At 48.4% G+C, this 288358-nt stretch overlaps 3 protein-coding genes across 8 annotated transcripts; 2 read left to right on the top strand and 1 right to left on the bottom strand.

Moving 5' to 3' along the window:
• Positions 1-68409: 68409 nt before the first annotated feature.
• Positions 68410-260412, bottom strand: LOC144729607 (ADP-ribose glycohydrolase MACROD1-like). 6 transcript variants are annotated; one of them, XM_078609979.1, is made up of 13 exons: positions 259461-260405; positions 224540-224683; positions 222690-222809; positions 147730-147759; positions 114480-114596; positions 103861-103985; positions 102703-102733; positions 90757-90830; positions 89536-89626; positions 86622-86687; positions 79899-79988; positions 79720-79748; positions 68410-76200 (listed from the first exon to the last, which is right to left on the bottom strand). In XM_078609979.1, the coding sequence occupies exons 1-12, from the start codon at positions 260188-260190 to the stop codon at positions 79723-79725; spliced, it is 1644 nt and encodes a 547-aa protein (XP_078466105.1). In that variant the 5' UTR covers positions 260191-260405; the 3' UTR covers positions 68410-76200; positions 79720-79722. The 6 variants fall into 6 exon arrangements, with proteins under 6 accessions (XP_078466105.1, XP_078466106.1, XP_078466107.1 ...); XM_078609980.1 differs by having other exon boundaries at positions 222690-222788; positions 259461-260404; XM_078609981.1 differs by lacking the exon at positions 79720-79748.
• Positions 183460-203782, top strand: LOC144729606 (leucine-rich repeat transmembrane protein FLRT2-like). Its single transcript, XM_078609977.1, has 2 exons — positions 183460-184022; positions 196984-203782. Exon 2 carries the CDS (start codon positions 197040-197042, stop codon positions 199005-199007), a length of 1968 nt encoding a protein of 655 aa, XP_078466103.1. The 5' UTR covers positions 183460-184022; positions 196984-197039; the 3' UTR covers positions 199008-203782.
• Positions 260413-281091: 20679 nt separating the features above from the next.
• On the top strand, positions 281092-287908 carry LOC144729605 (otoraplin-like). The gene is made up of 4 exons (XM_078609976.1): positions 281092-281487; positions 284465-284601; positions 286151-286261; positions 287467-287908. Exons 1-4 carry the CDS (start codon positions 281334-281336, stop codon positions 287491-287493), a joined length of 429 nt encoding a protein of 142 aa, XP_078466102.1. The 5' UTR covers positions 281092-281333; the 3' UTR covers positions 287494-287908.
• Positions 287909-288358: the final 450 nt, after the last annotated feature.

Genomic DNA, 288358 nt, shown 5'->3' with positions numbered 1-288358 from the left:
ACACTGTGATGGGTTTTTTTTTTATCTCGACAATGGATCCGGGCAGAAGTAGTTCGGCGTAACACGCCAAACGTTACACGAGGAAGCTTCTTGAGCAGCGAGACGCGGCTGGATTGGGACCGTGAATGGGATTCTGTGGGTGTGTTTTATGGGTGGCGGTAGTGCAGCGGTTAGCGCGCTGCGCTACGAACCTGGTGACCCGGGTTCGATTCCCGCTCACGGCCATCTTCAGTGACGATTATCTGAACCGGTCCTGGGCGTCCCCTAGGTCGACTCAACCTTAAAATGAGTACCTGGTGCGATGTGTAAACATCGCCACTAGGGAGACAAAGGCGGCCGGGCGTGGTGTTGGCCACCCACCCCCTCGTGTGTCGTGCCGGCCTTTATAGTTGCTCCCTAACATCACTTGCCCCTACTGTCTGTTAAGGCTATACGGGAGAGTTTTTGTTTTTGTCTTTGTGTTTGGGGGAGGGGGGTTTCTCTATACATTATTTACTTCAGCGGTGATTGTTCCGTAACATTTGTCATGCGCTTCATTCGGGAAAATTCCAGCTCCGGGAATGAAAAGTGTCAGGCTGGCCTCCATGTGAAGAACGTCGCTGTCTGCGGCAGCACGAGTGGGGAGGCCCTGTCCTCTTGCTGCACTTACCAGAGGTCGGTCCACTCGAAGCGATATCGGTGGTTACTTCTGCGGTATCCACTTCCGCAGGCCATCCTCGAACAGACGGGAGAGCTGTGGGGCAGCGGTTAGCACACCGTGCCGGGGCCACGGCTAACTTTGGCTGGTGAAAGACATCTCTGACCAGCCTTGGGCCTCCCACCCTTGACCAACACCACGCTGAACAGGGTGGTGATGTCTGGTCGATTACCCTCCTTGGCTGACAGTGTGGGGAGGCCTTCATTCAACAGTGGATAGATAAAGGGCGGTAATTTGGATATGTAAGACAGGAGGAACATCTTTAAAGGTAGGACTTGTGAAAACCTACACATCGAAAGTGTTACGTTAATGACTGCGTATCACACTTGTTTGAGGTATTTTAATGAAAGAAAGTGAAAGGTTGTAGATAGGACATCTATTAAATATACGTTTCATGCTATGACTAAAACTGAATTGCAAAATTTGATTGAAAGTCAAAAAATTATAATTGTTACATTTTGTATAATAATTGTTACATTTTGTATTTTTTTTTTCATTCTAATTTAAATTAAAAGTAAAAAATAGCAGAGATTTAATGTCAAGAAATAATTAACACTTAAGATAGATACAAGCAGCAGTGACAGCAGGATCATGGTTAAATATATGAATTTTTTATCGTCTTATAATGTGGCAGTAAAGGTGTTTTAATCACAATGTGAAAATATTTATTTGCATTACTATAATAATCATAATACGAATTCACAGCCCTTTGTCAATCAACTGCTGGAGTAATGCCTCGCCATGTATGCCATGCGTGTGTTTTGTTAGTCCACCATACTTCACCACGTCGGTCACCGCGGGTTTGGTGACGGCGTCGTCAGAGCAAATTCGTGGCACAGTTTGACGAGCTCACCGTGCAATTATACAAAGACTAATTATTTCACATCCGTACCGCCCCCCCTCCGTCTATGACAACGATCGCTTCGCATGAAACACATTTAAAATAAAAGCACTTTGCATCAAATGACTTTCAATAAATAACGAGTGACAAAATATCTGCCAAACAGCCACCGCGTTCAAACCAGGCCACGTGTCCGATCCAGGATTTACGGCAGGTTTTAAATGTCAGGCGACGCACGCAAACAATGCCTGCTCATTAAACACGCTGGCAGGTGTGCGTCTCCATTTAAAGTTATTCATCTCTTCATCATCATTATCTCATCACAGCCGTAATCGCGGTGCGTCGGTGGTACGATCGGGGGACAGGCACGGCGCTGAACAACTCCAATGAGAGCGTCTCCAAGCTCAAAATGAACAACGGGGTGGCCTTTTTTTTGTCTCCACTGGTCGCCCCTGAGCCATTGGTGGAAATTCCACATTCCCATGTCGGGGGCGGTAGTCTTTCCATAGGATAATCGCGTGTGACTTTTTATAAAATGGTGCAAAATTTGTTGTTGTTGTTGTTGTTGTTTCACAAGCGAGGATTTGAGCTCACAACCTCTGGGTTACGAGTCAAGTGGGTATTAGTTGGGATACTTTTCCAAGGTGGCCAAGCGTTTTGGAAGAGGTAGGAGTACCCATACTTTACCCCACCGTCGCTGGGTGGACAGAGGCAGGGATGTGGCACTGGGGGGGGGGATTGAACTTGTTTAATTTGTTTAATCTATCTTCTTGGTTCTTTCGGTAAAGTCACGTAGAAGGGAAGTAATAAAATAATAAAAAATAAAACATAATAAAATTATTCTCACGACGTTTCGGCCACAACGCAAGTAGCCGTCCTCATCTAGATTGCAAGTCCGGTGTGCTAAGCATTACACTACAGCTGAATTAAAAAAAACCTTTGTGAGGAGCGGGGGGCTTTCCATGGGCAAATAAACAAACCGATGATTATGTTTCGCACCTCCTGAGAAGAGTGGAGGCTCGCTTCTTGTTGTTGTTGTTGTTGTTGACTTTCAAAACACGCAAAATACAAAATGGTTAGGCATTTATAATGAGCCAATTTTCCCTGTCAACGAGTGAGACAGCAACGCGGAGGGGGGGTAGGAGGGTTCCGCGTCGCTTGCTTTGATCTTCACACGCTGCTAGGCGCCCTGCTGTCTCAGGCAGCAAGCGCAGTCGCTTCAAGTGGCTTCGTATTATACAACGGACGGCGAAAAATAGAAAATGTTGCAAACGGTGTATTTTGTAGCGTAATCATCAATTCGAGTTTAATCGTACCCTGCAAAGATGTTGGATGTTAACGGCCAGTGAGTGTGTCGGTGCATTTTCGTTTACTGTTGAGATTGTCATCGTAGCGATTTTTAGTATTAGTTAAAAAGAAAAAGCAGCTGCACCGGGGGAGATAATTACAGTCATTTTTTTGTTCGCATCTGTGCACACACAGAAGGGCCCTAAACACGTAACATTTGGAACTGAACACACATATATAATGTTTAATTCGAAATATTTACATAATCAATGCATTAAAAGTTGCCATATCTCTTCTGGCCAAGATTAATCTCTGCTTGAGGGCGTCCAATGATTGTGGTCATCATCAACTTGGGTTCAACATCTCCAGTTATTTGACCAATAACTCGAGTTATTGGTCGAATAACTGGTCAAATAATTGGAGACCATCTGCGCCAACTTGCCCGTAAAGTAACTCTGAATTATGAACACGCGTGACACCCTTCCGCTCAGTGTATCATTGTTGGTATTTTTATTATTATTATAGTTACGCTTTGTTTACCCAGAAAAATCCCACAAAGTCTCACGACGCTTTTGCAGGAGGGTCCTGCCAAATGTTGCGTAGTAGCCATGCGGTGATTGCCATCTATAATCCCAATTAAGCAGTCATCTGGGGTTTTAATTTTTTTTTTATTGCCAAATTTGGAACGATGGCACCGGTACTCAATGGCCTACTCTTGCGAATATCGTCACGGTATATCTTTTAACGGTTAATACACCCCGCAGTATTAATCAGGGCGGCCGCTCAAGGCGAACCGCGAACTTGTGCTGCAAGAGGCAAACGCGCTACCGCTGGGCCACGCCACCACGCCAGATTAAAATAAACATCGTGTTTGTGCACAGTGATATTACTCAGCTCTTGGTCAACATGCATGCAAACACACGTGCTCTAATTACAATAAATGCATTGTCTTTGAAACTGATTGGCCTACACGAGATACAGCCTTCTTTTTGGCCTCATTCGAGCATGTCTTGTTTGCATGGTTTGCCACAAGCGTGTGTGGTTAATGCAGACTTGATGCCTTGAAATGGGTATCTATTTGGTGTTTGAACATCTTCACACAACTCCTGTTGTATTGCCAGGAAAGGGTGAAGCCTGTTCTGATTATTTTTTTCTTCCCATCATTTTTAAACTGGAAAATTGGGTCCCAAGGATATAGCTTTGACTGTTGTACCCCCGTTACGCCGATCACACCGTGGCTTTCCAGGGACCTTACATGAATATGCGAGAAAGCATAACATGAAAGTCCCGCAAATGTAAGCAAGCTGTGCTGTGGAAACAGTGCGGATATTGCAGTGGAGTGTGGCATCGTGATGAGACTGCAAGAGTTGGTGATGATGATGACGACCACGCAGGCTACCTTGGCTGCTGCTGCTGGGACAAATACGGTTGGCGAGCACCTATTAAGACTGCTGTGGTCAACAGCATGCCTGACCACCTTTGTCTTTCCAGTTGTGATGTTTACACACGGTGAACAGAGGTGGGGAGGGAGAAACGTGATCATTGTTTTAACTGCCGCGCCAGGAGATCCGATCAGTCACCTCTGGATTGGAAGTTCGGTGCGTTAACCATCACACCAGGGCAGCAACGCTTTAGGAAAATTAAAAGAAATAAAAATATATGCATCATGGACGAACAGCGAGCCGTATACGTGCCACTGAGCCAAGCTGCACGGATTACCAGTCCAATACAAACACCAAATGTGTTGCGTTACTTATTAAGCTCCGTGTTGCCTTGCATAAAGCGGTAATGAAAACGATTGCAACATCATGCACAAGAGTAAAATATTGTCTGTCACGCCACAGCCCCAATGCCAACTTTGATTCATTTCCGTGAAATCGGAACTCAATTATCACCACGCCGTATCTGTTTTGCCTCGGTGTGTGTTTTTAATCCGCGAGATTTTTTCCCCTCTCTTATCTCCAACAGAATGTCACCGCGGTTAAAATAAATCCATAATGAATTCATTCAACAGCATTCATGTAAAATGTGTTTTTTCTTCCATTGATACATTATTCACGTGTCTCAGCGTAAGGCCACGGGCATTCTCCGCATCACAATGGAGAGATTATAGGAGAGCGCGCTCACTCCGCACGCGGATGAAACCTCGAAGTGAAACAAAGACGAGATTATGGCGCTGCAATCCGAGACGTTCGTCTTTACTGGCAGTGTGATGCTGCAGAGTTGTGGGACCGTTGCTGGTATTTGCTGTTTGCAGAGAGCAACGGAAGATGAGCGAGTCAGATTAGATGAGCGAGTCAGGGGGTGAGCGAGTCAGGGGGTGAGCGAGGCAGGGGGATGCTGCGGCCACGGTGTATCGATTACAACGCCCCACTGGACTTGCAGTCCAGAGGGGTCGCCGGTTCGATCTCCTGGCACGGCAGTTGGAACAACGGTGCAGGTCTTCTTGGTTCTTTCGGTAAAGTCACGTAGAAGAGAAATAATAATAAAAAAACATAATAAAATCATTATCAAGATGTTTCGGCCACAACGCAAGCAGCCGTCCTCAGGTGAAGAACAGGTCTGTCGGAAAGACAGCGTCGGTTTTGTAAAAAAAACCCTGTCCACCCCCGATCCACGCCTGATCCACCCCCGACTCTGTCCACCCAGCAGGGTAAATGTGGATCTTCGTGTGTGGTGGGCATACTCTTGCATCTCGGCACGGAAGAGTAGGCCAAATCCCCTCTTAGTGAGGCTCTCCATAGCTCCCTCTAGCGGAGGCCTTGAACCACCGGCAGTGGTCGTGAGCGTGCAATTGCGGGGCTGCGCTATTACCTATCTCACTCATCATTCAGATCTGACCAGGTCAGTGTCAGGTGGAACAGAGGCAACTCTGTAGCTTGACTGCAGCTCAGCTGAACTTGCCCCTGAAGGCGATAACCCAAGTGCCGTAGGGGGGTGGTGGAGATGAGCGGGGAAGGCGGGTGGGGGGGGGGTGCTGAGTGGGAGGGAGAGAGGGGAGGACCGACGCCGTCTGCTCAAGTGAGATCTGCACTCAAAACTGCTCTTGAGGAGCTGTACACCTCTAGCTGCCACCGCTATGCAGAGTGGCCTGAAATGAAATGCATCGCTCCGGATGACCGCTGCAAAGTATGATCTTGAGTTTTGATTATAGTGTGCTGATCTTTAAAGGTGCGTTGATAATTTTTGATACTCCTGCTGATACGCCTGCTGTTATTGAGTGACTCACGCTGCCAGCTATGGCTGCAAATTTGGTCGTACATGTTGTTTATGTCGTTTATTGTTAAATTTGAATCACAGATCCTATAATCACTGTTACATTATTTTCATAGCTTTATTTTGGTGATTTCGAAAACGTATGGTTAAGCCATGTTTGTTTGTTGAAGTACGGAGTTAGCCTGATAACTTTAATCTAAATTGTCTTATGGTTGTGATTGTTTGACTTGCATCCCACTGGAATTTTTGCACACAGCGTTGATATGTACGGTGCTTTTTTATGGAAGGCTTTGCTGTTTTGTCCTGAATTGTCTGTTGCGCGCAGTCACTTGAAGATGTTCTTTGTTCATGTTTTTGTTTGTTGCAGTTGCACCCGAGTCAAGAGCCGCATGGCTCACAGGGCTATACCTAATAAAGGGGCCGTCCATAAATGACGTCACGCACCTAGGGGTGGGGGTCAGACATTTGTGACGTCGTGTGACGAGGGAGGGGGGCGGTCAAATTCGTCCAAAATCGCGTGACGTCATTTATGGACGGCCCCAAATAAATGAAACGAAAGTGCTGCTGTACCGCACAAGTAGCCACCAAACAAACCCCCTTGCATCGGCGCTATAACCACCACTCGGCGGGAGACACAGGGCAACCGGGCCGGGCGCGTCGCCCTCTCTCTCGACGACCCACCCGCCAGAAGAGGACGTTCCCAAATGAACGTTAAAACGTTCTCCGAAAGTTTGGCCCCGACGTTATTCCAACGTTCGCCCCACGTGTGCACGTGCACTACCGCACCGCGCGCGCGCCGCTCGCCACGCGCTCCACGCTCTCCCCCCACCCCTCCAAACCTCCCAGCCGTTCCCCTGCGGGCGTGTTGACGCTCGCCCGCGACACTTAGGAAGCGGCCCCAGACATAACACCGGATTACACCGCTCAGCCAGACACGCCGGGCCACGGGCAGCCGTTGGCGCCGCCTCCTCCTCCTACTCCTTCCACTCCAAAACAAATGTGTGTGTGTGTGCGGCGTGGGCGAGCCTGGGAAATTGCTTGCTTTTTCTGCGGCGTATATTTTATTTACGATGTCCACCCCCCCCCCTCTCTCCCCACCCACACACGCAGCACCCACCCACACACACCACGCCACCCATCCTCCGTCATCCTCCGCCCGAGTGTCGCAGGGCACGTGCGCGCGTAACAGAACGAAATCTCTTCTCGTGTTCCACGTCACAGGGGTGGCCGGCGACGATTCGAGAATTCACTTCGGGCGAGATAAATTCGCGTGGCGTCTGCTTCCTGCGTCTTGCAAGCGCTGCCCTTTATCCATCTGTGTACATTTCTAATGCGTTAAGTGCCCACTGGCCCCGGCTATAAAGCCAGCGGCGCGCAACTTTAGGATAACGCAGAAATAGCCGTAGCTATGGCCACCGGCGTCATTTCTTTATGACCAGGTGTGAGAGAGCGTCTTTCAATTGTCCCGTCCCAACAAAGCCCCTGAGAAAATATGAAAAGAAAACCGTACGGAGTTAGAGTGTCGGGGGGGGGGGGTAAGGGCTTCACAAGAGAGGCGTTAGTCATATCCTAAGGATACCCACAGAAGCGTACAGACCTGCAGGATAAGTACGATTAGCGAGTGCCTATTAAGGCCGGCTTAGCGTTTGAATGGGGGTTGGGGGGGGGGGGGCATCACCGCACGCATGCCTGGGTGAAGTTACCATCCCCATTTCATAATTGCTGACACACCGCTGCCTCGGTAATGTTTAGGCTGAGTCAACCTAGGAAAGCCCCAGGTCAGGTTTAGTAGATCTCGTTTTGCCACTGCCGTGCACGGTCAACTAAATGGGACGAGAGCAGCACAAGATCACAGAGTGCTGTGTCCACTATGACACCACTCATCACACGTAGAAAGACAAAGGTCCCCCGTGTAGCCTTAACAACTGTTGGGGGCAAGTGCTGTTAAGCGAGTGGCACCTATGAAGGCCGGCACGGCACACGAGCTTCATCAGGCGACAGCCAGATTTGTGGAGATTCCACCTGTTTCGTTCCTTATATAGAGGTGTAGATGTGCCCCCCCCCCCCACCACCACGTGACCGAGTGGTGCACCCCCCAACCCCTGAGCTGATGAAGTCGTCGCTGCCCCACTTGGTCCTCACTCGATACTCGCGCGAGGACAGGAGGGCCACTTTTGCGTGGACTTGGGCATCGGAAACATTTCCAACTCGGGGTGTCACTCACTGTGCAGTGCACACGAACATTTACGTAGAACTCAACAACAACAACAACAATAGTTGCTAATTAGCGGCGTAATTGTAACGCGCGTACGAATGCAGTAATCATTATCGCAATTACCAAAATACGTTATCACAATTACGGTAATTACCTGCCTTTATTTACGCGCCTTTGTAACGTTATCCTCACATCAGGCCTGGCGCGCTGCAGAGAGATGTACGGAAATTCGCTCCGCATCTTCCCGAGACGACCAAAAGATGTCATTTGAGACTTGAAATAAATCAGCGAAGGGGAATTATGAAACACGCGCGCGCGCGCACCAACCAACGTGCACTGCGTGGTAATGGGCGATGGCCGACTTGGTAAGGAGAGCCAACTGGGTTTTTTTATTTTACATACTATCGGGAACGACTCCCGCGTGTGTGCGTGTGACTTTGTAAGTCGACCTCTTTCCACTCCGCCCTTTTGCTTCCGTGGTCTCGAGGGATCGGGTGGAGAAAGAGGGCGACTGAAGCAGTCACTCCCGAATAAAGGTCAAAACATATGAATATATAATTTTAATTCTGCCGTTATCCTCAGATGTAAGTGTCAGAATCAGACATCTTGATTTAGACTGGAGGTATCCCATGAGCTACAGATATATCCAGCGTTGACTCATCCCATCCAGAGTCCCACCACCATCATCATCATCGTCATCATCCATTCTATGAGTACCACACTTCGAGGGGAAGCTGTCGTGGTGTCATGGTTATGTCACTGAACTTGCAATCCAGAGGTCGCAAGTTCAAGCTCCCAGTGCTGCTGTTGAAAAAGCGCGGCCAGTTTCTTAAAACGCCAACTACCCCCTCCCCCCACTACCCCCGCCCCCCACTACCCCTGCCCCCCACTACCCCCCGCCCCCCACTACCCCCGCCCCCCCCCTACCCCCGCCCCCCGACTACCCCCGCCCCCCCCTACCCCCGCCCCCCGACTACCCCCGCCCCCCCTACCCCCCTACCCCCGCCCTCCCTCTGTCCACCCAGCAGTATAAATAGGCACGCCCATCGTCATCATTGGCCACGTGGTGGGGTAAAGTGTGGGTACTCCCACCTCTTCCAAGACGTCTGTCCAGCCCAGGAGAGTGGGTGCACGCCACGGTGGCTAGGAGATGTTACCTACCTCGCCTGGTCTACAGGAGGTCGTGGGTTCGATCCCGACCCTGACGCCTGCTGCTGTATATTTGGAGTTTGCGTGTCTCTCTCTCATCATCATCATCACGGTGGCTAGGAGATGTTGACTACCTCGCCTGGTCTACAGGAGGTCGTGGGTTCGATCCCGACCCTGACGCCTGCTGCTGTATATTTGGAGTTTGCGTGTCTCTCTCTCTCATCATCATCATCACGGTGGCTAGGAGATGTTGACTACCTCGCTTGGTCTACTGGAGGTCGTGGGTTCGATCCCGACCCTGACGCCTGCTGCTGTATATTTGGAGTTTGCGTGTCTCTCTCTCTCCCTGTGGTCGCGTGGACTAATTTCCGGGTCCTCCGGGTTTTCCCTCCACATTTAGAACAAACATCACACGTTTGGAGTATTCGGCTGCGATACATTGCCACGTGATGATAAGCCACTTCGTTACGCTATCATTTGCGATCGCCAGGTTACTTCTGAACAGAGCTATATAGCTCAGCGGACCTTACCTGGAAAAGTTAAAATTTATTTTTATTAATTTGAAGATTCGCCCAAATACCCTCTCGAGCTCCCCCTCTAGCGGACACCATTCTGTCAGCAGTGGCGTGAGTAAGCAGTTGCAGGGCCGCACCTTTAACCTCCTTAAATAAATTCTAGTTCTCCCTATAAATGATGAGAACCTCGTCGTGACGGAGAGTACTTGCAGGCTGGGAATCAATTACAGAAACCGTAATGCGTACTCCCTTAGTGTAAAGGAAGTCAATGGTAAAGTCCTTTGTTTATGCGGGACTGATCCCTGTTATAGCAATATGGATATTCCAACATTCGCCGAGAGCTGCTCATTGAGACGCGCATGAGCCAACGCTGCACTGGGCATGGAGATGTCCTAAGTTAACCTGGGAGAGTGGTTGAGTCGTCGGATGTGACCACATCATGCCTCCCGAAGGCAGGAAACCCCCCAAAGAGCCACGCACAGCGCGACACAGCTGACGGCGTCGCACACGCCCCGCCAATCACCTCCCGTCCAGCGGCACACAAGGGAAGAGAGTTAAGACTTCCCCCCCCCTCCACCATTATTTTCGTGTTGTCCGATTAGTCGAGTAATGGAACCGATAATCGGTTGAATAATCGATTGCGTGTGCTTGAATAATCGGAGATCCGAGCAGGTGCTTTGTGGGGGAATGCTAGAGATTGAATGTGCTTGCATATTGCCGTCACATGATTCAGCTTAGTTATGATGTGTTTTCAGCTGCGCTCGTTTCTAACCCAAGTCTCTCATGAAAAAGGGCATTTTAGTCTCAATGGGCTTTCACCTCCTTATAAATAAAGATTTGAATAAATGAATTTCCTTTTTTTTATGTAAATGCATTGTGGGATTTAAGCTATGCGAGGCACACGCAAGGTCTTACACCAGGGATGTGGAGCCTTCTCACTGAAGGCCCTAAGACTTTAAAATACCTCAACTAAACTATTTTTTTTTTATTTTAGCAGGTAAGGCACACGGAGCTACATAGATGTTTTTCAGAAGCGACCTGGCTCTCACAAACGATAGCCCAACGAAGTGGCTCATCATGTGCACATTAATAGCAGCCAAATACTCGAAACGCGTGTTTGTAAAAACCGGCGGACCCGGAGAAAAACCCACGCGACCACGGGGAGAGAGACACCGCCAACTTCAAATATACAGCAGCAGGCGTCAGAGTCGGGATTGGGCCCACGACCTCCTGCACACCAGGCGAGGTAGTTAACATCTCGGCACCGCGCGCCTCAAATACCTTTGGCAAGGGCCAAGCGTTAGGACACGTGTCTCAGCCACCGTCTGTCGCGGCACGAGATGACCCAGCGTGGCACTGCCAGGGTGGAAGTATTGACCCTCTCAGTGCAGCTGGGGTGCTCAGTGGCAACGCGTAACTTTCACGAGCGGAACGCTACGAAGGCAGTACAGTGCCAGATTAAGCTAGTGCGGGGCCTGTAGCATATGTTATAAAGGGGCCCTAAATAAATAAATAAAAACTAATACATATTAAAAAAATTACTTGCATAGTAAAGTAATTGGATTTTTTCATTTGCTATACAGCCAGATATGACTAATCGCTAACATTAAACACCCAGTCATTCGTAAAAGTTGAAGGCGGTATAGTACTATAGTAATAGAGCAAGTGCAGAATCACTGAACCGGAATTGATAGCTTGAAAACATTTAGCGCGGGGACCTTGAAAGTGCGGGACCCGTAGCATATGTAGCTACTTTTGCTTCCAGGATAATCCGGCACTGAGATAGTCGGCCTACGTGAGACCTGGTGAGGCCACGGGGCCAAGTGAAATCAAGCTAATGGGCCATAGACTCCTCATCCCCGTGGCTAAACACACGCAGGAGACATCGTGAAGTATGTAACATCCATGTTTAGAACAAAACAGCGCAACTATGATAATATAATCACATGCACAATATGGCAAGCAGCTACAGGCTTATTAGTAATAATAATTACATTTGTATAGCACGCTTTTCATCTAGGATCTCAAAGCGCAACACAGCAGCAACGGCGGCCACTCAGCATAAAAAATAATAGAAATACATTTTAATAATTATTTCCTAAATGAACTAAAAGTTTAGTTAGCGGAAGCGTATAAATAGGTTTAAAGGCGCATTTTAAAAATGTCCACACACTCAGACGTCCCTGATGTCGCGTGGAAGAGCGTTCCATGCATGCCCTCTGACCCAGGAACACTTCACCGAGTGTCAATAACCTTTTTTTAGTTTTCAGTAGCGGCCTGCATTGGGATATGTGGCCACTTACATTCGCGGGTGGCGTTTTGTTGTTGTTGTTGTGAACTGTCAAGAATGTTGGAAGCCTTCTTCCGGAACGGAATCGTTTCTGCGGCTGAAGGAGCTCCCAGCACGTGTTGGCGAAACGTCGGACATCATACCGAACGGCACGTGCTTGGACCCGACAACACTACTTGGACATCTGTGAAACTACTGGACATCTCCGGTATAAATAAATAATATTCTGATGATGAACACATCAGAGATCTGTATAGGACACAATCCATAGCACCCACACAGGGGCGATGACTCCCACAGTCCTCACGGCAAGCTATCCCAGCAGTCGCCGTGACTGGACGATCAAGGGAAGCAGATCATGTCTCATTGACACAACCGTCTCTCTCTCCACAAGCCATCGACCCGGCGTCGTTTCAACAGCGTTCATTCGGCGCGAGCCACCACTGGGACAGTTTCGACGTTTCGTGGCCTCGTCGCCAGAGTCAAGCCTGCTCGCATCAATGCTGGTGAACTGCCACACGTCGTAGGCAAGGAGCCTTCTCTTTGAGATGAAGGTTCCTCGCTCGACGAAAAAACGTATGACTTCGTGCGCGCCGTACATAGCCAACCGTGCTAATCGGAGGGGATATTTCACAATAATACGCATTCGCATTGTTGTGGCGAATACAGAGAACGCGACGGGACAGACTCGCTAAATGAGGCGGCGGAGGGTGTGAACCCAATGGCTCGCGCCGAGCCAGAGGAGTCAAGGGGGACTCGGCAGCCTCCCCCCCCCCCCAAAACCCCTCCTCCACCCCCCAAAAAAAACCCCTCCTCCACCCCCCTGACTCATCCCCCATCTTTCTCCTAGAGCCGTTTAGAGCGTCTCCCGGGCCAGCGGCGTAGAGGGAAGATCGCCGACTCTGCGCTGATCTCTGACCCTGCTGCCGCCAGGCCGAGAGCGATGATTTAAGGGGAACGCCCCCCCACCCAACTCCCCCCCCCCCAACTCCCTCCCCCCAACCCCCCCACAACTCCCCCCCCCCCGAACCCCCCACTGTTTCTGTGCCCTCCCCCCGGCGAAGGATTCACTCGGCCCCACCGCCGCTGAGTGAAACTGAAGATGCGCGCGCTGCGTGCATCGCTCACATCAACCCCGCAGATGGTCGTTCACGTTCCATCAGCGTCGTCAGCATCATGCGTGCGTGCATATACGTGTGCTGAACTTCTTTCGCACCGTATGTGCCCAAACCGCGCAGTTCTAAAGACACGTGTTTGTCAATCTAGATGATGATTTAAAAGCGCATAGCTCCAGTGGCTTCCTAATGTCGGAAGAGCGTTCCAGACGGCCATAGAAGCGCGTTTGAACACGCCGCGCGATGCGGTGACCGCCGCCTTTGTTCGACGGTGGAGCCACAATCCACTGCGAGGATGACTTCCGGAGTTTCCGTGATGATGGTTTATGCTCCTTGCGAGGTATTTTGGTTCATCTGTGGCAAGCGCTTGGCGTGTCACCACGACGACCTCATAACGTATCCGTTCGGCAACGGGAAGCCAACGCAGCTCAGCGAGCACTGGACGGACATGATCGTCGTCATCGGCCATGGTCTATCTACTGCTGCGTGAAGGTTATTGCCAATCATGATTTAAAGCTTTCGTGACTGGAGGAACTCATGTTCTTTGGGTCTTTCGGTAAAGTCACGGAGATAGGTTGAGGTGACGACCGCTTGTGTTGCTATCTACGTGACTTTTCCTGAAGACCCAAATGATTCTGCCAATTTTTCGATTTAAAGCTTTCGTGACTGCAGGGATTCATCTTCTTGGTTCTTTCGGTAAAGTCACGTAGAATGGAAACAATACAAATAATAAAATAAAACATAATAAAATAATTCTCACGACGTTTCGGCCACAACGCAAGCAGCCGTCATCAGGTGAAGACCAGGTCTGTCGGGGAGACAGCGTCTCATTCAGACGCTGAATGAGAACCAAGAAGATGATTCTGCCAATGTTGTTTCCATTTCCGCGCCGCGACCCGTCCCAGCCGCTCACACGAGACGATCTCGCCGCTCCGTCTCCATCGGCAGTCGTCCTCACTGGCGCCTCCTCTCCTCTGGCTGTCGATGCGTCACCGCGACCTCCAACCGTGAACCGTCGACCCCGACCCTCCAGCCACGAGGTATCCTGGGCCAAGCGGCCCCCCTAAACTCGAATCCCCCCCCCCTTCCCGGCCGCCCCAATAAACCTTCACCAACCAGAAGCGACGAGCCCGGTGAAATATGATCAATCAAGCCTCGTGACTTCTTCCTCCCCCTCTTCTTGTTTTTGTTTTTTGTTTGTTGCGGTTGCACCCGATTCAAGAGCCGAATGGCTCACAGGGCTATACAGTACCTAATAAATGAACTTTAAACTTTCTTCTTTGGTTCTTTTCGGTTAAGTCACGTCTAAAAATAAAATAATAAATTAAAATAAAATAACATATTACGACGTTTCGATTGCAACACAAGCAATCATCATCAGGCATAAAAGAAATAGCAACAAAAATCTAACTAGAAAAAACTATAGACAGACATACAAGCAGACAGACATCACAACGGCACACAGAGAGAGGAGCAAGCTGACAACGCGGCACGGGAGGCAAGCCTGAAAATTAGGAGACAGGCACAACGAAAATTAAATAACCTAGTAAATTATCGAAATGTGATGTAATACAACACAGAGAGTCGGTTAACACACAATTAACGCATATCCTGGTTGATTACGTGTTTCAAGATTTGCTAAGTTAGAATTTTAAGTGTGAAAATTCCAAGGAGAGCACACAGGCAGAGAGGACAAATGGCCAGAAAGAATAAGGATAAGTTTAAAACTTCCCCGTAGAAGTGGTTCAATCTTTTATGCCTGATGATGATTGCTTGTGTTGCAATCGAAACGTCGTAATATGTTATTTTATTTTAATTTATTATTTTATTTTTAGACGTGACATAACCGAAAAGAACCAAATAATAATTCCTGCAGTCACGAAAGCTCCTAAATTAAGTTTGAACTTTCTCCCTACGCCCCCTCCTGCTCCTCTTCTCATTATTCATACTCCTCTTCCTCCTCCTCGCTCCTCCTCTTCTTCCTACACCTCTACTTCTTCTTCCTACACCTCTACTTCTTCTTCCTACACCTCTACTTCTTCTTCCGTACGGCCGACGGTGTAGCTGCAGAGCAGCGGGGACCATTTGGCATCGAAGCCGAGGCGGAGTGGAAGGTAGCGGCAGCCTTCGCGCGTCCCTCGCTCCGTCCAAGTGAGAAATCGCGACGAACGAGCATCGACGATTATCGATCTCCCCCCCCGGTCTCCAGAGCAGCAGAAACAACAACAACAAGTCGGCACGGGGGGGGGAGGGGAGAGGGGGGGTGGCAGGTCATCGTCCAAACATTGGACTCATGAAGGGCTCCCACTGCATTACGTTATATAGACACGTAATGGGACGTGACTTGAGATTATACGGCAGTTTCATTGCCATTTCATGTCATTAGCATACATCTTCAGGGTTATCATCGAGGGGCAGGGTTTTAAAAAAAAATGCTCGCCTCCACGTGCAGAGATGTTTTTCTCTCTCTCTCTCTCTGTCTCCTAATAACCGAAACTGCCCCCGCTTCTGACGCGCCACTCCCTCCAGCACACATTCATGCTAATGCTGCTCATCTTCAATTTGCTTTGAATATTACACGCGTAATGAGACGTGGCACAGAAGGCTGCGTCGCACGCTCGCGTTGTGCACGCGTCGCTGCGCTCTGCGTTCAAGTTGAATTATTGCCGCTTTGGTCATCCCACACAAGTTGAAGTGGAAATAAAAACGATGTTTTATTTTATTTTTTTGCCGACAAGGAATTTGCAAGAGCTTGACTTTTTTTTTGCTTCTTCAGGAAATGTCAACTTAGATAAAACATCAAGGAAATGAAATCAAGTAGAAAGCCCCCTGGAATAGGCACAATGTCCTCCTCCGCCTGCTGTGAAGAAGGCATCATTCCCGAAAACTTCAGGACAGCGAACGAAGGCTGCGTAGACTTGTTTTGGCGGTTGCGCCGTACAACTCTCCCATCTGCTGTACGGTTGTATCCCACGGGTCTTGTTCAGCACGATATGTTAATTCCTATAAAAACACATCTACATCTCCCAGCGTGTGGAGCGAAACGTCGGACGTAATGCTGAACAATCATGCGGTGTAACCGGGAAAAATCATATCGGGGTGGGGGTGGTGCTGTGAGGTCAGAGAGATGGACGGGCGCAAGGTCCGCGCCGGATTTTGCCGGATAAACTACAAACGAAACTATTTATTCTATTTTACCAGGTAAGAGCTCTATAGTGGCTCTTTTTCTGAAGCGACGTGGCTTGTCACGTGGAAATGTAGAGCAGCCGAATACTCTAAACGCGTGACGTTCATTCTAAATGTGGAGGGGAAAACCGGAAGTTCCAGAGAAAAATCCACGCGGCCATGGTGAGAGAGAGAGAGACACGCAAACTCCAAATATACAGCAGGTGTCAGGGTCGGGATCGAACCCACGACGTCCTGTAAACAAGATGAAATTCAAGCGAGGTAGTTAACATCTCCTAGCCACCGTGATGATGAGAGAGAGACACGCAAACTTCAAATATACAGCAGGCGTCATGGTCGGGATCGGACCCCACGACCTTCTGTACATCAAGCGAGGTAGTTAACATCTCCTAGCCACCGTGATGATGAAGAGAGAGAGACACGCAAACTCCAAATATACAGCAGCAGGCGTCAGGGTCGGGATCGGACCCCACGACCTCCTGTATACGAGACGAGGTAGTTAACATCTCCTAGCCACCGTGATGATGAAGAGAGAGAGACACGCAAACTCCAAATATACAGCAGCAGGCGTCAGGGTCGGGATCGGACCCCACGACCTCCTGTATACCAAGCGAGGTAGTTAACATCTCCTAGCCACCGTGATGAGAGAGAGACACGCAAACTCCAAATATACAGCAGCAGGCGTCAGGGTCGGGATCGGACCCCACGACCTCCTGTACACCAAGCGAGGTAGTTAACATCTCCTAGCCACCGTGATGATGAGAGTGAGACACGCAAACTCCAAATATACAGCAGCAGGCGTCAGGGTCGGGATTTTACCCCACGACTTCCTGTATACCAAGCGAGGTAGTTAACATCTCCTAGCCATCGTGATGATGAGAGAGACACGCAAACTCCAAATATACAGCAGCAGGCGTCAGGGTCGGGATCGGACTCCACGACCTCCTGTACACCAGGCGAGGTAGTTAACATCTCCTAGCCACCGTGATGATGAGAGAGACACGCAAACTCGAAATATACAGCAGCAGGTGTCAGGGTCGGGATCGGACCCCACGACCTCCTGTATACCAAACGAGGTAGTTAACATCTCCTAGCCACCGTGATGATGAGAGTGAGACACGCAAACTCCAAATATACAGCAGGCGTCAGGGTCGGGATTTGACCCCACGACTTCCTGTATACCAAGCGAGGTAGTTAACATCTCCGAGCCACCGCGGCGCCCACAACGATGGGCAGCACTCCCCGGCGGTGACGCAGCTGGGCTCTAAGCCGGCGAAGAGACTTTCGGCGCGTTCGCGCGCAAGGCGATCATCCCCCGTGCGAGCGCGAGCGAGGAGCCTCACGGTGGCATCCGGAATCGCTTGAAGTTTGGAGATGAGGGATTATCCCCGTGTCCACGGAGGGGAGTCTGCGGTTGCTTCAGACAGGAAGTGTAAATGACGGCGTGGAGTGACAGAATTAGCAGCGGAGACGTCAACGGTTTCTTGGCGGAATTGGGGGGAGAGGGGGGGAGGCGATTGCAATGATGGCAATCTTGCACGTGCACTCGTTACACACAACGTGCTTGCCACAAATGAACCACATTAACTTTCTGATGTCGTTAAGGAGCCTAAACCATCACGTGAACTCCGGTCATCCTCGGCTTTTTGGGGGGCCATCGAACAAAGACGGTCGATGCATCGCACGCTTGCAGATGCGCTTCTGCGGCCGTCTGGATCGCTCTTCCTTCCGATATTAGGAAGCCACTGGAGCTACGCACTTTTACATCGAGATTGAAAACTCATTCCTTGAGAACTGCTTTTTGTGTTTAATTTGTTGTTATTTTTCCGTACCTCCGATTTTGCACGGCTGGCTACATACGGTGCGAAAGAAGTTCAACAAACAAAAATACTACATATATATAAAATGTATGTGTGTAACATGTGTACATATGCAGCAGTCAGAATGTGGGCACAGTGTTCCCTCGTTATTCGCGACGAGGGATACGTTCCGGAGATGCTCATGAACAGCACATTTCACGGATTATTATATCGGCCTACGAAAACCTATAATTTGTAATGAATTACCTTTTAAAAAATACCTAAATAAGCCATTTAAATTTCGATTTAAAGCTTTCATGACTGCAGGGATTCATCTTCTTGGTTCTTTCGGTAAAGTCACGTAGAAGGGAAATAATGAAATAATAAAAATAAAACATAATAAAATACAATTCTTACTCAGGAGAGGGCCATGGACCGGTTCAAATAATGGTGACCGATGTTGGCCGTGAGCGGGAATCGAATTCGTGTCGCCGAGGTTTATAATGCAAGTGCGGCACTAACCACTACACTACCGCTCCCCTCGATACACAACGCAGTGCCTGTACGGTGCGCACACACACACACACGCGCAAAGTGATTGATGCTACAGCAATTCGCCAGAACCGAACCTGGATGTGTTTTTTTTTCTTTGTTGATGTTGTTTGTTGTTGTCGTTGCGCTCAAGTAAAGGCGAACCCAGCCGCGCACTCCGTGACAGAGATTAGAGTCGACTGCCCCAGGAGCCAGACGTCTCCTGTAAGCGATCCAAAGACAAATCGCTCTCAGATCTAAGGCGACCGCGTAACGAGCGATTATGCACGGAGGGCTGCGATGTCTGCCCCGTGACCAATCCGTGGCGTGGCGTGCCGGTGGTGTTAAGAGCTCGGCACGACACACGCCCAGCAGTGACCACGTGTGTCTGCGCGTCGCAATTGCATTTTTCACCGAACTCGTTCGCCCGTTCGTCCGAACGTCCACCAATCCGTCGCACACGCGTTGTGGCAAAAAAATGAAACGTGCAAAACAATGTCTGGGGAGCTTAGCGTTTGCGTTATTAACAGCTGCGCTCTTAAGACCTGCGATATTTTTCGATTTCAAGCTTTCGTGACTGCAGGGATTCGTCTTCTCGGTTCTTTCGGTAAAGTCACGTAGAAGGGAAGTAATAAAATAATAAAAATAAAACATAATAAAATAATTCTCACGACGTTTCGGCCACAACGCAAGCAGCCGTCCTCAGGTGAAGAATGATGAAACGTCGTGAGAATTATTTTTATTATGTTTTATTTTGTATTATTTTATTACTTCCCTTCTACCTGCGACATTGCTGTGGACGGGCACACGGCATACACAGAATGTCGAGCGCCGAGTGTGTCTCGTTTTCTCATTAAATTCCGGCGTCGTGGCCATGCCTCGTAGGTCCCTGAGACCAGAAGCGTGACGGGCGTGGGGGCGGGGCATGGGGTACCTTGCCCCTCCCCCCACCTTCCGGTGGCCAAAGCTACAAGTTGGGGGGGAGGGCCCCCCTTGACAACCACCGTGAGATTTGTTTTCAACAACAGACTCAAAAAAGTACTCGATCGGAAACATGCCTCGCGTGCAGAATCCTGGCCACACTCCAGAGTCACGCCGAACGTAGCCCCGACAATTAATTTCGCGACAAAAAACAAAAACAACAACAACAACAAGAACGGTCGGAGCGCTGAAGTCACCGCGGGTGGAGGCCAAAACCCGTGGCTCTCCATGAAGTTCATCGCAAGCACCGCGCTGGGATGAGTAACGCCGCTCCTCCGCTTTAATTCACACGCGTCGCACGTTTGCGGCACAAGAACGCTCGGGCGCGGCGCGCTAGGACCTCTTGGTTTTCGTTGTTTTTTTTTTTAAATCCGGCGTCGCCCCACGAAACGCCGCATTTGATGGATTGTCACGAGGTGCACGGTGAGGATTGGGCACGCGAGTCGAGTACCCCGCCACCCCCCCCCCCCCCGGGTTGGAGAGCCGTGCATCGAGCTCCTCACGCGCCAAGAGTTTGGTGGCCCTCGATAATCCCCCGGTGACTTAAGCAAGCACGGCTGCTCGCCGTATAACTATAGCGTTGCCACCTATTGAGGTACAAAACCGGGACGTGTGCCACGGTTCTGTGAGGCGAACACCTCGCGATGGCGCGAGAGAGAGGAGAGTTACGGCCCGCGAATGCATCGTCAGGAACAGGAACTCTTCATATTCGCGACGAGCCTTTGCCTCCACACGGAGCCCGAGGCGGCGGAGGTGCTGCCGTGATCCGTGAAATGAGGGGGCTCACAGTGCCGGAGAACTTGGAGGCTGGTGAGGGGGAGGGGGGGTAATGGGTCGCATACTTCCTGACCACCGCGTGTAGCTTTCCAGAGAGCCCTTGCCAAGCCAAACACTAAGTTGGCGTGCCTGGATCGTCGCGAAGCCTTGACAGACACTCATATAACTTACTTTTCATATGTATATACACAATTCGAAACCTTCTGGGGGTTGCTGCATTCTTTCATCACGTTGAGTGGTCGCAGTCTTTGAAAACACCGGCACCGGGAAGGAGGAGGAGGGAGGGGAGGAGGAAGAGGGGGAGGAGGAAGAGGGGGAGGAGGAGGGGGAGGAGGGAGGGGGAGGAGGAAGGAGGATTGAGGGAGAGAAAAAGGAAACGCAAAAAATAAACTCAAGCGCGACCTCTTAAAACGCCGATCCCCAAAGCACTGATGAGACGAAACTTCAAAAGCCTATCGTTATACGACGACTAATGAGGAAAACTAATCATATTAGAGTGATCGGCTTAGCAGACGTCGTTGAATGCACTTAAGCCACACAATTAACACTCCATTGAAGCCGCAACGCCATCTAAGTGTGTGTGTGCGCGCGCACGTGTCGTGATTATCAGCATGCACACCCAATCCATATCCATGAGGTGCGTCGGTCACCAGAGAGCCAATGGCGTGACGCACGTTGTGACGACACCGCGCACGTCATTATCATTTTATTATTATTATTTAATTTGTCTTATTTCTTTCTTATTTATATTCCATACATAAATGGCCATGTGGACATGAGCCATCACCAAATGACGCACACACACAGATGTACAACAAGACAAAGCCCCCTGCTTAGACTCAACAGACTGTTGGGGCAAGTGCTGTTAGCGAGCGCCTATGAAGGCAGGAACGGCACACGAGGGGGTGGGTGGCCAGCACCACGCCCGGCCGCCTTTGTCTCCCGAGTGGCGATGTTTTTACGCACGGCACCGGATACTCATTTGAGGCCGAGTCGACCTTGGGGAGGCCCAGGACCGTTTAAAATAATCGTCACTGTTGGCCGTGCGACTGCTCAAACGAAGGGCACTAATGTGATTCACAGGCTTCGGTGCTAATGCCCGAGACACTGAAAGGCAGAGTTCTCTCTCCCCCGCACCTCCGATTAGCACGGTTGGCTACGTACGGTGCGAAAGAAGTTCAACATGCGAAGGGCGGTAGAGCCGCGGAAAGCCACAAAGTTTATACAACTTAACTCTGGCGCCAGAGAAATGTCCCACCGCTCCCTCGTTGGGGTCAATGGGTCATGTTCATGGAGATCGGTAACATTGTTGCGTATATACCGGAAGACCGGCAGAGATGGCGAAGACTTGGGGGAAGATCTTCATCATCACCATCACCATCACCGTCGTGATGCTGGTGATGCACAGTCGCGTCATCTGGCCAGGTCGCACGGTGATGAGGACAATGGACTCATCATCACGAGACTCTGAGTTCAACTTCCAGTTGAGAGTCCTTGAGGCGAAGGCCTCTCCGTGGGAAGTGAACAAGCGATCGCCTCGTGGAGAGAACCACCACCACCGCCGCCACCACCACAGGAACGAGGAATTTCCACCACTGGGTGCCACCCCAAGTGCCCGTAACAGCGTGGAGATGCATTCATGTTTAACCCATATATTGTATATTCACAAATGACTGCGCGTTGTGATTATTTTTTGTTAAATATATATTTTTTGTCCCTGGCTGTATTATATCCGCGACTGTATTATCCACGGAATATCCGATACACCGTTTGCATTTGTCTGCAGATGAGTCACGTGTTAGTGGTCTCACAAAGCGTGTTCAATTCATCCTGGCATCCGAGCCTTTGTACGGATAAGATGAATGGCCCAGAAGTAGCAGTAAGATCATCCTCTTATCCGTCCTTATTGCGCAGATATGCCGATAATAACAGGCAAGGGTAAATGTGCAGCCTCGTGATGTCATGCTCACGCCACAGCGGTCAACCTTCGGATAAACTGCATCTCGCCATTGAAATGTGGAATTTCCTTCAGTGGTTTAAGAGGCCTCCTATGCAGACGACCGTTTGCTCGATCCAGCAGAGGGACGTACTCTTTTGGGCTCCGAGCAACGAGCATATTCATGCCGGGTGTCCGCATTGGCATCGACCGCTATTACAGAATTATTAAATCTCGAGAAAGGTTTTGAACCGCGCGGTTGCAATACTGGCACCATGGCCCTCGTATAATTAAGTTAAAAACAAAAACGTGAAAAGACCCCGAAAATCCCGAGTAATCTTCAACGGCACCTAACGGAAGCGTTCACAACGATGACAGCTGAGAGGCCGACGAACAACTGAGAACCGAGATCTCTCTGCGGATGCGAGTCGCCTACATCACGGCGGTTGTTGCACGCGGTAGGATTACAGGGGACGAGACTCTCGCGCGCGCGCAAGTTCAAAACTTCACACGGCCGAGTGAGCGTTTGTTTGTAGCGTGCAGAGTTTGTGTTGTTGTTGTTGTTCTGTTTATCGACATCATCTCCAACTAGTGTCTCATCGCAGTCCTTCGCTAATGGACGGATATCTTTACGAACGCCGTGCAACGGTGGGTTTTCAATCACAAACCACATTCTATCCCAGTGTCCTGTGACCTCCTTAAAATTTAATTGGAGAACTGATTGATTGAAACACAACAATCGTAGCGCGGTCCATAACGACGGGCACATGTCATTGGCATATCAAACACTCTTGCCGCAAGATTCAGCCACCTTGGCGAACCACCTTCCTTTGAATGAAAACGAGTCTTGGAATAAAATTTTCCCCAGGTCCATTTCCCACGATCGATGATATTACCAGCTGTCAAGCATTTCTGCGAAAGTGCATTCAGAACAGCCCGCAATTTTACAATGTTGCTGGATAGCTGTGAAAAAGAGCTTAATAGCTCATCGGATTCCTGCAGCATCAAACTAATATTCTGATTCTGACGATCTTCGTTAAACCTTGACGCTACCTACACGCTCACGTGGGCAGAAAGCTCGCTCTTTCAAAGTAATCTTTGGCAATTGTTTTGTAAGCAATTATTAAATACCCCCAATCCCCCACCCCTCCTTGTTTAATGCACCGAGGTGGAGTTTCAAAGAGGCAATGCGTAACATTCAATTGTCAATCTGGAAAGAAAAAGATATAAGCTTCCAATCAAAAAACCGTGTCATCACCATTTACAAAAGAGACCTTGCCCTGTGGGTTGTCACTGTACAGCTGCCCCACCGGGTGACTGCAACACTCCCCGTGCCCCCCTCCACCCCCACACCCCCACAACTTGCGCTTGCCAGAGTCTCAAGGGCCTGGATGATCGGCGTGATTTCTGTTGCGATCCACGAAGTGCGAATCAACGCGTGGTTAAAGATTGCACTGGATCACACGCTCCACACATCGCCGTACCCGTCCGAGCAGAGTCCGAATATTGCCAATCAAGGGTTGTGATCGCAAGAAGACGTTTACCCAGGCATGTACGAGTTTGTGTTTATGTATGCGTCCTTGCGAATGCATGTACGTGTGCACGGAAGGTGGTGTATATGTGCTTGAGAGAGCGTGTGTGATTGTATGTATCTGTGCGTGTGCGTGTATGTGGGGAGTGGTAGTGTAGCGCTATGGTTCCGGCGACACGGGTTCGATTCCCGCTCACGGCCAACACCAGTGACGATTATCTGAACCGGTCCAGGGCCTCCCCTAGGTCTACTCAGCCTAAAATGGGTACCTGGTGCGGTGTGTAAACATCGCCACTAGGGAGACAAAGGCGGTCGGGCGTGGTGCTGGCCACCAGAGGTGGGACAAAGTCATTGTTATGCAAGTCCAAGTCGAGTCGCAAGTCATCAAATTCATGACTCGAGTCTGACTCGAGTCCAAGTCACATGACTCGAGTCCACATCTCATAGGTGGGACAAAGTCATTGTTATGCAAGTCCAAGTCGAGTCGCAAGTCATCAAATTCATGACTCGAGTCTGACTCGAGTCCAAGTCACATGACTCGAGTCCACACCTCTGCTGGCCACCCACCCCCTCGTGTACTGTGAAGCACCTTCATAGGTGCTCGCTAACAGCACTTGCCCCTAAATTATGTTAAGGCTATATGGGGGATCTTGGTCTTTGTCCATGTGTTTGCACGTGCATATCTGTATAAATGTAAGTGGAGCGGTAGCGTAGTGGTTACTGCGCTACAAACCCGACGTCCTAAATTCGATTCACGGGCAAAACTCGTAAAAAAGAAATCCTGCAGATACCATTTCAAGCGTTAGCGTGTGCAGTATAGACACATTCTCAAACTGCTGTTGGATGGGGCTCATCCTTGTTGATGGTCTTGAGTCGATTACAGACATCCCATGTCGATATGGAAGGCATCAGCCCAGGCATCGGACATTCACGCAGTTGGTTCTCATTATATCCATCGTGGAGGGACTGATTGGGCCAGTCGACCTCTCGCCGATATTTGAACTCACGGCCCTCCAACGATTCGCCAATTTTTTTGCGACACTTATTTATTTTCGCTGACTCGCCGTACGCACAAAAACAGTGGGGCGGCGTTGTGTCAGCGGCGGGAAATGTGTACCTCCTGTCAAAACAAAACACAAATGACGCTTACGAGATGATGCCCCTTCTCCTGTTTGTCCGGCAGGGATTTGGGGTCATCGCAAACCGCAGGAATGTGTCCCGAGATTCAGAACCCGACAGCGAAAAGTTGTGCGGGCTGAACGAGGTAGCCCTTCTCGGTAACGACAGCTGCTTGGACTGGACAATGGGCGATGTCTCTGTGTGTGTGTTTCTGTGAGTGTGTCTCTGTGTGTGTGTCTGTGAGTGTGTCTCTGTGTGTGTGAGTGTGTGTTGGCGAGCGGTAGTGTAGCGGTTAGCGCGCTACGCTGCAAACCCGGCGACCCGAGTTAGATTCCCGCTCACACCCAACAACCAATAACGATTATCTTAACCGATCATGGGCCTCCCCTAGGTCGACTCAACCTGAAATGAGTGGCCGGTGTGGTGTGTAAACATCATCATTGGGGCAACAAAGGCGGCCGGGCGTGGTGTTGCCCACCCACCCCCTCGTATGCCGTGCCTGCCTTTATAGGTGCTCGCTAACAGCACTTGCCCCCACAGTCTGGTTAGGCTATACGGGGGATCTTTGTCGTTGTTGGCTTGGTAGGTGGGGAGCGGTGGTGTAGCGGTTAGCACGCTGCGCTACGAACCCGGCGACCAGAGTTCGATTTCAGATAACGGCCAACAACACCCAACAACCAATGACGATTATCCACACCGGTCCTGGGCCTCCCCTAGGTCGACTAAGCCTCAAATGAGCACCTGGTGCGCTGTGTAAAAACATTGTCACTGGGGAGACAAAGGCGGGCGTGGAGCTGCCCACCCACCCCCTTCATAGGTGCGACTCGCTAACAGCACTTGCCCCAACAGTCTGTTAAGGCTACACGGGGAATCTTCATCTTTGTCTAGATGTTTTATTGGTGGGGAGCGGTGGTGCAGCGGTTAGCGCGCTGCTCACGGCCAACAGCTGTCATTATCTGAACCAGCACCGTGCCTCCCCTAGGTAAACTCGGCCTCAAATGAGTACCGTAGGGAAATGGGGGTCGGTAAAAACCGAGTGCCGCTTTGTGGGCAGACGGCAGTGCTCGGTCTGTGGAGAGACTGGCCTCCGTCATGGGAATGTGGAATGTCCACCACTGGCTCACCGTTGCCAAGGGAGAAGAGCGCTGCCCATTGATCATTTTTAACGGGAGACGTTTTTGCCGTTGATTTTTTTTACATTCCCTAAATACAAAGTGTGTTGGGCTTAATAGAACATTACGTAAATCATTATTTGAAGTGTTGTTTCCCCTCCCTCGCGAGTGAAAGAACCGACTCCACTTTGTCGTGTTTCATTCCATGGGAGCTTACGGGTGCGTCCGAGTGGTGCGTGTGCGACAGGCGTGTTGACGGGAAAGTCGAAGGCGCGGCCCTGCAAGTTGCTCGCTGCCGCCGCTGCAGTGAAGAAGGGCCCCCCCCCCCACCCCCCTAGAGGTGGGGGGGGGGGGTGCCGGGGGGTGCCGGGGGGTGCCCACCCCTCTACCCCGCCACGCGCGGCCCCCCGCTTCACTCACCTTGTGCGTATTCATGTGAACCTCATGGTGGGGTTCCATCGTACCCCGGCTCTCGCATAATGTCCGTGATGCAGTCATTTTTAGTCTGTTGATGGTCGGCGATGCGGCAATCGACTCGTCTCGACGAGCTGTACTCACGATGCACCACTACGGAGCGTTCGGGGTTTCAGCGCAATCGTCCTCGCCACGTCTCGACATCGCGGAGTGGCACCGATTTCGGATTGATTGGTACCCCAGTCGCCAGTACAACCCCTGGAAAGAAAGTGTTCCAGAAATAAAATATTCAATTGCCTCGGACAGTTTGTATTATTTGGTACCCCGGGTACCGCCATAATGATCAACTTGCACCTCTGGGCGGACAGTGGTGGTGGTGGAGGTGTGAGACAGAATCGACGCGGCGCTTCCTTGAAACGCAGGGCACGGGCCCAGGGGGATGGCTGTGAACACGCCGCGTGGGGGATGTGAAAGCAACGGGGCGCGCTTCCGTGCACTGCGCTCAGAGTGACTGGCTTTGAGCGGAGGGCTTTGTGCCGCAGCGTGCGGACGACGGAGACCTGCAGCGCAGCGACTTGAATCGTGCAGCAGCAACAACAACAACAGCAGCAACAACAACAACAGCAGCAGCAGCAAGAGAAGAAAAAACATCGTAGACCAAATGCACGAGACAGACGCTTCGCCCCACGCGCCGGGAGTGAATTCTGTCGAAGGCTCTCCACCCGACAGGCAACGTGGTGCGAAATGTCGGACAACAAGTGGCAATGACCCCAAGACGCATGTGCGTGGGGAGAGGAGAGCCGTGAATTAATAAAAGGAAACTGGCCTAAAAAAACATGTGCGAGAGATGCAGAGCCCCTCCCGAAAGTCATCATCGCCTCGAGGGAGTCGTCAATGCCCCGGGGGCGTCGTCATTGCCCTGGGGGAGTCATCATCGCCCCGGGGGCATCGTCATTGCCCCGGGGGAGTCGTCATTGCCCCGGGGGCATCATCATCGCCCCGGGGGCATCATCATCGCCCCGGGGGCATCATAATCGCCCCGGGGGCATCGTCATTGCCCCGGGGGAGTCTTCATTACCCCGAGGGAGTCGTCAATGCCCCGGGGGCGTCGTCATTGCCCCAGGGGAGTCGTCATTGCCCCGGGGGAGTCGCCATTGCCCCGGGGGCGTCGTCATCTCCCTGGATCCAGCGATGAGCTTGCGCCACAACTCGTCGTGATCTTTACCCCGTACGCACGAATCTTGAGATTTGCACAGAACAAGTGGGGGGTGTGGGGGTGTGGGGGGGGGGGTCATCATTCCCGGCGAGACTCGCGTGGCGACACGCGCCGTGAACGGCGTCAAGCGACCGACACCGTCTCTCGACGTCGACTGCGGGCAGGCCGGTGCTCCGTCAACCCACCAACAAAAGCAAATTTCGATTTAAAGCTTTCGTGACTGCGCAAGGACGGCTGCTTGCGTTGTGACCGAAACGTCGTGAGAATTGTATTTTATTATGTTTATTTTTTATAATTTTATTATTTCGCTTCTACGTTACTTTACCGAAAGAACCAAGAAGACAAAAAAGCAAGTTTCGCCGTCTTTGTTTGGAGGAGGGCGTCAGACGGCCGCCGTTAAACCGTCCGTAACCGCATAAAACAAAACGAAATAAATTGTCCTCGGGATTCAGAAGGGAGACGAACCGAGCGGCTTGCCTGGGGGTCAGGAGCCTCAGCCGGCAACGCTCGTTCCCCCGCAGTTGTCCATTCTGAAACACGCCACAGTGTTGTGCGCCATCATTCATGCTCGGCTTTTATTTACAGTTAAAGTAAATAAGAATCAAATCAGCCTGTCACTTCGCTGTTATTGTTAACTGCTACTGGTGGGGGGGGGGAGAAGGAGGTCTGAGACACTTGAGAATCTGGTTTAAACGGCAACATCTCTTACAAAAAAAGAAATCGTGAAACGGGGCGCGCGCGTGCCCCCCCCCCCCCCCCCCCCATGACAAAGCTCCCCCCGTACAGCCTCGAACAGACTGTTGGGACCAAGTGCTGTTAGCGAGCACCTATAACTAACAAAATATGAACTCGTTTTTACTTCATCAGGTAAGGCCCACTGAGCTGTTTCGCTTTTTTTTCACATGATTGCCCCACGAAGTGGCTCACCGTCACGCGGAAACGTCGAGCGGCCAAATCGCCCCAAACGCACGTCCATTCGAAATGTGGAGGGAAAAATCGAAGGACCCGGAGAAAAATCGACGCGACCACGGGGAGAACATGCAAACTAAAAAAATATATATACAGCAGGCGTCAGGATTAGCATCGAACCCAGGCGAGGGAGCTATGAAGGCCAACGCGTCACACGAGGAGATGGGCGGCCAGCCACCAGGCCCCCCCCATTTACAATGGTCACGACAAACACGCAGCTCGCCAATGAGCGGCGAGAGGTCACCCACAAAGCACCAAAGGTCCGGGCAAAATGTCTCTTCCGGTCCGTTGGCGGATTTCGAGTCGTAATTTTTCCCAATCAATAGAAACCCACCGCAGTTGCCGTTCCTTGCGTGGGAGTGAGTTTGGGGAGGAGGGCAAATTGAGGTCACGGAGAGGGCGGTGGGTGGAGGTGGGGGGGGGGTTCTGTGCAGCCGCGAGTTTATCCACATTCACACCTCGGGTTGTCTCGTGGGCAGCCTGGCGCTCGCCATGGGAACGTGGAATTTCCACCACTGGCTCCTTGAACATATATAGAGATAAGGGCCCATTTATTTCCAGCAGAAACAAACCAGGATTTTGTTTCGGGCAATGGCCGTTCTTCATAGCACATAAAATGGCTTTGAAGACAAGCCATTAGCCGAATGTCACCTATTATATATATTTTTTTCTTTTGAGGCCACAGTGTTATTGACGATTGTGTTGAGTTTTCTTGTTGTTGTTGTTAAATTGTGCTTGTGCGCCGCTGCCAATGCAGCAGCAGCAGCACAAAATAATGTATCTAACGCGGCTCTCTGAGTAGCCATCACATCTCAACGACGTATTGTATTATTTTTCTTCCAGATAAATAAATATACGCCGCCCTCCCTCCGCACCTTAACGACCCGTTCAATTATATTTCACCCATTTCGTAAAATGATCAGGTGGTTACACAGACGATGATCACCAACACCAGTAATTGCTCAGAAAACAGAAACATTTTCCCCCACACGCATTTGGCGAAAATTGCACAAAGGAGAGAGAGATTTGACAGGCCCTGCAAAACGGAATTATGTAAAATGGCTCTGAAAATGTTCGTGGCTTAAAGCTCTGAATGAGCATACATTTCTTTGAACCTGCCTGTTTCCGCTATGTCAGGGGCATTATGTAGCTGGGATGCGCGGACCAAACCCCTTTCATCTGGTGCTCAAGTGTCAGCTCAAACGCCGTGACATTAAAGAGGTTATGCCCTTTCATGTTGTCCATAAACAAGTGCAGCATCCCCCACTTTGATTTAATTTGCCCGGTAAAGCGCGATTAACAACGCTCACATTTGTCGAAGGCGAGACAATGCTCACCCCGTGCGCCGGTGAATACTTCTCTCTTTGACCTGGAAAACATCCGAGGAATGTATTTGGACACTGCTTCCTTCCATTATATTTGTGTGTTTATTCAGAAATGAGGTTGGCAGATGGCTCAAGAGGGCACCGACTCTCTCTCTCTCTATCTCTCTCGTGAGAATATCGAAATGAAAATCCACGAAAATGTTCAGAAGCCGTTTCCTCGGGACATGGGCCAATGACGAGCGACATTTCACGGCGGTTATCCCGAAAGCTTCAACGCAACATGTTGAAGGCTTACCACCGGCGCCGTGTTGTTGGCCGAGCGGCTCGACTCGCGGTCACGAGGCCACGCGTTTTCATCCAAAGTCAGAGTTTTGGGCTCACCCCTTTCAATCGCGTGCGGGGAATGATAATGTCAATATCGGAGTCATTGCACGGAAAGACTGGGTGCTGCCGTGGTGCGGCGGTTCGTTTCGGTTGCAATCCAGCGATCGCCGCTTCGATCTGATCTCCTGGCGCGGCGGTTTAAACAACGGGCACGCTTCCTGGATAAATTCTGCTTGGACAAGGCCCAAATAGAAAAATAATACTCAGCATTATTATAACATTGCGATTTAGCACAATTAACTTCCGCTAAACCTGTATCGCCACGTGCGTGTATATGTACCTTCGTACCAAGCTAGCAATTTATTGTAATCTAACGTATTATCAGTTATGCGAATTCATTAACCTACGGGCAGCACTACCTGCGGGGCGCGTGTTGATGACATCACGCCACCTGGAGGAATCGCTCACAATTTTGGCAACTTACCTGAGGACGCTGGTTGCAACTACCAGCGCCAAACGTCCGTTACCCAATCGTTGAGCGTGCCGAAGCGATAAACATCGGCACGGTTTGTTCGGCACGTGACACATTTTGTTTTCTTCATTTGGCGGTGTCGGGTGGAGGAGGGTATATGACACACGATTGGCGTTTTACTTACGCGGTTTGACCCTAGTTTGACGGGCAGGTCACGTGTGGCGGGCGTTAAACTGTTGGCACTCCCAAACTCTTCCGAGATTGCCCGGCAGATTTGGAAAAGCTCCCTCTTCTGGAGGGGCACCTTCATCCAGCGGTGGCTGGAGCAAGCAGTCGCATGGGGCTACGCCTTTAGCGACAGGTGCCTGGTTTGCTGTGCCAGAAATGCCCCCACTCACAGTCACCTCCGATTAGCACGGTTGGCTGCGTATGCTGCGAAAGAAGAGCCCATCATCACCGTGGGTACGATACAAACAAAAATTAGCACCACTTTGTGGGGAGTCAATAATAGTTAACCTACTGACCCTGCCATAGGAATGCGGAATTTCCACCACCGCAATCGGACTGACCTGAGCAACTGCACCACGCTTGATTGCTAAAGCAGGGAGACTTTCTCTCTTTTTCTTTACTTTCAGCAGCTTGACAGCTCAGTTAACCATTGGCGACGTGATAAAACGGGGCCAAACAACTCTTGTTTGAAGTCAATTTGGTTTCTCTGAGCTTTGAGATTAGATTTCAGCTGCAGGTGCAGGCCTGCTGAATCACAGCTGGCCCACATGCGCGCTTCAGCGACTGATAATGCCGACATCTATGGATGTTACCCTAAACGCACCTAAATTACAGCTTGTCAAATCATTTTTTTTCTTTTCAACATTTTATTTCAACATTTCACCGCTTTAGCGTTCAAGAGAAAACCTCAGCGACCGCTGTCGTGAAGCGTTCTTTGTGGGTAGTTCTTTTTGAATCACAACGCATCATACCCAGGGATAGATTTATGGGGGGGGGGGGTGCAAACAACACAGTCTAAGGCCCAAAACTCCACAGTGGCCCACTAAAAAGTGTTCATATATTGCTGTAATCTATAAAAGTAAAATGTATAAAAGATAAAGGAGCAAATTTCGATTTAAAGCTTTCGTGACTGCAGGGATTCATCTTCTTGGTTCTTTCGGTAAAGTCACGTAGAAGGGAAATAAAAAAATAAAAAAAAACATAAAATAATTCAGGTGAAGACGGCTGCTTGCGTTGTGGCCGAAACGTCGTGAGAATTATTTTATTATGTTTTATTTTTATTATTTTATTATTTCCCTTCTACGTGACATTACCGAAAGAACCAAGAAGATAAAGGAGCAGCCCTGCAACCGCTTGCTCACGGTCCTGCCGGCAGAAGGGCCTCCACTGTGGGGGGGCTCGAGATAGCCCCTCACTAGAGGGGGTAGGGGAGGAGGGAACTCGTGGCCTACTCTTCCAAGCTGGCCAGAGGATCTTGGAAGAAGAAGGGAGGGGTGGGTGGGGGGGAGGGAGGGTTACCCACACTTTACCCCACCCACGCACGTGCCCGCAGCCACGGTCACGAACATTTTCGCCGCTGGTTGGGCAGAAGTACGCCGACTACACGTGGCCTGGCAACGGAAGCTTGGGGAGTGGTTTTTTTTTTAAAGGGAACGTAATTATGCAAAGCAACGTGCCAATGTTCCCCGAGGGAAGAACATTGTAGCCGACAAAATATAAAGCACGCGTACATTCTTATTCTCTTTCACGGGGATGCGTTTGTCTTTGGAAGGACCTTCACATAGTCATCCATCGTACGTATCGATTTTATAAAGAGTTGTATTTGAACGAATGGCGTTTTTTTTGTAAAGTAGAAAAATCAAATTGTGAATTGTTAAGCCAGTATCTTTTGAAGGCGAATTCTCTCCGGGCAAGCGTCGGGCTAAGGGCAAAAGTCAGAAATCTCTCTGCTCAAACAATCACCGGCATAGTGCCTACCTACAGTGCCGGTTGTAAGCCAGGAGTGGAAATTCCACATTCTTGTGGTGGGTTGTCGGTGTCTCCAGAAGACAATCACTGCTGACATCCCACAAAGTGGTACTTGTTTTAAACGTCGCTCGAAGGATGATGATGATGATGAACTGAATTGACCAGCGACTTATAATGTAATTCACTGCGTGTCGACCGTGAGACAGTCACTATCATGATGCTGTTGTCATTTCTATTATTATAACATGAATCATAATCATAATAACACCGAATATATGTGTCTGCCAAGATATGTTTCACTCTCAAGAACCATTACTGGGATGGGCCTGCTCTTGTGAAGAAAAAAAAAGCATCATGTAAATAATAAATATAACAATAAATAATCTAGAGCCCTACGTCAATCCACTGCTGGATGTTGTTGTTGGCCGTGGTGTTCGATTCGTGGTCGAAGGGTCAAAATACCAGCGGATGATGCACACGTTGGTTGTTGGAACGATGACGCACGTGCGCCGTCGCTAGTTTAGACCGCGCGTGCGCGAATATTGCGTCGGTGCATTTATTGCCACTGAGACCCATGCCCCCGTTTAAGGAAACCAGCTCCTATGTTGCCCACGCGCGTCTAGTCAAACTTTAATCGCTTATTGGACCGGGAGTGGGGGGGGGCAGTGCCGGATTATCGTAGTAGCGAAAGTAGCTACATATGTAGCTACGGGCCCCGCACTTTCAAGGGCCCCGCGCTAATTTTTTTCAAGCTATCAATTCCGGTTCAGTGATTCTGCACTTGCTCTATTACTGTAGTACTATACCGCCTTCAACTTTTATGAACGACTGGGTGTTTAAGGTTAGCGATTTGTCGTATTATCTGGGCTGTATAGCAAATGAATTAATACAATTACTTTACTATGCAAGTAAAACATTTGTGTTTTAATATTCACGTGAATTTGTATTAATTTAGGACCCCTTATAACATATTCTACAGGCCCCGCACTCGCTTCATCCGGCACTGGGGGGGGGGGTGGGGGGAGGGCGTTGTGCTGAACGTTTCGTTCGTCAGGAGCTCATCCGGCGAGAGCAGGGTCGTCACAGCAAACTATAAACTCAACTATTTTGTATTTTACCAGGTAAGGCCTCCACTGAGCTATATAGTAACTTTTTGCAGAAGCGACGTGGCTATCACAAATGAGAGCTCAACGAAGTAGCGGCTCATCACGTGGAAATGTTTAGCAGCCAAATACTCTAAACGGGTGACGTTCATTCTAAATGTGGAGGGGAAAACCAAAGGACCCGGAGCTAAATCCACACGACCACGGGGAGAGAGAGACACGCAAACTCCAAATACACAGCAGGCGTCAGGGTCGGGATCGAACCCACAGCTTCCTGCATACCAGGCGAGGTAGTTAACATATCCTAGCCACCGTGATGATGATGATGAGAGAGAGACACGCAAACTCCAAATACACAGCAGGCGTCAGGGTCGGGATCGAACCCACAGCTTCCTGCACACCAGGCGAGGTAGTTAACATATCCTAGCCACCGTGATGATGATGATGAGAGAGAGACACGCAAACTTCAAATGCACAGCAGGCGTCAGGGTCGGGATCGAACCCACGGCCTCTTGCACACCAGGCGAGGTAGTTAACATCTCCCAGCCACCGCGGTGCCCCTGCTGAGCACAACAGCCGGTTGTGGGTTTGTCCTCAGCAAGGTCACGTAAAGGGCGAAGTGGTGGCGGCACGAAGTGGCGATCCCAGCGGGCAGCGATGGGGCAGAGGGGGGGAGGGATTCTTCCTCGACCGCCTCCCCAATTACGGGCAAAATAACAAACAAAAAACACAACCGGCCGGACCGTTTGCCCGAAAGTAGAGGGCATCGTCTGTTGGGTGGCTACCTTGCCTGGAATGCAGGAGCGGAGGTCGTGGAGTCCGATCCCGACCCTGACGCCTGCTGTATATTTGGAGTTTACGTGTCTCTCTCTCTCTCTGTCATCATCACGGTGGCTAGGAGATGTTAACTACCTCGCCTGGTGTACAGGGGGGTCGTGGGTTAGATCCCGACCCCGACGCCTGCTGCTGTATATTTGGAGTCTGCGTGTCTCTCTCTCCCCGTGGTCACGTAGACTTTTCTCCGGGTCCTCCGGGTTTTTCCCCCCACATTTAGAATCAACATCACGCGTTTGGCAGCTGCTATAAATGTCCACGTGACGATATTAATTATCATCAAACTCCGCCCCCACGGGTTACAATCCATGGACGGAGTTTGACTTCCATTTTGGGGGAGGGGCCAAGGGTTCACTTTGTATGCATCACCATTATTCATCGCGAGTGCATACAATTCATTTATTTTTAATCTTAATTGTAAACTTCTGATAATGTATTAACGAAGGTGCCCAGTTTGTGGTGGGGGGGGGGGCATTGCCCTCCGTGCCCCCCCCCCTTCAAACTCCGCCCACGTGATTAGCCAATAAGTTCAGCTATCATTTGTGGCCAGGTCGCTTTTGAAAAAGAGCTAAACAGCTCAGTGGGCCTTACCTGGTAAAATTAATTTTATTTTTAGGTTTATACCACGTCACTAGTTCAAGGAGCGTCTGAACCTCACCCCCACCTCAGCCACCACCAGCACACCACGAGAGAGATAGATAGAGAGACGAAACGTTGCCTGTTAATCTCCGCTGCATTCCAGCAGCTCAAGCACCTGTGGCGGGAGGGTCCCTTGAAAAGGTATGATGCGGGACGCTGATCTGCAGCACCACTCAATTTGAGCAAAGATAAGCGGGTTAACCCCAGACCATCAACGCTCCGTGTGGTGTCTTTATTTTGTCTCTGCAAGTGGCCGTGAGTGTACATTCAACGGCAGTGGGATTGACCACGGCCGACACAAATTGATAACGATCGTTCAGAAGTCCCAGTTGCACATCGGCGATTCTCATCGTCTCAGTGGCGCGCATTGTGTCGGCCGGATTACCACAGTCCGATGGCAAGGACATGTGGGAGCAGTCGCTGTTCACGGGACAGCCAACGTTGCTGGGCTGCTATACATTTCCATGTGACAAGCCACTTAGTTGAGCTATCATTTGTGATGTCCAGGTCGCTTCTGAAAAAGAGCTTTACAGTGTGCCTCAGTGGGCCTTCCATGGTAAAAAAAATTGTTTAGTGTATAGTTTGGTGCTAGCCGTTTGGCGCTTTGGGCCTCTGCTCAGCAACTGTGATTTTAAAAAAAATCAGTTATGTGTCCCGCCATCTGACTGTACGTGTGCATCGTAGTAAGTCGTATATCGCCAAAAAATTTCGTTGCATTATTTACGGGGAAATCGTTTTCGTTCAACGCGTTAAACGAGGACTCACAGTGCACCAGCTGGTACGACGAGTCCACGCTAACTGGGGAGGCCACGAGTACTGGGTGAGCAACATCAAGTAAAGTACTGTACAGGTTTCCCTCGCTCTACGCGGGCTCCTACAGGTTTCCCTCGCTCTACGCGGGCTCGGTTTGTGCGATTTCGCGTACTCTATATGCGGCTATCCGATTTCTACACAAAATTCGTTCGATTGTGCGGTTTGAATTCACTCCATGCGGCCAGACGTGGGACAACAATGTGTGGGTTACTGTGTGTGTACCGTGTGTGTACTGTGTGTGTGTACTGTGTGTGTGCTGTGTGTGTGGATTGTGTGCAATACCCGGCAGGCAGCTGCCTTGCATACAGAGATATACACAGAGATACATAGAGAGATACGACGTCACCGCCACTGAGTGGCGAATGGCGGTTGTTGTTGTGTTTATCAATGGGAGGAAACCAGAGATCTCTGGGGAAAACCACAAAAAAAACATGCAAGCCACACGGAGCTAACGCACAACGCCCGCGCACACACACACAGACACACAGAGGCCGCCCCGAGTGAGGACTCGAACCCAGGCCATGCCTGCTCTGAGTCACAATCGTAAAGAACCACCGCGTGACCCCTGCCGCCCTTCCAAACCGCTCCGTCTATAAACCTCGCCACTGACGACCGAGATCGCTGCGAACACAAAGACAATCCGCGCAAGCACGGGCGGACAAGCCAGGCCCCATATTTCATCTGAAAGTCAAACACAAAGCCTCGCGGAATTCTTCCGCGGAGACGTTTTTATTTACTCGCCCGTGTCACCTTCGCCCGAGCACTTGGGGTCGCATCTTGCGACGAAAGGCCGTCCGTGCCGTCGCATTTGGGGAAATCGTTGGGGGACACCCACCACCCACCCGTCCCCCCAATCACCCACCCACCCACACACCCACCCCCCACCACCCACACACCACCCACCCACCCATTACCCACACACCACCCACCCACCATCCACCCACACACCACCCACCCACCACCCACCCACCCACCCATTACCCACACACCACCCACCCATTACCCACACACCACCCATTACCCACACACCACCCACCCACCATCCACCCACACACCACCCACCCACCACCCACCCACCCACCATATCGTTGCAAAAAAACTGAACGCGTAAAAGTGTCCCATTGCCCTAACAGGGACGGGATAATGCACGCGACCCCAATTGCAGGTACATTGAGTTGTAATGAATACTCTACTACTTAGTCAACTGCGTGTTTGTTTTATTTTTTCAGGTAAGGCCCCACTGAGCGATAGAGGTCTTTTTCAGAAGCGACCTGGCCATCACAAATGACGGCTCAACGAAGTGGCTTATCACGTGGACATTTGTATCAGCCAAATACTCGCAACACGCGATATTGATTCTAAATGTGGAGGGGGAGAGACGCAAACTCCAAATATACAGCAGCAGCAGCCGTCGGAGTCGGGATCGAACCCACGTCCTCCTGCAACCGAAGCGAGGTCGTTAACATCTCCGAGCCACCGTGGCAGCCCTATTGCTGAATAGTCAGACGTGGCGGTGAATTTCAGATGTGGCGTTTCTGGGCAGTGATTTTGTTTTCTATAACACAGCAAAGAGCAGCAGCAGCAACAACAGCAGCAGCAACACACACTGATGTAGCGCGCTGCGCGTGATGAACAATTTTGTTTGCCCGATTGTAAACTTTTCTCCGTCTAGAGTTCGTTGTACGTTATTAGAAAATGTGTCGTTCCAGCCGTGCTGTTGTTACCAAAGCCGTGAAGAGCGAGGCAGGAGACATCGACCGTATGTAGATCGCTGTTCATCTTCTTGGTTCTTTCGGTAAAAGTCACGTAGAATGGAAATAATAAAATAATAAAAATAAAACATTGTAAAATAATTCTCACGACGTTTCGGCCACAACGCAAGCAGCCGTCCTCAGGTGGAGAACATGTCTGTCGAGAAGACAGAGTCTTCTCCACAGACCTGTTTATTATGTTTTATTTTTTATTATTTTATTATTTCCATTCTACGTGACTTTACCGAAAGAACCAAGAATATTAATCCCTGCAGTCACGAAAGCTTTAAATCGAAATGTAGATCGCTGTTGTGACTTCAGTCTGCAGAGCGTCAATGTCGCCGCAAGTGACAGCCATGGAAGATGAGCAGTTGCTGTGCCCTCTGGCTCTCCAAGGTGTTTGCGGGTTGTTTGGTACGAAGCCCGACGTTTCGATCCACATGCCGGGAGCTTCTGCAGGAAAGTAATCGGTTTCAATCCGGTTGCTTCAGTAGCTCCTTCTAAATTGATTCAACTCGTTTTTTAAAAAAATGAATTAGCTCCCACGGCACACGAGGGGGTGCGTGGCCAGCACCACGCCCGGCCGCCTTTGTCTCCCCAGTGGCGATGTTTGGACACAGCACCAGGTACTCATTTGAGACTGATTCGACCTAGGGGAGGGCCAGGACCGGTTCAGATAATTGTCACTGGGTGTTTGCCGTGAGCGGGAATCGAACTCGGATTTCCGGGTTCGTAGCGCAGCGCGCTAACCGCGACACCACCACTCCCCACATTGACGCACAAAGACAAGACAAAGCTCCCCCGTATAGCCTGAACAGACTGTAGGAGCAAGTGCTGTGAAATCCGGCACGGCACACGCGGCGGTGGGCGGCCAGCGTCATGCCCGGCACACACGCACACACACGCGTCACACACACACGCGCACACACGCACGCACACACACGCACGCACACACACACGCGCACACACGCACGCACACACGCACAGACACACACACACGCACGCACGCACACACACAAAAAGCACACGCACGCACACACACGTGCACACACACACGCAAACACACGCACACAATACACACACACGCAAACACACGCACACACACACGCCACTCGTCACATCTGTCACTGACTGAATCCCAGATTCAAACTAATGATCGCAGCAATCCAATCGTCGGCTCCGTGCTTCAACAGGGCCATCGCGAGTCGCTCGAGTCGCGGACTGCTGCGGCGACTTCTTTGGTTCATGGGGACCAAACTTTGGTTCATGGGGACCAAATCTTTGGTTCATGGGGACCAAATATTTGGTTCATGGGGAACAAATATCAAACAGCGGCGGCGTAAATTGGGCCTCCGTGTGCTTTTACAGTGGGCTCACTCAATATGTACCCTGACCTTAACCCCTTTCCACTCGCCGGCACATGTCCCCCACAAGTGCCCTCACTCACTCTCTCTCTCTCCCCAGCCGAAAAGCCCATTCTTCTTAACTACCCCCCCACACACACAATGAATGGAAAGTCAACAAGGTGGGTGACTCCCTCTCGTGTCGCCCGAACCTTGGGTGACGGTGGCAGCGGCGGCGTCTCCCGTCACGGGAGATTAAAGACAGCGCTGCTGCACCACCGCCACCACCACCACCACCGCCACCACCACCACCACCGCCACCACCACCGCCACCACCACCGCCACCGCTACCACCACCACCACCGCCGCCACCACCGCCACCACCAACACCGCCACCACCGCCACCACTACCGCGCGGTTTGCGACGAGCGAAAGTTTCCGTCAACTCTCTCGTGAAGCGTTTCCCCGGCGCCAAGGGAGAGCGAGGCGTCCACTCCGCCCCACATCCCCCCCTCTCCTCTCTCTCTTTTTTTTACGATCAGAGGAAACAAGAACATGCTCGGTGTAGTCGGCACTTTGCTTCGTTCATATGTTCGGTTGTTTTTTCTATGCTTTGCTTTATGTAACTCCCCCCTCCCCTCTCTCACCACACTCGTGCCGTGGAGTATTTTTAATTGTTTAATGAACGACGCAACGGGCGACTCGATTGAGGCAAAATCCAACTCGAGGGTGACGTGGGATTTGAAACATCACTCCTCCCAAGGCCGCGAGGAGCGACACAATGGATGCTCTGACACGCCATCGATTTTCACTCGGCGACACGGCACATTCATCTCCCTGTATATACACAAACACGATATATAAAAAAAAACATTCCGCTAATGATCAGCATTGGTAATGATAAGGGATTGGTAATGATCACGATTGATCTGAGCAGTCTGCACTTTTTAATTATAGTGCAGTACAAGCTGGATATAAGGACACCTTATATAAGCAACCCGTCAGCACACGCTGACACTGCACCGGTGGTGGGATGACAGCGCCTCGATGCAAGAAGGGCCCAGGTACGATTCCCGACTCGGGGTGCCTCTCTCTCTCCCTGTGTGTGATGAGTCTGTGTGTTCTCTCTCTCTGTGTGATGAGTCTGTGTGTTCTCTATCTCCCTCCCCCAGTTCTGCAATGGGTGTCCTTCGGGCTCTCCGGGTTCCTCGCACAGCGAAGCCAAAGCATCCACTGTCAATGTTATTCGTCAAACATCCCAATGCCGAAAGATTACCCTAATTACAGGCTGTTCTCCTATAACGCGGTATTAGTTGCGTTCCTGAAGAACATCGCGTTATGGGAAAAATCGCGTTGTAATGAACAATATCTAATATGGGAGGAGGGGGGGGGGTAAAGCACAGTGAGATGCGTACGCAGGCTGAACAAAGACGGAGGCGCGTGCGTAGCGTCCAGAAGCAGCATCCAGCAGCATCCCGCTGCCTTGCGTGATGCAACGCCGAGGCAGTAGCACGGCCGCTTATTGCTACTCGCACGACATAGTCCCGTTCACTCAAATCGCGTTCTATCCAATTCGCATCCACGTCATGTAAAAAAAAACGTGTTCATCGCGTGATATATAGATCCAATTCGCGTTATGAAAACCGCGCGGCGTTATAGGAGAACAGGCTGCACTCAATTGGGATTGCACAGAGCAGCAGCAGTGGCGGCCGATTTAAAAAAAACTTGGCCGGATCCTCCTGAGAAGAAAGACGCCTTGACACCCGGTGAGTCGTTCCTGGCTAAACAAGTTTCAAATTTAACATCGTTCAATATCAGCACCCCCGGGCTCCCCTGCGTATGCCAGTCGCAGTCGAATGGACGAGCCAAGAGACGCGAGCCCATGACCACTTGGAGCCGCGATGAGACAGCAGAGTCAATTCCACATTCATGTGGCAGGAGCCAGTCTAGAGGCGGATCTAGACATTTCGCAAGGAGGAGGTTCGGGGTGGGGGGTGGTGGTGGTGACTGGAATTTAAAGATTGTTTAACAACAATAAAAAATAATAATTTTTTAGATCAATAAAATACTGACTTCTTGGGTCTCAAAGTAGTGGAGGGGGGGGTGATGGCTTCCTATCTCCTCTGCCACTTGGATCCCCGATTGCACCAGTCAGTCTCCTGGCCCCATCCTCCCAACTCGGACTTGAAGTCCAGACATCACCGCGTCACGAGGAAGTTGAAGCCTTGCAGATGCAGGTTGGTGTATCGCAGCGACTTGGAGGTAAGGGTTGGTGGACCACACGGAGATGGGAGCCTCTGTGATGCACCCATCTGCTTGGTGACAATGTGCCAGCGTGCTCGCCCGTAAGTGTTGACCGGCGTAGCCTCCGCGCGACTTTGTCGAGACGACGCTTTCGACGTCGTCACCCTCACATTGTACGCACGTAAACAACGCGTGCACGCGTGCGTCTGTGCATCAGAATGTAAGCGTGTGCTTTGTTTCATCTGGGCCACGCCGCCCCTACTCTTACCTCCGGCCCCATTACCCCAGATACTTGGAGAGTTTAACACGGTATAGTAGTAGGATGCTTTCACGGCCAATGTTATCCATGATAAAGCGGTATTTTTTGGGGGGTTAGATCGCGTCAATATAAATGTGTCGTCAAACACGCCACCACCCGACACAGCAAAATGTCACGGTACTCAAATTGTAATTGTTGTGGCTTTGGCACGTATTGTTCACGTGACCAACCTTACTAATTGGCTGTGTCGAGTGGAGGTGAGGTAACGACACATCTATATTTACGCGATCTGACCCAAACGAAACTTTAATAGATAACGGAGAGTGTGTGCGCTTAGCTGTGCAGAGTTTTAGCTTCACTACACACAAGACAATTATTCAGTTCAGTCTCCTGAACAAGCTCTCAGCAGGTGTAGCGGAACGTCGAACATCGTGGCGGGTGTGGTGGGTGGGTGGGTGGGCACACAAGTTTCCTGCTCACGGCCACCCAAAGCGACTCACAGAGACTCATAGAGACTCACAGAGACCCATATAGACTCACAGAGACCCATAGAGACTCACAGAGACCCATAGAGACTCACAGAGACCCATATAGACTCACAGAGACCCATAGAGACTCACAGAGACCCATAGAGACTCACAGAGACCCATATAGACTCACAGAGACCCACAGAGACTCAAAGCGACCCATAGAGACTCACAGAGACTCATAGAGACGCACAGAGACCCATAGAGACTCACAAAGACCCATATAGACTTACATATATCCATATAGACTCACAGAGACCCATATAGACTTACATAGATCCATAGCAACTCACAAAGACCCATAGCGACTCACAGAGACTCGTAGAGACTCACAGCGACCCATAGAGACTTAGAGACTCATAGCGACCCATAGAGACTCAGAGACCCATATAGACTGAAATAGACCCATAGCAACTCACAGAGACCCATAGAAACTCACAGAGACCCATATTGACTTACAGAGACCCATATAAACTCACAGAGACCCATATAGACTTACATATATCCATAGAGACTCACAAAGACCCATAGAGACTCACAGAGACCAATATTGACTTACAGAGACCCATAGAGACTCACAGAGACCCATATAGACTCACAGAGACCCACAGAGACTCAAAGAGACCCATAGAGACTCACAGATACCCATAGAGACTCACAGAAACCCATAGAGACTCACAGAGACCCATAGAGACTTACAGAGACCCATATAGACTTACATAGATCCATAGAGACTCATAGAGACTCACAGAGACCCATAGAGACTCACAGAGACCCATATAGACTCACAGAGACTCACAGAGAGTCAAAGCGACCCATAAAGACTCACAGAGACCCATATAGACTCACAGAGACCCATATAGACTCAAAGCGACCCATAGAGACTCACAGAGACCCATATAGACTCAAAGCGACCCATAGCGACTCACAGAGACTCATAGAGACTCACAGAGACCCATAGAGACTCACAGAGACCCATATAGACTCAAAGAGACCCATAGAGACTCACAGAGACCCATAGAGACTCACAGAGACCCATATAGACTCACAGAGACCCATAGAGACTCACAGAGACCCACAGAGACATCCGAGCGATACACCTCGCTACTGCTCCTGACGGCGGTTATCTCTGCTGGCTTGACCAGCCTGAACGTCGCTCTGCGTCTACATCAGCAGCGGCCGTACGAAAGAAGAATAAGAAGACATTTCCTGCCACTATTGAAAACAAAGTCGGGGCGATTTCAAACTCAGCTTACTTGGGGATGGGGTGGGGGGCAGAAACTAAACCACGTTCCGTGTCATTGGGTTCGAACTTTCGGCTGCTCAACTTTTTCCTCCGTCGAGAAGCAGCCCACGATATAAAGTCACTAATTGCGCTGTAATTAGAGCGCTACACTCGCACGCAATAACCCCCCCCCCCCCCCCATCGGTGCAGGCGGCAACGAGGCGGGCAGCGTCCGCGAGCGGTGCCCTTGAGTCCCGACTCGTCTCGTGCGCTGTCCGTCGGCTGTCACCGCCGCCGCCTCTTGTTCTCGCATGAAAACAAGCAATTAAACGCGAACAAAAAAGAAAAAACGAAATTTTTAGTCCTTGCAGATTTTTTTGGTTTGTTATGAATTTCGGGTTCGGTTGTTGTTGTTGTTTTTGTTACGTGAAATTTTTTATTACAGAAATGAATTTGTGTGTGGGGGGGGGCTATCCGCTGCTGCGGTGGGGGTTCGTTTGACCATACTTCACCACGCTGGTCACTACGAGTTTGGCGAAAGGTGGAGGTGAGCTGGGGGGGGGGAGCACCCGAGTCTGGTTCCGATATGACTCGCCACGGATGTTAGCCGTGCGCTGGGATTCGGCTCCTGGTCCCCAGGTTTCCCAGCTGGGTTGCGGTTCAACCGCTCCACCCAACGCATCGAAATGTTTATTAAATAAATGTTTAGTTATTAAATAAATGTGTATTTATTAAATAAATGCTTATTTATTAAAAACATGTTTATGTATTAAATCAATGTTTAGTTATTGATACGTGTTTATGTATTAAATAAATGTTTATTTATCAAATACATGTTTATTTATTTAAAAAAATGTTTAGTTATTAATACGTGTTTATTTATTAAATCCATGTTTATTGATTACATATTTTTGTATTTATTAAACACTGTACATGTTTAATCTATTAAATTAATGTTGATTTATTAAATACATGTTTATTTATTAAATACATGTTTATAATTTTGTTTTACATGTGCCACTCTAGAGCGTCTAAAGTGCAAAACTCAGGGCTACGGAGGGAGCTTACCGCCAGACAGGGAACCTCTTCGCTGCCTCTCCTCCTGCAGGTATCGATTCTTCAGATCGTTCATTAGGAAATGTAGGCTCTGCCAGCTCTACTTTTTGTATCTTCTCCTACTGCGAAGCTATCAGAGCTTAGGGAGACACCTGGAGGTTGTTGCGCTGTGTTGAAACAAAGTGGTTTCGCCAGGTCTCACGTGGTACTGTGATTCGTAACGTGTGGGTCGGGCTGCTGTCAAACCCCTTTCATAACCATCCGTGGTTGTGTACCTGGTATCGTTTACGTTCGTAAAAAATACTTTTGGGGAAAAAAAGCGATGTTTCGTTAAAACAAATATACGTATGAAACGTTGATACTTTTTTTAATTGAATACAATAATCAATTTCTCAGAAATGCCTCCTAATGTCCAACTACAGCCACGTTCCCAATCGTTCAATTTTGTCTTGTTGTGTTCCAGTTTATGTAATGTTTGAATTTATGTACGATTGAGTCGATGCACGGCTGAGATTTTGGATCGTGATTATTTAACTTATCTACGTAACGTCTTCCGTCTTTTACCTGCCGTAGACATCCACACCTTGGAGCTTCGTGACGCTTTAAGGAAGCCGCTGGGGCAGGAGGGAGTGCCCAGTTCTCGGCAGAAGCGGGTGAGGTGAAACGCGAGGCTACTGAATCGCTCCTTGGCTGTCTTTTTTTTTTACGATCACTGGAAACATGAAGATGCTCGGTGTATTCGGCACTTTGCTTCGTTCATCATTTCGTAATTTTTTTTTTAAACATAGCTTTATGTAAAACCCCCACCTCTCGCCCACTCTCTCTCGCCCACTCTCTCTCGCCCACTCTCTCTCGCCCTCTCTCTCTCGCCCACTCTCTCTCGCCCTCTCTCTCTCGCCCACTCTCTCTCGCCCACTCTCTCTCGCCCTCTCTCTCTCGCCCACTCTCTCGCCCACTCTCTCGCTCACTCTCGCGCTCTCTCTCGCCCACTCTCTCTCGCCCACTCTCTCGCTCTCTCTCTCGCTCTCTCTCTCGCCCACTCTCTCGCCCACTCTCTCTCGCCCACTCTCTCGCCCACTCTCTCGCTCACTCTCTCGCCCACTCTCTCGCCCACTCTCTCGCTCACTCTCTCGCCCACTCTCTCTCGCCCACTCTCTCGCCCACTCTCTCTCGCCCACTCTCTCGCCCACTCTCTCGCCCACTCTCTCGCTCACTCTCTCGCCCACTCTCTCGCTCACTCTCTCGCCCACTCTCTCGCCCACTCTCTCGCTCTCTCTCTCGCTCTCTCTCTCGCTCACTCTCTCGCTCACTCTCTTGCTCACTACCTCCCGGGACCGTTCCGTAAAGTCGAAGCGGAGGCTGTGGGCTCACTGCTAGAGAGAGAGAGAGCTCTGGGGAGAGTTTCTGTTGTTGTTGTTTGTCTCTTGACGTTGACTACGGGAGCACAATCTGGATACGAATAAAAAGAAGAGAAAAAATGAATCAAGCAAAGTTGTCACACACGCTCCAACGAAACTCTGTGGGGTGGCGCTCATCTCTCTCTCTCGGTGGCCCTGGGCTCAAGGGAGAAATTCCACATTCCTATGGCGGGCAGGGGCCAGTCGGTGGACCTTCCGCTCGCAGGACTTTTTTGGTGATAAAATCACCACCACCCTCTCCTAACCACCACCACCGTCAACTGCCACCTCCCACCCCCCCTAAAAACTCTAATTGTAAAACGCGGCTATTGTATTTTGACATTACACAGCCAACAACAGTCCTTGCGGTGGGGGAGGGGGGGTTGGCGGAATACACGGGATAGGCATTTTCGGTTTGCTTAGACGCGTGGGAGAGTTATGGGCCGCGTCGAGAGAAGTACAAGGCTCGCCCCTGTCGAGCGCCTGTGGCCCACAGAGAAATGTGCAGACGCGGTGACCCCGGGCGGCGCAGACGTCGCGACCTTTCCGCTGTCCGTTTCGATCAGTGTCAGAGCGATCCAGCGTGAAGAATTGAGCGTAGAGATACTGATTTGTGCGTCGGTAGCGGCGGGGGGAGGGGGGGACTTCTTTCTTTTTCCACCGCCCCCCCCCCCCTCCCGGCATAATCGTCGGCGATGAGTGAGCAAATGACGCAGCGGCGCCCGTACTTGGAGATATGTGAAACAAGAGCTTCGCAGCTCATCGGATTTATTCCTCCTGCAGCCTGAAGATTTAGAGTCTGAGATGTGTCGCCCTGCCAAAGGAGCCAATTTCAGTCCACTGCTCAGCATAGGTGGCGATTGAAAATAGCATTTTGGGCGAGATTTATGTCTGTATTAACAATTTTTTTGTTATCATCACTATTATTGTTTATCAAATGAAATATGAATTTAGGTACTTCGAGAAAATATTTACTTTTTAGGAGCGTTAATATAAAAAAAACCAAGAGAGCAACCACGTGCCCAGGTGGTTAACCGATTGCATCACGTGGTCTTCCACGTGGCATGCTGGACCTCCCGGTGGCACGTGATCTCTACTCACGACGTGGTCTGTACTCAATGTACGGAACTGGCCGATAAACCAACAGGAAGCTGCCCCCCCCCCCCACATTGTATGTACATGAATGTTGAACTTCTTTTGCACCGTACGTAGCCGACCGTGCTAATCGGAGCTGCGGGGGAAGGACAAGAAAGTAAACAAACACAAACTAAACAAACACAAAAACAACTAAACTCACATTAACAAGTGGCTTTCCTAGGTAAGCGAATGAATTAACATCGAAAACTGGTTGATTTGAGTATGCAGTACTGTACTTCTTTGCAAGGGAAACACGTGTAACCATAATATGTGTACAGTACTCTATAACATTGTGTCATTGGTGTAAACACATCTCGAAACACTGGACACTGCGCACCACATTTTAAAACTATACCGTTCAACTATTTTATTTTATCTTACCAGGTAAGGCCCACTGAGCTATACACAGCTATTTTTCAGGAGCGACCCTTGCCACAAATGATAGCTCAACCAATTGGCTTATCACGTGCAAATGTGTAGCAGCCAGATTCTCTAGACGCGTGATGTTGATTCTGAATGTCGAGGGAACCGGAGACGGGGAGAGAGACACCGCAAGCTCAAAGGCATCGCCAGGGTCGGGATCTACCCCACGACCTCCTGCATACCAGGCGAGGTAGTTAACATCTCCTAGCAACCGTGACGATGATGAGAGAGACACGCAAACTCAAAATATACAGCAGGCGTGGGGGTCGGGAACGGACCCACGACCTCCTGCCTACCAGGCGATGTCGTTAACATCTCGCCACCGTGGCGCCCTTTGAAACATCAAATATGGGATCGGAAGGCCCACGGTAACATCAACACGAACAGGGAAGGCTGCAGGTGTCAGCGTGACGCGAGCCTCGGTGGGGTGATGGTCAGAATGCGAGCGGCAGGCCGATGATAATTATCAGAGGAAGTCCAGGGAATGATCACACCTACACCGGGTGTCCGACTCTGTAGCAGCAGCAGCAGCAACAATAACGCCGTGGATTCTGACAGCACCAAAAGGCAATTACGTACTCTCAGGTTTTTTCGGTAAAGTCACGTAGGTAAAAAATAAAATGAATAAAAATAATAATAGAAATAAAATAAAATAATAAATCACAATTACGTATCTTTGCTCATGACACGTCCAATTGTACATTTGGCAACGCGAGTAACTCGCAGGCCTTTGTCAATCCACCGCTGGATGATTGCCTTCCCCACTCCATGTTGGTGATGGGGGGGGGGGGTGTTGACCATACTTCACCGCGCTGGTCAGTGAGGGTTGGTGAAGAGGGCGGCCCTAGAAACGGTTCGGGTATCTCGCACCGTGGCCCCGAATTGAACTCAGGTCGCTGGCTGCATGGGCCCAGCTCGCTAACCACTTTGCCACCACTCCTTCCCGTCCCTCTGACCTGCTCGCCACCGATGTTTACCACGTGGTGAGTGACATCTGACCTGAGTCTAAACCCTTCCCCCTACCAACCCGCACTGACCAGGCGTGGTGAAGCATGGTCAAAGGAACGAAACAGGTGGAATCTAGATTTGAAGTTTTCGTGACTGCAGGAATCCATACTCTTTGGTTCTTTCGGTAAAATCACGTAGGTATAAAAGAAAATAATTAAATTTATTTCATTTTATACCAACGTGACTTTACCGAAAGAACCAGAGAAACAGGTGGACTTCTCCACAAATCTGGCTGTCGCCTGATGAAGCTAGTTGTAATTACTGGCGAAACGTCGTACTCAGATTGTAAATGTTGTGGCTTGGCTCTCCAACACACCGCTGTGCTGTACTAGTAACGAATTGGTCACGTTCTGTTTACGTAACAACCCTTACTAGTTGGCTGTGTCGGGTGGTGGCAGGTTTAACGACACATTTATATATTTACGCGATCTAACCCCCAAAAAAACCTCGATTATGGCACGGTCAAAGAGTCCGCATAACTGACATCGGCGTGGCGAGGCCCTTCATCCCGCAGTTGGCATCACTGCCCAGAAATCTCCGCGTCGTATGCTCGACGAGTCCGTGACTGCCGGCGCGGCGCGGTGCGCCAACCACTCGGCCACCGCTCCGCGCCGTTGGCTGCAATGAGGCGGCCAAGAGAGTAACGTTAACCTTGCAGCTTGTGACTAATGACTCTCCACGGTCATTAGTATCCACTTTGCAGCGAGCTGCTTTGGAAGAGCGAAGAGGTCAACTTCAGCGTTAAAAGATTGGCTGCTTGAAGGAGGCGGTGGGGGTGGGGGGGGGGTGCAAGTATAGTTGTCTGCGTTACATTACAGGTCAGAGAGTGAGACTTTGACGAAGTAAAGTGGAGTAAAGACTCGTGCCCTTCGCAGTTCAACTTTACGGCGCGTGTGTCCACGGCAGGGAAGGGTACAGCGACTCGGGAGTTCAGAGCAGCGACTGCCAAGAAAGCCGCGTAGATTTCGATTTAAAGCTTTCGTGACTGCAGGGATTCATCTTCTTGGTTCTTTCGGTAAAGTCACGTAGAAGGGAAGTAATAAAATAATAAAAACAAAACAACAAAATAATATAATTATAACTTTCGGTAAAGTCACGTAGAAGGGAAGTAATAAAATAATAAAAACAAAACATAACAAAATAATATAATATAAATAATAATATAATTATATGATTTTGTTATGTTTTGTTATAATATAATTATATTATTTTGTTATGTTTTGTTTTTATTATTTTATTACTTCCCTTCTACGTGACTTTACCGAAAGAACCAAGAAGATGAAGCCGCGTAGATGTGTGGTGAAACGAGAAGCGTCGCGATGATTGTCCGCGTGTTGAACTTATTTCGACACCCTACATAGCCAACCGTGCAAATCGGAGGTGCTGGGGGAAGGACAACGAACTCAACGCTAGAAGCAGTTCGAAAGAAAATCTTTTCAAACTAGAATATTGAAAGGGGCGTGGCTCCAGTGGCTGCCTTAATATCGGAAGGAAGAGCGTTCCAGACGGCCGCAGAAGCGCATCTGAAAGCGCCGCGCTGACCGCCGTCGTCTTTGTGTGTTCGGTGGCCAAACAAAATCAGCCGATGTTGCTGCTCCTGCTGCTGGGAGGACGAGCGGAGTTTTGTTTTTTTCAAAGTTCAAAGTTTGTTCATTTATTAGGTATAGCCATGTGAGCCATTCGGCTCTTGAATCGGGTGCAACCGCAACAAACAAAAAACAAAAACATGAACAAGAAAACATCTTAAAGTGACTGTGTGTAAACAGAAAATCCAAGAAAAGGCAGCAACATATTGCAGAAAAATCACCGTACACCAACCCTGTGCAAAAATCCCAGTGTGATGCAAGTCAAACAACAACAACAACCACAAGACAACTTAGATTAAGGCCATCAGTCTAACTCTGTACTACAACAAACAAGCATGGCCAAACCAAAAAACTTTTCGAAAATCTTCGCGTGATGGTGGGCTTATGTTCCCCCCGGCGAGATCGGCGAGGCATTGGGGTTCGTTTGTGGCGAGCGCTTTGTGTTCTTAAACGAGTGCGAGCTCACGAACACGTTCGCGTGTTCGTCTCGCCGATGGGTGGGACGCGTGGTGTGCAGGGGTGGAGGGAGGGGGCTGATCTACCAAGGTGGGCAGCGGGGGTCACCCAGAGGTGGGGGTCACCAGGGGAAGACCCAAAGCCAAGCCGGCGGTGCTGCTGCTGCCGGTGGTGGTGACGATTATCTGAACCGGCTCTGGGCCTCCCCTAGGTCGACTCAGCCTCAAATGCGTACTTGGTTTCAATGTGTAAAAACAACGCCACTGGGGGAGACAAAGGCGGTCGGGCGTGGTGCTGGTCACTAACCCCCTCGTGTGCCGTGCCGGCCTTCGTAGGTGCTCCTCACTAACAGCACTTGCTCCAACAGTCTGTTAAGGCTACACGGGGGATCTTTGTCTTTGGTGCTGCTGCTGCTGATAATGAGACTGTAAGAGCAGACGTTTGAGGTCGGTTGTCGACTGTGCAACAGCCGACGGAACTGACAGAAGGATGAAAGTGGTGGCGACCAGTGATGGAATCAACCGCACTGGCCGTGATCACTTCTTGACTTTAAAAGTGCAACACAAAAAACCCCATTAAAATCTGTCGGTCAGCAGTGACTGTAGATTTATTAAAGTTTCTCTTCCAAATAAGCGATTTCATCTCACTGGGTTACAATATAATGAGCTTAAACCCCGTTTCGATCGCGTTCCGTGTGCCCATTAAACGTGTGCGCTGGCACCTCCTCGCGTGACGAATGCTTAAGCACACATTTACACTCTGACTGAAGGGAATTGCTTTTGCGAACAGATGCGCAGTAAAAAAAAAGAAACAACCCTCTCTTAAAAACGGCAATAACGATCAACTCGCACATAACGTTTAAGAGTTTGGTGTTTTTGTCATCGTTGCTCAAACGTTTCTCAGTTGGTGGTGGCAAAGCCTCGTCTGCGTCCTGTGTCTTGCATGTGCTCCTTCCCCCGGCTCCTCCGATTAGCACGGTAGGGTGCGTACGGTGCGAAAGAAGTTTAAACAGACTTTTAACTCTGACAAAAAAAATATTTTACCACGTAAGGCCCACTGAGCAATGTGGCTCTTTTTCAGAGGCGACCTGGCCACAAACGATAGCTCAACGAAGTAGCTTATCACGTGGACATTTATAGTAAGACAAATGTGGAGGGGCCAAAAACCGGAGGGACCCGGAGAAAAACCCACGTGACCACGGGAAGAGAAAACATGCAAACTCAAAATATAAAAATCTGAATATTCTGAATCTTTATTGAGGCGTCAGGGTCGGGATCGAACCCACGACTTCCTACATACCAGGCGAGTTAGTTAACATTTCGCCACGGTGGCGCCCCACACACACACATTCCTGCGGAGGGAGCTGGTAGGAACGTTGGGTTGCTCGGTCAATGGCCAGGGTCAACGGCGGCGTGGTGTATTCCGCAAATATGGCCGACTGTGAGGGCGGGCACAAGCCGGCGTGAGTAGGTTAACATTGAGTTTTATAAGGGCACCACGGGGTGACCAGCCCCTCCCCACCCTCCCAGCCCCACCCCTCCCACCCCCCAGCCCCTCCACACCCTCCCCACCCAGCCCTTCCCCACCCTCCCCTCTCCACCCAGCTCCACCCCTCCCATTTTTTGATGCACGACGGACGGACACAATAATCCCCTGTGGGCTGGTGTAACCAGGAGGTTCCTACCAGTATAATACGTACACGACTCTGATGCAGCTCTGTTACGTGCACACTGTTGGTTGGACCGTGCGGATTAAAGCGGTGTCCTGAAAAAACACACGATAACCCACAATTGTGCTAATTGTTGGCGTTCGTTGCCAGCAGGCGGATCGCGTGGATGGAGCCGAGTGGATGATGAAGTTCATTTGTGCGCGGCAATGTGTGGGCAGATGGTGCAATAGAAACTATCGACAACGGATTGTGCTTCCAATGAAGCTCGCACGGGATGTCTTAAAATAATTATTTATCCATGCGAGTTGTTTTTCTTCCAGGAAACCTCCCTCATTCCATCGTAATTCCAGACGCTGGAATTACCTGGCAAGTCAATATGTGACATTACAGCAAATAGGTTGCTGATCTATTGATACATATTTCTCAATGTCATCCACACCCTACAAGGAAAAAAATACCACTTAAAAAATTAACCAAAAGCATCTCGATTCTGCATCCTCCTGAATGAGAGTCTAGTGTGTTCGTGTGGCAAAGGAGGTCCCATGATGTAGATGCTCACCCCGAGCTCTCATTACTCTGATAGTGGCATGGTCTTTCTGCTGTACGCCTTTTGGCGTCCTCTGGTCTAACACCGTTTGAGACGAGGCTCAAAAGAAAGCTGTCTCTGGTGTGGACCAATCAGTTTCAAGGACAATGCATATATTATCAGTGTTTTTTGTTTGCATTCTGACCACAAGTATTGTGGTTAATGCACACATGATTCCTTGTAAAAGGTTTCAGTTTGGTGTTTTAACATCTCAACACCTGTGTTGTTGCCAGAAAAAGGGGAAAACCGATTCTCATACTATTCCTTTCTTTCAATTTTCTAGTTTCCTGCAACAGGAAGCAAATTCTCAAATATTTGCCGTGGTTCAAAGCAGCCCCCCCCCCCCCCCCCTCTTTAAAAAAAGGTTTTGAGCCTCGTCTAGTTTTTGTTATGGAGGCAAAATAATGAGAACTGAAGGCTTTTAGGTGTTTCCAGTTCGCCCTTGCAAGAGGCGTTGGCGGTTCACGGGTCTCAATTGGGTTTATTTAATCTTCCAGTTAAACAAAGGACACAACAAACCAACAACAACCAAGGCGAAAGCCTCCTGGGTAAATACAGGATAATTAAATTCACAACGAATAAACAGAACCTCCATTCAATCATGCACATGAAAAGCCCGGTATATTCTTCGCCTATTGTGAAAGAGAGAGAGAAAACGATCAGCGTCTATTACTCACTGTGACAATATACGGTTCTTCGACGGTGACAAACGGCACACGTGGGAACAATGACACCGAATATGGGGAAACAAAGAGGCTGAAAAAGAGAGCGCAGAGAAGCGTTGCACCGAGAATGTGTTTCCTGTTGCAGGAAACTCGCAAATTGAAAGAAAGGAATAGTATGGGAATACGTTTTCCTCTTTGCAGCGAGGTGCGACTCTTGGAACTCGACTGCTCGCGACGAGATCGGGACGCAAATCGCAGAACGGGCGCGCACACGGAGCGAGAATGAGGAATGTCGCGAGAAAGAATGAGAGGCGGCGTCGGGCGACAGAATGTTCAGCTCGGAATGATGGGGAGGGGGGAGGCGCAAGAGGGCAGCCAGTTTAACACTAATCCATAAGAGGTGTTTTTGGGTTAGATCGCGTCAATATGTCATTAAAGCCGACACCACCCGACACAGCCAACTCGTAAGGGTTGTCACGTAAACAGAACGTGGCCAATTCGTCACTAGTACAGCACGCCGGTGTGTTTTTACATTTGGCTGTCGCCTGATGAAGCTAGCTGTAATTACTGGCGAAACGTCGAACTCAGATTGTAAATGTTGCGGCTTGGCTCTCCAACACCCCGGCGTGCTGTACTGGTGACGAATTGGCCACGTTCTGTTTACGTGACAACCCTTACTAGTTGGCTGTGTCGGGTGGTGATGGGTTTAACGACTCAACATTTATACATTTACGCGAACTAACCCAAAACACCTCTATTAAGGAGGGAGGCAGCCGCTGGCGGAGACGGGGCGATGGTCGGCGGTGTGCTTCGGCCTTCATTCCAACAGCGGATAGACCATGTGTGACAATGACTGCATTTTCATATGCGAGACAAATTATAGGTTTTGTTTTGTTTTTACGCGTAATAATCGACAACAGCAGCACATAACACGTGTTTCTTTTTACATTTGTAGTGGTTCGCGCGCTGCGCTACGAACCTGGCTGCCCGAGTTCGATTCCAGCTCACGGCCAACACCAGTGACGATTAGCTGAATGAGTTATGGGGCTCTCCTAGGTCGACTCAGCCTCAAATGCGCACATGGTGCGGTGTGTAAACATCGCCACTGGGGAGACAAACGCGGCCGGGCGTGGTGCTGGCCACCCACCCCCTCGTGTGCCGTTCCGGCCTTCATAGTTGCTCGCTAACAGCACTTGCCCCGATCGTTTGGTAAGGCTGCACCGGGGGATCTTTATCTTCGGAGTGAACACGCGTCCGTGTGTGTGTGTGTTGTGCTCACGACAGAGCAAATAGTGAAACTTCTGGACGCTTCATTAATCCCGCTGAATAGGAAACTCTGTTAACGCCACGTGACCCACGGTCTGAACCCCCCTCCGTCTCCCACGTGTCATCTCTGGCCCAGAAAGGCCCATTTACAAAATCAACATTTTCAAAACAGCTGCAGAAGAAGAAGCTATGTCCGGGTGGTGTTGAATGAATTGGATGCAGGTTGCCAGCCCAGGAGCCGCGAGTCTTGAATCGCCGAAGTTAGTTGATTGCCGTTGTAAATAAATGCGACCAAATTTCGATTTAAAGCTTTCGTGACTGCAGGGATTCATCTTCTTGGTTCTTTCGGTAAAGTCACGTAGAAGGGAAATAATAAAATTAAAACATAATAAAATAATATAATAATATAACCAACAAAATGTGACGTATATCTTAAACTACATGTACATGTAGATACGAGAGGAAGTTTGCACAAGTCTGTTGCTAAGCGCCATGGACGTGGTGTACAAGGTGGTCCAGATATCTTGTGACCCCCCCACCCCGCCATTTAATTCTCAAAACTTAATCGTTTTAAAGTAGTGTTCATTTGAAACAGAAATGAATATGCCAAGGAAAGACAAGTATTCGGTGAATCTAATGTGAGTTCGAACGTGGTTCATGGTGCTACTGTCGTACAGTGAGTGACAAAATACTGCAGTTAAACTTTTTATTTTTATTTTACCAGGTAAGGCCCACTGAGTTATATAGAACTTTTTCATTAGCGGCCTAGCTATCACAAATGATAGCTCAACGAAGTGGCTTATCATGCGGAACTTTATATCAGCCCCAAAAACTCTAAACGCGTGATGTCGATTCCGAAATGTGGAGGAGAAAGACCGGACGACCCGGAGATAAATCCACGCGACCACGGGGGAGAGACACGCAAAGTCCAAATCAGCAGCAGCAGCAGCAGGCGTTGGGGTCCGGTTTGAACCCACGACCTCCTGTACACCAGGCGAGGCAGATGACATCTCGCCACGGTGGCAAGATGGAGACTAGCACGAGGCACGCCCAGCGACGGTTCGGGTTTAGTGCTAACGACGATCGGCTCAGCGAGGACATTGTCAAGAGTGGGCATCTGCGAGACAGCCAGAGTGTTGTTTACAACACAGTCTGATCCGGTGGCACAATGGTGAAGTATGGACAAACAACACCCACGTGGCCGACACGGCGTCTTGAGGGTTTCATCCAGCAGCAGATTGAGAAGTGATTCTAGATTTGAAGCTTTCGTGACTGCAATGATTCATATTCTTAGGTTTTTTCGGTAAAGTCACGTAGGTAAAACATCAAAATTTATGAAAATAAAATAAAACAAAAATCACGACGTTTCGGAGGCAACACAAGTCTCCGTCATCAGGTGGGACCGTCACAGCCGAATTAGCTGCATCTTGATGCATCTTGATGCAGCTAATTCGGCTGTGACGGTCCCACCTGATGACGGAGACTTGTGTTGCCTCCGAAAAGTCGTGATTTTTATTTTATTTTCATTAATTTTGATGTTTTACCTACGTGACTTTACCGAAAAAACCTAAGAATATGATTGAGAAGTGATTCCAATCGCTATCGTTATTAGACTCTGAATTCAAACAAAACAAATGTATACCGCCCTAAGTGTTTTTTTTTCTCCCCCAAAAATATTCACGTGTTAAGTTTTGCTCAGTGTATTCATCGCGTCCCTGTGTTGTGTGTATCGTTGCATCGTGATCCATGTCCGTATCGCACGGGGTTATATTTTGTCTCGGGTGGCGTCTGAGTTGGCTGAGAAATAAGGCTGACACGACAAGACGCGGGGAGCTGTTGCGTTCAAGCAGAGCCGCTCCAAAGAGGGGCCACAGCCATACCTGGCTCCCAAGCCCTCTGGACATTGACACAAACCATTAGGGAGGTGTCTTGCAGCAGCAGCAGCAACATCACTCCGTCACATCACGGCGACGCGGTGACATTAGGAGATGGGAGTTAAGCGAAACGGTTTTCGTGGAGGCTTTTGTCAAAACGGAAAGTCGAGGTAGTGCACTTGAATTTTGATGTACAAAAAAAATTGAACGAGAACATTTAATCAAAAAATGTGACAAGTCGCATAACGCGCCCCCCCCCCACCCCCTTGCTTGATCGAGGTCACCCTCACGCCGTGACATCCTCGGCGCGACCCCCAAAGTCGATCTGACTTCACGCCCGACACGAAGGCGCGAGGGGTGAGCGCTGCCAACACATTCAATGTCCAGTTTGTCCTCAAGCCACGGGGGCAACGCGGCCGTTTATCGCTCTCACCTCGTCACGGCTCCACTCGAGAGAGAGAGACAGAGAGAGAGAGAGACAGAGAGAGAGAGAGAGACAGAGAGAGAGAGAGAGATTGCTGCTATTTTTTGGTTTTGGAAGCCAACACAGGCCGTAATTCTTGCGGAGGTGCTTAACAGCTGTTACCTTCCCCTGCTAGCCCCGCCCACCCTCCCAGTCCCCAACTGCCACATCTAGATAAGCTCCTCCCCTTCACCAGTATTTAAGATCTTGTCTCTTGGATTTCCCTTCACTTGATACAGTAAAAGGGAAATAATGAAATAAAAACATGATAAAATAATATAATAAAACAAGATAATAAAATAATAAAATAAAATATTTGTATTTTTTATTTTATTTTATTATTTCCCTTCTACGTGACTTTACCGAAAGAACCAAGAAGATGAATCCCTGCAGTCACGAAAGCTTTAAATCGAAATTTGATACAGTACATTTGGCTGTGACGGTCCCACCTGACTTGTGTTGCCTCTGAAACGTCGTGATTTAATTTAGTTATTTTCATTTATGATTATTATTTTATTATGATTATTATTTTTTACCTACGTGACATTACCGAAAAAACCTAAGAGTATAAAGAGAGAGAGAATTTGCCCGAGAAGATGCTAGCCGAGCTGAACCCAAGCAGCCTTGGTGAACTCACGCGATTTCAGCCTTGTACACCAGTTCAAGTTTCGCGCCTGTCTTCCCCCTCCCACCCACCCCTTGACTATTCGCGGATTTGGCAACTTGGCGTCATGGGTACCGGAGGGGTGACTTGCTTTAGTGATGGAGTGCGGGGTCCCCGCGTGCGAGCGTCGTCGTGTGACACGAACAGGCCACGCGCAGCGCATCGCCGTGGGCATCGATCCGTCCACCCGTGGGGCACGTTGCCTTACGGACGCCGCGATGGCGCGTGATGAACGTTCAAGTGACCGTGACGTTTTGCATTGGGGTGAATACAACTTTCAAATTCACAATATTATTGTATTGACGTTTTATTTGAGTTATTCTATTTTGTTGTGTTATTTGTTTTGATCGTCTATTTGTATCATCATTGTACAATGTAATTACGCGTATGGACTTTCTGTTGGCAAACATTATCTCCCGAATGTTCAGTCGGACACGGGAACCAAACCCCCGACATTTCCCACATAAGCGCGGTCTCTACATTCGCGATGTCTGCCTTGGGGCAGATTTTCAAGAACGTAGCCATCACACGAATGTCGAGGCCTTGCCGCGTTTGAGAGAGGCCGATTGAACGGACTTCAAACGTAGTTCTGTAGTGTCACCTTCAAGAGCCCAGTACCAAGGCATGGGGGGGGGGGGTAACAACTTCCTGCAGCTACAGCAGCAGCAGGAGGACATTCCGTCACCTCGAGACACGATGCCGATGGCGCATTGTGGATAGAGTCGGCAATAATAGTGCGGCTGCGGGGATCGAGTGAACACGAATGAATGCTTGACACTGCACTTGGGAACTCGGCCGTACAGCTGCATATCAGGGTGTCGGGGCGCGCGCTACTACCGAGATCCTATATCAATCCAAATTGCGTTATATAAGATCACACGCCTTCATAAACATGCCAGGGAGACCAGTCGTTTGTTCCGACTCGCGTCGTGAATTCGGCGAGGCGTAAATAAAGACTCCCGCACGCTGATAAAATACACAACAAGGGAGCCCCTGTAATGTTGTTTACAAACGTGGGATTTTGACAAAGCTCGGCAGGGGATACGAGAAGGGTGCTGGGGTGGGCCCGGTAGTTCAGCCACGTTCACTCTCCTTAGCGGACACTCGCTGTTAACATTGACCCATCACACAGCGGCTCTACTGACCGTCGACTAAGCCTCAAAAAAGTACCTGGTGCGGTGTGTAGTAAACATCGCCGCTCAGGAGACAAAGGCGGCCGGGCGTGGTGTTGGCCACCCAGCCCCCTCGTGTGCCGTGCCGGCCTTCACAGGTGCTCGCTAGCAGCACTTGCCCAAAAACTCTGATAAAAGGCTATACGGGGGGATCTTTGTCTCCGTGTTTGATATGCACGAATCTCAGCGAAACCCGCCTGTATATATGTACGTGTAATGATAATAACTAAAACGTGTATTTATTAATGCGGGGAAATCCTTTCCGAGTCTCAAAGCTCATTTTCAGATGGGTCCTGCCTGGCTCGGGATGCTTGGCCAATTCTATGCATGGGTGCGTGGTATCAAGAACGAAAACTCAGAGAGAGGACAAGCCTACTTGCTGTGCTGCATCCTACTTGCACCCTGTTTACCTTAACGTAACCACGTGCTGTATATCTCTGTCACATGAAGACTCGGTCTCTTTGGTCACAAGTTCCTGGCCACACCGAGGCAACTAAATAAATATACTGCACCGAAATACGACTCTGGACACCAATATGAACGTCATGACCAATCGGTCTGTTCTGTGGGATGCCCTAAGCCGCTGGGGAAAGTAACATGCGCCCATGCTCAGTCTGTTCGCAGAAACAGCACTGCTGACTTGCTGAAACGCGAAATGCATTTTGGAGTTAAGTGCGAGAGAGAGACGACAGCTTGAGTAACGCGCATGAGCCGTAGCGCTTTGCGGTCCGATAAATTCCCGGATAATCTCACCAGAAGGCGAGGCGAAACGTGGGACACCAAGCCGACCGACGCGCGGTCCGACCCCGAAGAACAGAACGGAAGGTTTTCGCTAAACGTCGCCCAACCGTACAGCCACGCCGATTCCAGACCGAAGCAAACCATCCCTTGGAAACATCGACAACGGAGCGCGTCGTACTGAACACGGGGCGTTGTTACAAATCGCGACGCACAATTGATATCTCACGGGCATTAGCATAGACACATCAGCATCATCATCGTTATCCGTGTGCATTGCATTAAGGAGGCAACTGCGGCGGCGGAGGTCTCTGACCTGATCGCAATTCCACAGCCTAACCCCGACTTAAGAGCCCACCCCCATCCCACCCCCCATCACACCGCCTTGTCACCGCGACTTACAAGTCGTCACCACTTGCCCATAAGGTGCCGTGGCAGGTTAGTTGGGGTGAGCGAAGGGATCACCAAGGCGGGGGTGGATGGGGGGCTTATTGCCTTGCGGTGACAGCCTCTCCTCTGCATTTCCACCACCCCCCTCCCCACACACCACCACCACCCCCCAGCAAAATAAATAAACCGACGTTTTAATTCCACCGCGTGCCACGCGGCCCTCGGCTGACGGACATCACCCCTGTGACGCTCCAAACCCACCTCCACCGCGCGCACCGAGGATAAACGCTTGTGAGTTCTAGATTTGAAGCTTTCGTGACTGCAAGGATTCATATTCTTAGGTTTTTTCGGTAAAGTCTTGGGAGTTCCGCATTAATATCAACCGCGCGTGGTGCTGCAACGCAACCGCGCAGAGACAGAAAATGCCCCGACTCGAACCGGGGCAAGGGTGAAGCAAACGATTGTGCGCGGTGTCTGCAGAATTCTCTCGCGGCAGGGAAGGAAGCGATGGCAACGTCTGGTGGCATCGGTGGTCGTGGTCACGATGGGCCCTCTTGTTGACCCGTGGCCCGAGCCTTTGCTGAAAAAAAATATAATTTCTGCAGTGGAGCAATTGCTGTGGCCACGCGGATATTCAAGCAAAGGCCACGTGATATCGTTTGCAAGTTCAGGTTGAGGCGGCACTGGTCTCGATTTGCAAGACGTGGTGGTGGTGAATCCGGCTCATCACTCCTCCAGGGGCGATGAATCGAGTACCATTTTGTGGGAAATCAGCAGTAATTTCACTACGGAGAGACTGCATTGTCATAGGAATGTGGAAATTCCACAATTGGCCTTGGGGCGTCCAACAGAGATGAGTGCTGGCGCAATTACTCCTTCGATCAGGGAGACACTTTGACTTGGCATGGCTATTTACATTCCTTGCTCTCCGTACAAGAGGCCTCTTCATGGGCTCTCGCCTGCATCGCTAAAGGACATTGCAAATGAATGAAATGCCTGCCGGTATAAACACTTGCAAATTAAACACCTGCCAGTAATATTCATTGTCGCAATTCACCACCTTAAGCGCGTCCTTTAGAATCCTAATGCAAGCGTCGCTACCAAAAAAAAATTAAACCCCCCCCCACCAACCACATTTCTAAAACAATTGATGGCTCCCGGTGGAGTATAATCATCGACGTCATCATCAGCACCAGCATCATCACTCGCGTACGCCAGGGGCTGCCTCCTTCAAGGAGACTCGCGTTGTTCTGGCCCAGGGGAAACCTCAACCTCTCTCTCTCTCCATAAGCACCGCAAAGACGTCTCACCCCTGTCTCTCTCTTTGGCCTTGACTAAACTCTCGCCGAGGACAATCACGCGATCTCAGCCGCTGCAGGGAATCGCGTCAACATCGGCACTCGCACGTGGCCTGAGCCTGCGGTCAAAGTCACGGGGATGCGGAGGAGGAGGTGGTGGGGGATCTTTAATGTCCACACAAATTACCCAAAACGCTTCGCTCGTTTAATAAACGCCCCGCCGCCCCCGTACACACCCGCAGGTGAATTACCAAAGGGACTCACGCGGTTCGATTTCAGAGTGGGGAAATTACGCACATCTCGCATGACGACGATGATGATGATGATGATACCACTACGGTATCGGGCTGGCTGGACTCGCTCTCGATATTACCCCACACCGGAGCAAATAGCCCGCAATGCCGAGGATCCTGGTTGCAATCTGCCCTGCAGCCACCCGCGACGATCCGTTCATAATCGGAATATGTATTGATACTGTGCACGGATGTCCAGTATTTCACGGATGTCCAGTATAGTTTACCATCGTGCACTGCGCAGTGGCGTTCAATGTTGTTGCTGTACGGTGCCCCAACGTGTTTTCGGCCCGCGAGGCGCTGTCGTTCTGCACGATGTCCGACGTTTCACTCCGCGCAGTCGGAAGCTTCTACAGGAAACTGCGAGATATTGGGCGAGGTTGAGAGTTTCGCGATGTTAGGGTGCCACGCCATGCGTGCACCAATGATTGACATTATAAAGGGGAAAAAAACCCCGCAACGAATAATTGATAACACTGGTCAACACTTTTTCTGGCATAAGGTATTCCAACGGTTTTTTCAGGTAATTTTGGGGTGCTGATTTCAAATCTGGCATCAGTTTTTGTCTCTCATCAGGTGTTTGAGATATAAAATATTACATTTTCAATAAAAACTGCAAAAGAAAAATGTTAAATAAATGTGGATATCTACATAAAATGATATTATAAACACACTATCCTAAAAATACAGCACCATATTTTAACACTAAAGCAGTCACTGACTCGCAACAACTTGCAATCTTAAGTGACAGAGTTAATTTCAGGTAAAATCAATGAAAATGGGGTATGCCGATAGCATAAAAATGAGATGTGATAGAGCAAATCTGAGATCAGATTTGGAATCAGCACCCTCAAATTAGTCTAGAACAGCTGCAAAAGTCCAGGCCAGAAAAAAAAAGTTTTTTTTGTTGACCAGTGTTATTTCACTTCGTTTCGCCGAGCTCAGACCTGCAAGGTTATTTACGTATTTAGTTATTATCAGATTGAACGTCCGGCGAAGCGCTCGTCACAGAGCGGACTGATGAGCGGCTGCCGATGTGTGGGTTCGGGATCGGGGCCTGCGCAAAAAAGCCTTCGCCGTGCGATCTTGTGGGAGCCTTCGCAGACGCCCCATCACACGAGGCGACGGTGCCCGAGGACGTGGTGTGTTCCTGCTACTTCTCATCCTCAAGGTCGTCCCGTCTCTACGTCTCGTGACGTCGCTCTCGGAAGCACTGCTGGGGCACAAGTGGTGATAAAAACTAAAATAAAATTCCTAAACAAATTGGCGATAACACCCCCCCCCCCCCCAGAAAAATACATAATCGGCGAGCTAACAATTTTGCTTCAGTAAGCACCTCCCTTGCTGCGTTAAGCGCCGTTAAGTGCTTCCACGGTTTGCAAATGCCCTTGCGTTTATTAAAAGTGTGGATAGAAAAAAAAGCCACAGCCGGCTCGGCCTGTAAACCTCCCCGCCTCATTACCAGACGCCCCTCCCACCGGGCTGGCCACCTCGTTAATGAGGTGGAGCTGGAGATAAATCAAAGTGGGAAGTTTACTTTGCCTGCAAGACAGAGACGGGGGAGCGAACAAACAAAACGAGGCCCAAGATGGGAATTGTACGGCGCCCTAGGCTCGCCCAGACGCCTGTTGTTGGCACCTTCGTAGCTTTCAAACATTTCGCATTGGTTAGTTTAATGATGTATTTTGGTCGTGCAGAGTGGAACTATTGTTATCATTCTGCTGCATGTTTTGGGCCACGCAGATTCTCTTTAAACATCCGAGGGCCTGCTCAACGCGGGTGCAATTCTGTTGAAATCCTGTTCAACGCGGGTGCAATTCTGTTGCAATCCTGTTGCAATTTGGTTCAACGCGGGTGCAATTCTGTTGCAATCCTGTTGCAATCCTGTTCAATCGTTTTGCAATCCTGTTTAACACGGGTTCAATCCTGTTCAACGCAGGTACAATCCTGTTGCAATCCTGTTCAGCGTAGCAACCGATTTCGTGATGCGAGTGGGGATCTTGTGGCGCCAATCGCGTGAACGCCTTGCGCAGTGTTCCTGCTGTCGAGTCTACCCCGTGTCGTTTGACCACCGTCCGTGCCAAAAACAAAAAAACACAATGACCCGACGGATGAAAAGGCCATCGCAATGGTCGAATCGGCCAATTACAACCGGAAGCAGCATTACAAAAAAGCGAAACGTAAAATAAAAAAAACACAAAACCGGTCTGAGAATGAAATGAGATGTTGGGAGGAACGTTTGTCACCCTGCCTGCATCATGACTATTATTTCCCCATCACGTCTGGCAGCGAATTTATGTAATGAACGTCACTCTCACCACTCCTCCTCCTGGACACCACGCACCGCGTCTCATCTGCCGCACGATCGTCTGTTTCCACAACACAGCACACGTGCATCGCGTTAAGATCTGCAAACATCATCAACTGCTTTTCCATTTTTACTATTTCCCATTATTTATTTACGTGATGCTAATCGCAGTATTCGCCCATGATTTACAATGACACAATGGGCCGTACATCTTAAAAGATAAATGGACTCGAAATAGCAGACGTCAAGGAGTAAATTTGAATGCATACCGTGTTTTTTTACATTTTGCATTCAAATGTAGACACACTTTCATGTTAATAATGCTTCCAGGCGGCACCGTTCCTTTGTAGTTTGACTTATAAACATTGCACTGATCAACAACAACAAAAAACATTTTTTTCTGGCCTGGACTTTTGCAGCTGTTTTAGACTAATTTCAGGGTGCTGATTCCAAATCTGATCTCAGATTTGCTCTATCACATCTCATTTTTATGCTATCGGCATACCCCATTTTCATTGATTTGACCCGAAATTAACTCTGTCACTTATGATTGCAAGTTGTTGCGAGTCAGTGACTGCTTTAGTGGTAAAATATGGTGCTGTATTTTTAGGATAGTGTGTTTATAATATAATTTTATGTAGATATCCACATATATTTAATAATTTTCTTCTGCAGTTTTTATTGAAAATGCAATATTTCATATCTCAAAAACCTGATGTGATAGACAAAAACTGATGCCAGATTTGGAATCAGCACCCCAAAATTACCTTGAAACCGTTGGAATACCTTATGCCAGAAAAAGTGTGTTGACCAGTGTTGTCATCGTTTTACATTGGGAATGAGACGTGCAACTTGACATGACCACGGGTGCCTCAAAGGTCAGAGTTGCGAGCTGACACTGCGGAAAGCCGAGGTTTGGGAAGCGATGTTTCAGCCACCCGTTTATTAAACCGGCAGCTCAAGTGCAGAGGTTTATCGGATGCCAGCCCGGACACCAATGACCACACTGAAAGTCGCACGACATTCGGTGGCACGTTCAATTTGGCATCTTGGCGAATTCCCGCTCTGAAAAAAAACCCAATAACTGTGGTCCTATTTCACATGTGATAAACGACCTTTGTCGAGCGTTCATAGACGTGTCTCTGAGTGTAGACCGAGGATTGTAGAAGAGACTTCAGACGTCGTTCTGCCATGTCAGCTTCCATTCTCAAGACACGGCGTGATGCCGTGCAAGCTGCCACGTTACAAACGCATCCGTCTCGTGCCACGATGTCGATGACAAATATGAATTAAGAGGGTAAAAGGCAAATACGCCGTACACATATATACACACACGCACATGAGGAACGTCACATGACACACTGGCCGAAAAATTGTTGTACCGACAGCAAGAGGCAGACCGGGAATGTTCTCGAGTGAAACCAAACAAGGCCTCATCATGCACATCATCAGACTCCGGTGAACGCGAAGTCGGTGTCTCTACACAGACATGCAGAGAAATTGGTACCAATTTTATTGACCCTCGGCAGAAGATGATGGGCCGAATGGGCCCTTGGCGAGAGGAGCTGATCTCGGAAGGCGATCCTGTGAATGAACAACCACTCGGCACTGCGGGACAAAATCAGATAAAGCAACGATGCATTCGTGCCCTCTCTCCCTCGACTTTCATCAGCCACGATCTAGCCACTGCTGGATGAAGGCCTACCCCGAGCCGCCGCCGTCTCCCGCGGCAACGTGACTTTTGTAAATGTCCGTATCATTGGCCGCCGTGTGGTTTCTGAGTCACGGGGCGTTGCAATCGGTGTAAGTAGCTTGTGGCAAACCGCGGCTTTGAAGCACACACACCAGTCACGCGGCGTCTCTCTTGTTCTTGAATTTTTAGAAAAATTATTAATGCATTGCGGTTGAGCACAGTGCGCACGCTGTATTATGGTCTCAAGCGTCGTGGAAGATCACGTGCTCTTAACCGCCCCCTCTCTTTAATGTTTGGAGACTAAAGGAGGGAAAGGGGGGGGACACCAGTGACACGATCGGTTTGTTTTCCCAGATCACCAGTATTGGTGTCAAGCGAGCCGGACTGCTGATGAGACAATGAATGTGAAAACCGTTTAACAAGCAGGCTTTCGCGACCAATATTATTCATAATCAACGTTTTTGGGTTTAGATCGCGTTATTTATAAATGTGTCGTAACCTGGCGAATTGCCCGATGATGCTGGATGCAATTACCAGCGAAACGTCGTACTAACATTTTTTTTGTAAATGTTGTGGTTTCACGCTTCAACACACCGGTGGGCTAAAGCAGTGAACTATTTGTCTTTTGTCAACGTGACACTTTTTTACTGATTGGCCGTGTCGGGTGGTGGAGGGTTACGACACATTTATAAATAATGCGATCTAAACCCAAAAACGTTGATTATGAATGTGAAAACCGGTCCAAAGTTTTGCACGTGCTGAAGTAATACTGCCGAATTAAGAACTCCCAGAAGGCCGTGGGAGGCGATGGGATGTGGGAAATTGCTTGTATTTTTCCACGTGGAGACAGATGTATGAGCGAAGCGCAATGTCAGCATATTTCATTTCCCAAAAGGTTCAGCTTAGCCACTCTAATCTCCTGTTTGGAGACACATTAATAACAGGGGATGGAACGTTGTTGCAGTTGTAAGCACGCTGCACTTTGAACCCAGTGACCCGAGTTCAATTCCTAGCCACAGTTCACATCAGTGGCGAGTGAGATCTGGACCGGTCCTGGACCCCCACCCATCTCCGGGCGTGTGCCTGTGGGGAGTGGTGGTGCAGCGGTTAGCGCTACGCCGCGCTACGAACCCGGCGACCCAAGTTCGAGTCCCGCTCACGGCCAACACCGGTGACAATTACCTGAACCGGTTCTGAACCTACCCTGGGTCGACTCGGCCTCAAATTAGTACCTGGTGCGGTGTGTAGATATCGCCACTGGAGAGACAAAGGCGGCCGGGCATGGTGCTGCCCACCCACCCCCTCGTTGCCGTGCCGGCCTTCAGAGGTGCTCGCTAACAGCACTTGCCCCAACAGTCTGTTAAGGCCATACGAGGGATCTTAGTATCTGTGTCTATGTCGGCCGGGCGTGGTGTTTACCACCCAATCCGCTCGTGTGCCGTGCCGGCCTTCATAGGTACTCGCTAACAGCACTTGCCCCAACAGTCTGTCAAGGCTAACATGCGGTGGGGGGGACCTTCGTCTTGGTATCCATATGTGCCCGTGTGTTCCCGTGTGTTCACGTGTGTGTGCCCATATGTGCCCGTGTGTTCCCATCTGCCGTGTGTGCCGTGTGCGCCCATGTGTTCCCGAGTGTACCCGTCTGTGGCCGTCTGTGTGTCGTGTGTGTGCCGTGTGTGTGCCCGTGTGTGTGTCCGCGCCGCCAGTGCAAGGCGGCTGACCGAGGGCGGCCCTCGCGGCGCCGATGCGCGAGACGGCGGCGCGTCACCAAGCGCAGGGCTCTCTCGACGTCCCACCGCTAGAGACGAGGAGAGGCTCTCGCTCTCTCGCTCGCTCGTCAAAAAATCGCTCGCTCGCCGAGTCGTCGCGTGCTCCTGGGAAACATTAACCGCGCAGCTTCCTAAGCCGATCGGTGAAAGGTGGGGGTTGTTGTTTTGTTTGTTTGTTTGCTATCTTGGTGATATAAACCGCTCCACGCGTTTCGTCTTGAGCAGGAGTTTCAATGCGCCTTTAGTTGTCGGTTCACAGCACACAAAAGCACCCACCAACTTTCGTTTTTCTTTCTCTCCACATACGCTCACCATTCGCTCAGCGCATCAGTGACTACAGAGGGCACGTAACATTCATGCACGGGGGGGGGGGGGGGCGGTGTGGAAGACGACCCTGGGCAACGAGCGTGTTGCACGGTCGCGCTCGAGAGAGCACCCCCCCCCCCCACAACCACCAAATGAAGCATCCAACGAAACTAATGTGACATGAGATGCAGTCTGTTCAAAATAACTCGGGAGGAGGCCCATTACTTGTGGTGGCGATGCACATCATCGCGAGCCCGTCACCATCGCAAGAACATCACCGACATCTTCACTGCAAGTGGACATCCTCACCCCCCCCCCCCCGATCAACAGAATCATCAACCACGATCACAAACATTGGTTAGAACACCGATAACTTAGCGGAGAAAACACATCAGAACATTCGGCGGACGACATTTGTTTACACGAACGGTGTGTGTGGGGGGGGGAGAATGACCACGCATCGATCTCCCAACATTTATTTTTTTATAACAATCACCAAACAAGGTCGTAAATAAGCCACATGCATGCAAAGCAAGTCCGAAGCTCACGTGTGCGGAAAGTCGAGCTCGCGAGCAATATTTAGCGTCACTGGTGGGAGGGTTGCCAACAGTTCGCTGCGGATAACTTCGGTCGTGACAGAGGAGCAACACCAGAGCCCCCCCCCCACCCCCCTCTCGGACTTGAAACATCGCCTCCAGGAGACCAAAATTTAGGATTTGCGGCATGGACACGACGAGGAAACTTGTTTGTTTGACACCATCCCAAAAGAACAGAAACAGTGCGTGTTTCAGGTATGAATATTCGAATGGACCCGCGGCGGCGGCGACTTTGCGTGCAGCAACGGCTGCGACAAATATCCACATTTGAACATTTCAGATCAATAATAGCAATAAGAACTCTTACAAAGCCACTTTTTCTCGACGTCAGTTCCATAAGAATACATGTGCAAAAGGTGTCACGAGCTGCAAAAAAATGTAATGTGAAACACCGAGCACACTTTGCGTGTCAAGAGGACGACAATCGTCACGTTGTGATGGCCACGAGAGCTCTTTAAACGAGCCCGAGGTTTCGGCGTTTTTTTCTTTCCCTTCTCGTTAATTTCACAGCGAGGCAAAATGTGCACGGGCGTCATCCCCAACACGACTCGTGAGAGCACACTGTAGCCATCACACGTGGCTCTACGTGCATCGTGACGTGCACCAATTGTTAAGTCATCTTGACGTACAATAGCTGCTGGGATTGTCGCTATACTTTGTCGTTTAACACATCTTTTTTTATTTATTATATTGTTTCTGGCCTGCATGCATCTTCCTGCCTGTTGAATTAGCCACTGTGGCTGGACAGAGTTTGTTTTGTTAAGTCCACTTTAGAGGCCAGGTGCATTTTTTTTAACAAGTCAACCCGTGTGAACTGAATTCTCGAACTTTTATTTTTTGGCTTAATCACCAGCCGCCTTCAAACAAAGCCAAGAGCCAAACACAATTGGAATCTGTTTAAAAAGTGGCCTGAAAACCGGTCTCTTGGAATGACATTTCAAAGGAGAGATCAAGACGAGTGGGCTGGGTGCGTTTCCAGGGCTTAGGGGATAAACAAGTCACCACGTCTCGACTCCTCCAACTGGATGAAGGTGGATCCGTTAAAAAGTTAACTGTGGCCAGTTATTGCGGTCAATCGAAGAGCACGACGGTAATAACGTTTCACACCAAGAATATTAAAATATAATCAGAGGCTGGGAGGTGGGGGAGTTGAGTCGACGGAAGATTGCTTTACAATTCAATGGCATCCAGGAGTGTGTCACTTGGGCCAAGGGTACTACTTTAGCACTTGCTCTTTTTTACCTTCAAATAATCCGCTCCGAATTTAATAAACGCGCGTGACATTTCAGGCACCTGACGTCGACGTGGAGGCTTTTCACCAAACGGGCGTAATGGGGCGGTGGTGCTTGAGACTGTGGAAATTCCACATTCCTATGGCAATCGTGGGTTTTGTGCGGCGGACAACATGCCGATGACTTTCCACAAGGTGGCACGCATTTTTATGGAACCCGGAGGAATAGCGGGGGGGGGGGGGGAGAGAACAGTCGGCCCCCCAACCGGAATGCAAAGCTGCCACCTTCTAATTGGGAGCCGCACTCTCTAATCGCCGTGGCACCTGGTCGGATTCGGGTCATTACCTACCCCGACTCTAGATGAGTAACGCGTCTGATATATCCTGTAAAGGATTACATCATATACCACTACAAAGCCTGCTTGTTCTTTTCATTAAAACGCGTTACTTTGTATTTCCGTGCGTATTGCTTAACGTGTGCGCACTGGCACACTCGAAACACTGCGCTTTACAAACACGTCTCCCCCGGTTTCTCCCTTCGCCTTGTTTTTACCGAGAAAAAAAACACCCAGACAGCGTGGTATATACGATGCTTACACCCGACGCGATTAGCGCCATTAGGGTACTGGGGGTACAAAAAAAGCCACCCCTGACAGATCGGGGGGAGGAGGGGGGGGCAGGCACACACGGGTGTGAACATCACGATGCGCATTTGCGTGCGACCGTGCTTCACACCGTACCGAGAACAAGCAGGGTTCGTGTTGGCCAGCCGCGAATGCCCTCATCCCGCCGCTTGCAGACGGGACTACTCCTGACAATCCAAGTGCTCAAGTTAGTCTCTCCCCCAAGTGAAAACACTCCGCGGGACAGGCTGCGACAACAAGGAGCCACTTGGCAGATTTAAAACTTCACCCGAGGATCACCCAGGGTCCAGGCCGTGGCCTTGGGGCACGGCGGGAAATCGTCATGGCGTCAGCGGGCCAAATCACACAACGGGCCATTTCAGATGTTCGTTAATGTCCCATGCGTAACGAGAGGATGAAGTGCTTCAACAGCGCGGTGCATTTGAATTCGTCATTTGAAATCTTGAAAAGGTGTGCGTTTACGAAAATTTTAATGATTTTTTTGCTTTAATTTGACGTTGGTTGAAATATAAATTTTATGTAAATTATTCACCGCATTTCATGTTATCTCTCTATACTCTCTCTCTCGAGGTTGTTTGAGTATCGTTTGAGTACACACCACATCAGACCACACCACGGATGCCGTCGTGATTTTTTTTCTCAACTTTTAGTTTTTAATCACGATTAAATCCCTGAAATGCCACTGACCAAAGCCAGGCCACAGCTCCTGGTGACTTCACAACAACAACCACCCCCCCATGTATTCACAAAAGTAGTTACGACACCTGGCACACTGTCCCACCACCCCTGCTCCCGAAACGGCATCTCAAAGCCACCGGGTCATGGACGAAGAATCGCGCCGCGACCCCACGGTGCCATCGGTTCGGTACGCCCAAGACAACACCCACATGCTCACAATCAACCGCATCGCAGGACGCGCGTCTCCCTCTCGTTGAAACCGCACTGGTAGGAGAACACTGCTCGGATGACTAGGTTTCACTTTTAAACGAAGGTAAGGTAGGAGGGGGCCCCCCCTCCGGCTAATTACATGTCAAAGTAATTTTCTAAACGATACGTTACGAGATGGGGGTTTTTGAGCCCGCACGGTTTTTTTTCTCGCTAACTTTGTTTCGCTTCGACTTTTTTTTTTTTTTAACACGGCTCAGTCTTTATTTTACACGTTCAAATGAGGCACCATTGGGCTAAGGAGAACAAAACCTACCACCAACGGATTGCCAGAGAAGTCTTAAAGAAGAAGAACAACAAGAGCTAGAAACTAAATGAGGCAGTGCATTAATGGTCTAACACAGTGAGACGCGGTTTGTTCTGTTAATTTGAAAGCGTGAGGATTGTAGTACAGAGACAGCGCTTCTCGTGATCAAAACTACACGAATACAAACACAAATCGCAGACAATAACGAATGACCAAAGGCGCACGGAGACAGAAACTGAGACCCAAACCAAGCCCGCAGTATTCGAACGAATGCAATCACAGCAAAACAACAAGTCACAGAACATAAATCCACAATGACTGCAGAGGGCAACTGTTTTGATCGCTCTTTCGATTTGTGTTTTTTCTTTACCAATGCACGCTAAACCACGATGATTAAGGCTTACAACCGAACACAACTAAATTAATTTTTAACGGACCGCTGGGTAAAACGTTTAACTTAAACAGCATGAACAAATATAGAGCATTTATCTGCAGGAATTTTTGTTTTGTTATTGTGGACACCTAAAGCCCTCGGCTCAAGATAAGACTGATGAACAAACACGGGGTGCACGGACCTCATCACACAAACCCAGGTTGCACTGAGCCCCGTTGGAAGAAATGCTTTTGCGTATAAGTTTATTTATTGGAAGTTTATTTTACACCCCCCCCTCCCCCCAAAATGAACAGCCTTCCAGGAGCGATGCTCGCAAGCGAAGCTGTGTTCGTCCGCTCACTGCCAAGCAAGGGTTAACCCGATACCACCCCCCTCCCCCAAATAATTTGATAACATTTTTGTTTCAACATTTAGCAAGGTCAGGTTTTAGCAAAACTTATTTCCGCAAGAAACAACAAGAAACTCCCAACGACATTTAAAGTCTTAATGTGGACCAAACAAACCCCGCGCCCTCACCGCCACCACGAATCGCCGGATAAATCCTAACTCGAGAAATGTGAAATTAAAATGAAGCGAGCGCCTCGCTCTCTCTCTCTCTCTCTCGTCGCCCTGGGCCTTCAAGGGCGCCGTCGCGTCGGATCTGGGGTGCGGAGACGTTTACGCCGCCGCCCGCCGCTCGCTGCGATGAAACGCGCGGAAGAAGCCGATGAGGTCGCGCGACAAACGGCGCGAACGCCGCGTCGTCGTCGACGTCGTCATCCACGTGGCCCCCCCCCCCCCCGCCGATGAAGCTCGCCGTTTGCCGCGCGAGCGAATCTCCGAGCAAACTTTTTCCAAGTCGCTTTCGTCGTCGCTGTTTTTTTTAACCTTTCAACGACGGCTTCAAAAACGCGTGCGGGGTGAGAACAAAGAACAGCGGCAAGCTTTTCGCAGATGAGCGCCGTATCACAACTACTTTTTCTCCTAGGAGTAAATTGCCTTTTTTTCATCCACGTTTAATATTCGTTTAATGTTTCATTGCTTCACTTTACTTTGTTTTAAAATTTATAAGCACTTTAGTGTTTTTGATGCTCGTGTAGTGTTTCAGCGCTGGGATGCAGGGGGTAGATTTAAATATAGTCTACATAATTGCTATTTGTATGTAATTATGTATATATATTACATCTGATAAAGTCGACTGGTGCCCCACCATTAAATATTATCTATCAGGCTACATCTCAACAGGATGCGATATTGAAACAAATCGAGTCCGCGTGCTTGCAAGTCACCTATTGAGTTGTCCGCACGGTTTGAAACGCACGCGCAGGAAGTTTGGCACCATCGCCCGTCTCGTCGTTAGAAACACACCAAACCACAAAAAAAAAAATCAATAAAATTAAAACCTAAGAGAAGCCAAAAAGCAATGCAATCGAAATAAACCATAAATAAATATTCTGCCGAATGAGCAGAGCAATGCCTTCCACTGAACGGACGATGAAAACCACGCCAAACGACAGACTCCGCCGCCTCGCCACGCACTGAGCGCGCGGCCCTTCGCTTGTGCACAACTCAGGGTCAAATGTTCAGTGCTCACCGCAAGCGAACGGCCGCTCGCAAATTCGAGTTGACGATGGGTTTTTGTTGTTGTTTTTTTTAAGGCAGCCTCCGTATATCTTTGACACGACGCATCTGCTGTTCGTGGTTCTCATCAAAGATCACGCGACTTGTCACAAAGCAAAACACGATTTCATAAGCTCCCGAAGGGCCTGGAATTACTTTACACAAAATATAAAGAGGTTACACTTTTGGAATAGGCACAGACACGTGTGGATGGATGGATGAATGGATCAGTAATGTGCGACTTACGCGCTTTGGAGCGACGCAGAAAATAATAATAGGTTTCGTGAAAACATTAAACGTTTGAATTCATGTACTCAGCATGGCTGCCCCCGTGTTTGTGAGAATTTCTCCAACGGTTAAATGCCACCACCCCCCTTTTATCCAGCTTTGGGTATGCGTAGTTCAGGTCCTTTGATGACCGCGTTTAAATAAATGCGTTCCGCAGGGTACGGCTTATTGGCAATTGAGCGAAATTTCCAAGGGCAAGCCCCCCTCTGGAGCTTCACAAGATGTGAGCGCGTGTGTTCACGTGCGAGTCTTCTGCCCGCCTCTCCACGAATTGCACCGCCCGCCGCCCATTTCATTGGACGGGACAAGCAGCTTCGAGCGCGGTTTCTCTCCGCGACTCGTTGTGCAGCGATTCCTCGTTCCCGCTGCGCTGCGCTCGGCACGCCGATCGCTCCGGAGAGCGGCCCCCACCCCCCAAACCCATCAGAGTCCCGCAATTCAATTTGGTTGACGGTATCCAAGATGCTTGCCAAGCACATTCACACGTTAACATGTGGAGAACACCGCGCAGTACGTTCGTGTGAATGGCATTTTGGAATGCGCAAACAATTTACTTGGCTCATTTGTTTGTTTTCCATTGAGGGGCAGAAATGTACGCTTGGTGGCAAGGCAACGATCAATTGCCAATCAACCCTTTCCCATTTAGAGATGACTGCAAGTTGCAGCGTGGGTCCCGTTCACCGATGAATTTCGGAATGCGCAAAAACGGTTCAGCGTTAAATTAATTGAGGCGGTGACGCCGTTGTTTTTTAAAGATGCTGCACTCGCCGCAAAGAACTGTAGCGATACCGCACGGCAGCTGACGCCAAACTGTGCCACACGCCCTCCCGCATGGCCTTGTGGGAGCCTCGGTACCGATAAAGCTCTTCATCGGAACGGACTCAGAAGAGAAACTGATGACGTACACGTAACGTCATCAGAACGGAAAAGGGTTAATTCGCTCCAATTTCAGTTCCAGAAGAACAGCTGCCGACCGCTGGTATGCACGGACTCGCGTTCCGGAAAGATTACGTCGCCACGAATGTAAAGTGAGAGGCATTATTAAAGGGGGCTTCCCACAATCTCGAGGTCGTTTCAGACAAAATCAAACCACCACCCTTTTCTTTTTTATGATCCGTCAACAACGCCACTGTGGCTATTCAACGATGCGACCCATTTGTTTCGAGTCGCCATCGGGAGAGTTGATTTGCCTTTGTGTTGCAAACAGACGCAACAGTGGAGAAGCGCATGTCATGAGCACGAATTGTACACGTACAAGCAGATGGAAATGTTATTTTTTCAGGCTCACGAATCTAATTGTACGTGTAAAACTAGATGTGAATATTTGGAGCAGATGAATCAAACGTTAATCCATTCTAACGGTACTATTTGTCCAAGCCCGTTCATTGCCTGGTACAAATGTGCCTGGTACTGAATTTTACAAGCAGTTAAATTAACATGAACGTAACATGTTTGCACTTTGAAGTGGTTTCCACTTTGTCCTGTGATTAAAGTCCGTGTGGGTTTGCCCGCCAGTCACTTTGCATCGGTCATACTCATCATTTAAAACATCGTTAATTTTTGTCATCATTCAATCCATTAAAATAACTAATTGCACGCGTTTTATTCCTTTTTTTTTACCGGTATATTCACCTAATCTGAAATAAAATATAGAATAGCTGGCAGCGGTTATTATTCAAGTTACGCAAAACTAAACTTGGAACAACAACCAAGTTTACGGAACTGGAACCAGAATTTTTTCTCTTTAATTTAAGTCTTAAACCCAAGTCCATCAAGGTCCTCAATATTTTTCCATCGCCGAATAAATGTCACAAAACGGGTCTTGGTGTCACATCAGACCGGTAAACGTCCAGGGAACAGATTTCACATCTTCGACAGAGTGAACCCGCCAAAGGTTGCATTTACAATCTCTCTCCAACGTCGCTGGTCACGGCAAACCCGCCAAACTTGTCAGCTGAATGTACCGTGCGAGATTTTGCGAACATCAGGAATGTAGCCGGAAAACTAAGAGCACAATGGAACGTTGCCAAAGAAAAACTGGAAGTGACTGAAAAAGAGAAACCAAATGTTGTGGAAAATTCCTATTTTTTTTTACTTTAGGGTACACAAAATTGTCAGGCTTGAATTTACTTTAATTCATAACAGTGCAACCAATATACATATCCCAAGCCTATGTACGTATGTTCACTGCTTAGACGAGTGAGCATGTGACCAATGTTACCTGTGCTGGATTATAATTGTGCACAGTCTGCCTATCACATTTGCTTTGCTGTAGCCGTGGAAAACGTCCCTCTCTCCTTGATTAATCTGCAGGGCAAGGGTCAAGGAAACACAACAGAGATATCGAATTAAACACAGAGATCCAACGACAGGTCCAGTGCAGTGGATACCACATGAAAGACAAGCAAGCGTTCCCATCCATCGTCCAAAGGTTGCTGGATCAAGGAGAGCTTGTGAAACTCTCCATTCCCCTCGGCTGCTGCAAGGTAGCCACTGAGTAGAGAGCGGTACAAACGAGGGTTCGTAAACCCATCTGTGTGGACCTTTGATTGTTGTCTCCCTGTAATTGTTCGTGTTCCACTGGGCGCTGCTCGTGGTTTTCACTCACGTGAACACAACTTCTCTCACGACTTAAAACAGGGAAATGACCAACAACTCCATACAGAATCCTACAAATAAAAGGGTCTTTGGGACTCAACGAAGCTTTGCTGGAAATAAATGACGGTACTCTTACTATTAGACCACGAAACAATAATAATGCATGGCCCTTTTGTCAATCCATTGTTGGATGAAGAAGGCCTTCCTATGCTGTGTCGGTCACAATAATCGTTTGACCATACTTCACCATGCTGGTCAGTGCGCATTGGGTTAGGGGTGGGGAGAACCCAGGACTGGTTCAGACGCCACTCGCGTTAGCCGGGAATCAAACTCAGGCGGCCGGGCTCGTAGTGCAATGTGCTAACCGCAATGCCACCGTTCCACCCAGAGACAAATAATGACGCAAACCTGAGATGCACACAAGCTTTGTGCAATCGTGTCAATAATGGCCCTCAATGCAATGCACGTCACGCAACAAATGGATACATCCTATTTCACCGACATTTTAGTAATTTCAAATTCCACAGCAAGAAAGCAACACACAACATCTTTGGCGGTTTCACACATTCTCGTCATCGTCTGGACGATGTAGCCCTCCCCCCACCACTGCCATCGTTGTTGCGTGCGGCCTTGCCGATGACATCGTGACATATACACACGCACACCTTCCACCTTAGTTTTGTTTCACCTGCTCACATTTTTTTCCAGCTGACCGATGTTCTCATCAGCTGCCGAGAGCATTAACTCATCTTAAGACTGCGAGGTGTACGCATGCCCGTGTAGGTTACGTACAAATGGCATAGTGCACATAGCACACATTACAAAGCTCACACCGTATGTATGTGTGAAGGGAACGTACGGTCCCAAATTTGTAAACGCGTTTATTTCGGCATAGATAAAAGTAAGCTTCTGTATTAATTGGACACTTTTCATGATATACAAAAATCACTACAAAGTCTGGCAAGAGTAAAGCTGCTTTAGCCTGTCGAAGGAGTAAATGGGAAGAGGTGATCTACCTCAATGCAGACAAATGTCTACAAAGACAAAACTCCCCCATGTAGACTGTAATAGATTGTTGGGACAAATGCTGTTAAGCGAGCACCTATTAAAGCCGGCAGGACATATGACGGTGTGGGTGGCCAGCACCAAGCGCGGCCGCCTCTATCTCTGCATCGCCGGTGATTTATACAGACCGTACCAGGTACCCATTTAAGGCCGAGTCAACCTAGAAAAAGCCCTGGGCCGGTTCAGACATTCGTCACCGATGATGGCTGTGAGTGGGAATTGAGGTCGGGTCGCCGGGTTCACAGAGTAGTGCGCTGCCCACTGCACCGACCACTGCACTACCGCTCCCCACACAAATTATTTACATACATTACCGCACCCCACACACAGTATGTACACACACAATGCATACGCATTTAAAATTCAACCACTTCTCATTTTAGTCCTGCAGACAACAGGCGCAGGTGCTGTTCGCGAAGACCTAATAAGACCCGCGCAGCACCCAAAGGGGCGACGTGTGGTCAGCACTTACATAGACAAAGACAAACATCCCCCGTGTAGCCTTAACAGGCTTTTGGGGCAAGTGCTGTGAGCGAGCACCTACGAATGCCGGCACGGCAGACAAGCGGGGTGGGGGAGAGGGCAGCACTACGCCCGGCCTACATGGACACAAAGACACGGACACAAACGCTAAGCAGTCACTCCCTCAAATCGCACTGAGCAAACCTCCGCCTACATTCACTGCGGGTGATGAGTGGCATTGGCGCTTAATTTGGCATTTCAGTTCCGGTAGACTTGCCGAGTGACGAGGGTGGGGGGGGTTAACAATCGAGACGGCTGACTGCCACCGCCGCCGCCGCCGTCGTCGCAATGCCGATGGCTCGCATTCCACGCGGCGGGGCAGGTCACACGCTGAACCCGAGTTGAACCCAGCAGGCGGCTGCCGCGCTGACGGGCGGGCGGGCGACCGACTCACGGACCACGAGCTGCCGATTCTCGCGGGTCGGTCCGCGATCGCGACACAACGGACGCGGCAATATTAGCAACGGAATTATCATCGATGTTATTGAGCCAGCAATGCGAGCACGTGGATGTGGTCAACCTCTCGATTTTAAGAATGGTTAATTTTCTAGCGTGGGTTCAATCAGATTGGTTGTTGCTCTGAGGTCGTGACTGACACCTATTTAATAAGCTGGGTTCAAGTGACATGGTTATTTGGACTTCCTGAAATTCAGACAATTGAGTGTCCTTGTTGGCACGCGTATTCTGCTACTGCTGACAGTTGCATTTGGGAGAATTTAATATTTCTCTGATGTTCTTTTAGTCTCGTGCTGATCATTCGTTCTGTTTGCCCAACATAACATTCACCACATGTGCAGTTAGTCCTTCACACACCGTCGGTTGATCGCTTCGGTAATACATTATTTGTACCAGATATTAGATTCTGTATTTTATGGATTTTCCTGAAGGTGCTTGGCTTCAATTCAAGGAAAGCATCGCGTCTAACTGATATATTCGATTGAAAGAATTATTCTTCAACTTAGCGACGTGCGAGCTGAAACAATAACAGACACTTGTCCACGTAACAAGTTCATTTGTTCGGCCGAGACGGGTGGTGGAGGGCCTTACAACAGAAACCTGGCCAGATCGTTACGTGACATACCCCAAAAATCTATTACGAATTAACGCATTCATTGTTTACCCACGTAGAATTAGGGGGGGAGGGGGGGGGGGAGGGTGAAGACTTGGAATACGTCATCTGTCTTCTTTGCTCCATCAAGTAATCGGATTGCTCGGCGAAGTCTTCGTGGTCACATGGAAAACCGAGTCCCTGACCCTCGACGAGTAAGGAGCAGCGAAGGAGTCAACCAGCAGCCACCATGTAAAGACGTTTTAAGAGATTTTGTTTTTTTACAAGCGTGATTAACCCGCACCGGCGAACATTATATCCATGTTTAACGAAGCATTAACCGGACTGAATTGCGCGAGATAGTTACACACAGAATGTAGCGATATTAAATTATTCCCAACAGCGTATAGTATGTTAATCGGTCAATTGATGGGAATGCTAGGCCCCTAGAAGCTTCCGTGGAACTCAGGCAAAGGATCACGCTGCGCTTCAGTGACAGGAGCACTACCTACACTTCGTCACTTAAAAAAGAACCAATTGATTAAACGCCAACAAAAAAACCCCACAAAATTAAAAGAAAAAAAATGTAATACCGTTTAGATCTTCGAAACGCATTTTGGTGCTGCAGAAAAAAAAACAACAACAATCATCGCGTTAGGTTTGCGCAAAATGCACAACGGTAGGCGCGCGCTTGCCAAGCGAAGCGTCGCTACGCTTGCGTGTTGTCAGGCATGGAAGCAAGCAAGGGCAGCAGCAGCAGCAGGCGTTGTACCGCTCGTCTTGTTGGGGGCGCTGTCCTGGTCCTGGCTGGGCATGTCCTCGTCCTTCAACTCGTCTTCATCTGCAACCTCAGGGTCTCTGTCTGTGCACACAAGACAAAGACACCCACCCCGCCCCGCCGCCACGTTGGAGCCTTAACAGACTAATTCTAGATTTGAGGTTTTCGTGACTGCAATGATCCATACTCTTTGGTTCTTTCGGTAAAGTCACGTAGGTGAAAAAATAATAATAATAAAAAAATTAAAATAACTAAATTTTGTTATTTTAATTTAAATTTATTTTTATTATTTTTTATGCTTTTTTTTTCTTTTCACCGACGTGATTTTACCTTAACAGACTGTTGACAATTTATTTGACCCGGTAAGGCCCACCTAGCGACGTAGCTCCTTTTACAGAAGCAACCTGGCCATCACAAGTGGCTTTCACGTGTACATTCAGAACAGGAAAACACTCTACACTCACATTGATTTTAAATGTGGAGGGAAAAACCAAAGGACCCGGACAAAAATCCACACGACCACAGGGGGGGGGGGGTGGGGGGGGTTGAGAGAACACGCAAACTCCAAATGTACAGCAGGCATCAGGGTCGGAATCGAAGCTACCTCATGTATACCAGGCGAGGTAATTAACATCTCGCCACCGTGACACCCGGGGGTCGTGTTAACAGTCACTCTGGGTTGTTATCCTCCATACGCACTGCGTAAAAATTGACTCGTTGCAAAGTTCAGTCGTTCAATATAGCGGAAGCGTTTGTGTGTTCAGATCAGTTCTTGGCCAAACTTAATCTATTTTAGTGTGTGTTTGTTGTGCGTGTTCGACGACTTTGGCGACCAGGCGGACGAACACTATTATCTCGCTACACTTGAAGATCTGCATTAATCTTCGGTAGATGTTTGAATTACCACACCCAGATTCTATGCGACGCTCGCGCGCTTGCTCAAAGCGCAGCCATGGGGGCATTCTTAGATTCCACCTGCGCCGTGACCATTTGTCTAGACGAGGGGTCGGCCGGCACCCTGCGGCTCTTCAAGGAATGGTTCGTGACCGTTATTTATGAAGGACCACCACCGTCTCGTATTCACCGCACGGTGCATTGCGGCTCTTGAAATATTAAGTCGTATTTTTTTCTCCACCGAATTCGAACAAAAATTGTCTCTTCTGGTTATTGTGGTTGCCGACCCCCCCGGTCTAGACACTCGACATTCGTCTTGAGTGCGTATTTCTTGCATCACATTAAACTTTGCAATCACGACTGCAGTCTGTACGTTAAATTGTTTTTAAAGCCCCGTTGTTTCTCGAATTAAATGAGCGCAGGGCAGTGCCCGTGTCTGGGTTCACCCCGAGCCTCCGGAGGAAATTCCACATTTCTGCGGCTTAGCTCAGAATAAGAATGTGTATTTATACTGGAGGAATCAAATGAGCTATGAAGCTCTTTGTCACAGATGTTCAGTAGGGGCGGGTAAGAACACACAGTGCTTCTCGAAAGAAAATGCATACTGACACACACCATCACCCCGCACAGAAATCTGCTCTTATCAAGACGCTCATTCATAGAGCTAAGAAAGTGTCGGATGGTGACAGTCTGAGAAGTGAAATTCAACATGTTAAAGAAGCGCTGCAAATGAACGGTTACAATGATGCACAAATCAACAGGGCATTGAATACCAAAAACAAATCAACTAACAAGAGCATTGAAACTGCCCATGTAATTAAAACGATCAAAATACCGTACATTGCGGGAGTAACTGATAAACTAGCCAGATGTTTGGAAAAACAAAATATCCAAGTCAGATTTGGCACGGTACATAAAATACAGAATCTAATATCTGGTACAAATAATGTATTACCGAAGCGATCAACCGACGGTGTGTACAGGACTAACTGCACATGTGGTGAATGTTATGTTGGGCAAACAAAACGAATGATCAGCACGAGACTAAAAGAACATCAGAGAAATATTAAATTCTCCCAAATGCAACTGTCAGCAGTAGCAGAATACGCGTGCCAACAAGGACACTCAATTGATTTAGATAATTAGAGAATACTATCGAAACTGAAAGAAATCAAAATAACTTTAACCGTTCGGATAGCTCCTGTCTTCGTGCTGCGTGGAAGCGAATCATCAAATAATACATTACTTAAATTGATGCCTACAAAGGGCAGCGTACTTCAATAGGGATCACCGTTGGTAGGGCTATTTTAACAAATACAATAGACAGGAAGAAGGGTGGTCAACACATCTATGCCTCTATATAGGGAACGAAACAGTAAGACTTCTACACAAATCTGGCTGTGGCCTGATGAAGCTCTTTGTAATAACTGGCGAAACGTCGTACTCAGATTGCAAATGTTGTGGCTTGGCTCTCCAACACACCTGTGTGCTGTACTAGTGACGAATTGTCCATGTTCTGTTTACGTGACAACCCTTACTAGTTGGCTGTCGGGTGGTGGCGGGTTTTAACGACACTTTTATATATTTACGCGATCTAACCCAAAAACCTCTATTATGGATATTGGTCGCGAAAGCCTACGTGTTAAGCGGGTAACAACGTTATAACAAACAGTACAAAACACTATAGTAGTGCAAAGTACAAGAAAAGTAAAGAAATACAAATAAAACTAAACCATCCGCATCCTACCAGGAGGGCAACAAAGGAAAAGGTAAAGAAATCACGAAACAAAAGTACTATTTTACGAGGAAAAGCCCATTGAGCTATAAAGTGATTTTAGCTTCTTTTTCAGAAGCAACCCCCCCCCCCCGCCGCAAAAAAAAATAGTTCATCGAAGTGGCAATTTATAGCAGTAGCCAAAGAATGTAAATAATCTAAACACAAGCTCCTAAATGTGGAGGGAGAAACCAGAGGACCCACGCAGACAAAATCCACACGACCAAGGAGAGAGAGAGAAAACGCAAACTCCAAATATACAGCAGCTGGAGTCAGGGTTGGGATCAAACCCGCTGACCTCCAGCATACCAGGCGAGGGAGTTCACATCTCCGAGTCACCCTCGAGGACAAACACTGCTGATTCCCCACGGGGGCGGTACTCTTACGAACAAGCCCGGATAGAAGAGAGGCCGGGCCTCAACATCCAAAACGAACTGTACGCCTTTTGGCGTCATCTGGTCGAACACCATATGAGACTAGGCTCTAAAGAAAGCTGTCTCTGGTGTGGACCAATCACTTTCAAAGACAATGCATAAATTATCAGAGTATTGTTTTTTGTTTGCATTTGACTGCAAGTATTGTGGTTAATGTAAGAATGATTCCTTGCAAAAGGTGTCAGTTTTGTTGCCAGAAAAAAGGGGAAAAACCCTATTAGTATCCAAAACGAATTTGCGCTCGCAACTTGAGGACCACGAGTTCTGCACTACTAAAAAAGATAACACACGACACCAGCTTGCCGTATTGAAACATAAAGTGTTGCGTGATACACCACCGCTGGACGCAATTAGTTTCCTACCACGGTACAGGCCTGTCAGCAGTATCTAAATGTCTCTGCGATATTATTTTCCGAGGACATTTTGCTATCCATTTGTTTGAAGATGAGAGTTGGTAGGACGGAAGCCAAATGTTGACTTAATGAACGATAGCAGACATTTCATAATGTCATCGCCGAGACAATTATATCCGCAAACTGCGGCGCTCTTGCTGACAAAGTGTACTCTTGGTAATGATGCATCTTCCCCAATGCCGCTGCAATCCCACAAATGCCTACGCATCGCCATACTTGACATCCGCACACTTTACATCCCAAGACTTTTACATGTGCACGAGCAAGCTCGACATGTTTAACGCACCATGACCGATGTCCGCATTGAAGCCGGTGTTTTTGTTCATAACGAGAACAAAAATTTTAATTATTAGAATAAAATGTTAGCTTTATGTAGCGCCGTCCTACGTGCAATTTGCATCTCTTGCAATCGCCGAGGAATCACAGATAAAGCTGGAAGGCAAAAGCCGGTGGGGGGGGGGCTGGCGCTACGAACAATTGACCAAGCTCTGCAATGCTATACAGACAGTCCCCGAGTTACGGAAGGACTTGGTTCCCGAGAACGATCCGTAACCCGAATTTTCCATATGGTCAGAAACTGAACAATTTCCTCCCAAAATCAACAATAAATTCCATTTACATGAATCCTGGTGAAGTTGGGGGAAGGCGTAGAGGCTGCCCGCCTTACGCCTCGCAAGCTCACCGCGCTGTACTGCTTGTGCTCGCATAACTGACGCAAACAATTTGGCGTATTTAATTTGTTTTACATGATTTATCGGAGCATTTCCGTTCGCTCGGATTTCCGTAAGTCGGGTCCTTCCGCAACCCAGGGACTGTCTGTTTGTATATTTAGATATTTTCAGCCAATTTTACGTTCAATAAATCCTCCTGGGATGCGCAAAAAACAGACAATGTGGAGTATTTAAATACACACGTGCATCATAATACATCGCTTCGAGCATAGGCACAAGTAAAATAAATAGATGTGAATAAAAAGGACGTTTACCATCATTAAGGAACCATATTTACGTGTAAAATTATATATTATAAAAACAATAAACGGGCTACTTTAGACTGTGGGCACAGCAGAACACAAGATAGAGAGGGCTAGCATGTCCACTGTATATGTGGTGTGTGTACAAGCTACATATTTAAAATTTGTGTGCACGTGTCATTCCGTGTTTGCTGGGTACGCATCGATGGACACACTGGACACGCTTGCAAATGAGATGTTTCCATCTCAAGGGATTTTCCAGGTGAAACATTGGAATATATCAATCAATAACCCGGCAGAAACTACAACAACAATATATATGCATCGGACAAGCGTGCAGACGAAAGAGCGGAAACTCAAAGGACTGTTGGGTTTTCGGCAATGATTTAAGCTGATTTGATTTGTGACACGGATGGTCCCGTTAAAGCAGTATGGCCCGGCTATTTTACACGAGCAAATCCGTGGATTTGTGTCAGCACAGCAGCAAGGACAAAAAACGTCAACATTGCACTGAACGAGTACCGGGTACTTAAGGAATATTGCATAGCTAACAAACGAGGTGTCTAATGGTTGTTAACAGTGTACGGACATGCATACATAAATGCAAGCATTTCAAAGACAAAGATCCCCCTTATAGCCCGCACAGACTGCTGGGGCAAGTGCTGTTAGCGAGCACCTATGAGGACCGGAACGGCACATGAGGGGGTGGGTGGGCAGCACCACGCCCGGCCGTCTTTGTCTCCCCAGGGGGCGATGTTTGCACATCACACCAGGTACTCGTTTGAGGCCGAGTCAACCTAGAAGAGGCATCATGACTGGTGCTGGCCATGAACGGGAATTGAACCCGGATCGTCGGGTTCATAGCGCAGCGCGCTAACCGTTACACTATACCGCTCCTCATTTGAGCACACACACGTGTCTAAATAGGTCATTTCACATACATGTGTGCAAGGCGGGGTGGGTGGGGGGGTGTGCATTTAGTTTCTAGCGCTGGCTTCACGCGGTACAGGGGCGCATGCACGGACGGTCAAATCAATTACTGCAGCGCCAGGCTCTTAGGGCACAGTTATTAGGCGGCGGGGGGGGGGGGGTGTTTAATGCTTCTATTTTTCCACCCCTCAGTAGCGGCTGACCGATTGTGTTTACCGCGCAGCGCCGAGGTGCGCGAGCGCGAGGCTTGGATTTACCGCCAGGTGAAAAAAATGGCCGCTACCACCCAACTCGCTCGTTGCGTCTGCGCTACCCGACAACGGGGGGCCAACCGCCCCCCCTCCCCCCCCCTCCCCCCCCCCTCCCCCACCACCACCACCACCACCACCACGCCGCCGCCGACGTCTCTAGATCAAGCGCCAAGGAGGAGGAGAAGGGGGAAGGATGCGTTTAGCGTCGCAGCTTCACGAGGGAGCTCCGGCCACAGACCGGCTACGCGCGTCGCACGAATTGACGCGGTGACCCAAAGAGGACGCGGGTGGTGCTGAGAATCAATAACAAAACAACGCGAGCTCAGCGCAGCGCACCACAAATCGGGTGTCTAAATTCACGGAGGACGGTCCCCGACGCAAACTGGTGGGAAGAGAGCTCCCCCCCTCCCCCCCCGCATACTCAGCCAAATGGGGATGGGGGAGAGAACATCACGTCAGAGAATTAAAATTTTATTTGGGGTTTGATAACCTAATGAGAGAAACCTGGGGATGAAGGGGAATAGGGGAGAAGGGGGGGGGGCAAGGGGAGAATCAAGATTCTTAAGTCTCTGAGGCATCTTTCTTTTTAAAGTTGACTCCCGGCCGGAGGTGAATATACGATTGGGGTTTAACATGACCCCCACGCGTGCGCTGGGGGTCACGAGTCGATATTGCTGCGCGTCAGAACGTTACACGCTTTTTGTTTTTTTTTACGTTTCACAGGATATTATTACGCTCAAGCAATTTCATAGCTTAGACACGCTGGATTAAATTTTAAAGTATTTATGCGCAGCGAGCGTTAAAAGATCTTGCCGCGCTCTCAGAGCAGCGAGCGGCTTTTCGATTGCAGGGAGACTGAAAGTGTTGCGTGAACGCATTTTTATTTTATCTGTTGAAGGCATCGCGGTTCCAACCTCAAAACGTCGCTGTAAACAAAAACGGCACGTGCCGACTTTCATCGGGGGATTGATGTTTTTATATTTAACCCCTTAAGTCCAAGAACATTGTTTCCAGGTCCTATTTGCACAAACTTAATAGGATTACAAACCTTTATCGTCACTTTCATTTTCAGTGCCAGCGACCGCAGGACCATCTGCCACACCTTCTGAACTCTCTGTTATAAAGAAAGAAAGAGAGAGAGAAAACATCCTTCCATCAATCAGCATGGAAGACAAAATGATCTTAAGAAACTTCACAAAAGCGGTATTTTTAGACATCGCCTTAAGATCACAAGGAAAAGACAAATCAATCACCAGGAGGCTTAAATAAAACGCTCACGGAAATCGTAAATATAACATCTCGTGATTTGCAGGAATGTAGCGATGAGTAACCTCGTAAATTTCAAGTAAGTTTCATGCTGGGAAAAATAATCGAATCTCGAGCCTAAAAACATAATTTATTATCATTTTAGATTTTTGCTTCAAGCCTCGTAGATGCAACAAGTGAGATGCTACAAACGAGAATGACAACACTCACAAGACAATGTCAATGAGACAAAAATAATTGAATCATCGAATAGTGAGACCCGAAATCGTGAGAATTCATCAAATCACTCAGGAGAGGGGACAGGGCCGGGTAGGGGGGGGGGGAATTGTGGGTAAAAAAAAATCCCAGAAGCCCGTGCAATGACGCGTGTTCTGCAGCGATACACATGCAAGGCACGCGGAGTACAGCAACGACGAAGCATCTCTTGGTAAAAGAGATTCATTGTCCGCTTATTTATTTTGTCACTTATATACTCCGCACGAATGCCAATGATTGTGGGTAAGGTGTTGGTTTGGTTGTAAAGGACTCTGAGATTTGGCTTTCTTCCAGTGGCAACTGTTTAATGAGGGCCCACACTATCTCACTCCCATAGTCACCACCCTCGAATCTTCAAAAGGGCCACACATTACATTCAACCTCATGTCCCTCCAGGAGATTCTACTTTACCTATTTCTCAACCTCAAAATCTTCTCCGGTGTGCTCGGAGACCCTTCACGGCTTTGCCCCCTCCCCACTTACCTTCAGCGATTTCATAACAGCCTCATGCTCACTCTGGCAAGTCAGGGAAAACGCGAGCGTGCGCCTCTCTCAATCTCCTCTTGTCCCACTCCCTCCCACTCTGTGCACCACGGGGAGGCGACTAACTTCTCTTACTCCGCTCCCTGTGTGTCCGCGAGCCACACGTGCGCGCCCGCATCACCGCCGCGCTGTCTGCGCGACCCGCGTCTTCATTACCGCCGTGCCCCTTCCGAAAATACAATGGACGCTGTCTCTAATTTGGACCGCGTGCGAAGAAGCAACGTCCCCCCCGCGAATCACGACGCTGGATGTGATTACACCGAACAAAAATTCAACTACAACTAACCTGTATTTTCACCAGGTAAGGCCCACTCAGCTATGTAGCTCTTTTTCAGAAGTGACCTGGCCACAAATTTGATAGCAACCACGTACCCTAAACGCGTGATGTTGATTCTAAATGTGGAGGGAAAAGCCAGAGGACCCGGAGAAAAATACCACACGACCACAGGAAGAGCGGACGTACAAACTCAAAATACAGGCGTCAAGGGTCGGGATCGAACCCACGACATGCTGTCTACCAGGCGAGGTAGTTAACATCTTGCCACCGAGTAGTGGCAGGGTAATCTAAATCGAGTAGCAGCACTTGGTATTTTTCTTGGTTTAAATTTAATTTCACATTGTTTAGTGAGCAGCCAGCTCCATTACAAGCTCGGCTTGTGTCCCAAAAGCATTTGGAGTCAGCTGGAGATGACACTGATGTAATCACGACTCCGCAGGGGTTGGTGTCAACCAGGCGATTTCCAAGAGACCACACGTGGATGCGCTTGTCAGATAAATGTAGTTATCATTAACTCTGCATTGATGCAATAGATTCCATTCAATAACGTAACAAAATCGCAGCGCTCACCTGCGGAGATTTACAATGACACGAGGTGCATTAGCTTAGCATCAAGAAGGCAGAGCTAATGTGTACATATATTTATACCCTCGCAACACAGGCGTGTTCCCAGAATCAATAACACGCAGCAATAATTTCATTCCATAAGATTGGCGGAGTTGCTTGAAAATAACCACGATTACCCCGTCAAGATAACGTACGAGGAACTGGGAATTTTAATTCACGACTGGAGCAGAAAAAAGCAGAATTTGGGGGTTTGGAAGAATCCATCAGCTCAACTAGGTGCGTTGGTGAAAGGCCATTCCAACACTTTGATTTACGGTCAATAATAACGAGTCAGAAATGAATGCTTACGGCACACGGGAACACCGCGATGCTCGCCAAGTAGCGCCGTTGCACGTTGCCTTCTCTTCTTATTCTCACGTCTGGATAAAGAGCGGCGCAGCGGTATTTTCGACTTAATTGTAAACGTCGCGAGTGATTTGCGGAGCGCACCACGAGGCCAAAGGAGTTAGAATAACCGACGAGGCGTTCGTCGTAAAAGCGCGCGTTCAATTGGGGGGCGGGGCAACAGCGCGGGGGGTGGCAAATCATCCGGAATGTACGGATGTTGAACTTCTTTCGCACCGTGCTCAATCGGAGGTGTGGGGCGGGGGGGGGAAGGACAAACAAACTAAACACAAAAATCAGTTCTCAAGAAATGAGTTTTAATGTAGACGATTTAAAAGTGCATAGCTCCAGCGGCTTCCTAATATCAGAAGGAAATCGGTGATCATCTTTGTTTGACGGCTTGCACAAAAGCCACCGCCGCCGCTGCGAAGAATGGCAGCTTGAGCGACAACGGAGAGAGAAGCGAGAGGATTGAGGAGGGCCCGAAAACTCCCCCTGGTTGTCTCGGTGCCACTCGGCCGCTCGCTAGATGCCACGGGGACGACCCCTGGCTAGACGCCACGGGGACGACCCCTGGCTAGACGCCACGGGGACGACCCCTGGCTAGACGCCACGGGGACGGCCGCTTGCGCCGCCCCTTGGCGGTCACTGACGCCGCCGGCACCTTTACCTTTGGGAGCACGCGGGAAATAGACGGGCATGAGGGTGTCGTAGAGCTCCACGTCGATCGGCAGGAAGAGGCAGAAGATGATTCTGTCCACCTGGATCGATTCGTGCAGCGACGGCAAGAGAGTTAAATGTTTAAACGCGTACAGACATCCGAGGATTCAATACATCTGTGTGTATATGTATAAAGACAAAGATCCCCCCCGTATAGCCTTTAACAGACTGTTTGGGCAAGTTATTTTAGCGATCACGAATGAAGGCCGGAACGGTACACGAGGGGGTGGGTGGCCCACACCATGCATTTGTCTCCCCAGTGGCTCATTTAAGGCTAAGTCAACCTAGGGGAAGCCAATGACCGGTGCAGCTAATCGTCACTGGTTGGCCTTGAGTGGGAATCGAACTCAGGTCGTCGGGTTCGTTGCACGGCGCGCCAACCTCTGCACTACCACTCCCCATATAATACATATTATGCATATACACTGTATGTATATATATACATATACACACACATAATAAAACAAGTCAACACGATCGTCAATATACAATACAGGGAGTTTTGATGCTTATATTGCGAATGTGTTCATACCAACTGCGACATATCTCAGCTGAGAAAAAGGAAGTCACAATAATAGGATTGTCAGTTCAAATTAATTGTCATGGCCACCATCGTTATCATCATCATCATCATTCCTTTCAGGATAATTTTGCACCACTTGCCGAGAGGTCAATAGCAGTTGTCTTGAGGACGAGACAACCCCTGCCATAGCAATGTGTAATTTTCATCACTCGCTACAGAACACCAAAGGGTAGGCCACCCAAAACGGTTTTGAATTTTTTCCAGTAAGATAAATAGAGACATATATTGTGGGCCAAACTCCGAATCCAATATTTACTCGAATAAAGTAATAACGCTCGGTTTAGATACAATTTGCTCTGCATATACTTGTAGTGCGCAATCACATTTTGATTTATAATCCGTGAAGCTGCATCTCACGATGCACACGCGTAATTTAAATGTACAGCGCACACAAACACGTGTAACATTAAGCGCGCGTATATATTCAAAAATGCATATGTCGAACCACACATTTTAATGTATAAATGCATTTACGCATGCATGTGTACATACACATGAAGAGTGTGCGATACCCTATCATTTTAAAACCTCCATATCGTGTTATTTCCACGACAGCGGGCGTGGCGAAACGCGAAATTGAGCCTTGACCTTGCTGTGGTATTTCTCGAGCCAGTTTCTGGTCGTCTCCAACGCGATCCTGGCCGCCGGTTCGTTGGGGAAACCTGAAAAGGCACGAAAACGATTCCGTCGAGCCGCGTCGTCGTTTCACCAGACGCCAGATCGTTTTCGTGAAAAACGTTTTGGTTTATCGTGAAAAGCAAAGAGCCACGGGCGAGTACAGAGCGAGCCTCCTTAATTTTTTTGTTCGCGTTAATTGCAAAGTAAATTTCACCCCAAGCTGTTTCGGGGGGCGATCGACGGCTAGTCGAAACGACCGATGCGTGTACATGGACATCTCTGAAACAGAGCTTGATAAGATCATCGGATTCGTAGCTCATCGGATCCATGTCACTTATGGTGAAGAACCCATTGATAGTCATATAAACAATAAAACGAATTATTAAAAAAGGACTCATGCAGTTGTTTTCCAGATTATAGAGCACATGCAATGGCAGTGTGGGTGTTAGAGATTTAATTAATTGCTATTTATTTTCATTTCTTGCTTAGCTATTGGGTAAAGCACATTGAAGAAATAATTATAATTGTATTGTCTAGCAATTAGCCATTTACATTTAATTGGGAGGCTTGCCAATAGGTTACGTGTTTCCATTTGACACCTAAACCAGTCGCAATTAGAGAAGCGTCTTTTATATTGTTGGTTCTTTCGGTAAAGTCACGTAGAAGGGAAATAATAAAATAATAATAAAAATCTTGTTTTATAATTTATTCTTTTATTTTTTCCCTTCTACGTGACTTTACCGAAAGAACCAAGAATATGAATCCCTGCAGTCACGAAAGCTTTAAATCAGAAGCGTTTTTGCCAATATTTTTTGGCGAGTGTGATCCGAAGATACATTTACTACCAAGTCCTGGTCAAGTTGCGCGTAGTCGCTTCAAGAAGTTCTCTGTTCATATTTTGTTTGTTGCGGTTGCACCCGACTCAAGAGCCGCATGGCTCACAGGGCTAGACCTAATAAATGAAACTTGAACTTGAAAGTCAAGTTGATTTTGTGTAACCAGGTGATATCTCAAGGGACCAGGATAGGAGTCTCATTTGCAAGAGTCACCTGAGTGACCAACATGATATGAAACAAAAAGCACATCGATGAAACAAACATAAATCAGCCTAAAAACAACCATGTCATGTGAGAAATGTAAAATATTGCACGAACATAAATCAGCGTTAAATAATATATTCCCCGGTAGCACAAGTCAGCTCGGACCAATTATTCCTAGACTGATCAATGCAACAATTGCAATTAAAGTTACACAAACATTAAACAGACGTAGGGCGACGACCGTGCTAATACGTAAACCACACGAGGACATTTGTCAAACGGGACAGCGCATGCTCTCAGGGCAGTGACCCAATACCCTCCCTGATGGGTGCGGGAGGTGAGTACGGCCGAGTCAAGAGTGTTCCCAGGTAAAGCTGCACAACGAGGAGAATGGTGGGGGGGGGGGGGAGTGAAGAGTGGCACGGGAAGACGCGCCGAATCGAAAATCGATTCCCCCCAACCTCGTTTTAAACGGCCGTGCCATGTTTCAGATTCTGCCACTCGTCACCTCCTGGCCTCTTTAACTCCAGCGCGCTGGTTAATCTCGGAGCGCTAAAGCCCCCTTCTTTATCTGACCAACACACCTGGGGGCATGCGGATCTGCTCTGAGCAGGGCTGTGGCGGGTGATGGGTGCGTGCGTCAGCGTGTTGTGCACGGCGAGACGCGCGCAAGGGCGGGCGGGCGGGCTCCAGTCCAGCTCTCTGCTCTCCTCACTCGGCCACGACGGAGCGGCTTTATTGTAACACCAGCGATGATTATCTGCATCGGTCCTGGGCCTCCCCTAGGTCAACTCAGCCTCAAATAAGTGCCTCGTGCGGTGTGTAAACATCACCGCAAGAGAGGGCGTGGTGCTGGCCACCCACATCCCGCCGTGCCGTGCCGGCCTTTATTAAAATCATTAAAAACTATGAAGCTATTTTTATTTTACCAGGTCAGGCCCGCCGAGCAATATAGCTCTTGTTCAGAAATGTCCCCCGGAGAACGTTGGCCAAGAGCGATCCTGAGCAGAGTGGTTTGATGAAAACCAAAACGTAAATAAGATGACAAAAAACACCAAGGTAAATAAATACATGGCATCTAAACCGAGGGCTACTGTTCAAAGTAGACTGGGACAAAAATGACGAAATGACGAGGCGAGAGTGCGCGTTTGTAAAACTGAACACTCGACGATGAGCGGCGTGCCAATGAACCTGGACGAGGAAAGTGTTCAATCGGGGCGAATAAAATCTGCTCTGAGGTATGGGATCGGACACATGGACGCAGGAGGATGAAATCAAACAGTCAAAACGCTGCACCATGAGAGGCAGAGAGAGATGCATGCTTGAAAGTGCAATGAGCTCATGAAAATCACAAGGATCGGAGGGGAAAGCAAAGAATTAGACGAGACACCACCGGCTTGAGACACCGCTGACAATGAGACACCGCTGACGATGAGACACCGCTGACGATGAGTGCAAGCGAACTTGGGCAGGACACATCGCTCGTTGAGACGATGGCCGAGGGACAAGGCCGGCGATGGCATGGCAGTCGAAGCAGGGAAGACACGCACCGTCCGGGAGGGCGACCCTGTCTTCACGACAAGAGTCATGAGATCAGCTGACGTGCAGGAGCGAGAAGGAACCGTGGGGGATGGGAGGCGGGGAGGGGGGAGGCCTTTTTCCAGCGGCGTATAAAGCATGGCTTATGTGGATGGTAATGTTCTGCTCAGCAGGTTGACACTGCAACAGCTGCTCAAAACGTGCTGCCGGCAACGGCTCTATCCGGTGTTCAGGCCGCGTGGGTTTAGGGGACACGGCGCGCCGACAGCTTGGCCAGCCACTCAACGGGGGACGCGCGTGCGACAAGCACCGGGTGTACCCGCACAAGGACTTCTGCGAGTACAAAAAGAGGGAGAGGAAAAAAAAAACGATTCCAAATCACCATGTCTAATAACGCTCTGGGACATTGTGGTGATTTTCCTCGCCCCGCCACCCATTACAAAGCATGAAAAATGATAGTCTCTGTTTATGTCTGAATACATTAATAGAGCCTACACCGGCAAATAAGAGAAGCGAGCTTAAAACCCCCAGCAAAGTTCACACCTTATTAAAAAAGCATAAGACTAAATAAGCAACGTTCGCAACCCAAAATTTATTTCAAAAAGTAGTTGCCAAATTTCACCAAATAACTCTATAAAGACTTGACGGGCTATGTTAATGTTACTAATTACGCTTCGGTTCAAACTACATGTTCTGGCACAGTGCGGGCAAGTAGAGTGATCTGCGCGTGCGTGAGTGCGCGTACGTGTGTGTGGACGTGTGTGTGTGTGGACGTGTGTGTGGACGTGTGTGCGAGTGCGCGTACGTGTGTGTGAGTGCGCGTACGTGTGTGTGTGCATGGGGGACACCGACTTCTGTGTTCACGTAACCCACGACACATCCTTCCCCTCGCACCCATCCCCCAGAGTCAATCGGCACTTCAATTCTGATATTTAGACAAACCGCATGTGCTCATGACAAAGCTAATTTCTCCACATTATAAAATCCCCAGGATAGTTAGATGCGCCGCCGCAAACTTGTACCCGGTGTCAATGAACGACATGCAGATTTGGTCTCATAAGACAAAGATCAGCCGTGTACAGCCTGAAACGGACTGCAGGGGCAAGTGCTTTCAGCAAGCAGCACCTATGAAGGCTGGCCACGGCGCACGAGGTGGTGGTGTGGACAACGCCTTTGGTCTCACACACGCAGCCGCCCGATTGAATGACTGCACACCCTCAACTTGTGCTTCTAAAATACAGTGAGAAACAGAAGGGCGTCTTATAATCGGGAGAATACGGTAAATGTTAAATGCGTTGGTGATTAAACAAAGTCGTTGATTGGCAGTGCACGTGAGCTAATGCCACACAAGCCACGGAGAATACAATCAAACGCACGAAATGTTAAAAGGTTGCCAGGCTGCCATGAATCATGGGAAATGCCCTCAGCTCTATGCAAGCTTTGCCAGAGAGCCGTACAAGCAAGCACCTTGGTCATACGAGGTTGCTTTGCACATCACATATATGGAAAGCGACCGGGCAAAATTCCACAGCGAGTTTCACAGAAGTGATTAAAAACAGCAATTTTAAACCGGCTTCATCATTATCAGGGCGAAACGCCGCTACCCTGCATGACAAAGTGTGCACATCGATGGAAAACAGAACCGCTCTCACTACAAACGGCCGGCGTCGTTATCACAAAGCGGACGGAATGTAAATCGTGGTTAAACCGTGATTTGAAGCTTTCGTGACTGCAGGAATCCACTCTTTGGTTCTTTCGGTAAAGTCACGTCGTGATCTATTAATTTTTTATCTACGTGACTTTACCGAAAGAACCAAAGAGTACGGTTAAACCGATTAACATGTTCCATTCCCTGATTAGAATCCCATTTTTTTTAAGTATTGCAGCACTCGTGAGTGTAATGATGACAGTTTAATTTTCCCAGGTAAGCCTCAATGAATGAATGTGCCGGACAGGTGTGCGATTATTTTTACTTGGCGACTTCCACGCATACTTTTTTACGTGTGCGGGGTAACAGAAGAGGCTGGAGAAAACCCAAAAACATGCGTGGAATGGGTGAGAAACCTATCTGCTGTACTACCTCTTCCAGGCATCTCATTGCCCTCACAAGTATGCGTTATTGTGAGCCCATCTCTTCACACATGCGATTCGCCAATTCCCGTGTGAGCTGCACAGGTGTGCGTGGCTTCCGTGAGATTGGGAGTTACTCAGGCTACGGAGCGCCCACAACATAACATCGGTGAAGAATCAGTAAGCTGTCGACTCTTCACAATAACGTCTTGTGCATCTTCTTGGTTCTTTCGGTGAAGTCACGTAGAAGGGAAATAATAAAATAATAAAAATAAAACATCATAAAATACAATTCTCACGACGTTTCGGCCACAACGACAGCCCTGTTCTTCACCTGAGGACCTGTTCTTCACCTGAGGACGGCTGCTTGCGTTGTGGCCGAAACGTCGTGAGAATTATTTTATTATGTTTTAATTTGATTATTTTATTATTTCCCTTCTACGTGACTTTACCGAAAGAACCAAGAAGATGAATCCCTGCAGTCACGAAAGCTTTAAATCAGAATTTAACGTCTTGTGCAGTCGTGTGTGTGCGCGCGCGCGTTACTGTGGAGAGCGGTGGTGCGGCAGTCAGCGCTACGCTGCGCTACGAACCCGGCGAGCCGAGTTCGATTCCCGCTCACGACCACCAACACCAGTGACGATTACCTGAACCGGTTCAGGGCCTCCCCGAGATCGACTCGGCCTCAAATGAGCACCTGGTGCGATGTGTGAACATCGCCACCGGGGAGACCAAGGCGTGGTGCTGGCCACCCCACCCCCTCGTGTGCCGTGCCGGCCTTCATAGGTGCCATTCGCTAACGGCACTTGCCCCAACGGTCTGTTAAGGCTATACGGGGGATCTTTGCCCTGTGTGTGCGGTACCAAATTTGTGTCGAGTACTCGTATTGACACCGAACCCCAGGTTGGCTGCGTCTTATGCTCCGGAGTGCGGTGTGCTTGACATATTCCTGCCTGTTTATATACCCGTGAAATAATTACCATTAATATATGTTGACGTTTCTGTAACTCAAGCCTGCACATGAATGTTGTTTTTTTACATATATAATTTGTCGAAGCCAAATTTTGTTAGTGGAATTGTTTTTTTAATGTTGATTACATTTTAGTGGACCGTTTGAAATGTATCCCGTGACATGGTCGCTTTTAGCTTGAATATATTTTTAAAAAATAATTTAAACGTTGCCTCCGATTAAAATTTTCATGATCGTTGGAAATTAAATTGTTTTTTTGGTTTCTTTAACGTTATTGCCTTTGTCATTCTGGCGACCCAGGTCGCCCATGCAAATGAGACTCAACCGAGTTCACACCTCCCCCTCCGGCCACCCGTGCGCTGCACGAAACAAACTGGAAACTCGACGAAATAGCTTTCGCAAGCGCCGCGCGTCACAGGAGTTGGGGGGGGGGGTGGCGGCGTGGGCGCGAGGTGCAATCCGAGCGTGGAAAACAAGAGAGACGTCTCAGCTGCAGCCACCGCTGAATGCGCAGCCAGGGGTCTTCTTAACCCCTTGCCCGCTCGCGAGACGTCGTCTGCGAGTTCTAAGGGTGTCTGGTGGTGGTGGTGGTGGTGGGTGTCCCCGTCCACCGCCCAATCTCGGAAAGCCGCGAGCGGTCCGGTGCCGATTTTGTTCAGGGAGGCGCAGTAGCGCCGCCGTTGTTTTTAAAGACGCCGTGTTCACCGCGGAGAACCGTAGCGACGCGACCGCGCTTCTCTAGGCGCCAGACTGTGCCGCAACGCCCTCCCCCTCATGCCCTTGCGAGAGCCTCGGTACACGTCTTCCGACCTGAAGACGTGCCGCTAAAGATATTTCTTTCTTTCCCATTCCGATGACGTACGTGTACGCGTACGTCATCGGAAAAGGTTAAGACAGCTGGCACAAACAAAAATGAAAACTCGAGGTTCTTTCAAGCGCTTGCATGTCCATAAAACTGTTATGGTTAAATGGCAGAGCCGTGTACGATATAAAATCATGCGCGCCATGACGGATCATGGCTGACAACAGCCCAATGTAGCGATACATATTTTAAAAGAAAAAGCCCAAGAGTTTGGTGTTGGTCCCCCGCTTGCAGGGGATAAAAGTCCTTGTTTCAACGCAACGTTAACTGCGCAGAACTAGGGGGCAGGTGGAGGACGATGCCGTGTGTCGCGGTTGTAAACGATAACAGTCCGTGGGCCCGGGACAAATATTTTACTCGTTGGTGCCAACCCGAGACCGAACCCGCTTGCTTCGTACCGACGTCCTTAAATCGGCAAATACAAGTGAATCATGCGATAACCTTATTTTAGAAGTATGTTATCACACAATCCAGCGGTATTAGCCACATCCGGGAGAGCGAGTATCACCGGCATAAATATTTGTTCGCCTGTAGCAAGTAATGAATTCTGCCCTGGCTCAAAGACCACAGGAACGCTTCAACATGGGAGGTGGCTACATTCATCTCACGCGTGATCCCTCTGATGAGTTTAACCGGACAAGGGCGATGGTCACAGGCGATAAGAATATATTAAAACCGACGGTGGCAGAATGCTGAAAAACCGACGCACAAACCTGCAGAGGGTACGGTGTGTTGGGACAGCAATGTTAGCGAGCGTCTATTAAGGCCGGCACGGCACACAGGGGGATTATGGGCGAGGCAAGCACTAGCCCAACAATGATGTTCACGCAATTGACCGGGTACTTTTTATATAAGGCTGAGCCTACACAGAAGCACAGGATTCATGTGCATACCATACGCCACTGCTTTTGTCGCATAGCCAGGACTCTAACTTGGTGACCAAGATTGCAGGATGCATATACACACAAGACAAAGAGCCCCCGTATAGCCTTAACAGGCTGTTGGGGCAAGTGCTGCAAAGCGAGCACCGAGGAAGTCCGGCACGGCACATGGGGAGGTGGGTTGCCAGCACCACGCCTGGCTGCCTTTGTCTCCCCAGTGCCGATGGTTACACACTGCACTAGGTACTAATTTTAGGCTGCGTTGACCTAGGGGGAGACCAAATACATGTTCAGATATCCGCCACTGTTATTGGTCGTGAGCGGGAATGAAAGTCGGTTCGCCAGGTTCGTATCGCAGCGCGCTAACCCCGCTACACTACCCCCTTCCAGCACGCGCGCACGCACACGCGTGTTAAAAATACAGGGTTGTTTCAGAGGCACCCGCCTACCCGTATCTGTAAGGCAGCAGATGTGTGGGGGCATGCTGCCGGCATGTGCATAGATACTGTCATGCTACAATTAAACCTTTAATCTGCTTCCTCTCCCCCCCTGGACAGACAACTCACGGAGCCCGCCATCGGGATTTCTCAGCTCCCATCTTTAAGACCCAGGGGTCATCCTCAAGGCACACATTTTGTCGCCAGAAAAATGCCTGACTATTTAATAAGGCTTAATCCCCCCGCAAATATTTTCTAGCCATCAAACTGTAATACTAATTTTCCCAGGTTGATAATAAAAAAGGTATTTTAAACTACTTTCCTTTTCTTTGTGAGAAGCATTAGCATTTGTAAAAAAAAAAAAATGTTTACACGTTTTGTTTATCAAAAGATAATTTATGGAAAAAAAGGTAAAAATGAATAAACCCCCCATCCCCCCACCCCCCAAAGGCGTGCATGGATGCACACATACCATCCATCCCTCAGCAACACACAAAAAACACAGCAACACAAACGTGCGCAGGTACGCGTGCATCGAAGCAACGCACGGTGACAAAACCAAACAGAAATTACACGCCGACGATCAACAGCGTGGAGGGCTGCGGTGGAGGCCGGAAGCTGTAGAAACATCGACTCATGAGTGTGGGGAAGCACGGGGGGGGGGGGGGGAGGGTGACGAGCGCGACTCCTCAGTATGGGGACGCAGAGTTGCACAGAGATGCACACAGAGATATGCACACAGAGATACATAAACACAGATAGATACAAAGACACCACACTGTGTACTCTGCGCTACTCAGCAGGCAGCTACATACAGAGATACACAGAGATAGACAGATATACACACGGAGAAATACATAGAGATACACAGAGATACATACACACAGCTAGATACAAAGACACCACACTGTGTACACTGTGCTACTCAGCAGGCAGCTACATACAGAGATACACAGAGATACAGACAGATATACACACGGAGAAATACATAGGGATACACAGCGATACATACACACAGATAGATACAATGACACTGCACTTGTGTGTGTACTGTGTGTACTACTCGTCAGGCAAGCCGTCTCATCATGCATCTACTATTTCTACTACCGCCGCGTAGAGCGAGGGAAACCTGAATACGAAAGAAAAAAACCCCATCACATTCAATTTGGTTCTGCACTTAATTTGGCATTAATTTGAGGTTGGAGAATTTAAACAAATATTTTGTTTTACTGTCGCTGGACAAAACGTCGCTGCCTGTGGCAGTTGCAGAACTCCGCAGTCCTACGACGTGAACCAGAGTCCAATTGAAGGGAAACCGAGAAGCAGATCTGTGATATCTCGCTTCCGTGGGCCGTTCCTTCCCGAACACACCAAGGGTCTAAAAGAATAGGTTTCACCCTTTCTGGCAATAAAACAGTTGTGTTGAGATGTTCAAATACCAAACTGAAACCTTTTGCAAGGAATCATGTCTGCATTAACCACATGCGCACTTGTGGTGAACATGCAAACAAAAAGCATGCTCTGGTTGTATGTGCATTGTCTCTTGAACCTATTGGTCCACACCAGAGACAGCTTTCTTTAGAGCCTAGTCTCAAACAGTGTTAGACCAGAGGATGCCAAAAGGCGAACAACACAGAGACGCGATTCCTTGCACAAGGTTTCTGTTTGGTGTTTTAACATCAACACAAGGGTAAAACCTATTCTTATTTTTTGACACTTGCAAGGGAGGTCCCACGATGTAGCTGCTCACCAAGGGTCGCTACGGACTGCTCACGGGACAAGGTGGGGGGGGGGGGGGGCCTTGTCCCGTGACGCGACGACACCGAAAATCCGATCCGGATATACAATTGTGTGGGGGGGGGGGGCGAGGGATTTTTTGTTGTTATAATGAGAAATTAGTTTCGATGTACAACCACAACTGCGGCGACGCACAAGTAGCGTTTGCGAAAGCACGACCTGGAACGCGAGCCGCCGTTCATTCGTCGGCCAGAGTCGCGCACGGCAAAAAAACGCGGGACGCGAGCGGGGCCCTGAATTTTGAAGCACGACGCACGGCCAGCGCACACACGCGGCAGCGTGAAAATAACCTCAATTGCGAGACAATAAAACACTCCGGCCTGTGAAAATACAACGGCCGTCGGACTCTGCGCAGCGATACGGTCAGGCGGGGGAGGGGATCGTTAATCTTGTCACAAGCGTCGTTCACAGCCGCCGTTGCAGCCGCACGTCGCTCTCGCAAAAAGGGAAATGTGATAATTGTGCTGGCATCCTCCGGCTGAGGGCCCACGTGGCTTGCACGTCGTGAGATTCTGAGCGCACTCCCAACGTCTCCCCCCACCCCCCACCCATGCCAGATGAACTTTCTCTCTCCTGCTCGTGCTCACTCTCGCTTGCTCGAGCGGGAATGAAACTCGGCTCACCAGTTTCGTAGTGCAGTGCGCACCGACCACTGCGTGCCACAGCTCCCCAATTAAACCACCACCACACTTCAAGTGAATCCGCAGCTCCGCGCACGATGCCTACACAAAACTGGGCACGCGCTCGCCTTCCTCGGATTTGATTTATTATGTTTCGTGCTCACGTTTGCCATTCCTTTGGCAGGTTCCTTTAAAGGCTTATTTCAGTTAATCTTTCTTTCGTTACTTATATTGGCCCTAAAAATAATAATACCGACAGGGAAAATCCTGGTGAATGTGCAACATTGCGGCGCGATGGAAACACTAAGGACAAACGCTTCTGCATGTTGTGTTTAGAAGTGGTGGGTGGCGCAGAGAGCTAATGTACTGAGTCAGGGTACGGAGCCAGCGCCTCTTTGATCCAGGGTTCAAGTCCCCTTGGGAGATGAAACGCGAAAGATTAATATTTTCTGCCCGGGGAACAAAAGGGCCGTTTCCACCGGCTGTGCAACACCGTTTTCTTTTTCGGACGTCCAGAATGTCCGAGGTGGATTTGATGGATCGGCTCTGTTTGCCGGGGTACAAAGCGGACACGCAATCTGAACGTGTATGAATGCAACAAAACGAGTGTTTGAATCTCGGGAAAGCACCGACAGATTGGCCCCGATTGAAAAGCGGATCCTTGAAAAAAACAAGTAACTTTTAAAAAAAGTTTAAAAGTTGGGGTTGGGAAAAACACATTTAAACTTTGTGAATATAACGTTACGTGAAAACATCTAATTGTGTGAAAGATGGAGTCAAAAAGGAATCGGCTTAAGTCTACGTAATCTTGACAACGCTTTGATTATTCCTTTTTTGTTTACTTAGTGGATTATCGCATGTTATTTCACATGTGAGAAAACGAATATTGACGCGCAATAACAGCTGACAAAAGTAAGCATCCCGAAGAACACTGCAGTAGCTTTGCACGTCCATGGTGTATCAAAATCATTTCTGTGTGACTGCAACACTGGTGTAAAAAAAAACTAAACCTATTTTTAAATCCTTTATATTAAGTTCGCTTGCTTGCTTGCGTGCTTGCTTACGACCGTGCAAATCTTCCGGTCGTTTTTTAACAGACTTCTCGTGATCCAATCGAGCTGACATTTTCCACACAGACTCGTTGTCCGTGACAATTAATTTTCGTGAAAAATTTTTTCCAAAATTTTACACTGTTTAGGGAATTTTTTTAAAATATTTAATTACCAATTGCTTAATGCTGGCAGACAATCATCTGACCCATAGGTGGCAGCCATCTCAAGCCAGAGGACGAGAGGACTCTAGCCACCACGCATATAAAGGATTTAGAGTGAAAAACTTTGTTTTTACGGGTTAATTTTTTATTTTACCAGGTAAGGCCCACTGAGCTTTGTAGCTCTTTTTCATAAACGACGTGGCCACAAATGATGGCTCAACAAAGTGGCCCATCACGTGCAAGTGCACAGCAGCCAAATACTGTAAACGTGTGCTGTTGATTCTAAATGTGGAGGGGAAAACCGGGGGACCCGGAGAAAAATCCAGGGTGAAAAATCAAAATATACAGCAGCAGGCGTCAAGGGTTGGGTTCGAACCCACGACCTCCTGTGTACCGAGTGAGGTAGTTCACTTCTCGCCGCCGTGGGGCAAGATGTTAACGCGTAGGCCGTTTACACTTGTGGAATGATGCATTGGTGCAAGCTTACCATAAATCCCTGTAGAAATGCATGGAAACGCCTAAATGGGAAGACAAAACATCAATATATCATCATGACCACCACCACCACCATCATCATCAACAACAACAGGCTTCCCCGCAGCTGTCACCGTCCATCACGGTCTCGCGCTATGCATCTATCCGATCTGGCTCATGGAAAACGGCCGATGTCATCGCTCCATCTCCATGCTGGACGCGGTGTTGGGGTGCCTTCCCCCTCCGTTGGCTGCCACTCTGTCATCACGACTGACACAATACCTCTTCAAAGCCACGTTGTCCTGCCCGAGTTCACTTGACCGTACAAGTCAATCTGACGTCTCTACCGCGATCGCTAATAAATTTATATTGCACGCCAAATGTACTCGTGAATACTGAAAAGTGTTAATGAACTTAATAAACCATAAATTATAAATATTACAATACATTCACGCCGTGACGAAGTAACCTTTCAAGGATTTCAATGAAAATGAAAGTTAAAAATAAAATGGGAATTTTAATTTATAACTAAATTGCCCTAACACCATAATCATTACCCTGGGGTTTAGATTATTATAAGTGAGTACATTTAATAAGCACTCACTGGGCGTAACTTCTTTGCATTAGCGAGGCAAGTTTCGCTGTCGTGCATCTGACTGACTGATTGCCTTCACACTCAAATGACTGACTGACTGCCTTAACACCCAAATTCAGGGAGTTGGCAAATGCACCCATCCAGCCTCTGTTGCAAATCTCTCGTGTTATTATTATCCACGTTGCTCCAAAAATAGCAATTTCCATAACCATTGTATCCAAGATTGAATCAATGCTAAACACAAACATGCATTTTTTTTCTCAGTTTCATTTATCGGAATAATTTGTTTTCACGTATCTGGATTTTATCTGCCACCATGTTTTTAACTGTTCAATTGGCATCAGTGCCCCCCCCAAAAATCACATTTCCCTAACCTCAACACCGATCGAGGGGCCTCACCATCACATTGGCCAAACGACCCAGGAGAGACGGGAGAGGTCTCCTTGTGACGTCTCTTCAAGTGGCCTCTCTCGCATCGATGAGCCTCCACCGAGGGGTTTGTACCACAGCAATCGACGGAAGCTCCCTCCTCGAGCATTTCCCTTCCACCAAATCCCCTCCCCCTCCCCTCCTCACCACGGACCGCAGCTCCTTGTCCTCCACGATGTGCAGGCACTCGCTGTAGCAGCCATCCAGCTGCTTGCGCTCCTCGGGCGTGGGCACGCTGTCCAACACGCGCGGCCCCACCGTGTGGATCACGTCTGCTCGCACGAGACGGACGGGTGGGGGGGGAGGGGACACGAGGCCGACCAACGTTACGGGACGCACGAGGTATACAAGGCCCGGGGCATTATCCCTCTTCTCACATCCCGCACACCGAAGTCGCAGCCGTTTTCGGTATGGGGCACGTGGAGGTATTGGCCCGGTGAGTGGCCCGGTGCGTGGCCCTGGCAAGGCCCTTCACTCCGAGGTGCACTGCACGTCCTTGCATTTGTGCGTTTCGCCGCGGTCTCGTGTGCCAGCGCCGTTAAGAGAGGCACCGCTTCCGCCTGCTCTGCTTCCGACCTCCCGGAGCCGGAGCGTTCACATCGCGGCCCCCCCACCCGTCGGATTCCCCGAACTCGCGAATCCTAACCAAGCAAGCCATGTATATAACGAGGTGACTGGCCGCACACAGCGAGGTGACTGGCCATGCAGGCAACAAGTCTCCGGATGCCGGTGTGGTGCATCGCTGGACGCTGGACTTGCGATCCAAAGGGCGCGTTGGCAGCTGATGCAATGGGGCAAATGTATTACCAATCCCTCCTCCGCCTCTGTCCACCCAGCAGTGGACACGGGTTACGCCGCAGTTAGTTGATCGGCAAGAACACACGTGGCGGGCTAGAGTGTGGGTACACCCATCTCTTCCGAGGTGTTTGGCCAATGTGGAAGGGTGGGCCAAAAATACCCTCTAGGGTACTTCTGGAGCTCCCACGAGTGCAACGGGCCCTTCTGCCGGCAGTGGCGTGAGTAATAAGTTGCAGTGCTGCACCTTTGCCTTGACCTCTTTGGCTAGGGTCAGGGTTAAGGGTAGAGGGGAATACGAGGGATTCTGGGGAAAATGAATAATTTGTGGATAAAAAAAAACTCAATATGCTGAAATACCCAAGGCCAAATATATCGCGCAATCAAAAATAGTTGCAAACAGATTGGAAAAATAAAAACCCCAAAACAATGTAGTAGAGTTAAAATAATGGAGAGAGAAAGTACACAGATGAATACGTGGCCAACATCATGCATAACAGGACTATATTGTTTAAAATCAATTGAAAATAGACTTGAAATGAAGAGACCGTTTACACATAACAAATGACGTCCCAAAACGAATTACGCGTTGCCATGAATCACCCCCCCATTGTTACCTCCCGCATGGACCGCAATTGACGGCACAGCGACCGTGTCAGCCGTTGCTCAAACCGCAAAGTGCCCGAACAAGGGACTGAAGTACCTTATTCGACGTGCCAGCCGATTCACATTTTTCTATGAATATCGACAACAACAAAAAAATTAAGAAACACAATCCATCACGCAAACTCCGGTCATCCTCGCAGCAGCGGCTTTTGGCTGGCCATCGAACAAAGACAGTAAACCCATCGCGTGGCGCTTTCAGACACGCTTCTGCGGCCGTCTGGAATGCTCTTCCTTCCGATATTAGGAAGCCACTGGACCTATGCCCTTTTAAATCATCTAGATTGAAAAAACATTTCTTTAAAACTGCTATTTGTGTCTAGTTTGTTGTCCTTCCCCCACACCTCCGATCAGCACGGTTGGCTACGCATGCTGTCAAAGAAGTTCAACATACATAATGGCAGAATGGTGTTTTTTCAAAAAGAAGAAAAAATGTGCACCGTGTGAAACGCAACTCTTCCGAGACATTATGGAGTTTTCAGGCCCATCCGACCGTCATAAACTCCTTATCGACCTAGGTTTCTCAATCGAGCACGTTTCCTAGTGATGACCGTCTTGTTCTCGCGAGGGATTCCATGCCATCTTTAACGTCACCCTCGTCGCATTCCGTCCAACTCTGGCGGTCGGATCGGAGCCACTCAACGCTGGAAGCTTCCGTTCTCGCGCGCCCCCGACAACGACACTGAACACCGTGCTTCAGTGTACGTACTGTACGTCACACACCCACAGTACAACTGGGTTTCCAGGTCTCGTTTGCGAGAAACGTTATTGTTCATTTTCATTCTCACCTGGTTAAATAGAGGCTCCGTTCTGCATCGCGTCAACATCAAGCCTGCCTTCCTGCCGACGCCCCTTGAGCTGCGGTTGCACCGAGCCGCAACGCAAATCCAAATCGGAATTCTCATTGCGCAACTGCAAATCTCTGAAACGAGCTCGAGGCCGAGTTGATCATCGCCACCGACGGACGCCTCTAGTGAATGCACGGTCGACTCGGCGACACCGTACGGCTCGGGGTCGGTGCAGGAAACGGCAAATTCCTACGGCAGCAAGGTGCCCAACGCCGCACAGAGCGACGGCAAAAACCGCCGCTGCCGCCACGGGCGACCAATTATTTAAACGCGTGCAGTCAATTACGCCTGCACTTTATCCATTCCTTTAATACGTTTTCTAATTTACGTGCCTCTGACACGTAGGCAGTGGCTAGGAAGGTAAGGGGGGAGGAGGCGGGGGGAGGGAGGGGTGTTTTAACGGAGGAACGGGCAGGAAAATTAGTGTGCATTTCAATTTTCGTCACAGGCCAGGCCACGTTTTTCTGAGTGCCCACATCGAGTGTGGCTCTGGGAGTTAAACTGATGGATTGACTCGGTGTTTTTCCAAGCCAAGCACATTGAGGCCGTCTTCAGTTACAACACAAACAGTTCATTGGATTATTGAAGGCTCTGGTTTAAAGTCGAATAACATTGCACAATTTCTCTCTTTTAAAGCGGGGGGGGGGGGGGGGAGTGTAGGTTTTAGCTTTCAGCATGTGGTGCTCTCATTACCGGCTATTGCGATTTAATTTTGCACAAATCGTTCGTGCTACAGATACGGTGCGTGCGCAACGTAAGACAAACAGTAAAAGGTTACGAGCCATGAATAGATGAATAGACTCAAATTGACCCCGCTGACGTTGACCCCCGTCTGTGCAGGGGAAATCGAAAAGACTTTTAAGAGCAGGAATGTAAAGAGAAGAGGCTCGTATGGTAAACTGCAAAAAAAAAAAGGAACGCGATCAGCCAAGGAAAATTTCACGGACCGCAATGCCAGGTGTGGGATAAGTGCCACAGGAAAATCATTCACCAAAATCATCGCAATCGCCAATGTCACATAGACGAGAAGGCAAAATTATTGTACCTACGATGTTAGAAGAGACGACATTCTCCAACTTTGGGACTTGCAAAAATAAACTGTGAACTTTAGAAAAACGGTGTGAATCATTTTCATTTGCAGGTATTACGGATTGCCGTCGAACCACTAAAAATAATACCCAATTCGTGAATTCACTCCACAATGTTAGCCCGACTCATTTTCAGTGATAAGACAAGTTTTTTTTATGATGGCGGTGGGGAAGAATATTCAGCCCCTTTGCTATCATGTTGATCTATGTATATTGCCGGGTGCTTTTGTGTTTGAATAGAAAGTTAATTTACAAAGGTCTGCGGCAATGCCACGCGAGGTGTGTACTTCGCTATGTTTGTCGCAAAAAGTGGTGATTTTACAAATACGCTGACAACCAAATTAAAAAAGCACAGCTGCCGTGACATTTAAAAAAAATCCTCATCGTGGGTTTTTTGCTTCCTGCTTGTAGCGTAAAGATGCAAGCTTCGCATAACTAAACAACATCCGTGGCATCTATGTGACCTCCCTTCATGACGGATGATCAAATATGTTCCCTATCGGATTGTGTAACAAAAACACCAGGCCTTTGCGTTACTTTTCAGTAAAGAACACAACACCACTGCACACGTGAATAGAGAAATGTTACTTCCTGGAACGGAACACTTTATGCGCTTCTGCGGCCGTCTGAAACACTCTTTCTTCTTCCTATATTAGGACGCCAATATGCACTTTTAAATCATCTATATTGAAGACGAATTTCTTCAGAGCTCCTTTTTGTGTTTAGTTTGTTGTCCTTCCCCCGCACCTCCGATTAGCACGCTTGGCTACGTACGGCGCGAAAGAAGATTAACGTACGTGCTCGCTCTGAGCACGCAGGCCTTTGCGGACTTTGGCAAACGTGCCGTGTCGCTGCTGTAGGCAGCAGATTAATAGAAGCACCGTCCCATAAGGGTCCCCTATCGCGCGTGTTATTTTTGGTCAGGTCGAGACCGGGGATGTGGGCTGAGCAAGCTGAGCGTTACACTACATTACCCAGCGGGACCCCGGCTTCATGCACCGTGAGCAACATTGTCATATCAGGCTTTATTGCCCAGAAAGTATGTGAAATGTTACAAATATAGAATCCATGTACTCGCGAAAATCTGTCTTGTTTTTCCACCTCCCCACCCCCTCCCCGCCCAGCGGAGAATGCTGGGGAAAATGTTGGCAGGGAACACTTGCTCAACAATGCGCGCATTCATTTGTGTCCCAAGCGTATTCCGATCCGTGCTCATCGGTGCAAGCCAGGAGGCAAATCATCTTCGATTGTGATCTCTCGCACACATGCTGGAGAATGGCCTGTGGAAGGGGACAACGTAGCACTACTTCTGAGAGCCCTTGAACTACCTCTTGAACCCACCAAGGCATCGAGCGCACCGTCTCAAAACCGCCCTGCGACAGAAGCATTTGTCGCGTGGCCATCTAACCAATTTAACCACGCGAAAGAAATTGGCCCGAAGAACTGAATATACGACGTCGTTAAGCCGGAACAAAATTTAACACGATGGCCCTTTTGTCCGGCCATTAAGTGCCCATAATAAGGTCATAAAACTCAATTGAGAACACCACGGGTGGTTGCCCAAGATTCGAACTCGGGATCTCAACTCTCCTGGCTCGGTGACCCGATACAGAATTAGCCCTTTACAGTCAGCAAGTCAAACCAGCCAACCAGCCAGTGCCACAAAGCAAGCAAGTGAATGCTGGGGGCAGTCTTTCCCCCCCTCGCTAGTGCTCGCGTGCAAAGCGCTCAGTGTTCATTGTAGGTGGATTCAGCGCAGGGGAGAGCCAGGCTTCAAGTGCGTTTGGCCACCTACCGAACCCTGGTTGGCCTGGAAGCGTTGAGTGCTGTGAGATGGCCTTTTCTAGACAAAGATTCCCCCTGACTGGAGGACCAAGTGCTGTTAGCGAGCACCTATGAAGGCTGGCACGGCACACGAGGGAGTGGGTGGCCAGCACCATGCCGGGCCGCCTTTGTCTCCCCAGCGGCGATGTTTTTACACACCGCACCAGGTACTCATTTGAGGCGGAGTCGACCTCGGGGAGGCCCAGGACCGGTTCCAATAGTCGTCACCGGTGTTGGCCGTGAGCGCGAATCAGACTTGGGTTGACGGTTTCATAGCGCAGAACGGTAACACTCTACACCACATTGACCTGTGACCTCCCACTGACACGTGCATAAGAAAAGCATGCACTATTTATTAGTGTACATCCGCCCATAAACGACGGCCGCTGTAATTCCCTGTTGAGTGATACCCGCGTAGTTAGTCTTACAGAAGAGGCACAATTGAACGAATTCTGCAAAAATAAATGCGCAGTAAATCTTTAACATTCTTCTTCACGGTGGGGGATGTAATTTCTACCATACACTTGTTGCAAACACGGCGATATTAAGAGACACGTTTGCCAGGGCCGAGAGAGAAGGGTTGGTTACCAGGTGTCAGACTTCAGATGTTGGGCGTTTTTTTGTTTAGTTTTACCGCGCGTGACGTTACCTTATTAGGAATGCACTGAAAATGACTGCGACTTCCATCGCGGCGTGCGATATTCCATTTCTGGAGCACTTCCCACAAACGCTCGCCCAGCATCCGGCCAGCCAGCCAGCCAGCCGGCCTTAACAAAAATATTCCAACGATGTCACCGTTTACAGCCACTCTGTATAAATTCACGACAAGTGTATGATTAGTTTACTATTTAACCACCCAAATAAAAAACCTGTTTATTTTTTCAAAGCCTTTGAATACTTTTTTTATTTACTTTCAGCCATGGGAAAGTGACAACTTTGGCAAGTTCGTGGGTGTTCAGGTCATGCGCTGCTGCTGCTGCTGCTTTGGCAGTAAAGAAAAACCCCGCCCACAACAACGTTCGCATGAGCAGCCGCAGCGTCCCGCACCGCAGCTTGGATTCTCAGTATTAACCACAAACAGGCGACTTATCAGATTGCGCCTTCCTGCGCCACAAGGCTGCTCGCCGGATAAAAGCTTCTGGTGCCAAGCTTGGACGGGATCCTTAGAAGACAAACTTCCATGTGGCCCAAAAACAGAGAGTAGATAATTATTCCTACATTACTTTACGTGCGAATAATGATGGGAAATGAGCATACATATACAGGTATGCGAGGGTATATGGAGTCAATTATGTGCTTGTCAAGCCAAGTCAAAGTGTCACCCCCCCCTTGTTTCAAGCATGCCACAGGATGGTTAGTCATCTGTCAGCAGCTGTGATCCAATGGTGGAAATTCCACGTTCCTGTGGAGGGCCCAATATATATAAAGAGGACAAGCACGGATGCATCCCCAGAAAGCGGTACTTGTTTTTGCCGAGCCAAAGAAATTATGCAATGAGTCTACCCCCCAACCGGGATTTGGACTTGCAATCAACCGCTTACAAATAAATTGCTTTAACTGCAGCACTCAAAGTCCAGGTGATTTTCTGCTCATTACTATGGCAGGGGAAAGTATACCCACAAGGGATGGGGGGGGGGGATGATGGACCTGGATTTGAACTTGCAACCTTGCGATACCACGCCGCTCACTCCACCGCTGTGCCGACTGGCTGGATGTACACGTGTACACTTACAAACACGCACACGCGCACACAGTCATTTTTGTTTGATGCACCTGTAATAGGAATACATGAAATCACTGCTGCTTCAGGGATGACATGAAATGAAAGAGATAACAGGAGAAATTTATTTCTGGCTAGGCAGGGAAGAAAGAGTAACATGTTTTGGCCAACTGCTCATTGATAATGAACAACAGCGTTCATTAATATTCCACAGGATATCAGAACTGCTATGCAGTGCGGGGTAAGCGAGCAGATTCCATAGGTTCTAGATTTGAAGCTTTCGTGACTGCAAGGATTCATACTCTTAGTTTTTTCGGTAAAGTCGCGTAGGTAAAAAAAATGAAAAATTAATAAAATAAAATAATAAAATCACGACGTTTCGGAGGCAACACAAGTCTCCGTCATCAGGTGGGACCGTCACAGCTAGATTTGCTGTATCAAGTGAGGCCTCCGAAACGTCGTGATTTTATTATTTTATTTTTATTAATTTTAATTTCATTTTTTACCTACGTGACTTTACCGAAAAAACTAAGAGTATAGATTTCATAGGTCACAGCGAATACAGTACCGAGACGTGTGCATGGATATGTAGCCCTTCTGACAAGACGCCTGCACACACGAGCTACAATGTAAACCGACACGTGAGAAAATAAATGTTACAACAATTAATTATTTCGAATTGTGACATTGGGGGTGATGTAAAGGACTTTGCTTGAAATCCTTGAAGTTGGTTAACTTTCGTGCGTTCCAAAAACAAAGATATTTAAATTGGACAAAGACTTAAGAGGTTATCCCCCTTACAACGTTATGATGGTTGGTCATTCCGTTGGAGAGTAAATTTGACGCAGTTCAATCGTGAATGCGGGCAGCACAACCCTGCACATGGGGCATGCGTTTGTATGACCACAAGATAAAGGCGCAGCTCTGCAATCACTCGCTCATGCCGCTACTGCTGGCGGAAGGGCCTGCACCAGACGGAGGCCCAGGAGAACCCCACGACAGCGTATTTGGCCTATTCTTCCACCAATCTGACCAGGGCATCTTGGAACAGGTGCGAGTAGCCCGCGCTATGAATGGAGCGACACTCCACGTGTGCGAGTTACACGACTGCCAAACAATGACATTTTGTGAGGGATGTGTGGAGGAGTTCATAGCATCTGCAAATAACATGCAATCTGTTACAATCCTATATAACATGATCTTAACTTTCACTTTATTGGAGGCGGAATACTTTAGTAATTCTAACCACAGCTTTTACTGGGCAGTAATCCATAAATAAGGAGACACTCCAAGGTGCGTTGACCTCTCAGTGAACAAGTCAAAATACAAATAATCGCCAACATATAGCCCCCTAAGTTTAACACGTCACTTAAATATGTTTTCTTGTTCATGTTTTTGTTTTTTGTTTGTTGCGGTTGCACCCGATTCAAGAGCCGAATGGCTCACAGGGCTATACCTAATAAATGAACTTGAACTTGTTCACGACAAATATTATCCATTAGAGGTTTTTTTTGTGGTCAAATCGCGAAAAAAGACACGTATATTTACGTGATCTAACCCAAAAAAAAACTCCATTGTGTATAGCCGCCCCCCCCCCCCGTCATTCCACTGCTGGATGAAGGGCTCCCCGGGGGATGTCTTGACTACAACTCGCCACCAAGGGCGATGCGCATTGGCGACACAGCGGGGACGATTTCGATATCGCTCGCCACTGAAGCTGGCCGGGAATCCAACTCGGGTCGCTGGGCTCACAGCGCAGTGTGCGATGTGCGTGCGCAGCTCCTCGCCATTTAAAGAAATACAGAATCAGAATATTTATTTCTCCCGGAGAAATGCGATGAGCCTATGGAAGCTCTTTTTCACATATGTCTGGATCGGGGAGCGGGTCAGGAAGTTACAACAACAAACAATGCAAAAAACACGATCGGACTGCAAAGTATAGGACAGAAAAGCAAATCACAGAAAAATTAAGATGTAAAATAGATCAAGCGTACAATCATTGCATAAGGTGTGTAAGCCTTGTAAAGTTTATTCTTCTGGCCTTCTCTCTCTGTCCAGCCAGCAGAAAGGTGACGTCTACTGTGATACATGTAAAGCGCGTATCACTCGCAGTGGGGTTCAAGTGTGAGCGGCACGCATCGCTGCTTTGCGAGCCACCTAAACATTTTTATTTTACCAAGTAAGGCCCACGCTCTTTTTCAGAAGCGACATGGCCATCAACGAAGTGGTTTATAATGTGGAAATGTAGACGTATGTTTCTGAATGTGGAGGGAAAAGCCAGAGGACCCGGAGAAAAATACCACACGACCACAGGAAGAGTGGACATGCAAACTCAAAATACAGGCGGCAAGGGTCAGGATCGAACCCACGACCTGCTATATACCAGGCGAGGCGGTTAACATCTCCTCGCCACCGAGTAGTGGCAAAGTAGCAGCACTTGGTATTTTGCTCGGTTTAAATTTATTTTCACATTGTTTAGTGAGGAGCCAGCTCCATTACAAGCTCGGCTTGTGTCCCAAAAGCATTTGGAGTCAGCTGGAGATGACACTGATGTAATCACGACTCCGCAGGGGATGATGTCAACCAGGCGATTTCCAAGAGACCACACGTGGATGCGCTTGTCAGATAAATGTAGTTATCATTAACTCTGCATTGATGTAATAGATTCCATTTAATAACGTAAAAAAATCGCAGCGCTCACCTGGGGAGATGTACAATGACACGAGATGCATTAGGTTAGCATCAAGAAGGCAGAGCTAATGTGTACATATATTTATACCCTCGCAACACAGGCGTGTTCCCAGAATCAATAACGCGCAGCAATAACTTCATTCCATAAGATTGGCGGAGTGGCTTGAAAATAACCACGATTACCCCGTCAAGATAACGTACGAGGGACCGGGAATTTTAATTCACGAAAAAGCAGAATTTGGGGGTTTGGAAGAATTCATCATCTCAACAAGGTGAGGTAGTTAACATCTTGCCACCACGGCACTCCATCTGGGCCAGCATGGGAGAATACTTTTATTTATTTTTTACACAAAATTGCTCAGCACAGGACTAAAGGCCCCGAAAACCTCAAGATGCCAGCAACAAACATCACTATCAAAGTTGTAACAAATAAGAGTATTACGTTTCGAGAATTGAGCAAGGTTATGATGAGAGCTTGGGAAAAGAGACGGTGATGATTGGACAGGGAATTCACAAGTGCAGCAGTGCGAGTGGGTGCGTGAGTGAATAAGTAGGTGAGTGGGTGTGTAAGTGAATAAGTAGGCGAGTGGGTGCGTGAGTGAATGAGTAGGCGAGTGGGTGCGTGAGTGAACAAGTAGGTGAGTGGGTGTCTGAGTGAATAAAAGGCGAGTGGGTGTCTGAGTGAATAAGTAGGCGAGTGGGTGCGTGAGTGAATAAGTAGGCGAGTGGGTGCGTAAGTGAATAAGTAGGCCAGTGGGTGCGTGAGTGAATAAGTAGGCGAGTGGGTGCGTGAGTGAGTGAATAAGTAGGCGAGTGGATGCGTGAGTGAGTGAATAAGTAGGTGAGTGGGTGCGTGAGTGAATAAGTAGGTGAGTGGGTGCATGAGTGAACAAGTAGGTGAGTGGGTGCGTGAGTGAATAAGTAGGCGAGTGGGTGCGTGAGTGAATAAGTAGGCGAGTGGGTGCGTGAGTGAATAAGTAGGTGAGTAGGTGCGTGAGTGAATAAGTAGGCGAGTGGGTGCGTGAGTGAATAAGTAGGCGAGTGGGTGCGTGAGTGAATGAGTAGGTGAGCGAGTGCTTGGATGAGCGAGTAAGCATAAGAGCAGAGCGGTCCAGTGGCGAGTGCAGCGCAACTCACACTTGGAAGGCAAGCGGTATCCGCAGGTGATTTTGGCCTTGCCGGTGCTGCATCCTCCGAGGGAGCGACACTCTTCCTTCAGCAGGGACCCCGCCGACCTGTGGATGCATCCGTCCACTGCCAAGAACAGGGCGGCAGAAAAGGGCGTCAGTCTTCACGGCGGTACGAACGGAACGCACGCGGCCTACCGAAGCGCACTGCGTTCTCACTCTCCGCACCTCCGATTAGCACGGTTGGCTACGTACGGTGCGAAAGAAGTTCAACATACATACTTGCGCAACTGCCGCACAGTGGTGGAAGTAGTGCCGGGTGGTATGCCACGCATACAGGCATTCACACGCACACATAGCTCAGCACTCAAGTGAATCGGTAGTCGATCAACATCATCGGCTACATGTACATATAACAACCTCCGTTCACAACTAAGTGGCGGCGACGTCACCACGGTGCCTGTGCCACGCTAGGTGCACTTTGAGACCACGTGTAGTGTCGAAGGCTCGCTGGTAGGACGTCACGTTGACTGACCGAGATGGCTGGCAGATGCACCATGTAAATATGCGTGCGCACACACACACACGCACAAACACGATCGTCACCAATGGCATCATAATCATTCATCCATCCATATTTGTTTTGGCACGTTTTATATGGAAATTCGTCACGTTTGTATGATGGTGGAGGATTAATGAAAACAACTTTGGCACAACTGGCAGCACATGACCCAACCCAAGCCAATAAACAAGCATCAAAATTACGTATGAGCTCTGACAGCCGACATTTTATAATTATAATCATCGTTTATTCACTGCCGGATGAAGACCTCTGCGTGCAGTCGTCGCCTTTCCCCGTGGTCCCAGGCTACCAGAAAGGACCTCACTCAGTCTCTCTAGAGCTGCCATTCCAATGCCTATGTGGCTCATACATCACGGCCCCTTGCGTCAGCGTATCCCGTCCAAGGACAATTGGACAACTACTGGCCATCTGTGAACAAGAGCTTCGTTGCGCATCGGATTTCTCCTGCAGTCAAATTAAAGATTCTGATTGTGACGTACTTCTCTTGGCTCCTCAGACTAAACTAAACAATTTTAATTTTACCAGGTAAAGCCCACTGAGCTATATAGCTTTTTTTCAGAAGCGACCTGCCCACAAAGGACAGCTCAACGAAGTGGCTTATCATGTGGAAATGTATAGCAGCCAAATACTCTGAACGTACGTCGATTCTTAATGCGGAGGGAAAAACCCGGAGGACCCGGAGAAAAATTCACACAAACACGGGCAGCGAGAGAGAGAGACAAGCACACTCCAAATACAGCAGCAAGCGTCACTGTCGGGATCAAACCCCACGACCTCCTGTATACCAGGCGAGGGAGTTAACATCTCCTAGCCACCGTGGTACGATTACGCGGAGAGCGCCTGGAAAAGGCCCTTGCGCGGCTCACGCAAGGGAGATGGGAATGGCCGGCGGCGTGTTCGCACACGTCCACGTCCGTCTCCGGGTTGCTGACGATGGCCACGGGCACAACGCAGCAGCAGGAATTCATTTCACGCCGACACCCCCAAGGGGAGCCCCCCCCCCCTCGATGCAAGGTTGCCTGTACGAATTTCCAATGTTGTTGTTTGCGCGTGGGCAGAAATCAAATGCGTCTTGCTGGGATCGTACGACTTGTGCGCTAGCCGTCACACCATCCTACCGCTACATGAAAACCACAATGCCAGCAATTTCTCATTGTGCGTATCGGTGCCGGGCTAGGTGCACCTTGCTAGCAAGTATCCTCATCGACTGTCGGGGGGGAAATGCTGTTCAGTGAGCACCTGCTAAAGCCAGCATTGCATGTAACGGGGTGGGGTATGGCCACTGATACGCACACGATCAAAGTCTTGCAAGCGCCGACTCTTACACATGGCACCAGGTAACCATTTAAGGCTGAGTCGACCTACAGCACACGAACCACTTGTGTATCATTAAGAGGGGCTCATTGCCCAAAACGTGATCCCGTTGTGCGCATATTTAGATTCAAGGCCGCAGTGTTTTTTGACGAACGTGCCGCGTTTTTTCTTATTCAAATTTTACTCGCGTGGAAAGTGCAAGCGCCGTGCTGAATTCCGTTATCTGTGCCCCCACTACCAATACGGCATCCCCGTGTAAAATCGTCTCCCGCACGCCAAGCGCGGCGGCTTTGCTCACACGCGTTCCGCAGCATACGGTTGGGCTGCCCGATAGGCCACGACAAATCCACACGATGCAACAACAACAACACCCCGCCATTCGCCGCTAACTGACGGTGACGTCACCGCGGCGCGTGCGCCAGGCCAGGTGCACTTTGAGGCCACGTGAAGCGTCGAAGGCCTTCGACACACGACTTCACATAAACGTGACGTGTGTGTGTGTGTGTGCACGCGCGCAAAGTCACACGCACACACAGATGTATTGACAGCTTTTATCCGGCAGCTGACATCAAAGTGGAACTACAACGGGTAGCTGTTCGTCACGAATCGTAGCCACGCGGACGACCGACGGCAATCAAAAAAATATTAATATCACAGAAAAACCCAGAGGCGGACGGGTCAGAGAGCACCGTGGGAATTGATGCTGTAGAATGCTCGCTTCCTGCTTGTTTATTGCCTATGCTTTACAATGAGGAGCAATATTTTCCGCGGCAAATGAAGAAAAGAAAATACGACCGGAAAATGTCATTCTCCACGAGTGGCCTCTGGGAGGGGAATATTTAGGGGCCTCTACCACTGGGCTTAGCACCAAACAGTTCTAATAATTTTAGGCAATAAATAGGGGCGAATAAAACAAAATATATACGAACAAAACTTTATTAAGAGTGAGCCTTTCAAACAATGTGGAAACTCTGAACAAAAATAAAACTAGGCTTTGCATCAATGCGAACCTTTTTAGCAGCAGAATTACAACGATACATATAAAACCCCAAATCCCGTCATACATAATACACGTAACATTTCTTTTGATCGTAAGACTTTGTGAAACGATCAGACGAGCCATTTGTCAAAGCTTTAATCTTCAATGCAAATAAAAAAAAATCCTCCCTGAAAAGTAATATACAGTTCGTGAAGCAAATATCCTCCATATCTGGAGCCTCGTTAAAGCGAGACTCAATCAAACCCAACCATCTTGTGCTGCGTCACAGGGAACTAGACGAAAGCTAGATTTATTTTACCAGGTAAGGCTCACCGAGCTTCAACGATGTGGCTTATCGTGTGAAAATTAATAGCAGCCAAATACTCTAAACGAGTGATGTTGAATCTAAATGCGGAGGGAAAAATCAGAGGACCTTAAGAAAAATCCACGTGACCACGGGGAGAACATGCAAACTCAAAATAGCCACGCGTTCAGGTCAGGATCGAACCCATGACCTCCTGTATACCAGGCGAGGTAGTTAACATCTCGTCAGCGTGGCGCCCCGGCACGTGGCTTGGGAAACTAAATCCCGACACCGGCCAAAAGAATCACTACGAGGCTTTAACGGCAGAAACGTAACATCACTTCACGGGAACTCAATCGTAGTCATTCTACAGATAAGACTTCCACCATCATACAATGTGGAATTTCCGCAACTGGCACAGCCGTGTGAAATTTCCCAGCAGCGAGATGAGCACCGCTCTCTCACGGTCGTTTCAGCCGGGATAGAATCGCTAAAAATAAAATTGCATCCGTCTCCAAGTTTAGAAGGAATTTTCAACAAATCTGCCTCTGCAAAACATCCGAACAGCGAACTCGGCAGCCCAAACGCTTTGCATCGAGCACACAAATCATCCCTCGGTGCGGTCCCAAACCGTAGGAAAGTTTAATTCCCACCACTGGTTCTGAACTCCCAATAGAGTCTGGCAATGCACAGTGTCTACCCTAATTCAGTGAAAAGGTTGTAAACACAGCCAGGATTTTTTCAGGGCACGAAAAGTTTCGTGAACGTTTGTGGAATCTCTAATGCCCTTGGTCCAACATTCCCAAGTTGCCAAACCCCCACCCCCATCTTAAGTGGTCCGAGCCTTGCCGCTAGCTAAGCATCAAAGGCCACGTCGCCTGCTTACTGGTAGATGTCAACAAACCCACTTTCGCCTGATCCAAGATCAATTTATTCCCCTTGCTCTCTGGGTGTGGTGTAAAAGAAAGAATGCATCGCTGCCCTTTGGTAGCAAGGGGAACCGATATATGCGTGGGAATATATGTATTTAGCAAGTTTATATTTATTTTTCATATTCCAATTATGTCTTGAGATTAACACATGAACACGGGGGAACTCTAGATAAACGGTGTGTGGGGAAAACGGCCCGGCAAGGTGAAGTCACGCAACGACTACTTAAAGTCGCTTCGAGCGGCGTTTTAACCGCGCTCGGGACAGCTAGTTTAATGCCCTATAAGAGATTGCTAATGGCATGTCAATCAAACAGACATTTTGAAGCCTCGAGAGCTGGAATAAGATGAAGTGAGGGGAAACCAGATTTAATGCGGTGGCTTCTTTGGCCAGCCACTGAGGACTGGTCTGACATCAACAAATCTTCTCCTCGGAGAGAATTTGCTTTTATCACTGGCGGCTGAAGCCCCCGGATTCAAACTCAAGGTTCTTGATGCTGGCCCAGTGCTCTGACCCGAACAAGTTGGCCTCCTCTTCCTACAGAACCGTTAATATACAAGTAGCTGTGAAGCCTTGTGGTCATGAATTAACGCTTCGTTTATAACAGCCCGGGGGATGTGCTGCCGCGATGGAATGGCCATCACGCTGCGCTTGCAATCCAGATGCCGTTGGTTCAATCTCGCGGCGAGGCAGCTGAAGCGACGGGCAGGTTTGTCGAATCCGATACGCCTCTGACCACTCGGCGGTATAATGGCGGCGGCGGCGCGGTTAGTCGATTGGCGGGTCAAGTGCGGTGGGGCAAAGTGTGGGTACTCTCCTCCATCTCCCCGGATGTCTGACCAGTGTGGAAGAGTAGGGGAAGATACCACCGAGATGGGCCTGGCTAGAGCTTCCTCCAGTGCAGCAAGCAATCGTAGAACCAAACTATTACCTCGTGATGTTTTTTTTTACCTTTTATAACAGCCTAGCCGTTGGTAAGCTCCCCACGGGCCCAGTATGCAAGCTTGTCCATGCCTCGTAATTTATGTTGTTACCAAAGCACTTAATACCGCCCTGCAAAGTGGATGTCCAGGAGCCTTGGCATCGTTTGCAAGAGTTGACCACGATGTGGATGAGCTCCAAATTGAAATGAATCTCACACACACACACGCGCGCTCGCATATGTATGTATGTACATAAGGTTGCAGTGGAAGCACAGTGGTCCGTGCACCAAGCTGTGAACCCGGCAATGTAAGGATGTATGTTCAACTTCTTTCGCGTCATACGTAGCCAACCGTACTAATTGGAGGTGCGGGGGAAGGACAACAAACTAAACACACACAAAGAGCAGTTCGAAAGAAATCTGTTTTCGATCGAGCTTTAAAAGCGCACACCTCCCCAGCGGCTTCCTAATATCGGAAGGAAGAGCATTCCAGACGGCCGCAGGGGCGCGTCTGAAAGCGCGCGACGCGGTGACCGTCTTTGCCCCGAGTGCGGCAAGCGGCCACGGCTGCTGATCGCTGATCGGTGGGCGCGCGGCAATCTGAAGCGGTGCCGCTTGCCACCACCGGGCTCCGTCGTTCACCAACTCCCGGCGACGAGTGTCGAGCATGGTCAAACTACGGCCACGAGCGGCGCCGAGAGGCTTTAATCCAGCAGTGGATTGAGCAAGGGCTGTACGATGCCTCAGGGGGCTTTGCCTGGTGGGATGGTGATGGTTTAGTTTCATTAGTATGTCTTTGGGTGATTTGTTGCCTTTCCTGTACTGTGCACTCCCATCGTGTTTTTGTTTGTATTGTTTGTTGTTATAATGTTCTGACCCGCCCCGACTGAACATCTGTGAACAAAAGAGCTCATCGGGATTCCTCCAGTATAAGACGCACGCACGGGAGCTTTCTCAGGTGAAAAACGCAAGCAAGCACGCACGCGCACACACACACACACGCACGCACACCGAGTAGCGCTACATGCATGCAAGACACGGTCAATATACCGAGGCTTTAAACTGGCAGCTGTGTGTTTATTTAAAGTCTTTATATTTATTTGGCGATTGCCGCGATACTTCTCAAGTGCGACCACGGCAACTGCGCTGCTGCTGCTGCTGTTGTTGTTCTGTGGTGAGCGACTAGAGGGATGTGGGGCCCACCGTCTCCACTGCCACCCACCACCCTCCCCTTGCGATTCAGGGCCAAAATATCACCCAACAATCACTTGCTGTTGTTGAACAGTGGTGAATTGTGGCCGTGAGGGTCACATGAATGAATTCCACGTAGAGTCTAAAATATAACAATGATAATCCATGCGGTTTTTGTTGGGTTAAGTTTAGTAAATTAGAAATGCGTCGTTAAACTCGCCACCACCCGTCACAGCCAATTGGTAAAGATTTGTCACGTAGACAAAACGTGCCAATTCGTTACTAGTTCATCGAATTAACATTTTTTTAAGCTCATTTTATCTAACCCAAAACACCTATATTATGGATAATTTTGGTCACGAATGCCTACGTGTTTAATAATAATAATTTAGAGTCCTTTGTCAATCCTCTACTGGATGACGGCTTCCCCGCGCTATGCCCATGGCGAAATTTGTTCGACCATACTTCACCACGCTGGTCAATGGGGGTTGGTGAAGGGTAAGCCCGGGACCGCTTGAGATATCGCCTCACCACTGATGCGAGTGGTCGCCGGGTTCATGGAGCAGTACGCTCACCCAAATCCAACAGCCAGCTAACTGATTTCAGCTAACGGATTTCGAAAAGTGTATTGGTTTAGCCATGTTTGTTTGTTGTAGTACAGAGTTAGACTGATGGCCTTAATCTAAGTTGTCTTGTGGTTGTTGTTGGTTGTTTGACTTGCATCCCACTGGGATTTTTGCACACTGCGTTGGTGTACGGTGTTTTTTTCTGCAATATTTTGCTGTCTTTTCTTGGATTTTCTGTTTGCACTCGGTCACATTCACTTTAAGATGTTTTTTTGTTCATGTTTTTGTTTTTTGTTTGTTGCGGTTGCACCCGATTCAAGAGCCGAATGGCTCACAGGGCTATACCTAATAAATGAACTTGAACTTGAACTACCTCGCGTTATCATAAATGCACGCATCACGAGCGTGAACGGAGTCGATTGCAGCCTGACGAATCGACGGCGCCTTGTCGCAGAATGCCCGCCCGGCCAACGCGTTGCTCCACACGCCGCTCCTCGAGACCGGGGGCTTTCGAAGGACATTCCTCTAGACGCGCCGCCGCGGTCTCTATCAGCCGGCGAGTAAATTGAGACGGACAATTTGGCAGCGAGTGCTCGGTGCATGGGAATAATTAGTGGAGCTCATTGTTACCTGGGCCCTTTGATTAGAACACCAGACTCGTAATTGGATGATTGCGAGTTTGAATCCCAGTGGGGGGCTGGGGTTCAATTGGGCTTACAATCCCTTGGAGGACAATACGCTGAGTACCGCTTCACTGGTAGCCCATCCGCAGCCCGCCAGCAAGTTGTTGTACAGAGACTGGCTCCTGCCATGTGGCGCCATGGTGGCTAGGAGATGTTAACTACCTCACCTGGTATACAGGAGGTGGTGGGTTCGATCCCAACTCCGACCCCTGCTGTATATTTGGAGTTTGCGCGTCTCTCTCCCCGTGGTCATGTGGATTTTTCTCAAGGTCCTCTGGGTTTTTTCCCTCCGCATTAAGAATCGACGTACGTTCAGAGTATTTGCCTGCTATACATTTCCACATGATAAGCCATGTCGTTGGGCTATCATTTGTGGTCACTTCTGAAAAAGAGATGTACAGTAACTCAGTGGGCCTGAAATTTTTAAAAGTGCAGTACTGAAAGAGAAAAGAATGCATTTCATCGGGCAAAGAGCGTAGAATAAATCACTGTCACGCTAGTTCATCACGAAAGCCTCACCACTCCCAAGACTCTTCCAGGAAGGTCCTGAAAAAAAAAATTTTCCCAGGAGGGAGCGCGGCGGTCTTGCTGTGCGCAATTACAAATTTGAGAAATCAGCATTGGGATTCCTTGGCCAGTAGGAAGTTACATTAAGTTATTTTTTTTGTTCGATGGAAGGAATTCGGAGAACCAGGAGGAAACCCATCCCAAGAAGAGCAGACGAACAAGCTCCACGCAGAAAGGCACCCCGAGTCAGGAATCAAACCCAGGACTCCCTGCTGTGAGGCAAGTGTGCCACCATTCCATCACCCTGCCGCACTAGAATGTATATATGTTAGGCGAACACAAAACGGCTACAAAGTGCGTGCTCTGCATCCACATGGCTCACGCTTGTTAAGTAAAAACAAGCCGCGACAAAATTTAATGGCGGCAAATCCATTTGTAATCAAGGCTTTGTAATAACTTCACTTGAACAAGGCCGTCGCATCTAGCTTCAAGCATCGCTCGTGGTAATGTGCGTCCACTCTAAATAATGAGACAAATAAAAAATTGGCGAATGTACCTAACATAAATGGTAAGACTTTTAAGCATGACGACGCACCATAGATCTATCTGCCTATTAGCGAGGTACCCAGACATGGGTAAATGTGTTTTCCATGAAACCCACCCCACCCATAATTATATGTATTGTGGTTAATAGCAAGGATTACAAATTAAGTTGTTGCAGTTGCTGGTGAAACGGACGTACTATTTTGTTTTGTGATCACCGCATTTAGAGTGGCTCCGTTAAATTAAACACGACGATCACACGTGATCCAGGTACCAAGCGTCTAATCCCAAACACGCTGCACTTAAATACGTGATCAGGTAGGCCTTGCCGCCCTCGCGAGCAGCTGTGTCCGCATGATTTTTTTTTACTCCCCATAAATACCTTCTCTCCCCCCCCCGCCACTGCCGGCGGTCTTCCATGAAACGTGAGCGCTGTGCGTGTGCCCCGGGTTCAAGAGCACAAAGCGTCGGTACACGGCGGCAGCGGCGGCCGTCCAAGTCCACGTGTTCGTTGAGCGGCAATTGACAAATATTTACTTGCCTTATCGGTTTACAGCTCCTCGCTGGAACAACCTTTTACAGTCACTGTTCAGCAACTCGTATTTGCCCGAGTCAATATTAGCATGAACATCACCGAGCTAGAGGGTTGAATTTACTCGTAAGAATTAACTAAATACATTATTTTTTTACGTCTTACAGCCGGCAACACAAAGGTAGCTCTTTACCCAGTCGAACACCCACAAATGGCATTTCTGCGTGTTTCCTTGATTTAAATTCTGCTGCAAGGGCCTTATTTGACACCAATGAGGGTTAGGGCAACAATGGGTTTCCTCCAAGTGTCACCATTGCCCATCTAGGCTCGAGATAGGGTTGGTACCCTATAGGTGTGGTGCCCTATAGGTTCTGGATAGGGTTGTTACGTGTGGTGCCCTATAGGTTCTGGATAGGGTTGGTGCCCTATAGGTTCTGGATAGGGTTGGTGCCCTATAGGTTCTGTATAGGGTTGATACCCTATAGGTTCTGTATAGGGTTGGTGCCCTATAGGTTCTGTATAGCGTTGGTGCCCTATAGGTTCTGTATAAGGTTGGTGCCCTATAGGTTCTGGATAGGGTTGGTACCCTATAGGTTCTGGATAGGGTTGGTACCTTATAGGTGTGGTGCCCTATAGGTTCTGGATAGGGTTGGTACCCTATACGTTCTGGATAGGGTTTGTACCCTATAGGGTTGGTACCCTATAGGTTCTGGATAGGGTTGGTACCCTATAGGTTCTGGATAGGGTTAGTACCCTATAGGTGTGGTGCCCTATAGGTTCTGGATAGGGTTGGTACCCTATAGGTTCTGGATAGGGTTGGTACCCTATAGGTTCTGGATAGGGTTGGTCCCCTATAGGTGTGGTACCCTATAGGTTCTGGATAGGGTTGGTACCCTATAGATGTGGTGCCCTATAGATTCTGGATAGGGTTGGGTACCCAGGGCATCGCTGCAAACAGCGCCCTGTCCCCGTGCAGGCTCCTGCCCCGCACACAACGCCCACGTTTACCGTGGCCGCCAATTATTTTTTATTTTTCCATAAAGTTTGAAACTGGGCGGTCTCGCTCAAATTTTTTAATTTGCCTAAAAAAGAAAAAAAAATTGCCTCGATTTTCGACAGAGAAAAGAAGAAAAGACGAAGCAAGTATTCCTAGGAGAGGTGAATGGAAATAAATGAGAGCACAGGCATTAGCCCTGAACCCTAATAATACCGGCGGTGCCTTTGGGATTTGAATAAAGGCCCGAACATTGAGGCTGAACGCCAGTCTCGGATTACAATGCAATGTCGGATTCACAACTACCCACTGCCCATATTTCACAAATGTGGGGGGACAGCAACCATCGTGAAATTAAGGTCAAAATCATCTCGGCCAGTTCCTAAGAATTTTTTTTTTGCTGCCCGCTTGGAGTTTTGGGATCGTGGCCCTGGTGCACATGAACCTTTGATAGAAAAAACGGGGCGATTGTCAATTTAACACGTGGCAGGCTTTCGCGACCAATATTATTCATAATATAGGTTTTTGGGTAAGATCGCGTTATTTATAAATGTGTCGTAACCCTCCACCACCCGACACGGCCAAACAGTAAAAAATGTGTCACGTTTTTCAAAGGACAAAATAATTCACTTCTTTAGCCCACTGGTGTGCTGAAGAGAGAAATTTGAGTAGTATGACGTTTCGCTGATAATTACAATCAGCTTCATCAGGCAAGAATGGTGAAGCTCTCCTGTTGCTTCCGGTCTGTGTTTGGTTATACATCTCGTGAACGGGTTCGTATGATCTCCCTGGGAAGACAAGAACACAGCTTTCCCCACTTTGGGTCATTCACTTAGGCAACAGCCTCATAATTTAACAATATTCGTGTACAGCCCCTTTCTGTCAATCCATTTCTGAAGCCCTTCCCCCACGCCGTGTTGGTCATGGAGGGGGCTATCTGACCATAATTCGCCATGCTGGTCGGTTCGGGTAGGTGATGGGGTCGCTGGATACCGACGCTGGTCATGACCGGGAATTAAACTCATGTCGCAGAGTTCGTGGCACAGCGTGCAATCCCCTACGCCAAACTCTCCGCGGTTACGGCGTACAAACGTCAGAAAACGTAACCGCCATTCTTTTTAGGAACGCTTTTGGGAACAACAAACAGGTTCATTTGTCTCACCAATTGTGCTTCTTTGTATATTCATCACGGGAGATTTAAGGCAGAACAGTCATGGAATGAACATGTACGCTCAATGCGGCCCACGTGGTGATCTGGGCGTGCACGCTCCAAATTCCTGCACTCAATAGCACGTCGATGGCTCAAGCTCCCACCGATCCCACAGCTGCCACCGCGTGCCCACCATGGCCACCGTCCCACCCCTGTAGCTATAGAGCTCAGCGACGCTGCCCGCGCTGGCCCGGCAGCGAGTCGCAGCGCCGGCCAGCGGCAGCTCCTCCTCGGCTGTCTCTCCGCTTCGCGGTGCGCACACACACACGCACACACACACGAGCGCGCGCACAGCCGCAGGATGATCTCCTACAAGAGATAGCCGCACATGCAGGTGACCACGGGGAGTTTATTACTTCTGGAAGGGTGGATAAAGCCGACAAGGGAGAGAGAGAGAGAGAGGGGAGAAATAACAGCGGCTGAATGTCCACTTAACCGGGCCCTCGTGTGGAATGAGACCTGCGTTCTCTCTTGGAGCCGGTGTCAGGCCTATAATCGCCCCGCTTCTTACCAGCTCGGGTCGTGATCCCTTTTAAGGGATCTCTCTTCTTTCCTCTCGGGGGGCCCCGGTAATTAACGTGTAAACAATAGCTCCGGGGGCAACAATGCCAAGTGATGATGGCGCGACCAACGGGCCACATCGCCTTCAGCAGAAGCGCGCCCCGGTTCACCGTGACCGGTGTGGAAGCGTTTTGTTAACACGAAGCGCAACGGCGTCTTCGATGCGAGCCAATCGGGCGTGCCTCGAGACGCGTTATTTATGCCGCCGTGTTACAAATTCACCCAGGCAGCGATTTGATTGTCACGATTTGACTTCAAAAACAGGGAATTTTAATCTTTGTTCTTTTGCCGCGAGTCTCATTTACATCGCACCGTCCGTATCGTTGGGACTGTCCATCTCGTTTGTCCTCTTCGTTTCATGTCCTCCACGTGATCTTTGTACAAACGTTATTCAATTCAAAGGTGGCAACCCTGTTCTGACAGAGAGACGAGTGGCTCTCATTGGCGCGTTTTGACCCAACTGTTATTGGGCTTGGCAGTGGTCTTACCCAGTCTTTTGTGATAAAGTCTCTTTCTTTTATTCTTTACAGCTCGCTCTCACTCTCTCGCTCTCTCTCTGTTCATTTTCTCTTGAGATCCGTTGCTTTCTCTCACTTTCTCCCCCCCCCCCCCTCATTCTATTTTGTTCCCTCTCGCAATCTCTCCAGCGACCTCTCCCGTTGTTCCCGATCTGTATCTCCCCCTGTTCGCGCTCGCTCTCTCACTCTCTCTCACAACATTTCTCTCTTGCCGGCGTCACTCTCTCGCGATCACTCCGCCAATCTGTTGCTAAATCTCTCCCGTGATCCCAGTAATCAGCGGGGAATTCTAACGTAACTAGGTAACAATTCACTCCCCCCACGGTTTGATGAACTGTCAAAATTCGGTGTCACGATTCCATTCAAGAATGAAATTGCGGCACCGATAGAATCTACAGTGGCGTGAATATATAGAACCTACAGCAGTATAAACACACAGAGTACAACACACTGGAAGTACATGCGTGAATTGATGCGGTTGCGAGCGTAACAAATCAATTTTAATCGCAAAATCTAGATTTTTTTAAAAATCTTAATCCCCATTTTCTTCACATGTGCTAATCCATGGTGATTAATATTACCGCTGTAAATGCGCGTGTTCCTTCTACCTTAGACATTCATTCCGCTTGCTCACGCCATTTCTTTTTCATTTCTGCCATCGTTCGATATTGCGTCCCGAGATTACACCCATATTCGGGGGTGCACATGTAAACCGTACAATTATCATCGCGAGCAGCCACATTAATACCGCCTCCGCAAACGTGACGCTGGCGACGTGACGCTGGCAGGCATCTACGATCACGCGGCGGCTGCTGCGGCTCACTGCTCGGTTGTGATGCCTGCGGGCTGCGTTTGCTTGCAGCTCAACTGATGTCAACCCATGTGTCAATTACAAAACTATCCTGGCCTCTCAGGTAGCCCCGCTCCATATCCCCCCCACCCCTCCAAGCTTTGAGACAGCCAAGGCACACGTGCGCGTGCATATGCGCGCGCGTGCACGGTGCGTGCGAGTGCCTTCGATTTGTGTGGGGGGGGGGGGGGGTAGCGCAGTTGTTATCGCACCGCGCTATGAAGCCAACCACCTGGGTTGGATTCCCGCACGGGGCCAACATCAGACGAGTATTTGAACCGCTCTTGGGCCTCTCCGAGGGCGACTTAGCTCTCGACGAGCACCTCGTGCAGTGTGTAAAACATCGCCGCTCGGGAGACAAAGGCGGCCGGGCGCGTTGCTGACCACGTCCCCCGCTCGTGCGCCGTGCCGGCCTTCGTGGGTGCCGCTCGCTATCTACGTAGGGCAACACAGGGGAGGGTCGCCTTTGTATTTTTGCCTTTGCTCTTGGATGCAGCACTCGAGTCGAGTTGCACGATTAGCCGTTGGAAAAAATTACGATGTCGATTCGCGTTTAATGGCCACGGTAATGCTGCCCGAGCGTGCGGCGCTCGCGATTATCGTTATTAGCGCTCGTAAAGGCCATGTCTGGCACGCCGAGTGAAGCTGCAGGAGACGTGAACCGCATTGCAGCGCTCGCAGGTGGTGACTGGCTGACTCACGGGGGTGGAGGAGGAGGGGGGGGGGGCCAAATAAAACCCTACATTTATATTTACGCCAGAACAATGGGGGCAGCCGCGCCGAACACGCGGCGCTCAAACCGCACGCCTCCGCACGACAACCCCGAGCAGGTTCTCGCGTGCGGCACGTTCGGCGACCTCGGCGCGACGGCCACCAGCGATCGAACGCCAACGCCGCCGCCGCCGCCACCACAGCAGCAGCAGCAGCTTCTCGCGCCGCGTTGCTGCCGGGCCCCGCACGCCGCTCAGTCACACCGGGAGAAGCTTCCCGCCGCGTGGAGAGAGAGACGACGCTCGGCATCGGGTTCCTCGCTCGCTAAGGGCACTTGCCCCCAAACAGCGTGTTTTGAAGGCTATATGGGGGGGGGGGGGGGATCTTCGTCTTTCGCGAACCAGCGAGCGACTGGACGAGTGGGGCGAAAGACAAATACGCGCGTGTATAAACAGAGACTGTACGAGATTTACACTCGAGTTCATATCGCGGCTTTTGCAGCGCCGTTATAAATCCCCTTACCAGGTTTAAGTACACTATGACATGTCAGAGTAATAATTCACATTCCAAACTTAAAAGTCCAATAAGTTGAAGGTTCACGAGGGTATTTCAAAATCCTGTCTTGAGATCAAGACTTGTGTGGAATACTTAATCCTAGACATTTAGTCAAAGCCCATCTTTTAAATGTACACTGTAACTTCACACACGACCCACGCATATAAATCGAGCCGCTTGTTTACCCAAGCCGGTTTCTCAACGTCAGAATCAGAATCTTTATTCGGACTGGAGGAATGCGATGAGCTCGGAAGCCCTTTCTCACAGATGTCCAAGTGTAAACGCGCACGATAGCATGCCACCGAAGGACGTGCGGAGATGCAGCTTAAAGGATGTCACACTTTGGGGGGGGGAGGGGAAATAAAGAAAAATGATCCACTCGACACACGAGCAATGTGGGCCACAGATGAATGAGATGTTTGAACGGACCGGACCGAGTCTGTGGGTCACAGCCTTGAACCACTGTGGTGGAGGAAGACTGACGCGCCATGACACGCAAATGCCAGCACCGTCTGTGGGCCCTGCCACCGCAGTCGGTTTAGCGCCCGCCAGACTCCATCAATCTCGCCAGCGTTGTCCAAACATCTCAAGAGGATCGCAGAGCTTGGGAAAATGTTAGCGCCATTGCCGTCTGCTTTTTCAAGCTTGCCTGTGGCTTGCTGAACCTCTCAATTATTCTCTCTGTAACTTTATTACGCTATAATTATTGTTATTGTTGGAGCTGGGCAACCCAAATAAGTTAGATTACTCTAACGATTATCGGTTTGATTGCCCAACAAATCGGATTTAATACAACATATTTGGGAACAAAGTCGCACTTATGTTCCCACGTGTGCCGCTCGACGGGAGGTTAGGGCTTAGGGTAGGTTCTAGATTTGAAGCTTTCGTGACTGCAAGGATTCATACTCTTAGGTTTTTTTTGTAAAGTCACGTAGGTAAAAATCAAACATTTATAATAGAAATAAAATAAAATAATAAATCACGACGTTTCGGAGGCAACACAAGTCTCCGTCATCAGGTGGGACCGTCACAGCTAGATTTACTGTATCAGTGATACAGTAAATGTGTTGCCCCCGAAACGTCGTTATTTATTATTTTATTTTAATTATTACTTTTGTTAATTTTTTATTTTATTTTTTACCTACGTGACTTTACCGAAAAAACCTAAGAGTAGGCGTAGGGTAGGGTTAGGGTTATCAGCATCACCAGCCGGGTCATGCTGGGTGAGGCTCGTACGGGGGTTGCCCGCTTCGGGAGGCAGGACGTAGGGTGGCTACCACCTTTAAAGTGACCTGAATAAGCCCCCACGAAAACTCGTTGATTATAAATCTTAGTCCACTCAGAAATATAACCGACAAATCCGGCCGAGCTCCAAATCTAACGATGCACAATGGAACTACGGAGACACGCTCTGCTGCTGCTGAGCAGTCGGTGCAAACAAGTCGAGTGAAACCTTCTGGTCGGTCACGTGACAAGGCTGCCTCTTCTGGAAGTCAGTGTTGGGGATTTTTCTCTTCCATTTTAGGTCGACTCTTCTCTACCGCTGCGAATGGTGCCAGAGGGAACTTGTAAACATGCATGGCCCTTTCCTCAACAAGGGCCTACCCCAATACCACGCAAGGTCGTTGGTGGTGGGGGGGGGGAGTCCATCATATTTCGCCACGCTCAACAACGCGGGTTAGCGCAGGAGGGCAGCGTGGACGTCGGGAGCACAGCACCGCACAACGATGGCACTGCGCTCGTGCTGTAGATACGGATGAGCAACCTCACGGTTGGAAGTTGGTGTCCTTGCCTACGTCAGTAACAGTCACGAGCGATGGAGTTGTCAAGGGTGCTCGCTCTCTGCTGCAAGGTGGACGTGAGAGGAGCGATGATAGCAGTTCATTACATGACCATGAGGGATGGCAATGGCCTGGAGGAGGCCTTCATCCAGAAGTGGATTGAACATGGTCGCTGCTGTTTATGAAGATCAAAGCGTGCTCTCTGCTAGAAAGTTGACATCAAAGACCCCGTGACAGGCAGTTTCGAGGCAGGCTCATGGCACTTAGCACCGCATTCATGCCCAAATCACAAATCCTATACTCACGGAAACTATAACTGTAAGAGTGTAATAATTTGCCGTCCATAATGATGGCGAGTAGGGTTTCTATTAAAAAAAGAGATAATGGAGGTCAAACGCCTCTCATCTAGTTAATATTCGAAGTGCCTCCATGCGATAACGGGCACCGGGTTCCTGGGCATCCCTGCTGGCGGCCAGAAAGCCGATTGGTGGAAATTCCACACTCCTATGGTGGTGGGGGGTCTACATATACGAATAGGACGGTCCACCGTTGAGGAAATGGAGCGATGGAATCGGATAGTGTGCAGCGGGTGCTGGGTGGAATAATCCATCGCTGGGACGTGAGAGGTGGCCTGCTGTTTGGGGACGCCTTCATCTCGCAGCGGACTGACCCTGGCCAATGATGACGATGATGTGGGTTCCAATCTATGAATAATAATGCAGCCATTAGGAACGTCTCACCAAGAGGTATTCATTTGTAGGATCGCTCATTTATACATTATGGATTATTTAATTCCCAGCGTGCATCTCTCCGAGCACCTTTCGGATTTCTTCCATTTTCTTCGTCAAGTGTCCGTGTTTATGATCAATACCATCCGTGGGCAGTATGCTGTGAAAACATCCTTCATAAGCTACAACGGTGCGTTGATTTTCATCCTCAAATTCAATGGCACTCCAAGGCTGCTCTTGTCTTGTTAGCCTCTTTAATTTGATCATATTGACCACGACTTTCATCCCGAGATATGTGCGCTTGGAAATGCATTGAGAGGCAGAAAGAGGATCGTGTTAGTCAGGGAATAAAAACACAAATTAGAGACATCGTATTGAGTTTTGAGGGCAATACGTGGGGCGTGGGCATGACAAGTGGTTGATGGCCGATGGACGAGGCCGGTTTAGGAACGGCAGCCAAAAGAGAGAACGTGTCCTGGAGGGCGACCACCACAGAGATTGAGATGAGCGCGTCTGCAGATGTGAGATGGATTGATCTATCAAAAGACAGTGTATATATGTAGAACTTCTTTCCTAACCTTGCCAACACAAAAAGCAGTTCAAAATAAATTTGTTTTCAAACTAGATTTGAAAGTCCACAGCTCCCTGTGACTTCCTAGTATCGGAAGGGAGAGCGCGTTCCAGACGGCCGCAGAAGCGCATCTGAAAGCGCGCGATGCGGTGACCACCGTCTTTGTTTGATGGCCAGCAACCAAAATCCGCTGCCGTTTGCCATCATGACCGAAGCTCGCGTGATGGTTACTGCCCCTTGACGAGATTGGCAATATATTGATTTTGACAACAGTGATGAAATGGCGACGGAGTGGGGGAGACCTTCATCCAGCAGTGGATAACCAATGGAATGAGGATTATTGCATTGATGTCATATAAAGCGTGACGAACCCTATCTCTATATATATGCTATGCACACTTTTCAACTGACCGACAAGCGTAAATATTTTATACGTTATACGAAAAAAAACTGAGAAAAGAACATACTAACCAATGGTGATGGGTTCTGCAGTATGCAGTCACCCCACACGCACACAACTTGTAATCACGAAGATTATATATGAGTGTGCGTGTGTGTGTTGAGGCGTTAGCAGGCACTTGCTGACAATACTTGTCTCAACAATCCACCCAATACGGACGTGACGACGCACAGATTACCATTGATCCTGCATCAATATTGTGCGTTGTCAGAATCAACGTTTTTCGATCGGCATTCGTCGGATGTAGGTGGAGTGTTGGCACAGCGGCGAGCCTGCTGCTGCACGCCGAACCCAGCGGGGCCTCCCTTTCACTGCTGGCCGTGGCGAACGTCAGTGCCGAGTGATATCTGAACCAGAGGTCGCAACCGGGTACCCAATACCCGTACCCTACCCGATACCCGGCTACCCGTACCCAGCCGGGTACCTGTTTGCAACCCTGGTGCGGCCGGGTACGGGTACGGGTAGGCCGTGAGTCACCGGTGAGTAACTGTTTGTCACTCATTTCGGGTAGCGTACGGGTACCCATACCCGGCCGGGTACGGGTACCCGTTTGGGACCCTGGTGCGGCCGGGTACGGGTAAGGAATCAAAACCCGTTCGCGACCTCTGATCTGAACCAGGTCTGGGCATCCCCTAGGTCAACTCAACCTGACGGGTATTTGGTGCGGCGAGTGAAAAAATCAGCAGCGGGCAGACGGTGGCGAGATGTTAAGTACCTCGCCTGGCATGCGAGAGGTCATGGGTTCGATCCCAACCCTGACACCTGTACATATTTGCTGGTTCTTCCCGTGGTCGCGTGGATTTTTCTCCGTTGTCCTCCGGTTTTTCCCTCCACATTCGGAAACATGCGTTTAGATATTTGACTGCTATACATGTTCACGTACGTTGAGCTATCATTTGTGATAGCCAGCTCAGTGGGCCTTACTGGTAAAATATTAATTATTTTAGTTTTAGTTTAGTTTAAAAGCAGTAGTATCAGCCACAGCACCACCCTCCTTAATCAGCCATAGTGGCCTTAACAGGTGCTCGCTAACAGCCTTGCCCCAAACAGACTGTCACAGGCTATGGTTGCTTTCTGTCATGTTTCCCAAATTACTTATATTTGTATTTGGCGAAATGTGGTAGTGTTGAGGGGGGGGCGTTACACGAGGCTGCCAAAAACACTTTCAAGCGACCCCTAAACCAGCGCGCCAACACTCTCAAGAAGGCATTGCGGCCCTGAGCAAGGTATGTAAACAAGACACGCGCGTGCGTGCTTGCTCCAACAAGCCAGGGGCCAGATGCCCTACAAAGACACACACATGCGCGCGGCGGATTTGCAAGCCAAAAGGAGGAATTGAAAGCGAATCAATGGGGGCCCATTTAGCGGGGCGGAATCCCAGGAATTGCGGCGACTTATCTGCCTCTGTCTCACCCGACACCTCCTAAATGCCAGGCGTTACGTAAACTTTGGAGGCCGGACGGCATCCCCCCCTACCCCCTCCACCCACGCCCACCTGCCCGGCTCTCACCGAACATTCTCTATCGACTGCTGCAAGGAAGGCACTAATAGCTTTTAAATAGACAAATTAAACGTCTCCATGTAGTGTCTGTGCTGAGCCAACCGTGCTAAATCGGAGGTGCCCTGGTGCTGCGCCCGCGATCGTAATGTACGCATTGTGGGCGGCCGAACACGAAAAATGTATTTTTAACAAACAATTACAGTATAGTCAGCTTCCCAAACCCGTGCGTGCGTGCGCACCTTGCATATCTATGAGCTTCACAAGTCAGAACCATGCCCATTACTAATTATTATTCCAGTGCAAATTGCTAAATTCAAAGAGACAAAGGCAACCAATTGGAGAATTCAAGGGAGTAGCGGGAGAAACGTTTCAAGCCGGCCATCATGGTGGCGGGCTCGTGTCTCGACTGCTTTTACGAGGTACGACTTGCGATTGCTGATCCAATGCAAACCTCACGCGTGCTCTGCCATTTATCAGTTACGAGTGTTTAGAGGCGCTCTGGACAAGAGATATTGCCGTGTGTGCGAGTGTGTGTGCATGGTGCTGGCCACACATCCCCTCTTGTGCGCCGTGCCGGGCTGCATAGGTGCTGCTCGCAAAAAGCACTTGCCCCAACAGTCTGTTACAGGCTACACGGGGGATCTTTGTCTTTGTTGTTTGTGGGTTGCAGGAGTTGTTCCCCGCTTGGGTTCCAACGACCAGAGGGGCGGTGACTATGATCTGCAGATGTCTGCACGATAGCGCCAATAACTCTGGCCTGCTGGGTTTGGGCCGTAAACGACTCTGCACACCCAGAGGTTGACCAGTGGCAGATAAGAAAGCGGTGCGATCGTTTTTTTCTTCTTTTAGAAAGTTTCGTATGCCATCGCTGGCCACTAATTTCTGTGGGGAAATTACCAAAGTGGGCCGACTGCTTTAATCTGCATGTTAAAAAGGCACCGTGACAAGATTTGCAGGAAAAAGATTGTGTGCCGGTGTAATGGATTCAATGAGTCTTACACAGATCCAAAAGCAAAACTGCAAGAGCTCTCTCCTGCGACGCGGCTAATGAATTTCGAGAGACTTACCGCAAGTAAACAATATTAATTCATATTAATTAAATATTAAGAGGTTGTGTTTTACTGCGGTATACAATGACAAATTAAAGCAATTCACCCTGGTAGCCATAAACACCGCCTTATAACGGTGAAACACATTGACCGCAGACACGTTACGTGTCAATAAACAAATGTGGCGAGATTGCCTTTAAATCGAGGCCAATATTAATTCATTAAAAGCAAGTCAACTTAAGGTGTCTCTTGCAAGGCTTCGTGGCACACGTGTCTAAAATTTACACTCTCAGCGAGCGGGGTATTTACGTTCCGCTCTTTGGCGGTCGGCACAAACTGGACGACAATTAACGTCACGCTCGTGGCCAGCAGTCCCCTCGCTCACAGCGGGACAACGGAGTTGATGACAACGGAGTTGATGACAACGGAGTTGATGACAACCGAGTTGATGACAACGGAGTTGATGACAACGGAGTTGATGACAACCGAGTTGATGACAACGGAGTTGATGACAACCGAGTTGATGACAACCGAGTTGATGACAACCGAGTTGATAACAACGGAGTTGATGACAACCGAGTTGATGACAACGGAGTTGATGACAACCGAGTTGATGTCAACGGAGTTGATGACAACGGAGTAGATGACAACGGAGATGATGACAACGGAGTTGATGGCAACCGAGTTGATGGCAACCGAGTTGATGGCAACCGAGTTGATGGCAACCGAGTTGATGGCAACCGAGTTGATGGCAACCGAGTTGATGACAACGGAGTTGATGACAACCGAGTTGATGACAACGGAGTTGATGACAACGGAGTTGATGACAACCGAGTTGATGACAACGGAGTTGATGACAACCGAGTTGATGACAACCGAGTTGATAACAACGGAGTTGATGACAACGGAGTTGATGACAACGGAGTTGATGACAACGGAGTTGATGACAACCGAGTTGATGACAACGGAGTTGATGACAACGGAGTAGATGACAACGGAGATGATGACAACGGAGTTGATGGCAACCGAGTTGATGGCAACCGAGTTGATGGCAACCGAGTTGATGGCAACCGAGTTGATGGCAACCGAGTTGATGGCAACCGAGTTGATGACAACCGAGTTGATGACAACCAAGTTGATGACAACCGAGTTGATGACAATCGAGTTGATGACAACCGAGTTGATGACAACCGAGTTGATGGCAACGGAGTTGATGACAACCGAGTTGATGACAACCGAGTTGATGACAACCGAGTTGATGGCAACCTCGCGGATCGAGTCGGAAACCTCGAGAATCGACGGGCGTCGCGTTATCGTTACAACCGCGTCGACTCGTCTCTCTGCCCCTTCCGTGGCGCGTCGTGCCCCAGTGCCCAATATGTCTTCAGTCTTTAATCTTTTTCTTTTTTTTGTTTGCCTTTTGTCCTTTCTCGTCTGTCCACGGGTGTACGCAAAGTGCGGGGGGCTTATCGCCGTGTGCGCGAGGAGGTTGGGACAAATCCTCAAGATCCCCACCCGAGATGCTGAATGCAATGACAGTCCTGGTAAACGGGCTCTCGTTGATTGCTCCCCCCCCCGCTCTCCTTTTCAGTGGCAAATCCTACCACCGCATGGGGCATCTGGCCTGAGAGCTAAAACCCATATGGCTCCAGTATTTTTATGGTAAAACGAGCGCGTGTCGCTTACTACGTGGTCACAACCTTGCTTCAGAAACTTTTAATTGTTTGCACCCTGCTAGTTTTATATGCGGTATTAAACACGAGCGCGCGCTGATGAGCATCAGACTTACGACAATTAAAAGTCGGATAGCGCCCGGTGTTCAGACAGTTGAAGGACAGTTGAACAAAAAAAATCAGCTCGTATTGTAATCAAATTAAGTGGAAGGCTGGCGTTAATGTCCACACACTCCTGATTGCAGCGGAATTAAGCATTTGAAGCCCGCAGAGCATCGCAGCGCCTCTGCGGAGAGACCCAAAGTTGAAAATTAATGAAAAAATTACACATGCCAAGGGGCACTTATAAAATAGGGTACTTGAGCAGTGATGTGCTGCTGCTTACTGCAGGGACACCTTTAGGGTTATCTCAATAATTTGGAAACGTCGTCTCTGATTGCGCGCTCTCTCCCCACCTTAATACTTTGCGACAGTTTCCGATTTCTCCTTGAACTGTTTAAAAAGAACGTCTTTGTTTAGCCAAGTCCCAAAACAGCGGACGTAATGAGGTCCAAAAGGCGTTTCTCGTACCACGCGCAAGGTTTCCACAGCAAGCCTACCCTGCCTGCCACAATCCCCGTCGAGCCGCACAAACAACAATCTCATTGAAAAGCTGAAAAGAGGATTTGCGCTGAGTGTGCGCGCATGTGTGCGAGAGTGTGCGCGAGCGTGCAAGAGTGCGTGCGTGGAGTGGTAGTGCAACGGTTAGCATGCTGTGCTACAAACCCCGCGACTCGAGTTTGATTCCCGCTCACGGCCAACACAAGTGGCGATTATTTGAACCGGTCCTGGGCCTCCTCGCCTAGTTCGACTCGGCCTCAAATGAGTACCTGGTGCAATGTGCAGACATCACCACTTAGGAGACCAAGGCAGCCGGGTATGGTGCTGGCCACCCACCACCTCGTTTGCCGTGCCAGCTTGCATTAGGTGCTCGCTAACAGCACTTGCCCCAACAGTCCGTTAAGGCGACAACGGGAGATCTTTTGTCTTTGTGGGGGGTTGGGGAGAGATGCGCGCGCGCGAGAGAGGGAGAGTGGGCGCTTCACACGGTGTGCACGAGTTCCACGCTGCCGCCGGTGCCGCAACAACAGTAAAGCCCCCTGCAACGGCGAGCCGGCGAATTTGACGGTTTGTTAGCGGGGGCCATATGGTCGCTCATTAGCCGGGACTGCGGCAGGGAGCTTTAGGCTGGCGAGAAAATGCCCCGCCCCACCTCCGCCAGCGGCCCCCAGCATCTCGGCTCACGCATCGTGAAAAAAAAAAAACAAAGGGGGTGCGCGCGCCCCCGACTTTTGCTCATTTTTCGGCTGCGACGGGCACTTGGTGTTGTGATGTCCCATACGCCCTCGCGGCACAAAGTTTGGCGTCAACAAGAGCAAAAACACCAACAACACGGCCCCGTGGCAAAGGCAGGGCCCAGCGCTGCTCATTAGCGCCATCAGCTTTGATTCATCCACTGCTGGGTTCAGGCCTCCGCAGCAAGTTGGGATGCTATCACTCACAAGCTCGCGACGCAGCAACAATCCGTGCAGCTCCCACGCACGTGAGCTCATCTCATTACTCCAGCCCACTCGCTTTCACGAACAGTCAATATGATGCCTCTAATTAGCGTTTGTTCACCGTTTTCCTTTCGGTCTCTCCTCTTAATTCTCGGCGTGCGTCTCCCGCCGTCTCTGCTTGGCGCACGCTCACGAATCGTCACCGTCTTCCCTGTTTCCGGCCACCGCCACAGCAGGCATTAACCTTTCTGACCCGCACCTGCTGGTCATCTGTAAAAAGCAGCTTCATAGCTCGTCGGATTTCTCTCGCGTAAATAAATATTCTGCTTTTTGTGTTAAGTTTGTTGTCCTTCCCCCGCACCTCCCATTAGCACGGTTGGCTACGTACGGTGCGAAAGAAGTTCATTATACATAAAAAATATATATTTATTGTGCATATGCGATGTACCATGAACTGAAAGTGTAGTCAATTTATTTATGGAGGCAGTAAATCAACATGCCAAGCGCACAGCGGTTCCGCTCTTCGTAAGAATCATCATCACGGCAGCGCTCCCCTACCATGCAAGTTATCGAAGCAACAAACCTCGGTATAATGAAGGGGATAAAACCATCACACAGCTGACGTGTTATAATCGTCGTCAGCTATTGTTTATCCACTGCCGGACGAAGGCCTCCTCGGTCCCGCTACGTTTGTTTTAAAATTACGGAAATGCTTTAATGGCGCAATGTTTCCCTTTATTATTAAGGACGTTCGATATATGCGCGCTAGAGATTGCGCGCGGCTTTTCCCATGGTGCCGTGCGGCTTTTCCCATGGTGTCGTGCGGCTTTTCCCATGGTGCCGTGCGGCCTAAATAAAATCCCTTAACGCGAGCGGGTAACAATTAGCCGCGCCGAGACAGTGCGCAAAAAGGTACTGCGGCCGGCAGTAACCTTGGCGACGCATCCCAAATTGAAGTCGAATCATTACTAAAGTTAAGCAAGCAGTGCCCTTCCAGTATTGCCATTGATCCGCACACGCACGCACGCACACACACACCTTTGCCCTATTCGTGCAGGCCAATCAGTGCAGTCACTGGGGAGAAAATATAACCGCTTGCTTACATTTAACATTAATTAAAAAAAGGTTACGCAAGCCTTAATTACGGTGAAATCTGTGCAGTGTATGGAAAGGCCAAAATAAGATGGATTTTACAGACAAAGATTCCCCGTATAGCCTAAAGAGACTGTTGGGGCAAGTGCTGTTCGCGAGCACCTATGAAGGCCGGCACGGTAGACGAGGGGGTGGGTGGCCAGCACCACGCCCGACCGCCTTTGTCTCCCCAGTGGCGATGTTTTCGCACCGCACCAGGTACTCATTTGAGGCCGAGTCGGACTCGGGGAGTAACAGAACCGGTTTAGATATTCGTCACTGGTGTTGGCCGTGAGCGGGAATCGAACTCGGGTCACCGAGTTCGTAGCATAGCTCAGAGAGACACAGGGATGCTAACCGCTACACTACCGCTCCCCGTATATTTACACACACACACGTGGCACGTTCTTTGTGGTTACAACTGCCCAGCCCGGTATCCCAGAAAACATTGTATTGTACAATGTCGCCGTGTCTGCGAGTGGTGTGGAGACGTGCCGTCATACTTTACGCAGTGCATCGCTAATTTTATGCCGAAATGCGGACCCCCCGCTGGTTGCATGAACAAAGGCGTAACACGTCTGCGAGCCTACGAGAGATCTCGGCCAGTTTGACGCCGCTGTACCTCACCGAACAAGGCCGTATCATCCCACCGGGGAGGGGGGGTGTGCCGGGGAACGATCATTCTTTATCTGCCGCTGGATGAAGGATTCTCGGTATGTGCCAGTGTTGGTGCGGTGGCGTCGCGTTGAGCGCACCGCGCTACCAACCCAGCGACCCGAGTTCGATTCCCGCTCACGGGCCAACACCACTGACAATTACCTGAACCGGTCCTGGGCCTCCCCTAGGTAGACTCAGCCTCAAATCAGTGTCTGGTGCGATGTGTAAACATCACCACTGGGGAGACAAAGGCAGCAAGGCATGGTGTTGGCCACCCACCCCTTCATGTGCTGCGCTGAGTGCTCGCTCATGGCACCTGCCCCAACAGTCTGTTAAGGCTATATGGGGGATCTTTGTCTTTGGGCCTCGAAGCAGCTGTGATCCATCTCGGCCGGAAATGTGCCTTGGATCTGCCGCCCGCCACTCAAACACCCCCTCGGTAGTTGCTCCCCTGGAGGAGGTCACCAACTCTTGGATGGGTCTCCATCAATGGTTACACAAGTTAACTCGTCACACTCTTTAGGCGCCTATTTTGTGGACGACTCAAATGAAATGCTGCTGCAGTGCTAAGGAACACTCACCTAAGCAGGCGCATGCAATGTCGAATAACAAACACAGCAGTGTGTATATATATACACACACTCACATACGCACAACGAAATCTCATCCATTCTCTCATCAATTATTCAAAAGAATAGCAATTCTCTTTTTCTCTCTCTGTCTACCACAGTACGTTATGTTGCGAGTGTGTATATGTACATGTACGAAGTGAGATAAGTGTAATCGTTTATTGCAAATTATGGTGTACTGCGTATTGCTAGCTTGCATGCATTACCATCATTAGCCATGACAACATCGACAAGCTGATGTCGCTCGATTGTGGCCATGCTATTTAAAACATAGGCCGGAGTAAACCCATTCGAGACTCAAAGACCCACAGAGATACATCAAAGACAAACCACGGTATTGTTATTGTGGCTATACAACCCAAACTGTGGACCGTACAGTAAACCCCTGGAGTCTGTGATCCTTCATAGGACGAGGGGAGGGGAAAGGGGGTAAGAGTGGTGGCGCAGTGGTTAGGCCACTGAACTGCAAGCGCCGCGGCCTGCTCTCGGATTTCTGGCCAAACTCCGTGAGACTGGAGCGAATATCAACTGTACTCTACCATAAAGATTATTGTTGTTGTTATTACTACGAATATGGCTACTATTTTTAAGTTTTAGCAGGTAAGGCCCCACTGAGCTATGTAGCTCTCGATTTAAAGCTTTCGTGACTGCAGGGATTCATATTCGTGGTTCTTTCGGTAAAGTCACGTAGAAGGGAAATAATAAAATTATATAAATATTTTTAAAATGTCCCTTCTACGTGACTTTACCGAAAGAACCAAGAATATGTAGCTCTCCTTCAGAAGCGACCTGGCGATCACAAATGATGGCTTAACGAAGTGGCTTACCGTCACGTGGAAATGGATAGCAGCAGCTAAATACTCAAAACGCGTGACGTCGATTCTAAATATGGAGAGAAAACTAGAGGGGCCGGAGAAAAATCCACACGACCACGAGGAAAGATAGACACGCAAACTCCAAATATACAGCAGCCGTCAGCGTCGGGATTGAACCCACGACCTCTTGTAAAGCAGGCGAGGTAGTTAACATCTCGCCACAGTGGTGCCCCATTATTACTACGGCAGTATTGTTATGGGTCATATCGGTGCAGAATGATGACCGCACGGGTGCTGCGTGGAAGGGCATCACTCAGTAGTAACTTTACTTATGGCGAGTGGTGTCATTAGTTTATGTCAGTTAACAGCTTTGAAACATAAGCATATGCAAGCATGCCGGTGTATTTTACTACTTACGGATAATAATCATTCAACGACCCAACAAAATCGCACTTTTCCTTCAAACTACCGCTGAACAAAAGCCTCCCCCCCCCCCCCGACACGTATTTGTCATGGGAGTCGATCGACGACACTTCAGGGCGCTCGTTTGCGCGGGTAGATTCAGGAGAGGGTGGGGGTAAGGACCGGTTTGAATATCACTCCACCACTGGGATTCAGCTGTGACCGGGAATCAAACGCGGGTCACCAGATCCGCGACGCGCAAACCACTGCCACCATATCACCACTGCTCCACCCCCGTTCTGCAGCAGCCCTCACGTGAGCGTAGATCCTTCACGGTGTCTCCGAGGACGCCTACTTTTCCTGGACCATGCAACTCAACGGACTTAGATTAGAAGTTTTCGTGACTGCAGGGATCCACACTCTTTGGTTCTTTCGGTAAAGTCACGTAGGTCGAGAATAAAATAAATTAAATCACGACGTTTCGGGTGCAACACAAGCGTCCGTCATCAGGTGGGACAACCACTTCAGAAGTTGTTTATACCTACGTGACTTTACCGAAAGAACCAAAGAGTATCAAGGCCCACTGTGTTGTTTAGCTCTTTTGCAGAAGCGACCTGGCCACAAGCGGTAGCTCAACAGAATGGCCTACACCAATGTGGAAAAGCTCTACTTGGGTGCGACTGAAGACGATGTACGGGCAAACCTTAAACACATTTTCTGGCACCATGTACGTGGGCAACGGTGCCAAAACACATGCGGGTGGGGAGGGAATAAAACTCCTGCCCAAAATTCAAATCGAATGAAGAGAGCACGTAGATCAATAACGATCCCTTAATCCCGCACGATTTATAGGGAAAAACGAAAACAGCAGCGGCCGATGCAGCCGCAGCAGCGCAGGCTGCGAGCGAGCGGGTCAGAGAGAGAGGCGGCTGGGCCGAGCGTTAATCTGGAGGCGCGCACACAGTGTACATAGCCCAACGCCGCTATCGTCGTTAATCAGGAACACACAGCCACCACCATCCGCCTGGCATAGTAGTAATATTAATAACAATCATCGCCCGGGCCTGTCGCAGTAAGTTCAAGAAAATTAAAACGTCCGTAATAACCGTTGTTTATTTTTAATCGTTTGCGTTTAGAAACGTTTGCTTCAGGTGTACCTGCGAGCGCGCAAACTACAAGTGTTTAAGTTAAACGAGGACGATTATAGCACGGCTGTTGAAATCACCTATTGTCTAAATTGCTACTGCTTGTGGAATAATTTGGAAACAACTGCCTTCAGAATATCTGCCGGTCCCCCCATGGGGCAAATCGCCGGTATTTAGTATTTTTGTGTTAAAGTTATCTACAGTGCACAGGACAAATAAACATCCTAATTTTACACGTGAGTTTCCTGAAGGCACCATTATCGATTCTTAAATTTCCATCCAAGACAATTGCATCCGTGAATCGCAATTTTTCTCAAGGCAATTTGCCAGGCTAAAGTCTCCGTTAGACTGAATGGAATATTATACGTAGAATTAGGATCAGATTCCTAGTCGATGTTTTTGTTAATCTAGCTTCGCGGACCTTCGGCTATGTTTAGCTTGGCTACACATTGCCAAATCCATCCCATCAGACTGGCGATTCAAGCAAATTCCACGCGGAAAGAATGGCCCTTGAAATGCATTGGCGATCGCAAGAATTTACTCAATTCGGAATAGACTCAATTTCACCCAAATTAGGGTTAGCTTAGTCGAGGCTAGACCAGGCTCCAGTGCCTATCCATGCCCGTGAGTGACCGGGACGCATGGAGCAGCTAAGTGTTATGTCAGCATGACAAGTGGCCTGGCCGTCTTTGTCTTCCCGATGCCGATGTTCATAGTAACACTCCACGCCAGGTGTCCATTCAACAAAAGCCCAAACTCGTGGAGGCCCAACGCACGCCCACATTACCCGTGTGAATAGAAAACCACGAAATCCGGGTCACCGGGATTGCAGCGCAGTGCGTTAACCACACACACACTCATAATAAACGTTTTTGGGTTAGATCGCGTTATTTATAAATGTGTCGTAACCCTCCACCACCCGACACGGCCAATCAGCAAAAAAGTGTCACATTGACACACGCCGCTTCCTCTACACTCTGTGAGACTCCATCGGAGCGACGTTACGGATGGAAATTAACGCCATTGCGCAAGTCAAATCCCTGGGGCGCCTCTGCTCGGCACGCTCGTCACTCGCTCGCCCACTCACGTGGCCGTCGGCGTTCTGCGCCGCCGCGGCCCTCGGTGAGCAATCTGCGGTGTCGCGGCGTCTTCCAGACACGGCCCGGAGGCGCTCGCAGTAACGCCCTCCCCCACCCCCGCAGATGGCGCGCGTCTCGCTCGCCGGTCGCACGGCCCGTCCGCGCCGTCGGCAAAAACGCCGCCGCTTCCAGCGAGCGCTGCCACCGAGACGGGGAGATTCATCTCAGGCCGGCCCGACGCAAGCCGGCAGCTCCGTTCCGCGACAAGAATCTTCGCCACCACGGTAGCCAATCGTCGCTCGCTGAAATCAGAAGGGGACCGGTGCCCGTTCGGGTGCGGACGATTTCTAAGGAATCGGCTCGGGCCCTGCCGTTGGCCACACACGGGGAGGAGGCCCCTTTGAGAAGCGCAAGCCACGGCAAGCTGCAGGGTTAACTAGCCCCCGCGGAATTGTGCGAGCGGGTTGCAGAATCGAAGCAACTGACCCCGGATGGACCGGCTCGGCGGTTGAGCACGGTGGCCATTCGGCTAGTCGGCCAGACGGGGAAGAGGAGGGGGTGGGGATAAAAAAGGACGCCGTGGAAAAGTATCCGGAAACACCTTTCATTATTGATGCCGTCCGTATAGAAAACGAAATAGCGCTGCGTGCAAAGCGTGGCAAATTGAAGCAAGCGCTTCAGACGGTTGTAGCCCTTGGGAGTTTTGAGAAGCATCATTGTTGGTCCTGATATAGGTGGAAGAAGCTACCTGTAGAATCAAGTGTACATCCCCTCTTGATGGAATAACCACATGGCAGACATTAATTTTAACGTGACAGATCCCTCAAATTCTGGCTCTGAGCACAAAGCGCGGGGAGTGGCCATTAAAGTTTTATCAGAGTGCACATGCAAATTGCATTAAAACGATCGCACAACGATGATGCGCCGCCCGTCGTCGGCACGGTCGAGCTGCTTTGCCTCTCTGCTCAACGATGTGCGGAGAGACAGCGAGACACCCGGGGAGCCTGCCGCTGGTGTTCCCGTGTTGAGGTTCTTTAGGACGTTTTTATTGCGCAGCAACTCCACGCGCCTCGTCGCGTGGAGTTGCTGCATTGCAAAGTTCAACCGGGAGCACAGTTACACCCCCTGGGATATCGCTCGAGCGTGCGTACATCTGGCAGCAAGGATGCATCAAACCGGTGATGGCCAGCCAGTGATATCGGTGCATACATCCCATATACAAAATTATGAAGGCCTGTGTATTGAATTCCTATTTTGTAAATGGTTTTGAAAAAAATGTAACATCACTTTTTTTAAATAATTGTATTATTATTTTATTGTCATTTTTTTTTATTCAGCTCTGACTTTGTGAGAACTTGGATAGCTGCATCCAAGTCGAATGGTGGCTGCTTGGGGAGTTTTGTTGGTGGCTTGGGAGGCGGGAGGGGTGGTGTTGCTATCGAGCCTCAACGACGCACCCCAAACTCACGCGGCTCGGCTCTGGATGAGCGCGGGGGGGGGGGTGGATAGAATTAAGGCGGTCATTAGTTAATTAAGCCCCGTGCGCTTGTGGAAAGTCATCTGTTCGCAGAGATCAGAGTGTGAGCGATGCTCTCCAGATACTGCGCAGATTCGCGGTAGAGCGCCGCGTAATGAGGGGGGGGAGGGGCGGTGATAAAAAGCATAAGCAGCCGTGGACGCAAAATTAAGCATCCCAACGTAGCGGGGGGGGAGAAAGCCAGCAACAGACTCTTTCACGAACGATGGCAAAGGCGTGGATCTTTCTAGGGAATTACAAACACGTGGCTTTGTACTCACGTTAAAACCCAGTGAATGCTAATGCCTCTTAGTAGCCGCACGCAAGACGCTAACCTATTTACAGACGACGTATACGAATCGGAAAAACTTCATTTATTACGTGCTTTTCGATGCGGCTGTCGTGAGCTTTCAAAGCAATATTAATGGCTGAACCGATGATGCATTAGTCCATCACCTGGACGAGAGCAATTGAAAGGGAATTCCAGACCACACTAAAGCGGAGGGAGAGAGAGCGATTGGCCCTGACTCTGATCCCTACCCCCCCCCCAACAAGCAGGCGCTGAACGAATGGGAGAAGCAGCTCGTGTGGTGATTGAGCACGAACAACGCAGAGGGAGGGAGGGGGGGCGGAAGGCAGGCGAGAGAAAATGGAGAGACAAACAGAAGCGAGATCTTTAGCAACCGTTCCTTACCGACGCTAATCACTCAGGAGAGCCTCGGTGAGACCCGACACTTTCTCCAAGCAAGCAGGGCCCTACGTTGAGGGCCTGGCGGGTGTCGCTATCGTTTATTTTCAAGAACAACAAAACCAGAGGGGCTCAGAAAAACTTCACAACATTCCAGAGGATGACTCTCCAAACAATCAATATATGTTATGAACCCGCTTGCTGTAAAACTCACTGCAGGCACTTCATTGCGCCCTGCAGATAGCCATCCCAAGTTGCCGGGATAGCATCGCCAAAGTTTGCTGGATTACAGGTGTGTGCACCGCCACAACCGCCCTCCCCCCCCCACGTTGAATTAGAACAGTTCGCAAGTGTCGACCGTGAGAACCAGCGGCTTGGAAACCACGATCGACAGCACGACATCGTCGCCCTGCGCTCGGATTTCGGAGGCGGGAGGTGACGCAACTAAGACGGTGCTGCTGCTGCGTTTCCATCTCGGGGATTGTGCCGAGTTGCCTGCTCCTGGCGCGGAAAATTAACGAGCTGGGCTCCAACGCAACATCTTCACAACGTGTGTCAACTTTCAGAAAGGCGATTTAATTCCGTTCAAGTTTGAAATGATTTTACAAGTACAATAACAGAAGGGGTCCTCCTACTTTACCCCGGGTAGGCAGTTGAGACACGTGCTGATAATGAGCACATCTTCCAAAATAGCTCAAGCTTTGTTTTTTTTTTACCATCACCATTAATTCTCAGCGACCGTTTAGTCTGCCTGTGCAGAGAGCGTCGCCTGCGCCTGTTACAAGCGCAGCTGCTCGTAATTCTGGCTGCGTCGAGCACAAGGGCGAGTTGACGTAGGTACGCAGTGTCGGGAATCGAACCCAGGTGACCTGAGATTGCAGTGCCGTTCATTGCAATAATTAAACCGTTGTAGAAACTTTTTCACACAAAAACAAAGTTCCCCCCCCCCCCCCATCTGGCCTTTACGGAGAGTTTGGGTAAGTGCTGCTGCCGAGTACCTATGAAAGAAAAGTACACGAGGGGGTGAGTGGTCAGCACTACGCCCGGCCGCATTTGTCTCCCCAGAAGGAATGTTTACACGCCGCACCAGGTACTTTTTTGAGGCCTACGGGAGGTCCAGGACCAGTTTGGATAATCGTCACACTCTGGTGTTGGCCGTGAGCGGGAATTGAACTCGGGATGCTGGTTTAGTAGCACAGCGTAGCGCTAACCACGGCAGCACCACCGCTCCCCACGCACACACACATACAAACACATGCACAAGATGACAATATCCCTTCAAGCATTGTCACTTTACAGATAAAAACGTTCAAATTTCTTGTATTGATGTTGATCTTGGATAAATTTTCCATGTGCCTTGTGTGTGTGTCATTCTAGTGCGGTGTGTGTGTGTGCGCTTGCGTAAACATTTGTGTGCGCATTAAAATGAAAGTCAAAACATTACCTCCTCCACCGCCAAGCAGAGTCGAGTTAGCTGCAAAGAGAGAAAATAAAGGCATACAGTTAAAACAAAATAATCTCATCCACAGAGAAAAAAGCAAGCTTTTGATGAAGATCAATCGATATCTGTAACAAACGTGCACATTATATGTGGCATATAAATGGCCATTTACAACTAAATTATAATCCGTGGTTTCAAACAGCGGGATGTAACGCGTGCACGCAACGTTTTAATTATGGTCTCAATGTCGAACCGCAAACATCAAAACACAGTTTCAACCCTCGGATTTCAACACTGCCCACAGCAGCAATTACCGATAGCTTCTCGCCTTCAAATATCGCGGTCTTTGCACCAATTACTTGTGCCTCCGAGGTGTGCTCCGACCTCTTTAGTGCCAAGTTCTCTTTTTCATTCAAAAGGTCTTTCACCAATAACAACAAAATAGCAATATCACGCCACAAAGGCCTAACCAATGGCTACACCAATGTCACGTACAACCTTACAACAACCGCTAATGTTGTCAACATCTAAAGAGATTCGTTTCATTTTCACTTTCAATCAAGCTCAGGGGTAACTTTCACGCCAATGCCGGAAGTTCTCAACTTTTGCCCGTCCGCAATAGCGTGTGGTCCTGGCTGATGTTCTGACCGATCCTCGCACGCTCAAGCCATCCACGAGGTCTCACAGTTACCGCAGTTCATCCCCTCCGAACCTTTGTGGCTTGTGGGCAGAAAGCAAGCTCTGACCACCACGCTCTCATCAGCTGAACCCCTTCGCTGCATCAATGTCGCTCACTTAGCCAGGTCACGACAGAAACATCCCAGTGTATTTTCTCTCTCTCTATCTCACAAAGGGTTAGTTAGGGTTTTTCCATTATCGTTGGGGAAACGGTCTCTCTCAAAGTCTCTATTGGGTGGGTGCCATGTGGCCTTAATGATCACTCTGCAGAAGGTTGCTCGCTTGGGCAAAAATACCACGCAGAAATACTGAGTGCCAACAATCATAGGCCCAAACATTTCTGCGAAGTATCTGTTGTTACTTCAAAATCTGCAATGAACCTGTAAAGGGGGCTCGAACCCGGTGCAGTAAACAACAACAGCAGCAGAAGCAGCAGCAGCACATTGAAGCGAGACCAATCAAAGAGCTACGCGACAAGCGCAACGTCAATTTGGCCGACGAGGCCAAACAAAGCCAGAGATGTCCTCTTAGAGATGCAACGGAGCTCGTAGCACAGCGCGTCAAACCGCTACACCACCGCTCCCCACAAAGACAAAGATCCCCCATATAGCCTTAACAGAGTGTTGGGGCAATTGCACACCCAGGGGTGGGTGGCCAGCACCACGCCCGGCCACCTGAGTCTCCCTCGTGGCGATGTTTCCCCACATCGCACCAGGTACTCATTTGAGGCCAAGTTGACCTAGGGGAGGGCCCGGGACAGCTTCAGATAATCGTCACCGACGTTGGTGACCATGAGCGGGGATCGAACTCGGGTCGCCGGCTTCCTCGCACAGCGTAGCACTGACCGCCACACCACCGCTCCCCCAACACGCACACACGCACGCGCCGACACTTGCGTCGAGCGCCTGTGTCCTTCGGTGGTTAAGCGCTGCGAGAGCGACGGACGCTGCCCCCAGCGCACCGCGGGCGAGGGGACCGCGGCCGCCCCCCCCCCCTCCTGTGGCGGACCTTCAAGCGAGCGCCGCTGCACTTCGGAGTTCAACGTCGTCGCGAAACTGCCCCCCCCCCCGCCCGCCCCTGGCTAATGACGCGCTGCCCTTTAAACGAGACAAACGGAAGTGGTTTAGAACGTGTCTGCCGAGGTGCAATGAGTGTCATTTGCCACCTGGTGCAAGAAGTGAACGGCGGGGGGGGGGGGCGGCCCCCCCGAAGGCGGCGCGTATGAAACAGGACCTTTTTTTGTGTTTCACATTTCAAGGCCTTACTTTTGTTTTTGCTTTCCCATTCCTTCTCTCGTTTCCTGAAACGGCCAGCGTGGTATTGCTCAATTTTTGACGCGGTAAAATAAACAAAGCGGCACGAGCCGTCGTGGCGCAGCATTGCCACGCCGTCCCAACCGGAGGGGGTGGGGGGCACGCGGGCGTGAAAAACAACCGGCGCGCTTCCTGTGTCGTTCACAATTGCCGCCCCCCCCCCCGCGCCCCTACACACGCGACGTTGCTCCTCCGACCAATGACAAACGGCCTGTCGGTGGCCCCCTAAACTTTCCCGTTCCGCAGCGGCACGGCCTCGTGCCATAAAATATTATTCCGCCCCTGGCGTCCACGACCTCTCCGGGCTGTAAGTGCTGCCCCCACGTTCTATTCCACTTTACAGGCAAAACTATGCAGGAAGCTGCCAGCCGCCCACTCAAGGATCTTTGATCACATCGGGGTCTGCGTGGCCATTAGATGTTCAGTCATAAGTAAGAGTGTAAAAAAAAAAAGTGCAGCCCTGCAACTGCTTGCTCGCAACACTGCTGGCGGAAGGACCATCGTGAAAGGCAGCGCTGAAGAGCCACTCTCGGAGGGCAATTGGCCTGCTCTTCCATGCTGGTCAGAAGAAGTCTTTTAAGATGACGGACGTACCCAAGTGTCAGCAGCATGGGCGGGGCAGCTAATGTGAATGTGAGTGGTGGTACTCGTAGAGGGTAACCAACAGCACTGGTGGTGGGTTTCCACCAATAAAGGGCTCCTTCTGCTAGTGGTGATGGTAGTAGTCGGCAGTGATGGTCCTGGTGGTGGACTTAACCAATTAAAGAGCTGCCAGGTCTAAAATGGCAACATTACAGCCAGTTATGACTTAAACTGGTTGATAACGTCCTTCCAGTGATTGCTGAGTTTGTACCCGTCATCTCGGTTGAAATTGTGTCTATGTTTGTATATATGAATGAATGAATGTTGATAGCCAGTGGGTTTTCAAAGTACCTTCGTCTTCGAGAAATACATTTATGTGAGCCCACCGCATTAAAACAATGATCAGCCACGGCCGAGGTATTGGTCCAACCGTGTTTCAGATCTGCCTTGTGTTCACGAACACGGTCCGAGACATGTCACTTCGTTTCCCCAATGTAACTACAGCCGCAGACACAGCTTAGTTTGTAGATGCCGGGGTATTGCATGTCAGGGATCACATCCTTCACAGATGGGATCAGATCACAAATTGTATGTGCTGTGTTAAATCGAACCTGGATCTTGTGTTTTCTCATGATTTTGAAAATATTTTTGGTGACCCCTGCTATGTATGGCAAGGTGATGGTTTTGATTGAGTCCTCAGATGGTTCTTTCCCAACAGTTGGGGTGATAGCTTTACGGATTGTGTAGTCTGAATATCCATTCGTCTTGAGGGCTTGGTGTACATATTCCAGTTCCCTGGCTCGGTGATGATGGTCGGAAATACATAGCGCTCTATGGAGTTTTGATGAGGGAATTTTTCTGGGATGGATGGTGGTGGGAGTCAGGTCTTAGGTAGGCATCCGTATGGGTGGCTTTCCTGTAGACAGAGTGGCCCATTGAGCCACCTGGTCTCTTTTCGATTAAAACATTTTAATCGAGACCAGGCCCCTCAAATGAGGGCTTCAAATCAGGACTTGGCGCTCGATCGCAGCGTGTGCCTTCGTGGATACTTTTTGAACCCATCCCCCACCGCAGTACCGCTACAGTCTGTGACTGCAAGACTTAGCTCGCGAAGGTGGACTGATGCTGCTCCCAGCCACAACAACTGCAGTGTGGGTGGTAAATACGCTGAGGTCGCACTGGTTACACACCAAGTGCTCTCCACAAATGAACCATAATACCTTGCCGATCTCGTCAAGGAACAAAAGCCATCATCACGCCAACTCCGGGCATCCTCGCAGCGGCGGGTTTTTGGCTGCCCATCGAACAAAGACGGTGGTGACCACATTGCGCACGCCGTCAGATGCGCTTCTGCGGTCGTTTGGAATGCTCTTCCTGCCCATATTTGGAAGTCACTCACGCTATGCACTTTTAAACCATCGACATTGAAAAATTCAATATACATGCGTACAAAAAAATATTCCACGAGACTGGGTTCAGGAACTATTTACGGAGCTACATTAGGCAGTAGGTGACAATCTAATAGGGCGTTAGTTGGAAAATAAAAGCGGCATCAAGATAATCCACGGCAGTGCTGATGCAAGCAACGCAGGCATTTGATGCAATTTTCTCTGCAATTGCTCACGAAACGCTGCCAAGCCCGTGCACCGACGCTTACGCAATCCCATTACAAGTCCGCACGCACACAATGCCTTTGTGGTGCACGGCACAACCACGTGCGAGCCGGGCACCAAGCGCAGGCAGTGAGCACGTGAGCAGCCACAACGCAGCGTGGCGCAGGCAGACGGAGGCAGTCAGCGAGCGAGTAAGCAGCCACAATGCAACGTGTTGCAGACAGGCGCAGGCAGTGATGAGTGATTGAGTAGCCACAACACAGCGTGGTGCGGGCGGTCACATGCCCCAAGCACTAATCCAGTGTCTGGGCTGCGTCTGCAATCATCCGCTCTGCAGTACGTTAACTTGACCAAACGAATGAATGAATGAAATGTGTTTATGCCAGTCAGAAAAAGCACTCACTTGCAGCAGGCACTTCTGTATCACGGTATTATGTCGTCAATGGCTGGGTAGCTTAGCAGATGGTCCCTTTTTTTGTTTTTTTAAGGACCCATTGTAGCTGCTGCAATCGAAATCTCACTGTTATGAACGTGGAAGTAACAGAATCCTGTTAACGATGACAATGCTGGTTGGGCTGGGATGGGTAGGAGGAATTGCCCTCAAAAATGTATCCTTCGCCTTTGTGGATGCCTTTTTGGACCCGTCAAAATGTCACGTGAAGATCATCAGCCACGCTCGGTCTACACAGTTTACTAGGCAAGGCCCCGTTGAGCTATAATAGCTCTTTTTCAGAAGCGACCCGGCTGCAAATGATCGCTCGACAAAGCGGCTTATCATCATGTCGACATTTATAGCAGCAAAAATACTCAGATGTTGATTCTAAATGTGGAGGGAAAAACCGGAAGACTCGGAGAAAAATCCACGTGACCACGGGGAGAGAGAGAACACGCAAACTCCAAATGTACAGCAGCCGTCAGGGTCTGGATCGAACCCGTGACCTCCTGCAAACCAGGCGAGGTAGTTACCATCTCCTAGCCACCGGATGAAGGCCTCCTCCCTATGCCGTTGCCATCGCTCACAGTCGTGCGACATCACAGCAGCCAACGTTACTCGTACGTATGCCCTCATGTCCCCGCCCCCTGAACTGCGTTTCTTACCCAATGCAAATCCATGACCTGTACTCCCCTCTCTGTCTCTCGGTGTCATTCCGATGATGGATCGACATCCATGTGTCTTTGCATGGAGAAGATGCAGCGTGCTTATTAAGAAAGAGGTAAAATAAACACGACGAAAAGCGACTCAAATCGGAGGCAGGGTGGTGGTTGGTGGTGGTTGGTGGTTCTCCTTCGTCTTCTACTTCTAAAAAACTGTCGCGAATTTGTGGGAAGCCTTGGCCACAGCTGCCAACAAAGATTGCTACTGTCGAGCAATTTCGTTTTAATCGCAAAGGCATTGACCAACGCCGATGCGTCATGATCCGCATGATTCGGGCGTCGGCATTGCGCGACTTTTGCAGGCTGTACGTACATGTGTCTGTTGAACTTCCATTGTCTCATACGTCGCCAAAAGTGTTCATCGGAGGTGCGAGGGAAGGACAACAAACTAAACTCAAAACTCATTTCTAAAAGAAATGAGTTTTCAATTTAGATTGAAAAGGCTGTCACATGACGCTTTCCGCGGCCGTGTTATTCCGCCGTTGTAGGGCGCGCGAAGCGAGATCAAGCGAAACAGAAAATGTATTTATACTGCAGGAGGAATCCAATGAGCTGTAAAGCTCTTTTTCACAGATGTCCAGTAGGGGCAGGTCAGAGAGCTACAAACAGTACAAGAACACAAATAGAGTGCTGAAAAGTAAAGCAAAGGTAAGCAAATCACATTCAATTAAAATATGTTTTATCGTACCAGATAAAACCCATTGAGATATATAGCTGATTTTTCAGAAGCGACCTGGCCACAAACGATAGCTCAACGACGTGGCTTATCGCGTGGGAATCTACGGCAGCCAAATTACCTAAATGCGTGATGTCGATTCTAAATGTGAAGGAATTGCAACGCGAAATAAAGCAAAGTGAATGACAGCGTGACCCCAAAGTGAGTTGTCCCTGTCTCTCTCTATCCGCCTTGCTCGCACGCATACACAGGCTCGTTCGCGCACGCACGCAGACTCACTTGCACGCACGCGTGCACGCACGCCAAGCGGGAAGCCACAAATGAAAAGAACCTGGCTCCAAATCGAGTCGGCATCGCGGCTCATCTCAAAGCAGCAAAACCAATCACCATGGCACAAAAACAGGAGAGACGGTGTTTGCCCCAATTTAACAGGGGCAAACACACTTTTTTTTTATACCCTGCTGTTTCTTTGCTTTCGGGGGTTGAGGGGGGGGGGCAAAAAATGTAATCAATATGCATTGAGCTAAATAAACAAGTCTGTCGATTCGTTTTTTTGCAAAGAGACCGTAGCCAACAATGCACGGTCAAAACCGCGTCATGCTTTTATTTTTCTCGTGCAAATATTTTATTGTAACAAACAATTTCTCTGGCAGCCATCATAAACCACAGTGAGAGGCAATACTTTATTTTACCGTCACCTAAAGGTCATCGTAATAATAATAATAATAATGTAAATTTAACTCAATGCTCTTCTTTATTTAACCAGTTCATAACGTTGAGATGTATTATCTTGCTTTGCAAGGGATGATTGAATAATCATCAATGTTTAACAACCGGGAACGGGTATTTGTTTACGGAAAACTCTCATGCAAGTTTTAGCCTAAAAGGTAACATCGGATGTGGAATTCAGGCAGCAGTATCTGCGTAGTAAAATGACATGCCATAGTAGACTATGACACGCAGCATCTGCGTAGTAAAATGACATGCCATAGTAGACTATGACACGCAGCATCTGCGTAGTAGAATGACATGCCATAGTAGACTATGACACGCAGCATCTGCGTAGTAGAATGACATGCCATAGTAGACTATGACACGCAGCATCTGCGTAGTAAAATGACATGCCATAGTAGACTATGACACGCAGCATCTGCGTAGTAGAATGACATGCCATAGTAGACTATGACACGCAGCATCTGCGTAGTAAAATGACATGCCATAGTAGACTATGACACGCAGCATCTGCGTAGTAGAATGACATGCCATAGTAGACTATGACACGCAGCATCTGCGTAGTAAAATGACATGCCATAGTAGACTATGACACGCAGCATCTGCGTAGTAGAATGACATGCCATAGTAGACTATGACACGCAGCATCTGCGTAGTAAAATGACATGCCATAGTAGACTATGACACGCAGCATCTGCGTAGTAGAATGACATGCCATAGTAGACTATGACACGCAGCATCTGCGTAGTAAAATGACATGCCATAGTAGACTATGACACGCAGCATCTGCGTAGTAGAATGACATGCCATAGTAGACTATGACACGCAGCATCTGCGTAGTAAAATGACATGCCATAGTAGACTATGACACGCAGCATCTGCGTAGTAGAATGACATGCCATAGTAGACTATGACACGCAGCATCTGCGTAGTAAAATGACATGCCATAGTAGACTATGACACGCAGCATCTGCGTAGTAGAATGACATGCCATAGTAGACTATGACACGCAGCATCTGCGTAGTAGAATGACATGCCATAGTAGACTATGACACGCAGCATCTGCGTGTCACTGTCCATTTTTTATATATATTTTTACTAGCAACAGGACATCAGACATCCATTTCGACTCCACCCGGTACTGAGAGACAGTGGAAGATTTAGTGTCACGACAGGAAGGGAAGGCCGTCGCCACTTCTATGTGGAGGAAATGGTAAATCCTTGACGAAGAGGTTTGATGAAGGGGCACAAGTTAGCGTCTAAAGGGTGACATCGGTTCTGTTCGCCGATGAAGAAGCCCTCTTGTCTAACTCTAAAGAGGTGGTTTTAGCAGCTTGGTGATCGTGGCAAAGCGGCAGGTGACACAGTTTGATGTCAGAACGAACGTTGCGGAAACCAAAGCAATGGACATCTCATTGAAGAGTCCAAGGAAGCTGAACATCAGTGTCCAAGGAAGAGAACTGCAACAGGCCAGCCTGAATTAAATGTCTAGGAACCACGACGGGAGACGATGACACAATCCTCGAGTGACACCAGACCCAGGATTTACATATCGGCAAAGCAGGATTAATTTAGAACTAAATGCAGCTTCTCTCAAGGATTGACAGAGATTTGAAAAATATATGAAGGAAGAGATTAGATGACTGGGGAGTATTGTGGCATTGGATTGGTGTCGCGTGGAACTAATTTGGCTGTAAAGAACGGAAACCTAATGAGACGGTGCTTGGTTCAGGAGAGAAGATATCGTACCACGACCACTCACAGTGGGCCGCATCGCTGGACAGGGAACGTTGTCCGAGGCAGAGGCCTGCTGCAGGAAGCTTGCGGGGAGGATGCGGGGGATGTGGCGTAAAGGCAGAATAAAAAAAATGTAAACACGCTTTAATGAAATGTACTGTCCGAGCTGCCCCTACCCCTGCCCCCTTCCCCCATCGCCCCTCCCCTCCTTCCACATCCCCCGCCCCTGGGCGTGGCTCCCCGAGGCGTGCCATGACGTAAGGGACCACGTGGTGATTTACAGCCAACGTCAGTTGAGCGTGGACAATTAGAGCCGTTAAAAGGATTGTTTAAAAATATATATATATATTTTTTATTATAGAATATAGTATTGTCATCAGTATGACATAGGTATACAAAGTTTGCAGTCGATACGACATTGGGAATACGGTTGAAATTGAGTTACAAGATTTTTGGATACGACAGCACACACGGTAAGTTAAATAAAAGCGTGTAAAATGTTTAAAAACGTTTGTTTTGGATTTTTTTATGATAGAATATAGTGTTGTCATCAGTATGACATACCTATACGCAGTCTGCAGTCGACAGCTCATTGGGAAGTGTGTAAAAATGAGTTACAAGATTGCTTTTTTGAGGACACAACAGACGAAGTGAGTTAAATATAAATATAAAAGCGTGTAAAAAGGAAGGCGCTGCGAGATGACTTGAGAAATGTGCAAGACATTTGAGAAATGAAAAAGCCAGCAGCACAAGATCGTACTGGATGGACGAGGCTTGTGCCAAGACCCTGCCCCTGGGCAGAGAAGAAACGACCACAATGCATCAGGGGGTTCTCGGCTCAATCGCGCTCACGTGGACTTTCTAAGCAGCTCCACTAATAGCTCCACTCAGCTCGCCGGAATAGAGATTATGGGCTGGCGCGAATGATCAGGCAGCCCCGACTTGACCGCTCTCTGAACCTCTGGCGAGGGGCGCAGCCCGAAAGAAGTCGACGACAAACACGGCCCTGGCAAGCGGCTAACTAATGACGCTCCGCAACGAGCGCCGCCGTTCCCCGCCGCACACCGGCAAACGTTCGCGGAGCCGCACGTCACGAGGAACCCCCACGAATGCCCCACCACGCACAGATACCGCCACCGTACCGATGGTTGCATATATGCCAATGCGTGCCAACAATTTGTCGATTCACGAATGGAAAGGCATTACCTGTGCTCGGAGCACATGCTTAGCGTGAGAATCGATTTTTCGCAACTCGTGAATATTAAAGGCACGTGCTATATTTAGGCCAATGAAACGAACGAGACAGAAAAAACAACAAGGATTACAAAGGAGACGGTGAACACAAAACTAAACGTGATCGATTCTTGAATCAAACAATTAGTGCGGGTGATAATTCTTCTATTCTTGTTCAGGGGGTGAACCCTTACATGCCTTGTGTATGCTCGGGCTGTGGAAGACTCCAGTGTTTAATACAAGTCTCGTCACTGTAAATGTATCACCGATGTAACATCTGGTTGTATTTCCCAGCAAATCATCGGAAGAGCAAAAAATAACTTAGGAGTAAAATCTATTTATAATCACATGTACTGAACCTCGCAAAAACAAGGGAGAAACCACCTGGACTGTCAGAACACACAGTGGCTGTGTGATGTACACGCTGGTACGCAAGCACGTTGCCAAAACACCACCACAATGCCACTCTGAGATTTAAAACGCGAGCAAAGGAAATTCTCAATCACACCTCCCGCACGTTTCAAAGTCGTGGCTCACCGCTATCCGGCTGCCAAAACCGTCATGTTTCGGTTTCTTCGGGCTCTTCGAATCGAATCGGACGAATCGAGACACCTTCCGGAATTCAACATTCCGGGCTTTGCGATCAAAGGCTGCGAGTAATTTTTTTCCCCCACCACCCGCCGCCCCCCCCCCCCCCCCGCGATAAATCGCTGCAGTGCGAATGATCAGGCGCATTGATTTATTTACGCAGATTCATTGATTTGCACGCCGCAATTGTTTCCCCGGCCGCGCAAGATGGACCTGGGTGGTGGGGGGATGGTGCGAGGGACAAGAAGGCGACCCAAACGCAGGAGACGTTGACAACGAGAAGACGACCGAACCATCTCGCACCATGACGCGTCGCCCGCCCGACACCACGCGTACGTTGTGCGAGGCGGAGCATTCGCCGACCCACGTTCATTGGTGCCATCAGGGCTGATAAACTAACCCATAAACTACTTTTTTTCTTTTACCAGATAAGGCCCACTGAGCTATCTAGCTCTTTTTCAGAAGCACCCTGGCCACAATTGATAGCTCAACAAAGTGGATTATCACGTGGAGATTTACAGTCGGCAAACCACTCTAAACCGCATGTTTCTAAATGCGAAGGGAAAAAACCGGAGGGCCCGAAGAAAAATCCAAGCCACCATGGAGAGAGAGTCATGCAAACTCCAAATATACAGCAGGCGTCAGGCTCGGAATCGAACCCCACGACCACCTGCATACCAGGCGAGGTAGTTAACATCTCGCCACCATGATAAGTAACCGAGGTGACCTAGGAAGCTGAAGCTCCGGGGGCCGGTCTTAACCGAGTCAATAGTCCGATTGCCGCAGCTGCCCGATAATTCCCGTTGGATTTACCACGGAGCTGCAAAACGAACGGCGAGCACCGGGCGTGACATCACTCACCGAGACGCACACTCGGAATTAGGGCGAGAGGCAGAACTCGGTGGCGAGATGTTAAATCGCTCGCATGGTACGCAGGAGGTCATGGGTTCCATCCCGACCCTGACGCCTGTATATTTTGAGTTTGCATGTTTTCTCCGTGGTGGCGTGGATTTTTCTCCGGGTCCTCTGGTTTTTAGAATCAACGTGCGTTCAGAGTATTTGGCTGCTTTATATGTCCACGTGATAAGCCACTTCGTTGAGCTATCAATTGTGGCCAGTAACTTCTGACAAAGAGCTACAGAGCTCAGTGATAAAATAATAAGTTTTGTTTTAAGCTTTTTAGAGGAAGACGTGAATTAGTGAACGCATCCAGGTTCCCGACAGGTGTCGAAAACGTAAGAGACGTTGGGAAGGGCTGGACGCGTCGCTCCAAGGGATGATGGGCAGTCACCGTAGGGTAGTGAGAGTTGGTGGTGGCATGGGGTGGCTTTGATCCAGCAGTAGACTGGCCATGGCTGCTCCTGCTGCTGCTGCTGCTGACGATGATGGTGGTGGTGGTGATGATGTGACATCATTTGTAAAAGGTAGGCCACCCTCTGTGATCAACCAAATATCAAATGTGACAATTACCCACGATTGCAACGCAAAAAAAACCCCATAATAACTCTCCATCTCTACCGCATGGTTGCTCAATATTCTCTTGCACAAGACGCAGTGGATCTCGGTCAGCTTATTGTGTAACTCTGCTCGCCAGAGGCCCGGACAGCTGTCATCTAAAAGCTTGCTCCCTTTTCAAAATTCAACATAAGACTTTCTGCGCTGTGCTCCGGTGTTATATTCACGTCACACCATCCATTTTCTTCTTTTTAAAGAAAGTTTACCGGTAAACCGAGCGGCATGAGCCGAGGTATAAGAGCATGTGCCGTGCCGTGCCGTGTGCGTGGGGAATGGCCGAGAACACCACCTTGTCTTAATGAATAGTTCAATGAATACCACCCGTTGTGTACATTGTGCTCTGCTGACCAGATGCTCTTTCAAGTTCCGTCTTTTAAAAGCTCCATAATTGCGTTTTAGTGTATTGCTTTTTGCGACACGCCATGCATACAATTCTTTGCAATGTGTCCGAAGGCAATTGGAAACACCGGTTCCCTTACACTGCGATTGAACACGTACGTGTTCGTTCGTTCCTCAGTCCGCTTGTCCTGGTGAGGGTCGCGGTGGTGTCAGCGTAGTGAGTAGGGTTGGTCCAGACCTCCCTTTCCCTGGCTACAGACCCTAGCTCAGAGGTCGCAAACGGGTTTTGATTCCTTACCCGTACCCGGCCGCACCAGGGTCGCAAATGGGTATCCGTACCCGGCCACGTACGGGTACCCGTTCCCTACCCGTACCCTACCCGAAATGAGTGACAAACGGTTACTCACCAGTGACTCACGGACTACCCCGTACCCGTACCCGGCCGCACCAGAGTCGCAAACGGCTACCCGTACCCGTACCCGGCCGGGTACGGGTAGCCGGGTATCGGGTAGGGTACGGGTATCGGGTACCCGGTTGCGACCTCTGCCCTAGCTCTTTCTGGGGCTTAAATAAAAACATATAGAAAAACTAAATGATGTCACAATGAACGTCATAATGGATTGTTGAATCTATCTGTGCAGAGCACTGAGAATTACCTCTTGCTTGTGTGTGTTTTTTTCTTCGGTGGCGTAGCAGTTAGCGCTCTGCGCAACAAACCCAACAACCCGAGTTTGATTCCCGCTCACGGTCAACACCAATTGACGATTATCCTAACCAGTCCTGGGCCTTCCCTAGGTCAACTCAGCCGCAACCGAGTACTTGGTGCGGTGTGTAAACATTGCCACTTGGGAGACAAAGGTGGCCAGGCGTGGTGCTGGCCACTCACCCCCCCCCCCCCTTGTGTGCCGTATTGGCCTTCATAGGTGCTCGCTAACAGCACTTGCCCCAACAGTCTGCTAAGGCTACACGGAGGATCTTTGTCACTTGGGTACTACAGTTTCCTCCGACATCCAAAACTGGCCAAACATCTCAATGCAGGACCCACCTGAAATTGTTGAGGCTCTTTGAGGCTTGCATGAGTAATTAAAATACAATATTATCCCAGAATGGCGTGGGTTTGTGTGCATTAATAAGATATTTTAGTAATCGATCTTCAAGCCAGAAATCCAAAATATCATCGAATTTAAACGTGATGGAATGTTAGCGTACATATTATGGCAAAGAAAGACAAGCAGCTGAAGTACTTTGAGATATTCCTTGAATTAAAGAAAAAATTCCAAGCCAAATCACAATTGGTCATTATAACTTCGTATCAAATTAGCAACAGTACATCCGTTAAGGCTCATTAAATTGCGACGTCACGTAGTTATCAGAAAGCACATGTCTAGGAGACTTGCACAACCATACATTAATGCGTTCAATGAAATCTTATTGAAATCGCTTAATATTTTCTGATTGAGAAGATTTTTTTTTTTTTTTAAACAGGATTTTTTTTTGCATCTGTAATATATGGGGGCTTGGACGCAACACACCTCTGGAGGGGAAGGTGGCCAATGCTCAGGGGCAATAATGGAGGAGCGTCGGCCAAGAGATGTACCGCGTCCGAGAGAAGACCTCCACCGCGGAGATGGGGCAGTAAAATCAGCCAGTGTGCGCAGGCTTAAGGTGGATTATGACATTTCTGGATGACGATAGGTTGGCGGCAGTAGCTCCGGGAGGCTGTCATGCACTGCCGGCATCGTTGTAACAACGCCAATTTGGTTGGGGCACCAATCAAATACAGGACATCGCTTAAAACTCTGGAAATCCTCACCTCCCGACTCTCGGAGTAGGCCAAACGGCTTTGAAAAATCACGAGCAGCTCCTCTGGGTGCAACACCATCGACCCCTCGATGCGCTTCAACTCCCGAACCGGGACGGAGATCACCGAGCGAGCTGACAAATTAAATTCCCCTCCACGACCGCCGCCCAATTTGTACTTTCAGCGCCGAGCGGCAATCGATCCGAGAGCAAACACCAATTCTGGGGCATTTTTAAGTGAAGATCTGTAGGATCTTCTTTATTGGTATTACTCCACGTGGTACGCGTTGGGTCCGCCCGGTCGGCGTGCGGACGCTTCCACGCGTTGTCCAATTAACGTAAAAGCCCCTTTATTAAATTCCGCAACACTTATCGCACAGCTGACAAACAAAGGCTTTAGCTTGCGTACATTCCAGGGACAACTTAAACTGGTTCGATGGGAAGTACAAAAAAATCAAGGTTTATAAAAAATACATTTCAATTTCTATCGCAGACATGTTACGTACAATGCCGCTTTTGATCGGTTATCATTTTGCCACAATGAGAATGCTGCTTGAATCGTCCCGGTAAATATTATTGCTCAGCCATGGTAGGAAATATAAATTAAGCGAGGCTATATGGAGGTGCCACGAAATCAACCTGCCACTGGCCACATGGTATCAGTGCAAGCACCACAACACCATTGCAAGATGCCACAATATCACCCGGCCACATGGTATCAATGCAAACACCACTACACCAGTGCAAGATGCCATGATATCAACTGGCCACTGGCCACATGGTATCAGTGCAAGCACCACTACCAGCCCCCCATAACAGGTCAGCGACGCAACACGACTCGATCGGATCTCACACAGGAGTAAAAATTCAAAGCCGATCCCCGCGCGACTGTTTGGCTTTGCCCTCTTTCTTCCTTCTTTAACTTTTGCAGCTCTCAGGCTCGCAGGACAAAGACGCCAAGATGAGCCGGTGGTGGTGGTACTGGTGGTGGTGGTACTGATGGGGGTGGCGAGCACGGTGGATCAAGCAGCGATCACTTTAGCTCGTCCACCCTTGGGACCGGACCTCACGATCAGGAGGCACGCGGCGTGTGCGTGCGCGCTGGCTCCGTGGCCTGGCACAGTGCATCACACAGGCCGCTCCGGCTCAATTCAGATTCTGTTTCAAATTACACTTCTGTAACAACGCGTACGGTTTTCTTCTCGCAAGGTTTTTTTCTTTTTAAACATATATTTCCATGCGCAAAAATGTTCTCTGTGTCCTGATGCAAAGACGGCAGGTTGCTTCTGCAGAAACTCTGCCACCTTGACGATAGCGCCTGCTGACAAAACCCTCTCTGTGTGTGTCACCAATTAATTAAGAAAGAAAAAACTCACGATAAGCTTTTAAGTAAATAGCACAGCTTAGGGGCTCAGCAGAGGTCTTAATGGTGCCTCTTAATTGGGAGACAATATATAGCAAAAGCAAGGTGATCCAATTAGTAATGTGGAAGGTTCCCAAGACTGGGTGAGAATCTAGCAAACGCGCAGCAGTCAGCTATGCGTGCAGGACCCACACGTGGTGTGTGTGGGGGGGCGGCTTTGGTCGCGATCCCTTTCTTCCGCCGATCCAAAATGACACGTGCAGCCTCGCCTATGAATTACACATGGGTTATGTGGACAGGGGCGCCCAGGTTTTATAGCTGCCGCTTCTGCACTGGAGGCGGCGTTTAGACACACACACACACACCGCATCGCTCATTTGTCTCTTTCTCACTCTGTATCGCGGTTTGTATCCAATTACGCGTGATTGTTGTTTTGTTCATCGGTCTCATCATCGGATTTTAATTATCTGTAATTTACATATACGACGCTGACAGAAACAAACAATGGGTAAAATTCATACGAGCAATCGTGCATATTTTAAGGAGGTTAGCTTTATGCTTTTCGTATCATTATTTTAACTCGCGCATTTTTTATAGATATAATAAAATAAACTTCTCAAGGTGTCGGGCGACCTAATTTGGGGCAGTGTTCAAATGTCGCCTCTGGCGATGCCGCTCATCGCAGAGGTTCACGGTTCAAATCTGGCAGGCCGCCCCAATTAATACTGCGGCGTGGGGTGTATTACCTGTGTGCTAGTTCGCTGTCCTTCCCTCGCACCTTTGATTAGCACGTCCGGCTATGTAGGGTGCGAAAGAAGGTCAACGTACTGTACGTACGTTAACCATCAAATATTACGCGTCGTCAGCTTCAGAGCGAACGTCAAAATATTCCCTCGCGTAGTTTGCGACAAGTACGAACGTCGCATGCCAGCATCACGGTCAAAGTGTTCCAATTCCTACTAAAAAACTTACAAGGCTCCCATAGGTCCGAATGGTAAGTTTTGGAGAGAGAAATGGGCCGTTTGGGAAAGCAGACTAAGCTATTTTTTTGGAAATGTGGTGCAATGCAACACGGCGAGTCGGCTAGCATACAGTGGACGCATGCCCTGGTTGACTGCCATCTCCAAAGATTGCTAAATTTGTGTGTCTGTCTGTGTCTGTGTTTTGTCACTCTTCTAAATGTAGTTCTACCTGATGACGGTTGCTTGCGTTGCAATCGAAGCGTCGTATTCTATTATTTAATTTATTTTCCTTCTACGTCACTATTCCGAAAAAACCAGGGAGTACCGTTAACTTCCCACAATGGAACTCATTTTAATGACCCCAAAAGGGAAGATGATAATAACAACCTCATTTTATATTAGCGTCATTCATGCTCATTGCATCGCGTAACGCTGTACATTAATTATACACGAGGACCAAATCCCATATACGGACGCCACCAAGAAAATGAAAACCCTACTTCTACCGTGCAAAATAAAATAAAAACTATTAAGAAAAAGTACCAAAACAAAAATCACAAGCACCAAAAGACAACGATCACACGTTTAGCCTCAATAGACTGTTGGGGAAAGTGCTGTTAGCGAGCACCTATGAAGGCCGGCACGGCACATGACGGGGTGGGTGTCTAACACCACGCCTGGCCGCCTTTGTCGTCTCCCGAGTGGCGATGTTTACACATCACACCGGGTACTCATTTGAGGCAGAGTCAACCAGGACCGGTTCAAATAATCGTCACTGGTGTTGGCCGTGAGCAGGAACCGAAGTCGGGTCACCGGGTTCGTAGCACCGCGCGCTAACCGTTGCACGATCACGACCCACGCACACACACACAGACAACTGTTAATAGTACCACGTGCAGGAACCAATACCTCTTAAAAGCTGACCTTAAAAGAAAATGCATCTCTGCAAAAATGGTACACAATTCCACTGATCACAATACCACGAATCCGTTTCTTGTTGTCGCTGCGAGAATCCCACAAGGCACGAACAGAGGCTCGGCCTATTCCGCACCTTTAAATGCCATGACCAGAATTTTAAATTCCAATCCGAGTTTCACCGTAACCATTTTAAGTCTCTCAACATTGGTGTGATTCACGAACACTTTCACTGGGCCAGGAAAGCAATTTGGCCACAGAATTTTGAAACCACTGCAATTTATTTAGCAATAGCTGTCCATACCCATTTATTTCTTTTTACGAATGGATACAAAGAATAACTTGACATTGCTGTATGGTAATAAACACACTGGTAATAGCAATGAGTACTTTTCCTCATTTTACTTTCGCATATAAAAATATACCAATGCAAACTGTTAATAGAGGGAGGTTTTTTTTTTAATCTTGCAATACCCCTCTTTATAAGTGAATATCTATTAGCAATGAAATTGGCTCAACAAACCCAGGTGTGATTTCAGCTACAAAAAAAATACATATCTGGGGACATGAAATAATATGCAACATGAAATAACTCCCGTGTTATTAATATGATAACCGGGCGGCCACGTGACTCTATATGATGCAGACAATCGGCGTTTGACTCCAGAATCATTTAAATCCATTCAGGGTTTCTCAAACAACTGCGAAAAAATTACATCATCGCTATTATTAAGCATCGTCATCGCCACCCAAATATTCAGTCCTTCCTATGCTGGATAACACGGCTGCACATCCAATGCTGCTGTAATCCGTCTTACACCCACATCGGTGACCTCAATGCCACTACCTTTCACTGAGTCAACCCCCTTTATAAATATTCTCTCCCTTAGCGACGACACATTCAGCTGGACAGCACAGTGGACTGCATGCTCACCAGAGAACCAATTCACTCGGTCAACGGTTTCCTTTCCGCAGTAATCCTATATTTTTTATTTGCTGGGAATTACCAACCTTAAATAGCAATGACATATATAGACTGGTGAACGAAACATCATCATCAGCCGTGATAAATCCACTGGAGCACAAAAGCCCTCCACGTAAGCCGTCGCCGTCTCTCGTGGTGCTCTAACCCGCCGGGAGCACCTGGCGCACGAGCCGACTTTACCACAGAAGTTGCAACCGGGTACCCGATACCCGGCTACCTGTACCCAGCCGGGTACGGGTAGCCGGGTATCGGGTAGGGTACAGCCGGGTACGGGTACCCATTTGCGACCCTGGTGCGGCCGGGTACGGGTAGGCCGTGAGTCACCGGTGAGTAACCGTTTGTCACTCATTTCGGGTAGGGTACAGGTAGCGTACGGGTACCCGTACACGGCCGGGTACGGGTACCCGTTTGCGACCCTGGTGCGGCCGGGTACGGGTAAGGAATCAAAACCCGTTTGCGACCTCTGCTTTACCACGGCCGACGCAACGAAAACAAGAGGTCGTGGGATTTTCAGGCAAACCCGGTGAAGTTGCACACCGCCTTTGCCCTCCACGCCGACAACAAACAGCTGCTCCATTTCTAACCCGCGCTCGTCCACGGTTCCTTCGCGCAGCGACGACGACGACGCGCAACATTTAATTAAGCGGGGGGGTGGGAGCAGCGGCTCCCACGCTTGGCGGTTGTTTGCGGGCGCTTTTCTTTGTGGAAAGACGTTCGCTCGCCGCGTGAGAAAACGATTTTTACATCTGATTACGGAGACCATTTACGAGCATCAAGAAGGTCGGAGCATCTCCTCGCTCTCAACGATGCGCTTTGAGGCCAATCATTTGAAAGGTGCTTTATAAAATTTAGTTTTATTACTATCTCCTTCAATGACCTCAAGCCAGTGACGGAAACGCTACATTACCATGGCAGAGGTCAGTCAACGCATAATGAGTTGGTAATTAGGAGTCACGTGCAATTACAATTCGGAAACAAAAATAATAACGTCTGCAGTTTAACATTCGTGCTATGAACGCAAACCTACGGAGGAGTCCACGTTTATTTACCGACAATGTGATCGGCAATTTACATAAAACGTACACAGGGCCTTGCTGCCCCGAACGTGTGGGCCGACTCCAGCAGACACCATCACCTTGCTCGGGGCAGCCGCCGACATTACATAACCACCACCACCACCGCACGTGCACGCACGCACGTGGCCCAACGCCACCAAGGTGGAAAAAATGTGCTGCGCTCAGAGTTTTAGTAAAATAACATGAATATTACATTACGATCAATTACATGTTTTATTCATGTTTTGGGGTTACGGGTGGCCCTACCTTGCGAGCATTACACGCTGCTAGTGAATGGGGGAATAAACCAAAAAAAACCATGATACATGTGACTGCGGCGCTTTGATATTTACTTGAGATGGCACAGCGCTCTCCAGAGCGTGTGTGCTGGCATAACTTATTCAGCTGCCATTCTCGCAAGTGCACAGGGGCAGCATCGCACCATGAGGCCACACTCTGCTCCCCGCAAACCACCAAGAGCCGGAGACGCGGTGACTAAAATGATCTCTAACGAGCACCCACACACTCACGTGTCTGGCCCCACACCCCACCATTACACTCCTTGCCTCTTCTCGCATCTGAAAATGCTGTATTTTGTCTCTCTCTCCCCCCCTATACTCCAACGATATTGCACAAGGAGACATTTCAGTATTCCGTGGGGTGATGCATGCAAGGTTTATTTCCCCTCTCGATCACCGCTAGGGGTGGAGCGGGGAGTGCAGCGACGCAGCGGTTAGTTAGCGCACTGCGACGTGAAGCTCAGCGTCCGCGAGTTCCACTTCTGGCCACGGCTCATGTCAGTGGCGACCGTGACCTCGATTGGGACCCTGGAAATCGCTGCATTACCAGCGCGCACACGCTGCACGCCAGAGGTGGGACAAAGTCATTGTTATGCAAGTCCAAGTCGAGTCGCAAGTCATCAAATTCATGACTCGAGTCTGACTCGAGTCCAAGTCACATGACTCGAGTCCACATCTCATAGGTGGGACAAAGTCATTGTTATGCAAGTCCAAGTCGAGTCGCAAGTCATCAAATTCATGACTCGAGTCTGACTCGAGTCCAAGTCACATGACTCGAGTCCACACCTCTGCTGCACGCTAGAATGAACTCGCGCAAAGTGCGAGCAGGGTCGGGTTTATGCATGTTATCGGAATCTTTCATTTTATACTGGAGGAATCCGATGAGCTATCAAGTTCTTTTTCACAGATGTCCGGTAAGGGGCGGACCAGAAAGTTACAACAACAAACAACACAACAACACGATAACATTTCGATTTAAAGCTTTCGTGACTGCAGGGATTCATCTTCTTGGTTCTTTCGGTAAAGTCACGTAGAAGGGAAGTAATAAAATAATAAAAATAAAACATAATAAAATAATTCTCACGACGTTTCGGCCACAACACAAGCAGCCGTCCTTATTTTATTACTTCCCTTCTACGTGACTTTACCGAAAGAACCAAGAAGATGAACACGTTAGAAGTACAGGAAAAGAGAGCAAAATACATCTAAAACGGAACTATTTTCTTTATTTTACGAGGTTAGGCCCACGGGAGCATTTCGCTTCTATTTCAGAAGCGACCTGGCCACAAATGACAGCTCAACGAAGGTGGCTTATCATGTGGAAACCTATAGCAGCCAAATAATGAATAAAAAACCACGCGATTATTTCCATGCCAGTTGGATCCTTCACCTGTGGCGTTTACGTGGCTCGTTTACAGATTCCACAACAAATTCATTTGTAGGCGTCGCGTGACGGATGAGGAACGCCGAGTCCTGATCTCCGGCCGAGTGCGGTGGCATGCGCAGAGTCAACATGCGTGCGGTCGACATTTTTCATGGCAGGGGTGGGGGGGGGGGCGGCCTTGGACCCCCCCGGTGGGCCATCGTTTTTATTTCGGCCCACCAACACACGAGGCCGAACACTGCGAGCATATTAGCTGCACTAATCAGATACCAGAGGGCATTATTTTTGGCCTGGCAACTGTAATTGAAAATGCTTGACCGGCAGAAAACGCAATAACCTGTGGATGGATTCTTCCTCTTATCTGTATCTGTATGCGGATAATCGGAGTCACCAGAGTCACCTGGACATGTTGGAACATTAACCATGGCCTTATCCGCGTTAAGCAGAAGCAGCGGAAAATGTATCCGACAAAGCTATGTTCATTTGCCGATAACCATGCGGATAACAGCGGTACTTTACGCAGATAATTTGGACATTGAGATTGACACTATTACGAAGGGGACTTTATCACAACTGCTGCCACTTTCTGCATCTTGTTTCAATATTTATGAGAAATATGTAATTGTTTAAAAGTGTATTTTTTTGGATCAAGGGTTATTCGTTCAGAGAGGAAAACAAATCATTATATTGAGCTCGGTTTGTCATTTATCTTCATCATTTGGAAGCCTCTTCCAAAATAGACCTCTTATCTGGACGTGTTGTCACCTGATCACAAATATGCAAAAACCATCAGGTAAAATATGACGTGTTCGAACCCGACGTCAGAGCCACACCAGACCCACTGTATCTCTGCGTGGTCACAAGTGAGTCAACAAACACACGCAAGTTTTGGGGCAAGAATGGTAACAATTTTTTTTTTATAAAATGTCTTAAGTCGAGCACCAAAAAGACAAAGATCTCCCATATAGCTTGAACAGACCTGTTGGGACAAGTGCTGTTAGCGAGCACCTATGAAGGCCGGCACGGCACATGAGGTTGGTGGGTGACCAACACCACTCCCGGCCGCCTTTGTCTCCCTAGTGCCGATGTTTACGCACAGTACCAGGTACTCATGAGGCTGAGTCGACCCAAGGAGGCCCAGGACCAGTTCAGATAATCGTCACCGGTGTTGGCCGTGAGCGGGGAATCGAACCCGGGTCGCCGGGTACGTACCGCAGAGTGTGAACCTCCACACCACCGCCTCCCACCACGGTGATTTGCAGAGCGCGAGCGTACGGATATACAACTTGCGCACCTCACATCCATGCTTGTGTTTGTGCGCATCCCATAGGGCTTCCGCTTCGGTGCAGGGTTGAATCTCTGAGCAAGTGGAGGCTCGCTTACGAGGACTGCCCGGGCAGCTTGTTTCTAATTGTAAAAATGGAATCTTCCATAAATCGCCCTGGTTGGTATTTGAACGGCATCATTATGTGTCGTTGCAGTCGGTGCAAAATTTTAGGCGATTCAATTAAACCAATCGGACCAGGTGGCTCATCGGTAGAGTTAAGGGCTCACGATCGGAGAGGGAGCGTTGCGAGTCAATAAATCGTGTTCCACCGCTTGGGGAAGTCAGCAAATGGCTGTCAGCATACAATAATGTATATTTATTACCATATGAATAACCCAACCGGTAATTGATATGCATGCATTACCCCCCCCGCCCACTCTGGCCTTCGCACCTGATTGGCTCACAAGTGATGACATCACATTTATCCCTCCATTTCAAACCGAGGCAGGAAAATTTCTCCAGAACTCCGGCTGTCCCGCCTGATGATGCTCGTTGTAATTAATGGCGAAAAGTCGTACTCAAATTGTAAATGTTGTGGTTTTACTCACCAACACACCGGTGTGCTGTCATCGTAACGAATTGGCACGTTTTTGCTTGCGTGACAAACCTTACTAATCGGCGGTGTCGGGTGGTGGCTGGTTTAACGACAAGTTGATATTTACGCGATCTAACCCACAAACCTCGATTATGGATAATGGCTGTCCTGTGGATCGACTCGCCCCCGCCATAGGAAGGAATGTGAAATTTCAACCACTGGCTCAGGGCTGTAAACAGGAGATGACCGTGCTGCCTTGACGATCATTTGGGCAAGAAATCACTTTGACTTTTGACAATGAAGCCAAGCAAGTTTGGAATTTCACGAATGCGGCACTCCACGCCCCCCCCCCCATCTAATTTGTTGCATAGCAACTCACTTGCGGTGTGACTCACGGGGGAGCCGCACCTCCCCGACAACCCGCGACATCCGAGACACAGATTCCATTCCACTGCCGTCTGCGCCTCGAAAAACACCGCAAAAAATGTGGACGTCGCAGTTTTGCATCGGGGTGAAGAACGACACAACGAAAACCCCACCGTCGTATTAACAAAATAAAATGTAAAAAATCCGACACCGCAGCGCCGAGCGCGCAGACAGACGCACCCGCGCAGAGCAGCACGAAGATCACCTGGAGAAGTGCGGACCGACATGAGATGTTACCCACAAAAAACTCAACTGTTAAAACAAATTTTTTTCTTCTTCTTGGTTCTTTCGGTAAAGTCACGTAGAAGGGAAATAATAAACTAATAAAAATAAAACATAATAAAATACAATTCTCACGACGTTTCGGCCACAACGCAAGCAGTCGTCCTCAGGTGAACAGGTCTGTCGGAAAGACAGCGTCTGAATGAACACCACCAAGCTTGGCAGCGTATATTTAAGCTGGGTTAGAGGAGGAAGGGCGCCTTGACAAATGGATTTGCATATCAACAGAGGAATTTAGCATATTTATGGGAAATGCAGATATGGGATTAGTCACTACTTGTGGAATGCGTAGGAGGTGGGGGGGGGGGGTCTCAAAGTCATATTATGCCCGTGCATTATGTAGGATTAGCAGAAACAAAGGGAGGAAGTAGGGTTAGCAGTAATAAAGGGAAGGAATTTTAATAGTAAGGAGCTGCAGCAGCCAAACCACCACGTAAAAAACTAAAATATAAACTACATCAATATCATCAATATACTAAATATACTCTCCAATAAGCTGAGCTACTAACAGTGAGTCATACATTAAAATTCTATGTCGCAATTTTTTTTTATTATGAAACTAGGTAAGGCCCCACTGAGCTATACAGCTCTTCTTTTCAGAAGCGACCCAGCTATCGCAAATGATAGCTCAACGAAGTTACTTCTTATCACGTGGAAATTTATAGCAGCCACATACTCTAAACGCACGATGTTGATTTTTTTAAATGTGCAGGGAAAAACCGGAGGACCCACAGAAAAATCCACGTGACCACTGGGAGAGACACGCAAACTCCAAATATACAACAGGTGTCACAGGGGTCGAGATTGAACCTACGACCCCCTCCTGTATACCAGGCGAGGGAGTTAACGTCTCGCCACGTGCTAATCCGGGGAAAGTATCGTAAGCTTGGGACGGCACGATTTCCACAAAATATGGAAAAACATGCTGTAGAGCAAACGACAATCTGCGCTGCCAGGAATTTCTAATGGGCCTGCCAAGGAACACACAGAGTGAATGGGCTTAAGCTCTTGAGCGAAGGTGTGTAAGGTGGTGTCAGATGCGGGCACGGGAAAGCAGAGCGAGGGAGGGCCACCCAAGCGGGTATTTTCGCTATGAAACCGGCTATAATCCCACGCCGCGTTTAAGTGGCCGGGCCCCAGGAACCCCGTGCCGGGATAAGTTGGGCGGCCAGGTACTCCGCTGGCTGGCCGGCCCGCCCGCCCGTCCGCCACCACCGGACTGCTTTGCATGGCGGTAGCCACGGATCCATTTCCGCAGTCGCCAATTCCCACCAGCCCCACGGCCTTCTGGAAATGCATCATTTCAGCAGCATTGATTTTGGTAATTATTGCTGCTGAATTACACTCTTGTATGTATGTATGTTGAACGAATGTATGTTGAACTTCTTTCACACCCATACGCAGCCAACCGTACTAATCGGAGGTGCAGGGGAAAAGCCAAACAAACTAAACAAATCAGTTCTAAAGAGATGGGAGTGTTCAATCTAGAAGGCTTAGGGGGTTGATGGAATATGTAGAGACAGATTATATGAATAAGAGATTGTCTGCTTATCTCATATTACTCATTCTCCACAATGCTGCTGACGATTGTGATTTATGTACATGAAGTAGTCGTGAAAGACTGAATGTCCTTTTAAATTCAATTTGGGTCTGTTAGAAAGTAACAATGAATAAGTGACCGACTGCTGTGAGCTGTGCCGTAGCCCTGATCCAAATATATTACAATTCCTCAGGGGCTGTGTTTTTAAACGCCGACTATGAACGTGCCAAGTTCTCAGCTACTTACAAGGAAATTAAAATTTAAAAATAACAAGGCCATGCAACTGGCTCACAGGAATACGCTGCCCCGATTTGAACGAGATGGAATCTCAGTTACTGACGTGTTAAGTTTTCACCTCTTCATGTAAAACAGTAATAGGACTTCCGGTGATTCCTGACGACCAATCTGTGCTTCGGGTTTCCTCACTTCCATCGTAAAGTTACGTAAATAAATAGCCATTGTTCATTTTCAAGTTCTCTTCAAATCAAAGCATTCGACGCAAGTGCAGAGGTGACGCATTCTCCTCCTACGCGTCGATCCACGCTAGCCTGATAACCAAGCCGCTGGCATTGTCGGCCGCCATCACCTGACAACCACCCAAAATCGCCCGACTGCGCGATGCCCCCCCGGTTACCGATCGGCTGCTTGCCGATTGGTAGAGGGGACACGAGTACGAGGGGGGGGGGGCGGCGGACCCCGTCACGCTGCGGTGAATCACGGCGGCGTGCCGAGGATTCGGGTTGTCCGATTTTTTTTCTGTTGTTGGGGTTTTTCGAGCGGGGACAGTTGCTCGCACGGTACATGCCCGTCTAGTTTTTTTTTTGCTGCAACAAAAGCACGATTCACTTCTGCAGCCGGAACGGGGTCAGTGCAGCCACGGGGGAATTTAGTCTGTTGAGCAAGAGCAATGACGGAGCGTAATGTTAAGCGCGCGCGACTACATTAGCTCACCGACGCAGAGCGACACGCATACATCACGCACCTGCCCGAGCCGCCAAGTTTGACAATTGCCCAACGGGCAATGGCCTCGCCTCAATAGGAGTTATATATAAAATAATGGTACCATACATCTGTATACCTGTCGGTGCGAGTGTGCACGCGTGCGCTCCACGTGAAGGGGAGTGGCGGTGAAGTGGTAAGCGCACCGAGATACGAGACCCTGGGTGACCCGAATTGGATTCCCACTTGCGGCTAACATCGGTGACGAACATCTGAACCCGGTCCTGGGCCTCCATTCGGTTTGCTGGTGCGGTGCGTAAACAGGCACTTTTGGGGCGTGATGGCAGCCACACCACGCTCTCTTGTGTCGCGTTAGCCTTCAGAAGTGCTCGCGAACAGCACTCGCCCCAACGGCGTGTTACGCGGGGAAATCTTGGTCTTTGTTGTGTGCACACTCCCTGTCTGTTCTCCACCTCAAAAGGACCCCCCTTGAGAATAGGATAAGTGGTTATATGGGTGAAGGGAGGGCCAGGCTACAAGTGAGAGAAGGTGTAAAAAGGTGAAACAGTAGGGGATTTTTTTTTTTACAGAGAATGGCAAGGTAGTGAGAGGTCCTGAGCAGTTGATGGTATTGCTTCATTGTCAAGGACGTAAGGGAAGGGCCCATCAACATTTTCGCAATTTAATAATTGTGCTGTTTTTATTCCACATGGGCTACAACATCAAAAAACCACAGACGGTGGATTACTCTGGAAAGCCATGTTGCAATATTTAATCAATAGCAATCATCCGGCTTTATTAACCGATGAACTGATCATTGTCACAGGAATGTAGAATTTCACCCATTGGCTCAGAACTGTATCCATAGGGGAGAACTATCCAGTGCCCAATTAATTGTATTCCTGCGACGAGATCACCTTGAATGTGCCCAATTTTAACAGACTTTACAAGCTAAGCAAGCTTAAGCCAATTCAGCACTCGAACGGCAGATTGCCAAAGTTTCGTCAGCCATGGCTGGGAGGTAGCCAAGAGGTGGCGGTGCCACAATGATTTGTTCACTCCGTCTGTCCGGAGCTGTCGACGTTACGCCCCTCGCAGAGTGTGGGTTCCTTCTCTCGGCAGTCCCGGACGCCCGCCCAATGCCAAAAACACTCGTTAATAAAACTGTCTCAACGACCCAATGTTCAGGGCCCTCCTGAAGCGATTAGCGCAGCTGGCTAGGTGCGGTGCAAAAGAAGTTCAGTGTACACACGTACATACCGTACGTACGAGCAAGAGTTTTTTTCGAGGCTCGTCGAGGCTTTCGTGGGTAAAGGGCATGATCTTCATTACCGAGATAGGCGACAATGGAGGCTGACATTTTCTGTCGCTGTAAAGTAAAAAAGGTGGACTGTGTTCATGCCCTGTGGTGTCATTGGGCGAAGATGCGATTTCCGACCGATGAATTGTGACCGTGTTTCGACATAAATTCCACGCGGATTCAACGCGCTTGGTTATTCGGCCGCACGCAAACTAGATGTGCGTTCTATAAAAAAAAAAACATTAAAAAAAGCAAACAGTGTTTAAAAATGTACGTCCATGTTGATGCCTATGGGACCACCGCAGTGCCCGAGGTTAATAAATAGATTGTTTAGCAACGCCGGCATGAAGCCCTCGGGGAATCCCGCGAATGTGCAGCGCTTGCAGGTGTATTTCTGTACCAACTTTTAAGAGTGACGCTGCCTGGTTTGCCTCTTCATAAAGCAAGCCATGGGAAGACGGCGGCGGCGGGGCCATGGGTCTACGTCTCGGGTCTCGGTGACCACGATTAACTCTCGCTGCTGGTTCGGGGTATTTCCTTACGAGCTACTACGAGAGAAAAAGGAAAATAAAGCATCAACACTATACTGGGGCGGTGACACTGATGGGCAGAAAAAACATTGGCGCAATAATTCGAGACTCCCTTTGTTTAGACGAAGGCCTCTCCATGCTGTGGCCGGTCGTGGGGTTGCTAGAACATACCTCCCCAGAATGGTCAGCGAGGGTTGATGAAGGGCTTATCCAGAACCAATTCAGATATCACTCATCACCAATGTTAGCCGTGGCCGGGAATCCAACTCAGGTCGGTAGATTCGTAGCGCAGTGCGCGCTAAACAGCACTACTTGCCCAAAACCAATGAGTCTTCGTGTATGTACATATGAGGCCACGTTAAAGTGCACATAGCCTGGCACAAGCGCCGTGGTGACGTCACCGCCACTTAGTGGAAAATGGCGGTTGTTGTTGTGTACGTATATATTTTGCATGCCAATTATATTCGAGTCGTGCTATTCAGTCTTGTCATAACGTGGATAAATATCCCGCAGAACCCCTTCAATCAGCAAAGCGTGCCACAGTGTCAGGGAACAGCCCTGGAGGAGCACGCTAACACAAGTCGTTTCCCTCAGGCATATCTTTAAAAAACGAACTTCACTCGGCATTTCTTATCCCTAATGCTGGACGCCGATCTTTCATATTCTGCGATGAGCAGTTTCGCTGCCCGTCAATCACCCGATTTACCGATACTTTTATATTTCAGGAGAATGGTGCCGTGTATTAAGTGAAATGTGAAAATTATACGACGGTCATTAGTGATTTGGCCGAGACCATCAGCTCGCCGCACTTGAGAACCACCTTTCATCTTGGATGACTGCCAGATCTGAGCACGGTATAGGCAAGCGGGCGCTGGCTCCGGCTCCTTCCAAACGCATTACCCTCCCAGCCGCCAGGCCACCGCCGCCGCCGCCTTCACACTTAAGGCCATAAGTCCTGCGTGACACCATGCAAATAGGCCCTCCAGGAGTCCAAAGGAAATCTGCGGAAGCTCCGTGGCTGAACAGGAAATAGCTGCTGATTATCAATATTAAGAAAGTATCCACATGTAAATGCTGCTAAGTAAATTGCACTGCTTTTGTTTCGCAATTACCTCCAATAAATCAACGGCAGTCATCAAGAGCTTCCTCAGATTTCTACCGACTTAACGTTTCTCGAAAAATGACATGCGCGTCAACTCGGGGTGTGTGCATTTGAAACTCGGCCACTTTGATAGTTGAATTTTCCAATTTTTCTCCAAGCATCTCAAACAATTTCCAAGCGGCGACATTTTACAGCGATTCCGATTTTGACACTGGAACTCATAACGCTGCAAAACCCAAAATGGTTTTGCAAGGAGAAATTACTTAAATATGTTCTAATTAGTTTAAAAAAAAACATTCAAGACGGGTTGTTTCGAATAAAGTCAGTGGAACGTTGGGAATCTGCGGAGAGCGGTTGGCACTGGACGTGTATGCCTTCAATTAGGCCGCGCGTCCCATGATTTAACGCAACACAGATGAATAGCCACGGTTATACTTACAGTCGCGTCACATGAGATTTATCTCCAGCGAGACAACTTAATGCATTCACAGCGCACGCACACATTCACATGCATACTAGGCAAGGGCCGCAGCAAAGGCAAAATTAATGAAAAGTAAAAATGCGTCTATTCGCCATTTTTTTTACATTCGTTTAAAACTGTGGTTATCTTTCACTGTAATTACCTGCAATGGCGCTTTAACCTTGGCTATTGGCACCACTAGACCTATTTTTCCTATTAATCAATTGGCAGACTTTGTATCAAATTATGTTTTGGTAATTACTTGCATTTACAATTCATGGTCATTATAGATTTCCGTGACGTTTTGTTACGTGTTTAAAGAAAGTTATTTTGCATTCTAGAGTATATCACTTTGTAATTATACCGTACAGTGCACAATCACTACATGTGAATTTACAAATTACAGTACAACGTCGCATATCCAAGCATAATTTTTTTCTTAAGACGATCACAAAAACCACTTTTCACATGCAAGAAATGTATTCTTCATCGAGCATACACATGCTTATTTTTTATTTACACAACCCCATTCTGCCACGTTTTAAAATACCAATTTCTACAAAAGTTCACAAATCTGCCCACAGCTGAGTCCCGAGGGAGTCGGGATCTGCGACGTTGTTACCCGAGCCAAATGTAACCATGCAGCACAAGAATTACCTTTCTTACTGAAGACGCACGTCAAAAGCAATACACGTTGTATCGATATTAGTCCTCGCCTAACGCTAACAGTGCAAGTATTTACTCCAATAACTAACAGATGTGTCATTCTTCAACTCATAGTTCTTACTACGTGCGCCTGCCTTGAAAGAGTTTTGTACGACAAATTTCGACGCGTTTCATAACGACGCCATTTCATTTTTGAACTGTAATTCACGAGGATTTTAAGAGACTCATTTGAAAAACATGGTCCGGGAAATTACAACAGATGATAGAGGAAGGCGCAGGAGCCACTCTTAAATGTCACCACCCACAGGCAACTTTGCTCTTGAGACAAAAACTAGCGTGCCTTTTATGGCTGCTGTTTGCTACACTCGTGCGTGACTGAACATACATTCGCTCACACGAGCTTACGACAGCTTGCCATATTCAAATCAACCTCATGTTGGGCTTCTTCACATTCATTTCCTAGATTTATTCTTGTTCGAGAAACATTTCTCGTCATTTTCACAGCTTTTGCTGGCTGCAAACGCTCAGACACGCTCGCCTATCTCATTTCTCATTCCAAATGCCAAACTTTCGCATCATCCTCTCGTCTATGCACCTCTTACCTAGCTTTGCGTTAAAGTCACCCATTACTATGACACAATGCCTTTTTTAGACTTATAAGGCACCCTTAAGCAATGGATCTCAGAGCGTCATGCAGGTTTACGGATGAAAATAATCGAGAAGTTACCAGGGAGAGACTTCAAAAGACCCAAGATAGAGATGTAGAGAGAGAGGAGGCCGTGTTATGTATGTTGAACTTATGTCACACCCAGGTAAAAAATTAAAATTAATATATACGGGGTCGGATCTCTTGGAATTTCTCATTTACTTGATACAGCGAGCGTGCTGTGACGGTTCCACCTGAAGACGGAGGCTTGTGTTGCCTCCGAAACGTCGTGATTTTTTATTTTATTTTACTTTTATTAATTACATTTTTTTACCTACGTGACTTTACCGAAAAAACCCAAGAATATGAATCCTTGCAGTCACGAAAGCTTCAAACCTAGAATTTATGTCACACCGTACGAAGCCAACCGTGCTCATCGGAGGCACGGTGGAAGGACAAACTAAACACACAAAGCGGTTCTAAAGAAATTCGTTATCAATCGAGATGATTTAAAAGTGCAAAGCTCCTGCTGCTTCCTATATCGGAAGGAAGAGCGCCATTCCGGCACGGCCACAAAAGCGCATCTTGAAAGCCCCGCGCGACGCCAACAGGCGGCGAGAGGTTTTCAGCGGGGACTCGAGTCTCCAATGACTGCAAGTTCCTGACCCTCCAAGGGCAGGTCAGGGAATCCCAGAGCATGCGTGCCGTGCGGAAAACGCCCCCCTCCGCCCCTCCCCCCCCAACGCGGTGGTCACCCCGGGTTGTGAGCCCGGGAGCGCACGGTGACATCGAGGACAACGATCGGTGGATCTCGGGAGGAGTGGGTTTGCAGCAGTCCTCCTACATTGTTGGTCGGCATCAACGAGCGTCGTGGACTGCAGTCGGAGTAATACAGGGTGTGCTTCAAAATGTTATGGGACTATCGTTTTTAATGGAAAAAGAAGGGATGATAAGACTGTAACACGATAACAAATGTGTGTTAATACCTTCAAAGAGTCAAAGAGTCTCCACTTGTTCGCCATCTTCGTCAACACACGCCTGGAATCTTCTCCAGGTGGTCTCCAGAACCCGGAGGCACATTTCTTGTGGTATTGTTGCAAATTCTCCGAAGTGTTAACATTTTTTTGAAGCACCCTGTACATTTAAATTATGTTTAACCTGCGGTTGTTTAGAGCGCCCGAGTGCGAGCTGGGCAACTCTATCCCGTGAAATCTTAAAACCGCCACCCCCCCCCCCCCCCCAAAAAAAAAAAAGTCACACGTCTTGATTTGTGGTGGCCCAAAAAAAAAATCGTCCACTCCTCCATAATTACTGTCAACTCTCTCACCGTGATGGAGAAGAAGATTGCCACCGTTGAATAAGTGCGGAGATCTCCGCTTTCCTTCGCGCCTCACCGACGACAACCGAGAGCCGTGCACCAATTCGTTTTCCATCAATTGTGTCTCCGGTTTGGCAAGGTGTGCGACGCTGCCGATAAAGAGTCCGCACGTGGAATGCCTTCGTGAGATCAACACGCTTCGCAACGCAGCAAAAGCCGCCGATAAAAAGTTGGTCAAACAATCGAAGGTTTCACCGTTTTACGGGACACAACTGAAAAACAAGACGGGATTTGGTCTCTAACGACTGTCTTGCTGTTGTTTACTGCCTTGCGATGGAACGAGTTCATGTGCAGGCGCTGGGTGGATTGCTACAATGCAGCACTGTGGGACATGCAGATGTTTATTGGAGGGCAATCATCCAGCAGTGGTTTGAACACAATTGATGATGACAATGTTATTATTCTTTAAAGCCATTAATTCGTTTTTTACCACCAGCTAAGGCCCACAGAGGTATTTACCTCTTTTTCAGAAGCAACCTGGCCACAAATGATAGTCCAATGAAGTGGGCTTATCATCGTGTGGAAATTTATAGCACCAAACATACTCTAAATGACCCTATAAAAAGTAAAAACATTATTTGAATACAAATTGCAATTATTATTTTTAAGCATGTTGGTTTAACAAACTTAACTTCAAATTTTTCAGGAAATTATTCAACCCAAAAGTGAAGCGTTACCATTTTCCAAGTTATTATGCACGCTCTTAGTTGTTCAATTAAAAAAAAATAACAAAACGCATACATGCCGTGGTTCAGCACACGCGATCTAAGAGTTACCGCTCCTCCCAAAGTACAAAAAATACACACACATCAGAGTAAACTGAGTTGGGAGTGATTATTTCAATTCGGATTAAAAAGTTAATGAGATCCACACTACTTTAAGGAGGAGAAAAAAAACTGCAACCGAAAATGCCTTCGTAACCCCACGCCTTTCCTCCCGAATGTATTGTACAACTCTACACAACGGCATTTAATTTAAAAATAGCAATTACGCATTACACCGCTGTATTTAAAGATTGCTCAAGGCTATGTTTACCATGAGTCAGAGGTTCCGTGCTGAAGCTGATGCGTCGTTATACAATCATGCCATGTACCTGCACAGTCTGTAAAAGCGCAGCCCCTGAAACGGCTTCCTCACGACACTGTTGTTTGGCGGCCCTCTAGTGGCACCAGGGGTCACGTGAATCCATGACACACAGACGCACACAAATTTACAATCCATACTTACGTGCACGGTTTGATCAGAGTGAGCACGAGCATGGCTTTGACTCAACGAATCTGTGCATTGCTACATACCCCAGTTATTATGACACGTAGGTACAGAATGCGTGGATGAATTTGAAATGACCGAGACGGCGCTGTTGCACCACACACGGCAGAGGCATTGGTAAACGTAAAAATGCATTTGTCCTGCAAGCTGTGTTTTTCAAATGGCATGTCATTATACGGGACGTGGGGGATGTCAGTTTCTCTTAGGGTATAATTTTACATGAATTGAATCCGCGGGATTCACACTGTTATTTTCTTTATGTCGAATGCACCCTCAAATATTTTCGCATACGCCAACGCCCCACTGTGTCGTCTAAATTGAAGACTTTTGCCACGAAAAATAAAAATGCACGCCTTTGCAAACATAACCCTTGCATACGCAGCCTACATCTCATGTGAGTTGAGTAACATACGTTTGGGTGGATCTCACTTCAATTGCCGGGATCTGCATTGCGTGAAGATTTATTCACATGCAGGGCAGTTTTATCTTTTATTAAAAAAAAATATATGATGCTTAGCACAAACCCACAGGTATTATAACTCATATACGGACTCTAGATTTGAAGCTTTCATGACTGCAAGGATTCACACTCTTAAGATTTTTCGGTAAAGTCACGTAGATAAAAAAAATAATAATAAAAATAATTGAAAATAACTAAATTAAATCACGACGTTCCAGAAGCAACACAAGCCTCCGTGTCATCAGGTGTGACTGCTCCAGTAAAATTACTGTAGCGGGTGTTGCCTCGTATACTGACGTCTAATGGAAGCTCATGGAAGCCAAGTAGGCTTCACCCAGGTTTGTACAGGTTTACGACGGTACAATTTACGATGACCCACATTTACGACTTTTATATAACGCCACACCGTGGATCGATTTACGACGCATCTTCCGACACGACCGCCAACACATTTGGACCAAGTCCGTCTAAGCAAAAAAAAACACTCTTATGGATAATATTGGTCGCGAAAGTCTAAGTGTTAAGCAGGAACGCCAATTGCCAATGTGTTATGGTCCTTTTATCGGCCGTATCTAACAGGAGTTTAAGAAGCTAAACATCCACAAGAAAGGCTCGAGAATAACAAAAGCTCCACGCCAAGTCACTTCGGGAAACCAGACAGACTTGGTCCAAATGTGTTGGCGGTCGTGTCGGGAAGCTGTGTCGTAAATCGATCCACGGAGTGGCGTTATATGAAAGTGGTTAAATGTGGATCATCGTAAATTGTATCGTCGTAAACTTGTACAAACCAGGGTTAGATCGCGTAAATATTTAGGCGATCTAACAAAAAAAACACTCTTATTGATGACGTTCCTGCTGTTTCTACTGCCTATGGGAAAAATAGGGGTCCCATTTAGGACGATCCGACGGACGAGGTTACCAGGAACGCACAGTGACTTGGTGAGAGCGGGGAACCGCCTGCAGGTTCTTGGATGGGTGAACGTCAGGCACGGCCACGTTGTTGTGGGCAAGAGACTGGGAGCTGTCGCCAGGAGATGGCAGTGTTGAGTGTTACTCCTCTCTTATGCAGGGGGGGGGGGTCAAAAACACCCATCAATGACATTGGCCAAACATCCCAATTATGTAGGGCCCTCCTGAAACCAACCGTTTTGAGATATAGTTGGGCTGTCCTGGGAAAATGATTGCCGTCATAATTATTATTGTTTTACAAAGCAAGGCAGCGCTGTGATTTGTTACACATGTATGACGGGAGACCAGGAAACTATAGGTAACTTTGTGACGTTATTAAGTTTACAATGTAGCGGTCAATAACTTTATTGGATTTTGGCTGTACCTCTGACAAACAGCAGCACATTGCCTTTCACCCATCGCAGCAGAAGGCAATCTCGGGTCATTCCTCACAGAACTCATTGGGTAGCTGTGTACACCAAACAACGAGGGCAGATATGTACTTAATAATATCTGTAAACGCACACCGATATCTTTACCAAGTGAAAAATAACTACATCAGACTACTTGGACGAGTTCCGCAAGTGAGCATCTAATAAAAAAAAATCCGTGTACACAAATGTGTCATAGCCAGAAAACACACCCAAATGCCTCTATCTTAGCAGGTGCTCGTGGTCATGCGGAGACATTCAGGTCGGTTAAGTTATCAAATGGCAGGGTATAAAAATCTGTGTCATTGGGATTGTAAGCTCATAAAAAAAAAAATTTCCAGTGCAGCCATACAAAACACATTCACACCAAAGCACAAAGCCATCCGTATATACATTGCAAGAGTGCCGAGAGCATTTGCCGATACTTTTAATGTAAAAAAGGGGTGTAGCCAGAGAATGTCAATCACGTCCCGCGCTCTCCCGCCCCTGCACATCCCAGGAGGAGAGAAGGGCGTGGACTGCCCACCCTCAATTTATCGCACGCTCCAACGCCGCCGCAGCCACAAGCCACCCGCCGCCGTCGCAGGCACGAGCGTTTTAGCGCACGCACATTCACACACCGCCACCACGCTGCTGCCTGCTACCATCGCAGCAGTCCACTACTTTCCTACCCGTCCGCCTGCCCGCCCACGCATCTGTCCGTCCGTCCGCCCGCCCGCCCACCCACCGCGGAAGTTGGCGGGGAGGAGAATCTTCAAGCCAAACAACGAGACAGAGGGTCTGAGCTGAACGAGCTGAACGGCCCAGAGGGCGGACGCCTGCATCTCAAGAGCCGGCGATGAACGCCCGATTGCGGTAGCGGACGTCCGACGTTTCGAGACGACGCGGCGACCACCCCCCACCGCCGCCGCCGCGAGCCTTGCCGGCGGGAAACCCACAACTCTTGGCTTCTGCGGGAAAACAAAAAACCCAAGCGCGGGCCGATGTGTGCGCTCGAAGTCGGACGGGGCCGATGAACGCCCTGAGAAAGTGCGCTGCGCTGGATCGTCCGAGGCGAGCCATGCTGGAGTAAGAGAGGCGCGCGCTGGCCGGCACCGGCCTGCCCCGAACCCGCTCCCACCCCGTGTAAAGTGGTAAGTGCCTCGTTTGAACTGTCAACACTTACTCATCTGGCCCAGTGGCAGCCAGAATGACCCCCCACCGCCGCCCCCGATAGAAACCCTTGGCAGCTTCGCTTGCCATTAAGCGACACCCGGGCACTTTGATGCCGTGCGATGGGCAGTTTGCGCTCAAGTTTACAATTAAGAGTGGCTCGCGTTTTTTTGTTATTGAGGTCTTCCTTGTTTTGATGAAGCTGTGCTGCTATTTGTTTAAAAAAAAATCACCTTCAGCTTCATGGGGATATCCGACGATGATGTCGCTCGGTCGCAGAGGAGCATGCAGGGATTTCTAAATCTCGCTAAACCTGCTCTCGTAAGCATATTAAAATAGTAAAAAAAAACACGTAGCAACCTCGAAAATCCACCTATGTACACCGTACACGCACTACAACAGTGACGCGTCCGAGCTGAGAAGCGGTCCCCTTTTTGCCGCCGGTCGAACTGCGACGTCTTCGAAATGTTCTTCCCAAGGCTGCGTGCCGAACGCGACGCTTCGTTACGCGTGCGGCAAGCGAGCGGCAGCGGCGGCGGAGAGGGAGCCGCACTTGAGTGCCGAGTGTGCCCAAGGCCCCAAACAAGAACGCGAGCAAATAAAAATAACAAACCTCGTCTCTCGACACGCGAGTGCGCGTTCCTTCCATCGCAAAACCTCTTATCCCCTGGAGTTTGTAATGACTTGGTTGTATAGTGAAATAACGCGCGTTCATTTTACTTTAAAGCCAAGGTACAACTTGCGCAGACAAATCAAACGCGCTGAATGTCAGTCAAAGAAATAACCTGCTTTTTGACATTGCATGAATGTCAATGATTTTAGTAGAAAATAAAATATCCCAAGTGCCGAGATCACTGGACTCACGATCAGACGGATGAGAGTTGAACTCCTGGTTGGGTTGTTCATTCAACCAATCATCCTCCTAAGGTTGTTAAAATGTATGCCACTTTGTAGAAAGTCAAATGGTGGTTCATCACATGCCCTGGGCGGGAGGTGGCCGATGAATATGAGCGCAGCTCCATTGCTCATTCAAAGTGGGGAGACTTTGACTTGAGTTGACTACAAATAAATATATATAGCAGGCATAATTACACATTGAAAGTGCACATCGAGAAAAAAACTGGTGTAAACGTATTACGACTTCCACTCACAAAAACACGATTCAAACGGCGAAGCATATATAAAAGAAGGAATCAGACACCCTCCAATACAAATCCTTCATCCTAAACTAAGCTGGAATAACCCTTAAATGCTCAACTCATGGTCCTCGGTGGGGTCTGTTCTCCCCCCACCCCCCGCGGGTTCCTCATCCCGTCCATCGTTCTCAATGCCCGGTTTCACTTCTTTAATCCCACGCTATGGTCTAAATAAATGCGTAGTCCTATTTCAGGCGGCCGCAAGCCGTGGCACTAAGCCTGTGATCCTGCTGGTCAGGGGAGGAGATAGCAACGCCAGAGATATCGGGGGACACTTTAGGCATGTACAGAGATAAATAATACATTTAAAAAGTTGTAAATGGTCTCAATCACACATGCATGTGTGTGTATGTAGGCCGACTCTGCCTCAAATGAGTACCTGGTGCAGTGTGTAACACATCGCCACTGGGGAGACAAAGGCGGTTGGGCGTGGTGTTGGCCATCCACCCCCTCGTGTGCCGTACCGGCCTTCATAAGTGCTCGCTCACAGCACTTGCCCCGACAGTCTGTTTAGGGTTTACAGGGGATCTTTGTCTTGAATGTAAACACACACAAAGATCCACCCTACATCCATGGACTGTTGGGGAAAATGTTGTGAGTGAATACTTACGAAGGTAGGCACAGCACACAAGGAAGTGGTGTGGACAGTACCCACAGCGGGCAACCTTTGTGTCCCCAGTGCTGATAGTTACACACCACACCAGGCACTTATTAAGGCGGAGTTGACTTAGAGGAGTGCCAGCACCGGCTCAGATATTCGCCACTCCATATTAACCGTGTTCGGGAATCAAACTTGGCCCGCCGGATTCACGGTACAGCATCATAATAACCACAACGCGACCACTCCACATGCGTACACACACGTGCGCACACAGACACACGCGTGCGGATGCAGACACACGCGTGCGGACGCAGACACACGCGTGCGGACGCACACACGCGCACGCACACACAAGCATACATACACACAAACACGCGTGCGCACACTCACACGAGCGCGCGCACACACACACCTGCAGGCAGCCTGTGATAGGGAGATCCTTTAGGATGGAATTGAATAACAGGCGAAGGTTTTATCAGCGTTTGGCAGCGAGCCTCCCTGGAGCCAGCGGGTCTCCGAAGGGGTCAACGCCAGCCAAGGCGAAGGCATTAGCAGTTAATGAAGCACACGACGGTCACGCGGCAAAGGCGAACCCCGCGAGCGGATAAAGCGCTCGCCGCTGCTGCCACCGCATTTCCGCGGCGGAACAGAGGGCAGGGGAATCGTTCGCAGCACACACGTGCGGATTTAGCGCCGAGCAACAATTACAAAACGTCCGAGGCAGACACGGCCGCCGCCTTAATTCATTTAAATGATAATGTGCGTTGTGCGATGACTGACGCGCTGCACGTGCGCGGTAATTGCCTCCTGCTCGGGCGCGTTGCGTGCTCTCTGCAGCATTACGGCGGCGTTACAAAACCGTACGGACACTACCGCCACACGACGAATTCGCAAAGTGAGGCCCCCCCCCCCAACCCCGAGCTGATGGAATTACAGCAAAAATAACCTACGAACTCATATGGCCATGATACGGTAAACGTAACCTTTTATTTTTCGGTAGAATTGTACCCTCCTGAGTTTCGCACAAAATCTGCGGCCGGCGGTGCTCATGCGGGGAAGATTTAAATTGACGGACTCAACACAGCATGCTTTGCATGTAAGGATGATAAGAAATCCGTGTAGCAGTTTTCCCCCTTGCTAGGACTCATCAGGACGGTACAGACGTGCGGGTCCACTGCCACCGTGCGTGCACGAGCAGTAACATGAATCGCGACGAAAAACCCAAACCGAAAACAATGAAAAAAAACGAATTGTGAGAAGTCTTGTGTCTATTTGTGCTCCCTTCTTCCTTTGTGGTTATGATTCAGCATCCACAGAGAGCTTATATTTGGGAAGCCCAGCGTGTGAATGTATTTATTGAGCCATCTGTACTCGCATTAGAACGCGGTGTATTCAGCACACTCCTGGACATGCAATTACGACTGCTTACAACCCTGCATATCTCTGCTCTATCTTTGTGTTTGCTACGAATGGAAAATTGTACCGTGAGCCCGTGCACCAGTCTATCGAGTCACACGTCGGTAAACTTACATAGCCCTATGCCATCTGCAGGAAGCAAGTGGGAAGCATGCTGTAGTGACGACGGCTGACTTTACCTACTGAGGTACGGATTCGACATTAACAAAAAGCACACGATGTAAGTGCCATTAGCAAAATATCCCGATGCTGAAAAATGCACCTGCTAATTACTTGATTGAGATTGCATGCAGCAGTATCTCCCCTCTACTGCAAAACACTTCATGTGGCCCTTATGAAAGAGTCTTAAAACTCTTGCCTGGCTAAACAAGCATAATTATTAGAATAATTATGACAATAGACAGCTGTGATCGTTACAACTATTCAATGGGTAGGTGTTCGCCACGAAGCCTCTTCCCACACAGAAGACGGCGTAAACCCAACAGCTGCCACCCAAGTGAATTCCCGCAAGCGGACGTGAACCTACTGAGAATTTCCCACGGCGAAACGAAACATTACTAAATGTAGAACTGCCACGAGCAACGAAAGGATGCAGAGATGTTGAGGCAAGCCTTAAAAAGCAGTTGTAGTTCCTCTTAAATGAGCTCTCGCCCAATTAGATAATGTACACTGAACCTCATCGCATCATTAAACTAGTGTGCAAAATATTTCTTCGGGAATAGATTTTTGTTGAAAAAAATCGGCGACGCTACCGATGGATAATGTAATCTTGCCCAAAATGTCATCTTGGCAATGTGCAAAGTAGATTTGTCCACAAAGTAACGGCTCGTGCGTTTGTACTGCGTCACACGAATCTCTGTGCTCTCTGTGAGCCAAAAGCAACGTTACGCAGTGCCGAGTCTCGATCGTATGCAACACATGCAACCTGAATCGTGAATAAAATCTCACTTGCGAATTTAAGACGATGTAATAATAACCCCCAATTTAAATTAAAAAACCCACGTCTTTTTAATAAAGACATTCAAATATCTATACGTGGCCGAGTTTTGTGTACATTATTGAAAGTAAAAACACAAATATATTACAGGTACAGGAATGCAAATATCAATAAATTTTACAAAATGTAATTTTCTTGCCACTGTGGCCAAATAAACAATGTTAAATTAAATATCCAACAAACGCAATTTACGTGAAGACTATCTTGGAATCCAGCTGACAAGCTAATTAAGCGAGGAGATGGTCGAATCTCAAAAACTACGTAAATAATTCAACCTCAAGGTAACTTATTAATAGGCAAGTACATTAAGCAGCAGGTTTCACTATGGACCATTCAATTATAAGATACAGCATATTACATTAATGGAGGATGGGGGGTTTACTGCACAGCTTTCAATTGCACCCACCTTTCGTTCCATGACCAAGGTATATTTATTTACCATTGTCGTTTACAGCTATTTGTGAAGTTCTGTTGGATTTCAATAATAAAGAAGTTTTCAAGTTTGCGGAATGTGTGAATGTCTGTGTGTGTGTGGAGACTTGTCGGGAGCAGTGGTGTAGCGCTTAGCGGGGCTGCGCTATGAACCTGACCACACAAATTCGATTCCCGCTCACGGTCAACGCCAGTGACGATTACCTGAACCGGTCCTGGGCCTTTCCTAGCTCGACTCCGCCTCCAATGAGTACCTGGTGCGGTGTGTAAACATCGCCACTGGGGAGACAAAGGCGGCCGGGCGTGGTGTTGTCCACCCACTCCGTCCGTGTGCCGCGCCGGCCTTCACAGGTGCTCGCTAATATCACTTGCCCCAACAGTCTCTTAAGGCTATCCGGGGGATCTTTGTCTTTGTGGAGACTTAACAGTTCCACCCCAGGGGTAGGACGAGAGAGTCCTTTACAATCCACACTTGAAGATGAATACCCCCCCCGTCATTTAGAAACCGCAGACCAATTTGTTACAGAGCAACCTGAAGTTAGCAAAAAAGGGTGTCTACAATTTTATTGGAAAGGCCACGAGGAGTAGCGACATTTGGCAGCAGCAGTTAGTCGTGCTGAGTTCTGGCTGACGACAAATTCCAGCCTGCAGCATAGACATTTTTACCGTACCCTTTTTAGCCTATTTGACAAAAAACGTGACCGTTTAACGAGCGAGTGTGTGTGTGCCTTGCAACAGGTATCCATTTGGTGTTTGAATTACCTTAACACCCTCCCACATTAGCTACAAAAACATCCCCGTTATATTGTAACCAAATTCGACTGCATCTGGGCACGCCTCTGACGCACATGATAGACCAGGGCCACCGCTCCCACCTCCCCTCAATGATTTGTTGGGTCACGCTTGAAAGTAGGCCACAAGTCCCATAAGTAGATTCAGCACATACGACAGCGATTGTTAGAAAGTTTAACTGAAATTGTCAGCACATACAGGTGAACGTCACGGTTCAGCTCTCATGCATTTGCGATTCAACACGCGGATCCGATTATACAATTTATTATTTGTTTCGATATATAAGCACCGATAGGGCCCGCGGAATAGTGGGTACGTCATGATGAATGTAGTGGCCACTAGTGGCTGCGTGGGCGCCCGTATATACACATCACATACATACAAACAAACGAATCGTGCGCATACACACAGACAATTCAAACCATATATCGTGAGTTTCCTGAATGGATATCGATCAATACATTGATGCGTCGCTGAAAATACGGCGGAAATTATAAGCAGTACAGCATAGAGTATGTACTTACACTATAAACACAACTGTGTCATTTGCGTAACACAGGATTGGCGATCTTCTTGGTTCTTTCGGTAAAGTCACGTAGAATGGAAATAATAAAATAATAAAAATAAACCAATAAAATAATTCTCAGAGTCAGACTCTGTCTTCTCGACAGACCTGTTCTCCACCTGAGGACGGCTGCTTGCGTTGTGGCCGAAACGTCGTGAGAATTATTTTATTGTTTTATTTTTATCATTTTATTATTTCCATTATACGTGACTTTACCGAAAGAACCAAGAAGATGAATCGCTGCAGTCACGAAAGCTTTAAATAGAAGGATTGGCGATGTTTCAATGGCAACATTTTTGCACATCTGCTCGTAAATGTCCAAAGCAGGTGCTCGGGTTTGGCAACAGCAGACCCAAGGAGACAGCATTCAATGTGCTCATAAAATACTGCAGAACGAGATAACTGGCAGTAAATCCCAGTAATAGCTCGGTGATTAAGGCACAAAAACGCCTATTACTTGTGGGTAGACGAAACGTTTTAACCTCAATATATACGACAACAACCAATTATGGAAGCTGTGTGTTTGCTCTAAGTTTGCGTAATGTCCTACGGTTGTAAAAAAAAGATGCACGTTACTTATATTGTACGTGTTTTTTTTATATTTTCATCTCTTACGCGACTCCTTTAAATTTATCAAGCTGCGATGCATGTTCACATTTGCGCTACTTCTGCGGACGTTCTTTACATTTTCGACGATGCAGCAGTGGGGGGCCTGTGAATTATTATTTTCATCTTTGAAATGCTTCACATCGCCGTCAGACAGTACTGTATACCATGTCAAATAAAATAATGTGTTTGAATTCTAAGAGTTGGCAAAAACGGTGGATAATAAGCACGTTCTTCAAAAACTGTAATTTGGTGACTTGGCTAAAAAAAAACATGACATCTTATTTCAACTTACTTTTTGAACAATTGTCAGTCGTGTAGAGTATTAAGGAGTACCCGTGTGAGTCTCAAGACTCTTCCAAGCCCTCAAATCGGGATGTTTGTGCCAATTCCTTTGCACTGCGGAATCAAAACTGGAGCGTTGTACCGTCCCGCGCGGGAGCGAGCGAACAGACCGTGGCTCCAAGCAGCCTCCTCGCACAGCCGGGCAGATCCAAACAAAAATCATTCTCCACGCTGCCACCTCCTGGCCATCTCGGCAGACCAGATGGTTCCCGCGAGTCAACTCGGGGAATCTGTAGCGATCGACCGACTGTGTGCGTATGCGCGTTGAACTTCTTTCGCACCGTACATCATCAAACCGTGCCCATCGGGGGGGGGGGGGGGGGAGGGGGTGCGTGTACGTATGCCGAACCTTCTTTCGCACCGAAGGTAGCCAACCCGTGCCCATCGGAAACGTGAAGGTAGGACAATAAACTGAACATAAAAAAGCATTTCTAGAGCAATGAGTTTGCAATCTCGATCTAAAGTGCACTACTCCCAGTCGCTTCCTAATATTGGATGCCCAAAGGTGCATGACCCAAGGACTCCCTGCAAACAAAAATTGCGAAAACGATTGCTTCCACTTACGATCTAATATACTCCCCTTGACATGAAGCCTTTACAACACCCCCCCACCCACCAGGTCTTCAGAGAAAAAGTAAACCCAGAGGTCAGAGGGCCGAACTAGCATCGCTGAACTTCTGGGCTGGGATGCAGCCCATGATGAAACTGGGTTCCCTGGCACTCGAACATTGAAACTGACGTTCTTCAGCCCGGTCAACAACGACTATAAAGACAAAGATCCCCCGTATAGCCTTAACAGACTACTGGGGCAAGCGTTGTTGGTGAACACCTATGAAGGCTGGCACGGCACACGAGGGGGGTGGGGGTGGCCAGTACCACGCCCGGGCCGCCTTTGTCTCCCCAGTGGAAATGTTTACACATCGTACCAGGTACTCATATTTGAGGCCGAGTCGATCTAGGGGGAGGCCCACAACCGATTCAAATAATCGTCACCGTCGTTAGCCGGGAGCGTAACTTGGAACGCCGGGTTCGTAGCGCAGCGTGCTAACCGCTGCACCACCGCTCTCCTGTAACATTAAACTGACATCAACAACAACGACCACACACACAAAGAGACACAAATCCCATCGCAATAAAAATTCGGTTGAGCGATTAATGTACAGGATATACATTCCAGTTCTGAGAATTAGAAATAGTGGTTTGAGACCATGGCAGACTGAATGCAAAAGCGTAAACCCTCACTGTGCACAGATCAAGGGGCTCTGACTCTAAGGGAAGTCTTGCCAAAGACATCCTCTGCAAACATTCTCTCACTCAGGCAGTCGTATTGCACCGACAGATCTCCACGTTTCTCCCGACACGATTTCGACAGAGCACATTTGGGATTTATGGATGTACGTAGTTAGCCAACCGTGCTGATCGGGATAAGTTTGGAACAAAGACTTGACTACGTACACATCTATCAATATATTCACATATCTATATAACTGGGGGAAAACACATTATTGGTGCATATAAACTACATTTACTCTTAGCTACTGCATGTAATTATTGCTCGGAGCGTGTGAAATGGTCGTATTACCATTGCCATTCAAAACAGCCTGTTCCTTATGTCAATAAATACATCGTTTTGCATAAGCGCTTGGGGCATGGCAGCCAATTAGTGTAGACTGCACACACACACATACATTCATTGCTGATCCATAAACCAACGAAATAGCCACGACACAAAAAAGGCAACGTTGGACATTTGGCAACAAGCAATGGTGCATTGAGGGATAAACGGTCGCAGTAAAGTGGCTGTACAATGCCACAATTTAAGGAAAACCCCGTCTGCTGGCATCACGGCCAAGATTTGGCGAACTACCTTCAATTGTTCGATGGACGAATTCTATCATTTTGGAGATCAGCTTCGAAGGACCCCTCCCTCCCCCACTGAGGTTGATGGCAACAGTTGATGGGTTCTGACAAATGGTATTCACACAACGACCGTAAATGTACAATTACAGTTGTATCCAAACTGAAATATGCGCAATTTCAATAGAAACGTGGTCACAGTTTGACCTCTAACAAGCTCATCCGTACAGAATCTGACATCCTTATTTGCCCATCCCTCTCGAATCTAAATACGCAGCAAAAAAACATAACCCTGTGGACTATGATTGCAGGTTAATATCATGTTTTTTTTTAAATCAACAAATTTGCATGAAGTCACTTTTTTGACTGAAGGTGTCATGAACACGAGGCTATATTTGCGTCCGTAAGCATGTTTCCCTTCCAGGCACATTAGCAACGGCACACGGATGCAGTGAGCACAACACGCACGCAGCAGCAGCAGCCGATTAGGCACAAGCATTATGCAAATCCAATTACAAAACAATCATTCCTCAATATTGGTCTCTTCAGGATTGTAAGCCATCTCATCAAGTGACCCACACACCCCCTATCAATCTCTATTTGATGACTGCGGGTTACGGAGTTGGTACATTTGAACAATGTCGTTTATAGGCATTGCTTATCATGTGGAGGTTTGTGGGAAAACACTGCCTGCAGCAAACCCACCCCCCATACGGCGGAATACACTGAACAATCCGCAAAGACAAGTTCACACAAACCCACTTACTGCACTGCCCTTCTCCTGGCAAACTCGCAACCCAGCGGGTTTGCGAGTTTCACAAACGTGTGACATAAGCTGTCGCGGGCTCACCACGCCCTGCCGTGCGAGGGCTCCACACCATTGACAATGCGGGTTGTTCAAAATCAGAAGAAAAAAATACTCGAGGGGGCATCATCCTCATAACCTCTTATTTGTGGGAATTGCGGGCGAGACGGGCCGGCATCGTGCCCAGGAAATGGCTGCACGCGACTGCACGCGACTGCACGCCGGTGTTGATAACGAGGCAAGGGGCGATAGCGATCAATCTTTCTTTTATTAGTGCGTCTACATCCTTGCAACTTTCACTTTGTTTTCCTTTTCTCGCCAACACGAGGGCCCGTGGCCAATATTGCGGCCAATTTTTTTGGGTGTGCATTCCACGTTCAAGTCACTATGATCTGCATCTTTCTCCGCTCGGTCGATAGCGTATTACATTTTATTCAGAGAGCAAGGCAGTGGTGTTTGTGAATGACGATGATGCTCAAGAACTGTCATGTGGTCGCATGCCACTGCCAACACAGCCCCTGATATACGAATTCAAATCACGTAATTTTAATATAGAATGTATACACTGTGTATGGTCCGCTGGGGGAGCCTGTAGCATACATTACACAACTGTGGACGACCCAACAATGAATTTAAACCGAATTTAAATATTTTTTTAAATCGGCTTCTTCTACAACATGGACAAGACGAATGCACGCTGTACAGGGTAGTCCACCACAATGTACGTGATGAAAAAATATGACATCAAATAACATACAAGTGTAGCCCTGACAGATTTGGAGAGCCAAGCCGAGCGAAAAAACATCAACTGCCTACCATTATATTTATATAAAAAAAAACTTCTTCGCATAATACAGCTGTTAAGATGTTAAAAGTTAATTTCATTGGCGATTGGTATAACCATCAGTCTGTTATTCCTCTCTTTATTTATTGAAGCTAAGAGCCTTTTTAATAGGAGACTGAGTTGATATATTCAACATTCGGCTCACCTGCTTTCATTATCTACGTTATATAAAAAGGTCTCATTCAAATTTAAACCCCTTTGCCAACCCACTTCTGGATGACGATCTCCCCCGTACCGTTTGGAACATGGGGGTTGTTCGACCATGCCTCATCCACGCCGTTCGGCGTTCGTTGATGAAGGGGTAGCTAGCGGTGGGTAGCAGGGGACCACAGTTCAGCCATCGCTCGCCACCGATGTTAACCACGGCTGGGAGTCGAACCGAGACCATCGGGATAGCGCAGAGCCAGAGCCACTGTGACGCTGCTCCAGCCACAGTGAATAAATGGTGTATCAAATAAACGCAGTGAATTATGCAATCGGAAGCTGAGCTCAAAGTTTTGCTTGACCCCAAGAGACGTTCGTATACAAAGGGGAAGAGACTTCCTAAACGAAAAATGAAGCGGAATTATTTCTGTGAAATGTCACCACTGTTTGAAAGGGTACCACAGGTGAAATATTACTTTTGCAACTTTAATTGGTTCCTTGGTAACGGAATTCAAATTGTATTGCGCGGTGGTAGATAAGCACACGAACCACTAACTCCATCTGTTCACGGTTCAACTCCCGCCACTGCCCGGTTATTTCGGGAGGTTATTATCAAAAAAGCACAATGCATGCTCGAACAAAATTGTATTATTACTCTGGCAATTTCATCGACCAAATTGCTCATTTGGAAGAGAAAATGAGCAGGAATAAGACGGTTTGGAAAGATGAAAATAACACTGACAATGCAACTGAGATTGCCAAAGCAAGTAACAGCACTTGCCCTGATAGCAGAGGGGATCTTTGTTTACACAGATATACACGCGTGCACAAATTCACACGGGGTCAATTGGAGTCGATTCGGTAAATTAAATGAAAACTAAACTGTATTTATTTAACCAGGTCAGCCTCACCGAGCTCGAAAGTTATTTTCCAGAAGCGACCTGGCCACAGACTGCCGCCTTCAACCAACAAAGTGGCTTATCACGTGGAAATTTATAGCAGCCAAATATTCTGAATGCACGCCGATTCCAAAAGTAGAGGGAAAAACCAGAGGACCTGGGAGAAACTCCAAATATACAGGCATCAGTCAGGGATCGAACTCACGACCTCCTGCATGCCAGGCGAGGGAGTTAACATCAACACCGCAGCGCCCAATTCATAGGCCCCCCCCCCCTACAATAATATTACTAATAATCGGTCTCAAAGACACCTTGTACTCGGATTTTGAACCACAACATGGAGGTTTTCCAATCAATAGGTGGGGGGTGGGGGGGGGGACCGAACACCTGTTATCGGGCCCGGCAATCGGCGTCAACCGCTTGCGTAAATAAATAGAAGTTTCAGAAAAACCGAAGCCACGCGAAAACGAGGCCTATTTATTAGCATAGCTCGTGCGAGCTGCCAGTCAAGGAAATAAAACGCGGAGACACCCGACACCATGGTTCCACCAACTTAGCGAGTGCAAATTAAGGATTTCACTCCCGCTCTGCAAGCTGGTGAGATGAAGTGCGCTCGCACACGCACGCATCACCGGATTTGCTCGTTACGCCGCGCGTTTCAGTTTTTATGCAATAACTCACGTGCACCAATGCACGCATCACTCTCCCTTTTTCAATTTCACAACGGGCGCCGTGACTTTACTCCGCTCGCACGGCCGGGCAAACATCACACGGACATTAGGGCGTGGAGAGAAGGGTTTACGTTTGGCAATTTACTCTAAAAGCAAATTGCTGGAAACACATGCACTGATTATGGGAGAGCAATTACCGGTAAGCTTATTACTTTTTGAATTAAACTTCCACAAAAAGAAAAATCCCAAGTTTTTATTTTACGACTAAATTACATCGTACGCTACAAAGTGCGTCTTTGTCCATTTTATTACGAGTGATACCATCTGCAGGTGAAATAATATGCTCTCACTTAACATTCCCACACATGTGAATGTTGCCATTTTTATTTCAACGAATTCTGTATATTGCCTCCCCCCTCCCCTTATTTTAACCAGGCTACCACAACTGCACTTACAGCAGACGCAGTGTGTGTTTCAAACCGAATTCCTTCAGGGTTCACTCAGGACAGATGCTCACGTGAAGCAGACATAACAAGAATTGGCAATTGCCGCTGAACTTTGTTACCCGACGATGGCGGCTGCTGCGGCGGAGCGGTCGCAGTCCACCGGGCGGAGCACCGTCAACCCGCTCCTCGAGTGGCACCGAGACACGAACCCGACGACTCCGGTGTCTGCGCTGCCTCAGCACGACGCGCAGACACCGGAGCGAGCGGCCCTCTCTGACAGCCTCTCTCTTTCCCCCCCCCCTCCCTTGCCGTACGTGCGCCTGCAGATCTCCGGACGGCGCTGTAACAGAAACCCCCCCCCCCCCCCCTCCGCGGGGCGACGATGCGGCGCTGCCACGCGCCGCTGCTGCTGGCGTGCGCCGCGCTGGCGGCCTGCCTGCCGGCGCCCGCTCGCTGCTGCCCATCCACGTGCCGATGCGACCGCGGCTTCGTCTACTGCAACGAGCGCAACCTGACGGCCGTGCCCGCCGCCGACATCCCCGCCGACGCCACGGTCCTCTACCTGCAGAACAACCGCGTGGGCAGCGGCGGGGTGCCCGCGGGCACGCGCGCCCTCCTCTCCGTCACCGTCGTCTACCTCTTCGGCAATCGCCTCGACGATTTCCCGCACCAGCTGCCGAGCAGCGTGCGCGAGCTCCACCTGCAGGAGAACAACATCCGCACGGTGTCGCGCCAGGCGCTGGCGAGCGTTCCCGCCCTCGAGAAGCTGCACCTCGACGACAACGCCATTGCCACGGCGGGCATCGAGGCGGGCGCCTTCCGCTACCTGGGCGCTCTCAAGCTGCTCTTCTTCTCGCGCAACCACCTGAGCTCGGTGCCCAACGAGCTGCCCGCCAGCCTGGAGGAGCTGCGCCTGGAGGACAACCGCATCGCCTCCGTGTCCGCCCGAGCATTCCGCTCCATGACCAAGCTCAGGTTCCTGAACCTCGACGGGAACCTCATAGCCGACGACGGCGTGGAGAGCGGCGCCTTCCGGGAGCTCGACGAGCTGACGGAGCTTTCGCTGTCCAAGAACTCCCTGCGGGCGCCGCCGCCGCAGCTGCCCGGGACGAGCCTGCGCAAGCTGCTCTTGCACGACAACCAGATAGAGCGCGTGCCGGTCGCGGCGTTCGCACGGCTCGGCAAGCTCTCCCACCTCGACCTGTCGCACAACCAGCTGAGCCGCCTGGCGCCGGGCACCTTCGACGGCCTCGAAGCGGTGCGGCATCTCAACCTCAGGAACAACCCGTGGCGGTGCGACTGCGGCCTCGCCTGGCTGAGGGCCTGGCTAGTGAGGAACAATGTGGCGGCGCGCGGCGCATTGTGCGGAGGCCCCGGCGGCGTCAGGGGCAAAGCCATCAAGGATCTGGAGCCCGGGGATTTTGCGTGCTCGGGACAGACGCCGACCGCGTCGGCCGACGGCGATCCTTCGAACGCGTCCACGAAGAGGTGGTACCAACGGGCAACCGCCAGGCCGGAGAGATTTCCACCCACGGAGATTTCCGGCAAGGGGCTCACCACCGCCAGGCCGGCGGCGTCCACCGCGGTGGTGCCCGACGAGCCGAGGGACCTCGACATCGCCCTCAAAGCCACGTCCCTGAGCAAGGACATCGTCGAGGTCAAGTGGCACGACGCCGTGTCCGTGTCGGCCTACAAGCTGAGCTGGGTGCTGGAGGGGCACGGGCCCGGCGGCGCCGCGGGGGGGGCGACCAAAACCGTGATCCTGTCCGGGGACGTGCGCCTCCACCTGCTCACCGACTTGGTGCCCCTGGCGAACTACCGCGTCTGCCTGGAGCCGATCGACACGGGCAATGGCGAGCGGCAATACGCCGCCGACGACGGCGCCGTGTGCACCGTCGCCAGGGCAGGCGGGCCCGAGTCGCGCAACGCCAAGGTCACGTCCGGCGGCGACGCGGCCGGCGCCGGAGGGGAGGCGCCCTTCCCGACGGCGGCGATCGTCGGCGGCTCCGTCGCCTTCCTGGTCGCGGCCGTGCTGCTGGGCAGCTTCTGCTGGTACTCGCACAAGACGGGCAAGTACCTGGTGTCGCGGTGGGCTTTCATCCGCTCGCGGCAGAAAGAGGGGGACTACGTCGAGTCGGGCACCAAGAAGGACAACTCCATCCTGGAGATGAGCGAGAGCTCGTACCCGATGGGCGCGGGCAACGACCCGCTGTGTCCGGAGCCCTACGGCATCCACCCGGGCTACTCGGACTGGACCAGTAACATGTACAAGCTGCAGCCGGGACACGGGCCGCAGAACGTGCGCTACATCGAGGAGAGATTGCTGGAAACTCACTTTATTCCCGTATGAGCGCGCGCACGCCCGAGCGGCTCCGCGACATCGATGTGCGTCACGACTATTTATAATAAAGACTACCTGAATATTTAAATGTATTTGCACTTGAGAGATTTCACACGCGGCTGCGATTGGAAACGCTTTGCGTTGGGGAGGGGGTCGCACGACAGAAAGCGCGGAACGCCAACGCGCGTTTGTGCAGCCACGCCACGCAACGGTGCGTACTTGTACGTACTCGCGACGTCGTCTTGCGGGCATCGAAAGAGGGGACAGCAATGTTTGATACCAAAACAGCACCTCCGATTAGCGCAGTTGGCTACGTACGGTGCGGAAGAAGTTCAACGTACGTGCATACATGAAAACACGTCTAGACGAAGGCACGGATACTGCCAATTACTGATAATTACTGCTCACGCACGCGAAACAATCAAAATATAGACAGGCATAAAAACATGAAAATGTCTATTTCTCAAGTTGCGAAATCTATTCCCGAAAGAAATTGTATACATGTAAATAGTACTTTTTTTTAAGCCACCAACATTAATCATGTTTTACATCTGTAAGCGTACATTTAAGACCATTTCAAAAGGTTGGCAAGGAGTAGACAATCGCTTGGTTTTGCCGTTTGCAAAGTGAAGGCCTCATTTACACGTTCAACAAAACGTACCTTTCGACTAAAACTCCTATTACTATTCTAAAACGGTTTCTCATTCATCCCCCACGAGTTATTAACGCGAAGAGCGATTCCGAATGCCCGCAAGTGTTTACAGTTCATGTCGTTGGGACCTTTTCCCCCCCAAAATTTGACTTCTCTCCCGCCCCCCTCCCCACCTCGCAAATTGTCTCATTAAATAAACCCCAAGGCAGTTTCGTCTCGCCGCAAATAGGGGCTTCGCTTTAACGACCCCTCCCGTCGAGTCCCACAATCAGCACGCTTTTCTGTCATTCCGCAGCGTGTGGAAATGTCTACACAACGATTATGGTTTTTTTGCGGCTGATGCGATGACAAAAGAAACGTTCTAAGGTGTTGCCGTCGATGTGACCGAAGGCAAGGCGCAGCACCGCTCTGTCTTGGTTTAAAAGTGGGCAACTCTGGCTGTCGCCTGATGATGCTGGTTGTTGTAATTTCCGGCGGAACATCGTACTCGAATTGTAAATGTTGTGGGTTTACTCTCCAACACACTGCTGTGTTATACGAATAACGAATTGGCCACGTTCTGTTTACGTGACAAACCTTACTAATTGGCTGTGTCGGGTGGTGGTGGATTTAACGACACATTTGTAATTTACGCGATCTAATCCAAAAACCTCTATTATTGAAGGTCCTATGACATAATTCGCAAAGAGAGAGAGGGGGGGCGTTTGCCTATTTGGAGCAATGGCCCAAATGTTTTGACTAAATTATGAAATACGGCTGCAATTTTCAGAATGGGAAGATGGTGCACCTCTGCAACGACAGGACAAAACCCCAGAGGCCCCGTCAAGAAATTCCAAAATAATAAAAACCACACGATATCAAACGCTCACAGCTTGAGCGGTTGTGAATACTGTCTTTGTAACGACTGTAAAAATGTGCCATTCATTTTAATCGGCTGCCTAGTGGAACAACTGTCGTTTTTGAAATGACTCTTGACAAGTGAGGGCGGACACACCGATAGGCAACCACGGCTGAATGCATTGGAGGATGCAGGTTTCTGTTCTGTTATTTAATTTTTTTGATCCACAGGGATAGAATAATGTAAAACAAAAGCCAAGTAAGCCACCATCCCCCCACCGATATAGAGGCAGGGCGAAACGTGCGAACGTTCGCCGGGCTTGCACAGCCATCAATCACAACGTGGCACTAATTTTATTCATCCCCAGGGGATGATGGGCAGCGTTGAGCCCTGAGCAGAACTTGAACTGGTAATTGTATTGATGTCGAGCGCCCTAACCTCGGTGCCGACAGTGGTCACCCTGTGGAGAGACAGGCCCCCACCGCAGGAATGTGGACAAGGAAGTGACTGGTACCCCAACGTGTCTTGAGTGGGAAACACTTGTCTTGACTTGACTACGGATGCATCGTAGAGTGAACCTGATTGGTCAATGTTTCATTGCTCAGCACAATCCCCGGATATGTTTTTCGTAACTACTTATGACAATGCAAGACAACATAAAACTCAACTTAACTATTTTTTTACTTTACCAGATAAGACTCACTGAGCTATTCGCTCTTTTTCAGAAGCTACCTGGCCACAAGTGATCGATCAACAAACTGGATTATCATGTGGATATTTATAGCAGCCAACTGCTCGAAACGCAGGTTTCTAAATGTGGAGTGAAAAACCGGAGGACCCGGAGAAAAGTCCACGCGCCCACGGAAAGATAGAACATACAAACTCCAAATATATAGGCGTCAGGGTCGGGCTTGAACCCACGAACGACCTCCTGTACACCAGGCGAGGTCGTTAACATCCCACCACCGTGGCGGCTATCGGTCGCTGCTGCTCAAAGCACGAAACAAGGTCACGAATCACACCAACTTTCCCGTAAAATTCACCCCATATCCTTCGAGCCCAGTTACCACGCACCCTCCCCCCTGCCCGCCACATTTAGGCCGAAATACAGTCCCACGGGCGTAACTTAACACCGGCGCTGGATTTACACGCTTATCCTTATCATTAGGCTTTGGGGGGGGGGGGGACACAAAAAGATGTAAACGCGCTCACTGGCTCGCACATATCCGGCAAAAGACCACAGACGCCGGACCTTCCGATTGTTGATCGCAGTACGAGGATTTGTGAGAGTTAAAATCAGCGGCTCGCCATGCTTGAGCTTGCACTAGCAACCACCAGCAGCACCACCATCAGACTTGACCGACGGACGTTTGTCCACGTTCGCATCGACAAGAGGTAGAAAATGAAAATAAAAGGCACATTTGTTCCGTGCGAAAAAGGCGATGAATCCACAAGGGATCATGGGGATTCTGGGGCCAATTACGCAGAGTGTAAGTAAAGCCGCATTTATAGGGTCAAATTACGTTTCGCAGCTGGGGTCAAGAGTACATATATACTTGTAACAATGGGCTAAAGTGGATGTATTGTACCAGTTCACACTTTTTGGGATTATCGGCACTGCATGACCACAGCAGAATGCCGATCCTGGAAAACGCCACAATCTGCTTGCAGACACGATTCACGTTTGGCTTTGCGATCTCACAAACTCCCCGTGGGCGTCACGTCTTTTTGCGTGCATGCGCTCTAACTTTGACCGCATTCCCACCAGCACGGCTGGATCCGTTAAGAACAGCTGCTAGCCAATACGCGTTGTAAATAGTGAAACTTGAACCTACCGAGAAGAAGCATTCAAGCTCGCGAACAAACCAACCGCGCGCAATTCAAATGACCACAGCTCGTTTTACACGCGCTCACATGGAGATGAAATTCTGGTCTGTGAATAAGAAAAAAAAAACACAACATAGCAGCCAATTTCAAACGACAGGCGAATTAAGGCTACCCCAGCATAATGCTACCGCACAAAATTACCACTGGCCATTGTCAGCCATTCTCTAGTCACAGCTAGACAAAAGCATCCCATTGCAGATGCCAACACTACAATAATCCCGCTTTGGTTGCCACCATTCCGTCTCTTAATTTCTGCATCCCCTCGTGCAGCTTCGTACGCGGTTGGTCTTTCCTTGTCCGTTTAAGGCTTCGGCCGCGAATGGCGGACGAGGCAGGAGAGCGTTCTCCGGCATCCCCGCGGACGGCAAGTGCTGTGCGCGGCGTTCTCGCTCGCCGCCGCCGCCGCCGCCGCCGGAAGCGATCGAAACCCAGAACGAACTCTCCAGGCGCTGTCGCGTGGCGGGGGCGTACCGTGCGAGGCTTTTCTCAACCGACGCGGTTTTTTCGGGGTCGTACGTCGCAAAATGTTCGTCCGCCCGTTTTTGGTCCACGTGCCGGGGGAGCTTCTCGTCCTCCTCGAGAAGCTCGTGCCGGCAGGTGGAGTGAACCGACGGACGTCGCGCCGAACTATGCACGGAGCAACCCCTGGAAAACGCAACTCGGTTGTTTCACCGATTTATGTTCCGAAAATGTTTTATCCTTGGAGCAAACGTGGCCAACGACGTTACTGCGCTTTCGTTTTGTTGTGGTGTCGATGCGGAACGCGCGCACATTTGTCGAGAACAAATTCCGTGGTGCAAAGGCAGCCGCTGCTGCGAAGCATTTAAGAGGACAAATGCCACGTGGACACGCGATGTACATACTGTACATAGTGTATTTAAAAGATATATCCGATAACGGTTTAAACGTTGAAAGCCATTTTCGCCTTCGGAGAGAAAAATGACGATGCCAAAATTCCAAGATAAGCCAACTCGTAATCCAATTCGCTGAGGCCGCGTCACACGTTGCCCGAGCATTCGGGGCACACAGGGCACTCTGACAAACTGCAACGCTCTCACATCGCCTACAGAGTTGAGAATAAAGTTTAAGAAAAAAATAAAAGATGGAAAATATAACGTAGAGTGAGGAGATCGGTTGAAATGACTCAAATCAAAGGCTAATTCCTCTTACCTTCCTGGGAACTCACAGCCCAACGCATTCCCTAACTTTTTGTACTCCCATGTTCATTTGGTGACGTGTTCTGCTTTACACGTTGTGTTTATGCATTCAATGACGTGTGTGTTCAGAATTAGTACACATCCGTGCTCGATGCCATGGCCAGTGTACCAACGGTATTCTAAAGTGACGGTTGTGGGGATAATCTTGGTTTGCTCATTTTAAAAAGAATAAAAAATACTTTTTCAAAAAGGCCGCTTGTCAATCTCACTTTCTGTTCGTCAACGCATTTATAATTATAACTTGACGTTGAAAATGTCCGTTTCAGTGTTTGTGGTTAGTACGCTGCGCTACGAATCCGGTGACCCGAGTTCGATTCCGGCTCGCAGCCAACACAAGTGAGACGATTATCGGAACTGGCCCTGGGCCTCCACTACCTAGGTCGACTCAGCCTCAAATGAGTACCTGGCACGGTGTGTAAATATCGGCAATCGGGAGACAAAAGTGGCCGGGCGTGGTGCTGGCCACCCACCCCCTCGTGTGCCACAGTGCCGACCGTCAAAGGTGCTACTCGCTAACAGCATTGCCCCAAAAGCCCTTACCGTGATGCGGCATCCCGGTAAAAGTGCTTTTGCCACTTGTTCCAGAGGGCGCAGTTCGAATCGAGTGGCAGCGCCCAGTGTAATAACCACGCGCGCGCCGTCTGATTCAGCGGACCTTAAAGATCTCCCTGCGATTAGTCGCAAGAATAAGCCATGGGGGGTACCAGCAGCGTCAGGGTCCAGATTTGAGATATTTGCATAAATTGCTTCATTGGGATGATACGTAACAATCATAGCCCACTACTGGCAGGCGCTACTACCCCAGGTTACTCTCACCTGGGTCGACAAAAAAATCTACCCGAAACTTAGAACCGATCCTCAACATGGGTAGCCAGAAATAAAAATAAACACATGAAGATGCTCCTCTCCTCTCAGTACCAGAGAGAAAATTTCTTTCACACTTTGGCCTAAATCGGACAAGGCATGACCAATGACGCAAGAACAATTTAACGTGTCGTTTAAATTACACGGCATTTATACACGGCACGTTAAAATACACCTACGCTCTGTTGCAACTACAGAGCCGGTCGCTGTCGCAAAGGGAAGTTAAACACACCACGAAATAATTTGGTTGGGTAACTGGCTCAAACGGCAAACTTAATCTATCGGCGCAAGTCATTGCATGACGGTTCCATGGCCCAAATTCCACATTTGAAATTCAAATTGAAAAAAATAATCACCGAACACAAGCAGCAGGTGTTTCTCCAATTAACCAGCCGGATATCGACATTGTACATAACATTCTGAGTTGAACTGGGCAGAAAGCCCAAATATTTAGTAATTAAACACCCAAACAATAAAATATCCACAAACAGTCTCTCCTAGCCACACACCCATCTCCCCACCGACCCACCCACCATAGGCACAAAGAATTTCCACCACCAGCTCAAGGGTGGCACAAGTGAGATCAACATAAGCTTCAATGCTTATGGAGACAATTTCACTTTTGAGATTTGTTTGTGTACAGTGCGTGTGCACCCATTTATGAGATGTATTATTGTTGCAAATTAATATGGAGCCGAATAACAACATTCCATTCATCCCCAAAAACTAGGTGCATTTATTTAATACAACTCGTGAGCTTCCATAAATGGTATTCGACGTGACTCTAGAGCCCTGGGGGAGGTAAGAGGAATATTTTCCTGCATCAGTGGCTTTAAATTTAGCTTTACAGAAAACACAGAAATGTGGCATTTTTCTGATGGCAAATTTACAGATTTGTTTTTGTACATTGCAGTTCAGGCAACGACATTGATGATTACATTAATATTCTTCTAATATCTGGGGTGGAGTGGGCAATGCAGTGGTTGGTGCACTGCGCTATGAACCCACCGACGCAAGTTTAATTCCTGGCCAGGGCTGATATCAGTGGCGAGTTGACATCTGAATCAGTCCTGCACCTCTATTTGCGAGCCCACGCCGCGCCCCCCCGAGACCCGAGTTTTGAGAAAGCACGGGCACAAACGTTGGCACCGTGTTCCCCCGTGGCAGAATGCTTTAAATGGAAACGCCGAAGGCTCCGTGCTAGTATCATCCCCAGCATAACACAATCGCGAGCCAACGAAATACACAAGTAACAATGAGATCGGATTGTATTATCCTACGAGCGGCTATTTAAAAACTTGTTCATTCCAAAGATGCCCCAAGGGAATGGGGCCCAACCGATTTCCTTCCTCTCTATTTAACACGCTCGCTGCCAGCCCCAGAAATACTTGCACTGCAGATGTAGCTATAGGAGCGAACGTTCACTTGCGTGACGGTTGATGGAGGGAAAAAAATTAGTTCCCACTTCACGGGAAGTCAACAGCGATTGTCTTATGATGAGAGTGGCCCTCGCCATGGAAATGTGGAATTTCCCACCGTTGTCAAAGGGCTGCCAAGAGCGGTGTGTACCACCACCCCATTGCTCTTTAGAGCACCATGGCACTTTGACTTTGAAACGTGATAAACTGTAAGTAACTAAGTATTTGCAACTGTCCAATGTTGAATTACAGACCTTTAATCAAGCCACTGCTAGATAACGGCCTCCCCCACAGCACGCAGGTTCATGTTTGACCATACTTCACCAAGCCGGTCAGTGCGGGCTGGTGAAGGTGTGGTGAAGGGGTGGTGGAGGGGGTGCACCCAGGACCAGATGAGATATTACTCACTCGTATTCAACAACTGCAATAACATTGAGATGTACAAAAACCAAGATAGGAAGTGTACACTTAGCAATAAGCCATTTCAATGGAATTGCAGCAATTAATTATTAAACCCTCCCCACCCCACCTCCCATGTGCGTGGGCTTTCTCCCGGTCTTCTTCCTTTCTCCCACGTGCAAAAAACTCTGTATTTATTTAATTTATTTGACAAGAGCCCGGTAAAAGGCACGAACCACAGGAGGGGAGGGAGGGTACAGAAATTCCACGGGCCGAAACCCGAACTCAGTGCTTCCTGGCTTTTGGGAAGGGGTGAAGCGTGGGCTCGCTAACCCCGCTAATCTAGGGACTACGAGAAGTAGGAGTGTAGGGTTTTATATGGGGAAGGAAAGACGAGGGAAGAGAAACAAAAGTGAAGGAGAAAAGGCAGTGGGGGAAGAGACCAATATTCTTTAAAACTATTAAAATATTTTTATTTTACCAGGTAAGGCCCACTGAGCTATATATGTATATCATGTGGACATTTCATCGCAACCAAATACTCTAAACGCATTATATTGATTCGAAATCTGGAAGGAAAAAAACGGATGACCTGGAGAAAAATCCACGTGACCACGGGAGGGAGAGAGATGCAAACTCCAAATATACAGAAGGCATCAGGGTCAAGATCGAACCCATGACCTTCTGTATACCAGGCAAAGAAGTTAACATCTTGCCACTGTGGCACAAAGCAATTCTTCTCAAGAGTGGAATTGGCAAAAACACGCCAGAGCAAAACCCTTCTGAGAAAGCCTTGAGAGTGAGTGTGGCTTGCCTTGGTTACATAAAGAACATCATCATTATCATCGTTACTACAGATTCAATGTGGTCCGTTGTATACATTTGTAATGTGCGCAGTTCCAGGGAAAGGCTGCCAGTGTGTTGGGCTTAACACGAAAGCCACAAGCAACGAGAGGGCCAGGGAAATTGTTGCTTGGTCTGATTAAAATTTTAGAGAGACTCACAGTGTACTTAGTCAAAGAGCCATGCATTTGGCTTTTGCTCTATTTTGCTAAACAATGTATAGTGAGTTCAGTCTTTTGGATAAACAAGTGCAGCCTCTTTTTCTACTGGGAACAAACACATTATTTTCAAATTGATTTCCGTGTGCGGCCATGGCATGGAATGCTATTTGGCACGCAAGCATAGCACGCTTTAACTGCGCGCCTGCATCGTGAAAATGTGCCATCCAAAGCATGTGCAGCGTAACAAAATGTCAGACCCTTGTATCGTCTTCAAAACCCACTGCATTGCCAAATCGCGCGTGCGTGTCACTCAACACAAAATTGTGTTTTGATGCCGTCAATCGATGCAGAAGGCCAAACTCTTGGAGGTGCCAGAATGGACAAGAAGTTAACGATCAAAAGGATTCTAATCATGTTGTCAGCGATGATAGGCTGAAAAGAGTGCAACCAATTCGGATCACGATTCGATGAAAATAAATCGATTCTTTTCGCTCTGTCTCAGTGAGTGTAGCGCCCTCCAGTGGCCGCCGCAGGGGTCGCGAAAACCACGAATTACAGTCTCAAAACAACCTCAGCAATTCTCACGCGCACGAGAACCCAACGGACGATGCATCACGAGAACTGGTTCTACGGACGAAGCGACGAAGCGTCACAAGCAGAAGGATGCATCGCCAATCGGCGCGGTCACGTAGAGAACATGGGGGGGGGGGGGGAAGGGGGGGCTGCTCAGCCCACGTTTCAGCGGTCGGTTAAGATCGAGGCCAGGCCCGGGGTGCCGGGCCCGGTCGCATGAACCCTCCAGTCATCCCTCCTGCCTCCACCACCCGCAGCCTTGGTGTGGTTCGAGTCTGACCCGATATGACGGTGCAAAGACCAAACATTTTCTTTTAAAAAACCTCCACATGTACGGGAAGGAGGGCGACGCATTATCCTGGGGAGGATTGGGCGAGCATTGGAGGTCCATGGCCCTCCAACCCACGGCATCTCGCCTACGAAGTGGTAGACTGAGAGGTGGTTTGAGATGCAACATTTTTTAATGCTTTGTTTTGATTGAAAAATCTCCGTTTTTCACACGAGGTGATCGTGGAACTGTCACTGACGGCAGTCTGGGTAAAAGGCAGTGGCGGCACGGCATGAGGGTTCACAAGAGTATTTCTGACCAGCGCAGTTCCAGCATGCTCATGACAGCGCAAACATGCTTTGAAAAACATGCTTTGAAAAACAAGGTCACGCAGCACCATAGCAATGACCCCGAGCATGGTATTAGCACACAATTAACGTGGCAAGCAAAAGGAGCCGCTATTGACTTCTGGTGGAGGTAAGAGGAGCAGGAGGGAGGGGGTGGAGCGGAGGGAGTGGAGCGGAGTGGAGGGGAGTGGAGAGAGTGGAGCGGAGTGGAAGGAGTGGAGTGAGTGAATGGAGGGAGTGGAGGTGAGGGAGGGAGTGGAGGTGAGGGAGGGAGGGAGTGAGTGGAGGGAGTGGAGGTGAGGGAGGGAGGGGAGTGGAGGGAGGGGAGGTAGGGAGTGAGTGGAGGGAGTGGAGTGGAGGGAGTGGAGGGGAGGGAGGGAGTGGAGGTGAGGGAGTGGAGAGAGTGGAGTGGAGGGAGTGGAGGTGAGGGAGGGAGTAAGGGGAGAGAGGGGAGGGAGTGGAGGGGAGGGATGGACACATCCGGGGTGACATGCACGTATGACCGGGTGACCTGTGATTAGGGTGTGTGTGTGTGAAGATGAGGGGGACGAGGCAGCCACAGCGATTCGTGGGAGAGACCGGCGGAGAGCCTCGGCGATGGGTGGCCACCACCAAGATGCCCCTCACTTCGATGCAGGGGTCCCCCCCGCCATGTCCACGGGGCTTGCTCGGACCGAGCACCCTCCATCCACAGTGGTTCCATTCCAGATGTATGCACGCAAAAACCAGCGTCAAGTGTGGGCATTATCATCATACTTTGCTCGCCAGGAGCCTCACGACCCTTTTTAAAGTGCCCCAGTTAGAGGAACCCGCAGAGAGACCTTCACGGATTCACTGTGCCATAAAGCAATCTAAAGTCGTCACAAGTGCAGCGAAAGTACACACTTTGTTCTTTGGTTCTTTCGGTTAAGTCACATCTAAAGTTAAAATAATAAATTTAAATTATTATTTTAATTTATTATTTTATCTTTAGACGTGACTTAACCGAAAGAACCAAAGAATAATTCCTGCAGTCACGAAAGCTCCAAAAATTAAGATTGAACACACTTTGTTCCAAAGATAAAGTCTGACCTACGAAGCACAGATCTGGCCCAGGCTCCACACAACCGTGTAAAACAGCGGCCCATCGATCATGCCAGTCCTAAACAACATTTTACAATTGTAAAATTGTGTTAGCGTGCTTCCATACGTCAGGGAATTGATTTCTTGTCCGTTTCATCTGCCTGTTCGTCCATCCATCTGTTTATTTGTCAGTCTGCCCACATACATACCCACTCACCCAAAGCCCCATATCTATTTACTATCCATGACCCCTTCCCCGAGGGCTGGATATCCTGCGACCAATAATTTTAAACGATGACAATGGGTAAAATATATTAATAATTGCGTCACTTTCCCATTCCTTCCCCCGCACCTCCGATTAGCACGGCTGGCTACGTACGGTGCGAAAGAAAGTCAACACACAGGAGCCAACATACATTCCGCTGCTGGATGAAGGTCTTCCAACACCATTCTGGGTAACGGGCGGGGTTGTTTCGCTATACTTTGTCACGCAGGTCAGTGCAGGTTCCGTGAAAATGGGGCCCAGGACCAGTTCAGCCATCACTCACCACTGATGTCAACTGTGGCCAGAAATTACTCCGTTAAATCGGGTTTGTAACCACAGCCTCACCACTCCATTCCCGGTCGCAATGGGTAAGACCTCGTAAACAATAACGTTCGGAACGCAACACAGCAGGTTGCAGAGCAAAGCAAACATCGTCTCAGAACAAAGAAGAATTGCTAAGTTTGTACACCCATGCACACTTTCAGCAGGAATGCATGCACGATAAACACAATTAAACACGCCTATTGACTCGGTAATTTCCACTAATTGAACTTCCACAACCAGCCATTGTGATAATATCGGTCTTAGATATTTAAACTCCTGAGCGTTTACTTTCAGTCCTCGACAGGCACTGGGACTCCGATACCCGTCGGGCGAAGATGGATAACATCTCCAACCTTTCACCTCCATCCAATGACATCGCCTTCAACCTCGCGCTGGCACGGCGATTAGTGTTCGACCAACACAGCACGGCCCATCCCCCCTCCTACCCTCTCGCTCACTCACTCAAGCACATTCGAGCGACCCTCCCCCCTCGCTCTGTACCACCACCTTCTTCCCCGAAGGTCAGCCTGGCTGACAAATCAAAGGGGAGCAAAACTTACGAAGCGACGGACGGAGGCCATCACTCTGCCACGTTCTGGTGGAAGGTTGGGCCTGTGTGATCGGCGATGCGTGGAAGTGGGGCTCACAGCCTTGCCATCGTGTGATGCCCTGGCAGAAGGGCCATGCCACACCCGATGTACTTGATTGTTTACACCGTCGGAATATTATGTTGCATTACAAAGCAACAAAATGCATGGAATTAGTCGAATTTTCTTTTCGTGACTGAAAAAAAATATCTACTCAATCTTGCTTAACTTGATATTTATCAAAGCAGGAGAGGGGGAGGGGCTCATTATGCAAATCCATTAAATCAATGCGGCCTCTTTTGGGAATGTGGAAAACATGATCACCTGATACCAGGAACCAATCTAGAATCTGTGCTTTGCCACTAATTACACTTCAATTTAAAACTGCCAAATCTTGAAAAACTAGTTTCTAATATGAGGAACTGCAGCTGGAAACACACACACCAAAAGGACCCTGCGTGTGTGTGTGTGTGCGCCACTAGAACACATTAATTAATGTACGCTATATTAAGGCCTAAATGTTCTAACGAGTTTGTAAATGGATCCTAATGAATGACTCCTAATGAATAATGAATCCTAATTAAGTCATGTTCCATTCTGAAATTAAACTGCATGCAGTGTGTTCCCTGGGCACACACGAGGAGCCGGTGACTCAAATATAAATGAACTTTAGATAATGTGGCAGTCTTGTTACGTAACATTCTGAAAAAATTATCTTTAATACAAACAGGCAAGTCAAAATTTTAACGTAAACTCACAATCCCCGACCATACAATTTTGTCTTTCATACAAGACCCGGTAGAAAGCGGTTATTAAAGTGTTCATTTCCCTAAGTACGATTCCAGCGTTTTTGTGCGTGCAGGCACATGGCACCATATGGGGAGAAAGCGGTGAACAAAGCGCAAGAATTGTGCGTCTGTGCGAATGTTTGTTTTATATTATCGCGTTTAAAAACACGTGAATCCATTCACTGCACAGTGAGTGGACATCTCATGATTATCAGAATCAGAATATGTTTTATATTTCTATACTGCAGGAGGAATCCAAAGAGCGATAAAGCGCTTTTCCCACACATCTCCAGTAGGGTCACGGTATAAGAACGTGACAACGACAACGAGTGCAAAAACACGACAGGCAGCGCAAAGTACACGACGGGTAAAAACAAATCACTCAAAAACATGCAAATAAAACGATACAATCCCCAACCTACCAGGCATAGCCCACGGACGTATTAGCGCCACGCGCGGAGTCATGCGGAACCTCTTTTGGATGTGCACACGTGGCTCGTGGGTAAATCCGTCCTGAGCAGTGGGGGATTGAGAATCACGGCCCGAGGGTGATCCACACGCGGCGTGTGTACATCAACGTCTCTCTAGAAGAACGGCTCGGCTAGGATGTACAACTGTGCATTAATGTCACAGTCACCGTTAACAAACAACCCCTCTGAATAAACACATTCCTGCGGAGGGAGCTGGTAGGAACGTTGGGTTGCTCGGCCAATGGCCAGGGTCAACGGCGGCGTGGTGTATTCCGCAAATATGGCCGACTGTGAGGGCAGGCACAAGCCGGCGTGAGTAGGTTAAACGTTGAGTTTTATAAGGGCACCACGGGGTGATCAGACCCTCCCCACCCAGCCCCACCCCCCACCCAACCCCACCCTCCCCACCCAACCCCTCCCCACCCTCCCCACCCAGCCCCACCCCTCCCATTTTTGTATGAACGACGGACGGACACAATAATCCCCTGTGGGCTGGTGGAACCAGGTGGTTCCTACCAGTATAATAGTGAATAATGTCCAGCTCCTTGTCAATCCAATGCTGGATCAAGGCCTCCCGATTCCGTGGTGGTCACGGGGCTTGTTTGACCGAACTTCACGGTTCCGCTCAGTTTGGGGTTTCCTAAAAATTGGGGCACTGGAACGTTGCAGATCACTCGCCACCGGTGTTAGCTGTGGACGGGAATCAAACTCCGCTGGCCGAGTGTGTAGCGCGGTGCGTGAACCATTATGCCACTACTCCCCTCCTCCCCCAGCGCCTCTTGAAAGTGAAAAGTATCGTAACACGGTAATTGTTTGGGTAACGGTTATTCAACTCCGGCCTATAGATTAAACTTGTTATGCAGTATATTGTTCACAATATAAAGCAGTACTTGTGAATAATTGTTGTAAAGCATACACCCACTGCCAATCGAGTCGCTGGAATATCATCCGGAGAGGATGTTACACACGGTTAAGTGCTTGTTAGTCCCTGTTGTTACCGACTGTAATTTCAAACGTTAAATTACAATCCCATTCTTCATTCTCATGCCTCCGAGCTGTGGTTCCGCTGTGCTTTGTAGGCGATACTGTTCAAATCTGTACGCTCACAAAATGGTTGGGTCTTGCCCAGCTTGCTTTTTCATCACGTGATAAGGTTACTGACAAATTACAATAGCAGATATTTAACAAAACATTCCAGAGTTTGTGTCACAACATACTGCAGCAGGCCTCCGAAATATCTATATCCCTAGACAAATAATACCGATTTCCTTGAAAGATTTCTCTTGAACTTACAAGACTAACATTTACTTTTTTCTTCTTTCAAAAAAATACATTATTATAATCTGTATTGGCATACAGGTTTGGCGGTACGGACTGACAAGACTGTTACAGATGAAGACAGAGCAGTGGCGCGTTGTGAACCCATAAGCGCGAGTTCCATTCCCAGCTATGGCGAGTGGCGAGTAATATCTGAACCGGGTCATGGGCTCTCCTACACCATTCACCACTGATGAGCACGGTGAAGTATGGTCGAACAACCCCCATGACTGACACGACGTGGGGAAGAGCCTTTATCCAGCCAAGGATCAATCCGTGGGAATGTGAATCGTTTCGATTCACGTGGGATTTTAATTGAGTACAAAGTTATTTTTTTTTTTAAACTGCAGTTTTCTTGCTGTGGTTGTCTCACCTGATGACGATTGCTTGTGTTGCGATCAAAACGTTGTCGTCTATTATTTTTTCTACCTACGTGACTTTACCGAAAGAACCAAAGAGCATGGATTCCTGCAGTCACGAAAGCTTCAAATCAAGATTTCATTTAAGACATTTCAATTTAGAAAAAAATACACATAAGCCATTGTGGTTGATTTTTTTGTGCGTTTAGTTTCTTGTCCCCCCCCCCCTCCCACGCACCTCCGATTAGCACGGTTGGCTACATACGGTGCGAAAGAAGTTCAACATACATACAACCCGACAACGCGAGCTCTATTGCTAACGGCCACGGCTACCATGAGAGTGGGTGAGCAATGTCTGAAGCGGTCCCGACTACCCCGACAGTCGAAGCAAGGTCAAACGAGACCCATGACGAACCACACTTCATTGGGAGGAGGCCTTCATCCAGCAGAGGATTGGCAAAGGGCCGAATATTATTTTCCGTATTATTTGTTGCAGATGCCGTTCCATTCGGCCAATTACACGCAAGAACACTTGGTCATATAGGTTGCCCGAACAATTCACAGTTGCTGAAATATAATAAACGCCTACGTGTATAGGTGTACAGTTCCCCCCCACTGCGCAGAGAGCATGAGACACACCATATAAGCAGGGCCATCAGTTCTCACTTTTACTCAGAATCGGAATTCCACCGTTGGCTTTGCGAATTATCCATGGCACGTTCGGCACAGAGCTTGTGACCGAGGAGTGTTTTTTTTATGTTGTTGTTGTTCCCTACACCCGGCGTTACACGGAGAGAAACGCCTGCACTCGCTCGCACCACCACCACCTGTTATGCATCACGGAGGCTACAGGACACAGACACAGCCCCATTGCCAACTGCAATCATGCTCACCAATTTGCCCGTGCAAATTCTCACGAACGCAAGAGAGAGCGGGTGCTATAAAAGAGGGGCAACATGGGTAATGCAACACTGCGGAGGTTAAGGGAGCACGGAGTCACTTGGGTCTTGAAACTCTTTCAGGAGACCAGGTTTCAGACCCACTGCCTGGGCACAGCGGGGAGACCTGTGGGTCCATCTCTGCTGATGTCCCAACCCATCAGCGTTAATAAAAGTAACAACCAACAGTGTTCAGAGTATCAATTTCAAGTGTGTGCTCACTTTGCAACAAAGAAAGAAAAACTCCCGGAGGAATAACGCATTTGGAAATGTCGTCTTTCCGCGTTCGTTCAAATTTAAGACAAAACAAGCGAGACTGCCCCCCACCATTGCACCGTAGACACCAAAGGGATCGCTAACCTGATATGACCAGCACAAGCCTACCGTACAGGAAGACCAGGAAGACGCAACCCACAAAGAAAATAGCTCTCGTTTTTCGCAGATAGCCACAGAGGCCGCGTCTGTCTTGGGCCGTCGTCCCACGCAAGTTTGAAGACGGCGATAAGGACACACATGCTGTTGTGAGAGAGGCCCTGTGCTATCAACCACTGCATTACCCATGCCCGCCCCTGCGAAAAGCAAACAAATTGAGAAAGAAGAGCAACGCAATTGGCCCTAAGTACTTAACCGCGAGCTAATGGACTAATAACCGAGTTGTAAAAACCACCCCCCAAATTACAGAATGAGTGGCAATGGCCATTTTTAACTAAGGAATGAAATAAATCTCCATTGTCATATTTATTTTTGGAGGGGAGGGGAGTAGATGGGTAATGCTGTGCGCTACAGCACATTGAACAAAATTACAGGCAATAAACATGTCCTGGCCACATCCTGTTTTTTAGTCAATTACACAGGAAGGCCAGGGTGTGTCTTTGTGACCCCCCTGGAACTCTCAAACAATTAAAGCCTTCCTGCCTCTGTGTCCATTACAGACGCTGCTGCTGCTGCCACGCGATCTTCCCCCACCCGCTGTTGGAAGCGAATCATGCCGCCAATGGGCATCAGACGCCGCGCGATTAATCTGGGACCGGCGCGCGAGTTTGCAGGAGGACCCGCTCTCTCGTTTTCCTCCAGCGGAGGAAACGGCACTGCCTTCCCCCCCCAACCACAAAGCGATTCGGACGCTTCCTGCCGTGTCTCTGACAGCGTTGCCGTGTGTCTCCGACACGGCAACGCCGGGCTGCCATGCGCACAATTCTAGCTGCGGCACGGACACCGATGCGGGAGACATTTTCGTACCTGCGCGGGCAGCGTCAGCGCCACGCGATGTGGCCACAAAAAAACACGATCGTACACAACGTGAAGGGGACGGCTTACGAACGCCGCATTCACTAGAAGCGTGGACACGGGTGGGATCTTCTTTGAACTGGGTTTTAGTAACACGGGGGGGGGGGCGGGGTGGAGTAGGGCGCCGGGTTGGGGGGGTGCGCGCGGGTACCAGTGGCCTTGATTGGGGGGCCGCCACGCCTAAAAAGGTTGAGAGAACCAGTGCGGCCGAAGGGGCTCGGCCAGTTTGGAGACTCACTTTGGAGGCTTCCCATCAAGGCCCAGATACACACGACGATGATGACGAAAATGAAAGAAACATCCCGTTGGCGATTCGCCCTGGCGTTGACGGTGGTGGAAGACAGCGGCGATGTTTTGCAGCAACAACAACAATAAAAGCACGATGAAAATCGACGGCCTCCGACGTGGCAGTTCTCAGTGCCCTCCCAACGGCGCTGCTTTTAGACGCAGGCTTTTGAGAATCGCGCAAAGAATGAGCCATGGGGAGTGTTGTGATACCCACCCACGCGCGAAGGAAGGAGAGGAGAAACTCCTGCTGTCGGTTCAAAAACCGCCAACAGGAAGAATGTACGTGCAAATCATAAGCTTTTCCATGGATAGATTCAGGAGGAGGGATAAGTAATCCGGGTGAATTCTGCAGGATTCATATTCAATCCCGACGATTCCACCAGAGCCAATTCTGGAATTAATTGACTGGCATTAAAAACACAGCTACGGAAGAATCATACAATGGAATGGAATGGAATTCCAAAGCGACTCTGTTGCCAAGCTGGTTTCGCTAAGCTTTTAATGTGCTTAACTTAGCTAAACACACAGTGTCAGCAGCGCAGCATGGCGATCCAGACCGATTCCACGCAGCCAGAACTGGCACCGAAATGCACAGGAAATGGCGCACTCGGGCAAGAAGGGAGGTCTGCTGCCCACGGAGTGCGGGCGGCCGAGCGGAAGCCGGAGTGGGCACCGTCCTTTTCCCGCACCCACGCACAGCCGGCGCTGCACGCAGCAGCTAAAGAGCAAATCAACCAAGGCTACGGACGCCGATTGAATCGATATCGATTGACGAATTGAAGCATCGTTACAACCCTTAATTGAAACGGTCAGTTCATGGCTGCACGGCGTCGTCGTGTGTAGATCAATACGGGCTAATGACTTCCAAACACTAACAAGAAGGCAGGCTCCACCCTGCGAACCATTACCGCGACGTCGCACATGAAGAGTATCGGGCGGGGGGGGGGGTCAGCATCAGCCAGACGCTGGGCCCAAAGTAGCAATTTCCTGCACAAGGTAAAAGTCGATTCTCGTGGACAAAACGACGGGGGTCGCACTTTTCATTCGCGCACGCATGAGCAAAAATCCCAACATGCACGGCTCGTAGTCACGCGCACTCAGGACTCGATTTGCGGAGGGGCAAGCAGCAGAAAAGTGGCAAAAGTTTCACCGCTATACAAATATATATAAAGGCTATAAGACTAGTCTAGTGGTCGGCAAAAAATGTATCATTCAAAGATGACAGGTGAAGGCGAGTGATATAACTTTCAGACGTTTCCACAAAGTGTTGGCTCAGCTGTCACAAGAACGTTAAAGAATAGAGTGAAAGTCCTCCTATACGCCCCCCTTCCATTATCCGCGCGTGCTCATCCTATTATCTGCACTCAGGCACGAAATAACAAAAGTGGAAGCCACAGCACATTTATCCTCTTATCTGCACAACGGGGGAGGTGGGGGAGTGGGGGTTTGTCTTTGACACCATCTGACCTAAAAGTGGTTTCTCCAAAATAAGTAAATCACTGGATTATCCACAAGAAAGTATTCTGAAGAGAAGTAACCCACAAGTGGGAGCAAACCTCACAGCCAAAGGGTAGTCATCTGTGCAGATGCGGATACGGACAGATAGCAGGGATCTGCCAATATCACCCCGCATATCTCAACTAAACTACTTTTCTTTTACCAGGTAAGAAGGCCCACTGAGCTATATAGGTATATTTCATAAGCCACCTGGCCACAAATTATAGCTCAACAAAGTGGCTTATCCACATGGAAATGTATCAAAGCCAAATGCTCTCAACGCATGTTTCTAAATGTGGGGGGGGAAAACCGGAGGATCCGGAGAAAAATCCACGCGACGACGGGGAGAGAGAGAGAGAGAGAGACGCAACCTCCAAATAAAGAGCAGGCGTCAGGATGGGGATCGAACCAACGACCTCCTGCATACCAGGAGAGGCAGTTAACATCTCACCACCCTGGCGCCACCGTTACGTAAACAGGCACGCACTTTGCACCGAACCCAAACCAAACGCTGCAACGCAACGCTGGCTTCGTGTGTGGGGCCTCAGGGCCTCAGGGCCTCGTGCGTTTGAGAGCTCATGCACCGACATGTGTTGGGTGTTGTGCAGGTGCAATGATAACTATCTTGGCGTGCTCCTAATTAGCAACCTCCCCCCCCAAGCAAGAAGAATTAAGATAATTGTGCTGCCAGCTGGGCTGTAGCGGCACACCGCTGCTGCTGCACGGTAATGCCTGTCAGGCACCTTTAGAGAATCGCTTCAATGCTTTAATTATAATTTAACATCTCATTGTCAGAGTTACTTTCGTACAGAGTAATGAAATACCCGTGTCGACTTCGGAGCTGTTGAAAACGAGGATTAGAAACAAAAAATCCTCGGCACAATTGAGAGGTGAGCGCGTTTATTCTCGAGTTTTTTCCTTACATACGTACATAACAACCCAGCAAAAGGCCAATTTCTTATCGTCCTGTCGGTATATATATATTCTAAAAAGCATCGTGTAATCAAATTCTGGACCCAATCCACGGAGACGTAAGGAGAAGTACAAGGGACATGTGTGTATCGATGATGACATGTGCCAAGGCGCCACTCTCCTCGGTCTGGCGAAACAAATGGGAAGTGGTCTGCGTAGCTGCGGCGCATGCGCGTGCGTTTTCAATCAGCCGCCGCGACACGTAGAGCAGTTGTGGCGGCGCCGAAATGCACACGTACAAAATCACCTCCAGCCACTTAAAATTCACAGCTGGATGGCCGTGGCAATTCGACGAACACCACCGATCCATCTCTCTCCAGCGGCGGCGCGGCTCAATTGCGCATCACGTCGTCGCTGGCACGGACGATAACAAAGCAAACGCTGAAGTCACCCAAAATTATCTTTGGTCACTAAGCCAACGTAGTACCTTCACCGCCGTGTGAATATTGTATTTGCATTTTCTGGAGCGAGCGTGAATTACCTGTGATGGCAAGCGGTGGCAAAGATCGTCACAAGCGCACACAGGCGTTCAATTTGAACAAAAAATTATTATTTAAAAGACACACGGACTGCAACACCATAAATGTTGACCATTTCCCATATACAATCATACATCGCAGACAAGCATTCAAAAAAATGTAAAAAATTTACCCCATGTGTTCTTTTCATGCAAGGCAAACACAAAAAAAACACACAATAGAACTCTAATGGAAGAATGTTTTCCCTCTTTTGAATGTAGGAGGGCTGCTTTGGCAGTGGAGACATTTTCCAAACTCTTGAGCAGACTCAGTAATTCCAGGATGCAGCTGGTGCCTCAGATGTACAAGCTTGTGTTCTTTCCACCGAGGGTCATTCGAGAATTATTTTCTTTATTTACCCGCCGCATCATCGCGAGAGAGGCGAAGGGGGAACTCTGCGGATTGAAAACTCAAGTGCACAGCCGCTAGAGCTATGCACTTTTGAATATCGATTGAAAACCAATTTCTTTAGAACTGCTTGTTGCGTTGTCGTTCCCCAGCACCTCCGATTAAACACGGTTGGCTACGTACGGTGTGAAAAAAGTTCACGCGCACACACATACATGCACAATGAGTTGGGTCAAGAGGCTACAGGCATCAGCTGTTGTCCTTTGCTACTCCACATGATTTATTTAGCAATTTACCTACCTATATGCACTGTTAATTTGTGTAACTCTTAAAACCAGATGACCTCTTTTCTCGTGAAGAACCTCAGTGCAACACCGAAGCAACGCGTCATCCGTCTCGTCCCTTTACATTGAAGTTCTGTAGACCGGAGATGCGGCTAATGTTTTCTTGAATCAATCCGTACGGAGATTTGAGCAAACCCTTTGCATCCAAGGGGCTTTCTCTGGGCTCTCTGGTGTCCTATTACAAGCAAAGCACTCACGAATAGAATGGAAAAACAGCCCCCAGTGAGGGCCACCCCTGAAAAAGCCACGATACTCCGTAACATTTCCCTGGATAAATAGAGGAAATTATTATTTCATGGCTGTGTTTGTGCATCCTTTGCTGTATTCGTTTCACACCTCACATGACGCGATTTGTGCACAAGGCTACGACCAAAAATAAATAAGACTGGACTGAGACAATTCAGTTTGATAGCCTCAGCTCTGTCACCAGTGGTTGAGCAATGCTCCTGTCCCTCATAGTTGTAAGAATAGTTTCACATTCAATTGTGTCAAGCCCAGCTCAGACGACACGGTCTAAAGGCCGCTGGCCTTCAGGTGGTCCCAATGGCGGTAGAGCAGCAGTGGTTGCGTAACACGGACCAGTGACAGATGATGTTGTAGGCAAATGTATTCGCCGTCTACAATGTCACGTCCCAAATAAAAGGACCCAAACATAGCACCTCATGGCTTTGAAGACAATGGTGCTCCATCAACCGTGTCAAAAGATCAACAGCCCGATGCGTAAATCTCCTCCTTGAATTAAAACTTAAAGACACAAGCCCCAAGCAGCGCGACTGCAGCCATGTAACGCCAATGATGGATCACACAGTGAAGCACTGTAGTCTGTCTGGCTTTCTTCAACGGAGTAGAAAAACTACGCAAATTCTCTCCTGAAGCCCTCTTCTAGTGAGCAGACCATGGGCGTTGTCATTCAGCTCATGAACATTTTGCCATCATACACAAATGGCAAGTTTCAGATTGGAAAAGTTTGGATCTTTGTATTTTTAACGACGATTTCGTATCGTCGGATCAGTCGAATGACGTAACGATCCAACGCCGTTTCACGCTAACAAACGTGACGTCACCAGGGTGCCACTTGCTCCCCTGTTGGAACGGGGGGGAGTAATGTAACCTGTGTTACGTCATTTCCTGTGATGTCATACTTTTCGGAACAGTCTGAATAAAACCAAAACTGTCATATCGGGCGAACTTTCGTATCTAGGCCCGATTTAAATTAATCAAATTAATTTGTATAGATTCGGAAGTCGGGAACACAATCCCCAAGACAGACTGCGTCATGTTGTTTTAAGCATGGCTCTGCTGTAACGTGGAGTTTCAGAACAGCAGCGAAACAAGTTTTAATCCATGCGCAGATGCTACTGTGTCTGCGTCCTGAATATAATTAGCGGACGAATGTAAAAATAAATATAATTTTAACAGTCAACTCAGCTTAGACCAACTTAGAAATTATACCCATGGACTCTGAGAACCTTGAAACAAAAAGCAGTGTACACATAATGAACCCTATGTGTGTGAATTAATAGCTAAATCAATACAATAACCACATTAAATGGTAACAGAATCCACCAACATTACAAATAAGTTACCTTCATAGTGAAATACTGCCACCTTGTGGGCAACATTAATAGGCCCTAAAATCTCTTACAAAATTACTGCATTTTAAACATTTGCGCCAATAGCAGAATCAACACCAAGCCCAGCTGCCTTTGTCTCTGCAGCTGCAAATACTTACACACGGCACCAGGTGCTCATCTGAGGCTGAGCTTACCTAGAGGAGGCCCACGCCAGTTTTACATTTTAATTTCCACTCGTCTTGTGCACACAGCTCGTCCCCAAGCAATTATTAATTCCTCGATTACTACACGTTATTTATACTCGGAATGCATGCTGCCTGACCATGCGTGTAAGAATGGATTATTTTCAATTCGCGCAAGACTTACGGGCAGTTTCTCCTTAAGCCAATGGTCAGGACAAACGTGACCGATCGGATGGGGCGGTACAATTGAGCCGGAGACGGATGAGATAACAGCACAAAATGAGTCGCTTTACAAATGAGAAGATTCGTGCGCAAAAAAAAACGCCGTTACAGACAAAACGGAGAATACAGACTGCAAAAGCGAGATGGTGCAGCCGAGACGCTGCGGGCAGTAAAAACAAAGCGAAGACATTACGGACAAAGCGAAGACATTACGGACAATGCAGATGAGAACAGTACAACCGAGGCAGCAAGAACGGTACAAACGAGACGGACGCGACATCTGACGCAGGCCCGACGGCCAACAGTGGATCGTGAGGGTCAATGGGATTGACCGGTAATCGCGGTGCACCACCGAGCCACAGCGAATTAAAACCGCGACGGAATATTCTCACAGTCGTGGCACGCGGTCGGCCACTCTATCGCCACACGGCAGACTCGGCCACCTCCTCAAGACACCGCCGGACAATTAACCCTTTCCCATTCTGATGACGTCCGTGTACGGAATCGGAAGGAAAACTTTAAATGAAACAAATTCATCGGTACGCCGAGGATCCCGCGAGGGCAGGTGGGAGGGCCTGTGGCGCAGTTTGGCGCCAGCTACCGTAGAGTGCGGTCGTGTCGCTACAGTTCTACGCGGCGAGTTCAATGTCTTTAAAAACAATGGCTCTACGTCTCTCCAAATAAAATTAACGTCGAACCGCTCGCGCGTTCCGAGGTCCACTGGTGAACGGGGGGGACACCCACCCTGCAACTTGCGGATGTCTTGGAACGGGGAAAGGGGGTTACGAAACAGCCGACAGAGCGAGAGCGGTAACCAGCCTCAAAAGCGTGGACCGTTCCACGTGCCCCAAAACGTGTTGGCAGCGCGTCCCCGGCACTCACCCGCATTCACGATGGCGTCGATTTCCAGCAGGGTGATGTCGCCCTTGAAGAGCGAGACCTTGTCGTTGATCTGATGGTTCACCTCGTACTCCCTTCCACCTACAGTTGAAGCACACGTTTCTGATAGAGCACATTTCATCGAAATCAAATCCGCGCGCACGTGTAAACCGGTGGTCAGGCATGGGCAGAGAGTGGGAGCGGCCACTCCTGTATCCGATTTAAACGTCTGGTGGTGTTCATTCAGACGCTGTCTTTCCGACAGACCTGTTCTTCACCTGAGGACGGCTGCTTGCGTTGTGGCCGAAACGTCGTGAGAATTATTTTATTATGTTTTAGTTTTATTATTTTATTATTTCCCTTCTACGTGACTTTACCGAAAGAACCAAGAAGATGAACCCCTGTATCCGTCAACGTGTTGAGGCAAGGCCTGCTGCTGCTGTGGCAGGCCCCGGCAGACCATGGAGCCTTGACCAATCGGTGGCAGTGCGGGGAGCAACGATCCAGCGTCCGGTCAGGAGTATCAGTGCGCAAATAACGAGTACCACTTCATTTCACCGAAAGATGAATGGAAGTCGAGTTAAAGCTAAGTTACTTAAGCGTCATTAAGCTCAAGAAAATAGAATACGAAAGATTAATCCCACGTAAAAAGGCACTTCTAATCAGCAAAAGTATAAATTAGGGCGAGTCCTCCGTAAAAACGGTCATTCACCTGAAGCGCTCTCCGATAAAGATTTTCCTCTTGTGAGGCAGCGTTCATGAAAAACGTGACATGTTGTTGTTTCTACATCATGGGACCTCCTTTGCCAGTACCAAAATATGATAAGTTTTTCCCCTTTTATCTGGCAACAAAATAGGTGTTAAGATGTTAAAACGCCAAACTGAAACCTTTCACAAGGAATCATGTCTGCATTAACCACAATGCTTGTGGTCAGAATGCAAAAAAAAACACTGATAATATATGCATTATCCTTGAAACTGATTGGTCCATACCAGAGACAGCTTTCTTTTGAGCCTCGTCTCAAACGGTGTTAGAAAGCTGTCTCTATATAGATAATGCAGTGAAGCCACTGGGGCGCTGTAATCCAATGCTTGGCCAAACCTTGAAAGTGTTTTTTTCGTCACGAATTAAGGGTTCTAACGTGTCCTGGGCAGCCCGGGACACATGCAGCCGGAGGCTTATGTATACACAAGATAGCTACTTGCATATTGGGTTGCACACCATCCGTGAACCAGCAGGTGTGTACATTGGAGCGTACATTGGAGAGAGGCAACACCACGTTTTTTTCTGTTCGCCTATTGTCAGTGGTCGCGAGGGAAATGTGGAGTCTTCCCCGCATGAAGCCGGTTCCTTCCCACAGCTCGGGTTCGCTGCCCACTTCCCCCCTCTGTGAAAATCAACGCGGCATAGCAATAGGAGCCGTTCTGAAGGGTTCAGATGCGCGCGTCTGGCGCTGCGACAAGTTCCGCTGTGGCGTACAATGCTGTGTACCGGCTAATTTCAACCGCCGCAAATTACGCATTGAAACTAAATGGGATTTTGTCGGCTTTTTGGGGGTGTGCTTAGCTTTGTTTCTTTGTTGTTGTGAATATACCGGTAACGCTTTGTTAAATCTGGTCGCTCGGCTAAGCTCTCGGTACGGAAAAATCGTTTAAAAAATATAAAAATGAATCTACAATCTACCCAAGCTTCCTCTGCCCCCAATCAATAACCTAACAAATTATCCGTCGGTGAAGTTTGCACTCTTTGGATGCACGGCAGCCAACGGGCCTCGCTGGTCACATGACCCAGCTGTGGGATATGGCTTCAGACGCCGAGTCTCGCGTTCGCTCAACAACCACCGGCACTTTACCTGGCTTTTCCAGCTCTGTAAGTTTGTCTTGGGAGTGGAGCTCCTTTTCCGACCACTTGTCCAGAGACTTGAGCATGATGTAGTTGCTACTGCACTTGTAGTACTTCCGCCTCTCCTCCAAGTCCTTCAGCTTTGTCAGCTGGTCTGTGGATGTCACAAACATGGGTTTTTAGCGGATAAAGGGGGTGCTGCAGACAAATCCACTGCGAGACGCATGCTCAACTCCTTCTGCGCCGCACGAAGCCAACCGTGCTAAACGGAGGCGCGGGAATTGTTGTACCCGAATTTACCAGCCATCTCAGCTCTACCACCTTCACCAAGCCGCACTGAGCAGCACCCAAGTATGGTCAAACAACCCCCGTCACCACCGTGACGTGGGGGGAACTTCACGGAATAGTGGATTGACAAAGGGCTGTCAATTATTCATGATTATTTTAATAGCGTAGTGGGCCTTGTGGAAGGTGCGTCGCAGATCTGACTCGCTAGGGACTAAATATAAGCGGACCTTAAACAAAACTATTGAAGGATGTTTTGTTATTTTACCAGGTTAGGCCCAATAAAAGCTAAAGCTCTTTTTCAGAAGCTCAACGAAGTGGCTTATCATCCAGTGGAAATTCATAGCAGCCAAAAACTCTAAATGCACGTCAATTCTAAATGTGGAGGAAAAAACCGGAGGACCCGGAGAAAAATCCACACGACCACAGGAAGAACATGCACACTCAAAATATACAGCAGGCGTCTAGGTCGAGATTAAACCCACGACCACCTGCATACCAGGCAAAGGAGTTAACATCTTGCCACCATGCACAGAGGTTTCTGGACAAAACTGAAACGCAAACCGCTTCAAACGCGGGGAATATTCTTCACTGCGATGTAGAAGTACGCGGAAATACACAGTGACATTAAGATTGCATCGCTGCTTGTGAAAAGGTTGCCATCTGTTGACTTGTCACCGCCATACATGTGTAGTGTAGCACAAGTCGGAGACGAGGTAGTTGCAGGAGGCACCTTCTTTATCACAACTCGCTTTAGTTCTAGATTTGAAGCTTTCGTGACTGCAAGGATTCATACTCTTTGTTTTTTTCGGTAAAGTCACGTAGGTAAAACAATCAATAAAATAAATGAAAACAACTAAATTAAATCACGACGTTTTGGAGGCAACACAAGCTTCCTTCATCAGGTGTAAAAAAAGGCACAGCAAAATAACTGTAGCCTTTTTTACACCTGATGAAGGAAGCTTGTGTTGCCTCCGAAACGTCGTGATTTAATTTAGTTGTTTTCATTTATTTTATTTTATTGATTGTTTTACATACGTGACTTCACCGAAAAAAAACAAAGAGTGTAACTCTCTTTAGGTTCAACAGGTTCACCTCCTTCCTTCTCGTTGTCGTACAGCCCAGCCGAGACAAACCCTAACCGCGTTACACCGACGGCGTCGACCGAGACAGCCAACAACTGTCCGGCCGCGCAATTATCGAGTGAAGGTGGCAGCGACGATGGCGGCGAAGACGACAGCGACATGAGTCCACTTCCAGAACCGACAGCCCAGAGCTCTCACTCTCCGCTGCTTTTATCCTCCTCGGCGCGGCCTGGCTCCGCCCTGGCCGCGCCTCCCTTCTCGAACCCACTAGTGGGTTCCAGGGGCTTCCCGATGAGGTCTTTGGTGACCCTTGCCCCAGTTCCTCCGCCCTGCCGGCACACCCATGTATATGCTCAATGGCATGTGAGCCAACTGCCCAATGCAGTTGCACTGCTGTACATCAGTCAGCGCTATGTCACTACACATGTAACGATCCATAGATTAATGAATAACAGTCAATTGTTTTGCTCGCAACACGTACAAGAATTGGGAGTCAGACAATAATTGATTATTGAATAGAATTGACCACGGATTGGGCATTATCCATGAAAACTTGGAGGGAGGTAAATCACTACATTCCTCTTAGGTTGATGGCTGCAAGGCGCGACAAATAGATGTTACATAACATGAACACTTTTATTTATTTTAATTTTATTCACTTTATTTATTATTATTATTTTTCTATTTACGTGACTTTACCGAAAGAAACAAAGAATATGAACACTATGAGATCTCTTTTACCAGTGGCAAAATATAATTGTAGGTTTTTACCCTTTTAACTGGTACAAAACTGACACTTTTATTCAAGGCATCATGTTTGCAATGACCACAACACAAGTAGTCAAAAAAGCAAACAAAAAGAAGCAACTCTGATAAGGATGATAATATGCACTGTCCTTGAAGTTGATTGGCCCACACCCGAGACGGCTTTCTTTAGAGCCTAGTCCCCATTGGTGTAGGGCCAGATGACACCAGAAGAGGCGTACAACTCAAACACAGTGCAATATCAGAGTATTGAGAGCTCGGGGTAAGCATTTACACTATGAGATCTCTTTTACCAGTGGCAAAATATAATTGTAGGTTTTTACCCTTTTAACTGGTACAAAACTGACACCTTTATTCAAGGCATCATGTTTGCAATGACCACAACACAAGTAGTCAAAAAAGCAAACAAAAAGAAGCAACTCTGATAAGGATGATAATATGCACTGTCCTTGAAGTTGATTGGCCCACACCCGAGACAGCTTTCTTTAGAGCCTAGTCCCCATTGGTGTAGGGCCAGATGACACCAATGCTTACCCCGAGCTCTCAATACTCTGATATTGCACTGTGTTTGAGTTGTACGCCTTCTGGTGTCATATGGCCCTACACCAATGGGGACTAGGCTCTAAAGAAAGCCGTCTCGGGTGTGGGCCAATCAACTTCAAGGACAGTGCATATTATCATCCTTATCAGAGTTGCTTCTTTTTGTTTGCTTTTTTGACTACTTGTGTTGTGGTCATTGCAAACATGATGCCTTGAATAAAGGTGTCAGTTTTGTACCAGTTAAAAGGGTAAAAACCTACAAATAATATGAACACTCATTTATTTACAAATGACAACATCCCATTCATCCCTCTATTGAAGAAAGAAACAGGAGAGGGGTTTTTCAACAAATCTGGCTGTTGCCTGATGATGCTGGTTGTAATTACTGGCGAAACGTCGTACTCAAATTGTAAATGTTGTGGTTTTACTCTCCAATACACCGGTGTGCTGCACTAGTAACGAATTGGCATCTTCTATTTACGTGACAAACAACACCAATTGGCTGTGCCGGGTGGTGGCGAGTTTAATGACACTTTTATATTTACGCGATCTAACCCACAAATATCTATTATGGACTCATTTAACACATTCCTGCGGAGGGAGCTGGTAGTAACGTTGGGTTGCTCGGTCAATGGCCAGGGTCAACGGCGGCGTGGTGTATTCCGCAATTATGCCCGACTGTGAGGGCGGGCACAAGCCGGCGTGAGTAGGTTAAACGTTGAGTTTTATAAGGGCACCACGGGGTGACCAGCCCCTCCCCACCCAGCCCCACCCCTCCCACCCCCCACCCAGCCCCACCCTCCCCACCCAGCCCCTCCCCACCCTCCCCTCCCCACCCAGCACCACCCTCCGCACCCAGCCCCTCCCCACCCTCCCCTCCCAGCCCCTCCCTCCCCACCCAGCCCTTCCCTGCACGACGGACGGACACAATAATCCCCTGTGGGCTGGTGTAACCAGGAGGTTCCTACCAGTATGAGTTGCTTCAACATAGCAGCGACCACTAACCACGACTGTCTCACGCCACCAGGTGTCTTCAGTGTGGCATGAGATCTCTTTGGCCGCTTTATTAGACCCGCGCGACACATGTCATCATCTACGTTTTACATGATTCATAGTTTAAGTTGTAATAAAAATGTTAATTTACATCTGTCGTCTTGAGTTAAAAAAAATTATTTTAGGTTTTCTTCGGTTTAAATTTCTGCTACGTTCCACGAAATTTCAAATTCTAGTTTTATCATGAATGTAACGGCCCATGTTGCGTTTACCTCTCTACCGTTGATGACAAGGTCTCTTCTGAAAAATAAATTAATACCTCAGGTGGGCTCTACCTGGCAAGATGAAAACATTTATTTAGTTTTATTTATATATTTTAAGTGATTTGTTTACCTTTCCTATACTTTCCACTTCTATCGTGTTTTTTGTATTGTTTGTGGTTGTAACGTTCTGACCCGCCCCTACTGGACATCGGAGAAAAAAATAGCTTTGTAGCTCATAGTAGTCCTCCAGTATGAATACATTTTCGGATTCTCTGCTGTAGTCAAGCAGAAAGGCCACGACTTGCGAGGAACAAATCAGTGTTGTCATCCGCATGCAGATATCGCACATCTGATCGGACCACTCAAAATCCTACGCAATGCAAGGACAAAGGTAAAGGTGCAGCCCCCCAATTGCTTACCCACTGCTGGGAAAAGGGCCTCGACTAGAGGGATCTCGAAAGAAGATTTTGAGAGCCGTAGTGGCCAACTGGCGTCTCCAAGCACCCCGTGCGGCTCTTTAATCCACCACGCGCGGCTCTATCGAAGGGGCATAACGTAGAACATACGACTATCACAGCAGTAGCAAATAGATAATGAATTAAAGTTGTATGATAATGTGAATGATATATAATAAAAACACTTGGCTCTTTGCAGAACTCACGGGTACTTTTTGGCTCTGGGTCTGTTACAGGTTGGCCACCCCTCGTCTAGAGGATATTTGGCCTACTCTTCCATTTGGGTCAGACATTCTGAAAGAGACGGGAGGCACCCACGCGTGACCCCTCCACGCGCGACCTGCCACTCGAATAACCGTGGTGCACCCATGCACACTGCGGGTTGGACAGAGACGGTGGGGAGGGGGTAGTTTCATACATTTGCACCGTTATTTCAACTGTCGTGCCAGGGGAGATGGAATCGAACCGGGGACCTGTGGACTGCAAGTCGAGTGTGCCGACCACGACACCGCTTTGGCAGCAATCCCCCACAATGCAAGATTAAAGCAGAAATGTAAAAAAAGTGTCCGTCAGTTATTTCAGCTTCTGCAATTTTCTCAGTCTGAGCCTAACGAAGGATTATATTTCAGCGAGTGGCCAATTCCGTTTCGGTTATCGACTGGAATGCAGGTGCATGCGCGCACTTATTATTATTATTAAACTGTCTCCGGTGTCTGACCTAAAGCTCTCGGCTCAGAATCTCTTGAGGCACCAGCTCAGTGTCCCGACACAGCCAATTAGCTGGCCTCTCATGCCAACCAGAAACATCCACGGCCCTAGTCCCCACCAAGATAAATCTCTCCCCTTGACAAATTGTAACACACAACTCTCATAACTGGTCCATGGGCACATTATCTGGCCTGGAATTGCTTTCCAGCTCGAAAGTTTAAAAGTTAAGGTCGCAATCTTCCGAAGGGATGTCTCTCTTCCATCCCCAAAGACAAAGATCCCCCGTATAGCCTCAATAAACTGTTGGGGTAAGTGCTGTTAGCGAGTAGCACCTATGAAGGTCACCAAGGCACACAAGGGGGTTGTGGTTGGCCAGCAACATGCCCGGCCGCCTTTGTCTCCCCAGTGGCAATGTCTTTACACATGGCACCAGGTACTCATTTGAGGCCGAGTCAACCTAGGGGAGGCCCAGGATCGGTTAAAATATTCATCACCGGTGTTGGCCGTGAGCGGGAATCGAACTAGGGTCGCCGGGTTCATAGCGCAGCGGCGCTAACTGCTGCTCCACCGCTCCCCACTTACATTCCCTCGCCTCTCCCCATACCCCCCCCCCCAACTCCATCCCGTCCCTCCCTTTCAGTACTCCTAAGCCCCCTCTATCGTAGTCAGTCATTCCTCAGCCCTTGCATGCCCCTGCCAATCAAAATCATATCTTGTCACCGTTTTTTACTACGTTAAGCACATTGAGTGATGGCGCTCTATAAATATAGAATTTGATAAGGGCGCCTTTCCCCATCTCCCCTCTCTGCTTGCTTCTTAAAGTAACCACACACACCAAAAAAAATACGATCCGAAGAAAATCTAATCAGTGCCCAAGTTCTCCACGAGAGGGCACCAGGAGGCCTAGTTAAGAATTGTTTTAGTGTCGCAGGAGCAGAGGTCGCAAACGGGTTTTGCTTCCTTACCCGTACCCGGCCGCACCAGGGCCGGCCGGGTACGGGTACCCGTTCCCTACCCGTACCAGTACCCTACCCGAAATGAGTGACAAACGGTTACTCACCAGTGACTCACGGCCTACCCGTACCCGTACCCGACCGCACTAGGGTCGCAAACGGGTACCCGTACCCATACCTGGCCGGGTACGGGTAGCCGGGTATCGGGTAGGGTACGAGTATTGGGTACCCGGTTGCGACCTCTGCGCAGGAGGTCTAATTGTACAGGGTGGCACAAAAGCCAGGACACACAGGGTTATTTATAATTACTTTAACAAACCACATAGGGATATTTAATCTATTTAAAAATGTTCCAACTAACCTTCATTAACATTCATCTAGAACTTTGTAGGATTACAGGTGCAATATTTGAACATTCAAAAATTATGTTTCGTCTCAATAGATCCTGACTTTTGGGCCACTGTATATACAGCAGTTAAACATTCTGTAATTTAACCAGGCAAGGGCTCTTATATTCATAAACTTTGTGTTTGTGCAGGTGAGACCAATTCCTGATTTTATGGTAAAGAAGCACAGTAATTATACGGTGTTTGGACAATATCGTTGCGGGTAATGTCTACATTTAAGATATCGCATCATAAAAGGTACAAAAACCTACTTTTTCGCAAAAAACGTCACGTCATCTTCACTTTGGCGTAAAGAGTGATTATGTTATTGGTAATTCATCAATGAAAAACTGGCCTGTGAAAAATTAAGGCCGAAAGGTGTATTATTTGGGTCTTTCGGTCAAGCCACGTAGATAGAAAAAGAATAATAATAAAAAATAATAAAATATCACGACGTTTCCATCGCAACACAAGCAATCGTCATCAGGTGAAAAAATTGCGGGAGAGCTACCCGAGGCAGGAAAAAAATTTATCCAATAATTTTTTTTCCTGCCTCAGTAACTCTCCCGCTCGGATCACGTGAATATTAGCACTACACTTGTAAACAATATTCCAAAAAGTGTTTTCCACCTCCTTTCAAAGTAACAAAAATTGTATGCCATGTAGATTCTAAAAGATCGAGAGAATGTTTCGGTTTCGATTTGAAGCTTTCGTGACTGCAGGGATTCATCTTCTTGGTTCTTTCGGTAAAGTCACGTAGAAGGGAAATAATAAAATAATAAATATAAAACATTATAAAATAATTCTTACGACATCCTCAGGTGAAGAACAGGTCTGTCGGAAAGACAGCGTCTGAATGAGACGCTGTCTTTCCGACAGACCTGTTCTTCACCTGAGGACAGGTCTGTCGGAAAGACAGCGTCTGAATGAGACACTGTCTTTCCGACAGAACTGTTCTTCACCTGAGGACGGCTGCTTGCGTTGTGGCCGAAATGTCGTGAAAATAATTTTATTGCTTTATTTTATTATTTTATTATTTCCCTTCTATGTGACTTTACCGAAAGAACCAAGAAGAAGAATGTTTCGGATTGTATACGCCAGCAAATGGCAACGAACCAGCGCCTTGTTAATTCATGGCTTTTTAAATTGTAAAATCAAATATTAATCTGGGTGGAAAAATGTATTAAAATTTAAATGTAACAAGACAACATTTCATAAGTGAAAAAAAAGAGCGTAACATTTAAAAAAGCAGCGCACTACAATAATTCATGCAAGAGCTTACAACTGCGAACATGTAAATTAAACAATTTCTCGAGTAAATATTCAACAGAGCTGCTAGATTTGGGCCTCTGGGCACTTGCAAAACATCTGCTGCTGAACAAATGCATTCAGAAACCAACTAGAAAATGGTAATAATAGCGATGTAAACAAGCTTGTTGGCATGAACAGGCATTGTGTTTTAACATAAATCATTTCTCCCACCATAACCATTGCTTGAGAAAAAGCTCCCACCCACGCCCCCCAAAAAATAACATCTGCCAACAACGATTCATATTAAAGTGGGCCTTTCATAACAAAGCCCGTAATGTACACCTTCGTGTTCAACCTTTGCGTTCACCAATATGATCGCTTGTGCATGCAAGGCAATGCAGGCCGCACTTATCTTAACCTTTTGATTTATGTGCATGTGAATGTAAGTTATGATTCACTATAATTTCCTTGCAAGTGCCACGGTGTAAATCATCCCCGACGGTGATTTGCACAACACGACGTGGAAAGACGCCAAAGCTGCGAATAACGGGGCAAGAGGCAAAAATGAGTAGCGTGACTTAGGAGGGAAACGACACCCAAAGATATCGCACCTCTCGCCGCGCTATCAATCGTCGCCAACGCATTATTCGCCACTTCGATACCAATTGTGCAAATGGCACAGACAAACAGAAAAATAACGTCTCCTCCATTCCAGAATCTCAAGCGACTGCCAGGTGCCTTCTACGTCTGCCCTGGCACTCCTCGACTTTCCATCCTCCTCTTTCACAAACGTTCTTACGACCTTGCTCAATTCAAGCAATGCATCAACGCTTATATTTTACACCGTAAATGGACCTGTGCTCAGCAACTGTGATTTTTTTTTAGAAAAGAAAGAAAATCCGACGCGTTTCACTCTTCAAATCTGTAAACGAGGAGGCAAATGGCAGCAGCAGACATTGGTAGCCGTACCGATGAGTCCTATAGAGCAGGGATCGGGAACCTTTTTGACTGGGAGAGCCATAAAAAACAAATATTTCTAAATATATTGCATTGAGAGCCATATAGTATTTTTAACGTATAATAAATTAAATATGTCTTACTTTTAATGCGACTTCTGGTGCTGCATGGTTTTGCTGATGGCCTTGTAGTCTGGTTCGTACGTGGTGAGGTTGAGCTTCATGCAGGCGTTGAGGCCCCGTGACCCGTGAAATTTATCTTCAAAACTAATTTCTGTTTACTTTAAAATGACACAGTATTATTAAGCAATATCACAAGTATTTTAAAATCAGTTCCAAACTGATTTTTTTATTTTTTTTTCAACTCAAAATTGTCTGGGAGCCATATGCCGTCACCAGAAGAGCCATATATGGCTCGCGAGCCATAGGTTCCCGACCGCTGCTATAGAGAATGAAACTGGTCGACAGTTGTGGCCGTTTCACTGCTGCCTGATGGGGCTGGCACACATTTCCTCAATTTTTTCAGTCGGTAATTTGGATGACAAAATCGTCATGCGTTCAGTTATTCTGAGCTGGTGGTCTGGACAAGGCTGTTGCACACGCCATTCGCACAACTGTTATCTATATTAAAAACTCACTTTTTTTGGAACTGATTTTTACGTTTAGTTGTTGTCCCCCCCCCCACCTCCGATTATCACAGTTGGCGACGCACGGTCCCAAAGAAGCTCAACAAACACATTCATACATACGTCGTTAAATCTACGTCTCGTTGCGTAAACGACGACGCGGTGGCTTGTGACATTTGCCTTCAAATGGCCCATCTTAAACCCACCACGAAACTGTGCGCTCTTCAGCTCCTTGAATGATGGGGAGTGACGGCTGTATGTGCAGCACATAAATACGCAATTAATAAATCTGCTTCACTTTTCGAGATCCATCACAGTCGACACCTGATACCTGGACGAGCAGACTCACGCTCCAGCCAATTTATTGTTTAAACTTTGATTCATGGTTTTCTTGCAATATTTTCAATTTCTTTGTTATGATTGATATTGACTTCATTGCTGTCCTTTAATTGTATCTGTTTTTTTTTACTTTTGTAATGTTGGGCGACCCAGGTCACTCTTGAAAATGAGACTCGTCCTGATCTCTTGAGTTCTCGCTGCGTGGTAACAAAAAATAAACTTTAAACTTCATCTCCATGATCTTGCCTCCCCACCCCCCCTAGAACATACCAGCTCAGTGTTACTGATCACTGGCACAATAAAACAACTACCGACCATCATTATCATCAGCCATACAAATGTGCCTAAAGAATAGCGTATGCTTATACTGGAATGAACCTCCTGGTTACACCAACCTACAGGGGATTATTGTGTCCGTCTGTCGTGCAGGGAGGGGCTGGGTGGGGAGGGAGGGGCTGGGTGGGGAAGGGAGGGAGGGGAGGGGCTGGGTGGGGCTGGGTGGGGAGGGGCTGGGTGGGGAGGGTGGGGCTGGGTGGGGAGGGGCTGGTCACCCCATGGTACCCTTATAAAACTCAACGTTTAACCTACTCACGCCGGCTTGTGCCCGCCCACACAGTCAGGCATATTTGCGGAATACACCACGCCGCCGTTGACCCTGGCCATTGACCCAGCAACCCAACGTTCCTAACAGCTCCCTCCGTAGGAATGTGTTGAATCTGTTATGAAGATCAAAAACACGGCCAAAGTTCAAGTCCAAAAATGTATTATGCCGTGTAATAGTTTATGCTGGGCCAACAACAGACACGGTTTCGACGTTCTCAACTTTTTGACTGCAAACTCAAGAGCCCTCTCACATCTGCACCACAACAATGATCTTTGATCGTTTCACTCCACAGGGAATGTCAATTATTCTGGCTTCTGGCAAACGTTTAAATATTCACCCCACCGGGGGGATGCAGGCAAAACTTGTGAGCACCGGCATAATTTCGAGCTTAAATTGCACCGCAGTATATTCGTACGAGCAATCGTGGTCCATTACGTCAGGTATAATACATTTTAAACTCACCCCATATTTGAACAATAACTGGAAACCTGACGAAAACCATACCGAGACACAATATCTATTATTCAGGGAAGACAACAAAAAAAGAATTAACACAAGTACAGTACTTAATAATAATACAAATGCAGTGGTCCCTTGGTGTACGATACCATCGATTAACGCTATTTAGATTAACGATCCGCATCCCATAGGGTGCCCTCCCACCGCCATTGTTTCATTGTTTCGATTAACGATACGTTCTAACGATATCACGCGGCCCCAACAATTTCGGCCAATCAGAGCGCTCCTAAGTGGACTCGGCAGCAGACCTCAGCCAATCGGCGGCGCCCTTTTGTGAGCGTTTAGAGAGCAACTGGCTGCTAGATTTTCAATGTTGGATTGTGCGTTGCTTATGGAAACGGCTCTCTTAAACACTATACCCCCATTCCCCATAATTTCAGAGGGACCACTACAATAAAAAAACACATTCAAGGTACTGTCGTTAGTGTAGAGCGTGCAAGTGTAAATCAAAAGCACCACAAACAAATCAACGTCATTAGCGCTGCCTCGCTTAAAGAAACGTATATTATTGACTAGCTTTACTACCCGGCGCCGCCCGAGACTTGGATTCACCATGCCCGGCCGCCTGTGTCCCCCCCCCCCCCCCCCAAGTGGCGATGTTCACACACCACACCAGTTACTCGTTTGAGGCTAAGTCGACCTAGGGGAGGCCCAGGACCAGTTAAAATAATCGCCACCGGTGGTGGCCGTGAGCGGGAATCGAACTCGGGTCGCCGGGTTCGTAGCGCAGCGCGCTACCCGCTACACTACAATGCGTTACGCTTCCACGTGCGCGGGTCACGTGACAGATTTGACTTCATAGCTCACTTGCCGTGCAAAAACTATATGCATTATTGAGCCCCCCCCCCTCCCCCAAATAAAAACACAAGTGTATTTTTATAATTTTTGCGTGGTGTACAGTCTGGAAAGTACCCACATGGCAAATTTCGAGTTTGTTGCATGTCGGGAAGTACGCTAAACATTTTGAACAGACACACATTCACAACTTTGCCTTTTTTATATATGGAGATATGCTAACATTTTCTGCCAATGGCCTTTCCTCCTCGGAGCCGAAAAAGGTCACGTGACGATTGACAGACGTCGACGGCGCACGGAATTTAACAGCGTCATGCCTTCGGGAGGGGTGGGGGAGAATTTGCAGAAAGTGAAACATGTGAACAGATTTGAAATGACATCAAGCGGTTTCCCCATTTGCAGATGTGAAGAAGCAAAATAAACTTTTCGCCGGTCAAACCTCGGCAACGTTCCATGTCAATTCGACATGGGAAACAATTTGACGCGGCAGAACTATATTAAGGAAGATTCAGTTCGGCATTTTTTTTATAACCGAAGTTTATTGCCACGTGGCAGAACAAATAGCACAGAGCTGCATACTATTACGAAACTTTCAATTACGTTGCAGCGTATTTCTTACTATTTTTCTTCTCACAAACGATAAAAGGCTTTTTGGCAATGCCCTTGAAAGAAACCATGAAATCAAACCCATGCATGCCTGGCTCATCGTAAGAGAAGACAAAGGACAAACACGCGCACGCATTCCAAATTAACAACCCGAACCGAGATTTCACTCAACGCCGGGGCTTTCGCTTCGTGGCTCTGTGTGCGCGAGTGTGCGTGCTGTGCGTAATGCGATCTGTAGGGGGCACAGGTGGCGCATCGACCAGTCATCTCACTCAGTCGACCCATGGCATCCGAGTCTGTCCCGTGACCTCCTGCCAGCGGGGCACTCGACACTTCACGTGGCCTTAAACTGCACAAGCGCCGTGGTGACATCACGGCCACTTTGTGCCGAATGGCGGTTGTTGTTGTTGTGATTCGTAAAGCGTCGGTACCACGGAGCACGTTGGCTGTGTAGATGGAGCGATGAAATCAGCTGTGTGTGCAGGTGCGGGGTGAATTGTTAACGATGCAGGACCGTGACAGATAATGACGAGCTCGGGGAGAGCCTTCACCCAGCAGTGGATTGATCATGGCTGATGATGATGGATTATAACGACTACGACCCAGATATCTGCGACATTCATCGCGGAGACTAAAACCGTCAAATGGAGGACTCGCTCACATGTTTTGCAGACAATTAACAGTGTTCTGAATGTGCTCTAAAGTAGATGTTAAAGGTCCTTGAGACATCACCGCAAGATCTTTTAAGTAGTCCGCTGCATGTCAGAGCCACAAACATGAGACATAAAAACATATCTAAGGAAACAAGAGATCTATCTTTCAAAAAAGACCATCTCAGAAGTGCCGCCACCACTACACATGATAATCATTTTCAAGCTGAGATGTACATTTGGCACATGGGTACATTTTTACACTGGCAAGTCACTTGATTAAAGTGCATGTAAGCAAGTGCATTGATACATTCTCTTTTATGAATGTAGAATGTTTCATCATAGCCACTTCCATTTCCTCAACCGAAGAGGTATAATAAACGGGGATTATTTATGCGCCAAGCCAGCCCCAATATTACTGCATTATGAAAATGCTGTGGGATTTAATAAAATACACGTGACCATCTCTGGGACCGTACGTACAATGCCTAAGGTAGCTTTCACATTATTATAATAAAAACAGCAACATATACGCGAGTATTCTAACAGACGCAATCAGCAAAGGCCACTTTGCTAAGGCAGCTTATGGAATTTAAAATAATAAAACGCATGTGTCCGTCGTGAAACGTTTAGTTTAATGAAACCGAAAGTAAAATTGTCAAGTGAAAAAAAGATCGTCAATGAGTCTCTCTGGTCCTAAGCCAAGCGTGGTAATTCCACATTCCTTTCATGCGTGTCAGTAGCTCCACATGATTACCTTTCTTGACTCGTCACAAGTCGGTACAGTGCCTGCCCGTTGCATCGACTTCTGGAGAAATGATGGGGCTGAATCGACCCCTCCAATGTGGATGCGAACTCGGGCGCTGCAGATTGCGAGTCAAGCGCTCAAACCGACGGGCCCACCCAGTGGGATTGTGAAGTACGTACCGTCAATACTTGGCCGTCAAAATGCGAAAGAACGAATTCTTTTTCATCTCTTAGCTTTTAGTCTGCTGGTAAAACGACGTACAGTCCAAGCAGTTAGGACTTTGTAACTTTGTGCCTGACCTAATCACCAAGTGCACGGATTACGTTGCCATTTTCCCTCCCAAGGGCAATATCGTCAAAGTGTAAAGTTTAACTGTGTGGAAGTTTCCCTGCCCTGGCCGTGTGCGGCAGAACAGCATTGAGAGCCAATGAATGAAGTCTGCAGGCTGTCAAAGTCGTCCGTGGCACGAAATTTATTCACGACGAGCTCTACATTTTTGTGAACACAGCGGCTGTGCTGCTTATGTCACGATAAAGTGTCTGAAATAAATGTTAAAATATTAATTATTTTTACGTCAAAATAGTTCCCCTATTCCCCGGAATATTTTCTACCTTGCATGTCATGAATAAAACATTTCTAAGAACTAGACTTCCGTCTATAATTTTTGCATCATAAATAACACCCCACGTTTCCTGCAGTGAATGCTATATCATGGCATTTCGTTGCAATTAATTGCCACATTTACAACATCCTCAGGTGGCCACTTACATCTGAAGACAAAATAATTTCCAAAACTAAAAATGTAACCCATTTGCAAAATGTCACACAAAAGTCTTGCTCACAATTATGTGTTGAACTTCTTTTTCACCGGACGTAGCCAACCGAGCTAATCGGAGGTGCGGGGGGTAAGAACAACACACTAAACACTAAAAGTAGTTCTAAAGAAATGTGTTGTCAATCTAGATTTAAAAGTGCGTAGCTCCAGTGACTTCCTAATATCGGAAGAGTCGTAGAGGCGCACCGCCTATGTTCGATGGTTGGCCTAAAAGCCGTTACTGCTTGGCTGGCGAATTCCCCGATGATGCTGGATGCAATTACCAGCGAAACGTCGTTCTCAAAAATTGTAAATGTTGTGGTTTCACGCTTCAACACACCGGTGGGCTAAAGCAGTGAACTATTTGTCTTTTGTCAACGTGACACTTTTTTTGCTGATTGGCCGTGTCGGGTGGTGGAGGGTTACGACACATTTATACTTCTAATCCAAAAACCTTCCTTAGGAATAGTACAAATCGGTTTGATATAGCACCTAAATGCAACAGAGCCACATGTCAAGCCACTGTAAAAGTCAAATCAAAAGTGTAAATCACAGTAGCTTCCTACTCAATTGAGCACTGACAAGGCCCCATCTCTTGTTGACATCGTGCAGTCAAAGGTGGAAATTCCACGATCGTATGCCAGGGCTGAGTATGTTCAGAGAACAACCACTGCTGGCACAAAGTAGTATTAAAGTATTATAAAGTAGTATTGAAGTATTATTAAATTCCGGAGGATCGAGTTCGACCCATGACCAGGTTATGATCACTCCGCCACCTACCCATACGTCTAAAATGTTAACGATCAACAAATGCTGTCGAAATAACGTCTAATTGAGATAATGCATTAACATTAGGCCTTTCCACGACTGGCTGAATAGCATCGCATATGTGGATGCATCACTGGCATGAATGCTATTGCTATGAAAAGAAGTAAAACAATTATTTCCCAAATGATATAATATGCTCTCTTATGCAAATGTGGTAATGCTATGAAGGTCCTTATAATCGAGCAGAATAACAAGTGACTTCCATCTGCAAATGGGATTAACAGTATAATAGGTTTTTTTGGGAAGATCGCAAAAATATATAAATGTGTCGCTAAAAGCCGACACCACCCGATAGCCAACTCGTAAGGGTTGTCACGTAAACAGAACGTGGCCAATTCGTTACTAGTACAGCACGCCGGTGTGTTGGAGAGCCAAGCCACAACGTTCACAATCTGAGTACGACGTTTCGCCAGTAATTACAACTAGCTTCATCAGGCGACAGCCAGATTTGTGCAGAAGTCTAAATGTTTAGCTCCTTATATAGAGGCGTGGATGTGGTGACCACGCTTCTGCGCTCTTGCGCCACGAGGTGCTAGTAGTAATTACTGGCGAAACGTCGTACTCAAGATTGTAAATGTTGTGGCTTGGCTCTCCAACACATTGGCCACGTTCTGTTTACGTGACAACCCTTACGAGTTGGCTGTGTCGGGTGGTGGTGGGTTTTAACGACTCATTTATATATTTATGCGATCTAACCCAAAAAAAAACTCTTATGGATGACATTGGTCGCGAAAGCCTACGTGTTAAACAGATTAACAGTAGCTATACCTATACAAAAGAATAAGGGAAATTATTAATAATTAAATCATTTCTGTTAACTGTTGGAGGGTGTCCCAGATTCTGAGCTGTTCACAGGGATAGATGCATTTATATTAGCAGGATTTTTAGCGTTATAACCAATTCCACTAGGATTTATTATAAAGCTCATAGTCTGAGATACACATAAACCAAAATTTATTTTCTCTAAGCCACTTTAATCCCAGGATCATGGTCTTTGCCCAAACTACATACGCGTGAAAAAAAACAAATTGTGGTAACGCGTGTCATTTTTCACACATCTTTTTTTGCGCTCGACAATTTGAAAAATCATTTTTTTTCGTACACGTTTTAGATGTTCAAGTAGATGTATTTCATGAGGAAAGATGTTACAGCCTACGTGAGATGTAATAACTCATCTGCATCAGAGAGTGGCCGTAACTAAATGAGGCAAGCACCATTACAAAATAGTTTTCACGGATTAATTCAACCCCTTATATTCAACGTCCTCTACTTCACGAGGTGGAAGTCCATTGACATTCATAATCTACTGGATTGCGAAAGGGAGAATGGGATTTTTTAAACTTAAGAATGGTTAACCTTTTATGAGTGTGGTTACCAGGTCGGGTACCTCAGAAATCTGGGTCTATGGCACATCACCCAATTGACACTTTGTGAATGCCACAGCCCCCCCCCCCCTCTCGATTGGTGGGTACACATTTTTGCAACCTGATTTTTTTTCTGCAGAAATAATGAAGCATCACCTGCACCAGTGAAGCCATCGACTCGGAACGAGCTGGGTAAACGATGACGGCTACTTGACCAATAATTGTTTTCGGCAACCTCTGACATCATCTTCTTGGTTCTTTCGGTAAAGTCACGTAGAATGGAAATAATAAAATAATAAAAATAAAACATAATAAAATAATTCACCTGTGGACGGCTGCTTGCGTCATGGCCGAAACGTCGTGAGAATTATTTAATGTTTTATTTTTATTATTTTATTATTTCCATTCTACGTGACTTTACCGAAAGAACCAAGAAGATGAATCCCTGCAGTCACGAAAGCTTTAAATCGAAATTTAACCTCTGATATATCACATCACACCCGATATATATTTCGCAGGTCAAAATCCTCGTGCCTGCGGGCATGCGTGTGCCGCCTGCCAACTCGAGTGTGCATACGATAATAATGTGCAGCTTCTGGATGAAGGCCTCCTTGAGCAGTGTCAGTCACTGGGGGTTGTTTGACCATACAACTCCACGCTGGTCAGTGGAAGGACCGGTTCAGAGGTCGCTCGCTAATGGCATGCATAGCTTGGCAATAGTACTCGGATTGCATTGAGGTTTAAAAGGATTCAGTTATTGAAAAGTCAGACAGATATTCTAACCGGACTTTGACTTGGAGTGTGTATCATATGAGAGCAGTGTTTTTCATTGCAAGGCCCGCGGGCCACTGGCAGGCCCTGGTGGCCTCTAGTGCGGTGTGGCGGCTCTGTCGCTAATGTCTTATCGATAATAGTGCCCCCCTTCTGCAAATTTGTGAAGAACACTGCATCACTCATTCAAACGACTGTCTCCTGCTAGCTCCACAGCAGCCTGTTTTGTGCATGATGGGAGCCCATTCAAGCACTATCCAGGCTCTTTTCCTGCTTAGCTTCTGACGAGACCAGGTGCATTCTGGGTGAATTGGTCATCAGGCATTGTTAACAAGACATGGTTTGAATTTACTAAGGTAATATATTTAAGCTTGGCATCGCTGAACGTGACCTCCGTTTGTTTTAAAAGTTGGTAGGAATGTTTAGTTGAGGTTTGCTCTCTTGATCCCCATGCCCTGGCCAAGGAGAATGAGGGGGGTGGAGGAGAGGGGCATGAGCCATGTGGCTCATGAAACGTTGGGATATGTATGTCGAACTTCTTTCGCACCGCACGTAGCCAACCGTGATAATTGGAGGTGTGAGGGAAGGACAACAAACAAAATGCAAAAAGGAGTTCTAAAGAAATGAGTTTTTAAATCACATCGCGGTGGCCAGCGGTCATGGAAACGCAGAAAATTCGACCACTGTTTTAAATGGGTCTACAGACAAGCAGCTATGATGACATACAATTACAAATCTAGAATTACAATGAGGTTGAGAATGGTTCAGACTGACCAGAAAATAAGTTAAAATATTTGTACGATCATGTAGCGACAACATCAATTTCCCAAATGACAGCTTCTAGCTGGCCGGGGACACTGCCTAGCAGTCGTGGTTCGAATCCAGAGGCCGCCCTGGTTATTACTGCCGGTGCAATAACCAGAACGATATGCAACGTCTGGATGTTAAAGATCCCCTGACGTTATTCACAAAAAGTAGGGAACTTGTGTGCCGGAATCAGAGTCCACATTTTTACCAAATTCGATAATGACCTGCAAACTGTTTAATTGAGATTATAGAAAGCAATCACCCCTCCCCCCCTCCAGACCGGCGGGCTAAATGCCACAGGGTCACCCTCGCAAATGAGACCACCCCTCGCTCTCGCGAGTTCTCACCTAGTCACGAAAAAAAACACTTCCTTACGTGAATGACCTTCGAGTTGCACGTGACATTCCCTCTCCCCCCCCCTTCACGGAATTCAAAGGCACCGAGCAAACCACAGGTCTACACTCCGCAAGCAGCGCTCAGCCAGCAGTGTTAAAACAAAAAAACGTATTTAAATGCCAGAGAGGTGATGCTTGACAATGCAAGTATAAACTTGTCTTCACCGCGACCGCGGATTCATCCTAAACAGCAGGAGAGCATCTCGACACCAGCTCGCTGCCACGACTGCACGCCGACAACAAATCTTATTCTTGAACGCCGTCGGAAAAAGGCAAGACGCCATGGCTTAAGTGTCCCAGGGCCTTGCCGGTGAGTGACGTGCGCGTCATCCCGGGCACGCGTCTCTCGGCCACCGCTCGGCTCAAGACATGCAGAGACACGCGTGAATTAAGCCCCAGAGGCTTTACCTAAATACGGATTAAATATACATTTTTCTCAGAAAGCAGACGGTTGGATTGTAAATCCCGGTTGCCTCTTGCTTTGGCGCTTCATTTTAGAATCTGGCATGCTATATTTGACCAAAAAAAAAAACCTGCTCAATGGCTCGAGTGGGAACTGATAAGCACACCGCACTCCATGCGGTAACTGACGATCAACCGTAAAATGTGCATGCTGCTGGGAAATTGAAGCTGCTATCCCATTGGCAGGTAAATGCATCAAAATGTTAACGATTGAGATGAACTCATAACTCGAGGAAAATCTTCTGGAAGGAAACGTGCCTTCGTGTGTGTACGCGGGAAATGGTGACAGTGGTTTTGCACGCCGCACTACGATCCCACCAAAATAGGTTCGATTCCTGACCCTGTACACAAGAGTGAAGCTCCTCTTATTATCCGTGCTGATATGGAGGGGAGGGGCTGGCATTATGGGCAGATCCTTTTTCCTGTATTATTATTTATTATCTTCTTGGTTCTTTCGGTAAAGTCACGCAGAAGGGAAATAATAAAATAATAAAAATAAAACATCATAAAATATTTTAAAAATTTAATTTTATATTTATTTTATTTTTTATATTTTTTTATTTTATTATGTTTATTTTTATAATTGTATTATTTCCCTTCTACGTGACTTTACCGAAAGAACCAAGAAGATGAATCCCTGCAGTCCCGAAAGCTTTAAATCGAATTTTATTATTTATTAATTTGGAAAACAGGATGAAGAGCTTCCACCACTTGAGTTACTCCTGTTATCCGTACACGAGTGTAAGTATGTTGAAGTTCTTTAGCACCGTACGTAGCCAACAGTGTTAATCAGACATGCGGGGGACGGACAAACTAAAACACAAAAAGCAGTTCTAAAGACAAATTGTAAAAAGTGCACAAGAAGGATGCATATGAGGATAACAGGGATGGTGGGTACGGCAGGATAAGAGGAGTTCCACGATATTGCCAGCAGAATTTCCTAAAAAAACAAGTACCTCGCGTAGTATGTGAACCCCAAACCCTAACCCTCCCCTTGGCGTGTGAACACTGACACCGAGAAGATAAGAGGGGGGCCAGTTGTGTACGGTTCTGGTCAAATCACTGCTGTGCTATGCTGGCCTTAATTAGGCACTTTCTAAACGAGCCCTCTCAAGAAAATAAAATTGTTGAAACGTAAACGTGCACTTTGTGCAAAAAGCTACTGAGAAGTCTGCGAGTTCCTGACGAAATGCATTGTGGTCACCTTGTCTTAAGTCACCATCGAAAGTTCTGTTGCTATGGGTTGTCTCGTCATTCACGGATTTTTTTTCAGTAAATTGTTCAAAACAGCCACCCGCCATGTAACTATGGTTACCAGGGTCCCCTCAGCAAAAAATTGTACTTCAGTGGCTTCTGGCCTAATTTAAATAAACTCTGTCACTCTGTATAACTACAGCAGTCTCGGATACATCAAACAGGCCAGCCAACATACACTCTCACGCTGAAATGCCGCATATCTCCCGAAGCACAGCAACTGGGGAGGGGGATTAGTTTTACCATGTTTGAAAAGGACTGGAAATTTCCTACACCGAGAGATAAATTACTTGCAGGATTAATATATGAACATAATGAATGCAGCTGCCCCATCAGGCAGATATGCATGACAATGTGAGGTCACGAACAGAGCTCCACTTACACACACGCGGAAAGACAATGATCCCCCCGTATAGCCTCAACACACTGTTGGGGCGAGTGCTGTCAGCGAGGACCTATTAAGGCTAGCACGGCACGCTGGGTGGTCACCACCACGCAGAGGTCGCAAACGGGTTTTGATTCCTTACCCGTGCCCGGCCGCACCAGGGTCGCAAACGGGTACCCATACCCTACCCGATACCCGACTACCCGTACCCGGCCGGGTACGGATATCGGGTACCCGATTGCGACCTCTGGGATGAAGCCATGTTGCAGGCACGGGTGGGTTGATTCTAGGAACTTGAATTGTGAGAAGAGACAAGACGTTGGGAAATGAGTGACAAACGGTTACTCACCAGTGACTCACGGCCTACCCGTACCCGTACCCGGCCGCACCAGGGTCGCAAACGGGTAGCCGGGTATCAGGTATCGGGTACCCGATTGCGACCTCTGCCACCACGCCGAGCCGTCCGTATCCCCCGAACACTGATGTTTACACACCGCACCAAGTACTAATTTAAGGCAGAGTCGACCAAGGGGAGGGCACAGGACCAGATATTCATTACTCATGTTCGCCAGGTCCGTAATGCGCTAGTGACCGTGCGACTGCTACCCACACAGCACTGGTAGAGCTCGGCACACCGGTGCACCATGCACAACAAACAACCGCCATTCGTCACTAAGTGGCGTTGACGTCACCACGGCGTTTGTGCCAGGCTATGTGCACTTCAAGGCCACGAGAAGTGTCTAACACGCGCACACACACGCTCACAGAGCAGCCTCTGAATTCACAACCGTGATGCCACTGCAGAGTGGAAGCCTCTTAGCCAGACGCTGATTAACAGACACCTTCAGAATGATTTCTTTCACCTTTGTGATAAAATTGATCTATTTTCTCCGAAGTTTTGGGCAGCCAGCCAATACAAAAAAATAGTTTTCAAGTGTGCTGCCTTTCATGGTTTTAGCCCCTGTCACCAATATCCATTGTTAATTATTGTTTAGCATTTCTCCTAGGCACATCCTGGGCTTACAGACCGGGGCGCCGAATAATTCGTACATCCCTGCGGCGGGGTATAGGTTCAGACCGGTATCAGGGTGAAGACGCCCTTGAATCCAGGCAATAAAAAGCCCTGCGAGGAAAGTAGGCCATGCGGCTCAGGGGTCAGAGCGGTGACCCTAGGTTCAAATCTAGGTGGCCAGGTGTGGTGGCGTTAACGGTCTCAGCAATGAGTGCTCAAAAAAATATGTTAAACATAAATGTGGCGAGCAGGTAAGGGGGGGGATCTGAAAGGGGGAAAATAAGTTGCACTTTACACAGATGCTGTCAGCACAGCTGGGAAACACGTGGAATTATTAAGAATTTAAAAACATTATTTGGGCACGTGTAAATAAAACTACTTTGTACATGACCATTCGGTATTGGCACCATGAAATAAGTACAAGCGCGTAGACAATGCATGTTTTAAAAGGAGCAATTTTAAACGCACTTCATTCAGAATTTTGATTTCCTTACCCCCCCGGGGACCTGTGAGTAGCACGGTTGGCTTCGTACGGCGCCCAAGAAGTGCAACGTACATACATACATACAATGTGATGTTTGCCCACATTCCCCAACTGTGGCATGCCGTTAGTTCTCTTCAAGGAGCCATTCCAATTACTTAAGCACTGCCTCGACTTCATAAAAGACACTTATCCACATCTCCCTGCAGGAATCAACAAAACAGAGAGCAGCTGCATACATGGTGCATACATTGGAAGCGACCTACCCCAGGCCAATTCTGCCAAAAGACAAAAGTGACCAAACATGTCTTTCGCATAAATGAATAATCGAGTTCTCTAATGACATTTAACCCAGTCGCATACAAACAAACGCCAGGAAATGCCACGGGGCAAGGATCGAGCGAGACTCACCAATCGCCTTTTTGAAACGTGACATATTTCGATGCAAAATTAAAAACAAAAAGGTCTACCGTGAACAATCATCACCGCCGCTCTCACTGCAAAACAATGTCCTTGATGCAGTCTGCATTGAGAGGAAATGTCTCCAAACTCAAAGCGGACACTGCTAAGAAGGGGCGAAGCGCGGCACTGCGCATTCGTTTTCACATGACACGGGGGGGGGGGGGGGGGAGTGAATAATGAAGTGTTTAATTGAACACTACCATCGGGTGCAGAAGAAGAAGAAGAAAAACAACCATATGGGCCACTTTCCAGCTTGGACTCTTGCCCAGCACTGTGGCGCGGAACGCGCGAGGGCAGTTTCACCGTCTCAATTCACGTGCATACGCCCAGGTATCGTCCCAGCCTGCGGGGCAAAGCTGCCACCTGCCAGGGGGACCCCCCTCCCGACCTGACCAAGCGTCAGTAGCATATTGTCGTCAAACCTGCCGAGCTGTTGCCAGTTGGATGCTCCCCCAGCTGGGGCAATTTCAATTGTACTGCACTGATACATTCATAAAGGTGCAGCCCTGAAATTACTTGCTCATGGCACTGCTGGTGGAAGGGCCCTCTCATACTGATCGTTGGACAGAGGTGGAGGGATTTATACAATTGCACCATTGTTTCATCCAGAGTTGATAAACGGCATCAGGTAAACTGGTAACCGATCGTATGCGATGCGGTTGCATAAAAGATGCGATGTAAAAACTAAGGGGGGGTGATGAGTGCAGCACATGCGTCGAAGGGCCGATCACCTAGAAAGGCGTGCGGATCACACTCAGACGAGGGGGAGGCCAAGGGGAAGAGCCATCAAACCACATGGGGCATAACTAGAGTTGTGCCGATCTTGGCAGAAGGGGCCGAATGCGAGAGGTGTGGGTAGCGTCAACCACATCAGCCATGACGTAGCCCTTGATCTTGGCGCAGGTAATCACGCGCTCCATCCGTCACCCTCGGATGCCCAAGAGTTTGTATCGATACAGAAGATGACAGATGAGGGAAGAAAAAAAATCACCGTCACTCTGCCCACTCGTGCAACCCTTGACCACGAACCATAAACACAGAGCAATCACCACTTTAAAAACACAATTTAAAGTAATGCTTTTGACATGGCCCGTGATTATATTAATTGCTTACGAACAAGCAGAGGTCACTCTTGCCAGTGAGAGACAGGGGACAGCGGGGGCAGTGCAACAATTTGCCACGGTCCGTAAAAGTCTTTCATTTAACTCGCCCAATGCAAGGAAAAGACTTATGGCTTCATCAAAGTGCATTATTTCAGTCAGATTTGTCAACGCGATTACTTGGCTCAGACAAGCATTGAGCCGGTTTGCCCGTTTCCCGATGACAGCCCTAAACAAGTGGTGGAAATTCAACAATCCTCTGGCAAGGATGACATGAGTAGTCTATCCAGTGGCTGACAGCCGTTGAATTTTACACCAAGCAGTATCATATTTTATGATTAGCGACCCTGGAGTGATGATGGGCCGAGTCAGCCCCCAACCAGGATTTCAACTTGCACCCTTTCGACTGCTCGCTCTGCCGCCGAGCCACCGCGCCAGTTAATTACGTACAAAAGCACATAAAACACAAAGTGTGAACATGAACATTGGTATTCATAGGTAAGAAGTAATCGGTCGTGTGCGCGCGCCGTTGTACTTGCAAATCAGTGTGTTGACACAGCAGCTCCCCGTAATAGAACAGCACATGATGAACGCAACTAATCGTATCGTTTAAAGAAACTAACATGGCAACTGTTCATATATTGACATTTGCTTTTGATATTATCATTACGGTTTGTGTAAATGTTAACAGTTTTTTGCGCGCATGCTTATACCTGCGTGCATGCAAAGGAGTCCTTCAATGCCGAGCAAGAGACAAACCCCTTTCACTGCTTATCAACGGGAATATCCCTACTATATGCCAAGGAGTAACAACTAACAATCAATAACTTTCAGCCCATTGACAATCCACTGCTGGATGAAGGCATCCTCGGTCATGGTGGTTGTCTAGCCATATTTCGATTTAAAGCTTTCGTGACTGCAGGGATTCATCTTCTTGGTTCTTTCGGTAAAGTCACATAGAAGGTAAATAATAAAATAATAAAAATAAAACATCATAAAATAATAATTTTATTATGTTTTATAAAAAATAAAACATTCTAAAATAATTATTTCATTATGTTTTATTTTTATTATTTTATTATTTCCCTTCTACGTGACTATATCGAAAGAACCAAGAAGATGTCCAGCCATATTTCGCAACAAGCTGACGTCGGGGATACCCAGAGATTTGGTTCGGACACCGCTCGTTTCCGACGTTCGCCGTGGCCAGGAATCAAACTCAGGTCGCCGGGTTCACAGGACGCAGTGCGCCAACTTCGCAGCTTCTCCGCGTCGGAGAGGCGTACCGGCGTGAAGGTGCCGATTTTCAACAATGTGGAAATTGTTTCAGAAAATGTGACGAAACCTGGACGAAAACGCATGTAATTATATTTATTTCAAATGTATTCATGAGTTTGTGAGCCTGTCATACAAGAGTGAGACAAGAGCTCAGGCTGAAAAGGCCACCGTAGTAAGATTTACATACCTGTTCAGTGCACCTCACTAGCTGGGAGCATCGCCTACAGGAGCAGCCGGGGCATCTCGATTAAGCTCTACCCCCCCCCCCTTCGATGCTCCCCACAAGCCGAGCGAAACCAAGTGGAGCTAACAAAAAAAAGGACGATTTCAAGGGTAAATAATAACGCCTTTGCGGCGGTCGCGAATCGCGTTGAGACCATCCATCTCCTCAACGCGTGTGCCCCTGTGTGAACCAACAACAGTCACTCTTGTTTCGGGCCGCCCCAAGGGGCTAGGGGACCTCTGGAAGCGCGGGATCACTAAAACTATTAACCTAAAACTATTTTTTATTTCACCGGATAAAGCCCACTGAACTATAAATAGCTCTTTTTCAGAAGCGATCTGGCTATGACAAATGACAGCTCAACGAAGTGGCTTATCATCATGCGGACATTTATAGCGGCCAAATACTCTCAACGCGTGATGTTGATTCTAAATGCGGAGGGGGAAACCAGGAGGACCCAGGGAAAAATCTACACGACCACAAAGAGAGGAGACATGCAAACTCCAAATATACAACAGGCGTCAGGGTCGGGATTGAACCCACGACCTCCTGTATACCACGCGAGGTAGTTAACATCCCGCCACCGCGGCATCTCGCCATCTCAGAGATGCGGGTTCAGCGTACTTCAGCGGTGTGTTTGTACTGCACTGAAAGAGTATTTTAAAAGTAATGATGTTACCGACAGTTTAGCAAATGTAACAGCTGCTGCAAAGTCGACATTAAAGATGATGTGATGTCATAGCATAAGGTAAATTGCCTTGGCCTACGTAACCATAGCTGGTCAAGACTTATTTGAAAAAGATTTTCAATTTCCATCTCAGTGGGCTCTCACCTGAGTATAAAAAAATGTATTTGATTGATGTATAAGTACTGTAATTAATGACAATGCAATTAATGCATATTATAAGATGCATACCATGAAGGACACTCATCTAAATTTGGAAAATAATCAAGTCATTCAAATGTACTGCAAGATATTTATAAAATACATTTCCCTAGGCACCGTTTAAGTGTTGCGTGGCGTTAAGAGGGCATGCGCTATTTCATTTTGTGAATCACCGGAGGGAGATGGAGCGATTAAATAATTTCTTGAACCTAAAATTGAAAAATTAATCACCGAACGAGAGGGCATCTACCGCCGGAGGGAGACGGAGCGATGGCATCAGCTCGTGGTACAGGTGGCATGTGGATTTCTACATCGCAGAAGCACTAGCGGTGGCGATCGCTTAGGGAGGACATCATCCAGCAGTAGATGAATCGCGGCTGATGATGATAAACCACTGAACGAGACATGAGAAGCGAGCTGAAGAAATAATCAGAAAGGACACAAGACAAAAAAAACACTGCTCTGCAATGCTGGTATAATTTTACGCAGAGTCAAATGCCAACATCTCCCCTTCTAAATGCCACAATAGTGACAGGGCCCATGAAGAATGAGAGAGGTAAATAAATCACATGTATGAGTGCACCCACACAACTGCAGGAAACGTGTACATTGTAAACCAAGAACATATTCTGGCAGACTGAAAGGGCGTCTAAACAAAGTCATTGATATGCATTAGAGAAGGGATAGAGATCGTTTTGCTTCGACGTAACCATTCGGAAATCTTTTTAAATAGGAGCAGAAGTGAATAACTATTCCACAACAGGAGGCAATGGCAGGGGTGCGGTATTGGCCCAGACAGCCCTGAATTTAATTCCACATTATGAAGCCTTAATCCGAAATGTCATGGCGTCTTAATATACGAAGACCATAAAACCAAACTACGCTTATAAGATGCAAACATTCATTTAAAATTCCAGAAGCCGAAAACCATTGTCTTTTTTGGATCGTCAATGTACACCTAATTAGTTGAAATGCTTTTCAAATTTCATGTCACCATTAAGGCGTGTAATTCTCCATCTAATAATTGTGTTTTTTCATTGCTTGCGAATGCAAGAGTGCTTTACCTTGAATGCAATTGGTCGACATCACGGGGTGAAATAGAACAAAATTATGTCCGCAACACGATCCATTTTCTTAATTAGATGAAAAAATTCATATTTTCAGAAAGCGTGATGAAAGAAATAATTAAATGTTACTTATTAAAAGGGCCGGCTACTTTCTATTTAATATGGAAATTAAATCCAATGTTGACAGCCGCGTTTTCAAAGACACAACAAAGGCACTTTTCACCATTTTTGGAATACCGAAATTCTATTCGATGTCTTAAAACGTGTTCAACCCCGAAGGTTAAATTGGAAATGAAGAAAGGACAAGTGTCTTTTCATGAAAATCAGTCAGATGCATACATCATTTGCATATGGAGCACACATTACAGTACTTTGTAATTTTATGTAATGCTTATTACACATTACTCACACTTTGAATATAAAAACTGTAATTACAAACTCACTGCAATAATTGGTTCAGGTTGATACGTATACGTCAATACCACGTACTAAAACTCTTCTTTAATATGTAATAAGTAGGTGCGATCTGACTCATCTTCATATTTGCAGAGTAATAGAACAACAATGGGTTATGGACAGCATTTAAAAAAAGCATGTTTTAGTCTTGCCAACGAAGGATTAAATGATAATGCATTAAGCTTTAACATTGGGACCTTTTGTCAGTATCGAAGTATGAAAAAATAAGAATAGGGTTTACCTTTTCTGACAATGAAACTGGTGTCAAGATGTTCAAACACCAAGTAGAAACATTTTCATGCATTCAACTGCGTGTATAAAAAAGAGGCGATTACAATAACTATTGTAAATATCATCCAATATGAACGAACCTATAAGCATGCAGTTGCCTTTTTAAATCCTTTATATTAAGTTCACTTGCTTGCTTGCGCGCTTACGACCGTGCAAATCTTTCGGTCGTTTTTAAACCCACTTCCCGTGATCCAATCGAGCTGACATTTTGCACACAGACTCGTTGTGCGTGACAATTTATTTTCGTGAAAAAACAATTCCCAAATTTTCCACTTTTTAGGAAAACAAAAAATTCATATTTAATTTCAAATACCAATGTGATAAAAATGAAACTCTTACTTCAGAAAAACAGAAATGAATAATAAAATAAAACCGATGCCACGCATATAAAGAATTTATAGTGAAAAACTTTGTTTTTACGGGTTAATTTTTTATTCAGGACGAACCCTCAATAAAACTGGCGAAATTGATTACAAATATCACCAGCGATGAAAAGAATTCGCCAGGGCGTTTGCACAAACTCCAACCACAAGAGCTGTGTGTGCCTCCTCCCCTCCCTCCTCCTGCCGCAATCACGCGATGCTCCATCTCGCAGCATCATCTCATCACAAGACAAATAACTTGCAGCCTTGCCACGGATACTGCCTCGTAAGATCATCCAGTAGCCACTGACACACTGCCTTGTAACATCATCCAGTAGCCACTGACACACTGCCTTGTAACATCATCCAGCAGCCACTGACACTGCCTTGTAACATCATCCAGCAGCCACTGATACTGCCTTGTAACATCATCCAGCAGCCACTGACACTGCCTTGTAACATCATCCAGCAGCCACTGATACTGCCTTGTAACATCATCCAGCAGCCACTGACACTGCCTTGTAACATCATCCAGCAGCCACTGATACTGCCTTGTAACATCATCCAGCAGCCACTGATACTGCCTTGTAACATCATCCAGCAGCCACTGATACTGCCTTGTAACATCATCCAGCAGCCACTGACACTGCCTTGTAACATCATCCAGCAGCCACTGACACTGCCTTGTAACATCATCCAGCAGCCACTGACACTGCCTTGTAACATCATCCAGCAGCCACTGACACTGCCTTGAAACATCATCCAGCAGCCACTGACACTGCCTTGTAGCATCATCCAGCAGCCACTGATACTGCCTTGTAACATCATCCATCAGCCACTGACACTGCCTTGTAACATCATCCAGCAGCCACTGATACTGCCTTGTAACATCATCCAGCAGCCACTGATACTGCCTTGTAACATCATCCAGCAGCCACTGATACTGCCTTGTAGCATCATCCAGCAGCCACTGATACTGCCTTGTAGCATCATCCAGCAGCCACTGATACTGCCTTGTAACATCATCCAGCAGCCACTGACACTGCCTTGTAACATCATCCAGCAGCCACTGACACTGCCTTGTAGCATCATCCAGCAGCCACTGATACTGCCTTGTAACATCATCCAGCAGCCACTGATACTGCCTTGTAACATCATCCAGCAGCCACTGATACTGCCTTGTAGCATCATCCAGCAGCCACTGATACTGCCTTGTAACATCATCCAGCAGCCACTGATACTGCCTTGTAGCATCATCCAGCAGCCACTGATACTGCCTTGTAACATCATCCAGCAGCCACTGACACTGCCTTGTAACATCATCCAGCAGCCACTGATACTGCCTTGTAGCATCATCCAGCAGCCACTGATACTGCCTTGTAACATCATCCAGCAGCCACTGATACTGCCTTGTAGCATCATCCAGCAGCCACTGACACTGCCTTGTAACATCATCCAGCAGCCACTGACACTGCCTTGTAACATCATCCAGCAGCCACTGATACTGCCTTGTAGCATCATCCAGCAGCCACTGATACTGCCTTGTAACATCATCCAGCAGCCACTGACACTGCCTTGTAACATCATCCAGCAGCCACTGATACTGCCTTGTAACATCATCCAGCAGCCACTGATACTGCCTTGTAGCATCATCCAGCAGCCACTGATACTGCCTTGTAACATCATCCAGCAGCCACTGATACTGCCTTGTAACATCATCCAGCAGCCACTGACACTGCCTTGTAACATCATCCAGCAGCCACTGACACTGCCTTGTAACATCATCCAGCAGCCACTGATACTGCCTTGTAGCATCATCCAGCAGCCACTGATACTGCCTTGTAACATCATCCAGCAGCCACTGATACTGCCTTGTAACATCATCCAGCAGCCACTGACACTGCCTTGTAGCATCATCCAGCAGCCACTGACACTGCCTTGTAGCATCATCCAGCAGCCACTGACACTGCCTTGTAACATCATCCAGCAGCTACTGACACTGCCTTGTAGCATCATCCAGCAGCCACTGACACTGCCTTGTAACATCATCCAACAGCCACTGACACTGCCTTGTAACATCATCCAGCAGCCACTGATACTGCCTTAAAATACGGTTAAATGTTTTTACAATGCATTACCGATGTGAAAAAGACTGTACCAAGACAACGTCATGCTTAGCACATTATCATCATCAACCATGTGCTATCCACTGCTGGATGAAGGCCTCCGAAAGCCGTCACCAGCTGCCACGGTCCTGCAATGCAACACCCTATCGAGCGGCTGAAGAAGTTCCGTTCCAATCTCTCCATCTAATCGTCCTCCCGGGTTTGTTCCCTCCTTTTGCTGCCATTTCATCACCGATCTCGACTCTCTGGTCGCCACGCCTTCGATTGACGCCGTCCTGCCCAAGCGCGCTCACGCCTTTCGTGACAGTCGTTGCATGTCGAATTTTCTTCTCCGCTCCACCCGTTTCTCTCTCCGTCACATGCCATTCGTGTAGACACACTGAAGTTTAAGGAAAACGTTAATTGAACAATCATACTGTGCTTTGTTATGAAGCTGCAAATCTGTAGCTATTTTAATGCTGTTCCCACAGCCTTTTAGCTATTGAAATTGAACGTTCTATGTATAGCCAGGTGAGAGCCCATGGAGATTAGCCTCCAAGAGACACGGACGATAGCGAGTTAATGACATATTTTGTAATTGTGAGGGACTATTCATTTAAATTTGGAAAAACTGAGCAATGACACCAATATTTACTGGCCTACTCGAGAAAACAATATCACGGTTTCTCGAAGACGTGCACTTTACTATTAACATCTCACAGATATTGTCAAGCACCTGCAAATACCAAACTACGCACGTCATGCAAAATGTTTTAGTAGCAAGAATGCTGAACCTCTGCACTAATCCAGAAACTGACCTCTGGAAAATTGGTGGAAGACTTCGGGGGGGAGGAGGTGTTGATAGTGTCAGAGACGCAGTGTGAGAGCACCGCCGAGATCCTGGATGCGAAATTTGTCTCAGCCGCCTGTGATTAACGCAGCCGCTAATTGATGGTCTAAGGCCTGGCCACCAATCACGGAACAACTCCGCCTCCGTAACCTAATTGTAGTTGTGCAAAGATCAGTCTAAAAATAATCTGCCCGATCCAAACTACGCTACAGCAGAAAAATGCATTGTTTAACGTGAATTTACGTTCGTGCAATATTTTTTTATTTCTCTTGATGTGTTGTCTTCATTGCTGTTTATTTATTTATTTGCTTTAGTCAATTTGATGAGCCAGATCACCCTTGCAACTTCAAACTATCTCGACGCCTGGACAATTGATCTGGTCAAACAAAATTAACTTGAATCCACCGCATTGAATTTGATTTAACTGCGGCATATGTCCAGGTGTGGGGAAGAAGACTTTAGCTTTATTTCCATGCAATGTACACCCCTTGAGAAAGGCAGGTGAGAAGGTCTGTTGGCACTTATTGTTCATAATAAAAAATTTGAAAGGACCTCTGAGGCAGGTCTGTAAAGGTATCTTTCCATGGGTAAACTCTCCATCATGAGGTGCTCCTCTGCGTTCCGCTGGAGTTCTGCGAGGACATTTGTGTCTCGTGACATAACGAAGATAGCACGAAACAAAATAGAACGGACAAAACGTACATATACATAATGTAGTAGAGCACACGACACATTCAGTAAAAGCTACAACTTATGCCTTCACATTGAAGTTTGATCTCTTTAGCGTCAATCTCGACCACCCTGAACATACAAGAGAGTGCCCGTTGGAACATTAAAGCAAATGACCAAACTAAACGAAGCAAAAAAAACTCAACTATGTTTTTTATTTTACCAGGTACGGCCCAGCGAAATGGCTTATCGTGCGGAAATATATATCAGCCAAATACTCAAAACGCATGTTTCTGAATGTGGAGAGAGAGAAAAACCGGAGGACCCGGAGAAAAATCCACACGACAACAGGCAGAGAGAAAATACAAACTCCAAAAATACAGCAGGCGTCAGGATCGTGATCGAACCCACAACCTCATGTACACCAGGCGAGGTAGTCAACATTTCGCCACCGTGGCGCCCATGCTTTACAGGAAACATCACACCTGATTACATATGGCCTTAAAGGACCCAGAGCTCTGTTTACACACAAGTAGTTGACAGCATCGCTGTCTTACGGCCAACTTTGTTCACACGATTGTACAATGTGCATCGATTCTTGTGCTGAAAGCAGCTGAATATGTACATAACCATGTGCGTCAGACGAGCCGAGTAGGTAAATTGACTTGGGTTGCGTCATTCAGGTTGTTTAACACGTAAGCTTGAGACCAATACCAACCATAAAACAGGCTTTTTTGGGGTTAAATCACGTAAATATATAAAATGTGGCGTTAAACCCCCAACCACAGCCAATTATTAAGGTTTGTCACGTAAATAAAACATGCCAATTCGTTACGAGAACAGCACACCAGCGTGTTGGAGAGCAAAGCCACAACATTTACAAGGAGTATAACCTGAGTAACATTTACAATAATTTACAATCTAGTACACATTTATATATTCACGTCATCTCACCCAAAACAACTCTATTGTGCATTCAGGTTGTGTTTCTATGACATCAAACTACCTAAAAATATATATAAATCAATGGATCAAATGACAAGGTTAAAAAATATTCCAATTGCACTATCTTTAATAGCCAATGAACGCATAATACATGACCTACCAACAGACAACATATGACCCCATCCCACTTGCAGAATGACCCAGGAAGACACACGACCTCGAACTACTTTAGCTTTTACTTTACCTTCTGCAGCCAAACTGATTCAGCGTTTACACCTGGGCGTGTGCTAATACAATCTTAAACTGTTACTGTTTTCCTATCGAATTGTTAGCTTGATACCATAACACGACACGTGAGAAATGTCTTTCACCTCCACGGTCACTCAACGTTCGAACCGATGATCTCAAAACAGTCGTCGCTTCAATGCTTTGAAGCAAAACTCAGAGCTTTTATTCAGCCAAACCACCGTATTATGACTGGAGCTCTCTGCAAGTCCTCTCTCAAGCAAGCAGAAGGCAGCTTGCGTTTTACTTATTTGCGGGGCGGAAGCCACTGGCAGTCCATGATTGTATATGATTGTATAATTGTACTCGTGACATTAAGTCGTGTAATTGTCATACAACTGGCACAACTCGACGCCGAACTGGTGAGAATGCAGAACGCTGCTCGCTCTCACTCCGGTAAACACCTCATTGGGAAGGGGGGGGGTGCATGTGCTTTACAGCCAGTGTGACCTTGACATTTCCTTTCAAACAGAACAAAAAATCCAATAAGCCATTGTCAAAAGGTAAGTCGCAGCAAACGGCCCCCCCGTCAATGAAAATGCATTCAACATTCATTAGGCTTTTTTTCATTTGTGTAAAAATGAAAGATACGCGCTTTCAAAAGAGAGCCACGCTTTCTTGACAAGCTAGTCGTACATTGAAATCATGTCAGGGAGATTGTGTGTTCAGGCCCACACTGCGGAGGGATGGAGAGAGAGAGAGAGACGTTAACTATTGCAACTCCGCTTGTCACGAGGGCAGATTTAATCGCTTTAACTCGTTCACTGCCCAGTCAATTACGTGTCGTGGACATCGCCAATTAGAGTGCGCGCGTTAATTAGCCACGCTGCATCCCCCCCCCGGGGGGGACCCGCAGTGAACAACAACAACAACTCATTGTTGTCAGCTGTGTCATCATCAATACAGCACACAATGAAAATAGGAAGAAGCAAAAATACGTCAAAGGAGAAAACGGGGGCAGTTTTACCGGACTGTAAAAAAAAATTCAACTGCGTAATTTGCGCAGAACGGCACGGTGATGTGGGTGGGATTCCCATTATCGTCCACGCAAATCTCTCGCAGGGCCACGCTGCTGGAGAGTGGAGTCGTGGCGTGCACACACACACACAAATGCATGCCCACTCCGGTTCATCGCTAATTAAAGTGGCTTTACCTGTGCAGCACTGAAGGACAATTTCCTTAAATTAAACGTGCGGTCACATCCCCGCTGAGATATAAAAAAAAAAATCACACGCAGAATTGACGGCCAGTCCTGGGTGTGCAATGCAAAAGCATGTAGTCATATTCTTAGGTTTTTTCGGTAAAGTCACGTAGGTAAAAAATTAAAATGAATGAAAGTAAAATAAAAATCACGACGTTTCGGAGGCAACACAAGCTTCCGTCTCCAGGTGGAACAGTCACAGCACGATAGCTGCAAAAGCATGTGCCAAGATACTAGACTCAGGTTTTTTGTTTGTTTTAACAGCGGCAAGCGATGACCTTCTTCCTACCAATGATGTCACGTCGTTAATGGCAATAAAAGCCGATAATTACCCAGATGTTGCGGTAATAAATGTAACGCATGGGCGATAGCCAACTCTCCGCACTCAAGCGACGCAAAAACTCGTGGTTGATATCCACTTTCAATTCCTCTTTAGGTGTTAATGCGGCCAATGCGACTGGGTCTGAAATGCGAAAACCACTTCCGCTTTTGTAACATCAACGGCTCGTGAACATTTTCGCGTTTAAAACCCTCGCAACTTTCTCCAAACGCACACAAAAAAAGGGGAAACAAGACCAATCGGAGGCTTCAAAAAAGCCAGTGGCATCACCAACAAACATTAAAATCCCGGTGCTGCAACGTAAAACTCACCCTTGGCTTTCTCCCACGAATTCCAGTCGATCTTACTTTGGTTCGCGGCCATGCTACTCAACAGCTGACGCCGGCAGACGGGGGCGGAGGGCGATTCTGCAGCACCGCCTCGTCGTGACAACGAGACGCCGCCGCCGCTTCGCCTGCTGCTGCTGCTGCTGATGATGATGTTACTGCTGCTGATGCTGCTGCTGCTGCTACTGATGCTCTTGCTACTGATGCTGCTACTGCTGCTGCTTCTGCCGTCACTGCCACTCCCGCTTCTGCTGCTGCTGCAACTGTTGCTGCTGTTGATGTCAGTGCCGCCGCCGTCACCGAAGCTGCTGCTGCTCCTGCTGCAGCTGTTAATGTCGCAGCTAGCGTTGTCGTACCGACTACCGCTGCTATCGCTATTACTGCTGTTGTTATTATTGCTGCTGCCGCTGCAGCTGTTGACGCTTCCGCTGTTATCGGTCGCGTTACTGCGACTGCTGTAGCTGCTGCTGTAGCTCCCTTTACTGCCGCTATTGCAGCTCTCCTCGTCGTTACTGCTGCTGCTGTAGCTGCTGTAGCTGCTGTAGCTCCTGCTGCTGTTGCTGCTACTGCTGCTGTAGCTTCTGCTGCTGTATCCGGCGCTGCGGTGAAGCTGCGGGGGCAGCAGCCGCAGGAGGCGTCGCGGGCCCGGGCCGGGTGTCGCGCGGAGCCAGGGGACGCGTCTCACAGCCAGAGCCCCCAGCAAATTGGCAATCATTAATTTACTCAGCGCGCAGACGAGACGAAGGAATTAGTTCGTTCGCGAGCCGGTGTCGCCGCTGTTGTCGCTGCTGTAGCCGTCGTTGTTGTTGTTGTTGCTAATCGCCGCTGTGATGGTTGTGGTGGTGGTGGTTGTTGTTGTTGGTACCGCTGTCGACTGGCCGCACTGTACACGCCACCCCCCACCCCCGATTTGTATTTTCTAACGCGGATGAGCGGCGGGGCGCCGCCTGATTGGTCGCTCGCGCGCGCGGTCACGTGGCGCACCGCGGGGCCAATCGCGAGCCGCGCGCCAATGGTTTTGCGCTCGCGCCTGCCCATTGGAAGGGCGCGGGTGGGGAGGGGGCCGGGAGGGGGGGGCGGGGTGAAGGGGGCGGGGGGGACGGGGGTGAGAGGGGGGAGGTGAGGAGGGGGTCGGGGGTGAGGGGGGGGTGACGAGGGGGGGCGGGGTGACGAGGGGGTGGGGGTTAGGGGGGTGAGAGGGGGGAGGTGAGGGGGGGTCGGGAGTGAGGGGGGGTGACGAGGGGGGGCGGGGTGACGAGGGGGGTGGGGGTTAGGGGGGTGAGAGGGGGGAGGTGAGGAGGGGGTCGGGGGTGAGGGGGGGTGACGAGGGGGGGCGGGGTGACGAGGGGGTGGGGGGTTAGGGGGGTGAGAGGGGGGAGGTGAGGAGGGGGTCGGGAGTGAGGGGGGGGGTGACGAGGGGGGGGCGGGGGTGACGAGGGGGTGGGGGTTAGGGGGGGTGACGAGGGGGGAGGTGAGGAGGGGGGGTGACGAGGGGGGGCGGGGTGACGAGGGGGTGGGGGTTAGGGGGGTGAGAGGGGGGAGGTGAGGAGGGGGTCGGGGGTGAGGGGGGGGGTGACGAGGGGGGGCGGGGGTGACGAGGGGGTGGGGGTTAGGGGGGTGAGAGGGGGGAGGTGAGGAGGGGGTCGGGAGTGAGGGGGGGGGTGACGAGGGGGGGCGGGTGACGAGGGGGTGGGGGTTAGGGGGGTGACGAGGGGGGAGGTGAGGAGGGGGGGTGACGAGGGGGGGCGGGGTGACGAGGGGGTGGGGGTTAGGGAGGTGAGAGGGGGGAGGTGAGGAGGGGGTCGGGAGTGAGGGGGGGCGGGAGTTAGGGAGGGGGTGGGGTGAGGGGGAGAGGTGAGGGGGGGCGAGGAGGGGGGCGAGGAGGCGGAGTGATGGAGCAGTAGTGGAGAGTTTCCCACACCTGGGCAGTGTGTTTTATGACCGGCTCCGGGTTGACAGCAGAGGTCTCAACTCCGAATCAGTGGAGCGGCATTATCTTCTTATCGTCTGCGCAATGCTGGCTGGAAGTCGCCTACCTGGCCTGTCGCTCCGCACGAAGCATTTAAAACCGTGTGACCATATCCGTACCAAGGCAGTACAAAGTCGGGTTGTATACATTCTAGTGCTATATGATGGCTTAAAGGGCCAACATTGCTGCTGTTTAAAAACAAAAGATCAGTGGGCCAAGATATGTGATCATTTATTTCTACTTTCCTGTCCCAAACTATCTTCAAATCTGGACTTAGACTGAAGGGGGAGGGGGCATAAAAACATCGATTACAGCAAAATTGTGCCCAATTATTACGTGCTGTTTTGGCAACTTTTGGGAAATAAACAGCGTTCCCCCCTTTCCTTCATATTTATTCTTTTCAATTACACAGGGGGGGGGGGGAGGTTGCTAGTTATTAACAGCCATCAAGCGTGCACACTAAACATTCTTTATTATCAAAATGTCAATTGGTGTTTCAGGAAATGGTCTATCCTTTGAGAATATGAAGAGGGTAGATTTTGTAATATGTATTCGTAAAGCAAGTACAACCGTTACTGCAATGCATTCTGGGTGGTATACTAGAGATAGACATGTGTGAATATCTCATTTTATAACAACAACAACAACAAAATGGTATTTATATACAATTATACATTTGTGTGATGGATAGCACGCTGGACTTGCAATCCTGAGATCACCAGTATTTAACATTTGACATTACGGCAGTTCAAACTAAAATTACGTTTCTTGACACCGCCCTTTGTCCACCCAGTGGCATAAATGGGTACACACCGGAGCCGAACAGCAGGTCTCGTCTGGTGACGATAACGGGCTGGGTTCTCACAACTCCACGGCGTGTGGCCCACCAGCGTGGAAGAGGAGGCCAAATACCCTCCAGAGGGGCTCTGTTTAGAGCCCCCACAGCGCAGGCATTGCCTCCAACAGTAGCGTGAGCAGGATTATTTCAGGACTGCGCCTTTGACGTATTTAAATGTTTTCAAGGGACATTTCCTTCAACTACTGCTTGCAATATTTTCTCCACACTCAAAATGACCATTAACTGATTTTTCACATTTCACGTATAACATTTGAATTATAAATCGGTTATTAGAAGCCTTTTATGCCCCTAATTACACATCATAGCCAGCACTTTCCAAGTAATTTCGTTTAAACGTTATTACCAAGCAAGAGTTCGGCTTGGGAATGAAAAAGTGCTTTAATACCGAATAAAAAACATGCGTGCATGTTTTTAGGGTATCTTAGTTCAACAATAAAAAAACGAGTGAGAGTAATGTTACTTCCATATTGTGGTCATTTATTTTTCCACAGTAAAAGTGCTTCTCTCCTGGCAATGTGTCATCTCTTGCCTGAAAGTGAAAAATAATAATGAAGAGACTTAAAACAAATCTTCAAATTAATCAATCAAGTCCACGAGCACTATCTAAATGGGCAAAAGTCTAAAAACTAAATTTATCAAGGAACATATCCGTAAAGGGGTTAGGATTTGGGTTAGCGCTGCATAAGCGTTAACGCCACCGAAAGTAAAGGCTTTCTGTTTGCAATTCTGAAATGTTTAAATGCTGACCAGACAGATCTTAAGAGATAGAGAAATTCAAAATATGTCCGACGACAAATAAAAGTTTATCGGAGAATGCAAACTGGCAATGTCTGATGACAAACACGTGCCTCGTATAACCTTCCGTCAATTGGGAAGAGGCCTGGTTTTGAACCTGAGCCCTGGTTTTGAACCTGTGGATTGCAACTCCACAGTGTATGTGTAACATTGCCCTGTATGCGACAAAGAGGGTTCTCTTACTGATCGAAATTAAAGCAATTCATTGGCGACAATACAAATAGTATGCAGATCCACGTTTTCCCAGTTATGCCACGTGGTAGTAGTTTTATGCCAAAATCCTTGCCATGAATCATCCCCCGCCCGACAAGATTGCCACGTTTACAACAACATAATTTATACGTGCCAATGCATCGATTAAATTGTGGCCAATGAAGTTCGTCGCCAGCTGCTTAAGATTTCTCACGACTAAATTTAACAAACGACATATTTGACTGCTTCGAGTTTCATCGGGTAATCGTCTCAATTTCTGAGTAGGCTACCTGACATCTTTCACGACATGTCCTAAAACAAATAAATACACGGATCGTGGTATTGGCCACAGAAACCTATGTTTCATGTCGACAGTACACTCTGAGCATGTCCCAGTAGCACTTAAATGGGAAAAACGTGAACCAGGTTTGGCATCGCTGTTGCCAGCAGTGCATAGAATATTAAACCAACGTGACTGGGTACACAATTGCTATGCGCAGTAGCTATCCCTAATGTTATGCCCAATCGCCATCCATAAGCAATGAGACAACAATACGATTTGCTGCGACAAAGAATTAATGTTTTGTTTTTTATAAATACGCGCGCGTGTGTGTGGCTACGGAGAGTTCACACATCAATCAAAGAAAGTACTAAATCAAGGATATGAAAGTTTTTGTTCCTGATGGCCGAAGATGATCTTGAAATACCTTTGGCGGGCCAAACTTTAACACACACGTAAGCGTTATTCAACAACAACAACACCACCACCACATATATGCATACAGTGAGATAAATATTTCCACGTCGAAAATAATTGTTATGCACCAATTGCTTATCAAGCTAAAATTACAAACATAACACACTTCGAATCCTGGCTTCATCACCCGCCGTGGCCTGGATTCGAACCTAGGTTGTCAGCAGTACACAGTTCAGTGCTCTGACAAGTGTTGGACCTCCGATCAACCCAGCTGCCTCCACTGATGAGTAACTCTGAACGCTCTCCAAATCAGTAGCTTCGCAGATTATATTGTCAGATACTTTGTGGCGCATTGAAGCCACGCAATCAAATTTCACGGAATAATGAATTATAAAATCTACTCACAGTCCTAATTTGCCCCTCTCTCGTCATCTGTGCATTCACTTTGCCACTTGTTCCCGCGATTTAATGGGCAATACTTATCAGGAGGGTTACGCGTTGTTCCACCTGCCCACTGACCTACCAATGTTACCTGTCGGTGATCACTCTCCATACCAATTCCATTGCCTTGCTGATTTGCTACACATGGCTCTTTAATTCCCCCCACACACCCCATGCACTAAACTCGGGAACTCATCACTTACCTTTGTCATTTATATAGAGCACTTCGCATCAATAAGGGCGTCTCAAGAGCGCTTTACATACACAATTGACACTAATGACCAACACTTGGACGATATACAATACAAGGCATATAGTTCAAAACGACAAATTAGTGTATCCGAGGCAATATAATTGAAACTAATGAATGCGTCTACAAATTATCAACAAGACCAGGCAGTCGAATCAAGAAATAACGCGGCAAAAGCAGAAACCCACCAAGATGCACTGAAGTCGTGGACCTTTCAACACACGTTTACAAACATTAAAACTATCTGCCCATTCTGATGTTAACAGGAAGATCGTTGCGTAATGCAGGAAGCCAGGTGGTTGAAGGAGTGCCTGCCCAAACGCTCCATGTTTCGCAGACACGGGTCCGTGTAGCTACTTACAATCGATCTTTCAGCTGTGTGCGCTGCCAACGGCGACTTAGTCGGTGAATCTCAACAGAAAATTAATTGAGGGCCGCCTATTTGGCGTCACGCTCACTCGGGAGTCAAACAGATGGCGCAACGACCCCAGAAGTAGTTCTTGTGGGGAGGCAACTGACTGGAAATCACCTTTCGGAAGAGACACAAGCACGCCACTTCCTCCAAAGTTGACGTCAAAGACCAACTCAGCATATATTACGATCGAAGACGATGTAGTGTACTGTGACCTGATTCCTCCAGTATATATAGTAGAATGATCTAATTGATTATAATCAGTACAGTCAACCTTTCTATAAACATCGGATATTCCAACTCTGCTCCACAGTGACTGAAAACAATTCAATACGTTCATCAATAACGCTACTTTTAAATATAAATACATATAATGGGTGACGTGTTGAGCAAGGGCACCTCTTCACGGCGCACTGTGAGGCCAGAGAGTCAAAGCTGATCGCAGGGCAATGTTGCAGCCCATAAAAAAATGTAGTCGTTATTGTCACAAGATAATAAAGCGGGGGGGGGGGGGGAGTATATGGTGCAGTACGTGTTGTATGGTAGGTGGGGAGCGGTGGTGCAGTGGTTAGCGCGCTGTGCTATGAACCTGCCAACCTGAGTTTGATGGCTGAAATCAGTGGGGAGGGACATCTGAACCAAGCCCGGCCACCATCCTCCCACCCCTTAACCAACCCGCAGTGACCATCGCGGGCGGGTATAGTCAAACAACCTCTTTGATTGACAAAGGGAGGCCTTCATCCAGCAGTAAATCGACAAAGGGCTGTACAATACTGGAGGTTGCTATTTCCTGATTTGATCATTAGTGTTGCATATCATTCGTCTTCCATGCAGAGTACCACCGCCGCGTATCCGACTCACAGGGGCAGGTGGAAAGGTCGGATACGTGCAAAAATAAGGGGAGCGGGCAAACAGAAATTGCAAGCAGCTTTAGACGTGGGGGGAAATGCTCGACCGTACGCTAAATATTCGCAAATGCACGCGAGATTAAGGAGGCATTGTTGTTCGTGAAGACGTCAATTAATTACTTGCAAAATTGACTGCTCCGCCACGCACAAATCCAGCGCTGGGTGCGAGCGGTTAACCAGTCACGGCGGATTTAGGCGATGGTCGAATACGCGACGTGGTGGGGAGGGGGGTGGTTATTGGTAGAGAGAGTGGAGGGGAGGGGGTCGACAAGGCGAACACGCGCGCCCAGCACCTCGCACTCCTCGCTTCAACGCCGGCAAAAGTGTGGAATGAATTCGCGGACGAGGCCTCGTGTGGAATGTGGCAGCGTGGGACGATGGGCGGCACGTGGCTGTGAGGTCCGTGATCGCCGTGCCCACCCACTCCGCCCTTGGACAAAACGGAAGACGCGCGGGTATTTTAGTTTTTTAGTGGCTCCGTAGGACGGAACCCCGGTCACGGCTGAACGTTATGAAGCAATTGATTTTTTTTTGTTCAAATGGCCAGAACGATTTAATTATATTAAATGTTTAGTTTTATACTGAGAGGCGTTAAAATGCTAATGGTGAAAATTGAGCGCCGTAATAAACCCCCCGTGTATGTTTCCACTGGACCATTTTTATTGTCATTATGGAGCTGACTACAATGATCCTTTTGTAAAGCAATAAAGGGGTCGTTTTCATTATTCCATGCTCTCTGCACCAACCGCCATCCTCGTAATATTTTATAGAGCTGACTTGTGCCATCATCTTAAAATGCATTGCTAAATCACGGTTCAATTAATATGCATGCAACTTTGACTACACGCTTCTTTCGACAAATTGTCAAACAAAAATTCACCCCCATTTTCTTCGTCGACGGATTGAAAGAGGGAACGAGGTCACGTGGATTTAAGAGAACGCATTCAAGATTGAAACGCACCCGCTTTTTTAGCGTTGATAAAATCGCGCCGCCGATTAGCACGGTTGCCTACGTACGGCGCGAAAGAAGTTCAACAAACATAGATACAAAGCTTGAGCAGAACTGCGTCGGGTGAAGGGTCGACGGCCTGTGGACGAGACCGATGTCCGAGTCGCAGCCAAGGGAGAGAATGCGCTCGAGAGGACGTCCACCGAAAGAGACCAAGCGGTGAACGGAGCTCGCGTGTGCAGGTGCTGGGAGGACTCTTTATACATCGGGCGACCACGAGGGATGGTGACGACTCAGGGAGGCCTTCATCCAGCAGTGGATTGGACACCTGCAAAAACTACTGGACATCTCACCATTGGAACCTCATTTGCCAGTAAAAAATATGATAATAGTTTTGTTACCCTTCTATCTGGCAACAAAACTGACACTTTTTTTTTATAAGGAGTCATGTTTGCATAGACCACAATACCTGCAGTCATAATGCAAAAAAAAACATAACTCTGATAATGTATGCACTGTCCTTGAAGTTGATTGGTCCACACCCGAGACAGCTTTCCTTAGAGCCTAGTCTTGGCGTCATCTGGTCCAACCCATGTGCGACTAGGCTCTAAGGAAAGCTGTCTCGGGTGTGGACCAATCAACTTCAAGGACAGTGCATACATTATCAGAGTTATGGTTTTTTTGCATTATGACTGCAGGTATTGTGGTCTATGCAAACATGACTCCTTATAAAAAAGGTGTCAGTTTTGGTGCCAGATAGAAGGGTAAAAAAACAATTATCATACTGGACATCTGTGATCGGATTCCCCCAGTATAAATATTCCGATTCTGGCTTTGCGATTGTGGATTAATATCGGCCGTTTACGATGATAATTTAATTGTAAAGAGCAGAGAGCATTGCGTGGCGGTCATCATAACCCAGATTTCACTCACAAAGGGCTGAACATTCGCTCGATGTCACGGAACTGTGAATGCATACGCCAACTTTTCACGGCCAATATTTTGATTCGTTACGAGTTGCGTCGGTTATATTTTTCTTGCACTGTGATGTAAAGGGTCCACCGAGCACAAACGGATTCCATTGGTGAATCTCCATTTCGGTCACAGGACTGTTAAAGTTAACTTTACAGCAGACAGCGCACTTTGGCATTTCTCTGTCAAACTTACCAGTCACCTGCGGGACTCGGGCCGTGTGGACTCTGTACAAACTGACTCGGCGCTGAGTATACTGGCAGCTTGGTGATCCGGCTGCCTTAAGTAAACACGAGGCACAGAGGGGCATTCTTGCGCCGAGCAATCATAGTACCCAGTGACGCAAAAGAACGATCACAGTGTGTACTCACAGAATCGGTCATGCAAATACATATACAGGGAAATAAGTGAATAATAACGTACGGCCCTTTGTCAATCCACCCTCCCTACGCCCTGCTGTGTGACCAAACTGCACCACGCTGGTCAGTGCAGACTGGTTAAGGGGGTGGGGTGGGGGGGGGGAGAGACCCAGGACCGGTTCGGATATCACTCGCCACCGATTGCTCGCTTGCGGACGGGAATTGAACTCGGGTCACCATCATACAATGCGTGCAACGGCACTGCCAATAGTATGTGGCATCCTACGTCATGGTGACCAAATTAAAATAGCGTTATCATAACGGAGCACTGACACAGTGGTTCGCGCAATGCACTGTGCACCCAGTGACCCCACTTTGCTTGCCAGCCACAGATCACATCATTGGCAAGCGATGTCACCCACGTTACCGTAACTTCACCAAAGTGCACTGACCAGTGTGGTGAAGTATGGTCAAACAACCCACCCCCCTCAATGATCAGTGGGCCGTGCAGAGTTCTTCATCCAGCAGTCGATTGCCAAAGAACTGAAAATCATTATCGTGATCATCATCATGGTACTTTACGACTCTCTTTGCTACGTTCAATCGAGCTTTATAATAACCATAAACGAGATGGCTGGCTGATGCAGGACGCTTGCAATGGCCAAGTCCGAGCACTTGCATCATTCGTCGAGGTCATAGCATCTCGTCTGGGCAGCCGCCAGCGATTAAATAGTTAGGAGTGTAATTTTAGCGAGCTGGCAGTCTCAACCGTGACACCAAAGACCGCATCGAAATCACGTGAAAGCGTGGTAATTGATGGAAATGAATGTGTTGAACAGGGCGAGTTCTAAAGGGATACAATGCATCACTGGATGTTGCATTTGACGCGTGGGAAATCTCCAGAGCGTGACGCAACAATGCACGTCAGCTCACGGCTGTGATGAGGCACGACATTCCACGCGTTCCAAACAGTCACGAACTAATAATGTCATCAAATCGGATAAAAAGCAATTAGCTAGATAATCTGAGGGGCAACATTAAACTCACGCAGGCAACACATCTGTGGTGTCATCTCATCTGAACGATCTCTGGCACGATGAGATGACATTTTTGCTGCGGTGGCGAGATGTTAACTCCTTCACCTGGTACACAGGAGGTCGTGGGTTCGATCCCGACCCTGACGCCTGCTGCTGTATATTTGAAATTTGCACGTTCTCCCCGTGGTAGCGTGGATTTTTCTCCAGGTCCTCCGGGTTTCCCTCGACATTTAGAAACATGCGTTGAGAGCATTTGACAAACTATAAATGTCCACATACTGATACACTTCGTTCAGCTATCATCAGCTACATAGCTCAGTGGGCAATATCTGGTAAAATAAAAAGTTTCGTTATTTTAAAGTTCTGGGGGTGTTTTTTGTATTTAGCTCACGACGTGATGTACGACGCACATCAGTGACGTAACCAGATAAATGGCTACAAATTCGAAAATTGTCAACATTTACGAGATATATATTTGCAATTTTACAGATACAAATTTCAGAAGGGGGCATACATTGTTCCCGCTTGTCCGCAGCCCCTCCACGGCGTCCCCATGGGTGCACCTCCGTCGCACACACTTGATTTATTGTTTGTAATACCTACATTTGACATCATACGCACAACATGATAAATGTCCTGAGGAGCCGCGTCATCCAGCAGTGGATTGTTGATCGACTGCTGCTGACGGAAATCACACACACAGTACAGTACTGTCTAGAAAAGGCAAATGTATGTTTTCTAAAAGCAGCTGTAAATACAATGCTTTACACCCCAGCCCTGTTCCTACCATATAACAAAGACAAAGATCCCCCGCACAGCCTGTAACAGACTATTGGGGCAAGTGCTATTATCGAGCACCTATGAAGACCGGCACAGCACTCGAAGGGGTGGGTGGCCAGCACCACGCCCGGCCGTCTTTGTCTCCCCAGTGCCAGTGTTTTTACACACCGCACCAGGTACTCATTTGAGGCCGAGTCGACCTAGGGGAAGCCCAGGGTAGGTTCAGATAATCGTCATTGGTGTTGGCCGCGAGCGGGTTCGTAGCGCAGCGTTGGCGCTAACCGCTACACCACCGCTCCCCACCTGCCATATAACACGCACTGCACCACATACCCCTCGCTTTATTATCTTGTGACGATAACGACGACTACAGCAGTGTCTGGGCTGCACCATTGCCCCGCAATCAGCTTTGGACGACCCGGGTGGTTGAATTGCCTCTTGCCTTCGAGTGCAGGAGCTTCTCCAGGTCAACACCAAACCCGTGCGGTCATCAGCTCGCTCGGGGCGGTGAGGAGAGGGAGGGGTGGGGGGCCAGGTCAGGGGGGGGGGCAGGGGGGGGGTTGATGCCCCCAAGGCTGCGGCGCCGGTACCACCCCACCACAAAAGTAGGCCAGCCAGCCGCCAGCCGCCACTGCTTCCTTCGTGTTCAACAATTGGGCTACGCATTCATTCCGGGCCGGCTACAGTGGGACGGAAGCCCTGGGTTGCCACCCCAAACCACTCACTGGGGCCCTTATCATGCCCCGAGATACAGACTAAAATAAAAACTCAACACATTCGTCAATAGTGACGCGGTTAGAAGTGAATGTTCCTCGTGCCGCCGCGGTGCTAAGTGGAGTCCCCGGCGCGTACGATCGAAACGGGCGTCTCCCTCGCAGCTCACGGGGTCACTCGCCCCAACAATCCACCTCGGCGTAGCGCTGCATCGTGGGCTGCCTCGATCGGGGCTCAGCAACACGATCACCGCACAGCGCTGGACAGCCGAAGCACTCCCCCCTCCCCCCACTCACAAAAGGGGCGAAATAAATGGGTCAGTGCGTCAGAGCAGCTACCGTATGCTCGCGGGTTGCTATTTTCAAACGATTGGACCTTTAGTTCTGCTTAGCTATCAAATGCAAAATGCAAAACAAGGACCGTCACGTGTGGGTTGGGTCTTTGCAGGGAGGGCAGTTGATATCTCAGCAAGACGACATATCCCATGGGTTATTAGCCACTCTACCTCTCTGGCCTCTCTATGCGCCATTGGGAAGGGCCACTGCACGAAACGTCGCCTATTATATATTTTTATTTTTTTAAGGCACACACACAGAGTTGTTATTGGTGAGTGTGTTGTTGTTAAATTTCGATTTAAAGCTTCCGTGACTGCAGGGATTAATCTTCTTGGTTCTTTCGGTAAAGTCACGTAGAATGGAAATAATAAAATAATAAAAATAAAACATCATAAAATAATTCTCACGACGTTTCGGCCACAACAATGAGGACGGCTGCTTGCGTTGTGGCTGAAACGTCGTGAGAATTATTTTATCATGTTTTATTTGTATTATTTTATTATTTCCCTTCTACGTGACTTTACCGAAAGAACCAAGAAGATGTGTTGTTGTTGTTAACTGTGCCTGTGCATCTCTGTCAAAGCAGCAGGAGCATCACTAAATAATTTGCTTAATAATTTGTTTAATAATTTGTTTTGTGCCACAATATAATGTTTTGGGAGGGCAGAGGAAGCATGTGTTGATGTTTTGAAGATCGTTAAGGTTGGCAACTGTGGTGGCGTCAGGCATTGAGCCGGCAGAGCCTGTGCACGAAGACCTCCAGTGGCTTCCAGAGGTAAAATAAGTTGTCATGTACATCGACTATGATTGATTCAACCAGGTCACTGGATGTTTCACTAACCCCCCCCTCCACCTCCCTTCCCCTCATTGTTCAAATCCCACTTTGCACATAAATCAATCTGGCCCTTAATATAATGACACCGCTGAGACCCTCAGCTGGAAACTGAGCAGTCCCCCTGTTGCTCAAACCGGGTTCTCAAGTCGAACGGGTTGATGGCCTCATCAGTGACTCGCACAATAAACCCGTCATATTACATCTGATTCTACAGCTTGATTTGGCGAAATCCCAGTTCCGTGAGTGACAAATGAGCGTTGTTTTTTTTACAGCCATGTTTGAAGCGACGTGGCCGAGTCGGAGTGGATTCGCCAATTGTCGCAGTGGCGCGTGGTTCAATTAAACTGCCGCCCTGGTTAATACTGCGGGTGCGTTAATTAAAAACGTGCACCGCATGCTTGTATGTATACTAATCTTCTTTCACATCGTACATAGCCAACCATGCTAATCGGAGGTGAAGCGTTGCTCCAAAGCGGACGTTAAAGATCCGGTGACGTCATTCTCGTGAGAGTGGCAATTCGTCAAATTCGGATTGTAATTACCTGGGAATTTTTCATTTGGGTAAAATCAACGGAGCAAATATCTCCCCGTACTGGGGGCACGGAATGTACTCCACCGTGGAACACAGCTCTTTCGTGACAGCCTATTTGCAATGTAAGAGCGGTGCAAATAGCAAAAGTACGATTTTATTAGATTTTTTGACAATTCCTCTACAGCCAATCCTGTGGGAGGAGGTGTTTGCTTGTTTTACCACTTCATTCGGCGGATCGAAACTCAGCGCAGCACAACGTTGGGGGCCGTCCATAAATGACGTCACGCACCTAGGGGGGGGGGTCAGACATTTGTGAAGATGTGTGACGAGGGGGGGGGGGGGGTTTGAGAAATGTGACGTCACCGAAAAATGCGCAACTTTAAATAAATATAGACAACACGTTCTACTTAATAAAATAGACTTTTTAATAAATGTTTTCTCCTACAACATCAGAGTGCAGCGACACATTAAATACGCACTACAATGACAATAGTTTAAAGCGATTTGAAGCATGTCTTATGGTTGGGGGGGGGCAGAGCTTTGTGACGTCATATTTGAGGTGGGGTCTGACTTTTTGTGACGTCGTGTGACGAGGGTGGGATCAAAAATCGTCCAAAATCGCGTGACGTCATTTATGGACGGCCCCTTGGTGTCTATTGTGATCGAAAGGTCGCTCTGCCACACTGCTTGTGCTGCATGTAACGAGGCCCCCCCCACCTCCCCGAGTGAAATTAACTTCGCAAATCGCCCACGTGGCGTGCCACCTCACGGCTGGCCATTCCCAGTCGCGAGATGATGCGCTACTTCACCTGCGCAAGAAATCCCAAGAAGGAAATGGCCTCGACCGCGTGGCGCGCGTCATCAGTGACCGCGCAATTTACACAAACTGTCGTCTTTGGTTCTTTCGGTAAAATCACGTAGATAGAAAAATAATAATAATTAAAAAAAATGTGAAAAAAATAATAAAGTTGCAGCCGGTAATTGTAAGCAACTAAAAGCCCCCCCCCCCCCCAAAGGACACTTGGCCTACTCTTCCACGCTGGCCAGCCACCGTGGAAGAGGTGGGAGTACACACGCTTTACCCCACCGCTCTGGTGAACCCGCTCTACTGTGGTGAACTCATTTACACTGCTGCGTGGATATAGGTGTGTGGGGGGGGGGTTAAGACACCTCCACCTATGATTCAACTGCCGCGCTGAGAGATCGAACCGGTGACCACCGAGTGCGGTGCGCGGCGGTATGGTCACGGCGTTTGGCGCGACGATAAATCGGGGAGACGAAAAGTTCACAAGTTGTGCAAAAACGTCGACGTGGGCCAAGACGGTGGACGAAACGTGGAGGCGGTAGGCGCGCAACGACACGTGGCTTCATCGATTGAATTCGATTGCTAATGCTCAGCAATTCACGCGTACAATGAGGCGAGTAACAATGCGTTGTTTACGGTGTGTGTGCGTAAATTACGTGTTAAACGAGGCGGGCGGTAGGCGAGGAAACGGGCGGACAGAAGATACAAGAGAGACATTGGCGAGCGAGACGGGCGAATTGCGTGATGAGACACACAAGAGTACACGCGAGACAAATCACGGCCTGTGAATTGTGACCATTCACTGGATCGTCTGCGTTGGCAAGAGAGGTTAGCAGTGGGGTTGTTTCCGTCCACGGTTTACAAAGTCACTCTCGTAGACTCACTTTCGTCGACTCACTCGTGTAACCCACAGGCCGTGGACGGTCGACTGAGAGACCAGGGCATGGCTGTTGATGTTGTTGTTGTTGATGTTGTTGTTGTTGATGTTTGTCGAGGTGGAGACTTGCCGCACGAACCGTGCTGCCCCCCGTCTACGGGCTCGCTGTTGAGATCCTCAAATTTGTGTTCAAATTATTCAGTTTTGTATCTCGATACAATAAAAAAACAGCTATCGTATCTGTCGTTTAAGGAAATTAAATAACCAAAGCAAGCACTGAAAAGGCACCATATGAAACGTGTCCCAGTGTAAGCATATTTAGATTTCTTTGCATTGTTAAATTGATTGATGTAAATGTGGAATAAAAAAAAACCCCACTTTTCTCTGCCGCTGGAATATCATTGTCAACGGATGTCGGGATGACAATGGACATTGTTACAACAACAAACATCTCTGTCGTGGCATGTCACCCACCTTGCAGAGAGCCACGTGACCCCACAGCAGAGGGCTACAGTCAATGCGGCTGCCTACAACATACACAACAATCATTGTTGGTCTTCTTCTGCGAGATGCCACTGTAGTTGTCATCGTCATCGGCCATTGTCTATCCGCTGTTGGATGAATGCCTCCCCAAGTCGTTGCCATCTCTGCAATAGGCATTATAAAAATTACGGTAAAATATGTTAAATCATAGGCGGAGTCTGACTTCTATATGTGGGGGTGGGAGCAGGAGTTCACGTTGTCCCTCACATTATGAATCGGGGGCGCATATAATGAATTAGTCATCTTAATTGTAAACTACTGAAGATAAATTAATGAATGTGTTCAGTTTGGGGGGGGGGAGGTACAGGGGGGGGGGGGGCAATTTGTTGTAACAATGCCCCACCCCCTTGTGCCCCCCCCCCCCCTCCAAACTCCACCCATGATTTCACCCCCAACGAGTCAATGAAATGTCAAGATTCGGCATCGCAATTCGATGCGAGAGTCGGGTCGATGTGTATGGCACTGCCGTTGTTGTTGTTTGAATAATAAGATGAATTATACAATCTGTTCCCCGAGGCAATAACGCATAAAGATGTTCTATTTGAACGTGAGAATAAATAAGAGAGGACTGAATAGCTCCACTACATCGTCCTGCATTGCCTGATAGCAGCCTTTCAGAGGATGTGCTGTATTATTATCATCATCATTCCTTTTTTGTTACTCGATTGTAAAATGCGAGGCTCAGAAATGACCCGGGAACTGTTGTTGTTGACAAATCCACGCCGACAGCCACATTTCACTTAGCGCCGTGACGCAAACCGCGGGCCAAATGAGAATTATTATTGTTGTTGTTACTGTGATGTTCCCTTTGTAGTTTATCTCCGATTGCAACTCGGGGTCGAAGGGAGCAGCCATCCCCAACTCGTCACAGACAGCAGCGGCGTGTCGCGCCACGTCAACTGACCGCAGTTCTCCCTCCGAAGTCGATTCAAAGCGACATCCTCTTGCCCAGCACTCGACGATGCCGTCGCCGCCGCCGCCGCCGCTGCTGTTGCTGCAGCCTCTGTGCCGAATTCGGAGTGATTGCGCGCCCGTTGTTTTGTGTGATGGAGGCACGTCACCACTCAAGGCCGCCCACCATCTCAGTACACCACTGCCTTTTGTAGTTAGCTTGACGTGGCTGACGGTTAATCGTCGGCCACGTCAAGCGTGTATTTGTTGAAGCAGGCGAGAACTCGCGCGAGTAGCATGGAGAGTCTCACTGGCAATCGTGACCTGGGCCACCCAAAAATGACCAGATAAATTGCACGGACTGAAACGTACAATGACTAATACAACCCATCCACTGCTGGATGACGGTCTTCCCCAGGCTGACACCGCCTCGCTACGCTCCCTGTCGCCGCTCCTGCCACACGAGCCGATTTCACCGCTCCGTTCCCATGGTGGATGACCTCTCAGCGTGTTCACCTCGTTTGGCTGTCCATTCCGTCGTTGAATCACCACCACACGGTCACCGTCCCCTTCCAGCGACGTTAGCCCCAACCCCACTCACCTTTATTAACAGCCGATGTGATCGATCGGCTAATCCACGACCGAACGTGCCCACACTAATTGGATGAATTGTCATAATTCAGCGTCGGCACCCGATCCGTCTGGGTGTCCACCCGTCGCGTTTGCATCGCTTTCATTTCACGTGCAGACGTCGTAAATCACCGGCTGTTACCCCGCCTTGCTTCAAGGCGCACATCCGAAGCGACGGAATCAATGTGAATCAATTAATCGATGTATCATTACACGCCTGATCATTAGCCTCCAGAGACATCTCGGGGTTTTCCCTCCTGCATCCAAAATTATAACGAAACAAATTGAGTTCGGAGGTAAGCAATCTGCTCTCGAAGACAGATTGATAACAGTATAACGACCGAAGAGATTTACCAATTCCACCCTGCTCTCCCACCTCACCAAGATTGTATAAATTGGCACATTTCCGAGTCATAATTCGATTTAAGAATGTGGTTTTTATTTGCCCTGTGTCTACGTTTCGTTTTTATTTGTGTGTGTCTCTCTCTCTCGTATATTTTTGCGTTTGTTCAGTCTCATTGAAATAAAGGTTTCAAAGGTAAAATTTGCACAGAAAGTTGCCTGTAATGGCATGTAAAGAGTCGGTATTTATTTTTAAACGCACAGTTCGATTTGTGCATCATCTATTGTGAAAGTAATGGCTCATGTTCATCGATAAAACCGATTAATTAATTATTACACACTTAACATCTGGGGCTTAATTATTCTCGCTGAATAGTTTCTGGCCCGTCGGTCGAGACTGCGGTAGGCACGAAGATTTGTAGCCAGCAGCCCCATGAGGCCGAGGTTCAAGTTCAAAGTTAATTTATTAGTATTCTTAGGTTTTTTCGGTAAAGTCACGTAGGTAAACGTGATACAGCTGTCGTGGCTTTGACGGTTCCACCTGAAGACGGAAGCTTGTGTTGCCTCCGAAACGTCGTGATTTTTATTTTATTTTACTTTTATTAACTTTAATTTTTTACCTACGTGACTTTACCGAAAAAACCTAAGAATATGAATCCTTGCAGTCACGAAAGCTTCAAATCTAGAATTCATTTATTAGGTATAGCCCTGTGAGCCATTCGGCTCTTGAATCGGGTGCAACCGCAACAAACAAAAAACAAAAACATGAACAAGAAAACATCTTAAAGTGACTATGTGACTGAGTGCAAACAGAAAATCCAAGAGAAGACGCAAAATATTGCAGAAAAAGCACCGTACACCAACGCTGTGTGCAAAAAATCCCAGTGGGATGCAAGTTAAATAACAACAACAACAACCACAAGACAACTTAGATTAAGGCCATCAGTCTAACTCTGTACTACAACAAACAAATATGGCCAAACCGAAAAACTTTTCAAAAATCACCAAAATAAAGCCATAAAAGCAATGAAACAGTGGTCACAGGAACTGTGACCGAATTTTCACAATAAACGACGTAAACAACATGTACTACCAAACTCTGCAGCCATAGCTGGCTGCATGAGTCGCTCCACAACAGTAGGAGCATCAGTCGGAGTATCAACATTTTTCAATGCACCTTTAAGATCAGGTCGACTGCATGGAACGTGCTGGTATCTTCTGGGTCACCGCCACGGACTGACGCCTCCGGCTGAAACGAAACCCGCGCTAACATGGCAGGTCTGCGAGGGATGGCGACGGCGTGGGGGAGGCCTTCATCCAGCAGTGGATTGGCCAAGGCCGGTGTTAATCATCAACATCCAACATTAAACACATATATATATATCTTGTAATGGTTCTTGAGCGAACGTCATTAATTGATGTCCCGAGCTAACATCATTCACTTGCTTGCTGCCAAAAAATTGCGATTATGATCATCAAGCTGACAAATCAAACGCAGGTTGGTAAAACGTAACTGATTTTAGAACTTTCGCAGCAGCAACAACAACAGCGAAGCGAGTTGTCTTCACAGCGACGTGGCAAGACGTCTCGGACGTGACATTGGTTCCTCGGTGAGAAAGCCCAGGGTGACACCTCCCCCCATCTCCACTCTCGCCACCGTCTCCCCTGTGCCAGCGACACCCAGGTGGGACATGTCGATGGTGGCGAGGGGGGGGGGCGAGCGAGGGAGGTGGCACCCGGGTGAGAAGAAACTCGAGACAGCTTCATCGATTCCAGATTTGAAGTTTTCGTGACTGCAAAGATCCATACTCTTTGGTTCTTTCGGTAAAGTCACGTAGGTGACTTTATTTTATTTTTATTCTCATTTATTTTTTCACCTACGTGACTTTACCGAAAGAACCAAAGAGTAGCTTCGCCGATGTTGGGGTTTGAGACGGAGTCGTCGGTCGGAGGCTTTCCGCGACCAATGTTATCCATAATAAAAGTTACCCCTCCGGTGGTTAGATCGTGTGAATATAAATGTGTCGTGAAACCCGCCACCACCCGACACGGCCAATTGGTGAGGTCTGTCACGCAAAGGAAACGCGCCAATTAGTTACTACTCCAGCACACACCGGTGCGTTGCAGAGTAAACACACAACAGTTTCAATTCGAGTACGACGTTCGAGTGTGGCCATAGCCAGTTCTGGCTATCGCTTGATGATGCTGGTTGATGTTGTTGTTATCACCCAGCGAAAATGTCGTGGGTTTACTCTCCAACACAGCGGTGTGCCGAACTAGCAAATGTTTGGCACGTTTTTGTTTACGTGAAACACCTTGCTAAGTGGCTGTGTCGGGTGGTGGCAGGTTTAACGACACAACATTTATATTTGAACGATCTAATCCCAAAAAAAAAAAAAACCTTTATTATGGATTTGTGAGGAGGCTATCGATAGCTGCACGGGCATCGTAGTCCGTAGGCGCGACTCCCCGGTCTGAGCGGTTGTTTGCTATCAGCTCGACACTGAAGTTTACTTCTTTCAGCTCATTTGATCTCCAGATGCGGCAGTTGACAAAACTGTGCAGGTTTTTTTTTTTGTTAACCCCCCCCTCCCCGACCCAAAGCTTCAATCCTGTACACATTTGGTGGAGCACATTCAGTCGATCGGCAGATCGCATGTGGACGGACGAAGTGCGCATGCGTGTTGAACTTCTTTCGCACCGTGCGTAGCCAACCTTGCTAAATCGCAGGTGCGGGAGTGTGTGTACTCCCACCGCTTGCATGCAGTGGGCAGAGCCGTCCCGTAGGGTCCACGGTGAATCGGGGTGACTGCCCCGGGCCCTTTGCTTTGGGGGGCCCCCCTGGGCTTTGACGTCACGGTGTCAGATGATGCCATGCTTCCGGTCAAACATATTGCCGCGACTGACACGGCACTGAGAAGCCTCTATCGAGCAGTGGATTGGTTTCACGATCGATCGTTAGTGCCGCATTGCATGCACGTTACAGGGTTGTTATTATAATTGACCTTAACAATGGAATTAACATATTTTAATTGTTTCATCTATAAGGTAATATTGTATCTATTATCTCTATCACTATCCATGTCTCTCCATCCTTTTCAGGTGACATTTAAAAATGGTCAGAATAATTGACCGGATTGAGACGAAACATATATTGCTGAGTGTTCAAAGAGTTATCTTTCTTGAATCCTAAATTCATTTCAAAAGGTTAATTCATGCGTGCCTTAATATTAATGGAAGTATGAAGATTTGTTTAAATAAATTAAATAAATAACCCGACGTGTGATGTGAAAATAAATGTGTCCTGACTTCTGTGCCACCCTATATCAGCAATCAGCGCTGGGTGATAATGTTACAGCCACCCTCGGCACAACTGGGACGCCAAGGTGGCTATGAGATGCTAACTACCTCGCCTGGTATGCAGGAGGTCATGGGTTCGATCCCGACCCTGACGCCTGCTGCTGTATATTTGGAGTTTGCGTGTCTCTCTCGACCCGTGGTCACGTGGACTTTTCTCCGGGTCCTCCGTTAATCCCCCTTCCCTCCACATTTAGAATCAATGTCACGCGTTCAGAGTATTTGGCTGCTATAAATTTACACATGATGATAAGCCACTTCGTTGGCCTATCAATTGTGGCCAGGTCGCTTCTTAAAAAGAGCTGTACAGCTCAGTGGGCCTACCGTAGTTTGCGTCGTTCTCACGACAGCGATGCAGCGATGCGAAGCGTGGCTCTGTGCCAGGGAGGCAAGAGAGAGAGTCTGGACCGAGATAATGAAAATATATTAACTTCTCACACTGCACTCTCACACTGCAGTGAAAAATCCACTTGCCGTCGTCATAATAATAATATCGTGACTGATCATTATAATTACATCGGAATTGCCTCCTGCTGTCTTAAGAAAACAGGGATAAGAATACAAACCTCCTTCATCGAATCTCGTGTGAGAGTTTTATTCATTTTTTTTAGCAATTTCATCCAACACCGTAATATGCGCCCCGATGTTAGCGACTTTGACAGCTCTGCTGAGCGAGAGACGGAGAGAGAGAGAAGGATGGGGAATCGCCACACCAGCAGGGCACAGGCGAGAGCGTGACACGCTTCATTGTTTATCACGCAATGGTCAATGTGATCGATTGCAACCGTTACACAAAGACAAAAAAAAGCGCAGGGCACGGGCAATATCGATCAACTCACTGGAGTTTGGTAAAGTGCTCTTGCGATTAAATCGCTGGCGAGGATCTGGAGATAGTGGCGGTGGTGGTGGTGGTCGACTCAGCCTCAAATGAGTCCCGGTGACGATTATCGGAACCAGTCCTGAGCCTCCCCTAGGTCGACTCAGCCTCAAATAAGTACCTGGTGCGGTGCGTAACCATCGCCACTGGGGAGACAAATGCAACCCGTGCGGCGTGCCGCCTCCTTCATGAGGTGCCACTCGCTCGCAGCACTTGCCCCCATCAACTTGTCTGTCGAGGCTACACGGGGGGGGGGGAGATCTTTGTCTTGGGTGGCGGTGGTGGGGCTCGCGAGGAGGGGGCAGCGGTGAAGGCGGTGGGCTCTGTGGCACGAGAGGGGGTGGTGGCGTAGGGATGATCGCTGTGTGAACGCTTTAAGCGAGCGAGGAGAGAGGGGGGGGAGGGGAGAGGGGTTATTCCCCAGAGTAAGCGCTTGGCTGCAGGCAGTCGCAGCCCGACAGGTCAGCCAGGGGCACCGAGCGAGTCGCTGCTGAAGCAACATGGCACAGCCACGAGCGAAGACGCCGCCGCCGCTGGTGCTGCTGCTGGGCACGGCGCTGTGCCTGAGCGTCGCGCTCCTCGGCCGCCCATGCGCCGCCGGCTTCATGGACCATCTCTCCAAAACCAAGTTCTGTGCCGACAAGGAATGTACCTGTGAGTAGGAAAGAGAGTTTTTATGATGATGATGGGTGGTGGGTGGTGGTGATGATTTCGTTTGTTTGTTCGGCTTCATTGATAAGGGCATTTGCTGTGCTCCAAATTGATCTCTCTCTGCTCAAATGATGATGACTGGACGCGCGTTCTTCTCCTGTTCGTGGTCCTAAGCTATTAGTGGAAATTCCATATTCCCATGGTAGGGCCCAGTCTTTGTAGGACACTCTGGGTCACCAATGCGGTTGAGCACCGCCCAACCGACTCAAGATTTGAGTCCAAAAAGTTTGCTTGACAACGAGAGCGATGCCACGATAAAATGTGGATTAATATCGCATCTAAATATAACAACTAAATGCAAGCCGGTCTCAAGACAGTGCAGAGGACAGTGTTGAATGTCTATTTTATAGAGACAAAGAGGCCAGTCGGTTACAGGCAGAGTCAAGAAAAAAAAAGATCTTGGAGCTTGGATTTGTACAGGGGGCAGCACAGAGGACTCTGGGAAGAGACAATTCCAGACTAAGTGGGGCAGCAGAAGAGAAGGAGCGAGCTCCCACTGAACAAAGGTTGTCTGTGGGCTTCGACAGAAAGCCTCGGTTGCAGGAGAGACAAATACGTGCGGGGGAGTGGAGAGATATGAGAGGGGGTGACAGAGAGGTAACTAAACTGTTAACTCTTTTTTATTTGACCAGATAAGGCCAATTGAGCTCAGAAACGACCTGGCCACAAATGATAGCTCAACGAAGTGGCTTGTCACGTGGACATGTATAGCAGCAGACAAACACTCTAGACCGGCGGATCTTCACCTTTACTGCAGCCTTGCACCCCTGTGGTTCTCAAGTAGTTGTATTCATGTTCCCGTGCTTAATGTGTGTTTTCGATTAATTACCTTCTAAATAAATGTGGCCGTGTCTCGCGCCCCCACAAAGGGCACCTGGCACCCCCAGTGGGTGCTTGTACCCCAGGCGAAGAGCCACTGCTCCAAGCGCGCATTGATTCGAAATGTGGAGTATAAACAAACATCGGAGGACCCGGAGAAAAATCCACGCGACCTCGACGGGGAAGAGAGAGGGAACACGCAAACTCCAAATATACAACAGGCGTCGGGGTCGAACTCAGGAAACTCGTGCACGCGCAGGCGAGCAGGGGTGAGTCCACGGCGGGGTCGTGGCAGTGCGGTGGCCACGTTGATTGCCGGGGGCGGGTTGAGATGGCGTGGGAAAGTCTGGGAGTGTCTGAAATATTCTGAGTCTGGGAACGCGAGGCCGTACGGGAAGGGAGCTGTAGGCGTGGGGTGAGTGTCTACGTGGCACCAGCAGCAGCTGCTGCTGTTGTTGTTGTTGCCGCTGCTGCTGCTGCTATCGTGAGAAACACAACTGAGAGACGACGCCGATTACCAGACGCCTTGTTGACGCCACCAATATGAAAGTCATGAAGCATTCATCATCATTAGCAACCTCGCATGCAGCTGCGCAATTAACAGACCGCTAACACGATTGCATCAATTAGCAATACTTTTCCGTGACTTTAAAGCAGTGGGTGGTGCAAATTATAATTGTTTTTTTACTGCGACCGATTAAAGTTCCCGTACGCAAGTCACGAGCGCGTAAAAAGCCAACGACTCTCCACCGTCGCCTGTCAGTGGAAGAGCTGCGAGCGAGTGTTGAGCCCCGGGTAACGTGAAGGGCAAGGCACGCACAAGGGCCATGGCGAGACGCGCGCTTGGAATTACACCGAGAGACGGCAAGAGGAGCACGTGGAGCAGACAACACACACGGCTCAGCGGCATCACTCACAACGCGGTGGCTAGGAGATGTTAACTACCTCGCCTGGTATTCAGGAGGTCGTGGGGTTCGATCCCGACCCTGACGCCTGCTGTGTATTTGGAGTTTGCGTGTCTCTCTCTCTCTCACCGTAGTCGCGTGGATTTTTCTCCAGGTCCTCCGGGTTTTCACTCCACGTTTAGAATCAACGTCACGCGTTTAGAGTTTTTGGCTGCTATAAATGTCCACGTGATGATGAGCCCACTTCGTTGAGCTATCAATTGTGGCCAAATCGCTTCTATGAAATAGCTATGTAGCTCAGTGGGCCTTACCTGGTAAAATAAAATAAAAACATGTTTTTAGTTTCGAGTAGGCCTGGGCAGGACGCGGCACTGCTCGAGAAGGGTTGACAGTCAAGGATGTCTGTGTGTATGTTAAACCTCTTTCGCACCATACGTACCCAACCGTGCTCATCGGAGCTGCGAGTAAAGATGTGCGTCATCGTGGACGTGAATACAAATAAAGGACGAACACGGACATGCGAGCCTTGTACTCTCGTGCTAGTTGCCTTGACGTTGATCATTCTCAGCACCAGGCCAGCCCTAGCAGCATTCCGGCGAACGCCGAGTGAGATAGTAGAGCTTGCATCTTGAATCCCTGCCTCACTTGATGCAGCAAATCTGGCTGTGACGGTCCCACCTGATGACGGAGTCTTGTGTTGCCTCGGAAACGTGGTGATTTTTTATTTTTTATTAATTGTAATTTCATTTTTTACCTACGTGACTTTACCGAAAGAACTAAGAGTATGAGATAGGAAGCCCCTGAGTTCGCGAGACACCGAAGTGCAGGGTTGCGCATGCAACGCATGCGCGTGATCCTTCAGGAGATTCAGTCACGACGCATCAACGGCCGCTCACTTACCGATCCTGCTACTATCTTTTTTTTTCTAGATTTGAAGCTTTCGTGACTGCAAGGATTCATATTCTTAGGTTTTTCGACAAAGTCACGTAAGTGAAAAATTAAAATTCATAAAAGTAAAATAAATATTAAATAAAAATCACGACGTTTCGGAGGCAACACAAGCTTCCGTCTTCAGGTGGAACCGTCACAGCACGATAGCTGTATCAAGTGAGAGAAATTCCAAGAAAACAGTCCTTGTATATATACCGTCGTCTTTCTGCTGCCACCCCCCCCCCCCCCGCCACCTCGTCCTGCAGACGTCATCTCGATGGGCCAAGCCACTGGAGACTACTCTGCTCCCGACTGCAGGTTCATCAGCTTCAAGAGCGGCCAAAGCATCTTCATCTACTCCAAATTGAAGCCTTACGACGGCGAGGAGTACTGGCTGGGCAGCGTGAGCGACCCCAACAACCTCCCGTGGCCTCGCGCCCTCCTCTCCCCGCACGCAGTTCACTTCGATGTTTTTTTTTAAATCGCCACTCACGGTCGATCCATTGTAGGGGACGGGTTGGGGTTCGGGTCGTCAAGAGGACAAGAACAACAGCGCGCACATTCCGGTTGAGGAGTTTGACACGGAGCCGAATGGCTCACAGGGCTATACCTAATAAATTAAACTTGAAAATAAATAATAAATGGAGTAGTCGTAGGCTTTCGCGACCAACATTATCCAGAATAACAACAACAACAACAGAATTGGGTTTGGTCGCGTAAATATGAATGCGTCGTTCAAGGCCGTCAACCACCCGACGCAGCCAATCAGCAAAGGTTTGCCACGCAAAAAAAAACTCTTGCCGATGAGTTACCGCATTGGAACCTCATTTGCCAGTAAAAAATATAATAGTTTTTTTACCCTTTTATCTGGCAACAAAACTGACATCTTTTTTACAAGGAGTCATGTTTGCATAGACCACAATACCTGCAGTCATAATGCAAACAAAAAACATAACTCTGATAATGTATGCACTGTCCTTGAAGTTAATTTGGTCCAGATGACGCCAAAAGGCGCCTTTTGGCGTCATCTGATCCAACACCATGTGAGACTAGGCTCTAAGGAAAGCTGTCTCGAGTGTGGACCAAATCAACTTCAAGGACAGTGCATACATTATCAGAGTTATGCTTTTTGTTTGCATTATGACTACAGGTATTGTGGTCTATGCAAACATGACTCCTTGTAAAAAAGGTGTCAGTTTTGTTGCCAGATAAAAAGGTAAAAAAGCAATTATGATGAGTTACCGGTTCAGTTACCGGTTCAGCACAGCGGGTTGTGCGTTGTGGGGGGGGGAGTGAAACCCCGCAAAGTTCACAACTCGAGTCCCGTGACGTCTCGCCCGGCAATCACAACAAGCATCCTCGTGTCTTGCTTGTCGACGTGCGAGACTGGCAGTGGCATCACAGCACCGGAGCGAATCGCGTAATCGCACCTCGTTGCCATCTCGCACTTATCCGCGGGGCGACACGTTCCGAGAATTTAATCGAGGGGACGGTGGTGGTGGTGGTGGCGGTGGTGGTTGTGGTGGTTGTGGTGGGGGACTTCACCCAAACCACAAAAAGTGGAGTCGAGGCGCTGGGCTGGGGGAAGTTTCGGGATCGACGGTGTGACCACTGTTTCATTGCTTTTATGGCTTTATTTTGGTGATTTTCGATACGTTTTTTGGTTTGGCCATGTTTGTTTGTTGTAGTACAGAGTTCGACTGATGGCCTTAATCTAAGTTGTCTTGTTGTTGTTGTTTGACTTGCATCCCACTGGGATTTTTGCACATTTTTGTGTACGGTGCTTTTTCTGCAATATTTTACTGTCTTTTCTTGGATTTTCTGTTTGCACTCAGTCACATATTCACTTTAAGATGTTTCTTGTTCGTGTTTTTGTTTTTTTGTTGCGGTTGCATTCGATTCAAGAGCCGAATGGCTACACGTAATACATGAACTTGAACTTGTGTGGGCAGGTCTACAACGCCCAGGACGTGGCTCAGATGGGGGTCCTGGGCTACTTCCCGAAGAGCATGATCGGTGACGTGCACGAGTTCGCGCCGGCCAAGATAAAGCTGTCGACCAACGTGAGTCGTGGACAATTCGCCACGGAACCTCCCAGCCGGGTCGGCCGGGTCGGACCAAAAGGGCCCCCAAATCCAAATCCCGTACCTCGGCCACGCACTCCGTCGGACGAATTCGCCGACGCGAGACGCTTTTGACCTTCGCTCGGCTCTGTGAACCCAGCGGAGCTTCGCTCGGCATTAGGCCCGTGGCTAACATCAGTAACATCACACAGTTGTCAATCCCTGACCAGTGCCCTACCTTATTACAGACCAATTCAGACCTCATTGGTCACCCCGTGCCTTTATGAATCTCAACGTTCATCCTACAAAGTCCCATCACAAGGGAGAAACACAAACAAATAGACAATAAAAATTGCCCGTATTGAAACGGCTGTACGCCGTATGGACCTGAAAACTCAATTTCCCCGCACAGGAATACGGGGTAAACCGTATGGGTTGACAGCTTTGGCATCATCTGGATCGTTTAAAGCCCCCCCCCCTCCCACCGTCCCACTCCCTGCCTCCCTTCTTCACCAACCAACGCTGACGAGCGTGGATTTGCGGTAAAACGCCTCCGCATGACTGTGGCCTTGCTCCATCCGGCAGTGGATCGAGAAAGGACCCCGACATTTCAACGATCACCTCCGATTGGAGGCATCCATTACACGCTTTGCGCGTCCCATTCAAACAAATCTTAGGCTGCCCTGACGCGGTTGTCTGAGTATGACCACCTGCATGTGAAACTGTAGCCGTGTTGCTCTGCGTCGTCGACATCATCAGCCGTGCGAACGAAATAAGATTCAAATGAATCGGCACCCTCGACGTCACGCAGCGCATCTTGAGACGATCTACTTTGTATTGGAACACAGAAGGTTTGTAAGCGTGTGGAGGTTTACGATGGTGGGCCCCGTGAGTTATACGGCATTCCAGAAGTTATCGCGTAGACCATCTTGTAGCGAGGAGCTGGGATTTGAGAGTTTAAGTTTAAATGTAAGTTTTTTTTTAACCCGGTGAGAACTCCAGAGACCAGGATAGTCTCATTTGCAGGAGTGAGTGGGTGGGTGATGAAGTGAGTGATTGAGCGAGTGGTTGAGTGGCAGGATGGATGGTTGAGTGAACTCAAGTTTCACGTTGTCGTTTCTTTAGCCGGGTGAGAGCGCACAGAACCCAAACCGAGTCCCACTCGCAGCGCTTTTGTGACGCGCATCTTTCTTGTTCCCAAACAGGACTTGGACTTTTACTGCGACTCTTAAAAATGGGAGAAAACTGCACGGATAATTACCCCAAGAGGAAGAGCAGGAATTACAGCAAGTGCAGGAATTCCAGGAAAAGCAGGAATTCCAACAAGTCTCGGAGATTATTTTGCCAAGACCGAAATGTATGGGGCGTTTGCTCGGCATACACTTCGTTTAATGTATCATGCTTAGTGGCAATACTCATTATTGTAAAGCTTGCAATTGCTACTTTTCAAACGTACGTAAAAGCATTTATTCTGATCCAAGACGGTGAATAGCGCGTTCGCTTAAATATTAAAATGGTTAAGAACAAAGAGATGTTTAAGAACAAAGATGGTTAAGTCCGAAGATGTGAAGAAATGGATGGGTTCTTATCACAACCATTCTGTCTCGCTGCCATATTTGATTAAAAACCAATTACGGTTTGCCAGAATGGCACACGTCCCGCGTTTGCTTTGATCGCGAATTTTAAATAATATATTTTGCCTCGATTAACGTGTATAATTAAAATATGAGCGGGGCTGTGGGTGCGGATGTACACACACACACACGGAGCATTTCGCTTTGTGTTTGCGTTCGCTTACGGCTTTCATCATCACATTTCATTTCTCTCTGCCCGTTCGCACGCTAGCGTTGAACTTTACAAAAGAAGCTGGGAATCCAGTGGTTTATATTTCAAAGAGCGGCACGTGTTCTTTGTCTAAGGATACAGGTGGATTTTCCGTATCGACACAAAAAAAAACACCAGCACCGTACTTTGTGTTGTCATCTCCGTGAAGCCCTCTCCGGAATCTCGGTCCTTCTCTCTCCACCCTCGACCTCTGTCCGTTTCATCTTCTCCGCCGCTCGTCCTGACCTTTCCCGCTCTCTCTCTCACTCTGAA

The sequence above is a fragment of the Lampetra planeri genome, chromosome 33 (assembly GCF_965212315.1).
Source record: "Lampetra planeri chromosome 33, kcLamPlan1.2.h2, whole genome shotgun sequence".
In the NCBI taxonomy this organism is placed as follows: Eukaryota; Metazoa; Chordata; class Hyperoartia; order Petromyzontiformes; family Petromyzontidae; genus Lampetra; species Lampetra planeri.
The sequence above is the reverse complement of the archived record's forward strand: the minus strand, read 5'-3'. Positions and strand labels throughout refer to the sequence as shown.

Bases quoted from the DNA above. Each gene is read 5' to 3' on its own strand.
- LOC144729606 (XM_078609977.1), top strand. From the start codon at position 197,040: ATGCGGCGCTGCCACGCGCCGCTGCTGCTGGCGTGCGCCGCGCTGGCG.
- LOC144729605 (XM_078609976.1), top strand. From the start codon at position 281,334: ATGGCACAGCCACGAGCGAAGACGCCGCCGCCGCTGGTGCTGCTGCTG. The intron at 281,488-284,464 runs GTGAGTAGGAAA...CTCGTCCTGCAG, and splicing joins TGCCGACAAGGAATGTACCT to ACGTCATCTCGATGGGCCAA. The intron at 286,262-287,466 runs GTGAGTCGTGGA...GTTCCCAAACAG, and splicing joins AGATAAAGCTGTCGACCAAC to GACTTGGACTTTTACTGCGA.
- LOC144729607 (XM_078609979.1), bottom strand. From the start codon at position 260,190: ATGATTGCCAATTTGCTGGGGGCTCTGGCTGTGAGACGCGTCCCCTGG. The intron at 114,597-147,729 runs GTAATGTTTTGA...TGTTCTTGGCAG, and splicing joins TCTGCTTGGCGGTGGAGGAG to TGGACGGATGCATCCACAGG. The intron at 90,831-102,702 runs GTAAGCTTGCAC...GTGCCTTTTCAG, and splicing joins CATTTCTACAGGGATTTATG to GTTTCCCCAACGAACCGGCG.